Here is a 251,909-nt window from a genome sequence, read left to right as displayed (position 1 = left end):
CCCTGCTGTCTGGAAATCCTTATGCAGGTTCCTGGCTTCCTTCGGTTTACCTGTCAGTCCGCGCTTATCTCTTACTGGGTGGGCAGTTTTTGTGCTGGCAGGAGTCTCACACAGTTCCGCAAATTGCCCTTTTATGTTTTTAACTAGAGCCGAGGTTTTTAATTAGGGGACATGAATGTTGGAGGGGGCAGGACACAAACCCCTTGAACTAGTGTGCAAAGTCTATGTGTGTGCATCTTTCTAGCAAGAGTTGCTGATTTTCATTCCACTTCCAAAGGGGTCTGGGACCCACCGAAGGGTCCCCACCACGCCTGGAGCATGTGGGGAGCCTGAGTGGCCGCCAGACCAGACATTGCACTCTCTGCCCTTTTGAAGACTTTTCTGACCAAGAATGTCTGCTTCCCCACTCCTTTCTTTCTCTTCCTGCCCCAGCGGACCACTCATCAGACAGACTTGCTTTTAGAGCTCAGTGAGTGGCGGCTGATGGCAGCTTGTAGAAGAGACACGTCACCTTAGCTTGGTTGGATCCCCTGCTTGCTCCCCACCCACGGGCTGAGGTTCAAATCCTAGCCGCAAAAAAAAAAAAAAAAACAAGTCACGAATTACTTCCTGAAGTCATGGGTTTCTCATGACCAGTGAAAACTTGAAATACCAAGAGCTTGCTGTATCGCTCACCTTCTCTCTTTTTAACTACATAGTGTATTTACTGGCTAGGGCCGCCGTAACAAAGCACCATACACTGGGGGGCTTACACTGCAGAAATTTATTTTGCACAGTTCTGGAGGCTAGAAGTCCAAGATCAAGGTGTCAGCAGGGTTGCTTTCTTCTGAGGCTTCTCTCTGCGGCTCGTAGACAGCAGTCTTCTCCCTGTGTCCTCACATGGTCTCCCTCTGTGCAAATCTGTGTCCTACTCTCCTCTTCTTATAAGGACACCAGTCAAACTAGATTAGGCCCCACCCGTGTGATCTTGTTTTACCTTAATTACCCCTTTAATGCAGTCGCATTCTGAACTACTGGGGGTAGGTCTGCAACAGATGAATTTTGAGGGATGCGATTCCACTCATAACATGCTATGTTACATTTTTATGATTATAAAAGTAAGATATGTTCCCCAGAGAAAATTTGGAAACTACAGAAATAAAGAAACCAGGGTAAAGAATCTCTGCAAAAATCATTATTTTTCTTGTTTTTTTTTTTAAGTGTATAAAGTAAAAGTGAAAGCACACTCTTTTGTCTCCATTTCCGCCCCCCCGCCTCTGCAGAGAACACCTGTAATAACGTTCTGTAATAATGAGGGTCATGTCCTTTCAAACCTTTTCTTTTCTTTTCTTTTCTTTTTTTTTGGAGGACGATTAGCCCTAAGCTAACATCTGCTGCCAATCGTCCTCTTTTTGCTGAGGAAGACTGGCCCTGAGCTAACATCCATGCCATCTTCCTCTACTTTATATGTGGGACGCCTACCACAGCGTGGCGTGCCACGCAGTGCCATGTCCACACCTGGGATCCGAACTGGCGAACCCCGGGATGCCGAAGCAGAATGTACACACTTAACTGCTGCGCCACCAGGCCAGCCCTTCCAAACCTTTTCTGTGCTTGCATGAGCTGCTTCCAGAAACATCCTTGTCCCTGCACGTCTGTCTGCTCACACTGGTGTCCCGGAGAACCTAACACCCCTTGTGTTAGGGTTGCTGTGGATTAAATCTATGTGCACATACACACTGACTCTGGAACTGATTTGTTGAAGGGTACACAAAATGTTAACAATTAGAGCTCAGATTTAAAAGGAAATTTTAAAAAGAAGGCACATAAAGACAAATGAGACCTGTCACAATCACTTCCATATGGCACTGAAACATGACCCGAGCTGGACTGTGGGCAATGGGGCAGTAAGTTGTTTTCCCTTGCTTCATCTCCCTACGTAGCTGGATTTTCTACATTTTCCTTAATGAGCTTATATTCCTTTTTATAATGGGGAAACAAACAACTGTAATAGAACACTGCCAGGAAGGACAATTAAAAGGAACTTTTAGTTCTTTTCAGAGCAGGAAGATGAAAGAAAGGACAGACCTGCTGCTAGCAGTGGAGGGAGCAATGCTGGAGGAGGCCACAAGGGAAGATGGGAGTCCATTGGGCCGTGGGACCTTCGCCTTTCGGACCTGGCAAGGAAGAGTGTGCATGAGCATTGCCATGAGGAACTAGCTCCTAGCTAGTTCAAGATGGGCCGAAGAGTTTGTAAATGAGCCCCTGGCTACTTGAAATAAGGGCCTTTGGCCTGGACTAATTATATCCTGGTTACGAAGACACGGGATGCTGAGTCACTGCCAGCGGTCTTTGAAAAATCACAGTGGAAAATGAGCTGGAAGGTCGGCGAGGGTTGAAAGGTCATTCTCGTTTTTTTGAAAAGGAAGAAAGTGGAGACTTCAACCCTTGGGCCAGAGGGCTGAGCAAGATTAAAGGGGTGATTCGGGAAAGCCCCCGAAAAGGAAGTGATGATTCCCGGGAACCAGGACGGGTTCATGCGCCCAGCTCCAGACCCACCTCGGCTCATGACGGTAGACGCCGATATGCTGGGCTCAGCAGGTCTCCTAACAAGTGTCTCCTTACAGTCTTGTGGTCGAGATGGGGAAATATGGCGCAGAGCCTGGCGCAAGTGGGTCGGATGGTGGCAGATTGAATGATCACAGCCCCCCAATGAGTGGATGGAGCTCAAGGTGAAGGAAGGGTCTGGGGCTGCATTGAAAAGCTCTTTCCTAGTCAAAGTCGTTATCAATTGATAGGGATTAGGGTACAACAGAAAACAAGAAAGATATACCCCTGCCCTCACAGAGTTTATAAACGAGTGTAATCTATTCAGTTACTAAGAAAAGTCTGTTTTTGTTTTAAGGAAATACAGCTATTTCTTTGACCTTGTTGAGAGAGGTACAGCTCACGGAACGAAATGTCCATCCGTGGTTTGAACGGCTGTTGTCCCACAGGTAGGATGTTGCAAGGCTCTGCCCACCGGCGGAGTCCCGCAGTGCCCTAGAGCAGGGTGACTGGGCCACTGGACCACGCGGCCGAGGCACAAATCTCTCCCCCAGACCAGAAGCTGAGCTGACGCCAGGCCCTCACTCCCTTGAGGCAGGAGCCCTCGCTGGCCCCTACCCAGCAGCTATTTCTCACGTCTTCCTTTCTCAAAGTGCCACAACCCTCACCCCTCCCCAGGTACGACCTCTCCTCCTTGCCTCAGGGAAAGTTGACTCCAGGAAAGTTGAGTGCCAGGAGTTGCCCCATTGGCCTAAGGGGAATCCTGTTCCCCCGTGAGGCTGATTTGTTCAGGAAAGGGCGTGTGCCCAATGTGACCAATATCCTGAGAAGTCTAGGGAGAGGGGCAGGTGACTTCTGGGAAGTTTTCTCCCTCCTAAGCAAGCCACAGTCTATCAGTTAGAAATGCTTTTATCAGCAAGTAACAGAACCCCTGCTCCCACACCTCACAGACAATGGTTTAAGAGTGAAGATATTTAATGAGCTCCGTACAAAAGTCTGGTGGTAGGTGGTTCCTGGCGTTGGCTTGATGGCTCACACGATATTAGGATCAACATCTCTGTGATTCTCTTTTTCCTTCATTTTTGGTGTCCAGAAGGCTGCCACACCAGTCGTTCTGTCCATGTTAAGGCAGGAAGAAAGAGACTATACCAGTGACACCTGCCCCTTTTCTAACCAAGGCTCTCCCTGAAATTCCCTAGCACCCTCCCACTTTCATCTCAGTGGGCAGGACTGTGTCACGTGGCCACTCCCAGCTGTACGGCAGACTGGGAAAGTGAGGTTTCGGAACTTGCTGTCTGTAGAAGAAACAGTAAAGGAAGAAGGGGCCTGGGAACTGAAACTAGGTTAGCTACAGACGGGAAGTGACACTCCTAATTTCTGGACATCTCAGGGTCGGGGACTGTTGCTGCTATCTTGGTTCCAGCCTGAGCAGGCAGCAAGCGCTGAAAAGGTCCGAGGAGAAAGATGGAAAGAACCTGCCTCCAAGACCAACGACCCAAGGAAAAGAGAGCGAAGTAGGCGACAACAAAGTTCACAGAAAAGGAAAAACAAGTAGCCCTTAAGCCTGTGAAAAAATGCTCAACGTCATTCCTAATAAGAGCAATTAAAATTGAAATAACACTGTGAGAGCACTTTTCACCTATCAGATTGGCAAAAACCCCAATGTTTGACGACGCGCTCTGTTGGTAAGGCTGTGGGGCTGCAGACACTCTCATGCATGAAGGACAAAATGGCACAGTCTCCTACAGGGGGAAAGAGTAAACAAAGGAACATATGAACTAGGGTTTTATGTCCTTATTGAGATGCCATATCAACTGACCCGAAGCCCACTCTCCCTTGGGACGTCCTACTAAATGACATAATGAATGTGCTCACTGATCAAGCTGATCTGAGTAGGGCTTCTCTTACCTAGAGCTAAAAATAGCCCAGATGATGTCCCTGCCCCCTACTCAAAACCCAGGAGCAAAGTTGTTCTGTCCAGAAGCCAGATCACGGAGTCTAACTGGGTCATCCAGTGACTAGCCAGATCCAAGCAGGTCCACGTCCAAAAGCTGAGATCATCACTGACAGCAGGATCCCTCCCAGGGAATGGGCGGTGAGCCCATTCCAAAACCACTGGGTGGGCAACTGCCTAGGGTCATATTCAGTCCTCGTGGTCATGAGAGGGGCTACACGCTGAGTGGTTAGGAGGCCTGATGGAATCCGAATGTGGAGACGAGCCTAAGGAGTTAGAGCTCGGGGCGGTGAGAAGGCCACCTTGGTCTTTCTTGACCTGATGTCCTGATGTCTCTAGCTATTTGGTTCGTCTGATAGTCTTTAGTTGAATTTCTTATTCGCTGAGCAACTTTCTGGTTCCTGAGTATTCCCAAACTGTGTGGCAATTGCATCCCCCAAGGTAAATGAGTCAATTGGTATTCTCTTTTTCTTCTGAAAAATTACTAGCAAAGAATGGACAGGCCCAGTGGAATCCCTGAGTCCCTGCACCCAGCGTTCCTCACTAATGACCTTCCTGCTCTGAGATGTGGGTAAAGACAGTTGGCTCCTGCCCCCGAGCTATGCTGCTTCGTGTACAGCATTTCATAATCCACGCCCTCTAGATGAACCCAGTGACTGGGACACACTTCCAGGCTATTCACAGTCAGGGTGGACGGCTGCTGCTGGCAGTGTCCTGCAGCCCCATCCATGTGTAGGCCTGCACCAATCCTGCCCGGGTGTTCTCTGCAGTGGGAGTGAGAATACCTGGCTTTGGCAGGTGGGAGCCTTCATGGCTCTGGAAATCCTAAGGACTTGGCTTGGTCCCTTCTAAGATGGAGGCAGGGCCAGGACAAAGGCATAACCAGGAGAACCTCACTGAGGTTGTACTCGAAAGTGGTACTCTGATGCCCCTGGTACAGCCTTAGGTCTGCTAGGGGCCATAAGAGGTGGTAATGGTTCACAGTTGATCATATAGTCATGCGGCAGCCCGATGGTGGGAGCAGAAAGGTGGGAAGGAGTGTGGGGTCTTTGGCCAGCATAGAACATTGAGAGGAGGTCCAGGTGGGCCACCGTGCCTTGGGGGCTTAATGGTTGTATCTCCAAAGATGTGTAGATGCTGGCCTCCTCCTTCCCATCTATCCAGCCCCCAGAAGGCCTCAGTCTGTGGGCCTGACATTCTTCCAGACCCCTCTCGAACCATATTTCCAGCAAGTGTGCTGCCATCGGCCTTACACCCACTCTGATTACTGCTCTCAGCACATGTACCTTTAGTTTCTGCCCTGCTGTTAATTTGTGATTGTTTTGGTGGTGTCATGTGTGTACGTTGTGTCTAAGGTGGAAATAGGCCCCTGAGATCAGGATCTGTCTTCTAGTTTTTTTTTTGACCCGTCCTCCTCCTCCGCAAACACCTCCACCAACAATAACAACCAGCACCTGATACAGGGCGTTACGTAACACCGACAAAAATGCTCGTAAATGAGTTAACATCAGGGACGCGGCAGAGGTTTGCCCCCGCTGGAAACAAACACTATGTAGGTGAAAAGCTGAGTTTTCCGAGCTGAGGAAGGTTCAGAGTGGAGCTCTTTACTCTTACAGTTCATCGAACAGACCAGGTGTTTGCCCCGATAGGGATGTTGGAATTACAAAATAAGTAAGAGGCGTACCCCATAACGTCACGGAACATATTAACCTGGAAAGACTCTTCATAGAGCTGGCAAATAACTACAACAACAACTTCCAGACATCATATCCTCCTGCCTGAGCAGAGAAATGTTAAATCAGAGTCAGAAAAATTTGCTTTGGCTGTGGAAAATCTAAAACAGGTTTTTCCAAAAGTCTTTACTAATGAGATTCCTTGAGATATCAACCTGTCTAACTTAAACCATTTTTTTGTGTTCTCAGCTTTTCAGAAATGTATTTTCTTTTGAAAAACCAAAAAGTTAAAGTAAAGGTGTAAATTCTCCATGTCCTGGAAGACTAAGGTGCTGGGTGGTTCCTGGCCACGAGGGGGCGTGGTCTCCCTGGTCCTGGGCTAAGGAGCCAGCTGGGCCCATTCTCAGCCTAGCAGGGACTTCAGCCCCGTCTCTGCCCAGGGGTTCGGTGGACATCAGACCTCTTCTCCTATTCGGGCAGCTCCTGCAGCGGGTGTATTTCTGGGGTGCAGAAGGCCACGAGTGGTGAGGCTGGGGAGGAGGTCATGTTTAAATTACAGACTGGGCAGGAGTGCTGTGCTGGCAGCTTCGCCCGGGAGCCAGGAGGGCGGTGGTGTCTGGGGCATGACCTTGGGTGGCTGTGGTGCTGGTTAGGTGCTGGGCGGAGCCTGGCTGGTGAGGCCAAGAGAGCGTGGGTGTGGCAACCACAACAGAGATGGGGGCCTGTGGGATCCACTCTGCTGCCCGGCCAGCTCCCCGCAGCCCTGCTAGAAGTGGGATTGTGTGGTGTGGCCCAGGCAAAGTCCACACTTTTCAGCAAGGTCCTCCGTGGTGTGGCTTCAATCTCCCTTCGTCAACATTAACCTCTAAAAGTAGCTCTTCTCCCGCCCAGCTGAATGACCTGCTCTTCCCCCAAATGACTTGCAGTTTAGTTCATTCACTCATTCCTTCATTCACTTATTCATACATGCAATAAACACTATTGAGTGCCCACTGTAGCCAGGCACTATGGAGACACAAGACACTATCAGTGCCATCGTGGACACTATAGTCTTATGCCTCCAGATCTTTATTCATGCTTTCCTCCCCGCCCTTCTCTGCCTGGCCAGAGTTTACCATCCCTCAGTGCCTTCCTCAAGCCTCATCAGCTCTAGGAAGTCCCTTCTGATGACTCCAGAGCGAGGCCAGGGCCCTTGTCTGTCTCACTCACTTTTATATCCTGAGTGCTTAGTACTGTGCCTGGCACAGGCTGGGGCTCAGTAAATATTTGCTGACTTGAAGGACTGAGATGATCTTGTCTGTCTCTGACTTCACAGCCTGGATCGCCTGAAACTTTCACTCTGCAAATCATTAAGTCCTGCCTGGGACATCTCTCCTACTGAACTGTTGTGTTTATTACCACTCGAGACTTGGCGATTGGGTTAGGCAGGGCTCTTGAGCTGCAAAGGACGGAAAGGAATTTTTTTTTTTTTTTTTTTTTTTTTTTAAAGATTTTATTTTTTCCTTTTTCTCCCCAAAGCCCCCCGGTACATAGTTGTGTATTCTTTGTTGTGGGTTCTTCTAGTTGTGGCATGTGGGACGCTGCCTCAGCGTGGTCTGATGAGCAGTGCCATGTCCGCACCCAGGATTCGAACCAACGAAACACTGGGCCGCCTGCAGCGGAGCGCGCGAACTTAACCACTCGGCCACGGGGCCAGCCCCAAAGGACGGAAAGGAATTATGGGCTCTTCGAGGCACACCACCAGGGGATGAGCAGGAAGGGCTGGGCCCGCCTAAGGGAGACCGGAATCAGGGATTATAATGTCAAGACACTTTGCCACCATCATGGTTTCTCTCCTTGATGTCTTCATCCAGGCTTCTGCAAGCAGGCTTTCTCCACCCAGAAAACGGCTGTCAGCCTGTCCGGACGCACATCCTTCGAGCTCAGCAATCCAAGAGGGATAGGACTTTCCTCTCCAGCTCCAATCTTAAACTCTTGGTAAAAGCTCTGATAGGCTTGGTTTTTTCGGATCACACGCTCTTTCCTTGGATCAATGGCTGTGGCCAGGGGCTGTGATGTAGGATGACTGGCAGCCCCTAATTGAATGGCAGAACTGGACTAGAGAAGGAGCGGTTGATCGCCAAAAGATGGATGAGAGAAACAGTCAAGGCCAATGGGAAGAGCTGGGGCCACCCCCCTGATGTGTATCTACGACAGATGTAGCGTTTATGTTATTGGGGACAAGGACTATACATGCCCATGGTGCCTTGGCTGACAACAAGAGCTTGATAAATATCGGCTGATTTAGAGGAAACAGAGCTTTTTTTGGCTGAAATCCCTGGTGGATCTTCCCTACACTTTGCATCAGTCTCCAACTGTCCGTCCTGTCGCCGCTGCTGTGGGTGGGGTCGTTGGTCTTGTCTCAGGGTGTGGAACTAGAGACAATCCTGGCCGCCATGTTATGACTTGACCTGTCACTTCTGGCTTTCCTTCTGAGAAAAATCTTCTGAGCCCAGCAGTATGAGTAATACTGGCTTTTTGTCTCAAATGGGGAATGGCTCTGAGACTGGTTTTTCTATTTGTGTTTCTTTGTCTATTTTGGTAGAAAGGAAAGAGGGCAATTTTGTAAAATGGCATCTTCCTTGGATGGTCTGCGGAGACATGCCCTTTTCAAAAGATGAGGCTTTCATTTCAGAAGAGCTTCAGGCTTTCAACAGCTTTATTAGGTAATATTCCTTGTGCCTATTTCTTTGATGAGGAGACTGAGGCTCAGCACGTGCCCAAGGCCACAGAGCTGTGGGAAGCGGGAAGCAGGACAGCAAGTCGCGCCCGGATTGGGAGCCATGCACCAGAGGCTTTTCACGGCTCTGGTCATTTAATCCGCACGGTGGTCCTCTGAGGTCAGAATCAGATGCCAGTCTTGGTAAAATTGAAATGCCTTGCCCAAGGTCATAGAGGCAAGGAGGGTTGGGATTTGCTGATTCCAAACACAGACTGTTTTCACTTCCTTATACTGGGTGACCTGCACGGCTCACCTTACCTCTGTGTGCCTCCATTTCCCAACCTGTAAAATGGGGATGATGATAGTACCCACCTCCTGGGTCTGTTGTGAGGGTTAAATGAAAGGACACCTGGCACGTGGTAAGAGCTCCATAAGTGGCCCCTGTCGTTATTGTTGTTGTTGTTGTTATTATACCACAAGACCTCCCTCAGGGTCATGGGTCGGGCCACTCCCTGTGGCAGGAGAACCAGATCCCGTGGGAGCCCCTACCTGGCCCAGGTGCTCCTGAGGCCCCACTGCAGGTGCCTGGGAAAGTTCCCAATGGGAATAAAGGAAACAAAGGCTCCAGGTGGTTGGTTGATGCTTTATCTGGCTGTAGGCCCGTTTCCTGCTCGATCAGGTTGCTCTTGGCTGGCTGGGCCCCTGGAGCTCCCCCCTCCTCTCTGCCCCTACCGGCTGAGGGCTGAGTGCCCCGTGATGCAGGACAAGGCCCCGCTGGGCAGTGCACTTCCTCTCTGGAGCCTAGCCCTGGGGTCTCACTGGCTGAAGCAGGAAGCCTTGGGGCACTGGGCCCTCCTTCCAGCTCTGGGGCCTCAAGGAACCCCCTTCCATCCTCTTGTGGTGGGGTGGCCTTGGGGTAGAGGCTAGGGCTCAGGGGCCAGGATCAGAGACCAGGGATTGAGTGCCAGCCTGGGAATGGAGCAGCCGGGTGACCCTAGGCAAGCCGCCTTTCTCTCTGCACCTCAGTTTTGCTAGTACACATGTTCAGGTGGTTGGGCTGGTTCCTGAATAAAGCTCTGGCAAGCCCTAAAAATTCCCTGGGGCTCCCAACCCAGCCTGTAGGAGATGGAACTTCAAACCCAATGGAGGGTGGTCTTAGTACAACACAAACTAGAACCTGTCTCTCTCCTTAAAACCCGCTGTAACCCTGGCCGCCTCCCTGCCCGCCCTCCCCTGCGGGGGTTCCAAGCCACCAGCTTCTTGAAGTTCCTGGAACAGGAGCGTGTTCCTGCCTCGGGCTTTTGCATTTGCTGTCCCCGTGCGCTGGAACACTTTGTGCTCCAGGTCTCCGTAAGGCTGTCCTTGCCGCTCGGGTCTTAGTTCTCAGGGGTCACCCCTCAGAGAAGCCTTCTGTGGTCACCCTCTACACCAGCCCCTGCCTTGTCCCTCTCCACCAGCCTCATCCTGTCTCCTTTCACTCAGAGCACTCAGCTCTCGGAAGTTTTCTTGTTTTTATTTGCACCCCTTTTTATTGTCTGCCTCTCACTGAATCTAAGCTCTGGGAGGAAAGGGCCTTGTCTGTCGTTCCTTCCACCGTCTCCGCAGCTCGGAGCAGTCCCTGGTGCTCTCTCCTGTGTGAGACCCACCTTTGAACTAGGGTCCCCATGTCTGCTCCCATCATGCCTCTCTGCTCTGGGCAGGACTGGAGCTGTGACGAGGCCGCCCTGTGGATGGGAAAACACTTCAGATTTCCAAAACACTTTCACACTCTCTGCCTCCTTTGTGCCTCATGTCACACCCACCTGTAGGATGCTAGGCCCAGATCAGAAGCCCCGTTTTAGAGATGAGAAAACTGAGGCGCCCACAGGCTTAAGGAGCTTGCCCAAGGCCGTACGCCTCACAGGTGCAGAACCAGCACTAGAACTTGAGTCTCAGGAAGCTCTTTCCAGGACTCAAAGCCAGACACGGGATTGCCTTAAAAGAGCAAATGCACATTTCAAATGCTTTTTTCCATTAGGTCATGTTATAGACATGCAGACGTTCAAAATTACCGCATGAGGAAATATTACTCTGATCGCTCAGGTTCTTTTCTGCTCTAAATTTTTCTAGGGCTCTATGATATATTTGCTTCCTTTACGTCTCATCCAGGGAAACTCTAAAATTCTTGCCCTCTCCCGTGGCTGAGAAATCCCAGTTGCTTCCCTGTTCTTCTGCCATGGAATTACAGTAGCGCCTCTACACAGTACTTAGTACTTAGTACTCTGCATAGTCATAATAACACCCAGTTTCACAGATGTTCAACTGCAGAAGAGGTTCAGAGGGGCGAAGGGACTTGCCCACCAGGAAGGAGGCACAGGCAGTTCTGGCAGTCAGCTGTCGCCTGCCCACCATGCTCATCTGTGTGTGAATTCACTTCCAGCCGCACGGAAGGTGGAGTTCTTCGTGGCCTAAATTGTTAAAATCATAACACCATCTTTAGATGCCTGTATGAAGCTCATGAAGGGCTTATTAAGTCTTGCCTGGCCTCCTGCTAGATCCTGCAGCAGGAGGGGGAGGCTGTGAGAGGCTGCCGGCTGCACCCCTGTGACGGGATACATGGCGACTCCTGCAAAGGGGAACGGAGATCTCTACCCACCGGGAGCTTTATGGATCCGTGCCCGTGTGAGTGTGCAGGCACACACAGAGACAGGCTAGAAGGAGGTGCTTCAAAACGCCAACAGCATGGCACCTCTGGGGATGGCCTTCGGGTAGTTTTCATTCTCTTCTTTATGATTTTTGGTATTGTCTGAATTTTTTTTTTTTACAATGATCAAGCATTTCTTTTATAATCAGAAAAAAAATAATTAAAGCCATTTTCATCTTGAAAAGGAATTGAAAAAAGCCATTGAATAGAAACAAGGGAATGGGAAGAGGGCTTGACACGTGTGTGACAGATGTTTTCAGTCAAACGGCTTTGGGAACGTAACTCAGGTAGGGTCTGCGTTGGCCACTGACGGCCTCTGCTTGGGGGGCATTCAGAGTGTTAATGTGATAAGGACTAAGCCAATAGCTTCCTATAAAGGAGGCCAACAATTATAATCCTCTTGGCACTCTATTTGAACAGCTGTCAACTTTCTCAGGATCCTAATGATTAATGTCACTAGCCCTTCCCCAAAATCGTGTAGTGGCAACTGGAAGAAAAATGAGAGGTGAGACGACTTGTGTATGGGTGAGTGTCAGTGAGTCAGAACTCAGTCAGGGGCTCTGGAGTTTTCAGGCCGTTACCTTATCTGCCCGAACCTGTGAGTCAGGCTGGCGCAGCCCGAGGTGCATGTGTACGTGCTCCGCCACCCCGCTCTCCCAGCCCGGCCTCCTCATCCCCATATCCTGGGAAGGGCTGAGCTTGCTTAGCTTATTCATCTGTCCGCAGGAGGTACACACGGCCCTCCTGCGTGCTGAGCTCAGGCTGTAAATTGCCAGATGCGAATCAAAAGTGGGAAAACAAATATCGGTACTTCCTTTCCTGAAAATGTTGCAACAGCCTAGCCGTGGCTTAGAGCGTGCATTTTGTGAATAACCAGAAACAACCTACATGTCTGACGGCAGTGGTCAGTTATAGTACATTAGGGTGTATCCAGAGAATAGACAACTAGCTGCTGTTAAAAACAACGAACTAGGGGGCTGGCCAGTGGCACAGCAAAGTGGGCATGTTCTGCTTTGGTGGCCCGGGGTTCGCTGGCCCAGATCCTGGGTGCAGACATGGCACCACTTGGCAAGCCATGCTGTGGTAGGCATCCCACATATAAAGTAGAGGAAGATGGGCATGGATGTTAGCTCAGGGCCAGTCTTCCTCAGCCAAAAGAGGGGGATTGGCGGCAGATGTTAGTTCAGGGCTGATCTTCCTCAAAAAAAAAAAAAAAAAAAAAAAGAACAAAGTAGATCTACATAAGGTGACGTAAGAAATGAATTCTCTGTTTTAAGAGTAAGAGGGAAGTTGCACAGCAGTGTGTATATTCTGCTCCCATTTGTGGGAATGTGTATTATGACTCATTTTTTAAGATTTTATATTTTCCTTTTTCTCCCCACAGCCCCCTGGTACATAATTGCATATTTTTAGTTGTGGGTCCTTCTGGTTGTGGCATGTGGGACACCACCTCAACATGGCTTGATGAGTGGTGCCACGTCCACACCCAGGATCCAAACCGGCGAAACCCTGGGCTGCCAAAGCAGAGTGTGCTTAACCACGGGGTCGGCCCCATGACTCAGTTTTTAAATTATAAATGGATATCGTCTCATTGTAAAAGGATAAGAACTACAGAAAAATTCAGGCTAAGATGTGAAACTTCCCCATCACAATGGGGGACATTGTGCACTCCCGTCAACGCTCTCCCATTGCATCACAGACCAGGTCATGCCGTGGTAACAACCACCTCTAAACATCTCAGTGGCTTAAAACAATAAAGAGTTTCAGTGGCTTACAACAACAGTTACTTCTCACCCATGCTGCTTTCCCAACGTGGCTCCCAGAGGCTCGGCTCACTGTAGTCAGAATAGTCAGCACTTCAGTCATCAGAGCCACTGTCATCGTCTGAGGCCATCATCCCAACACGAGGCTTCAGAGTTCCCCGCGGCAAGGGAAGACAGCAGGAGAACGCCACTCTGGCTCTCGAATGCCTCCCCCAGAAGGGACACATGCCACTTTCCCTCACATTTCACTGCCCAAAGCAAGTCACACAGCTACACCTAACTTCAGAGAGCGTGGAAGCTTAATCTTCCCACGTACCAGAAAGAGAGGAGAGCTGGAAATGTGCAAGCCCTGGTCATGTCTACACCCAACCCAAAGCAACCACATCCTCCCAGGCCTTTTTGTTTACATTGATATACGCAGTCGTTTCACAGTAATTTAAAAATATAGCACAGGTTTTGTAGTCAGACCTGGTTTTGATTTCCAAATAGTTCGTTTACCTGCTGTGTCCCCTTCGACAAGTGGCTCAATCTGCCACTCAGTTTTCTCATCTGTACCTGCTTCCTGGGCAGATGTAGCAATGAAATGTGATCATGTAAATGAAACACTTAGTAAACAGCAGTAGCATCTATGTAGGAAACAGAGTGCTTGAGGGTGCTTGTCTAGAGGGCTCGAGGTGGGGTGTGCAAGGAAATACGAGAAAAGAGGAACAAAGTCCCCTTGCATCTAGCAGGGTTTTCGAGGGCAATTTCGGGACCAGGTTCCCTGTATCCCATGGCCTTGGTCGTGCTGTGGGCCGGGAGAAGGGGCGTCTTTATGCGCAGGCAGTAAGAGTAGCTGGTGAGGTGGAGCGGTGGGTCAGGCACGAAGCAGCCGCCCTGCGTCTCTGGCACCCAGGCTGCCCAGTTGGGATCTGCTTCTTCACACCCTTCACACACCACACTTCTTCCCAAAGCTGAGTGTCCCATTGAAAAGAGCAGCTTTCAGTTAAAGGAGGAACTGTCTTCACATATAAGTACATTGTTTTAAGAGATACAATAATCCGGGCGCTGGCCCTGTGGTCGAGTGGCTAAGTTGATGCGCTCCGGTTCGGCGGCCCAGGGTTTCACTGATTCAGATCCTGGGTGCGGACATGGCACCACATGGCAAGCTATCTACATATAAAGTAGAGGAAGATGGGCACGGATGCTAGCTCAGGGCCAGTCTTCCTCAGCAAAAAGAGGAGGATTGGCAGCAATTAGCTCAGGGCTAATCTTCCTAAAAAACAAAACACCAGACCCTTTGATCCGACAGTCCACAGAGAGGAATTTACCCCAAGAAAATAAGAGAACAAGTGAATAAAGATGAATTTTTATTGCTTATAACGAAAAATTGAAAACAACCTAAATGCCTAACCATAGGAGATTAACCAAACTATAGAATGCTTTATTTAACTGTATCTAGACATGAAAGGATGTAAATTGTCCATTGAAATGTTATATAGAAAAGAAAAGAGCAATATGTATATAAAGTATATACATATATACATACATACCTCCTATAATCTCATTGTCGAAAAAAGTATATAAATATATACTTTATATATATTTTGAAAATATGAAAGGAAAAATGCCAGAATATTAGCAGTTATTAACTCCAGAGGATGGGAATATCAATTTTTTTCTTCATGCTTATCAGAATTTTCTAATTTTTCTACAAAGCACACAATTAAGTAATAAAAGACTAACGTTATTTAAATGTGTCTTCAGCTACTTTTTATTGTCTGCTGGTGCTCCAGGTAATCTGCTCATCTCTACAGGGGACTGGGGCGTAGCTGGGAGTCAGGAAACCGTGGTTTGTGCTGTGCGTGACCTTGGGCAAGCTGCCTGGGGTGGGAGGTATTTGTACCCACTTTTTACACATGGATACTGATGCACAGGAAGGACCCACATGGTGCCTAAGATCCCATAGCTCATGGCGCCAGAGCTGGATTTTGAACCCAAGTTTCCTGATTCTGGGTCCTGGATTTTCTATGCTACGTCACAGCCACCCCGCTCTGAGCCTCATCTCTAAAATGACAGTGTCAGAATACTGTCCCTTCCAGCTGAAAATATTCAATGTCCATAGGAAGTTGCCCCCTTGCCCTCATCGTTCCTGGTGCATCGCAGGCCCAAGCCGTTGGTGTGTGTGCCTGTTTGTGGGAGCCAGCCTTCCCCAGGCCCGTGGGAGTCTGGGCTGGGGTTCAGAGAACTCCGGCCTGCCCACAGCCATCAAGAGGGTGGTGGGTGCTCTTTGCCCCAGCATCTGGCTGGGTGCCCACAGAACCAGGCAAGAACTGCCCACGAGGGCTGGCTGGGGGCCCAGAACTCGTTGTCTTTCCCTTTAAACAGACACAGCCTGTCTGTTGAGATTCTGGAAACATTTGACCTTTTGCAGAGCATCTCAAGAGTCGTCAGGGAGGGTGGGAGGGAGGTCCCTTGCTTTCTGTAAATGCTTTAACCCTTCCCACACAGCCCTTAACCACCACAACAAAAAAAGAGATCAGTTTCTAAGGGACTAGAAAAATTTGTTGCACCTGTTTTCCTGCCTGGTGTCTGGGGAGGTGGATCACACCCGGGGGGCAGAGAAGAGACTGATAGATATGTTCTCCTGCGTCATTTTCTTAGCTCCTGGTCTCAGGGGCAGGATGCCTGGGCAACAGGACAGAGGGCCCAGCGGGAGGAGAGGGGCTGAACAGAGACAAAGGGACAGCTGGGCCAGCCCTGAGCAGAGGCCCTCCTGAAGGATCTGCTCCTTTGACTGACTGAGCAATCTATTCCTCGTTCATCCTGCAAACATTTAGAGGGCACCTACTATGTGCCAGGCCCTGTGAGGTGCTGGCAACACAATGGCAAGCAAACCCAGATGGGTATGTCCTACGTCTTCCAGAACACTCATTTCATGGGAGCGTAGATTGTGATCCAATAATCACATGCACAAATGTCAAATACAATCGGGACAAGAGCTGGGGAGGAGAGAACAGTGGTGCAGAGAGGGCCTGTTGGGGTGGAGGGTGATTTACGAAGGGCAGGGAGGTTTCCAGAGACATCTGAGCAGGGGTCTAAAGCTTTGCTGCTTGAAGATTGAGCACAACATCTGCCTCATATGGAAGCTTATTGAGATGCAGAATCGTCGTCCCCACTCCAGACCTGCAGGATCTGAATCCGCATTTTAACGAGATCCCCTCTGTGATCTGTATGCACATGAAGTTTGAGAAGCAGTGCTAAGGGTTGAACTAGGCATTTCCAGCCTAGGTACAGCTTGAAACCGGGGGAGGGTCTGCCAGCCAAGAGCCCTGGGTGGGAGCTGGCAGCAGGATGTGGAAGTCAGGGAGATTTGTGTGAGTATGCTAATTTTTTTTTTTTTAAGTGGGAGACACTTGAGCATGTTTAAAAGCTTTTAGGAATAAACCAGCGGAGAGGGAGGGCGTGGGAGACGAAGTACAGTGGAGGGGTAGACGGGAGCAGGCGCAGTTCATACACGGCAGGATTTTCAGCCCCTGCTGCAAGCTGGAAGCACCTAGGGAGCTAAAAACATACTGATAGCTGGGCCTCCCCCCAGGACTAGGATTTAAATGATCTGCAGGTGCAGCCAGCCCCGCAAAGTCATTCCAACGTGCAGCCCGAGCAGAGAACCACAACTTGGTGGAGAAAAGGCTAGGAGGAAAGGGGGAAGGATCAGAAGTGGGTGGGGTCTGGGGGTGGGGGGGCCAGGAGGGCCTTGGGAGCTGGCTTTCACATTGGGGAAGGGGTTCAGATGGAGACTTTGGATGCTATTACTGGATGTATTTGTACCAACAGCTATTGTATTTGTGTGCATGTGTTAAAAAGTATTAATTTGTTGTGTCTAAACATTTCAAATAACTGCATTTTTTGTAGCCTGGTTTTGGCATGCTCTCTATCTCAAGACTACCACCCTTTTCATGGAAGTAGCTGGGTCTCTCTCAATGCAAATAGGAAAAAGATAAGGGAGACCTCCCACCCTCCACCCCCCACCCCCGCCCCGAGCCAGGCCGGCCAGGTGGAGCTGCGGTTAAGTGCGCACGTTCAGCTTCTCGGTGGCCTGGGGTTTGCCAGTTCGCATCCCGGGAGCACACATGGCGCTGCTTTGCAAGACGTGCTGTGTCAGGCATCCCACATAGAAAGTAGAGGAAGACGGGCACGGATGTTAGCTCAGGGCCAGGCTTCCTCAGCAAAAAAGAGGAGGACTGGCAGTAGTTAGCTCAGGTTAATCTTCCTCAAAAAAAAAAAAAAGATAAGGGAGACCCCATCTGATGGCTTCTACGTTGTATGGTTGTATGTGAAATGAAGGGAGGGTGTTGGCAGCTTGGGGAGAAGGGAGAAGGTTTAGGGGAGTTGTTGCAGACAGTGGTATAGAGAAGCGACCAGAGAAATGAGTAGACAGGCAGGTGACGTGAAGGGTCCATCTGAGACTGGTGACCTGGATTTGCAGTGGAACCTTCCATCCTGAGTGACGCTCCCCAGTCACCACTCAGGAAGAGGTCGGAGAAGGTGGATCACAGAGCTCATCCAGAGCTTTTGACAGAGAAAATAGAGTGGCAAGAGTTTTCAGGGAATTGGGGCCATAAGGGTATTGGAACGGGGAACCATGGATTCCAAGGGAGGTTAGGAGGGCATGAAGACAGGGAAAAGCTAACGGATGGGGAGAAGGTGGAGATGCTGGGGAGGTTCAAGGAGGGTCAGAGGGAGCGTGTGAAACCAGAAAGTTGGAAGGAAAAGAGATTGTGGCCAGAGACAGAGAGAGGCTTGAATTTGGGATCTTGGTGATGGAGCCTTTATTGGTGGTAAAATGGGAGTGGTGGTTGAGGTGGAGTGTGGGATGGCATTGGAGACCTGAGAAACCAGACACAGGATGTGTCTTCCACGTGGACGCTGAAGTCACCCAAGACAAGACAGGGCTTTAGGTGGAAAGGATTGGGAGCCACGTGCCAAAGTCTCCGGTGATTACAGGGGAGCGGCCAGGAGGTGGGTGGACAACCTCAGGGCTTTTCCCAGAGCATAGAAGAGTGTGGTTCAGGAGGGCTATGGGGGTGGAATCATAGAATGTGTAGATGGAGCCCCAGGTCCAGGGAGACCTGGGGAAGGTAGGGGAGGGGGCCGGATGGAGCATAGCCAGGAGGTGTAGGGTATTGCGGAGGATGCCAATGACGTAGAGAAATAAAATCAATGAGGTTAAAGGTTTTTAGTTTATGGCAGCTGTTCTTGAAGTGCGCTCTCTCCGCCTGCATCAGTGGCACCACCTCACCACCTGGGAACTTATTGGACATGCAGATTTTCAGGTCCCACCCCAGACCTACTGAATCAGCTGTGTGGGACCCAGCAATCTGAGCTTTTTTTTTCAAAGTGTGATGAAATTTTATTCCATAGTTTTGCTTTTTCTGAGGAAGATCAGCCCCGAGCTAACATCTGCTGCCAATCCCCCTCCTTTTTGCTGAGGAAGACTGGCCCTGAGCTAACATCTGTGCCCATCTTCGTCTACTTTATATGTGGGACGCCTACCACAGCATGGTTTGCTAAGTGATGCCATGTCCGCACCCGGGATCGGAACCGGCGAAACCCGGGCTGCCAAAGTGGAACGTGCGAACTTAACCACTGCGCCACGGGGCGGCCTCTGTTTTTTTTTTTTTACAGATTGGCACCTGAGCTAACAACTGTTGCCAATCTTTTTTTTTCTTTCTTTCTGCTTTTTCTCCCCAAATCCCCCCAGTATATAGTTGTATATTTTAGTTGTGGGTCCTTCCAGTTGTGGCGTGTGGGACTCTGCCTCAGCATGGCCTGATGAGCCGTGCCGTGTCCGTGCCCAGGATCCAAACCAGTGAAAACCTGGGCCGCCACAGCGCAGCGAGCAAACTTAACCACTCGCCCATGGGGTCGGCCCCAGCAATCTGAGCTTTAACAAGCTTGCTGGTGATTCTGATAGATGCTGAAGTTTGAGACCCACAGGAATATGGTACTGGGAAAAAAATAAAACTGAATCCCAAACTTATTATTACATGAAAAAATGGACTCCACATGGATTAAAAATCTAAATGTGTCCATAAAACTATGAAGTTAATAAGGTAAAATTTGAAGAATATCTTTGTGACCCTGGGGCAGGAGCTGACTTCTTAAAATTTCAAAAGCACTGAACCATAAGGCAAAAAAATCGATCAGTTTGACTAATCAGAATTAAAGATTTCTGCCCAAGGAGCATACATTGACAAGGTTAACAGATGACAAGATTGGGAGAATATATTTGTGACATCTAAAGCTGATGAAGGACTATATCTAGATTCAGAGTATACTAGAAACTTCTGCAAATCAATGAGAAAAAGATGGGACTCAAATGGGGGAAAAATGGTTAAAGATATAAATAGGTGATTTACAGAGGAGAAATTTTATTTTATTTTATTTTATTTATTTATTTATTTTTTAAGATTGGCACCTGGGCTAACAACTGTTGCCAGAGGAGAAATTGTAAAGCTAATAAATAGAAGAGGCAATGTTAAGATGTACTAGAAATCAGAGAAATATAAATTAAAACAACAGTCGTCGGCAGCTTTAGTCCTCGTAGCCCCCAACTTCCCAAACTGGAAACAACCCAAACGTCCATCAGTAGGTAAAACAAATTGATATTCATACAATAAATTCTATTTAATGATAAAAAGAATGAACTATTGATACAACTCTTCAAAACATTATGCTTAGTGAAGGCAGCCAGACACTAAAGAGAATACACTGTATGGCTCCATTTATACAGATTTCTAGAAGAGGCAGAAGTAACTGATAGTGATAGAGACAGCAGCAGTGACAGAAATCAGATCAGAGGTCGAGGTGGGCAGAGAGGGGAGACTGAGGGCAAAGGGCACAGGGAACTTTTTGGGGTGATGGAGATGTTTCATGTCTTGATTTAGGTTGTGTTGATAGGTGTACACATTTGTCAAAATGTGCACGTAAAATGTGTTATTGTATGTAAGTAATACCTTGGTAATGTTGATTAAAAAATAAAAATGTTTTAGTTTTATATCATTTAAATTGGAAAAATTAGACAGCTAAATAATGCCAGGAGTTGGCAGGGTGCAGGGGTCCACGGCTGGTGCGTGTGTGGACAGGGCAGCCTGTGACCCGGAGAAGGCGTATCCTGCATACAATCTCCGAGACGTTCTCACAGGGCCCATAAGGGAGAGAGGCGAGAAGACATTCACTGCAGGGTTATTTATGGGCTCGGAGAGTTGTCTGGAATTGGGGTGTCCATTCCTGGGGGAGCAGATGGATAAAATGTGGATGCACAGCTTGGAGTACCCTGTAGCAGCTAGAAGTAGCAGATTAGATGTACCCAGAGCAGCATGGATGGGTCTGCGGAGGAAAAAACTAAGAAACAGAATGAGGCGTATAACAAAATGCCATTTATGTAAATTAAAAATACAAAACAATCTAAGTAGAAAATGAGCCAAAGACAGGAACAGACATTTCACCGAAGAGGAGATATGGATGGCAGACAAACACGTGAACAGACATTCAACATCATTAGCCATCAAGGAAATGCAAATTAAAACCATGTGATATCACTAAATACCTATTAGAACCGCTAAACTATAAAACAGTGAAAACACCAAATGCTGGCGAGGCTGCGGAGAAACTGGGTCTTTTATGCCTTCCTGATGGGAATGTAAAGTGGAACGGCCACTCTGGAAAACAGTGTGGCAATTTCTTATAAGACTAAACATGCGCTAAGACCTGGCAATGGCACTCCTGGGGCATATATCCCAAAGAAATGGAAACTTAGCGTTCATACCAAAACCTGTGTGTGAATGTTCCTATCGGCCCTATTTGTCATAGCCCAAAACTGGAAACAACCCAAATATCCTTCACTGAGTGAATAGTTCAACTCTGGGACATCCCACAGAATACTACTGAGCAACAAATACACGTGACAACCCACACATATCTCAAGGACATTATGGTTGGTGAGAAAAGTCAATCTCCAAAGGTTCCATTTATGTAACATTCTCAAAATGACAAAACTATAGAGATGGGGAAGAGATTAGTGGTTGCCAGGGCACAGGGATCTGAGTGGAGGGAGTGTAGCTATAAAAGGTGCCACAAAGGAGACCCCCTGGGGTGGATGGCACAGTTCTGGATCTTGATTGTGGTGGTGGTTACACAAATCTGTGGGATCAAATAGCATAGAACTGTGCACACATATACAAACATGAATAAAGACATGTAAAAACTGAATGGTAAGGTCTGTAGCCTGTTTAACAGTATTACAGCAATATCCATTGCTTGGTTTCGCTCTTGTACTACAGATATATAACGTCACCATTAGGGGAAGCTGGGTGAAAGTGGGACACTACGTACTATTTTTGTAACTTTCTGGGTGTCTATAACTATTTCCAAAAAAAGCTTTAAAAAAAGTACGTGTATACAATTCTACAATGCACATTTTGCAAGAACACATAGGAACAAAAGCATGCATATTAAACACCCTGGGATGGGGGAGGGAGTGGGAGGAGTGAAAGGATCACAGGAAATCCTCCCTTAACCAGGGGACTCTGTGCAGACCCATGGTGGCAACATGCTGTGAACCGAGAAAGTGATTAACTCCAGCCTCTCTGCACCTGAGGTCCCACAGCCAGGAAAGGGGGTGGGGATGGGGGATCAATGACATTAAAGATAAGGCCTTTGTTCAATACAAGCCTTTTCCCCTTTTTCAATAGAAGGTTGGAGAAGGGGGAGAGGCAGGAAAAGGGGGCAGGGAGAAGGGGCGGAAAAGGAAGGAGGGACAGGAAAGAAGAGAGGATGAGGGGGAGAGAGAAGGAGGGGAGGGGAGGGTGTGGGTAGCATTCTTTCCCTGAGGGCTCCGGGCTGGTCGAGGGAAGAGGTCACGGTTGCCCGAGCCCTCTGGAGCTGTGAGGCCCAACAGAGGAGGCCTAAATTCCGGGAGCTCTGTGCTCAGCGGGACACAATGTGCTCTGTGTCCTGGGAATTTGGAAGTGCTGAATTTTAGCATGACCCCTGGCCCACCACCCAACTTCCCCCACCCCCACACCCCGCCAGCGCTGTTTGGAAGGCAGGGCCAATAAAATGACTGGAGGATTTTTAAAGCCATTTGCACAAGTGAAGGGCACTACCTTAGCTATAAACATAGCATGTTTTACTACTAATTGGATGACTATGAGGAGGAAGGAAGAATCCAAGGAGGGGCAGCCCCGTGGCCTAGTGGTTAAGTTCAGCAGCTGGTTCCATTCCCAGTGACGGACCTATATCTCTTGTGGGCTCGTGGACATGCTGCGGCGGTGTCCCACATACAAAATAGAGGAAGATGGGCACAGATGTTAGCTCATGCGAATCTTCCTCTGCAAAAAAAAAAAAAGAAAAAAAGAATACAAGGAACAAAAAGAAATAACTGAGGAAGTTTATTGATAAAGGTGCTCATCTGGACATTACTTATGATAAGGAACAATTAGAAACAAGTTAAATGTCCAATAGTAGAGACCTAGTGAAAAATGTATGCTACTTTCATATGATAGAACACATTAAAAAATGAAGGTATGAAAGAATTTTTAATGTTATGGAAAAAAGTCTGTGATCTATTCCTGTCCTAAGGAAAAGTTACAAAAGAGTGTGTACCAACTAATCCTGTTTCTAAAAGATATAAAGGTGTAACTATGCATAGAAGAGACAGGAGGATATTTACCAAAGTATTAACACCCATGGGCTTAAGATTTATGCACTTTACTACCTGTAAATTACATCTCAAAAAAAAAGTTTTAGAGAATATTGACACTGGTGGTCTCTGGGTAAGGTGAAATTATGGGTGCTATTTTACATTTTTTTGTTGTTGTTTTCTAACTTTTTTCTAGTAAATATGTATTCACTTTTGTAGTGAATAGCCACTTTTTTCGTTTCATGGGGGAGCTCTATCCGGGGGAGTCGGCAGGCCCCTTCCAGCTCTGCAGTAGGAGAACAGCATGCACTTAAGCCCAGCCCGGGAAGCGGCTGACGCTGGGCCTCTGCTTTCTCCAGCCCCTTGACCCGCCAGCTCTGGCCAGCTCAGCCCGACACGCCCGGAACTGGCTGTTTCAGGAACTGCCCTGAGAGCTTTTGCTTTCCTGGAAGATAGGAGAGCCGGGGCGCAAGGACCGGAGGGGACGAGCCAAGGTCACTGGGTAAATGCTAGATATTTATAACCATGTCTCTCAGCCCGCCCGCAGATGCCCGGGATTCGTCTTCCTCTCCCAGGGCGGTCCCTTGCGGGTTCAGGGGCGCGGTGAGCGCAGACGGAGACGTGGGTGGCTTCTGAAGGGCGGCTCTGCGCCGGCTCTCACTTGCCTCCTACTGTAAACAATACTTCCATTAGGGAGCTGACCGTGCGCCAGGTGTGTGCCTGCATGATTCATTTCTCACCACGACCCTGTGAGGTCCCTAAGGTTCTGATGCCCACTTTGCAGGTGAAGAACTCGAGGCTCAGAGAGGCTAAGGAGCTCGTCCTAGGTAACACAGCCAGTTAGGTGGCAGTAGATCTAGGACCCCAGCCCCGGCCGGCTGGACTCCAGTTAGAGAGACTGTCCCCCGCGGGGCCCAGGGCAGGCGAGGCCGAGCTTCCTGAGGTCTGGCAGGGCACAGCCTAACAGTCCCCGCAGCCTCCAGGGGCCGTAGAGCCGTCGTGGGGGCAGGTCCCGACGCGGGGAGCGGGCAGAGCAGCGAGTCTAGACGGCCGTCAACGCCGGGGGCGGATGGTAGTGGCGCGATCGCGCCTCGGGACAATCCCTTAACCGCGGGCGGGGCGGGGCGGGGCGGGGCGGGGCTTGGCCGCAGCCCCGCATTTCCGGGGACGTAGCGCCGGACCGAGGGTGTTCGCGGGGACACTCTGGGTCCCCAGGGAGGGCGTCGGGCAGGCCCGACAGCCGGGACGAGCCTCTGGACGCTCCGGGAAGACAGGCCGTGCCGCAGAGGTGGCCCTGCTGTGGGCAGTGGTCGCGCGTGGGCCGTGACACTCTCAGGTAGGCGCGGGGGGCAGGGCGGGCGGGAGACGCGGCCGGGGGAAGAGGCGGACCAGGGCGGGGCCAAGGGGGCAGCCCGCGTCCCCACCCCAACCCCGCCCCACCCCACCCCCGCCTCCTGCCGGGCTGGCTCCCGAGAGGGCGCCACCTGCGAGCTCTGATGGGCACCGGCCCCCGCCAAGGGGGCGCCTGTTGCCATGGCAGCGCAGGAGGCTGGGCCCACGTTCCCATGGCAACCCGGGGCCCTGCTCCGAATCCTTTTGGCGGTGTTCTGCAGCAGCCCCTACTCCCGAACCTGGAACCGAGAGGCGGGAATCCTTGCTCGGGAGGGAAATCATTTGGAATTTGGGAAAGGCCTGGGCCCCTCCTCAGAATGGTCATGGTTGTGACCTTTGAGTTCGGCTCTTTGTCATGGCTTCTTCTCTCTAAGTGACAGGGCGGATGCCAGGGTTAGCAGGGAAAGGACGTTCGGGACTGGAAATGAGGCTGCTCTAGTGGCCTCTCTGGAGCCATTCCGGTCTGGCCAAAGGACTCAGGAGCCCAGGGTCACCTGAGGAAGGTCGTCAACCTCTGTTCACATTTCCGCACCTGTGGTGTATGTCATTTGACTTATGAGTCACAAGATTCTAGTAAGGGTCGAATGCCGGAGGGACAGGGAAGCTCAGAATTGAAAAACATTTTTTGTTTTTCCATAGATGCTTTAGAACTAGAAGAGGTTTAGAAATCCACCTGGCCCCACCCCCTCGTTTTCATAGGAGAAACTGGACCCAGAGAGGTTAAATTACTTCCCTAGATGACACAGTGAGTTGGCGGGAGGGTCAGGATTTGAACCTAGTCCCCTGACCTCCAGGCCATGGCTGTTTCCTTTGCTGATTATTCTTAGTGAAGCTTAGGGAAATCTGGGATATGTCTCCTTGCAACTGGGGCTCAAACTTTTGGTGACAGGTGATCTAAAGATGGGGACATTGGCAACAGGTGAACTAAAGATGGAGGATGAAGGCTGAAGCCTTGGGGAGAACGGAAAGAGCCTGCCTCCCTGGTGTGTGGGTCCCATGCCTTGGGGCCCTTGCTTTAGTGTAGTGTCTGACAGGATTGCCCGATAAATCCCCAGGAGCCCAGCATTCAGCAGCTCTCCTAAATACCATCTCTTTTGAAGCCAGTAAATCTGTTGAGACTGTCTGAGCAAGAAACCCTTTGGCTGCCCTAAAGCAAGGAAGTGGGACTTCCCATACCAGTGAGGTGCCTTTTCCTTTGAAAAGGATAAGAGGAAGGCAGGAAAGAAATCCAGGAAGGAACACTTGAATGAATCATTGGGAAATGATTTGAGACAGTCATCTAGAGCAGAAAACTCATGCATTCATTTAGTAAACATTTACTGGGGGCCTGCAGGCTCTGCACTCGGGCTGGAGATGAAAAACCTGGGTTAGGCAGGCCTGGTCCTTGTAGACGGGAAAAGAGGGATGTGATGTGTACATGAGTATTTCACTACAGCACAGCGAGTGCCTTAATGGAAATCTGAGCGGGGTGCAGAGGGAGCCCAGAGGAGCAACTCCAGAAATTAGGTGAAAACGGCCCGATTCTAGCCTGTGCCATCTGGGAGCACTTCTGGAGCTCTGCCAGTTTGGTGCTGGAGACAAAGGAATGAGTGAGTGAAAGTGTGTAGAGAAATGTGGACTAGGATGGGTATTCTCTGGAAAGAAGAGTTTTAGGAATCCTGATGAACTGTGAGCTCTGTGAAGGCAGCAACCACTGTGTCAGTGACCTTCAATTTCAGCAATGCTAACAAGCAGCGAGTGCACAAGAAAGATTTGTTGAGCGAATAAAAGAAGGAAGGAAGGAAGGGGAGAAGGGAGGGAGGGAGGGAGGGAAGGAGAAAGGAGAGGAGAAGGGGAAGAGGAAGGGAGAGAGGAAGGGAAAGAAGGGGGAGGAGAAAGGATGGAAGGGGAGAGGAAATGGAAGCAGCTGATACTGTCAAGAGGAGGATGGCTATAGACAAACCCTGGGTGAAATTCTAACTCGAGATGCCTCTGTGGGCTCTGGAGTCGGATCCAGGTTCTGGTCCTAGCCCTGACTCACCACCGGCGTGACCTTAGCAAGTCCTTGAAGCTCTCTGTGCTGCAGTTTCTCATCTATGAAGTGGGAATACAGTAATTCCTATGGAGCTCTGTTGTGAGAAGTAAGCGAATGATTGACTGTAAAGAGCTCAGCACAGTGCCTCACTTAGAGTAAGTGCCCGATAAATGTTAGCCTCATAAATGTCAGCTTTGCTTTAGGTGGAATAGTTTGCCACATAATTTATGTCAAGTTTACATAACTACCCCAAAATGAGGTATAATTTCTTTTTACCTGATAAAGGCTAATTTTGAAAGTTCCCCATGGTTGCAGATTAGCATACGTCAAAGAAATGGTTCTGCACCTTTTTTGGGGGTGGGGTGGGGGCAGTCTTTTTGAAATCAGATGAAAGCTCTGATCCCTCTCATCAGAAATGGCATATCATTCTTGGGGTTCACAGCTCCCTGAAGCCCATCCTGGGGGTTACGGGGCTCCCTGCTCTGCTCTGCTACTCACAGGCTCTAATGAAAGAACTAAGACAGCATTCACAGAAGCGTCTAGGAGGAGCGAGGTGGGTCTGCTGCCTTTCAAGGGGTTTGTGGGGTCCCTGTGGAAACCACAAGGTAGAGAAGCTGTAGACATGCCATGCAGCTGGGTGGGTCAGGCTCCAGTGGGTCAAAACCTGATGGCGTCCTCCAGCCCGACACTCACTCCCAGTGCATAGACAGTGCTGCCAGGAGGCATAGGAGTCGCAGACCTGGGTGGCTGATGTGCAAAATCCTCATCCAAGCGTGGATCTTTGGTGCCACCCACACACCAGCTTTCTGCAAGTATTGTCTCCTGATGTCATTGCTTTAGGATGGCAAGTGGGCATACAGCCACAGGTAGTGCATTCCGCCCTCTACCCTGACAAAGCAGAGTGACAGTGCAGTCTTTGGAGCTGCAAGAAGTCAGTGGAACCCCCCCTGCCCCTCCCCCACAACCCGGATGGGCTCACCTGTCTCCCCCCACTCTCTGTGGACAGTGCTGGATTCAAGAGCAAGGCTCTCCGTCTGGGGAAAAGAGTGGCAGCCACCAGGTGACCTGAGGTGACTGGGGAACTACAGGGGTCAGAGAGCCCCTCCTCTTTGGGAAAGGAGAGCCTTGGGCCTCTGGAAAGGAAAATTAGTTGCTTGGGGTGGAGGAAGGGCACCGGCCCAGGCCTTTCTCCCATCATGGGGCAATGGCCAGGGGTCTGGGGCTCCGAGTGGGATTCAAGGAGGAAGAACTTGGTGGCAAATGGAGAGACAGAGTCCCCGATTTCTTGGGGTCTTGGAATGGAGGGCCTTCAGGTCTGATGAGCCAAACTGGAAACCAGAACTCTCTCTTAGACTGTCACACTTCTTGCTCCCCACCCTCACCTGGCTGGAACATCTACCTGCCACCTGTGAGTGGCTGCGGTGGTTTCAGAGGAAAGAGTCGCTGAGCAGTCATTGTGTGCCTCTGGGGTGACAGGTGCCAAGCATCAGCCAGGCCAGTTACCCATGCCCTCTAGGCCCCTAGGTGAGCAGGCCTGCAGGCACAGGCAGACAGCCCCTCCTAAACTTGTGTTGGGGCAGGGGAGTGACAGTGGCATCTTCGTGTTCTACCGTGTCGGGGCGGGGAGAGGCTGAGCCCTGCTGGTTGCACCACAGCCCTGTGGGGCAGGGGGATCACCTCCCAGGGAGCGGCCAGCTCAAGCCCCAACAGGCCCCAGCGGGGGTGGCACTGGGGCGGGTGGCGGGCTTTCCGCCACAGCGGGCGCACCCGGGGCCTGGGCTGGGCAGGCCGGTTCCTTCTCCTTGTGAGAGTTGCAGCCTCAGCACTTGGTTTTCAGGAGGCAGCTTAACCTGAGCGAAGAGCCCAGAAGGGGGTCCTCAGGGTCAGGTACCTAAGATGGTTAAGTTATTGAGGTCACGGCAGCTTTCAGCCAGGGGAGGTGAAGTGAGAACATAACAAGCGTGGTTTTGTCCATGGAGCGTCACTACATACCAGCGCTGCCCGTCACTTTCTACGTCCCCTCTCGTCAGTTCTCCTAACGGCCCCAGGAAGCACCGTTGGTCTTCCCATCTCACGGACGAGGAAGCTGAGGTTGCGAGAGACGGTGTGGCTCGCTCACAGTCCACAAAATAATGGATGGGCCTGAGATTCCTCTTCTGACAGAAGAACTGGTGTGCCCGACCACTGGACCCTGCCACTTCCCGGACCGAGAAACACAAGGGACCCACGGAGGGGAAGAGAGTTTGGGGAACAGAGATGAGACCGTTGACATTTATTGGCAGACCCTGGTTCAAAGCTGCCTATGAGATTTGAAGGCAGTGTTCGTGCCAGCCCTGTGAGTGCCCTCTGCTGCAGAGGGCACTGCCCCAAAGAAGCTCCCAGCCCCCAGGATCTGGAAGTCATTGGCTGATTTAAAAGCACACACGGGGTGTGCCAGCTGGTGTGGCTTCCTCATCAAAATGTATTGATGCTGCAGCTGAGCTGCTGCCCAGCCCCTGGAGGAGACACCAGCAGTGTGCCCAGCCAGGACAGGGTGGGGAGCTGCAGCTGCAGGTTGGCATGAGAGGAGGGCTCAGGGCTACGAGGGGTGGTGGCAGGGGGCCAAGGCCTGGGGAGCTGGGTTGCAGCCAGTGCGTGTCTGTGAGGCCTTGCTGGGCAACCTGCCAGCCAGAACCCGGGAAGGGGAGGAGCTTGGGTGCTACTCCAGGAGGGGGTGGCGGGACCTTCGGGTTCAAGCTCCACTGGGCTTGGCAGGAGGCCCCTCCCCTACAGCCAGCAAACAAAGCAGCGACTCCCTGAGTAGAATTGTGGGAGTCAGGGAGCCAGGTCCCCCCGGGCGGGGGGGGGAATGAGAGCAGGCAGCCAGGCTGGGGGCCACCTGGCAGGAGCCATGCATGCCCAAGGGCATGGCCAGCCGGCCTGGACCTGGGCAGGGGCCGGACCTATAGATGATTAATGAGTATTGATTGCTCAAGAGGCCGTCCGTGGCCCGGATGGAGCATTCCACTGCCCGCACTGCCCCGCGCCTGCGTTCACCGCCACCTTCCTTGAGAAGAGCAAGTTCGAGAGGCAGTAGGCACATGTGTTCATTTGCTCTGCATTTTTAGTCATGCTTCCCTTTATTTTCTCTTTCTCTTAGAGCCTTTCTTGTTTCTCGTCATCCTCTCCCTCTTCTGTAGCTCTTTTCATTTATTTCTTCTTCCACTTGACCCTACAGGTGAGTTTTTTTTTTTTTTTTTTTTTTAACATTTTGGCCTCTTTGCTTTTTTCCCCCCTTCATGATAACAGGTATAAGGTATAAATTGATCTACAGGAAAATGCATAAATCTTAAGTGTACAGCTCGAAACAGTTTAACATTTGTATACACTTGGGAAACCGACACCCAGACCAAGAGACAGAATATTCTTGTCATCCCTAAAGTTTCCTTGTCTGCCAACGGGCCATGTGACCCCTAGTCTGACATCTCTCACCAGAGGGAAGTTGGCTCTGGCCTCTTTGTGGGTCTCCCTATGCACATTTTGTCTCTCCTGGTTGCATCTTTGTCCTTCGTGTGTGTGTGTGTGTGTGTATGTGTGTCTGTGTGCATGAGCGAGAGAACCTCAGAGGGAGGCGGCTGAGGATGGGAGGAAGGGCCGGGACTGCGTGAGTATGGATGGGGAGAGGGGGCCTGGCTTGATGATGACTTCATCTTGCTGGCTGGGGGCATGGAGGAAGCGCTGCTCTTCTCTTGTCTCTTTTTATACTCTCTTTCCAAGCCGCCCCCTGAGCTCTCTATAAACACCGATGTTCTGGCCAAGAAAGCCTTGCCTACATCCAAGAGTGGCAGAAGGGAGTGGGACACACAGCGTTGGCTTGGGAACCACTCTTGAGCCCACAGGCAGTCAGCTCAAATGAGGTTTTTCTCTGTCAGTCGTCCTGTTTTCTCCAGGCAGGGGAGAACAAATGAGCACAGAATGGAAGAGAGTGGAGCCCACAAGGGCCGCCGTGCTGTGCTGGGGGTGTGGATCGAAGAGCTTTTTTCCAGGCCAACAGTTGGGTCCCTCGTTTTGTCAGCCCTGTGGAGTTCCTACTGGGGTGCCATGCCAGGCAGTGGGGGTTCCATAGAAAGACCTATCACTGTCTTCAAGGGACTTGCCACCCAATTGGCATTAAGACGTACCTGAAGCATTTGAGCAGCCGTGAGCAGGATATAATTAACCACCAAGCGAGGCTGCACCAGCCCCTGCCTCCTCTCATTAGGGAGGAGCACAGCAGTCAGACAACCCGTGTGTTGCCAAGACGCTAGGGCCAGCCAGCCTTCCTGCCATGGAGGTGCAGGCCCTCCACAGATAGTAGCTGAGCACATGCCACTCATCAGGCCTGTTCTAAGCAAGAGCAGCAAGCAGCAGACAGAAGGAAACGCTGCAGCTAGCACCTTGATTTCAACAAGATTCCTTGTAATTTTTTTTCATAATATTCTTACGGATGATAGGGAGAAATGTGAGCCAAATAGCGCACGCAGTTAAGACGCTCAGCCAGCTGTTCAGCCTGCAAAGGAGACTGATCAGTTTCAACCCTGAGGGAAGTCTCTAGTGGCATCGGGCTCTGTTTTTGGCCCTGACTCACTCAATTTGTTCCCCCATAAATTTGCAAAACACTGATGCAAAAACACCCCTAACTTTTCTATATTAACCAGTTGTTAAAATTTTGCCACAGTCGCACCCACACTCTTTCTAATACACACACATTTGTTTTTGCTGAATCATTTGAAAGTAAGTTGCAGATGTCATGACCCCTCACCTCTGCAGCCCTCAGCAGGCATCTCTGAAGGACAATGACATTCTCCTGAGACCGTAATACAGTTATCACACCTAACAAAATGAACAATAATGCCATAATGTCATCTAATACACAGTGCATGTTACAATTTTCCTAGTTGCTTTTTTTTCCTGGATTCAATCAAGATTCGTATATTGCATTTGATTATCTTGTCTTTTTAGTTTCTTAACCTAAAATAATTCCCCTGGCTTTTTTTGCCTTTCACCAGATTGACCTTTTTGAAGAGTCCGGGCTTGTTGTCTTGTAGAATGCTGGATGTCTCTGGTTGTGTCCTCATTATCAGATCTGGGTCAGACACTTCTGATAAGAATGCTACCAGGGCTGATGATGTTTGTGTATTTCTTATTGCGTCCTATCAGGAGGTAAACGATGTCAGGTGGTCCCAGAAGTGGTGATGCTGCTTTTGACCACTTGCTTAAGATGGGGGCCGCCAGAGCTCCCCCTTAGAAATACGTTTTCCCTTTGGTGATTAGTGAGTCATCTGTGGGACCGCCTTTGAGACCTCGTTAATATGTAGTTTCCTGACAATCCTCCACCCAATGGTTTAGCATCCATTGATTATCTTTGCTTGAATCTAGATGTTCTAAATCTCCCATTTCTTCTACATTTACCAGCCAGCATTTTTCTATAAAGAAAAGCTTCCTTTCTACCCCTTCTCTTTCTCTCTCTGTGTTTCTCTGAGTTTCACTTTGGACTAATGGATTATTCTCTTTTGATGCATTAGAATCCATTACTTCATTTTTGATCGTCCCAAGTCCTTGGTCATCAAGCTGGCCCTATGTCCTTTTGACATGACCCCATTAGTTTTTAATCACTTCCTGTTTTCTGGCCTAACAAAATGTCCCGGCCTCACCTTGTACTTTCCCTTTCATTCTCCACCCCCCCCCCCCCGCCCCAGGACTCCTGGTACTTTTTATCGGACAGTGGCATTTAGAAACCAAGAACTGGGTGCTAGGTCTGCTCACCCAATATTCTTATCAACGCCTTGAATAAAGGCTAAGGAATGCTTACAAATGTACAGATGACTCGAAACTGGGAAGGGAGCCTGCCAAGTGTATGATAATAGAATCAATATTCAAAATGACCTCAATAGGATGAAATCTGGACCAGAACCAATAGATTTAAAAGAGCTCGATACAAAGTCCTGTGGTTAGGTTGAAAAAGCGAATTGCATAACGTCAGGTTTGGGAGAAGTCTTTTCTAGACCACAGTTGATAGCAGAAAGTAGCTCTGGTCATTAATTGACGTGAGCTAGCAGTATTCCGCGACTCTTAGGTTGCGTTTGTTCATTCCTTCACTCAGCCAGTCCTTACTGAGGGCCTGTCACGTGTCAGACAGGTTCCAGAGGCTTGGGATATGTTCCTTAACAAGCCAAGTAAGCTAAAATCCCTGCCCTCCTCAGTCTGAATTCTTGGGGGTGTAGGGGTGGGTGGGGAGTTCAGACAGTAAAGCAAATCCACAGCAAATAAGCACATCACAAGTACGTTAGAAGGTCATAGGTGCTTTGAAGGAAATATCTCAGGGCAAGGGGAGTATTGGGCGAAGTTCAGGTTCTTCAAGAAGGTGATCTTTGAGCAAAGGTTTGAAGGCAGCAAGGGTCTCAGTCATTTGGCTCTGGGGGAAGAGTGCTCCAGGCAGAGGGAGGAGCCGTGCCAAGGTCCTAACCCCGAGTGCTTGCAGGTGTGCCTGGGCGGGGAGAGGGCAGCCGTGGAGGATGCAGTGGTGCCGGGAGTGAGGATAACAGAGGGCCTTGCCGACCAGTGTAAGGTCTTTGGCTTCTGTTCTGAGTGAGACAGGGAACCGCTGGAGGGTTCTGAGCAGAGGGCTGCCATGACCTGACGTTTGTTTTGACTCACTCTGGCTACTGAGTTGGGAACAGATTGCAGGGCAGCCAGCGTGGAGCAGGGAGACCAGTCAGAGGGCCCTTGCAGTAACCAGGAGGAAGAGGGTGCTGACTGGGAGGTGCTGAGTGGTCGGATTATGGATTTGCTACTGGATTGGACGTGAGCAGGGAGAGAAAAGAAAGGAGTTCAAGTTTTTAACCTGAGCAATTTAAGATGGACCAGCCATTAAAGGAGATGAGGGAGGCTCACACAGATGGAGCACATTTTGGGGAGTGAGCGGGGAGAGATCAGGAGCTTAGTTTGGGACATGTTGAATTTGAGATGCCTGTCAGACAAGACAGCCAAGTAGAAGTGTGAGCCCATTTGGAGTTCAGGACAGACGTCCTGGCTGCAGATAGACGCTTGGGCATCATTGGCTAAAGATGGATCAACACCATTAATAGAAGCGAAGTGTCCAAGGCCTGGCCAACGCTAGAACTATGGGTGGGTGGTGCTGCCCAAGTCCCGTGTGGAATTCTGTGTCCAGTGCGGGAGCCCGTTTAAAAGGGGTGCTGCTAGCTTGAGCCATGCCCAGAGGAGGGTGTCGGGATGGTGGAGGTGCAGAAATCATGGAGTATGAGGAAACTTGGCTGCAAGAGAGCAGACCTGGGATGATGTGGGTACTGTGCCCACCCCCTGACAGCCACCCTATGGGAGAGGATGTGGCAGGCCCTAGGGGTGGGATGAGAGCAAAAGGTGGTGGGTCATTTTGGCTGGGGGTGAAGAGGAACTTTCCTGTGATTGCAGCCAGTTCCTAGAGAAGCTGCCCCCGCTGCCGTGGAAATGACTAGCAGAGGTTTTCCAGCTCCTTTTGCCTTCAACTACAGGAAGTACATTTCCCTATGACCCTGTGCACACTTAGGAAAAGTGGAAACAGGTTTCCCAAAGCTTATTTATCCTTTCTATGATCACTGCATTTTGGTATTTTCTATTCTGTTTCTGTTTCTTTTTTAATGCTGACAGGGTTCCACTAAATTGATTTCAGGACCCACTAAAGGGTCCAGTCTGCATTTTGAAACCCCTGGTCTCAGCAGAACTGAGCTCCACCCCTGAGGATGTGAGGAGCTAAAGGGGTTGGGGGTGAAGGATTCCACTCCAGCCTTAGGGAGCGCTTCCCCCGGGGCACGTGCAGGTTGTGGAGAAGGTCCCACCTCCTCGGCAGTACGTGAAATCCTATTATCCCACTTAAGCTAATCTTGCCCCACGCCCCCTACCCAAGGTTCGGGCTTCGTGTGGACAGAATTCTAGACGTGGACGACCCCTAGACTAAGGCCGAGCCCGCAAGGAACGCCGGCCAGGCCCTAAGGGGGACTGACCGGTGCAGAAATTAGACTTCGAAGCACCCAGCCCCGGCGTGGGCGCGAGCTCGGCCCAGTTCACCTGGTCATGGACAAGTGGGTGCCAGGAGCGTTAGCAGGGGAGGCGGCGGGAGACCGAGCCTGACCCTCACCGGGCGCACAGGGGCGACACCCCCACGTTCTCCCAAACAGACGCCTTAGAGGGTCGCGGAGGAGGCGGAAGGGGGCGGGGCGGCAGGAGGAGGGTCTGAGAAGTGGGGGCGGGGTACTGGGGGTCTGCTTTCCTCCGCGTCCCGGAGGCCTCGGCGGCTACTGATCCCGGGCTTGGCCCCCTCCATGCGCGCCCCAAGCTGGGTGCACCGAGCGGGCGCCCCTCGTACCTCCAGCGCCCGGGAAGCGGGAAGGGGGAAGGGGGAAGGGGCGGGTTGGGCAAGGAGTGGAGCAGGGAGAGGCAGGACGAACCGCCCAACTTCCTCCTTCGGCCCCTCCCTCCCCGCTCGCGGGCGAGCTCCGTCCGAGCTGGGCGGCGGGGCCAGCGCGCGGCAGCCCACGTGAGCCCTCTTTCCACCCCCAGGTCCGGAGGCGGGGACCCGCCGAGCGACTTCGGGGCGGAGCCGCGGCGCGCGAGTCCAGCTGAGCCACCTGAGCCGGAGCGCGGAGGCCGCCGTCCGAGTCCGGCGCCGCGATGGGCCGGGGGAGCCGGCCGCCTGCCCCGCGGGGCGCGCTGCTGCTGCCGCTGCTGCTACTGCTGCTCCTGCCGCCGCCGCCGCCGACGCGGGCGCTCGCGCCTCGGATCAGTCTGCCGCTCGGTGAGTGCTGGCGACGCCGCGGGCGCGGGCTGCGGTCGGGGGAGGGGAGGGGAGGCGGCCGGACAGCGCCTCGAGCCGAGGTCGCGGTGACAAAGGAGGGCGGGAGGGAGCCTGTCGGAGGGCTGGGGTCCATTAGGACCCCTCCTCCTTTCCCAGCGCTGCAGGGAGGGAGGGCGAGGAGAAGGGAGCTGTGGCGCCGCGGGCCCCTTTCTTCCATTCTTTTAATGGTCGGGGAGGGGGTTTGTCGTCCCTGCTCGCCTCTTGGTCGGGCGCCCTTTCCGCAGTGGCAGCCCCCCCCCCCCCACGCCCCCGGTGCTGGCTCCCCGCCGGTCCGCCTGCCCATCTGCTTGTCTTTGATGCTGACCAGAGCCAGCCGCGGTGCCGCCCCCGAGGGCGGCGCGGGGTGGAGGGGCCGTGCCCGCCGTCCCGTAAACACTGGGGTTCTGGTATTCTAGCAAGTCGCAGCAGGACTCGGGAGCCGCGGCGGGCCCGGCGCCCCATCCGCCCTCCCCACCCCTTTACTCTGGCGGCCGGCGCAGTCCGCGGCCCGGACGCGGTGGGACTCCCCGACCCCGGGCACCTGGGAGCGACTGGATAGGGCTATGGATAGGGCAGCTCTGGGCGCCGAGACTCCCAGGCCCCGGGAGGGACTCCTTCTCGGAGTGACCCGGGAGTTTCGTCCTCATTGGCCGGGCCCCTCGCCTGGTGAGCACACCTGCTTCTGTGACCCCCTCCCTTTCCGGCCCTCAGCTCGCCCCTCTCCTTGCCCCGTTTTATCTGGTTGCTGCTTCAACTCATTGAAATCAGAGGGACCTTGATTCTGAACCCATTTCTACTCCTGGGCAAGCCAGTCCCTTCTCCCTGTGCTGCAGTTTGCTCATCTGTAGAAGGGGTGCAGTCGGAGGTATACAAGGCTCTCCTGGAGATTTCATGAAACCGGGTGTAGTATTTGCACACTGTATGTAGGTACTCAATAGATGTTGTTTTCCCCAGCCCTTTAACTTGTTTGTCACGCTGTGTGCATTAGAATAAAGGATATATAAATCAGAGGTTGCAGACTAAAACTGTACCAGACTTCCTTCTCTTTACAGCATCCCCACCCCTAAAAGCATTCTGTTTACAAAAGCAAAGAGTGGCAGAATCCGCACTTAAATTAATTCAGGGCCCTGAGTAACCCTACCTGAAACATTGCGGGATAGTACTGAGAAGATGGCTTGGGTTCAGATCCTGCCTCAGTCACTGGCTAGCCTGGTGACCTTGAGCAAGCTGCTTAACCTCTCTGGGCCTCAATTTCCTCTTCTGTAAAATAGAGATAATAATAGCACCTATCTCAGGGTTGTGAGGATTAAATCAGGTTATGTTTGCAAAGTCTGCAGGACGGGGCTCGATGCATAGGCACTGCTCAGTGTTAACTATCACTGTTGTGTGTTGAGCACAGCCTCGTTCCAGCACATCCTGCACAGAACTGGGGTGATTTTGCCCCGGGGGAGGGGGGGCGGTGCTGGTTTTAGTTTGACCTCAGCCCCTTGGGTGCTCCAGCTGGTTAAGTGAGGATAAACAGGTGTATCCGGCCCCAGACCTGCTGCCTTGCTACTTTTTCTGTTGTGGCCACGACGCCTTTCGCCCTTAGACCCTCTCGGCTTTGGGAGAAGGTGAGATGAAGTGGGGACAGAAGCTCCGATGGACTCCACGTGTGGCCCTGGGAAAGCTGGGCCAGCTCACGGGGCTGTGCCAAATGCACCAGGCCTTGTGTCCCCCTCTGAAACTGGATGGGGACCTCTCATCGGGTGACTAAAAGGCAGAGCCAGGGAGCTGTGAGGAGGAACTGAGAGGACCTGTTTCGTGAGAGCTGCTGGAACACTTGGCTGTTGTCAGCCACCCGGCTGCAAGGCTCGGCCTGCTTCCACGAGTTCGTGACCCTCGCCAGGCCATGGGACAGGCTCTGTCACACACCAGCACCCCCTGCACAGGTCACTCGGTGCTGTGGTCTGGATGTCTGTGTCCCCCCCAAATTCATATGTTAAAATCCTAACCCCCAAAGGACTGAGACACTCGGGTTCTCCTGTTAGTCCTGCCGTGGACAGCACACATCCTGCACACTGTGCAAAGGGGCCCGGCTGAGGGACTGAGAGGCCCTGAAATGCCATCCATCCTCTGCTCTCCAAGCTGTGTTCTCAAGGCTGGGTCTGCCCAGAGGGGACCCCTTTTTCCAGTCCCACTGAAGCCCCGGGATAGTTCAGCAGCACCTCGACACCCGGACTTGTGAGCACATAGCCACGCTTCGCTGAGCTGCACCACACCCTGCAGTGCTCGCCTCACTGGGCTTCCTCTTGGCCCTTCAGACCTACTGCCCCCCTCTCATCTACATGCAGGTCCTCCCGGCGGGCTGGGAGCCCCAGAGGGGAATGCCCTGGTGCCTGAACAGGCTCAGCCTCCGAGCGTGGCTTGAGGTGGTTTCCTGCCTCATCCCTGGGGGCTTGTTAGATGTTCCTGGCCGTGTGCCCATCCTGGGCAGGCCCGCGGTGACCGTGGGATGCTTGGCATGAGGCCCCAGGGCTGCTCCCTCACAGGAGACCACGCGCCCCCTTTCCTGTCACCTGCCCTCCCCTACTGAGTCCCCACCCACCCCCCTGAGGGTGTGGATGCCTAGGGACAGTGGGCTACGTCCGTGGTTTAAGACAAAGTCCCTGGACGTGGAGTGTCCAGTTTGCGCCTGGGTCCTTCCTATAGAATCCTTGTTTCTGTTGATCAGCAGCAGATTCCTGGGGCCATCAGGAGGGGGTGTCCCACTTCTGGTCTCACTCAGTGGCCAGGAGGGGGCTCCAGGGTCAGGTGGACAAGCAGAAGCCTTAAGAGGAAGTTACTTGTCTCTGTGAAAGGAACGCTCCAAAGAAGTGTGTGGAGTTTTGGTTGGGTTGCGTGGGAAGCCGCGGTCTGGAGCTCCAGCACTGCACTGGTCAGGAGCAAGAGAGGTGCCGAGTGGAGGCGATGGCCCAGGTGGGTACGCTGTGCAGCCCAGTGCCTCCCAGCCTGGCCGGGTGGGAAGAAACGACACCAGCTCCCAGCTGGACAAAATCTCATTGAGTCCCCTCCCTTGGGCAATTAAAAGGCATCGCTCGTTTCCGCCGCCCCTTGAAGTGCCTGGCTGGAGAGCTGTGGACACAGTGTTTCTAAACCGATTGGAAATCAATCCCTAGGCCTGCACACTGCAGTCAGCAAAACCCTGTTGAGCTGAGAGAACGGGACATTGGCCCAAATCAGCTGCTTGTCCTCGGACCCCACAGCAGGCACCCAGGGTCACGGCTGCCCTGAGAAGCCCCCGGTGCAGGCCGCTTTCCCAGTCTTTCCCTGGGTGGTACTGGCCTCCCTCGTCCATGTGGCCTCAGTTGGACGTGAGCATTTGTCTTCTGCTCTGTCCTGTGGTCCCGCATCTTCAGGGCCCTTCAGAGCCCAGTGGAAAGAGCTGTGACTGTGGGTGCCAAGAGCCCGGCCTTGAAGACTAGCTGGCCTCCCTTCCCACCTGTATCACCTCCCTTCCGGCCGCCTCTAAGCCCATTCCTCACATTGGCAAGACTCACATAGGAATGACAGCAGGGCCATCTCTCGGGGGCCTGAGAGGATTACGTGGAATAACGTATGTAAAGCGTTTGGCACGGGGCCTGGCTCGTGCTGCGTCCCCAGTAAAAAGTAGCAGCTTCTGTTCTCTGCGGTGGAAGTTTCTGCCTGCCTTGCTCCGTGAGGTTATTTGCGTCACTTTGGTAGACACTGAGCCAGGCTGTATGCAGGCCCTCTGCTAGGGGCCAAGACTCCCAGGCCAGGAACGAAGTGGGCAGCCCTCACCCCCTGTCCTGGGCTGGAAGACAAAGCAAGTCCCGCAAGGGCTGATGGAGGTCGTCCCCAGGGGTCCTGCTTCATTTAGTCCGCTTTTCAAGTGCTCCTGGTTCAGCTCTTCCACAGTCCCCTGCCCCAAGAACCTCCTCTGCCTGGGGCTGGACGGCACCGCTTCCTCCTCCCTGCCCCTCGCCCGTTCCGCTCTGCCCTCTGCATAACCTACATTCAGCTGGGTGTCGAAACGCCTGCGTGCCGGCCTAGCAAAACTCTAAGCTTGCACAACTTTTGGGGCACATCTGGATATACCTGCACGTTCATTCTCCAGATACGGGAGATGGAGAGGATGGCACCGGGCCTGGAGAAAGGGCTGGACACGGGCCATGTTGTCCATTACTCCTTCCTGTGGCCCCACCCTCCACCCCCATGGGTGCTCAGGATCGGTGGAGAGCGTCTTATGTGGACCTCCTGGGGGTAAGGGGGAAGAGAGGGAACAGAACATGAGACTTCCGTGGTCTAGGCCGGCTTGCCCTCAGCAGCCCCTGCTGCTTTGCCCCCTGCCCCTTCTTGTTGCAAGCCCACCTCCCCGTCCTGGCAGTGCTCTCCTGCGTCCAGGAGGGAGAGTGGCTTACTCAGTGATAGCTATCTTGGGACAGATACCTGAGGTCCCATCAGGGCCCCACTCCATCTCCTGCCATTCCCAAGCCTTTCCCCTGCTCCTAGCCCTGTGCAGTCTCCCTGGTCACTCTTTAACCACCACTCCCATGCAACCATCTCCACTACAGGGCAGGAGCCAGCCCTCCAGCCCTCAGGTGGCACAGCTGGCCTCCTTATGTTTGTGTTCTAGCATTCAGTGCCTAGAAGAAGGTAGAAGGTGAGGTGACAGATACAGAGCTCCTGTGGGCACCAGGCATTTAGTTGTCATGTTTCCACTACGTGGTAGATAGAATTAGCCCCACTTTACAGATAAGATAGCTGAGGTTCAGAGAGGGGAAGTATTCTGTCCAAGTCATATAGCTCTGCCCCCCAAGCCTGTGACCTGCCCTGCTCTCCATGGGACCACTCTGGTCTGCACTCGTGAGAAGCCCATCCTGGCAGCTTAGTGGGGTTCAGAGAGGGGGGAGGCCTGTGACGAGGAGGTTCCAGTGGGGACGGTAGATAGTCCACAGAAACCTGTTATTCTATTGTAACTCCTAAAGAGGGGCCAAGTGGATTGACTCTCTGCCCCTTTTTGGCCCCCCTTACCCGTCCTCTGAGAGATGCTATCAGGAGGAGAGATGCTATCAGAAAGCCGCTCAGGATGGAGCGGTGTGTGTGCCGGGCGCTGCCCTTGGCCGTGGAGGCAGTATTGTTCCATCTCGCACAGAGGCAGGAGTGAGGTTCAGAGAGCTAACTCATATTGTCGAGGTCACTCAGCTAGAAAGGTTTGGGGCCAAGCCTTGGACCACAAACTCTCTGACTCAAGAAGCACGTTCTTTCCGTTAGAACAGCTGCCTCCTGCTTCACCTGTGAAATGTGCAAAAGCAGCAGAATGACCCAGCTCAGCCCTTGAGTAACTGACAGGTTATATATTTCCATCTGGTAAATCTACTGAGCTCACTCCCTGGATGGGGCAAGGGATGCAACCGAGGCTCCTGATGACATGGCCACGCTTGGAGGTAGGGCCGACTTGCTCAGGAATCGGGTGCATGAGACTGGGGACCAATGTCTCGGAGATTCACCGACAGGAGAGCGGTTGCTGGAGCTAGCCTGGAGGTCTATTTTGTTTGGCCTCCAAGTGTTTTAGAAAAACTTTAATTAGTTGCTGATATTTAAAACTCAGGAACTTTCATATAAAAAGCCAGGTTTCCAGCTCTTCTGAAGAATGAAATGGCCCCCACTCCATTCAGCAGCCAGCATTTGGGGCTAAGGAGCAGCCACCCCTTCAGGGGGCTCCTGCCTCCCGGTGGCTGTACCCTCCTGCCCTGTCTCCTCTTCCCTGCACGGTGAGCTTCTGGTGTGGCCAGGGTGCTGGGTGTTTACTCAGAGCAAGGGTGGGGGGCATGGGTAGGGCCAATCCTGATTGTTGGTGATGCCCTAACCTGGGAGCGGGGCTTGACACTTCCACATGCTGCATTTTACTTGGTCTTCCCAGCAGCCCCACAAGGGCTCCCTCTCAGAGACAGTAGCTACTTTGTCCAAGGTTGCACAGCTGGTCAGTGACAAAAATCAGGGCTCACACACCAGCCTTGTGACTCCCCTTTCCGGTCCCTGTGGCCTCTGTCCTGTTTCCCTCAGCACTTTCAGCTGTCACACTTCTGTCTGGGCCCTGGGGCTCCAGGACTGAGCGGTCAGGGCTTTGGGGAAGGGTGGAGCAGGAAGGTGCTCAGACACATTCTTGCGTGCGAGCTTGAGGCTTCGAGACCTCCAGACTGCCCCCATTTGAATCTGGGGCCCCTCTCTGGACCAGAGCACCCCGAACTGGAGCTTAGGATTCTGTCCGTCATTCGTTCAGTCAACAGATGTTTATTGAACAACTCCTTGGCACTCACCTGGCCAGGTGATACACATATAGATGAGACAGTCTTGATCCTCAAGGCACTTGGTGGAAGAGACAGGCACAGAAAGCCCATTGTCATCCAACAGTGTGGCCAGCGTACCGTGAGAGGTGTCGACAGGAAGTGCTGGGCACACAGAGAAGGGCCCTCGCCCAGCTGGGGGTTTGGGAAGGGCTCCTGGAGGAGGTGAAACCAAGCTGAGTCTCAGAGAATGAGTAGGAGTCAGTCAAAAGGAAGGGCATTCCGGGCAGGAGGGCTGTCTGAGCAAAGCCTGGAGATGGGAGGTGGGACCTTGAGTGGCAGTTTGCTGTCCGGTGTCCCTCTGTTGAAACGGGAGGGCCTGTGGGAGGGGCTGGTGGGTTTGGGGCTTGGACATTGGGGCGCAGTTGAGGGTCACACAGGACAGTGAGTCCCCAGAGCCCTCTGCTGCAGCACAGCAGCTTGAGGGGCCCCGGGGAGAGGGCGAACCAGGAGGCGGGTTCAGGACTGTGGTAGGGGGGATAGTGAGGGGAATGAGTTTGGGAAATACTGAGGAGGAAGATGGGCAGGATTTGGCGATGGATTAGATGTCCTCTGTGGTTGAGGGAGAGGGAGGGAGAAATGTGACATCCAGGTTTTTATCCAGGCCGGTGGCGCCACACAGAAAGGCAAGACCCCCAGGCATGGAGTGAGTCCGGAAGGAGGCGGCGGTGGCAGGAGCCGTGGAGGGTCTCCGCAGAGGGGGCTCTGGTGTGCTGGAGCAAGATCGGCACTGGGAGAAGAGATCTGGGGTTGCCAGCATCGGGATCGTTGAAGCAACGAGCATGAATGTGTGGCCCAAGGGCAGACCCCAGGGAGCAAGAACATTCAGGAGCAAACCCTGGAGAGGCTGAAGGGTGGCTAATAACGGGACCCTAGAGCCGGCGGCCCCGGTTCAGATCCCAGCCCCACCACTCTTCCCAGCTGGGTGACCGAGGGCGAGCTGCTCGAGTGTGCCTCAGTTCTCTCGCCTGAAAGACACAGGTGGTGACACCTGCCTCACAGCAGCCTGGCTAGGATTCCCCGCGTGGACCCATTTGAAGTGCTTAGTGAGCGCTACAGCATGGTAGCTCTTGCAGGGGTGGAGGCCAAGAAGAACAGGAGGGAGACGTGAAGTGACCCTTGAGACCGGTGTGGCAGACACCTGGAGGACAGGGGACCTCCACAAGGCCGCGTGCCACCGAGGCCGTGTCCCTCAGCATCCGGGCTTGGGCAGTGAGGCGATGCCTGGGCCCGGGCGAGCGTGGGCTGGTCGAGGCCTGACCCCCAGTGGAGGAGCGAGTGGGAGGTGAGGAGTGGAGACGGCACCGGGCAGCTCTTCTCTTCAGGAATTTGGCTGAGGATGGGAGGAGGGAGGCACACAAATTTCTAGGATGGGCATTGAAGGAGAATACTGCTTTCTGGGAGGCGGAGGTGAATGACATAGGACTTGCTCTCTGAGGAGATGGGGGGCTGACAGGAAGTTGAGGTTGTTTATGCCCATGGCCCCAATTTCCTCAGACAAAGGAGGGACCTCTGTGAGACAAGGAGGTGGACCCCAGGGCCGAGACCTCGGAGAGAGAGAGTGGTCGCTGGGAACAGCCAGCCCCTGAGCCGAGGGCCAGGGGAGCTGACCTTGGTCCTGGGAGGTGTGGCTGGAGGTCAGGTTCCCAAGGTGATGGCAGCTCGTGACACGTCCCAGGTTAAGGGTCTGCTGGCCAGATGGGCACAAGGGAGAGGTTCTGTGAGGGGCTGGGGGACACCTGGTGATTCTGGCAGGGCCTCCTGGCCTGCTCGCTTGGGGCTTGGGGCCGTGGCAGCGGCCAGCTGGGAGGCAGGCTTCCCTGAGGGTGCCTGCCCCAGGAAGACTGGATGCTTCTGTGCTGGGGTCCCTTGCCTTCTTGCCTTTCTTGGTTCCCTTAGTCCATGGGGAGGACTTCTGGCACACAGACCCTCATCCCCCACCATCCCCTGCCGTGAGTTCCTGGGGACTCTGGCCTGGCATTGGACTGGTGGTGGCAGGATTTGGCCAGCCGCTTCCGGCCCTTCAGCCTGCCCCTCCCCAGTACTTGGGCGGCAAGGAGGGAGGGTGTGCGGCCAGGTCAGCTGCTGTGCCCTGGTTTGCTGCTGAGTCAGCACTCATCCTGGAAGTGGTGCTCCTGCTGGTACAAGTGGGTCCAAGGGTCCTGTGTGACTCCCTAGGGAAGAGGTGCCCCAACAGGGCCTCCTGGGGAGGCTCCCAGGGACTTGTCCCGGGCCCAGAGCCCTCTCTGGGGACTTTGTGATTTGAGCTGAGGGGCAGCTGGCTGCCTTCCCCAGTGGGGGCACCTTCCTGGCTCGGACTGCACGGGGAAGCTGCTGTTTTCTGGCCTAATCCTGCTGGGGCCTGTGGAGGGCGGGACGTCAGGGCCAGGTCAGCGTCTGCTGGAGCGCTGGCAGCCACGGTGGAGAAAGGTGGGGTGCGGCTCTGAGTCACAGCTGCTGCAGCTCTCTGGCTGGCCTGCCCTGGGTGGGGACTGCCCCGGGTGGGGACAGTGCTGAGCCATATTCCTGTCTCACCTCAGAGAGCTCCAAGCTTCCTGCTGAGTCACAGGGAAGGGGCGAAGCTCTAGGTGAGGCTGGGGGCTGAGTTGTTGCCGCATCACTTCCTGCTGGGAGCCCCAGGCCCCGGGGGTGGGGGCGTGTGGCCCTGCAGTGGCTCCGACATGGCCAACCCAACATGCCCTCTCGGAGGAGGCTTGGCTCCTGACAGCCCCAGGCCAGCCCCTGCCCTGCCTTCTTGGAGACCTGTAGACGCCACCAGCTCAGGCCTGTCCAGGATGGACAGGTTTCATCGCTCCTGGGAGAAGCGGCCACAGCCTCAGGCAGCCTGGCTTTCTCCGTCTGGCGCTCACCCGCCTGGCGGGTAGTGGATGTGCAGGATGTCTGAGCGGCACAGGCAGCCCGGGAGCCCCCACGAGACACCCTCTTTGCCACGTGAGCCTCACAGAACAGCAAGAAGCTAAGACTGACCCTAAGGGGAGACAGCACTCCCAGGGAACAGAGTGCACAAACATGCCCTCCCAGTCACTTCTGCACAAATAGCACCCCAGAGCAAACACACAAGCACGGGCAGGCCCTGCAGTAGGACATACACACACACACACACACACACACACACACACACACGGGCAAGCTCAGGCAGGGCCCGCACAGACGTATGTGCAGTGACTGGAGACGACCCCAGGCACCTGGGTGCGCACGCAGGAGCGCCACTCGGAACACCACTCAGCAGGGACCAGCTCACGCACAGCGCACGTGCCTGACACCCGCCCTGCCTCTGAGCTGATGCCCTCTGGTTGGCCATGAGACCCTGCGTGACCCCCGGGCCTGAGTTCACATCGCCCAGAAGGGGCTTTTTAACCATGAGGACGAGGGGACCCTGTTCTTCCAGGCAGCCCTGTATGCTCCTCGGCGGCTCTCACTGGCCTGGATTTCCTACAGGGCTTTTGGATTTTATTTTTGATCCACTTGAGTTTTGATCGCGTGCCAGACACCATGCCAACACTGTGCTAACGTGTGCACAGTTGTTTTGAGTAAGGCTCTCAGTAAATGTGAGTTATTATGTATATTATTATTTACATACGTAATCTCGTTTCTCCTCCTAACAAGCCTGTGAGGCAAGGTGCCATTATCACCCTTTCACAGATAAGGAAAGTGAGGCTCCAAGATGTTAATTGGCTTGTCCTGATGACAAACAGCTAGTAAGTGGCAGACCCAGGATTTGAACCTGGGTCTCTGACTCTAGAGTCTGCACTCTGACTCTGTCTCGTTGAGAATGCTAGTTGGGAAGTCAGCCCCGCTGACTAGTGCCGGTGAGGTCCACAGGGCAAGGGGATCGTGGGGCGCAAGGCCTTCAGGACGCCACGGCTCTGGGTCTGAGCAGCTCAGGGTAGAGGGATGAAAGAGGGGACTCCCCAGAATGGGAATGTGTGGCGTAAGGGGCCCCTCGCCCACTTCTGTGAGGCGTTTTCTATCCCTCTGCCGTTTCACTGACTGTACTCCCAATGTGACAGGAGGAGATGGGGGGTTCTTGAGCAGCTCGCTTGTTTGGAGGGCTGGGCTGGACCAGGGATGGGCGGCTGGCACCCTGGCTGCCCCCCAGCCCGGCTGTGCTCTGTCCTCCCAGATTTCCACCCCCTCCCAGGCCTGAGTGGGCTGAGCTGCCTCCTGGACTTGGCTTATCTCTGACCTTTGGGCCTTTCTGTATCTGGACAGATTCCAACCTGTCCGGACTGACAGACCCGACCGCCTGGGGTGGCAACATCCCTCCTCTGCAGACAGATAAGCATTGGCAGATTTGAACCAGCCCCCGCTTTCAGAAAAATAAGGGGGAAACTGCAGTAGCAGTGGCCCTGGTCTCAGTGACTCCTCGGGAGACCCCTGTGGGTTTTATTTTTTCATTATCCCCATGATAAACGTATGAGGAAACTGCAGCTCAGTGAGATGACTGACGTCAACGCTGCCCTACAGAAGGGTTTACACGGTTCTTCCCCACGTGTGGTTCTTGGACGTCCCCCTTCAGAACCCCCAGGAGCTTGTGACATCGCACCTCCCCAGGCCCCTCCCAGGTCAGCAGTGGCAAAACCCCCAGGGGCGGGCCAGCTCTGGGCTTTAGATCTTGCAGGCGGGCGACGCTGCTGCGTCCTGCCGTTGGCAGAGCACGGGCTTGGGGAGGAGAGCTCCTTTTCACCGTGGGCTGTGTGGACACTGCTTCGTCTCTCTGGGTGCTAACTTCTTCACTTGTAAACGGGGATCCCACAGTCCCAGCCTCAGAGGGTCATCTGGGCTGGTGGGGAGTTAAATCCACAACGTGTCTAGCTCAGCACCGTCTCAGGAGGTCCTGTGGGGGCCAGTGGGGGGTTCTTCCCAGGAACAGAGCACCAGAAGGTCAGGCTGCTTGTTCCAGAAGACTCATGAGCTCATCAGCACAAAGTACAAGCAACATAATTGGGCCCCAGTGTGCTGGGAAATTTCCTGGTTAGGAGAGGTCGGGGGTGAGTGCCGGAAACTTTCCTTGGGCCTCCCAGTGTGTTGAGTGCCAAAAGGAAGTGGTGAGGAGTCGGGAATTTGAGGCAGAAGACCTAGAGTCTAGTGTGATTCCGGACTATAGTTCAGAGAGGCCTTGGCTTCTCCAACCGCAGCTGCCCTGTGTGGTTTCAGGAGCAGAGTTTGGGCTCTAGACATGAGGCAGGACCTTCCCTGTGAATTCCCAGCACAGCCCCAGTTCTAACTCTGGTTCTAGAGTGATAAGCCTCCCAGCGCAGAGCCGCACACGTTCCCCCGTGGATTCCTGCACTGGTCACTTTATGGCACCACCTTCTCTCACCAGGAGACGTTGTGAGGAATGCCTTGCAAACTCCCTCATCCTGTTTGCTGGTGGGATGCTGTCCATCCCATATCCCGGTACATTTGCCCGCAAGTCCCACCTGAGCATGAGTGGCTGGGTAAAAAGCTTAGCTTCCCCAGAAAGGCTGGTGTGTGTTCCTCCTCTTAGACAGTAAGGACAAGGTAACTTCTTTTCCCTTTTCTCTTTGGCCACTGGGAGGCTCAGCCCTAATCGTGCAGCCCATCTCTGCTAACTGTGTGAGGACCTTATCACCTGCTCGTGTGACTCTGCCCTTCCCTTCTGGTTTAGATGTTTTCTTCAGATTTGTTTTTTTCCTCTGCTCCTGACTTTGGTCTGTCTGTTTCACTACCTTCCTTTGCTTGTTTCCTCACCGTTTGTGGAACCAGGCCGGGGGTATGTAAACACACTCACGGTGTGAACACACATGGAGCCTCCTTCACGACTGCGTTGTTGGCATGTGGCACTTTCTGCTTCCTCAGCTTCATGAGCCTGTTTGTGTGCGTGGTGGTCACTCCCTGGTCAGTCAGAGGTGCCTGAGGTTGCAACGTGCTGCTTTCTGCTTGTTTTTCTTTCTTTATCAGCTGCTTAGAATTTTTAAAATAATTTCTCTCCAAACCCATTAGTCACTCAAAGCACAAACAGTACCCTGGTAGATAGATCTGTGTGTGTTTATTTTTTTCTTCTTCCTCTCCACCTCTCTAATTTATTTCTTTAGCATTACATGAGTATAAACTGTAGAATCCAAAAATGATAACAAATGAAAAGGGAAAAAAACCACCTCAAATCCCTCCAGGGATACCACTTTTCAGCATTTTGTCATTCATCTTTCTGGATATTTTTTTCTTTTATGTTTTTCGTGAGGAAGATTGGCCCTGAGCTAACATCTGTTGCCAATTTTCCTCTTTTTGCTTGAGGACAATTGTCGCTGAGCTAACACCTGTGCCCATCTTCCTCTATTTTATGTGGGATGCCACCACAGCGTGGCTTGACAAGTGGTGCTAGGTCCGCGCCTGGGATCCCAACCCACGAACTCTGGGCCGCCCAAGCAGAGTGCGCAAACTTAACCACTACACCACCAGGCTGGCCCCACGGCTTTTTTTTCTCTATGCTTGTATTTTTCCCACAAAAAATAGACTCTAACTGTACATACTATTTTATAACCTTCATTTTCACTTAGCAGTAGATAATTAGTATCTTTCCTTGTTATTACAACAAGAAAGATATTTAAAATTTCTATCAATGATACATGCACATAATTTTTTTTTTTAAAGTATAGAAGGACTTATTATGAAAAGCAACAACTGCCTCAGTTTCCCCAACCCAGGCCTGGTTAAAAGGGGCAACTTTTAATCATTTAGACTTCTTGCTAAATAGTGGTTTCCTCTGTATATTTAGGAAAAATGCTTATACCACTGTTTCTTGGATTATCTGACTTACTGATTTGCTACTGAGAAAAATAAGGCTTTCCATCACATCCATCACCATTCCCCACCCCTCCTAACATTTTCAGCCACTATATTTGGTCACAGTTTAGTACACCAAAAGCTTAGTTTCTTGTTCCATTGACCATTGACAGTATCTTGTGGCCACCTGCTTTCAGAGGAAGTTAGAGAGAGTCCCCTGTTTCCTTAACTCCCCCACCCCCTGCATCACTGTGTCTGTCTTGTACATTCAAGGTTCTGAGGTCAAGGATGATAACATTTACATCCTGTTTAATACCCATCAGTCTTCCATGAGTGACTGTGTGGTGGTGTTAAGAGTTGAAGACTAGTGCCCTGTGTTTGCATTCTTCTGCCAGTGTAAATCGTGTCGGGCCAAGGAGTGGGCTGTCCTTGCAAGTCCCTCTCTGTGGGTCTAGTGCCGCTCAAAGGAGAGTGATAAATGTACTTTCTAATATTCTGTTATGTGCTCAAACACCATCTCTTCATATTTTAGCTCACTTCCTATTTTGACCATGCCTTTCTTATATAACTTTGTTTGCTTGTTTTTCTGGGGTTTCTGATACAACATCAGTTTTACCAGCTGCATAGTATTCCATCAAGTGAAGTATTAGGATTTATTTACACCCAGTCCCCTGTGGTTGGACATTTCGGTTGTTTCAATTTTTCATTAATATGAATGGTGCTCTAATTAATGTCTTTTCACATTCATCTTTGTGCATTTGTTTCCTACATAGTGTTTGAGAGTCCAGGAATGCTGCTCCCCATTAAGCCTGATTCCGTTGTCCCCAGCCCCTTGCCACCCACTGCCTTGCTGATCTGCGTTCAATCAGATTGGCCCATTCTAGAGGTTGCTGTGAGAGGGTTCTCATGGGAGAGGTGGCCCCCAGGTAATGTCTATCTTCCTCTCCCCAGACTCTGAAGAGCGGCCATTTCTCAGATTTGAAGCTGAAAACATTTCCAACTACACGGCCCTTCTGCTGAGCAAGGATGGTGAGACCCTGTATGTGGGTGCCCGAGAGGCCCTCTTTGCGCTCAACAGCAGCGTCAGCTTCCTGCCAGACGGAGGGTACCAGGAGGTGAGAGATGATGCCCGGGGCTGGCTAGGCTGGGCAGAGGATGGCAGAGGGGAAGATGGACAGGAGGATTGGTCTTCTGGGTCTGAGGATGCTGCAGACAGGAGAGGGGAGAGGAGAGGCCCGGCGTGTCCTCCATCCTACTTGCTCACTGACCTTCCTCTTCTCCTTCCCAGCTCCTGTGGAGCGCAGATGCAGACAGGAAACAGCAGTGCAGCTTCAAGGGCAAGGACCCACAGGTGAGCCAGCACCTGGAGGCGACCTGGGCCAAAGGAGGGATGGAGGGTGGTAGACTGGGACCCGGGTCGGAGGCAGGAGGGTGGGGCAGCTGCAGCCAGCTGTGATGGAAAGAGCATAGGCTTTTGCGATGGCCACACTTGCGTCTGGATCTCAGCCCTATACTTATTATCTCTCTGACCTTGGACAAGTCGCTCTGCCTCTCTGAGCCTTAGTGTCCCCACCTGTAAAGTGGGGAGCATGAGGCCTACCTCGATGGGCTTACCCTGAGGATTCACTGAACTAACAGGATAAGGCACCTGGTACGTGCTAAGAGCCACATGGAGGCCAGCACCCAGCATGACCAGCGACTGGTGGGGTGGGGTTGAATCCCGCTCGGGGCTGCCTGTCATGGCCAGTCTGACAGATTCTGGTTTGGTTTTGGCCAGACCACTCGGTGGGGTCTGGTCCAGCCTGGGGTTCTCTGGAGGACTCCCCACCATCCCCAGGGACCCCCTGGTCCTGTATGCAGCAGGTGGTGGCTAAGGTGAGGGCAAAAGAGCGCCAGACTTGGGGTCAGGACGCAGGTCGACTCCTGACTGCCCCTGACTTCTGAGACTCAGCGCACACTTATTGATCACCTGCTCTGTGCCCAGGTGCTTTTACACACTGGAGGTATAATTGTGAGAAAGAAGGAAGAACAACAGGCAAAGATCAGTCCGTTTAAAAGGTTGTCGGGTTACAGTTCATTAAAAAAGTGGCATCTGAGCGAAGACTGGAAGGCGGTGAGGGAGTTGACCGTGGGTTTCCTGGAGGAGCAGGACTCTGGGTTTCACTCTGAGTGACGTACTTGGGGGTCCACTGGGAGAGGGCTGAGCAGAGGGTGGCATGGTGTGGCGTGTGTTTTAAAAGGGTCCCTCTGGCCGCCGTGGTGGAGCGCAGCCTCTGCGGGGTGAGGACCGAGGGAGGGAGACCAGTGAGGGGCGGGAGGTGATGGTGGCTCAGATCAGGGTGGGACCATAAAGGGGGAGAGAACTGGTTGGATTCTGGAGGTATTTTGAAGATAGGGCCACTGGGATTTCCTGATGGAAAATGGGGGAAGTGAGAGATGAGGAGTCGAGGCTGACTGTGAGGTTTGGGGCCCCAGCAACTGGGAAGATGGCGCTGTCATTAATGAAAAGGGAAAGATTTCGGAGGAGATTTTGGGGGACAGTCAGAAGCTCGGTTGGAGATGCCCGTGAGACACCCTCGCAGAGGTGATACAGGAGTGTGGGGCCCAGGGCTCAGGGCCCTGCATTCCCGCCTGCTCTGGGTGGGGCTTCCTCCCCAGCTGGGTTGGGAGGGACTTGTGGTCACCGAGGACCTGAAGAGGACCCTCATGGGGCCAGACAGCCCAAGGGGGAGGGATTCTGTGCCTTCACCCCCAGACTGAAGAGAAGTTTGCCAACGACAGAGCTGGCTGAACCCCAAGGTCTCCGTCCTGCACACACTCTGTGGTCCCCCATCTACTCCGCCCCGGCAGGCTCCTGGCTTCTCATTTGTTCCCGGACTTAAGTGCCCAAGAGCAGAGGCCGCACGCCCAAGACTGGCCTTGGGTCGAGCTCAGCGGTGCCCCCGGTGGCGTGCTTGAGCTGACATCCTCCTCCCTCCCTCCTCAGCGTGACTGTCAAAACTACATCAAGATCCTCCTGCCACTCAACAGCAGCCACCTGTTCGCCTGCGGCACAGCGGCCTTCAGTCCCGTGTGCACCTACATCGTGAGTGCCCCTCCTCGGCCTCGGGCTCCCTGCGGCCAGCCTGGAGCTGCCCTGCTTTCTGCCCCAGGGCGCTGTTCTCTAGCCCCGAGCCCTGGTGAAGGGCGGGGCCCAGGAGGCTTCCTGGCAGCAGTGGGCTCCGAGGGCCCTGGCCCGGCCCTGATGGCCAGGTTGCCCTGCAGGGGAAGGAGATCCTGACTGACCCAAGACTCCTGCTGCCTCCAGCTCCCTCCCCTGCTCTCACCAGTTCCCGCCAGCCCACCCCGCACACCCTCTCCTCAACATACACCACCCTGCCTTTATGCCCTACACGCACCGGAGCGAAGGGCCGCCTTCTGAAGCTGTGGGTTGGAGCACCAGCAATGGAGTCATGTCACTGCCCCTTCGTGGGCCACACACCCTTCTAAGCCTCGTCTCTTCTCTGCGCACTGGGGCTAATAGTGCCCACGCCAGAGGGTGCCAGCACCGTGCCCTGGGTGCTGGAGTGAGATGGCCGGCCCAACACCTCCGTTCTCTCTGGCACGCCTCCCTCCTTTCCTGCTTAGCCCACTCATTGCCTGCTGTGGCCCTGAGCTCGCCTGTCTGCCCCCCTGCAGAACGTGGAGAACTTCACCCCGGCCCGGGACGAGGCGGGGAACATCCTCCTGGAAGACGGCAAGGGCCGTTGTCCCTTCGACCCCAATTTTAAGTCCACGGCCCTGGTGGTTGGTGAGTGCTGGGGGCAGGGTGGCAGGGTGGACTCACTGAGGCTCCATGTTGGGTGGGCAGGGTGGGCCCCAGGCCTGAGCGGGTACACCCACGCTGCGCTGCTTCCCAGGGGCTGTGGAGTGACCCCGGGCTGCCCTTGGTTTTGGCTTTTCCCGCCTCCCACTTCCTTCTCTGCCCACTTCAAGCGAGATGGGCAGCACTGGGGTCACTCCGGGCCCTGAGCGGGGAGAGGGTGCCATTCCCATGGGAATGTTGTCTTGGCAGATGGCGAGCTCTACACTGGAACAGTCAGCAGCTTCCAGGGGAATGACCCGGCCATCTCCCGGAGCCAAAGCCACCGCCCGACCAAGACCGAGAGCTCCCTCAACTGGCTACAGGGTGAAGTCCTCCCTCCACCCACCCAGTGACCGTCCCAGGAGCCCTAGGGAGGGGGCGCCCTCCCCCGCAGGGCCTGAGAGCAGAGTCTGCCTGTCCAGTTCCTGGGCTGACTCTGCGCTCCCCATGGGCCCCCACAGACCCAGCCTTTGTGGCCTCGGCCCATATTCCTGAGAGCCTGGGCAGCTCGCAAGGGGATGACGACAAGATCTACTTCTTCTTCAGCGAGACTGGCCAGGAGTTTGAGTTCTTTGAGAACACCATCGTGTCCCGCATCGCCCGCATCTGCAAGGTGAGGGGCCGGGTCACCCAGAGACCCCCCAGGGCTCCCCAGGTACTGGATCAGGAAATGCCAGGAGGGCCCCCCTTACCCCCAGCCCCATGGCCTTTTCCTGTCCTCCAGGGGATCAGCTTGGCTAACGGCTTCTCTTTCTCTCTTCTTAAGTTAAAATAGCTCATCCTTTTTTCTTATTTAAAAAATGTGAAAGTACAGAAAAGTACACAGAAAAATCTCTTGTAAGATAAAGAGGCATATAGCGTTGTGATTAAAGCATAGAGTCTGGAGCCCGGCTGGTTGTGTGATCTTAGGCAAGTCCTTTCCCCTCAGGTCCAGCTTCCTCATCTGTCCGGTGACAATAATAACAAACCTTCCCTCAGAGTTGTTACACGGATTAAATTAATGCACGTCAAGCTTCTAGAAACGTGGTAGACAACAACTAAATGTTACTATTAGTGTTATGATCCTGCCGCCCCACCACAAGAAGTGACACTGTTAACGTTTTAGAATGTTCCTCGCTAGTCTTTTTTGTTGCGTATGTATAAATATATATGTGTTTATATTACTTAAAAACTATTTACAAACAAGAGTTGTACTGTAACGCAGTACTTTAGCCTCCCCTTCTGCTCACCAGCGAGTCGTGACGTCTTTCCGTGCTTGTAGACAGACTTCCCTCCTGCTTTTCTCTGGCCGTCCGCAGTAAGGAGAGCGCTCTCCTGGGGTGGCACCCCTATGCCACCTGCAAGGCTTCTGGATTCTACTTGGAACTCAGTCCTGGCTTTGGCTTGCCCTTCCTTCCTGGTGTCTGTCTCAGCTGCCACTGGGGAGGGAACCGTGCGGGGCACCGAGCCTGCCACCCTGGCCCGACTTGAGCCCGGGCCCAGCCTCTCTCTCCCTCCCCCAGGGTGACGAGGGCGGCGAGCGGGTCCTACAGCAGCGCTGGACATCCTTCCTGAAGGCCCAGCTGCTGTGCTCGCGGCCTGACGACGGCTTCCCGTTCAACGTGCTGCAGGACGTCTTCACACTGAGCCCCAGCCCCCAGGAGTGGCATGACACCCTTTTCTACGGGGTCTTCACATCCCAGTGGTAGGGCCCCAGGACCTCGATGGGGATGGGAGGGTGAGGGGCAGCTGTGCCTGGGGCCCAGGAGCTGGCCTTTGCGCCCAGGAGGCCTCATCCTGAGCTCCAGGGCTCTTGAGTTAATGTAGCCATTTCCTTTGTAGGCACAGGGGGACCACAGAGGGCTCTGCCGTCTGTGTCTTCACTATGAAGGATGTGCAGAGGGCCTTCAACGGCCTCTACAAGGAGGTGAACCGTGAGACGCAGCAGTGGTACACGGTGACCCACGCAGTGCCCACGCCTCGGCCCGGAGCGGTGAGGACCACTGCCTGCTGCAGGGTGGAAGATACCACACGGGCATCACCTGGCTTCCCCAAGTCTGTTCTCTCATCTTGAACATGAGGGCAAAAGCTCAGGCCTGCATGTCCTGCTGGGTTAAGTGTGACCGTGAATGTGGGGACGCCTTCAGACCTGTCCCGCAGAGCAGCCATGTCCCCCTCCCGGCACTCACATGCCTTTGTAATTGTCTGTTGCCTCGTGCCTCTACTCCACTTGGCTGTGAGCTCCTTATTTAGTTATCGAGTGACCAAATGGCCAGGCCATGGGGAAATAGTCCTTTATTCCTTCCAGCATAATGCTCCTCCCAAAACAGACCTTGAGGCAGGGATGTGAGTGCCAGCAGTTGATCTGGTGGGTGATCCCAGGAGGTGGCCTGAGGGAGTTGGAAAGAGAAAAGGAGGGAGCCAAGCCAGAAAGGGTGTGTCAGTGAGCTGGCCCTCCTGGGGCCCCTGGGGCCTTGAGAGGGGTGTGGAGCGCATCTTCGAGTTGTCCTGCTGGGATGTTTGTCACCACCCCTGTGCCTCCCTAGTGGTGGAGGGTCCCTCGGGGGCTTTAACGCTCAGGGCTCTTACAGAGGACACCCTCGGGCAGAGAGACTAGGAAGCCCCAGGCAATGTGGGCACTCACTGCAGGCCCCTTCCTGCCCCTCCACTCAGAACCTCACTCAGCCAGGGCTTCCTGGGAGCATGGGCGAAAGGATGCCAGAGGAGCAGGACGTGCGGTCATGCTTCTTGAGGCCTGGGTGAGGGCCAGGGGGTAGGCAGGGAGGAGGCACAGCGAGGAGACCCTGTCAACCAGGGACCTCGGTGCCCACATACCAGATTAGCAGTGTGGGCTCTCTCCAGAACGCACGTGATGTGCCATGGCTTCCGAGCGTGGATAGATCTGCTGTCCGCTAAGGAGGCTGGCCAGCAGTCCTGGCAGGATCCTCGGGCTGCTGTCCTGCCTGCTGCCCTGAACTCGCTCGCCTCACACGCCGCCTTCCCCTTCAGTGCATCACCGACAGTGCCCGGGAGAGGAAGATCAGCTCATCCCTGCAGCTCCCCGACCGCGTGCTGAACTTCCTCAAGGACCACTTCCTGATGGATGGTCAGGTCCGCAGCCATCTGCTGCTACTGCAGCCCGAAGCCCGCTACCAGCGCGTGGCCGTACACCGCGTCCCTGGCCTGCACCGCACCTACGATGTCCTCTTCCTGGGCACCAGTGAGTACCTGCAGCAAGACAGGCTCGGAGTCGAGGGGGCGTGGCTGTTGGGTCATGGGCAGCGGCTCTCCCCAGGGCCTGAGTGGTGTCCCTGCTCCAGGTGATGGCCGGCTGCATAAGGCGGTGGGCGTGGGCCCCAGGATGCACATCATTGAGGAGCTGCAGATCTTCTCGCCAGGACAGCCCGTGCAGAACCTGCTCCTGGACACCAACGGGGTGAGCAGAGGAGGAGGCCAGGCAACGGGCTTGGGGCGCCCCTCTATCATTAACAAGCAGTCCCCACCCAGCTTTTCCTCCTCTGCCCCCTCAGGACAGAAAAATCCAGGCTCATGGTGTGAGCTGTCAGACAGTAGGGAGCCTGGGAGCATGAGAGGAGGCCTCCTGGGGAGTGGCTTTGTGGGCCCCTGAGCCAAGTACAGCAATGGGTGGTGGCCCTGGCTGCCCACACCTGCCCCTCATCCCCCTGTGTCTGTGCAGGGCCTGCTGTATGCTGCCTCCCACTCGGGTGTAGTCCAGGTGCCCGTGGCCAACTGCAGCCTGTACCAGAGCTGTGGGGACTGCCTCCTCGCCCGGGACCCCTACTGCGCTTGGAGTGGCTCCAGCTGCAGGCTCGCCAGCCTCTACCAGCCCGAGGCGGCCTCCAGGTGAGAGCTCCTGCAGGCCCCTTCCTGTGCACTTGGCCTCAGCACCTTCCCTGGGGCCTTCAGAGAATCACCACACAGCCTGATTTGCATCCACTGTCTCAGCATAACTGCTAATTAGCTCCCCTTCTGATTCAAAAGTGCCGTAGTTCAGACAATAAATTATGTCCAGCCTAGCCAGCACAGCTGTGACAGGCCTTGAAGGAGAACATGTTTGATTCAAAATATGGTAACAAAAAACAAGGGCAGCATAGGTCCACTAACAAACCCATTAAAAATTGTTTTCAGAATAACCTATTTGGATTATAAAATGTTCTTATAGAAAACTTAGAAAACAGAGATAAGCACAAACAAAATAAAAACTACCCCCAATCCTACCGCCAAGAGAGAATCTCAGTGAGGTTTGCTATATATATATCCTCCCAGATTTTCCTTCCTATGTGTAAAACAAACAAATACGTATTTTAAGTAAAAGTAAGACCTGTCTCATTTGTAGTGTCCTTGCTTCACGTAGAGGGACACCTGCTGCTAGTTTTATATTTCAAAAAACCACGTGTGCGTACACCTGGACGGACACCCAAAAGTCTCCCCGTGCCAGTCGCTGGTGGCCCATTGTGCGTGGTTTCTGTAGTGTCTTCAGCCTTTGTGCTTGCTTGAGATTTTCAGGTGCTCTGAGTGCATCAAGAATTACTTTTCTTCTTTGTTATGTTTTATTAAACAAGTCAGTGCGTGTGCATTGCTTTAAAAGGGACGGAAATGTATAGATCCAGCTGTCCTTCCAGACTCTTTAAAGGCTCACACTCCTGTGTAATTCAGGGAAGTATTATAGTAGCTTTTCTTGAAATACATACTATGTAGACAGAGGAGACGAGGCTCAGACCCTGCAGGGGGAGGACTCAGCCTGGGGGAGCTGTCTGCCTCTGCCTGCTTTGGGCCTGGTGGTCCCTGAGCCCCAGACCCTTCCCCTGGAAGGCCTGTGTCTACAGGGCTGCATGAGGGCCTGTGCAGTGCTGAGGGTTGGGGGATGCATGCTCACGGGGGGCTCCCGGCCTATCGCACACTCTGGTTGGTCCTCAGGCCGTGGATCCAGGACATCGAGGGGGCTAACACCAGGGACCTCTGCAACACTTCCTCGGCCAGGCCCAGGTCTTCTGCACCAACAGGTACGGTGCCCGTGGCGGAGAGGAAAGTGGGGCCAAGTCTGCTTAGAAGGCACTGCAGGCGCTGGTGGCTGTAAGTGCCCTTCCTCACATCCTCCTCGTGCCTCCAGCCCTGCAAGCAGGGCCCTGGGAAGTGAGACTCAGGCCCTGAAGTCCCCAGGGTTGCGTGTCATGGCATGAGGAGCACAGCCCCGAGGGAGGTGGGTGAGCCTGGAGCACACCAGGACTCCAGCCCCCCTTTACCCTGTGCCTCTTCTGCCCGTAGGCGAGGAGCCATGTGAGCAAGTCCTGTTCCAGCCCAACACGGTGAACACCCTGGCCTGCCCCCTCCTCTCCAACCTGGCGACCCGGCTCTGGCTTCACAATGGGGTCCCTATCAATGCCTCAGCCTCCTGCCGTGTGTTGCCCACTGGGGACCTGCTGCTGGTGGGCAGCCAGCAGGAGCTGGGGCATTTCCAGTGTTGGTCTCTGGAGGAGAGCTTCCAGCAGCTGGTAACCAGCTACTGCCCCAAGGTCATAGAGGACATGGGAGACCAAGGGGACCACAGCGGCAGCGTGCCTGTCATCATCAACACGTCGCGGGTGAGTGCGCCAGCCAGTGGCAAGGTCAGCTGGAGCGTGGACAAGTCCTACTGGACCGAGTTCCTGGTGATGTGCACGCTGTTCGTGTTCGCCGTGGTGCTCCTAATTTTATTCTTCCTCTACCGGCACCGGGGAGGCATGAAAGTCTTCCTGAAGCAGGGAGAGTGCGCCAGTGTGCACCCCAAGACCCGCCCTGTGGTGCTGCCACCTGAGACCCGGCCGCTCAATGGCGTGGGCCCCCCTAGCACCCCACTCGACCACCGAGGCTATCAGGCCCTGTCAGATAGCTCCCCAGGGCCCCGGGTCTTCACCGAATCAGAGAAGAGGCCACTCAGCATCCAGGACAGCTTCGTGGAGGTGTCCCCAGTGTGCCCCCGGCCCCGCGTCCGCCTGGGCTCTGAGATCCGGGACTCTGTGGTGTGAGAGCAGACTTCTAGAGGCCACCCTGGCTTCAGGGGCCAGGAGTGCTCCCCATGGAACACAACCATGGTGCCCAGTCCTTGGAAGCAACGGGGCCAGCCCGCTGCTCTTCAGCCAAGTAGCGAGGCCCCCTCCGACCCAGCCAGCCACAGCCCCAGAGGTCCTGGCTGAAGATGGGGGCCTGCCTAGGTGGGCAGAACAGTGCTCCTTATGTAAACTGAGCCCTTTGTTTAAGAAACAAATGAAAATGTGAATTACGAGTGAGAAGAATGAGAGATGACACAGAATGCAACACGAACGGCCGCTCCGGTTCACAGCCCCTAGCCTTAAGGTCCTGCAGGGGCCTTGGGGCCACATCCAAAGTGGATGTTTCAGACAGCTGGAAATCCCTCCCCAGCTGGCCTCTTCCACCTTCGGCGTTGTCCTGCCGCCACAGCCTGCCCTCTCGCTGCAGAGCCAGGGGCCAGCGGCGGCGCCAGCGCCATGGGTCCTGCCTTGCCGACTGGCCAAGTTGTTACCGCCATCATCCCGTCACCTCAGGGACCAGAGGGCTATGTCGGCGCTGCAGCCCTCACCAGGCCCCGGGGTTCAGACCCACCTCCTAGACATTTCCGGCCTGCATCAGGCCGTGGCCACATGAGAGAGGGGGCACCAGCCCAGAAGAGAGTTCATGACAATTAGACCTTTCCCTCTGAATTCAAGGAGGGAACCGTTGCCTGCCTTCCTCCAGCCCAGCCTGAGAGCCTGTGTGTCCCTTTCCCCACGTCCACCCGAGCCGCCTCTTCGAGCCCAGTTCCCAAGTCCCCCTGCACACTGCCTGCCTCCCGTCTAAGGGATGTTGATACTGCCCGGCACAGGGCCCTTGAGTTTATGTGGGTTTTATATTTTTTTTAATAAGATGCACTTTACTGTTTTTTTTTTTTTTAATAAAATCTAAAGAATTGAAATTGAATCCTGGCCCTTCCTCTTAAAGGACTATTGCGGGGCCTGCCTGGTGGCGCAGCGGTTAAGTGCGCACGTTCCACTTTGGTGGCCTGGGGTTCGCCGGTTTGGATCCTGGGTGCGGACAGGGCACCGCTTCGCAAGCCGTGCTGTGGCAGGAGTCCCACATATAAAGCAGAGGAAGATAGGCACGGATGTTAGCCCAGGGCTAATCTTCCTCAAAAAAAAAAAAAAAGACTTGCTCTTTGAGGTTGGTCTAGTTCTCTGACATCTGGGAGGTTCCAGGCCACCTCTCTCAGGGGCTAGTGGGCCAGAGCCGGCCTCGCCTGGCTGGCTGAGCGCCTCTCTTGGGGCAGCATGGTTCTTAAGGTGGGGACTGACGCACTCATGGGGCAGGGGCAGGGGACGTTCGGGTTCCCTGACCCCCCTTACTTTGCATCTCCAGTTCAGCGGTGGCGGCACAGGCGACAGGCTTGTTTGTTTTTTTAACTCTCCAAAAAAATGTCTGTTTTGAAAATGATCACACAGTAAAGCTGGTTGTTTTCTTTTGGTATACAGTTCTGTAAAGTTTAACACCTGTAGAAACTCTTGTAACCACCATCACGACTGGGATACAGAAGGATTCCATCCCAACGCTGCCCTTCATCCTCACATCCCCACGAGGGGGCGGGAGGGGCGGGGTGCGGTTTGACTTCCTGCTGGCCCCTCCTTTTGCTCCTGTTTATTCCCAGTATGACCAAAGGCTCCTAGAAGTCCAGTCCTGCCTCATACCAGTGTTTCTAGTGTCACACACAGGGTCAAAACTTCTAAACCTTTATTATTGATTAGTAGAAACACAAACAGCCATGACAGTGGCAGGGAGAAGGGGAGAGGCCTTGATGTGCGGGCCCCTCCCCTGCCCGGGGCGAGACTGCGCGGTGCCAGCTCTAGGCCAGGCCAGCTTGGCCAGCCCTGGCAACACAGGCATGACCTTGGTCACAGCCCAGGAGTGGCAAGGTTCTTCAGCAGGGTGCTGGGGCACACGCTGTGCCTCCTGTCACAGGACAATCTTAAAGGAGCTGACAAGAGAAGAGAGGCTTGGGTTTTTTGCTGGAAGAGGAGAATAGAGACTAAACCCAAACTTACCCACCTCTCCCCTATGACCCCTGGGAATGGGCTGTGTCCCACCCCTGTTGGTCCCTTTGGAAGAAGAGCTACCCTGATACCTTCAGAGGAAGTGGGGGGGGCTTTCTCTCACCCTGGACACCACCTCCCATAATAACGTCCCAGACCCAGATGCAGCAGATGGGGATCACCGTCATACCTTGCAAAGTCTGGTGAACGGGAGATGACATGCTGGAACTCAGAGAGATTGATGGTCCCATCCCTATCAATGTCGGACTCTTCCAGGATCTGGGAAAGGGAGAGAGCTTCAGGCCAAAGCCCCACCCCTACCCTCCCACCCCCTGACCCGACCCTGCCCGGCCCAGCTGCTCACATTGTCTATGAGCTGCTTCATCTCGGAAGCACTGAGCCGTGTGTCCTCGCCCTCTCCCGTGAGGCAGTTCACGAGCTGGCTCAGGTCATCTCTGTTCAAGGTTCCATCATCATCAAAGTCTAGAGAGCAGTCACAGGAGGCCAAAAAGGATAGGGTCAAGATGAGCTCCAAGGATGACCCCCAGCTCCCCAGCAGGACCAGCACAAAGACCATGTGGGAAGGGGTGGTGTTACCAAAGATGCGGAAGGCATAGTGGGACTTGATGTCTGGGGTTGCTGTGTCACTGAACACACTGAGGAGGTCCAGAAAGTCCTCAAAGCTCAGGCTGTCTCTGGTTGGGGATGTGGAGAAGACCCTGCAGATTCGCTCCTTGAAGGGGTTGGCCTAGGCAAGAGAGCGCTCTGTGAACGCCATGGGACGCAGCCCAGGTCGCACACTCACCAAACCCTCCCAGGAACTGGAGGCGCAGCTCACGGTATTCACACCATGAGCTCAGGCTCAGGAGGGAGAACCACCAGCACTTCGGGGCTGGCAGGGAGGGCAGGGGGACCGATGACCCAGCTGGGGAAGGGACAGGATGGCTTCCTAGGAGTAGGGTTTAACCCAAAAGCAGGCCTTCTCTGCCCAAAAGGGGCAGAGAAGGAAGAGGAAGCCATCCTAAGCAAAGAGAACAAGATGGGCTGGTTATTTTAGAACACAAACATTTACTTGAGTATGTACTGTTACTGGCACGAGGCCAGGCCCTTTGCATAGAAATTTCCGCAGCAGCCCTACGGAGAAACAATCTGCCTCTGGAATAGGGTTTCTCAAATTTTAATAGGGTAAGTCCTCTTAAAGGACAAAACTTGGAGCCTCCAAGAATACGTCTGAGAACCCCAGTTTGAGAAACACCATTCTAGATAATTCCATTGGGTGATTTTGGTAAAGTCCTTGCCCCCAGGAGATTAGGGCTAAACAGAGAAAAGACCAGAATGGGGATGAGTGGGGCCAGCCCAGTGGCACAGCGGTTAAGTGTGCACGTTCCGATTCGGTGGCCCTGGGTCCACCAGTTCGGATCCCGCGTGCGCACATGGCACTGCTTGGCAAGCCATGCTGTGGCAGGCGTCCCACATATAAAGTAGAGGAAGATGGGCACAAATGTTAGCTCAGGGCCAGTCTTCCTCAGCAAAAAGAGGAGGATTGGCAGCAGATGTTAGCTCAGGGCTAATCCTCCTCAAAAAAAGAAACAAGAATGGGGATGAGTGACCACACGATCTCAAGATGAGCAGCAGAGGGAGGGTGGGGCGCTAGCACCTTGAGCTCTGGAAGGCTGAGGATCTGCTCCAAGGACACTCGTATCTGCAGTGACTCCTCCACACTCCGGTGCTCCTGGGGAAGCAGCTCACAAAACCGCCTGTGGGCTCTGGCAGAAGGAGGGGAACCTGTTGGCGCGCCTTCCTGTGGGTATTGCATCCCCCCGTCCTTGCCTTGCCACCCACTGCAGACCAGGTGAGGGGCTGAGCCACATGCACAGAACTTCTCAGTCATCAGGCATGATAAGCCAAAGGGAGGTACGTCACAAGACAGTACAGGCTGGGAGTCCATTCTTGCAATGGGTATTTACTGACTGCCTACTGTGCGCCAGGCACCGTGCTGGACTCTCATTCCAGAGCTCCCTGAGGGATGGAAAGATTGGGGAGGGAGCCAGAAATTGCCCCGGAAGAACAGGAAGAAAAGAGCAAAATCGAAATCTCATTCGCATTTCACTGCAGGGACTTCCTGCTCCTCAAAGCCCCCCTCTGGCTAGCAGCCCCCTGAACTACCCCCTCCTCAGCCCCCACCTCCTTCACTGGGATCGCTTTTGCCAAGGGAAGCCCAGGAACCTCCTTCCTCAAGTGCCCTGGCCACAGAGAGCTGGCACACGACTAGAGCGGGGCTCCAGCCCAAGTTCAAGGCCTCATACCAGGCGTGTAGTCTTAGGCAGGCTACCAACCTTCTCTGAACCTGCTTCACTGTCCCCGTAGCTCTCCCGTGAGGATTAATCTAGGTAACGTAGGAATCACTTAGCACAGTTCCTGGGCAGGGTAGGTACTCAGTAAGCGTTAACGGTTACTGCATTACTCAGGTAGAGCAGGGAGCAGGAGCCAGGCTCCCCAAGGCATCTCCGGCTTTGCCAGTCGGCAAAGCCATCCAGGAGCCACAGCACTCTCTGCCGGACTGGGGCGGAAGTTCGGTTTTGCAGAAGCCCGCGGCGCAAGGGGCAAAGGGCGCCTAACTTGGGCTGGAGACTACGAGGCGGCCCCGCGGTGCAGAGCTGGGGCCCCCCTCGCGGGCGGGGAGGCGTGACGGGAGCAGGGCACAGCCGAGCGCTCGGGGCCCGGGACCGCAGCTCCGGATCAGCGGCTGACCTCTGAGGGCAGGCCACCGCCCCTCCCGCTGGGGGGGCCTCGGTTTGCCCGTCTGTGAGACGGAGCCCCCCGAAGCCGCCCCTCGAGGATCGCAGAGGCGAGGACCGAGACGGCACTTACAGGAGAATCTCCTGCTTCGTAAGGAACGTCAAGTCCTGGAAGGCAAACGGAGGCGGGTTCAGCGGGCCGCCCGCCGGGGGACCCCGCTCCCGAGGGCAGGCCCGCGCGCCCGCTCCCTGGGGGCCGCCGTCCCGCGCACCTGGTACTCGGCCAGCAGCTCCTTGGACAGGCGACTGCCCGAGGCCCCCATCGCCGCGCCGCGCCGCGCGCACAGCTCCGCCGACTCGTCTCGGGACGCCGGCAACTTTCTCACTTCCGCCCTCGGGCCGCGTCCCCGCCCCGTCCAGTCCCCGCGGCAACCGCTCCTGGGGCCGCCGCCCCGGGGCCCGCCCCCTCCTTAAAGCGCCCAGGCGCTCCCGCCGGGCTCAGCCGGCCGGCTCCCAACTCCGGGAGGGCCCCGGCGAGCTGGAGGCGGGGCCGGACGCTCCGGGGCGGAGCCCAGGCCGCATGGCCCCGCCTCCGGGGTGGGCGGGCCGCGCCGCGCCCCTGAGCAGGCTGCGCATGCGTGGAGGGCGCCGCGGGCTCGCTATGGGCCGGGTGGCAGCTTGGGCGGAGTCGCGCGGTGAGTCCTCCTCACCTGCCGCAGGTGGTGGCGGGGGCGACCTTGGGCGGGATCCGGTAAGGGGCATCAGGGAAGTCTCTGGAGCCGGGGCAACCGGGAAACTGGAGGCTGGCTGCGTGGCCAGAGGCGATCGGCTGCCCTCTGCCCAGCGAGGGCTTCTCCATCCAGACGTTGCCAGCGGGCCCGCGCTGCACGTGTTGCAGCCCCCACGTGGCGAGTTGCCACCGCTCCAGAAATGACCATAACCCTGCTGCCGGCTGAGGCCGTCTCCTGAGGGCCAGCTGGATGCCAAGCGCTGTGCATAGTTATGTCCGATCTTACGCAGGCCTGCAAGGTAGGTGCCCATCTTACAAGTGTGGAAATTTTACGGCTGTCGAGAGGGGTTCTGAGTTGTCTAGGCTCCGGCCTTTTGACAGCGGTCGCTGCCGTGTGAGGCTCCCCGCTGCTGTACTCCTCCCTCCTGCCTGCATGCTCTCCTCTGACCCTACCCTGCGCCCAGGCTGCGTGCTCCGGGGCGATAGCGGCTCAGGTAGAGCGGGGAGCAGGAGGCTGATAGGGGCTGAGGCTGACCTGTTTGCTAGGACCCTGCTTGGCACCTGGGAGGCTTTCGGTAAATATTTATTGGATGCATACATGAATGAATGAACCTGCGTTATTTCAAAAGGAGAGCATTCCAGGCTGCTGAGAGGGGAAGGAGGAGGTGAGACTCTTTTTGTTTGTTTGTTTTCAGCTTTATTGAAGTATAATTGACAAAATCGGAGGAATTAATTTTGGATTCTTCCATTTCATTCTCCATTTCATTCATTCATCATTGCTGATGTTTGTAAAGTCTAAATCTGAGCATGTTAGTCTTAACCATTTAACCATTAAGTGGTTAAAAACCCAAATCCTGGCCCTCTGTAGTCTGACTTCAGCATCTCTGCTGTTCCCTCAGGCTTTCTGTGTTTCAGCCACTCTGGGCTCTCAGTTCCTCTGCCATCTCATCCTCAGGGAAGCCTTTCCTGATTCCCTGGATTAGGAATCTGTCTCACACTTGCTGATTACCCAGTGCTGCTTCTTGACAGCATGTATCATGTTTGCAGTTTATATTTACTTGGGTGATGATTGGGTTATTGTCTGTTTCCACCATCAGACTGTAAACCCCGTGAGCTATGAGAATCGTGATCTCCAGGACCTGATATGTGGCAGTTGTTGAGTAAATGTTTGCTGAGTGACTAGTTTTCCCAGCACCCCATAATAAGAGGATCGTCTGAGAGTGACGTTAGTCAGACTCAGTATATCAACATGTGAGCCCCACCGTTGTGGAAACACTCCATTCCGAGAAGGGGAGGCTGTACGGCAGTGGGAACACCAAAACCAGTCAAAGTGACTGGAGTCTAGTCGTGTCCCAGCAGGATAATTTTTCTCTTGATAGTGGGCTCTTTCTGTCCAAGAAAAGGTTGTTCTTCAGTTACTCAAAGGGTAGGCAAAGAGCAAGAAGGTGTTACTGTGTCTCCTGTGCTAGACTGCGCAGAGGGAGCGCTGGCCCTAAAGCGAATCCTTGGACTCATTGGGAGACTGTATCTCTTCATGGGGAAGAGGGGAAATCGGCCTTGTGCCATGGTGACCAGCTGTGATCTGGCACTCCCAGCCACCTCACAGGGCTCCGAACCCTTCTTCATTGGACAACCTTCTGATTATAATTTTGCTTCCTGGTAGATTTCTGTATAGAGGAGGGACGATAGTGACCAGCCAATAGGAACACTTTGTGCTGTGTGGCGTGCTTCTCATAAATTATTAAATAGGCCTTCTGAGTCATCCAGTAGTCCCTGGTGAGTCTGGTTAGCATATTGTCCTTCCTGTCCCTGATCATCTCTTGCTACAATGATAAAGTGAGTTGCTGATATACTGTTAAAAATAGCTTCTAGTGCTGCTTGTTGTAAAATTTTGTTTTGTTTCTTAGGTTTTTCAAAGGCTTGTTCCTAGATCCCGTTTTTTGTCAATGTACCAACTCTTGGATTTATGTATTCCACTTTTTTTTGTTTTCCAAGACATTTTTCTCCCTGCTTGTAATATTATTTCCTTCTCCCTGTTTTCCTTGGGACTTTAGATAGGATGGCCACAGAAGATTTCTCTGAGGCAATGACATTTGATCTGAGACCTCAAGGAGCCAGCCATGCGAAGAAAATCTGGGAAAAGGGTATTTTAGGCAGAAAGAACAGTAAGTGCCAAGGCCATGAGCAGGAATTAGCTGAGTGAAAATGAGGAGGGGAGCGGGAAAGGGGAAGAGTGGTAGGAGATGAGGTGAGAGAGGGAGGCACAGCTAGGCCTCGAGAGCCCAGAGGCCGAGGCAAGGAAATGGACTTTCTTCTAGGGACTCAAGGTCACATCGCTAGTGAGTAGTCTAGCTAGAATTCAAACACCTGTCAGCCTCTAAAACTAATTTCTCACCCATGCCTGGCATGATATAGACATGCAACTAGTGTTCCCCTTCTCCAGGTTTTCCTGTAAATGTTGAATCCTGTCACGTGGTCACTAGTGATTTGTCACTCTAAAGTGACATTCCTAGGTATTCCTAGGTAATGCTTTTTGTGTACTAGTTCACTGTAACATATATATCACCATACCCACTTTTTATTGATGCTGTTGATTGATGTCTCTTTACTCATATTTTTAGCCTTTTGGTATCATCTTGGTCCTGGGTCCTTCGTCTTAGCCCCTGGCTTTAAGTGCTACTCCAAGTTTCTATCTTGCCCAGATCTTACCCTTGACCTCCAGGTTGAACTATCCGACTGCCTACAACACTTCTCTTCTTGGATGCCCAGGCTCATCTCAAACTCAACACAGTCATGTGCCGCATGACGATGTTTCCATCAACGACAGACCACATATACAATGGTGGTCCCACCAGATGAGTACCATAGAGCCTAGGCGTGTAGTGGGCTGTACCATCTAGGGTTGTGTAAGTACACACTATGATGTTTGCACAATGACGAATCGCCTAATGACACATTTCTCAGAACCTATCCCCATCATTGAACTAGGCATGACTCTAATCAAAATTGAACTCTTGATTCCCCCTTCCTCTAGTCAACCTGTTCCCACCCGCCTTCCCAGCCTCTTCTTCTCTGTAAATGCCGCTGCAGTTTACCTAGTTCCTGAAGCCAAGTCACTCCCAGTTCTTCCCTTTCCTTCAGTCCCCATAGCCAGCATGTCAGCAGGCCCGGTTGGTTCAGCCTTCAAAACATGACCTGCATCCCCTGCTCCCCTCTATCTCTATTGCCAACTACGCTGTCCAGTTGCCCTCGTCGCTCACCTGGTCACCAGAGTGGCCTCCAAAGTGGTCTGCTTCCCCTTTGCTCCCCTACAGTCCATTTTCCACATAGCAGTTAGAAAAAGTTATGAAATATCAGATGGTCCTTCTGCTTAGAACCTGCCAGTGATTTCTTATTCCATTTAGAGTAAAATCCAAGCTCCTGACCATGATGTGTAAGGCCCTGCAGCTAATCTGGCTGCTGCCTTCCTCTCCGGCCTCATCTGGGGCCCTCTCCCCTTTGTCGGCCATGCTCCAATAATACTGGCCTCCTTTCTGTTTCTCGCACAGGCCAAGCATCTGCCTGGCTCAGGGCCTTGGACTGGCAGTTTCCTTTGCCCCGAACACACTTTCCTCAGCTCTTCATGGCAGGCTTCTTCTCATCCTGCATGTCTTCTCAGCTGTCATCTCAGAGAGCCCTGCCCTCTTACTGAAGTAGGATGCCCTGATCCCACTCTTAGTTACCCTCTATGGTGTCGCTTGTTTATTTCCCACAGGATGCTGTGAGCTTGGGTGGTTAACATGTTCATTTTGCTTGTCGTCTGACTCCCCCATGGGATGTAGGTTCCATGAGGATAGGGACCTTGTTTGCCTTATTCGCCACTGTGTCTTCATTGTCCCACACGCAGCAGTTACTCCATAAATACGTGGGTTTTGTACACAGCTGAACATGGAGCAGGGTGCACAGAAGAGCATCAGGAGTGGGCACGAGTAGGCACTGACCCTGAATGAATGAATGAGTAATGAATACTGTCTTAAATATGACTCAGGAAATTGTTGCATTTCTTAAATCTATTTTGAGACTCACTTAAAAAAATTTTCTTTAATTATGGTAAAATATACGTAACATAAAATTTACCATCTTGACTTTTTTTTATTGTGGTAAACACATAACATAAAATTTAACATCTGAACCATTTCTAAGTGCACAGTTCAGTAGTGTTAAGTATATTCACATTGTTGCGCAGCCAACCTCCAGACCTCTGTGATCTTGCAGAATTGAAACTCTATATCCATTAAACAACAAACAACTCCTCATTCCCTCCCCACTCCCAGCCTCTGGGAACCACCATTCTGTGAATTTGACCACTCTAAGTACCTTATTTAAGTGGAATCATACAATATTTGTCCTTTTGTGTCTGGCTTATTTCACTTAGCATAATGTCCTCATGGTTCATCCATGTTGTAGCATCTGTCAGCATTTCTTTCCTTCTGAATAATATTCCTGACTGAATAATATTCCATTATATAGATAAACCACATTTTGTTTATCCACTCATCTATCGATGGGTACTTGGGTTGCATCCACCTTTTGAATGTTATGAATAATGCTGCTATGAACATGGGGGTGCACATATCTCTTTGAAACCCTGCTTTCTTTTGCTTCTATACTCAGAAGTGGAATTGCTGAATTGCATAGTGATTCCATTTTTACTCTTTTGAGGAATTGCTGTATTATTCTCCATAGTGGCTGCATCATTTACATTCCTACCAACAGTGCACAAGGTTCCAATTTCTCTGTACAGTCACATGTCACTTGATGACAGGGATACAATCTGAGGAATGCGTTGTTAGGCGACTTCGTAGTTGTGCGATCATCACAGAATGTACTTAACAAACCTGGATGGTACAGCCCACTACACACCTAGGCTCTATGGTACTGATCTTACTGGACCACTGTCATATATGCAGCCTGTCGTTGACTGAAATATTGTTATGTGGCACATGACTGTATCCTTGCCCACTCATTGTGTTCTGGTCTTTTCGTAGTAGCCATCCTAATAGGTGTGAAGAGATATCTCATTATGATTTTGATTTGTGTTTCCCTAATGATTAGTGATGTTGAACATCTGTTCATGTGCATATTGGCCATTTGTGTATCTTCTCTGGACAAATATCTGAGACTCACTTTCCATAGAATAATTTAAGATTTTACATTTTATTGTCAAAATTATGCCTAGCTTGACTTTAAAAAAATTATTTATTTTTATTTTTTAAAGATTGGCACCTGAGCTAACAATTGTTGCCAATCTTCTTTTTTTTTTCTGCTTTTTCTCCCCAAGTTCCCCCAGTATATAGTTGTATATTTTACTTGTGGGTCCTTCTAGTTGTGGCATGTGGGATGCCGCCTCACCGTGGCCTGATGAGCGGTGCCATGTCCACGCCCAGGATCCTAACCGGCGAAACCCCAGGCCACTGAAGCAGAGGGCACGAACTTAACCACTCGGCTACGGGGCTGGCCCCTAAAAAGTTTTTTTATTGTAGTCAAAAATACATATAATTAATCATCTTAACCATTTCTAAGTGTCCAGTTTAGTAGTGTTAAGTATATTCACATTGTTGTACAACCGATCTCTAAAATGTTTTCATCTCGCAAGACTGAAACTGTACTCATTAAACTCAGCTGGACTTGTGAAATGTCATTTTGTATGTCTTTGTTTACTCTATTTTTTGTCATTGTGAAGTTTCTGGACCAGCAGAGCTGAGGGAACCCAAACATGGACTGCAGCACCTCCCCTGGGGTAAGCCTCCTTCAGAAGTCGTGTCTGGGCCAACAGCAAGCCCCTGGCCCTGGCCCTGTGGCTCCACAGGGCTCCAGGGCACAGTGGGAGGTGAAGATGGGTACTGACTTCCCCCTTGAAGGATTGGCCCTGGGCCCTGGTGCACACGTCGGGCCATCCTCACCCAAATGGCTGTCTGCATGGCTGTTTGGAATCACTACCAAACAGCAGGAAAGCTATTCCCACAAAAGGAGTGGTCACCTTTGAAACCCTGGCCATTCTCGTACACTGAACCCTGGTCCGGTTCTCCGGAGGGCAGTTTGGTAGAGTCTGTATCAAATGCCTGAGCTGTGAGCCTTCTCTGACCCAGTGGTCCACTGGCGTTCTATTTTAATGGAACATAAAAACATGTCTGCAAGAATAAATGCACAGGATGTTCATCACAACATTGTGTATAATATGAAACTGGCAACAACCTCTATGTACAACAGTTAAAGACTGGCTGAAAAACTCAAGACCCATCTGTATAGTCATGTGCCACATAATGACATTTCAGTTAACCACAGACCATGTATATGACGGAGGTCCCATAAGATTAGTACCATAGAGCCTAGGTGTGTAGTGGGCTGTACCATCTAGGTTTGTGTAAATGCACGCTATGATGTTTGCACAACAATAGAATTGCCTAACGATGCATTTCTCAGAATGTATTCCTGTCATTAAGTGACACATGACTGTATATGAAAATAAGGCTAAATGTAAATTGTTTTTGTCCCCCAGACATTGAAATAAGGATTGTATTTTATCTTTATTTTTTCCTCCATTAAGAAAGTTTACTCAATAGATATAATTTTTAGAAAGAAAAAAATTCGATATATATTTTTAATTCAGCAAAAATATACACTTGTCTGCAAGTGATGGAATTATGAGTGATTTCTGTGTTTTCAAAATGTTTTACCAAAGGCATACATTACTTTTGTAATCAGGAAAAAAAAGTAAGGGTTAATGCAAAATAAAAAAATCTCTGGAAATGGGGTGGCATCATGTATTTGTCACCTCTTATGATTGTTTCAGGTCCACCCTATGGCTCTTCCATGTGATTCAAATGAAACTTCCTATTTGCTGCCTGCAAACAGCGAGGACTGGGAAGGGCACGGCACTCCTGACTTTGTCTACCGGCAGGAGGAGCTTCTGCTGGAAGGGATTCAGTGGCCGAGGAGGGCACCGGGCCTCCCAGACGCGCCACCACCGCTGTCCCGCTTCGACTGTGTGCTCTGCTCTGCCTGGAGGCAGCGGATGGAGCTGGGGCTGTTCCGCTACCACCTGGGGGAGCTGCAGACCCAAACCCTCCCTGGTGCTGTCGGTTTTGTGGCTCAGCTGAATGTGGAGCGAGGCGTGCAGAGGAGGCGCCCCCAGAATATCAGGAGCGTGAGGCAGGCGTTCGACCCTGAACAGTTTAACTTCAACAAGATCCGGACAGGAGAAGTCCTCTTCCGACTGCACCGGGAGCCCGGTCTCCCAGGTGCTCTCCAGCAAGAGGACATCCTCGTGATGATCAACGTCAGCCCTTTGGAGTGGGGCCACGTGCTGCTGGTGCCTGAGCCTGCCCTCGGGCTCCCCCAGCGCCTGCTGCCAGGGGCGCTGCAGGCCGGGGTTGAGGCTGTGCTGCTGAGCTCACACCCAGGCTTCCGTGTCGGCTTCAACAGCCTGGGCGGCTTGGCCTCGGTGAATCACCTGCACCTGCATGGCTACTACCTGGCCCACAGACTGCCCGTGGAGGGAGCCCCCAGCAAGCCCCTGGACCCTGGGGGTCGCCTGCATCTGCTCCAGGCCCTTCCAGCCCCCGGCTTCCTCTTTTACGCCAGCGGGCCGGGGCCTGAACTGGAAGCCTTGATAAGCAGGGTGTGTCGGGCCACTGACTACCTGACTGACCACGAGATTGCACACAACTTGTTTGTGACCAGGGGGGCCCCACCAGGAAAAACATCACCTTCCTCAGCCCTCACGGGGGTCCGAGTAATTCTCTGGGCCCGGAAGTCCAGCTTTGGGATAAAGGAAGGCGGGGCGTTCAATGTTGCCCTCTGTGAGCTGGCTGGGCACCTCCCTGTCAAAACGTCCCAAGACTTCAGCAGCCTGACAGAGGCAGCTGCCCTGGCCCTCATCCAAGACTGCCTGCTGCCCCCAGCCCAAGCAGAGGAGGTACAGGCAGCACTGGTGGCTTTGACAGCCCAGGAGGAGCGGGAATCCTTCCAGAAGTATTTATTTTCTTACTGATCTAAGTCCTTTTAGAGAGCTGTCCATAATGGTCATTTGGGCATTTTTCATGACTGCCTTCTCATCTGTTTCAGCCTAAGGGGAGGGATAAAGATCTGATAAGTGGTCTCTTTAAAGAGGAGAAACCTTGGAATAAATCGAATGAATGAGCCCTCTTGGATGTATCTGCTTCTTCTCTTCTGTCTTCTTGGACAAGCCCCAGGGATGTCAAACCTATTGTTAAGGGCGTGTGCATGAGAGTTACATACTCCTGACTTTAGATATGGAGTTTTGTCTTCCTTTCGTATCAAATCTTAGCAAAATGATAGTTTATGTGCCTCTGGCATCATGCCCCCACTTCCTCTGTTCTCGCCCCTGCTTTTTCTGCCTTTGCCCACTGGAGTTTTATTCCTTCATCCCTCCCTACATTCAGCCCTCTCCAGATGCCCTTTTATAGCATGTTCTTCACCTACCTGGCCACCTTGAATTTTCCTCCAGCCCCCAACACTGAGCTGAGCGTTCTTCACGTCCGCCATCTCCTGTGAAAACAAGGTGTCCTCACAGCGTTGAAGGTGCAGGTCCTCTGAAAACTCCACTTAACAGATGAAGAGACGAGACTGACAGAGATTTAATAGCTTGTCCAGGGTCAGACAGCTCCTGCGGAGTGGCATCAGGACCATAGCCCAGGCAGGGAGATGCCAGGAGCCGAGCTGGGTCTGCACTTGGGACCACTCCTCCAGGCAGCGGCTCCCATAACCGTGGTGGTGCTGTCCTGACAGTTCTCAGGCCCCAAGCTGAGGCTCAGCTCTCCGGCTAGTTGGCTTTCTCTGCCCAGGCCCGTATGAAGCTTTTATACAGGATTTTAGAGGTTTTATACCTGAAAAGACGTTATAAAGTCTCCCTGGGATAAGGTAGAATATGCAGCACAACCCATCTCATAAGAAAACCAGTTTCATATTTAAATGTTTACACTGATATGTTTGATATTGAAATTTCTCTCCAAAAAATCTGGTCACCCTCGTGTTTTTGGCACGTTGCAGTAATTTTATCTTCATGCCTCTTTCTGCAAGCCTTTGCATGTACAAGCTCCAGTAACATCACTTTCTTTTGCTTGCTCACTCTCTGAAGGGAGTGCAGATGGCCATTACAGCAAAGTGGATTTTGTGTCCAAGGTGACGAGCCCAAATATCAGGGTTTTCCTAGTTTTTCCCTAGGACTGATGTTCAGAGCAAAGCCTTCTCTGGCCCAAAAAAGCTTTCGTGAAAAAGAGGAAAAAAGTCAAATAGCTTTTTTTTATGTGGTACTTCTCGGCCATTTATATACTCTATGAATCACCAAGAAGAGAATTTAGATGGAAGCTTTTCTAAGCTTGAGTACGAAACACTTAGGGGACCCTTTGTTCTCAGAGCCCTGGGCTTTGAGCACAATGGGAAGGGCTGATGGGGTCCAGAGCCTCTCCACCTCTGCTTGCTTTTTGATGGAGTGTCTCATGTACTAAGGGGTTTTGGACTTGATCTAATGGAAAACCTTGAAGAGTTTTAAGTGGGGGAGTAACATTTGCATTTTAGGAAGAGTGTAAGCTGCAACGGATGGATGGATAGATGGGTGAAGAGAAGAACAGAATCAGGGAGTCCAATTAAGAGGTTGCTGAATGGTGGCAATGCAGGCAAAAAAATGATGGTTCAGGTCCTAGAACAGTGCCTGGAACACTAAATATTTGTCAAAACAGTGAGGAAAAATGAGTGTCCTAGGAGCCAAGAGACTCCGAAGCATTTCAAGGAGGAGGTAATCGAGAGTGTCATGCTGAAGAAAGATCAAGAAGTCTATGAATCAGAAAATGTCCATGTCTTTTTAAAGGAGGGAAAATTTTTAAGTGTCCCCTAGATTGAGCCACATGGTACTTTTAAGGTGACAGGTTGGGCTGAGTTTGGTGGAGGTGGCGATCAGAAGCCAGACAAAGTGGATGGACGTCAGGAAGAAGAGGCGAGAGCGCAGGAGCAGTCTGATGCGGCGCTCCTGCTATTCCTCAGTCAATGGAGCCGCCGCGGCCCACCTGGGTGAGCGCCTCCAGGACACGCGTCCTAAGCACGGCTATTCCGAGTGCAGGGGCTGTGCTCAAGGTATGGTTGCTAAAAAAAAAAGGCAAGCAGATATTTGTCCGGAACACAGAGTTGGCCAAATTCCGGGCTTGATCTGCGGGTTCAAGGAAGGATGAGGGTAGGGTTTGTGCCCACCGGCGTCAGAGCGGGACTACAAGTCCCATCATGCACCCTGTCCGCTGCAGCCTGAACCCCGCCTCCGGGGCTGCGGGCCGCACGGGGCTCCCACCGCTGGCCCCATTGAGAAACGTTTCAGGGTCCCCCTCAAGATGGCCTTGGCCGGCGCCCAAGTGGGCGTGTCCCCTGGAGGCCCCGCCCCCAGAACGCTTCTCCAATGGGGGCCGCCCTCGTGTCCATGGCGACGGCGGCGGCGGCGGCTGCCGGCTAGCGAAAGGAGGCGCCGCCGCCGCCGGGATCGCCCAGCTAGGAGTGAACCCCGGGGGGGGCGCGGGGGGAGCGGGCTCCCCCTCGCGATCGGCGGGGACAGCCAGTCCTGTGGAACAAGGAGGCGGTCCCCGAGCCCCAGCAACGCCCGAGAAGGAGCAGGAGGCGGGCGAAGGGCGGACGTGAGCGGCCAGCTGAGTCGAGCCCCGGGCCGCTAGAGGCGAACCCAGCAGCCCCTCCGCGCTCCTCGGAACCTCGGGTGGGCAGTGTCCGCCGGAGACTCCTCCTCCGCCGTTAGAGCCCAAGGGGTCTTAGCCACCGGTGCCTGGCCCCAGTGTGTACACATGGAGAAACTGAGTCATGGGACAGGGAAAAGGCCAGCCTAAGGGACTGTATCTGAAAAGCGAAGGTCCCCGCAGTGCTCCCAGCCATCCCCCATCCCATTCAAAAACAAAAAAGCTATGGTCATGGTCCCTGCCGGCTCTGTTCAGCTCCTGCATGCACCCCAGTGGGTTGTATGGAGTGATCTTGGATGACTGGGGCTTGTCAGAGAATCCAACATCTCATTGACCACGGCCCCCATTACCTACTTGGAAACATCCCATTCTGCAGTGGGATTATCCTCCTCTGAAGGATAACACCGTGAAAGTCCCTTGGGTGGATTCCTGCAGGCCTGGAGGGAGGTCTGATATATATTTCACTCCCGTCCTCTTCCCTCAGAATCTAAGAGGATGGAGCCAAGGACCTGTAAGACCAGTGAGTCAGAGGAAGAGTATGCTGAAGAAGAGGAATCAGAGGAGGAGCGTGTTAAAGGGGAAGCTGCCATCCCTTCTAACCCTTCTCAGCGGGCACTCTCAAAGGCTGACTGCAAGCCATTTGGGAATGGAGTGCCCCTATCCATTGTAGCCAAGAAAATTCCCAAGAAAATCATTGCTCCGAATGACACAGATGACTTAGAAGTTGGAAAGAGAAAGAGAAGGCGGAAACGCAGGTAACCGTTCCCTGGACCCCCTCACTTGCCCATCTCCAGAGAGTCACCCCCTGGCTTCCCTGCAGCAGTTTGGGGTGCTGGGATCCAAGTCTTCCCTTTAGTCTGCAAAAGAGGACAGGGATTACGGGAGCATCACTAACCTTTTGGTAAGCCAAAAGCAAACAAAATTCAGAACCCTTTGGGTTGGGTTAATTTGGAATTTCAGCACATTTATATCATCCTGGTCTTTCCTTTAGTGGTTTCTAGAGAAAACGAGTTGTATTATGAATTTGTTGGGTATCTCTTCATTTGGGTGCCCCGCAGCCCAGGGTCTGTCCTCTCCCACTCTGTCTGATTTCTGCTATTCCTCCATTCCAGACCCCTGGCCATCAACCTGACCAACTGCAAGTATGACAGTGGTAAGTGCCTGGCTCATCACACACCACTGCATAAGAGGGCGCCTACAGCTGTTGTTTTTCCTCTGGGGATGGTCCTCCAATCGGGTTCCCATCCCCCTGGATCTGGTTAGGCTGGCCTGTCACCTGCACTGAGCCCCTTGGCTCAGCTACTGGCAATTGAGACATCACTGTTCCAGTTACCTTAGTGGGAGGGTAGGAGTTTGTCACAGATTTTGGAAGGGCCCCAACAGCCTCATGAACTTGGAATTGTCACGTGGTAGTTAAACTGCAGAGCTAAGAACCGTCTTCCTCGTCAAGCTGCATCACTGGCTTCCCTTTCTCCACAGTGCGTCGGGCAGCCCAAATGTGTGGCCTGAAGGAAGTGGGGGAGGACGAAGAGTGGACCGTGTACTGGACAGACTGCTCTGTCTCACTGGAACGAGTCATGGAGATGAAGAGGTTTCAGGTACAACCTCCTGGCCCAAGATCCTAAAGGGGCTGTGGCCTCAGAATGACTACTCCCACCCTTCTGCCCAGGCACCCGAGGCTGCTGCCCTGTGTGGCTATACCCCTGTGCAGAGCAGGAAACGCCATGGCCAGGGTCTTCTGCTCCGATGGAAATATTCTCCTCTTGGGTCTCTGGAACTTCTCTTATCTGAAGGAGTGTCTGCTGGGCACATCCTATCTCAATATTTGCTGTTTGCCTTGAGGCACATGTGCCCGGCTGGCCCCCTCCAGGGCATGTGAGTCCATCTTAGGGGAAAGGCTGAGAGGCAGCTTTGGAGCTAACAGCAGAGCGAGCTGAATGATCCAGCCTTCTAAGCTGCCTAGCCTAGCACCCCACACTCATGAGGAGTCAGTGTGGGGTCCTGCATGGCAGCAAGAAAGATGGACCAGGGTCCACAAGACAAACCAAACTTCTCCATGGTATTTTTGTTATTCTCTAACTGGGTCTTTGTGGTGGTTAGCAATAAAATAATTAAAAAGGGTCTGCAAGGTTATTTTGAGGGGAAGCTACGAAGGGAGTTGAGGAGACTATAACCTGTCCCACAACAAGTCATGGGACAACAGCCAGAAAGAGACAGAGAGAGAGAGCTAGAAGCACTCAAGAAGCCCCAAAGAAGGGGCATGCATGGAGCACTTGTAAGATGAGGGTAACAATAATTAACAGCATTGATTGAGGGCTTGCTGTATGTCAGACACTGTGTTAAGTGCATTTACATTCTTACCTCATTAAATCCTCAAAAACAACGCTGAGTGGTGGATACTCCTTTGTTAAGAAGACACCAAGGCTCAGAAATACCAACTTCACAGAGCTAGCGAGTGAGAAAGCCAGTGAGAGAGCACTGACCCATCCTGAGATGCTGCCTCCCCGTGCTGAGGACAGAGCAGTGGGGGTTTCCAGCAGGCTGCAGGGCAATGCCATGCCCTTTGAGGGTGCCGTGGTCGTGCATTCCCTGGGGCTGGTTCCTTATTTTCTCTTCTCTTTTGGGAAAGGTTTTCTCATTTGCTTTGTGCTATCACGTACCAATTATTCTGATAGGACTAGCCCCTGGTGGTCTGAGGGATCTTATAAGGTGGCTAGAAGGCCCAAGGTCCTGGCTGGCCTTCTCACTGCCCCTAGCCTCGGTGCGCATGTGTGTTTTGGGGAAAGGCCAGGCAGGGGTCTCACCGGTCTTAGGTAACCTTCCTTTTCTCCCCTGGGGTGCTAGGTACAGTGTTTACCTCCACTGTGACTTCTACCTTGACCTTCCCAGTCCTTCTCCACTGCCTCCTGGGAGTCCCAGGCCCCAGGAACTGCTGCTTGCTCTGTGGGGTAGTATAACCAACTGGCTGTGTTTCAGAAAATCAACCACTTCCCTGGCATGACAGAAATCTGCCGCAAAGATCTGCTGGCTCGGAACCTCAACCGCATGCAGAAACTCTATCCTACTGAGTACAACATCTTCCCCCGCACCTGGTGCCTCCCTGCAGAGTGAGTGAGCCTGGCTCCCCAGGCTGAGGTACTGGGGAAGGAAGGAGTTCCCTCCAGACTCCGGCCTCATGGCCTAGAACCTCTCAGGAGGACGGAAGGGGAAGGACCGTTTCAGCTGGGTCAAAGCAAAGTAGCTCTGAGACTGAGTGCTCCAGGAAGAGCACGGACTGGATGGCAGGGAACACCCAACAGGGCCGTGGGCTAGCCGTGATGCACAGAAACCTTCTGACCAGCCCCTCTCTACACACAGCTATGGGGACTTCCAGTCCTACGGTCGTCAGCGAAAAACTCGCGCTTATATCTGCAAGCCAGACAGTGGCTGTCAGGGACGTGGCATCTTCATCACCCGAAACCCCCGGGAGATCAAGCCAGGAGAGCACATGATCTGCCAGCAATACATCTCCAAGGTGAAGGGCGCCTCAGGACCGCCAGGCCCCTCAGCCAGCACCGGGGGCCTCGTCTCTCCCGAAGCCGGGGAGGAGGCCAGTGTTAGGTTTCTGCCCTTCCGATGTCCCGTTACCCTGCAGGCAGCATGGAGTCATGGGTCCAAGCCAGCCTGCCTGGGTTTGAATCTGAGTTTTTCCATTTCCTAGATGTGTGATTTTGAGCAAATTTCTTACCCTTTCTGTGCCTCAGTGTTCTCACTTGTTAATGGGAATAATAACAGTAACTACTTTATACGGTTATTGTGAAAATTAAATGAGTTATTATGTATTTGAAGCACCTAGAATAGTGCGTGGTACATAGTAAGCACTTCAAAAGTGTCATTATTTCTCCCTGGCGGGTTTGCGTGCCCTCAGCCCTTCCTCATTGATGGCTTCAAGTTTGATATGCGAATCTATGTCCTGATCACATCCTGTGACCCACTTCGGATCTTCATGTATGAGGAGGGCCTGGCCCGCTTTGCCACCATGCCCTATGTGGAGCCCAGCCACAGCAACCTGGTAAGGGCCCAGCCAGCGGCCCTGGGGGCAGGGCGGCACCCTCTTCTCCTCCACTGCCATGAGGCTGAGGGTCTATGGGGAAAGCAGGCAGAGAGGCTTGTCACACAGCTAGCCTGTCACCTGTGAATAGGGAATGAAGCCAGTAAGCGCCTCAGCCCCTGGCTGGGGGAACAGCATTGGTGGGTGGTGACTGCGGAAGGTCATCCCTGGAGGAATGGCACACCCTCTTCCCCAGGAGCTCACAGGACAGTCCTCCAGTGAAGAGGGACAGGAGACAAGCAGTCCTGGGGAGGGGTGGGTAATCCAAAGCCAGGGAAGTGCTGGAGAGCTGCATGGAAGCAGTCTGAGACCACAGGGCCATCTCTTCCCAGGATGATGTCTGCATGCACCTGACCAACTATGCTATCAACAAACACAACGAGAATTTTGTCCGGGACGATGCTGTGGGCAGTAAGAGGTACTCTCTACTCTGTTTTCTCCTAATTCTTCTCCCCTTAGCCCCAGTCTCAGCAGCCCATGAAAGCGAGCTGGTTCTTGGGATGCTAATTGCTCAGGAAAACTCAAGCTTTACAGACCGACCCTTGTTCTGTGCCTGACCTCTAAGTGTAGCCCCACACCCCACCCTGATGACTAGGCCCTGCTCCACGCTGCTCGCAGCCCTTTAAAGCACAAGGAGCCCTGGCAGGGAATTGGGGTTAGTATTAGGGAGTCTCCTGCAGCCCGTCCCCACTGGCACAGAAACTGGTCTTCCTCTGAGCACTGGGCCTCACAGGAAGCTGTCGACACTCAATGCCTGGCTGCGAGAGCACAGCTACGACCCCCGAGAGCTGTGGGGGGACATCGAGGACATCATCATCAAAACCATCATCCCGGCCCATTCTGTTCTTCGCCACAACTACCGAACCTGTTTTCCCCAATACCTGAGTGGAGGTACATGTGCCTGTTTTGAGATCCTTGGTTTTGACATCTTGCTGGACCACAAGCTGAAGCCCTGGCTGCTGGAGGTGAGGATTATCTCCTGGGCTTTGCGTAACCAAGGTCCAGAGGCCTTCCTGAACAGGACACCTGGGGTAGGAGTGCACTGAGGCAGAGAATGGGGGACGCGGCAGCACTGGGATGGGTGGGAACCGACAGAAGGCATATGATTTCTACACTTTTGACCTGCTGAGTCAAATCCTGGTGGTCTCTGGCCTCCACTCAGGAATCCAGGTTTTGGATCCCAAGTGCTCTTCACCTAAGCCTTGCCTTTAAGGACACTCTCTGTAGAGTCAGGCTAGCTGGTTTGCTCTCGCCAGCCTGTGCATGGGAGCGATCTCTGTGGCAGAGTCTGTGGCCTTGGATGTCAGAACATCCAGCCTCCTTGACTGAGGCCTCTGGAGGGGGATGTCTCTCCTAGACCCTCCAGGTACTCTGCTGAGACCACCACCTGCTCAGGTGTCCAGGAAGGGGGTGGATAATGACTCCTCCTGGCAGGTAAACCACTCTCCAAGCTTCACCACGGACTCACGGCTTGATCGAGAAGTGAAGGATGCACTTCTCTGTGATGCCATGACCCTTGTCAACCTCCGGGGCTGTGACAAAAGGAAGGTGATAGAGGAGGACAAGCGGCGAGTCAAGGAGCGGCTTTTTCAGTGCCATCAACAGCCACGAGAAGCCAGGTGCTCCAGGTGTCTGATGTGTGTTTAGTTGCGCAACTTGTCTTCTTTGTTATCACTTTCCTGAGAATGAAAGTCCTCCTCTGGATGGAGAAGGCAGCCTGGGGCTGATGAGCTCTTAAAAACATCTTTTCTGCATAGATAAAATGTCACATATCATAGATAATATGTTCAAAATTCAAAAGATACAGTGAATAGCGTCTCTCCTACCCTTCTTCAGCTACTCAGTTTTCCTCTCTGGAGCCAGTCAATGTTCCTAGGGCCATGTGTATACGTTCACAAATAGTTAATACATGTGTACTCATACAAATTTTTTTCTCCTTTTATCTACCCAGACAGTAGCATAAATTTCATACTCTGTGCATCCCACTTAGCAATGTATCTTAGAGCTATTTCATATCAGCACATAAAGAGCTTTATGTGGTTTGATTAGCTGGTTTTTCTTTTAAACAAAGCTCCTCTAGAAACCATTTGCTAAGAAAGTTTATAAAATGAAACACAGAAAAAAGTTTAGTCATTCAATAATAGAGGATTGTTGAAATCAACATTGTTTACTTACTGTTGTTTTAATTGTAAGATGGGTCCCAAATATGGTCGTTTCTTGTGACACTAAATTACAATTTGTTAATGATACATAAAAATGAATTGGAGTAGATTTAGGATTATTCCTATAATCACATCCCTCTTCTCCATTTGCAATGCAATACGCCAGGCCAGTGTGTATTTGATCCGCCATGATATCTTGAGGGCCTGGCACACAGTACGCACTCAAATGTTTGTGCAAATGGAGGTGAAGTAGAACTGTAAATACCCTGGAGATTCCCACGAGATAGGATCGTGCACGTGGCTGTTATGTATCATGTCTTTCAATGGGGAAGAAAGGTTGAAAACTACTGGACTTAATAAACAAAAGTACAGTCATACACTAGAATACTAGATACCCATTTAAAATGTTGTTGTATGACCTCATTTTCATCTAAAACAAGAAAGGCAGGAATAAAGAAAGAGTAAGGTAGTGAGTAGCAGAGCCAGGATCCCAACTCAGGAGGTCCCACCCAGGAGACCCTGCTCATAGCCACCGTGCTGACTGCATAGCAAGATTAGGGAAGGTTTCAGCTTTTTGCTCTTCTAAATTTTTCTGTAATTAACATATGTTACTTTATAATCAGAAACCTAACAGATTATGATAACTTGGAATGCTAGCTTACGAGTGGACCCCCCAGCCCTTAAGATGAAAACTAGGTTTCTGGAAGTCAAGCCTATTTTCATGTCTATGCACAGGTGGGACTGGCCACAGATGGGCTTGGCAGCTTTCACAAGGGCAGGGGCCCAAAAGGCCAGGAAGCTGGCGGGAGGTTCTTAAAGCCTTAGCCAGCCCTCCTGTCCCTCCTCACAGTCCTCCCCTCACACACGCTGACCTGGGTTTCCATAGGCGAGAACAAACTGAATCATCCCATGTAGCGATGCTGGACCAGGAACACTATGAGGATACCCACCTTGGGGGATACCGGCGGATCTACCCTGGGCCGGACACGGAGAAGTATGCACCCTTCTTCAAACACAATGGCTCCCTCTTCCAGGAGACTGCTGCTTCCAAGGCCAGAGAGGAGTGTGCCAGGTAGCTTGCCCTGCACTCTCCTCTGTCCATGCGGGTGGAGGCAACTCCTGAAGCTGAATTGCTCCCCAGCAGGGTGGAGAGGAAGCCCAACACTTGAGGAAAGTGCAGTGGAGTTATCAATTCTATCAGATTCTTAATGACTCAGTTTAGTAGGTTTCCCATCTTCCCCCTCCTTCCTCTCCCATCAGTCCCCAAAACAGATCATAATTTCCTACTCTTTCCCCAGCCCCATTTCTTCTTTCTCCCCTTCTCCCCCAAACAATTTCTCCAGTGTCTGAAGCTGCTGTGTCTTGTCAGGCAACAACTGGAAGAGATCCGCCTGAAGCAGGAACAGCAGGAGACCTTGGGCAGTAAGAGGCGAAAGGAAAACAAAGACCAGAACCAGGGTGAATCAGCCGGTGAGAAGAGCCGGCCCAGGCCCAGGCTCCGGGGCGTTTCTACCCACTTGGCTTACAGCATCCGGAACCAGGAGAAAGAGGTGTCAGGGCTTTTGTGGCTTTTGCCTTTCTGCAGGAAAATGGGTTGGGACTACTAGAGAAGGGAATCTCTGCTGTCCTCTCCTCTTGCACGGCAGAGAGGAGTTCCTAATGAGTACCTTGAATCTGACCTTTTGGAAGAGGAGGTGAGAGAATGGATAGCAAAGGGACCCTTCCACTAGAGTCAGGGAAAGGATGGAGGTAGAGGGGGCAGGAGACCCGCAGTCATCCTTGTTGGTGGTTTGGGATTGATCCTAGGAGAGCTTCCATTCATCTCTCACATACCTTGTAGCTGCTACCAGTACACCTGGACACCATGCAGCCCCAAGATATTGTGGAAGAGGAGGAGCTGGAGCGGATGAAGGCCCTGCTACAAAGGGAGAATCTCATCCGTAGCCTGGGTATTGTAGAGCAGCTCACCCGCATGCTGCACCCTACCCAACGGGGCCAGAGAAAACTTCATGAGTATTGGGTGAGCGTCCCTACGCAGCCTCTCACAGAACAAGGGAACAAGGGCTGTACCAATACAAGGTGGTGGCCGCAGCACAGGAGGCTAATGTGATGGTATCTGGCAGTGGAGCCTGGGAAGGTGGTGTATGCTGGGCCTTGGGAAAAGGTCTGTTGGTTCCTTTTGCATCTGTTCCCAAGCTCCCTTGTTCTTAGTAATGACATCCAGCAAAGTGCAGCTCCCAGCCTTCTCACTTACAAGAGACTTGTTCTCTGTATTCCTGTCTTACAATAACTCCAAACTCGTGACTGACAAATAACAAGGCCACCACCCTCAATGGCCTCTGTGTAATCTCTCCCTAGCACTGCCAGTGCCGTGGCTCTAACAGGATATGAGTAAACAGTCTTGGGCCAACAAAACAGCTGCCGCATTCACTATTCCCTGGGCTAGGAGCAGACCTGTTGGGTCCCCTGTTTTTGTTGAGCCCCAACGGAGTAACAGTTAAATAGTGGCTATGGTCTAGATTTTTCCATTACCTATGTCTTACACCACTCCATCCAGCCTCACAAAAAATGTGGTAAGGGGCTGCTCTTCTCCTCTAGCCTAGATTTCACCAGGACGGGCTGGGCAGTCAAGAACTGCATTCTGTGAATCTGGTCCCATTGGTCCTCCTGAGAAGGGTCACCAAAGAGCAGGGCCCTCCTCATTTCCTGCATCCAGTTCGGCCCCACGAATTGATCCCCAGGATCTTAGGGCCACTGTCAAGCATGAATGCTGCAGTTCCACATCATTCCCAGTGCCATCTACAGCCCAAGAACTTCAACTGGATAAGAGATCCAGCAACCATCGGCCCTTGTTCATTGTCAGTGAAGAAATCTGGAAGGCGCTATTTTCCCAGCGCCAGAGTCAGGCTAACTAGGCGTAAGTATGCAAAACTGGCTTCGGTCCCTCTGACTTGTGTAAATTCCCCCTGGCTAATATTACAGCTGGGATGCTCCCCGAATATAATATGGCACTTCCAGCAAGTGTGGGAAGGGGTGGGGGGATAGAGGACCCATTTATTTACCTCCTTCTATGTACTAGACCCTGGTGACAGAAATGGCAGAAATACAGTCCCAGCACTCGACACACGGTTAACAGGGAAAGGGACAAGTAAACACAGCAATCACAACAGTGTGGTAAACACGCTGGAGGGAAGCATGGCATGCCACTGCCCTGTGTTGGTAATTGGCAAAGGTTGGGAAAGAGGTGAGCAAATCTCTTCCGTGAGTACCAACTCCGGGGCACCCATGTTTCCACTGCAGAAGGCCAAGCCAGCAGAAGGCTAGAAGCCATAAACCGAGCCCTGGCGGGATCAGTGCCATCCTCTTTGACCCCGAAGCAGGGCTATCTTCTGCAACCAGAAAGAGTGGCAAGTGGCTCATGGCCTGAACGCACCTTGCCCTCCATGGCAGACTCTGAACCCAGAGCAGCCAAGGCCCGGGACCTGCCCCTCTGCCCTGCCTCCGCCCCCCTGCTGCAGCGCACCACTGCACTCCTCGACATCATCCACCACAGGTAAATGCAGGAAGCCAGCCCAGTGCTCAACCTGTCCTGGAGAAATCCCCGAGGATTCCACAGGGGCAAAGGGCCTCCAATCTTTGCTAAATGAAAGACTGCCACCAAGCTGCAGTTTGAAGAGCTCTGGCCAGGAACCCTGTCTGCCTAAGGCAAAATGCAAAGACACCGACAATTCCTCAATACCCTAAGATTATTTTTGGATCGGTAAAGACTAAAAGATGAAGAGGAACCAGGGCCGGCCGGGCGCTCGTCTTCGCCCTTCAAACTTTGGCTTGGATTTCCCGCTGGGTGATGGGTCTGAACCCCGGGTGCGGCCCGGGTCTGGTCGCCACGCCGGCGGCCAGGAGCCCCTTTCCCGGAGAAGCCGAGTGCCCGAGGCACCGGGCTGTGGCCGTCGGAGGACCGCCGAGGGGACGTCCTTCCCGCCGCCGTGGTGGAGACAGGCCGGCCTGGGAGGCCGTTGGGACGGAGGGGCGGCTCTTGGCAGCTGAACCCGTCTTTTCATTAAAGTTTATGCCGTTTTGCAGGAGCGTCCTCTCCCTCATTGCGGTCCTCCCGTTTCAGGGAAGCCCCTTCACAGTGACATCCGGGAAGGGCGGGCGGCGGGGGCGGGTCAAGCCCGGATGTCCCGCCCTCGGCCGGAAGCGGGAAAAGACGTGCGACGTCTACTTCCTTCGCGCCCCTCCCACTTCCGGCCCCGCCCCCCAGCTTCCGGCGCCGTCGCGCTTTGGCCTTCTGAGGGCTATTTGTCGACATGGCGTTGGTTCTTAGCTTGTTGCTGGGCGGACGTGTCCGTGCTGCCGTCGCTCGCTGTGGGTTCGCGACCCGGGGGGTGGCGGGCCCGGGCTCCGTGGGCCGCGAGCCGGACCCCGATTCCGACTGGGAGCCGGAGGAGCGGGAGCTGCAGGAGGTGGAGAGGTACCGGCTCCCTCCTGGGCCCTCGGCCTGAAGCAGGGTTTCGCGCCCCGGCGCTCCAGGCCGCGCCCCTTGGCGCCGGGCGTCCTGCCGCCGCACCAGCCGCGCGCGGCCCTTGTTTCTTAGCCGTTGTCAGGGGCGCAGGGGCAGGTGTGCGGGTCCCTTCACCAGTGACGTGTTTCATCCCCCGTTTAGAAAGTTCAGCGTGCTTACGGGCTGTCGCCGTTCAGGTGTTAGGATTCTGGGGCGGTGCAGCGAGCAGGTCAAAGAGCAGGGGGCTGGGCGCTCCGTGACTTAGCCTGAGGCTCTTCAGCCACCCGTCTGCCTCCCACGCATGGCTCCAGCCGTTGGTTCTCTCCTCCAGCACCCTGAAACGACAGAAGAAAGCCGCCCGGTTCCAGAAAATTCGGAGGCAAATGGAGGCACCGGGTGCCCCGCCCAGGACCCTGACCTGGGAAGCCATGGAGCAGATCAGGTAAGACCCGGGGTGGTTTGGTTCTGCTGTGAGGAGAAGTGAAGCATCCTGGGGCCTAGAGCGTTGTTTCTCCGTTTTGTTTTACTTTTTTTATCGCTTACGATTTCGAAAAGAAAAGTATAGTAATATAACGAACGTCTGTAAGGCCATCATCTAGATTTAATAGTTTTTAAGGTGACATAGTTGGTTCATTTTTGCTGAAATTTTAAAATAGTAAATTGCAGGTATCAGACGTTTAACCCGTAAAATATAGTGGATCATGATCTTCTTTGGTTTTTTACGTTTTTATTTATCTTATTTTTTTTGGCATTTTTTTCCAAGTGATTTTATTGAGATCATAATGGTTTATAACATTGTGTGATTTCAAGTATACGTTATTGTTTTCAATTTCTGAATACACCTCATCGTGCTCACCCCTAGTAGTCTAATTTTTTTTTTTTTGAAGATTGGCACCTGAGCAAACATATGTTGCCAATCTTCTATTTTTCTTCTTCTTCTTCTCCCCAAAGCCCCCTGGTACATAGCTGTATACTCTAGTTGTAGATCTTTCTGGTTGTGGTATGTGGGACTCCGCCTCAGCATGGCTTGATGAGCGGTGCCATGTTATCGTCCAGGATCCGAACCAGCAAAACGCTGGGGTGCGGAAGCCCTGCGAACTTAACCACTCAGCCATGGGGCCGGCCCCCCAGTAGTTTAATTTTTATCTATCACCATACATATGTGCCCCTTTATCGCTTTCGCCCACCCCCAAACGCCCTTCCCGTCTGGTAACCGCTAATTTGTTCTCTTTATCCATCCATTTGTTATCTTCCACATATGAGTGAAATCATGCAGTATTTGTCTGGATCATGATATTCTTAATCTAAGGTCCAGGGATGGGGGCTTCCGTGGTTATGTACACTTCTCTGAAGAGAGGATCCGTATCTTAGAAAACCTTAAGGAGACCCTGTAAAAAAATTTTTTTGTTTTGATAATACATTACATATGGTTCAAAATTAGAACGGTATAAGGTGGTGTACACATTGAGAAGTATTAATCCCAGCCAGTCTCGTGTAGGTACTATTTTTAATAGTTTTTTGTGCCTTTTTCCAGGTTTCATTATGCAAAAAGGACCAAATATGAATATAGATTTTTGTTTTCACGTCCTTAATCACAAACGGTAGAATACTGTAAATGCTGTTGTACATTTTTCTTTTTTCACTTCATGTATTCTACAGGTCTTTCTACTTTAAAAGAGAAAGCATCTCATTCTTTTTTATAGGAGTTGTAGTAAATCCTAGTTTATCTTTTACGATGAGTACTTGGGTTGTTTCCATTGACCTGTTATCACAAATTGTGCTCTAGTGAATGGTTTTGTATACACATCATTCCACATATTTGCCAGGTGTATTTATTTGTTGTATACATTCCCTGAAGTAGTGTTGCTGGGTCTGAGGGCAAATGGATTTGCATTTGGATAAATATTGCTAAATAGCCCTCCATAGGTTATGCACCGTTTTCCATTCCCATCAGAATGACTCTGGAATTGAGACTTAGAATAAAGGGGATTTTGTCGAGCTGGTTTTGTGAGCCTGTAGCACCTCTCTCTTGTCACCGTCCTCTCCTGTCTTGAACAATAGCTTTTTCAAACCTTCCAGCTTCCTACCTGTCACCTCTCCTTTTGTGGTCAGTGAATATCCTTTTACTTCAAAGAGAAAACAGGCTGTTAGGTAAGAACCCTCTGAGGCTTCTCTGTCTTCCTCCTTGCCTTCATTCTCAATCTTTTACTCCGCATCTCAGGAACTGGCAGCCCTTCACTTGTCTAGGGCCAATCCTCTGTGTGCTCTAGGTCAAATCCCTGCCTAATTCCTGAGGGACCTGCATCTGTCAACTTAAGGTTCTCCCTCATCCTTTTGTTCCCAGCTGGCTCCCTGGCTGTCCACCCTCGTTTGTTTGTTTTTTGATCACTACAATGAAACTTCTCCACAAATCCATCTGTGACTTCCCCAGTGCTAGGCATAACTGACGCTCTAGTCTTTAGCCTCCCTAACATTCCTGCAGCATTTGACCTTATAGTCTCCTTTCTTGAAATTCTTCTCCCGTGACGCAGGGGACCACTCACGTCTGTTTCTAGGACCCCTTTTCTCAGTTTTCTTCCTGGGCACCCCCGTCTTCCTTCTGTATCTTAAGTATTGCTGTTTTTTAGAGTAGTGTCCTTCGTCCTTCATTGTCTTATCTCCCTGCATATTTCCCTGCCTGATGCCAGCCGCTCACCTGGCTTTAACCACCCCTGCTGTTGGCTTACGACTTCCAGGTCTGTCATCTCCAGTCCATGTTTTTCTTCTGAACTCTATATTCATCTGTGCTCTAGACGTCTCTCTTTTTGTTTGTTTGTTTTGTTTTGTTTTTTGAGGAAGATTAGCCCTGAGCTAACTTCTGCCAATCCTCCTCTTTTTGCTGAGGAAGACTGGCCCTGAGCTAACATCCATGCCTATCTTCCTCTACTTTATACGTGGCATGCCTGCCGCAGCATGGCGTGCCAAGCGGTGCCATGTGCGCACCCGGGACCTGAACCGGCGAATCCCGGGCGTCCGAGAAGCAAAATGTGCGAACTTAACCACTGTGCCACCGGGCTGGCTCCTAGACGTCTCTGTTTGGATGTCACACAGGTTCCCCAAACTCAACGTGTACAAAATGGAATTCATCCTTGTTCCTGGATAACTTGATTCTGCTGCTATTTTTGCTATAACTCTGAATGGTCCCACCAATCACCAAACCAAAATCCAGAATCTTGACCTCCTTCATCCCCTAATATTAGTCTCTTACCAAGTTCTACCATCAGGCCTTCCTAAAATATTTCTCAAGTTTGTTCCCTCCTCTGCTCTCATTGCCGCTCATTTCAGACTGCCTGGATGACTATGACAGCCTCTTGCCCTGTCTTTCCACCTCTAGCCTTGCCACTGAAAACTACCATTGCATTGAACTTCAGAATGAAAATTTGCTGATGGCGTTCCACTGGTTAAAATCGTTCCTTGGTCCACTGTTGCTTTGGGATAAACTCCAGAATCCTAAGCTTGACGTGATCTTGCTCCTGTCCTCACTGTCAGAGAAGTACAGCTGTTCCTAGCAAAGGTGATGTGCTTCTGCACTGCACATGCTGCTCACTCTATTGTCAATACCTTTGATCTCTTCCTCTCCTCCTCTCTGCCAGCTTATTACTCCTTTTCATCCTTGCAGACCAGCTCTAGTGTGGACTTCTTGAACAGTTCCTGGGCCATGGTGCAAGTGTTGTGATAGCCTGTCCCTGGGTCTCCCTCCTGGGTACTGTCACAGCATCCTCTGCTGTAACTCTTGGCACAGTGTTATAATATGTTAATGTACCTGTCTCCGTCACCAGATTGTGGTGGGAAGGACAGTCTTCATGCATCCCAGGATCTAACTTGGGCGCAGTGTGCAGTGGGAGGAATTTCAATTGCTCTGAAATAAGTGACCTGATGAACAGTGGTTTGGTGTTGCTGACGGCACACAGGAATGGAACACAGCCATTTAGTGGCACGAGATAGAGACTATGTTTGCAGTTTTCCCAAGCCCTGTTCTTTTCACATATTCATCACTAGTATTATCATTTAGCTATTCTGATAGGAGACTTCTTCACAATTTGAAAACCTGCTCCTTTTTTCCACAGGTATTTACATAAGGAATTTGCAGAGTCCTGGTCAGTTCCCAGGTTGGCTGAAGGCTTTGATGTCAGCACTGATGTTATCCGAAGGGTTTTAAAAAGCAAGTTTGTACCCACATTGGAGCAGAAACTGAAGCAGGATCAAAAAGTCCTTAAGAAAGCTGGGCTTGCCCACTCCCTCCGGCAGCTCCCTGGCTCTGGGGAGACCTCAAAGCTGCTTTCTGCAGGCCACTCTGTGTCAGGCCCTTTGCTGATGCCAAGGGGCGAAGCCTCATCCAAAGGCCAGGGTGACAGCACCTCTTTGAAAGTGATAGAATCAAACACTCACAGTACAAATAGACCAAGGAAACAGAAAGGGAGGAATAAAGGAATCCAGGTCGTGGAGGAGGAGAGCTTTGTGCCTGTTGCTGCAGCCCTGGGTCATCGGAGAGAGCTGCAGAAGTACTCCACCAGTGATCGTGAGGGCACCAGAGGAGCTGACAGTGACGGATTGCCAAGTGACAAGAAGCTAGGAGAATTCCAGACAGGGGAGCCCAGTGACCAGAACTTCAGCAGCAAAGTAGTGCAGAGGGGGCGAGAGTTCTTTGACAGTAATGGGAACTTCTTGTACAGAATTTGAGCTGGAACTTGGCTTGTGGAGATGCCATGTGAAACAGCAGGAAAAGTGGATTTGGAGCTGCCTGGTTTCTGCATATGGATTATCTGCCTTGGAATAGGAGGAAATGATGAGCCTGGAATGTGGGAGGCAAGAATTGCTTGGATTTGAATCTGACAAATGGCAGTGAACTTCACGGGGCAAATGCGTGTGGGGGCAGGGTGAGTGATGTGCTGGGTAGACCCCAGCTTCCTGGAGCGCTACTCCTGTCTGACCCATGTGGGTCTTTGGAGCTCCCCCTTCTTGCTTGGGCTCTCTGTAAGTTGAAACCAGCCTGTGTTGCATGTGTTGTTAGGAGTTTCTGTGATACCTGGAATATGTTTGGGAGGAAATGAAAAGTTTGCCTTCTGACCTCATTTACTTTTGGATTAATGAGTGCTAACAGTTCTGGAACTGCTTAGTCAGTTGATTGTTTTCATTATGTGCAAAATAAAGTAAAATGTGGCAGTCTGTGTTGATTGGTGCTCTCTGGGATGGGAGGGTTTACCTGTGAACTTGGAGAGTGAGAAGGGAAGAGGCAAAGGGTCCCTTATCATTAAACGTTGGGAGAGAGATGGGGCCAGATCAATCCCCAACAAAGAGCTCTGTGCAGATCGCCCTGCTCAGTAATGGATTTTGACAGCTGAAAACTGGACATTAGGGCCAGCCCGGTGGCACAGTGGTTAAGTTCGCATGTTCCTCTTTGGCAGCCCGGGGTTCACCGGTTCAGATCCGGGCTGAGGACATGGCACCGCTTTGCAAGCCATGCTGTGGTAGGCGTCCCACATATAAAGTAGAGGAAGATGGGCACGGATGTTAGCTCAGGGCCAGTCTTCCTCAGCAAAAAGAGGAGGATTGGCAGCAGTTAGCTCAGGGCTAATCTTCCTTAAAAAATAAATAAAAAATAAAATAATTTAAAAATAAGTAAATAAAAACTGGACATCAGGCCATCATCACTCGATGTAATGCAGTTTCTCTTTCTTTTAGTTGCTAGGGTTCTGAAAAAGATTGGGGTATGGAGGTTTGACCCAACAAAACCAGGCAAAGACTTTAGGGCCCTCAACATAATCCCCAGCCACTTTCAAAAGCTTAAGTTGTATCTTATTTTACAGTTTTTACAAGGGTGTTGTAGGCAAGAACAGATAATAGGCTCCTTTTACAAATGAGGCAGTCTCAAAGGTTTTTGGATGTGCCCAAGGCCACATGGCTGTTAGTGAGTGACAGCACTGCGACTTGAACCCAGGCTTGATCCTTAATCTAAAGCTTCTAAAATTCCAGGAATCTAGCATTTTAACAATTTACCAGCAAATATTGGTTGTTCAGAATTTAAATATCTGCAGGATGTTTAATGAAAACATTGATATTCCAAGCCTTGTCATTGATGTTCTGTTCATGAGTCTTGTTACTATTTCAAATGCCATGGGTAGCAATTACAGTATCATTGATTAATGGTTGTTTTTTTTTTCCTGAGGAAGATTAGCCCTGAGCTAACATCAATGCCAATCTTCCTCCACTTTGTATGTGGGTTGCCGCTACAGCATGGCTGATGAATGGTGTAGGTCCGTACCTGGGACCCAAACCCATGAACCCAGGCCACTGAAGTGGAGCACACCAAACTTAACCACTGTGCCACACGGCCAGCCCCTGATTACTGTTAAATTGAGCATTTGTTCAGAATAGAGAGCAAGGCCCTGCCACATGCCAGTCAAAGTTAGGGAATCCAGATTCTGATAATACACCAGTGGGCAGATAAGGCCCTTTTCACTGCTCTGTTGCTATCAGGTAGTTTATAATAAAAGCTAATCAGCACTTTTATGATTAAAAAATACGGTGATTTGTCATTAGAACATTTTAATCTTTTAAGAGGTGCAAGATGCTATTTGACTATTTAAATTTGCATTTCTTTTTTTTTTTTTTTAAGATTTTATTTTCCCTTTTTCTCCCAAAGCCCCCTGGTACATAGTTGTGTATTTCCAGCTGTAGGTTCCCCTACTTGTGGCATGTGGGATGATGCCTCAGCATGGCCTGATGAGTGGGGCCATGTCCGCACCCAGGATTGGAACCTGTGAAACCCTGGGCCACTGAAGCGCAGCACGTGAACCCAACCACTTGGCCACAGGGCTGGCGCCTAAATTTGCATTTCTAACTCCTGCAAATCATTTGACCATGCTCTTTCCCCAGTGAGCTAGGGAAAACTAGAAGCTGTTGATAAACTTGGTTGTGTTTTCCATTTGCCTCATCCTCTACCATCCTATTGCTCATTAAGCTTAAATCTTTTTTTATGCAAATACCAATCTAAGGCTTTTGCATTTACTGATTCTTTGTCCTCAGATTTTCACATGGCTAGCTACTTGTCATTCAGGTGTCAGATGTTATTTTCTCAGGCCTTCCTTAATCACCTGATGTAAAGCAGCTCTCTTCATGTTCCTACTATCACCACACCCTGTTTAATTTCCTCCAGTATTTGAAATATATTACTACTGGGGTTTTCTTTGTCATCATCTACCTTGTGCCCATTAGAATGTAGGCCCCGTGAGGGCAGGAGACCTGCCTTTTCATTGCTATAGTTCCAGCTCCCAAGGTAGATTTCAGTATTGGGTGAGTGAATGAAGAAATGGTTGGGGAACCTCATACCGGTCAGCTAGTCCACAATGGCAGAAAGGCCTGCCCTTTACCTTTGCCAGCCTACCCATCCAGACCTCAGCCAACAACAGGGCCTAAGCTTCCTCCAGATTGACCTGTTCTTGCTCTGTCCCATCAGTGCGTCTTGGGTCCTAACCCACCGAAACTGGTGTTTCAGGAAACTGCTCTCCCCACTCAGCCCAAGCTAGGAGGCTGGAAAGGGGCATGAGGGACTCACCCAGCCTGTGTTCCATCGGGCTGGGGGTCAGAGGACTCCATAGTGCCCTATCCCCAGGGAGTCCTGTTTCAGGACACCATGAAGGACTTTGACATCACACTGCATAAGATGGAGCTGTGCTTTAGAGCACAGGTGCAGCAGCAGATGAGAGGGCTCTGCCCCAGCTAGAGAGAAAGTAGCTGTGGGTGGAAGGGGCACCTTACAGCAACCTTGGGGCCAAGCCCAAGGGGTTGGCATATTGTACAACAGAAGGGACTTAGGTCCCTGTGCCCTGGAGGGTATGTGTTACTCATTTGCTCAGGGCAGCCTCCATCTCTCTGTGCAGCCGAGATTTGATCTAACTAAGGGGGGTGGGGGGTGGGGGGGTGGGGGGGGCGCGGAAGCTCACTATAAAATAGTGGATGAGCTCTTGAAGCCCAGTGTGAGCACAAAGTTTTTTGATTTGGGTTTTTTTTGTTTTTTGGGGTTTTTTTGCTTAATCCTGTATTATAGAATTTTTCAAACATGAAAATAGAATATTGTAATGCAATGAGCCCCTGTGTACCCATCACCCAGCTTTAACATTTAACAAATGGCCAATCTTTTTTCATTATCCTGCATACTTGCCCCACATCTCCCCCCAGCTTATTTTAAAGCAAATCCCAGACATTATATTATTTCATCTGTAAATATTCAACTTTGTATCTCAAAGAGATAAGGACCCCTTTTTAACATAGGCATATATAGTCCATTACTATACCCTAAAAGTTTTAGCAATTCCTTAATGTCAGCTAATACTGATAGTATTCTGATTGTTTCATAAGTGACTTTCATGGTTGATTTCTTTGAATTAGGATCCAAAGAATGTCCACGTTTTGCAACATTGCGTTGTGTTATTTCCCAGAAGTCTCTTACTCTAAAATGGTTTCCCTTCCACTTTATTCTCCTTACTGTTTGACCCATATAATTTCCTGCGTTTTGGATTTGGTTGATTTCATCCTTATGATGTCTTTTATCAAGTTCCTGCTACCCTCTATATTTCCTTTGAACTGGTAGATCTTGAGGCTTGATCAGGTTCAGTGTTTGGTAATGGATGATGCTCTGTACTTCCTATGCATCTCACCAGGAGATGAAGATGTGATGTTACGAGTGATTCAGGTATTGTCAGCCAGATCTAACCATTGCAATGTCTCTCATAAGCTTTTTTAAAAAACAAAGTAGATCTAGATCATTACCATCACCCCTGAAAATTTCCTGATTTCTCTCCCCAGTCAGTTCTCATCCCCAAAGTCAATCACTTTTCTGAAATGTCACCATAGACTAGTTTTTCCTGTTCTAGAATCTTATGTAAATGGCATCACACAGATGCCACTCTCGTGTCTGGATTCTTTCACTTATTCAGTTTTTATTGTATGAATATGCCACAGTTTATCTATTCATTTCCCTACGAAGGGTACTAATAAGTCAAAACTCCAGTATCCAAAGGTCACAGCTGGCCGGTCTTAGCTCCCATTGGCTTCTAACGCGTTCCTCTTCCCTCACTACTAACCCCTCAGCCCGCCCCACCACACCTCCCCTCCGCCGCCCCCGGGACCCCATCTCGACGCGTCTCTCCTCGTGCATCTGGGAAGCCAGGGGGTCCCAGGCCCTCAGCTACATGGGAGGAGCAGATTTGATTGACAGCCAAGATCTCCAGTGATCAGTGTCCGTACTCCGAGTTGGTTTCGCCCATTTTACAAAGTTCTGAAAATCGAGCAAGTGCCCAACCCTCGCTTGAGTGAGCTAGGAGATCTGGCTGTACCCTTAAAATTAGTTTAAGGTATAATCCTTTGATCAGAAGAACACCCGCTCTGGCCAGGAACGAGACAGGAACGTTGACGCGTTTCCTTCCGTCTTCAAATGTCCCTTCCAAGACGCCGTCCCCTTCCCGGTGCGCTGAGCGCTGGACCAGTGAACGGCACTTCCGGGAGGTCCAGGAAGTCGCTTCATTCTCTGGCAGGAGATGGGGTTTTCCCGTACGCCGCGAAGTCTGCGGGTGTAGACCAGATCCTGCTGAGCCGCAGAGTGGAGCAGGGAGGGGAGGGGCGGGGCGGGGCGGGACACGGCGGCTGCAGGCGTGAGGCGAGGGCCCCCCGAGGCTGCGGCTGTCTGGCCGGGAGGTGGCCATTCATCCGAGCGTAGCTGAGGACCGAGGGCCCCTTCGGGGTCTCTTTGGAAGTCCGTTCGGAGGCCTGCGGGAGAGCCACCCTGCGCTGACCCTGGGCTGCCACCGGCCTTCCCGGAGCGGGGAGCGTCCGCCTTCTTCCACCCCGCGGCTCAGGGGACCGCTGCCATGGCTTTTCCCCATCGGCCGGACGCCCCGGAGCTGCCTGACTTCTCCATGCTCAAGAGGCTGGCCCGAGACCAGCTCATCTATCTGCTGGAGCAGGTCAGTGCCGCCGCGCCTGGGGCCGTTGGGGCGTCAGCAGTCAGCACTCACTGGACGCACAGTTCTTGTTTGCGGAGATCCCTTGATCTTGTTCCTGGCCCTTGATGTTGTCCTAGGAGCTTCGGCGGCAGGTCCGAAATGCAGCACTCGGGGGAAAACCAGAGGGCAATAAGAGCTGCCCGGGACCCGGCCAGAGGGCTAGTGGAAATTACTTCTTTTCATACAGGCAAGGGAAGCACCACTGGTGCCAGGCATCACTGGGGATGGAAAGGTGCTTAAGACATCTTTGTGATTGTGGATCTTACCCTCCAGTAGGAGCCGTATGAAACACAGATCACCGCACACAGGGTATCGTGTGGTAAACGAGTGATAGCTAGGGTGCCTTAAGCAGTCAGAATAAGCCAGCATTTCTTGGTAGAGTTACTTAGGAATTTTGAGGAACTGGAGCGTGAAGAATAAGCATATTTTCTTTGGAGATGACAGAGCATGTTCGAGGCAGATGGATTGATAGGAGCAAAGTTGAGGAATGAGGGAAGGACAAGATGTACAGGGAAGAGCAATCAGAAGTTACACGATAGGCGTTAGGCAGCCACTGAAGATTTTTTTCCCTGTTTGTGGCATGAAGCAGTACTTGAAGGTGATTCTAATAGCCATGCGTGGAGTGGGGTAAAGGGGCAACAAGAAGTCCAGTTGGGAGACCATAGATCAGACTAAGGTAAGAAAGGCCCACACAAAATTAGTGGCAGTGGGAATGAAGGGGAGGGATGGGTTTTTAAGTCATGGTGAAAGAAGACTCGAAGACTTATTGATTGGTTGTGAAGGTTGAGAGAGAAGCAAAGCTGAGTTTGAGATTTTTGACTTTGCTTAATAGGAAAATAATGCTGTTACAATAATTGTAGTGGGTTACATGTTCAGTTATTTATTTCACGTCCATGTTCCCCACTAGATTGGAAGGTCCTTAGGGACAAGGAATATGTCTATTTTGTTTAGTACTGTGTACCCAGTGAGTACCTAGCTTAGAGTCAGGCACATAGAACATGCTTAATAAATATTTGTTGCATGAACAATGAATGGCAATGAAAAAAGAATTAGAAAGAGGAACAGGTTTGGTGGGGGGAGTTGAATAGCTTGGGTTTGGATGGGGCGAGGTTAAGATGCTGGTAGGAAGTACTGCTGTAACATCCAGCACATAGAAATGTCGAGCTGCAGCTGGGATGAAGATGGGGTCTTGGGAGAACCTCAGGGGATCTGGGACCATTTTTGTTTCTCTTTTCTGTGCCCCATGCTGGTAGCACAGTGGTTTTCACATAAAAGACACTCAACAAATGTCTGAGGAATTGAAGAGAGACGATAGTTAAGGCCACTAGTTCAAGTTAGAGTCACATGAAAAAGAGTAAATGAGACCAAGGATAGAAACTTGTAAGTGGAGTGTAGGTGAGGAAGAGCTGCCCACAAGGATGACTCAACAGGGCCAAAGTGGATTTCTGTGTAATAATATCCTCTTCAAACTAATTTCTTTTGACTTAAATCTTGTTAATGCTATTCACTGCTATTCATGCTTAAAACCTCGGAATTATCTTTGGCTTTCCTTTCCCTCCTCATACTTACTGAACCAGTTGCTGCATCCTATGGATATTTCCTTACAGCTGACTTTTTAAGTAGTGGTTATAAAATAACACACATTATAGAAAATGTAGAAGGTAAAGGAAAGTATAAAGAAAAAAATCATTTATAATCCTACCATAAGATACAAGCACTAACACTGTTAATTTCTTTCTTTCTTTCTTTTTCTTTTTTTGGTGAGGAAGATTGGCCCTGAGCTAACATCTGTTGCCTATCTTCCTCTACTTGCTTGAGGAGGATTGTTGCTGAGTTAACATCAATGCCAGTCTTCCTCTATGTTGTATGTGGGATGCAGCCACAGCATGGCTTGATGAGTGGGAGGTCCATGCCCAGGATCCGAACCTGCAAACCCCAGGCCACTGAAGTGGAGCGTGCAAACTTAACCACTATGTCACCTGGCCGGCCCCAACACCGTTAATTTCTTTCAAGTGTGTAAAAAATTCTGTTACACATTCCATGTATCACTTAAATAAGCTATTTTTGTTCACAGCACCACCAGTTTAATCAGGTCCTCGTTTCATTGCCACAGGCTTAGGCTGCTTGGACTGCTGCATTAGCCACAGAACCTTGCCTCCAGTTTCTCAGTCTCCAGTCTGTTTTGCCCACAGTTCCCGGGTTTACCTAACTAAAATGCCCAGCCAATTGGATGCTTCAGTGCACACAAGCTTTCTGGTTTTCCTTTTTCCGTAGAAGATCAACCCCAAACTCCCTGACTTGGCATTTGGGGCCTTTCGTGCTCCATTTCCAGTCACCTGTTTCAGTCTTCTTTCCCACCATTCCCCTACAGCAAGCTTTCTCAGCCTTGGTGCTACTGACATTTTGGGCTGGATAGTTCCTTGTTGTGAGACTGTCCTGCGTGTTGTGGGTTGGTTAGCAGCTTCCCTAACCTCTGCCTACTAGATGCCAGTAACACCCCCTGCCCAAGTCGGACAACCAAGAATGTCTCCAGACCTTGCCACACATCCCCTGTGGGGCAAAGTCATCCCTAGTTGAGAACCACTGTAAGCCTTATGCGTTAGCCAAACTGAATTGCTTGTTCTGCCCTTGCCATTCAGCTTGTTCTCTTTCCCTGGCCTTTGCTGGAATGCCATCTTAATATGTCCTTGCCAACACCCCACCCATCTGTCAAGGCCTAGTTGAGAGGAAACTTTCAACGACTTCCCCCTCTCTGCCGCTCAGCGTGACCTCTACTTCCTCTGGACAGGTGAGGGAGCAGCGTCAGGAGTGGTGATGCAGGAGTCAGATGACAGGGACGTGTGGTAGGAGAGTGGGTGGGTGGGCGAGGACTGTCCTGGGCTAAGTTTTCTGCATTGAACATGGGTTAGTTTTGTAATTAGAAGAAAAATGCTGCTTAAAAGGATATTTGGCAGTTAGGTGCAGGGTTGCAGGAATGCACAGTGGGGTTTGGTTGGGTTTGGTTTGGTTCAGCAGGAGCTCGGGGTTATTGGGACGCAGCATGGAGCAGGCGGTGGAGAAGAGGAGCAGTGTGCAGAACAAGGTCATGGGCGGGTAGGAGAGTTGAGTGACAAGGACTTAACCTTAGAAAGAAGGTGAAAAATCTTTCCACTGGTACAGAAAATCAGAAGAAGACAAAAAGGTGAATAGATAGAGAAATGTCGACTGTGGAGATAAGCACCACCTACGGTGCTGGGATAGGTGATGTTGAGCATCTGGAGTTTCCACCACCTGAGCACATCATGGCCTGATAGAAGGAAATCGTGACCATGTTCTCCAGGGCAGAAGCTCGGCTTCTGCTGAACGAATGGCTGGAGGAGCTCTCAGCCAAGGTGGGTTGTGTGACCTATGAGTGACCCAAGATACTGTGTCTCCTTCAGCTTCCAGGAAAAAAGGACCTGTTCATTGAGGCAGATCTCATGAGCCCTTTGGATCGAATTGCCAATGTCTCCATCCTAAAGGTACCTGCCTCTTGTCCCAGGTGGACACAGGCCCCTCTTTGCTCAGGAAGCAGTTTTTCTTTTGATGAACAGTAAAAATTACTAGAGTGACCACCCTTACAGGGTGAATATAGGGGGCCTTATTTGGGCGGCCAAAGGGGGATTGATGCTGTTGCTTATATTGTTTTTGAATTGTTTTACTTTTGGGTTTTCTGTTGACAGTTTGAGGCAGGTTCAGTGGGGTGGTTGTTGGGGAGGCAGTTTGATTCCTAGAATTAGCATAACCAGGAGCCCTTGCAGAAGTCCCCTGTCTTTCTGTCATGCTTCGTGGTTTCCAAGCACTCTTATGTCCGTTGTCTTGTTGGCTTCTCTCTGTAGCAACACGAAGTAGACAAGCTTTACAAGGTGGAGAGCAAGCCGGCCGTGAGCTCCAGTGAACAGTGAGTGTCTGGGAGAGCCCGTCCCGGCTCCAGGCTGGAGGGGTCCCGCACGTTTGCCTTTGCTCCGTCCATGGCTCAGATCTGGCACCCTGTTGACGATGTGCTCACTGCCCTGCACTTTCACATCAGGCCTGCCTTGTGCTTTCGCCTTTTCGTTGGTCTCCTTTCTGCCGTTTCTCCCTCCCTTGCCCTCTTTTCTCTCTACTCCAATCTGCCATCTCTAACCAGATTGATTAATCTTGCAAAAATATTTTCATTGTGCTCTTCTCAAGAACCTTCAAGGTTTCCCATCACTTAGCAGTAAAGCCCAGATCGCTCGTCGTCGATTCCAGGCTCTCTCCAGTGAGGCCTCACTCTGCCTTTCTGCCCGGTCTCACGTGTCCCCTCAAGCCTCTTTTGACACACGCTTCCGCGCACTTCCCACCTATGTGTGTGTGCCTCTGCCCTTCTAAGCACTCCATTCACTCTGCCTGAAATTCTCTTCTGTCCTTGCTGCCCTTGTGAAAAACTACCCAGTCTTCAGAGCCTAGCCCCACCCTCTCTGTGAAGCTCTCTGTTGCCATTCCCGTTCAGGCAGATTCTCTGCTCCTCTGGATTCCCATGGGGTTCAGTATTTGTCCTGTTCACTTGGCACACAGTCACATACTGCCTGGGGTTTTGTGTTGTTTTGTTTTAATATTTCTCAAACTTGAGTAATGTACACCTTCCCTTAGAGAAAAAAATTCTCCTGGATATGTGAAGAATACATCCATAGACCCCAATTTGACAATTTTTTTTTTTTTTTTTTTGCTGAGGGAGATTTGCCCTGAGCTAACATCCATGCCAATCTTCCTCTGTTTTTTAGTATGTGGGCTGCCAGCTCAGCATGGCTGCTAACAGACTGGTGTAGGTCTGTGCCTGGGAACTGACGCTGGGCCGCCAAAGTGGAGCACATTGAACTTAACCATTAGGCCACCAGGGCTGGCCTGACATTTTTTTTTCTTTAAAAATATTATATAAGTTTATTTCTATTTACAGTATACACTTTGAGTTGATAGGTTTCATGTTCATTGTGATGGGGTGTCGCTGCTTAAATGCCTTCACAAACCTCCATGCGTTCCTCGCTCTTCAGCCACCAACCATAGACTGCAGGCTTGGGAATGGATGAAAAACACTATTTTAGATTATTACTTTCTTGTATTGTCTTTTAGCACTTGACTATTAACATACTCCATACACATGTGCATCTCATTTTGCCCAATAGACTATAAATTATTGGAGAGCAGTGGCTCCTGGGTCCACCATAGGGCCAATGAGTGCCCCCAGCTCACTGCAGTTACCTGTTGTACTGAGGGAGTCTGCTGTGGTCAGCGTGTGGTAGGCTAAGAGAGCTGGCATAGCTTTGGCTAGGATGCGAACAGTAGGCCTGTCAACAGGGGCAAATGGGGAAAAAGTTAGTGTTGTTTCAGTTTCTTCTAAGCTGCTATCACCAACTTCATGATTTTTCTTCAGAGTTGTTTTTTCCCCCTTCTCTCCCGTAGATTGTGTTTCTTGGTCAGACCACGCATCAAGAATATGCGATACATTGCCAGTGAGTATGCTGCGGTGCTGCGTGTAACTAAGACCTGGGAAAGGGAGGGCAAGGTCAAGGGCCTTGGCCCTAAGGACCCGTTAACAAGAAAAGAGTTGTTGGAGTTGCCATACCACTCCTAGGGGATATCTCCTTCCCAGCTTCTGGTCTAACAGATGGCCCGGGGCTTTCTGGGCTGCATTCCTTCTGTCTGTAGATCTCGTCAATGCTGACAAATTGGCTGGCCGAACTCGAAAATACAAAGTGATCTTCAGTCCTCAGAAGGTGAGTTTGGATCCTGGTAGGAGTGGGATAAGGTAGAATGGGATTGAGGACTAGGAAAGGGTAAGGAGTCAGCGTTTATATCTCCATCTAACAAATTATATCTAACTGAACAAAATGCCTGTCACTGTCTTTTCACTAATGCAGCCCTGATTGTTTAGCAGAGGGTCTCGCCTCAAACTGTCCCAGATAAAGACTGTAGAATTGTGAGAGGCAGCCTCGACATAGATTTCTTTAAATGGAAAGGTTCTCACACTTCTGAAGTAGAATCTGCTCTGTATCTCTTCTAACACTAATTGCTACACAGTAATGGCGCAGGATATTATGGCTTTTCAGTGACCGTCTCCCTATATCTTTAATAATAAACACAATAAGTCATCACCTCCCTGGCTCATACCAGCATACTTCGAAAAGCCTTTTCTTACACAGAAGAGGAACCGTAGAGCCCATTTTACTCGACCTCAGCTTTGAGCAGACAAGGGAGTTGAAGCTCACAGTCACACGGTGAGTGAGCCTAGCCAGGCCAGGTCTCCTCCGTGTCCGCCTCAATAATTGCGGGAAGTACTTGGTGATCTGTTATAGTATCCGCTTCTTGATTCCATCAGGATCCTCTCTCACCTCCGCATCAGTGAGGTGTGTCGTAGGTGCGTCCTCAATCTCATTGATTGGAAGAATGACACACCAGGCCTCGACATTGCCAGCTGCAGGCCTGTCAAGCTGTACCAAGGAGTGTGTGCCACACTTAGAGCAGGCAGAAATTAAAATCAAAAGGACAGGGGTTTATTCTTTCTTAATTTTTCTAAGAAAATCCTAGAGAAAATAGAAGCACTAGCTAAAACTAAAGACGCTGATGTCAAACTGTCTGGATGTGAATCCTTGCTTTAGCACTTGTTACCTGTGTGATCTCGGTAAGTTACTTGACTGCTCTGTGTCTCAACTTTCTAATCTGTAAAATGGAGTCGATAATAGTATTTATCTCTTTTAATTTAAATGAGATACCTTTCAGTCTCTTTTAAGAAATCTAGTGGAGGGGCCAGCCTGGTGGCACAGCAGTTAAGTTCACACGTTCCTCTTTGGTGGCCCAGGATTCGCTGGTTCGGATCCTGGGTGCGGACCTATGCACTGTTTGTCAAGCCATGCTGTGGCAGGCATCCCACATATAAAGTAGAGGAAGATGTGCATGGATGTTAGCGCAGGGCCAGTCTTCCTCAGCAAAAAGAGGAGGATTGGCAGCAGATGTTAGCTCAGGGCTAATCTTCCTCAAAAAAAAAAAAAAACAAAAAAGAAATCTAGTGGAATCATAGGCTAAGATTGTTTTCTCATCATGTAAAAGGAATAAGGGGAAAGAGCCAGGGACCTTCCTTTGAAGATCGTTTGAAGATTGATAGCACAGTCTTATAGCTATTTATCCTTTTTAGGAATACAAAGATGTCAAGTCTAAGATTATTACTAGGACAAGAAATTATTGAGTAAGACAATCAATCAGAATTATAGGTTACTTTTATTTTTTATTCAAGTATTATTGACATACAATATCCTATTCATTTCAGTAAAGGTTACTTTTGAGTGTTACTAAAGGAGCTATGGCAAGAATTTTTAGTTTTTAGAGGCTCTAGTCTTTTCTTCAAGATACGCTTTCAAGGACAGATTTGTTTAAACAGGGATTAGAACAAGTTGGTAACAGTTTCAAATAATCCTACAAGTCTCCATATTACACAGAAAACCAAAATTGTTGCTTTTATGAATTTTCTTGATATAACACCCCATCTAATAAAATTCTTTGGCCTATTTCATGTCACAGGAAGCTCTCTCCCTTGGTAGCCGTAGGGAAGGGAAAATCACTCTCTCTGCCTGAGACTCTTTGTTGACTGTGAAGATGGGCAGTTTTTAAACTGGACTCCAGAATTCCGTTAGTTGGCATTAAAGTTAAAAGTAGGCCTATACTAGGGGCCGGCACATGGCTGAGTGGTTAAGTTCATGCACTCTGCTTCAGCAGCCCAGGGTTCGCCAGCTCAGATCCTGGGCGCAAACCCACACACTGCTTATCAAGCCATGCTGTGGCAGTGTCCCACATAGAACTAGAATGACCTACAACCAGGATATACAACTATGTGCTGGGACTTTGGGGAGAAAAAAAAACAAAAGAGGAAGATTGGCAACAGATGTTAGCCCAGGGCCAATCTTCTTCACCAAAAAGTGTACCTTAAAAAAAAGTAGGCCTATAGATTTCAGTTTTACTGGCAGAAATGAGTGAGGGATAAATCGGACTCTTCTGTGTAATAGTGAAATAAGGAACATATAGCATTTATGAGGATTAAGACACTTAATCCTTGTAAAACACTAAGAACGATGCCTAGTGCATGTTAAATGCTTAATGTACATCCACTGTTATTGTCGTCATCATTATCCAATGGGATGCCCTCAGCTTTCTTCCTCATTACCTCCTCTCCCCTCTTGTCTTGGAGAAGGAAGAGACGTGACCTTGTCCCATCTAAGATCAGCCAGTTCACCCTTGTTCTTGGCACCGTCCTTGTATTCCTTCTCTACTCTTGCTTCATCGGGTAGACTTTCTCTTGTCTCCAACCATGTCCCTCCCTTCTAAACCGTTCTCCCCCTTTCTTCTCTCTGTCAGGGCTCCCTTCTTTCATGGCCAGACTTCTGTGAAGAATTATCTGCTGCTGCTGCTTCTGCTTCCTCACCTCCACCTTCATCATCTTTTAATCTGGTCCCCTAACACTTCTCTTGTCAAATCCAAGAATGTTTGTTTCATGCTCGTCCTGCTTTACTTCTCTGGCATTTGACACGTTGTTCATTCTTCTTTGAATCTCTGACCTTCCCTCCCTTTAGAGCTGCTGTTTTCTCCTGTTCCTTCCTCTCTGTATTATTTCTCAGTCTTCTCTGCCAGCTCTCACACTGTGCATCCCTTTAATTTTGGGGATCCCTAGAGTCCTGTCCTTAGCTCTCTTCTCCCTTTGTGTTCTTTTCTCTTGGACAAACCAACCACTTTAAATACAACACATGTGCCACTGACCCCCAAGGTTGTGTCTCCAGACCTCCCTCAGTGTCTCCAGAGGTCCCATGGACATGTCCTAACCAGGACGCCCTCTCCACACCACTGCTCTCCACCTCCTGCCTGCTCCTCCTCCACTGTTTCTATAGCATTGTCAGGCTGTTCCTGCCATCTCTGCCTGTGGGACTCAGCCCTCGGTGACAGCTGAATACCTTCTCCTTTGTAAAGCTTTCCCACTCTCTCAGGGAGAAAAAAGCAATTGACTTAATACATAAATAAAATGGATGAAAGGGAAAGAAAGGGATTCCAGTGGGAACTGTCTGAGTTCTCTTGTTTTTGTCGCTGGGTTCAATAAGTGGTGTCCTCTTCCGTGAGTATAGAGAAACGCCAGAGAAATAGAAGGAATGGAGAAGAGGGTGGCTACTCATGAGCTTCCTTTTCTCTTTCAGTTTTATGCGTGTGAGATGGTGCTTGAGGAAGAAGGAATCTATGGAGGTGAGAGGAGGTGAATGTGTGTGGGAAGGGGGAGAACATATAGAAGAAGGATAGAATTGTTGCTCCCCTGCCCCCTCTCCTCCTTTGCCTTGTCTCAGACCTGCTGGCCTAGTGGGAGGACAGGTTCCTGAGAAGGGCATGGGAGTAGGACCCCACTTAGAGCACTAGTGGGGTAGGGTGAAGGGGACGCCAGGCTTAGAGCTGGAATTCACCAACTGCTCTAGTCTGACCTTCCAAGACACCAACACGGACAAACCACCTTCCCTCCCCTGTGTATTCCTCACTCCGTTCACCGTGCAGCACAAACCTGATCATGGCTCCCCCTGCCAAAAATCCTGCAGTGGCTCAATCTGAAGCCCAGAAGCCTCAGCATGGCCTCTTGCGCCTCCTGCAGTCTGGCCCCTTAGCTTCATCATGTGCTACTCCTTCCTCCTAACTCACTACCTTCCAGCCTGCGTGACCTTGCACATGGTTTTCCTGCTGTGTAGAATATCCTCTACCCTACAAATCTTTGTCTACCCAAATCTTACTCAAATTCTAAGCCGAAGTGTCACTTGTTTAGGGAAGTTGTTCCTGTACCCCTGGTTGAGGTTGATCCCTGAAATATTTGTGCTCATGGACGGCTGTTTGACTTCTTTGGAGCACAACTATAATTGAATTTGTCTCCCACTAGATTGTAAGCTCCGGAAGGTTGGGAGTGTGTCCATTTTGTTCACCACCATCACCTAATGCTTCCCCTAGTGCCTGCCAGTGTGCAGCTTCCGTCAGTGTTTATGTAACAATGAAGGTTCATTTCCTGGGCACTTTTGGTCGGCGCTCTGATGGAAAAACATCCCTTATCACACTGTATTACAGGTTGTAGTTCAGGTCTCCTTTTGTTGCCAGACTGAGCTCCTCCAGGCACAAACTGTGTCTTCATTGAGTGTCCCGTGCTTAGCGCGGTACCTGGTATGTGGCAGGCACTTGGAGCTTTTTGCATGAGTGTGGTGGACCTTCCCTCTTAATGTGGAAGCAGCCTCTGCAGGGAGGCTGATGCTCTCTGTCCCCACAGATGTGAGCTGTGACGAATGGGCCTTCTCTTTGCTGCCTCTTGATGTGGATCTGCTGAGCATGGAACTACCAGAATTTTTCAGGGACTACTTCCTGGTAAATGCGGGGTCCTTAGGTCTTGGCATCAATGGGTGGGGATGCACTTGGAGTCCAGTGGGCTAGACATGTAGATGTAACCTTCATCCAACTTAAATAATTTATTATGAGTGATAGTGATTTAGAGACTGAGTGCTACTGATTGATGTCCGTGGACTTCCTTTGGGGCCAATCAAAATGAACTCTTTCAAGCACTCCCCAGACCCTGCCTTCCTCCTCCAGGGCTTCTAGGGCTCAGCACTTTCTAGATGGGTTGATTAGGTTGATCCGTATCTTTGTGGCCCATGTGGTCCCTGCAGGAAGGAGATCAGCGTTGGATCAACACGGTGGCACAGGCCTTGCATCTTCTCAGCACTCTCTATGGACCCTTTCCGAACTGCTATGGGATTGGCAGATGTGCCAAGGTGAGCACGAGCAGTGCTGTTGTCCCGCTAGCCCCTCTTTCACCTGTTCTCACCCCACCAAGGCTTGTCCATGGGCATCTGTGATATGAGGTATATTCTCTACTTTGCTTTTATTGCCCCAGAATAGTTCCTCAGAGAGGAGGGTTTGTGCAGCTAACAGAAAGGCAAGAGCCAGGGGTAGCGTTCCTGAACCTCTTTTGATCTCTGGGTACGGAGATGCTCCTTCACTGGTATGGGGGGGCGGGGAGGGATAGCAACAGACAGGAGTAGAATAGGCAGTAATTTTTACTAATTAGCTCCCCTTGTGGGGTCAAGGAGAAGTGTCACATGGAAAGGGGTTGGCTTCTGTAGGTGTGGGGCTGCAGTAAGGACCTGGACACGAGACTGAGAATGTCTTGGGTCCTGGCAGATGTCCTATGAATTGTGGAGGAAACTGGAGGATGAGGAGGATGGTGAAACCAAGGGCCGAAGGCCAGAAATTGGACATATCTTTTTGCTGGATAGAGGTAAATTATGCTCTGCACTCCCTTCATCTTTGGACCCTAGAAGACATGGGAATATGGAAAATGGGGTGGCACAGTTAGGATCCTCAAGTTGGGGCTGTGAATGCCGGCGTTATTTGGAGCATGGGCCTTGGACCCTTTAGAAGGCCTTTGAACTGATACTGAGCAAATTGGGTAGAAGGCTGCATCGGGGAGGACCCTCATGGTCGGGGATCTTGGTTTCAGACATGGACTTTGTGACGGCACTTTGCTCCCAGGTGGTTTACGAGGGCCTGGTGGATGACACCTTTCGCATCAAGTGTGGTAAGTGGCATCTTGCAAAATGGAGGTGGTCATCAGCCCCTGGGCCTCCTGCAGTGGGCCACGGCTTGTGGGAGAGACCCAGACTCTGAGCAACCTCCTGGCTTCCAAATAGTTTAGGGGACCTTTAATGGCAGTTCAGGAGAGTGTTGGAGAAGGAAGGCCTCATTGGAGATCCTCATAGCTGTCCCCTCTGCTCTCAAAGGGAGTGTCGACTTTGGCCCAGAAGTCACATCTTCTGACAAGAGCCTGAAGGTGCTACTCAATGCTGAGGACAAGGTGAGGGTGTGGGTGCTGGCAGTGGATTTCCCCAGGGCCACTGCTCCCGTGAGGCTGGGAGGGGAGGCTGAGTCCACAGGAGAGAGGGATGCCAGTGGGTGAAGAGCGCGTCCCAGAGCACGCGGCAGGGATTTGACGTAGACTTATCGGTACCCACTCAGCGTTCTTTGTACTTTTGTTAGAATGGCCGAGCGCTCCTCCTGTGCTGTCGTTACACTGGTGAGGCAGGAAGGCGCAAGTTACAGTTCTGTGTAGTAAGTTGTTCCTGTCTTATTCCCCTCACAGGTGTTTAATGAGATTCGTAACGAGCACTTCTCCAATGTCTTCGGCTTTTTGAGCCAGAAGGCCCGGAACTTGCAGGCCCAGTATGATGTGAGGCTCCAAGCCTGGGCTCCTCTGTTTTGTTTCCTCAGTGGCTTCCCAAGGCTGCTGCCCTTTGACTCCCCTTCTGTTCTACAGCAGGCCCCCTGTCTTTTCTCTTGGATGGGTGGCAACTGAGGGAGTGTAGTGGTTTCTCCTGTCTGAGGGCAGGGAGAGGCTGACGTTGTGGGGACTTCCCCACAGCGCCGGAGGGGCATGGACATCAAACAGATGAAGAACTTCGTGTCCCAGGAGCTCAAGGGACTGAAACAGGAGCACCGCCTGCTGAGTCTCCGTAAGTTTCAGCTTAGGGGAGGGTGAGGGGAAAGCCACAGAGGAGCATTGCCTCCTGAGAGGAGATCCCTGTTCATCTGCCAAATGATGATCTTATTTGGTCTAAAATGGGAAGAAGAGCTTCTGTGTTTTGCTTTCAGAGGTTTTTATGCTTCTGAACCATGAAAGGATATTCTTCTAGAACCAGGAATATGTCAGCTCCCTTTTCACCCTGTCTGCAGATATTGGGGCCTGTGAATCCATCATGAAGAAGAAAACCAAGCAGGACTTCCAGGAGCTCATCAAGACCGAGCATGGTACTGCAGCAGCCTTGCTCCGTTACTTCTCATGCTTCTGCTTCCCTGCCCCCCGACCCCCTCCCATCCTGAACAGATGCTCTCTGGCTCTTTCCAGCTGAGGCTGGCTGTGTGGAATGCTGGTTCCTGCCAGAAGTCCTGGGGGTCCCTTAACCCACCCTAAGGATGGAGAAAGAAATGGGGAGACAGACGCCTATTAGCATAGATGGCAACAGCTGAGCTGCTGCCCAGTAACAGACTGTCCTCTGATTACTCACAGCACTGCTGGAGGGCTTCAACATCCGGGAGAGCACCAGCTACATTGAAGAGCACATAGACCGGCAGGTGAGCAGGAGAGCGGAGTGTTGGGAAGGTGTTTAGAGGTGGGGCCGGCCTCCAGCAGGAGGAAGGGAAGAGAAGAATGTGCGTTATGAAACTCGAATTCTCCTTGGCTTTTTCTTCCTGTGCAGGTGTCACCTATAGAAAGCCTTCGCCTCATGTGCCTTTTGTCCATCACTGAGAATGGTGAGTCTCAGGATCAGAGATTCAGACTGAAGCCTCTCCCTCAGGGATAGAAGTCATTTTGAAAGGCAGACATAAATATCTTAGCAGACAGAACGTTTCCCTGTAATTTTGTGAATTCTTTCCCCTGTAAAATAAAGGAGTTTTTTGGCGGACAAAATATCCCCAGGTCGTGGGGTAATTTACTGTCCCAGCCCTAAGCAGGAGCACATCCAGGCACCCCAAACAGGGCCTGCCACATCTTAGGGCTGCAGAGGGGTAAGCTGAGTGGCCTTTCTCTCATCATTCTATCTGGCTTCCTACCGTCAACAAGATTTCATAATAAAGATAGAGTCCAGGAAAATGGGACTGCTAACCAATTTCATAACCATTTTTTAAAATTTATTTTCTTTTCCCCCAAAGATTTTATTTTTCCTTTTTCTCCCCAAAGTCCCCCAGTACATACTTGTACATTTTTAGTTGTGGGTCCTTCTAGTTGTGGCATGTGGGATGCCGCCTCAGCATGGCTTGATGAGCGGTGCTGTGTCTGCACCCAGGACCTGAACCAGGGAAACCGTGGGCCGTGGAAGCGGAGCACAAGAACTTAACCACTGGGCCATCGGGCCAGCCCTGCATAAACGTTTTAAAAACCCAGATTCTGCAACCTTTTATGGGAACTTGTTTTTACTGTTGAAGTCTTCCAGTTGGTGAATATTCTTTAAGGTTGCTTTCTACCCAGAGAAGTAGTTTGCTTATTCTAAATCTCCTTTATTGTAGTTGGAAGCCCATTTCTTCTTACCTCTGTGGAGAAAAACGTCCCAGACTGCACTTTTGGAACTCATATGAACACTATTCCTATTCCTCAAGAGCCGTAAAGCAGTTCCCAGTAGACCCGGCACATAGACAGGAAGAAAGGCACAGGAAGTCCCTTCTCCTCCTCCTGCTGCGTGCCACCCCAGCCCCACTGCAGATCAGCAGTCGTTGCAGGGTCCCTTCCTTAGCACCCTTGTGGTTCAGGGCTCTTCCTTGGAACTTGCAGAACCAGGCTTTCCCTTTCCATAGGCAAGCTTGAATTTAGGAGTCAGTCCAGAATCAACTGTGTAGGATGCAGGGTTAACATCATTTACTGAATCCTTCCATCTCATTAAGGTTTTGTTGGAGGGAGAAGAGGGTTGGTTGGTTTGGCCATTTTAGGACACCACAACTGGCTCGTCAACCAGTTCCCATGAACCTGTATCTTCCTTACCCTTAGGATTGATCCCTAAGGATTACCGATCCCTGAAAACTCAGTACCTGCAGGTAAGGCCAGGAGAGTGTATTCCTGAAGGATCTTGGTAGAGGGAGGTCACTGGACATTTTTGAAAGAGGGAAGGGAAGAAATGGCCCCTTTCCTGTCCCCGTCATCATCCTGTTCCCATCTGGCCTCCCTCTTAGAGGTCCGAGGGAGAGTCAGCTTTCAGCATGCAGAGACCCTTCCCACAGCCCTGTTTCACTCTGCTCCCCTCCCACGTGGGTGGCCGGTGCTGAGAAAGTTTGAACAATTTAGATGTTGGACCCAGCTGGTGACCCTGGGACTCTCCCTCACTTTAGCTCCTTGCGAGGCAGTGATACAGCTTTCCTTCCAGGTCCTTCCTCATCTGTGAAGCCTTCCCCTCCATCCTCATGTCAGTAGCTTTCTCTGTTCTGTAGTAGTTTCGTACTGCTTTTATTCTTTGTTTGGTGTTTGATTATTTCTGACATGAAAGTCCTTCACACAGACAGTGTGAGCTCTTCAGGCACAGACTGCATAATCCCCCTCTCCCTCCCTCTCTATTACTTCACAGTGCAGGATCCTTGGGGGGCACTCAGTTAATAGCCAAATTGCCTTTTCTTCAGAGCTACGGCCCTGAGCACCTGCTGACCTTCTCCAACCTGCGGCGTGCTGGGCTCCTGACAGAGCAGGCCCCGGGGGACACCCTCACAGCTGTAGAGAGCAAAGTGAGCAAGCTGGTGACCGACAAGGCTGCAGGTGAGCAGGGAGCACAGGTAACCCCTCCCCTCCTCGGCTGTTGTTCCCGCTTCTCTCAACAGGCAGAGCACCCTGGGGGAGAGAGCGAGCTGGGAAGGAGAATGGGGTTCCTTCCTGTTACTACCCTTACTACTGCTACTCCGGCTAGTAAGAGCAGTTTCCATTTACTGAACACTTAAGCGTGTGCTAGCCCTTTAGATACAGTTTTTCTCTTAATCCTCGCAAAGGTAAGTTTTATTATCTCCATTTTACAGATGAGGAAACTGAGGCTTAGAGGGTTAGTGACTTGTTCAAGGTCCCTCAGTTAGTAAGTTAGAATTGAACCTAGGTCACATGGACTCCAGAGCCCACACACTTAACCAGTAAACGAGGGTCATCCTGTAGATCACATTTTGTGAATAGCTGGTACCCTGAAGGCGGGGAAGACTTGGGGTGGGTAGAAGGGTGGTGAATGTCTTGATCAGTTCCAGGGAATTGCAGGTGAACAGCTTTGTGGGGGGTCTTCAGATGTGATAGGTCCTGCTATTTGAGAAGAGGCGGTCCTGTCGTTTCATGAATGGTGTCGCCTCTGGCAGTGTCATGAATCCCTAGACCTTAGATGAAACCTAGCACAGATTTCTTCCCCAGGAAAGATTACTGATGCTTTCAGTTCTCTGGCCAAGAGGAGCAATTTTCGTGCCATCAGCAAGAAGCTGAATTTGGTATGTGGAACCGAGATGGCTAGGGGAGGCAGCGGGTTCAGCCCTTTGTGGAGCACTTTGAATCCACAAAACCTTTTTGTCGTTTTGTTTTTATAAAGATCCTTTCATTTGGTAGCGTTATAGCATGAGCTTAATTTAATAATGAGATGACACAAAGACTCATTCATTCAATAAACATGTTACAAGCACTTACCAATGCCAGAGAGTAGGCTGAGTGCTCCTTCAGTGACATACGTGTCCCATGTCGCTGAGGGGCCAGCCAAGGGCCACCCTTCCCTCCAGCCCTTCAATAGGGAGCATGGGGACTCATTCAAGAGAGTTGGCGGGTACTGAACAGAAGCCTTCATCTTTGGTTCTGGAGTCTTTTTTTTTTCAGGGCTCTTGCTAGTTCTCCCTTCAGTTGAAATAAGAACTGTTCTTTGGGATATGGAGTAAAGCACAGGAGAGATGAGTTGTTACTTGCCTCATGTAGTCCCCTTTGCCCTCTAGATCCCACGTGTGGATGGCGAGTATGATCTGAAAGTGCCGCGGGACATGGCATATGTCTTCAGTGGTGCTTACGTGCCCCTTAGCTGCCGAATCATTGAGCAGGTGAGAACAGGTGACTCCCATCGCTCCCATTCTTACATCACTCTCTCTGCTTTCTCTTGGTCCCTGGCCTATCCCAATTTTTAACTACCCTAGTAACTAGCAAGAAACGTGACAGCCTGGCTGCTGCCACCTCCCTTTCCTAAGCCGGATACAGTCTTAGACTTGAAACCAGTGCTTGCACCTTCCCAGGTGCTGGAGCGGCGAAGCTGGCAGGGTCTGGACGAAGTGGTGCGGCTGCTCAACTGCAGTGAGCTGGCATTCACAGGTGCGTGGCATTGACAGGTGGGGGCACGGTGGAACGACAGGAGGGCTGGGTGCATCGCCCAGTACTCTCGTGCCAGTGAAGAGCTGAGTCTGGTCTCGTCTTCGCAGACATGACCAGGGAAGACAAGGCCTCCAGCGAGTCCCTGCGCCTCATCTTGGTGGTGTTCTTAGGTGGCTGCACGTTCTCTGAGATCTCAGCCCTCCGGTTCCTGGGTAGAGAAAAAGGTAAGAGAGAGCAGAAAGCTGAGAACAGGCCTCATGGGATCCAGGGGACACAGGCCAGCACTCACGAAGGCTTCTCTGCTGGCCTCTGGGTACCACTGGCTGTAGTCTTGCTGTGAGCTGAATAGCAGGGAGCCCAGTTCCACCAAGCTTGTCAAGTCGTTGTGCCCAACAGCATGGTATGGCTACATGTATGTCTGTAAACTGGTGCTGTGATCCAGCCAGGGCTGTGGGACTGGAGGGGCTTGATAAGCTAGTGTTGGGGGCCTGTGATCTACTCTTAGTCACGTACGCTGGTGCTTTTGACTCCTTAGGGTACCGGTTCATTTTTCTGACGACAGCAGTCACGAACAGTGCTCGCCTTATGGAGGCCATGAGTGAGGTGAAAGCCTGAAGGTTTCCCTGCCAATGTTGAAGTCTTCCCGGGACACGTTCCCCAGTGGGATGCAGGAGTCTGGCTCCCAGCTGCTAACAAAGTCTCCGCCAGCTACTCTACTAAGAGCTGGGCAGCACGGAACTTATTTGGGACTTAGAGAACATATCTGAGGAGAGTTCACTTGCTGCCCCCAGGATATTTCTCTTTTTTGTTTATGAAGGACAGCCCATGCTGATAAGACAAGGAAGAAGAGGCATCTTTTGCTAAATCCTGTTTGAGTATCATTGTAAATAAAGCCTCTACTCTCAAATGTGGGATGTTTACTTCTGGACGCGCACGTCCAGCTTTGAAGCACAGGGGCTTTACACAGGCCTCCGTGTGTGCTGTGGCCTGCACTCTGGTGGCTCTGCACCCGGTCTGGTTCCTCCTTGAAACCTGCCCTGTACCAGAGATTCCCCAGCCAGAAAAGGAGGGGATGGGTTAGGTAGAGGATCAGTGAGCACCCTTTCAATTCTAAAATTCTTGACTCATTCTACTTTAGAAAAATGAGTTTTATTGTTTTAACTTAAGGAGACGCATTAATTTTAAGCGTTTGTTTCTTATTGCAGAGTGAAAGACCGTCCCCACTGTTAGGGCAATTTCAGGCATCAGCAAATGGTGCTCTTGTAAGGGTCACCAGTGCCCCCCTAATTGCTGATGCTAGTGGCCTTTCTCTCTTGCTTTACCTTTTAAAAATTGTGAACTGTAACCACATCTACTAGTGGTCTCTTTTCAGTCCTCTTCTAACTTCCTCTCACTGATAACCACCTTTCCTTCTTGAAATTCTCGTATTCAGCTACCATGACACTTTTTTTTGTCCTCCTACAGGATCCTAGGTTGTACTTCTGTCCCCTGTGATTACTCCTCTCTGCCTCTCCACATTTGTTGACACCTCCCCTCTCTCTGTCCTTGTCATCTACTTCCAGATCCCAAGCTTTTGTCTCACTGCCGAGCTTCACACTAGCATTTCCAACCTGGGTGTTCCACAGGCACTTCAGACTCCACGTCTAAAATAAACTCTCAACTCGAACCTCCTGTCCCCACTTTGAATCCCTAAACCTACTCCTCTTCCTTTATTCCCTTAATTGACATTCTCATCATCTACTCAAATTTTGTTCTTGCAAGAAATTATATCCTTGACCTCGGCTTTTTTCTTTTTATGCCCCATGTTCAGCTGGTCCCCCTACCCATTATTTCTAAATGCTTCTGGTTCATCCTCTCCTCACCATCCCCATGGCAGAGGTACTTACCGGTTTTTGCAATACTGACCCTCCCAGTTGCTCTGCCTCCCATCTCTTCCTTAATCCACAGTGCTGAGAGTTATCAAAAGAAAGATCCAAACCTTTGTTGTCTGATCATCAAGAGTATTCTTTCCATAGAAGAATGATAATGCTGTATCAGTGCATATTACAAAGAAAATGCATACTTCAAGTATCTAGCTAGAATTTTGACAGTGCTATGTCAAGCTAGAGTGTAAGATCAAAGACACTGCTGACAGGGCTCTCAGTTTGTATTAAGAATATGTGGCAGTCAGAAAAAGATTCTATGGCCAAGTGAATAAACAGGGGCAATGCATTGCATTTACATTCTAGAACAACGCTGTCCAATAGAAATACAACATGACCCTGTAAAAGGGTCATATACACACATTACACAGTGTTTGACATGCTGAGTACCTGCTCTGAATGGTTATCTTCCAATGATGCTATGACTGTGTCAGCTTCAGAACTACAGCGTAAAGGACACGAGAGCAAAATTGTTTTATCTCTGGATACTTGCAATGCTGGCCCTGGGGACATGTGTGAAGATCACAAATGTCTGAAGCTTTCTGAAAAACTCTCAAGTTAATCAACAAAGAATGCAATTCAATTTAAAAAGTGGTGCCTGCGGTCCACCATATTAGTGGTGGAAATGTTTGGCACACTGCTGACAAGCTAGAGGATGCTGCAAGCACAATGAAGTTCTTCTAAAAATGGAAAAAAACATGGTCCTGAAGGTGAAGCAAACAAGCATCCTTCACTTTTCCTTCATGGAAAAGACAAGAGAATTCACCGAAGTTACAGGTGGCCAATACAACCGCGGAAAATGTGCTATTTCAGTTGTAATCAAGCAAGTGTGAATCAAACACGGAAATGCCACTTTTTGCATGTGAAACTAGCAAAGAGGTTTAAAAGGCCAGTAGTCTGCCTGCTGAGGGTAAGAGGGGGTTCTCTTCAGTGAGGCTTCCTTGGTGGGGAAAGCCCCTGGAAAAGGAGCATTCAGTAAGTGCACTTCTGGGAATCAACCATAGGAAAATAATGCAAGACCCAAAGATTTATGTATGAAGACATTTATTTGTAAAAATTACGATCTATATCTGCATCAATAGCAAAATAGTTGTATTATTGAGATATCTACACACTCAGGACATTACGCAACCATGAATCACTGAAAAAAAAGTATATAAGCATTTAGAGATGTAGAATATGTTCGGTGAAAAAAGGGTACAAAATTATTTTGATGTCGATTTTGAATTCTAAACTTTTAGGGGCTAGCGGGGGTGTAGTGGTTAACTTTGGGCACTCCCTTCTGTGGCCCAGGATTTATGGGTTAGATCCCCAGTGTGGACCGAGGCCCCGCTCATCAGGGCAAGCTGTGGCAGCGTGCCCCATATCCAAAATAGAGGACGGGTACAGATGTTAGCTCGGCAACAATCTTCTTCACACACACACGCACAAATTTTCATATAACAATTACATAAACCCATGTAATTTACAGGAAAACCACGCCCAGGTGATCTCCATTTATTTACCAACCGTGCCCCTCGGGCAAGTCACTCAAGCATTTTTGAGAGAGGTCTCTCCTCTGTAAAATGGCGCTAATACTCGGCTAACAGGATTGTGGTCGAGATTAAATGGGATCACTGTCCGGAAAGGCACCAGGCCGCGAGCAGGGTCCCCGTTCCTTCCCTTCCCCTGGAGGGGATGGTCTCCTACATCTGGGAAGACAGCCACGAAGATCAGTCCCGGGCTCGCGACCTGATGAGCGAGGAGACAAGTTAAGGCGCCAGGCTTTCCTACTAAGCCCGCGCCTGCCGCCCGGGGCTGCGGCAGCAACGCGGCTTTCGCGCCGGGGAGGTCGGGCAGTCCCGGACGGCGGCGAGCGCTTCGAACCAAGTCGCGCCCGTGCGGGGCGGGGCGGGGTAACGTCCCTCCAGGCTGCAGGAAAGAGCCGCCCAACAGCATCGCTCGGGCGCGGCCCGGCGCACGCACAGACGGCGCCCACAGCCCCCGCCGGCGCACGAGCCCCTCCCCGCCCCCGGGCGCTCTGGGACCTGAATGCGCACTCGCGACGCGCCGCGCCGCCGGGGGCGGGGCGGGGCGGGGCCTGGCGAGGAGCGACGGGACGGTCCACCAATCGAGCGGCTGCTCCGCCTCCGGGCGCCGTTTGAAATTCCGCGGGGGCCTAACGGCTCGCGGAGCTGCGACCCGGAGTGAGGTCGCCGGTGTCTGTGGCTGGTTGTCGCGCTCGGGCCCGCGTGGAGCAGGTCGGGGGCCTCGACGCAGGCTGCTCGGAGCGTCCGCCATGAGGAGAAGGTGCGGGGAGCGGCGGGACGCGGGAGGGAGCGACGACCGTCAGCGGTGCGGGGTCCGAGAGGCCCCCGGCCGGGGCTGGGGTGTCCTGTCAGCCCGCGTCGGAGCGAGGCCGGGGAGCGGGGCGGAGGCCGGGCCGGGCTCCCGCAGGCCCCGACGCCGGACGTGGAGGCCAGGCGGCCAGGCGGCCTCGGGGCCCGCGCTGAGCCGCAGGTGCTGCCGCTTGGCCCCGCCGGCCTCCTCTAAGTGCGGAGGCTTCATGTCGGGGCTTCTCGTTTCTCTAAATACAGCCGTGAGCCTTTATTATTATCGTTGTTTTTCGACGTATCCGGGCTGCAGTGGTAACGTTTCCCTTGACTGGGAAAGAGCCTGGTCTCCTTGCAAGTTAAGAAAGTCCTAATAAGGCGTTTTAACAGCTCCCCGGGCGGCGCTGGGGGAGTGTCCGACTTGATATCGCGACCGGACTGTCACTCACCAGCACGGTGACTTTGGGCAAGATGTTGAACGTCAGTCTCCTCGCCTCTGAAATAAGAATATCGGTGCAGAGGACTTGTGTGTTAAGAGTGATACACACGTTAACCTTATTTTCTGAAAGTGGTGGGTGAAGACTTGTGATGATTCATTACTGAAGAATTTGTAGTTATTGGCCAAACCGACTGCCTTATGGTTTTGTAAGGGTCATCGTCTCTCATGATTAGGGATTCAGACCGTTCTTCTCCAAATGCTCACCTTCGGGAGGATGGGAATTGGGTAGAAGATGGCTGGTACCGTTGGAAAAACAACGGTATCAGGTTGTGGGTTACAATATCTTATTATCTAAAGGACAGCGTATTTAAGCTGCCGTGCGTTTAAGGTAATGATGCGTTCTGAGGACGAGTAAAACCTTAGACGACATCTTACAGGAAACTCTTAGTCCAAATTCAAGTTCATTAACAGTTTTAGGATTGTTCAGGCATCTTCTACTTTCAAGACAGTGAATGAATGGGGAGAAAGGGTTACCAGTAGATCAACAGATATAATTAGGCTTTAAAACAGCCACTGGGATTACTCTACGAACAAAACCAGACTTTTGGGTAATCTGGATTTCAGGTGTTTATATTTAGAAAGGACTATAAGGAGCCAGCCCCGTGGCTGAGTGGTTAAGTTCACGCGCGCTGCTTCAGCGGCCCAGGGTTTCGCCAGTTCGAATCCTGGGTGTGGACCCAGCACCACTCATCAGGCCATGCTGAGGCAGCATCCCACATGCCACAACTAGAAGGACCCACAACTAAAAATACACAAGTCTGTACCAGGGCACTTTGGGTGAAAAAGGAAAAATAAAATCGTTAAAAAAAAAAAAAAGAAAGGACTATGAGAAATAGACCTGAGAAATATCATGGTTATCAGATTGGTTGCTGAATTAACTATTGGTTATTGATTCTTCAGACAGGTTGCACACATGAGGCTTAACAAAGCTCCTTCTCTGGAGGGCTGTTTAGGAGAAAATAGGACAGTGGATCAGTGAATGCTGCCCGAAGGTTGGAAATCATTTAGAGGACCATTTGAGAGCTTTTCCAGCCCAGTGACAGGTTCAAGAGACTGGGAAAATTGGTCCTTTTTACAACCTTTGTGTCCTTGGGCAGTATTGTAAGCACCCTCAGTTTTCCAGTGATGTATTATAAGAAAAAAGTCTCAAATTTGCACCTTTTTGGGAACTACCTGAAACCATTTAGCAAGGCAGTATATATGTACCATGGTAATTATTCACCGTGATTGTGCTGACGCATCTTATGATCATACAACTTTTTTGAATTGTCAAGTTATTTTACTCAAAAAAAGTTCTTGAATGTTTAATGTATATAAGGTGCCATGCCAAGTATAGGGAGGGGATTCAGCAGTGAACGAAACTGACATCCTTGCCCTTTTGGAGTTTACATTCTAATAGCGGAAGAAAGGTAATAAATAAGCAAATCTTACATTAATGGTAATAAGTGCTGTGGAGAGAAATCAAGCAGAGAGAGGGGATAAAGAGTACTGAAGGTGTAGGAAAGGGGAATGGCAGTTTCAAAGGCCTCCCTGAGAAGGTGATCTTAGCAAAGACATAAAGGAGGTGAGGGGATGAGTGTGGACGTCGGGAAGAGGGTTCTAGGTAGAGCAAACACCAAATGCCAGCGCCTGAGGTAGGAGAGTGCCTCGTAGGTTCCAAAAAGAGCAAAGGAGTCCGTGGTGACTGGAGTACTGAAACAGGGTTCCAGAGGCCTCTGTACAGGCAGACGGGCAATCACCGGAGGATTCTCAAGAAGATAGGGTGTCAACTCCTCTGTTGACAGCAAGCTCAAGGAGGCCAAGGCAGAAGTAGCGAGACCAGTGAAAGGCCACTGCAGTACAGGCAAGAGGTGATGGCGATGACCTGGACCAGGGCGGCTACCGCCAGGTGCGGGGAGGAGTGAGATTCTGGCTGTCTTTTGAGAGTAGGCTAATGGTGGGAATGTAAGAAAGAGGTGTTAGGATGATATAGGAATTAAGTTCATACAGTTTGAATGTTGTGAAGAGTGGAACATTTTAGTTTTTAATTCTTTGAAAATGGTACTCATGAGAACTGTCTCTAACTAGAAGATTGGTAATTCCAAACACCTATCCTCCAACAGGCCAAATAAGATTTGTTAAAGTAATCAGCTCCAAGGGATGGTTAACTTTTTCTTTGTAACCAATTATGTGCATACTGCTTTTTGTTAGTGGCCCATCTACTGGAGTTCAGAGGACCCTTTAAATGTGTAGCAGTCCATTCACTATGCAGATACTTGTCTTGATTTTAATTGGATTTGAGGTCTATACATTTGTCCCAATCATATCATTTTAGTTTGTAGAAGTAATTTGTTTGATTAAATTAATTAGTAAATATATCTAAGTTTTTCAACATAGTCACAGATTTAGAAAACTTCAAATTATGTGTCAGATTTTAAAAAATAATGCTTTGTGGGGCCGGCCCCATGGCTGAGTGATTAAGTTCACGTGTTCCACTTTGGCGGCCCAGGGTTTCACTGGTTCAGATCCTGGGCACGGACACAGCACCACTCATCAGGCCACGCTGAGGCAGCATCCCACATGGCACGACTAGAAGGACCTACAACTAAAATATACAACTATGTACCGGGGGCTTTTGGGGAGAAAAAGGAAAAATAAAATCTTTAAAAAATTATAATAATAATAACAGCTTTATTAAGATAGAATCCCCAAACCATACAATTCGCCTACTTAAAGTGTACAATTTAATGATTTTTAGTATATTCACAGAGTTGTGTAACTATCACTGCAATTAGTTTTAGAACATTTTCATCATCCCTTCAGAAAACCTATACCTATTAGCAGTCAGTCCCCTTTTCACACCCTCCCCCCTGCCCCTACCCCACCCCCAGGCAACAACTAATCTCCCTGTCTATAGATTTGCCTATTCTGGATATTTCACATACGTGGAATCATACCATATGTTGTCTTTTGCGACTGGCTTCTTTCACCTGGCATAATGTTTTTGAGGTTTATTGCCAAATACTATTCCATTGTATAGATAAATCACATTTTATTTGCTTGTTCATTAGTTGATGGCCATTTGGGTTGTTTGCACTTTTTGGCTATTATAAATAATGCTGCTGTAAACATTTGTATACAAGCTTTGTGTGGACATAAGTTTTCATTTCTTTGAGTAAATACCTAGGAATGGAGTTGCTGGGTTGTACGGTAATTCTGTGTCTAACTGAGAACTGCCAGACTGTCTTCCAAAGTAGCTGTAGCAGTTTACCTTTGCACCAGCGGTAGTTGGCAGGAATTCAAGGCCATTCATTTTACATTTATTGAACAGTTCCTGTGTGTTAGGGTCTGGTAAAATGAAGATGGACAAGATGTGGTGGTCCCTGCGCTTAAGTTTATGGTCTACTGGGCTGGGGGTGGGGGAACAACTGAGAAATCCACAGCTGTCCAGGGAGGTGGTGGCAAGTGGAAGGTAATGTGCAGAAGCATGTTGGCATCAAAAACTGAGAGCTACACATGGCTGAGTGCAGGCACTGTGGAGGCAATGCTTAGGAAGTTCACTTGGCTGGAGTCTTGGGGAGTGCAGGGTGGGAGAGATGAAGAGACAAACCTGGAGAGATGTTTTAGAGGGCCTTTTCCTTTGAAGGTGATTGAGTCTCTGCTTCCTGAGGGCAGTGGTTCAGCAGGGACCTGACTGGACAGACAGCCTAGTTGTCTTGTGGAGACTGGCCAGGATGGGCTGGGCCAGTCAGACTGGAGCAGACTGGAGAGCACTCTCTGCAGTAGTGACCCTTGGACCAGAGCCCAGGCTGGTCTGGCTCAACACCAGGGTTCTGTATTCAGATTGAACACTGACCACAGATTAGATTCTGTAGGTTATTTTTAATGAAATGCAAAAATTAGGATTTTGATTTGTGCATTCTGTCTTAAAATTGAAGTGCAAAGGGATTATTCACCTGGGGAAGCTCTTTAGTTGAACTTTAGTTAATTGAGATTATATTAAATAAATGCCTTAATAACCTGTTAATATTTCTAAAATGAATGGAGTACAGTAAATTCTTTTAAAGACTATTCATTATCTGGGTATTGATATTAGCCATCTGGTATAGGCAACTGGTATTTGTGCAAAAGCTTTTCTTCAACTAGGACAGGCAACCTTTAAATTGGGATTTTTTGGCTAGAGAAATGTCTCGGATGTGAATATATTAAAACCTCTGGAGAAAATGATGTTCTTGGAGATCTAGGCTGGCTGGTGACTGACAGAACCAGTGAATACACTGAGAGAGAGAGGGGGCCAGTGAGAGTCTCTAGCCCCATCCTTTGCAGACAGCACACAAAGAGCTTATGTGACTTATTCCAGGCCTCACGGCTGACTAGTGGCAAAAAACATCTAGACTCTAGTTTCTCTGGCATCAGAGCAGTCTCTTTGTTATCCAGTTGTACCAGAGAAAGGAGAGAAAATCTCTAATCTTTAAATGTTATGTGAAGCAGACTGACTAATGGTTATCATTTTTAAACATTTTTTAAGATAAAAAACAAGGTGCCCAGTTAAATTTGTATTTCAGATAAACAATGAATAATTTTTTTAAATAAACTTTTTGTAATTGAAGAATAACATACATACAGAAACATGCACATATCAAGTGTGAATTCAGTGGATTTTCACAAGTCAGCACTCATCAGTGTAAAGAGCCCTCCTGTGCCCTCTCCCAGTCACCACCTCCCAGGACAATGGCAGCTACTATCCTGACTGCTGAAACTATGGCTTAGTTTTGCTTGTTTTTGAACTTTATATAAATGGAGTCACATAGTAATATATGCTTGCTTGCCTGGCTTCTTTTGCTCTGTTTTTTCCTCCTCTTCCCCAACTATTTTTTTCCCCCCAAGATTTTATTTTTCCTTTTTCTCCCCAAAGTCCCCTGGTACATAATTGTGTATCTTTAGTCATGCGTTCTTTCAGTTGTGGCATGTGGGACACCGCCTCAGCATGGCCCAGTGAGTGGTGCCGTGTCCGCGCCCAGGATTCGAACCGGCAAAACCCTGGGCCGCCGAAGTGGAGCGCGAGAACTTAACCACTCGACCATGGGGCCGGCCCCTCTCCCAACTTTTTTTGTTGTTTTTCCACATTAGTTATTTCTTTTACTTCCCTTTTTTTTTCTTTTAGATTTGAGGTGTAATTTATATACAGTAAAATCGACTCATTTTACATATACAGTTTGAATTTTCGTCATTGCATACACTTATGTAATCACCATCACCATCAAGATCTAGAACCATTTGATCACCCTAAAAAAGTTTCCTTGTGCTCTTTTTTTTTCCATTTTTTAAAATTTTTTATTAAGATTATGATAGTTTACAACCTGGTGAAATTTCCGTTGTACATTATTGTTAGTCATGTTGTAGGTACACAACTTCACCCTTTGTGCCCTCCCCCCACCCCGCCCTTCCTCTGGTAACCACCGATCAGTTCTCTTTGTCTATATGTTAACTTCCACCTATGAGTGGAGTCATAGAGTTCGTCTTTCTCTGCCTGGCTTATTTCACTTAACATACACCCTCAAGGTCCATCCATGTTGTCGTGAATGGGACGATTTTGTCTTTTTTCATGGCTGAGTAGTATTCCATTGTATAAATATACCATATCTTCTTTATCCAATCATCAGTTGCTGGGCACTTAGGTTGGTTCCACATCTTGGCTATTGTAAATAATGCTGCGATGAACATAGGGGTGCATGGGACTTTTGGAATTGCTAATTTCAGGTTCTTAGGATAGATACCCAGTAGTGGGATGGCTGGGTCATAAGGTATTTCTATTTTTAACTTTTTGAGAAATCTCCTTACTGTTTTCCATAGTGGCTGCACCAGTTTGCATTACCACCAACAGTGTATGAGGGTTCCTTTGTCTCCACAGGCTCTCCAACATTTGTCACTCTTGGTTTTGGATATTTTTGCCATTCTAACAGGCGTAAGGTGATATCTTAGTGTAGTTTTGATTCGCATTTCCCTGATGATTAGTGATGATGAGTACCTTTTCATGTGTCTCTTGGCCATCCTTATATCTTCTTTGGAGAAATGTCTGTTCATGTCCCCTGCCCATTTTTTTGATCAGGTTGTTTGATCTTTTTTGTTCTTAAGCTGTGAGAGTTCTTTATATATTATGGAGATTAACCCTTTGTCAGATAAATAACTTGTGAATATTTTTTCCCAATTAGTGGGCTGTTTTTTTGTTTCAATCCTGTTTTCCCTTGCCTTAAAGAAGCTCTTTAGTCTGATGAAGTCCCATTTGTTTATTCTTTCTATTGTTTCCCTCGTCTGGGGAATTATGGTATCTGAAAAGATTCTTTTGAAACTGATGTCAAAGAGTGTACTGCCTATATTCTCTTCTAGAAGACTTATTGTTTCAGGCCTAATCTTTAGGTCTTTGATCCATTTTGAGTCTATTTTGGTGAATGGTGAAAAAGAATGGTCAATTTTCATTCTTTTACATGTGGCTGTCCAGTTTTCTCAGCACCATTTGTTGAAGAGACTTTCTTTTCTCCATTGTAGGCCCTCAGCTCCTTTGTCAAAGATAAGCTGTCCATAGATGTGTGGTTTTATTTCTGGGCTTTCAATTCTGTTCCATTGATCTGTGCACCTGTTTTTGTACCAGTACCATGCTGTTTTGATTACTGTAGCTTTGTAGTATGTTTTGAAGTCAGGGATTGTAATGCCTCCAGCTGTGTTCTTCTTTCTCAGGATTGCTTTAGCAATTCGGGGTCTTTTGTTGCCCCATATGAATTTTAGGATTCTTTGTTGTATTTCTATAAAGAATGTCATTGGGATTCTGATTGGGATAGTGTTGAATCTGTAGATTGCTTTAGGTAGTATGGACATTTTAACTATGTTTATTCTTCCAATCCATGTGCATGGAATGTCTTTCCATGTCTTTATGTCGTCATCAATTTCTTTCAAGAAAGTCTTGTAGTTTGCATTGTATAGATCTTTCACTTCCTTGGTTAAATTTATCCCAAGGTATTTTATTCTTTTTGTTGCAATTGTGAATGGGATTGAGTTCTTGAGTTCTTTTTCTGTTAGTTCATTGTTAGCGTATAGAAATGCTACTGATTTATGTATGTTGATTTTATACCCTGCAACTTTGCTGTAGCTGTTGATCGTTTCTAATAGTTTTCCTATGGATTCTTTGAGGTTTTCTATATATAAGATCATGTCATCTGCAAACAGCAAGAGTTTTACATCTTCATTGCCTATTTGGATTCCTTTTATTTCTTTTTCCTGCCGAATTGCTCTGGCCAACACCTCCAGTACTATGTTGAATAAGAGTGGTGAAAGTGGACACCCTTGTCTTGTTCCTGTTCTCAGAGGGATGGCTTTCAGTTTTTGTCCATTGAGTATGATGTTGGCTGTGGGTTTGTCATATATGGCCTTTATTACGTTGAGGTATACTTTCCTTCTATACCCATTTTATTGAGGGTTTTTATCATAAATGGATGTTGGATCTTGTCGAATGCTTTCTCTGCATCTATTGAGATGATCATGTGGTTTTGGTTTCTCATTTTGTTAATGTAGTGTATCACATTGATTGACTTGCGGGTGTTGAACCATCCCTGTGTCCCTGGTATAAATCCCACTTGATCATGGTGTATAATCTTTCTGATGTATTGCTGTATTCGGTTTGCCAGAATTTTGTTGAGGATTTTTGCATCTATGTTCATCAGTGATATTGGCCTGTAGTTTTCCTTCTTTGTGTTGTCCTTGTCAGGTTTGGGGATCAGGGTGATGTTGGCTTCATAGAATGTGTTAGTGAGTGCTCCATCTTCCTCAATTTTCTGGAATAGTTTGAGAAGTATAGGTATTAAATCTTCTTTGGATGTTTGGTAGAATTCTCCAGAGAAGCTGTCTGGTCCTGGACTCTTGTTTTTGGGGAGGTTTTTGATTACTGTTTCTATTTCTTTATTTGTGATTGGTCTATTCAGATTCTCTCTTTCTTCCTGATTCAGTTTGGGGAGGTTGTAAGAGTCTAGGCATTTATCCATTTCTTCTAGGTTGTTCAATTTGTTGGCATATAGTTTTTCATATATTCTGTTATGATCCCTTGTATTTCTTTGGTATCCATTGTGATTTCTCCTCTCTCATTTCTAATTTTATTTATTTGAGACTTCTCTCCTTTTTTCTTAGTGAGTCTGGCTCAGGGTTTGTCGATTTTGTTAATTTTTTTCAAAGAACCAACTCTTTGTTTCATTGATCCTTTCTACTGTCTTTTTTGTTTCAATATCGTTTATTTCTGCTCTAATTTTTATTATTTCCTTCCTTCTACTGATTTTGGGCTTTGTTCGTTCTTCTTTTTCTAATTCTGTTAGTTGTCGTTTGAGGTTGCTTATGTGAGATTTTTCTTGTTTATTGAGGTGAGCCTGTATTGCAATGAATTGCCCTCTTAGGACTGCTTTTGCTGTGTCCCAAATGAGTTGATATGGCGTGTTTTCATTTTCATTTGTCTCCAGGTAATATTTGATTTATTCTTTAATTTCTTCAATAATCCATTATTTGTTCAGTAGCATGTTGTTTAGTCTCTACATTTTTGCCCCTTTCCCAGCTTTATTCTTGTAGTTGATTTCTAGTTTCATAGCATTATGATCAGAAAAGATGCTCGATATTATTTCAACCCTCTTGGATTGATTGATGCTTGCTTTGTTTCCCAAGATATGATCTATCCTTGAGAATGTTCCATGCGCACTTGAGAAGAATGTGTAACCTGCTGTTTTTGGATGAAGTGTTCTATATAAATCTATTAAGTCCATCTGGTCTAATTTTTCATTTAATTCTATAATTTCCTTGTTGACTTTCTGTCTGGATGATCTATCCATTGGTGTTAATGGGGTGTTGAGGTCCCCTACTATTATTGTATTGTTGTTGATGTCTCCTTTCAGTTTTGTTAAGAGTTGCTTTATAAATTTTGGTGCTCCTGTGTTGGGTGCGTATATATATATATATAAAGTGTTATGTCATCTTGGTGGAGTGTCCCTTTTATCATTATATACTGCCCCTCTTTGTCTTTCTTTATCTGTTTTACTTTGAAGTCTACTTTGTCTGATTATAAGTATGGTGACACCAGCTTTCTTTTGTTCATTATTAGCTTGGAGTATTGTCTTCCATCCCTTCACTCTGAGTCTGTGTTTGTCTTTGGGGCTGAGGTGTGTTTCCTGGAGGCAGCACATTGTTGGGTCTTGTTCTTTGATCCATCCTGCCACTCTGTGTCTTTTGATTGGAGAGTTCAATCCATTTACATTCAGAGTGATTATTGAAATGTGGGGGCCTACCACTGCCATTTTATCACTTGTTTTCAGGTTCTCTTGCATTTCCTTTGTTTCTTGTCCCATGATTTTTGGATTACTAATTCAGGTAGGTAAATTTCTGTATTGGCTTTCTTCTTATTTGTAATTTGTGTCTTTATTCTTGTTATTTGTTTAGTGGTTACCAGGTGGTTTGTATAAAACATCTCATAGATGAGATAGTCCATTTTCTGATAGCCTCTTATTTCCTTAAATTAAAACGTTCCATCCCTTTTCTTTTCCCCTTCTAGGTTGTTATTGTCAGATTTTTTTTTTCCTCTTCCTTCTTGTGTTGTGAGTTTGTGGTTAAAATGACAGGATTTTATTTATTCTTGGTGTTTCCATTCCATTTATCTTTAATGTTTTATTTAACTTTTACTAACCTGTTCTGATGGAGAGCTGCTACTTTCTGTTATTGTCCTTCTGCTTATCTCCTTTGCTCTGGGTTTTGTAACCCTTTTCCTTTTTTTGATTTTTCAGGTATGAGGGTCTTCCTGAGCATTTCTTGAAGAGGAGGTCTTGTGGCAATGAACTCCCTTAACTTTTGTTTATCTGGGAAAGTTTTTATTTCTCCATCGTATTTGAAGGATATTTTCGCTGGGTAGAGTATTCTTGGCTGCAGGTTTTTGTCCTTCAGAGTTTTGAATATATCATTCCAGTCTCTTCTAGCCTGTAAGGTATCTGCTGAGAAATCTGCTGACAGCCTTATGGGGGTTCCTTTGCAGGTTATTTTCTTCTGCCTGGCTGCCCTTAGTATTTTCTTTTTGTCGTTGACTTTTGCTAGCTTCACTACTGTATGCCTTGGGGTTGGTCTTCTTACGTTGATAAAGTTTGGAGATCTATTGGCTTCTGTCACATGAGGTTCCATCTCTCTCTGTCCAGGTTTGGAAAATTCTCAGCCATTATTTCTTTGAACAGGCTTTCTGCCCCCTTCTCCTTCTCTTCTCACTCTGGTATACCTATAATCCTTATGTTGCATCTCCTAATTAAGTCGGATAATTCTTGGAGAGTTTCTTCATTTCTTTTTAGTCTTAGTTCTCTCTCTTCCTCTGTCTGCAGCATTTTTATATTCCTATCCTCCAAGTTACTAATTCTGTCCTCCATGTTATCGACACTACTGTTCAGAGAGTCCAGATTTTTCTTACTCTCCTCCATTGTGTTCTTCATCTCCAGTATTTCTGCTTGGTTCTTCTTTATAGTATCAAGCTCTTTTGTGACATAGCTCCTGAATTCGTTGAGTTGTTTATCTGTATTCTCTTTTAACTCATTGAGTTTTTAAATAATGGCTGTTTTGAATTCATCGTCATTTAGGTTATAGATTTCATGGTCTTTGGGATTGTTTTCTAGGTACTTGTCATTTTCCTTCTGGTTTGGAGATTTAATATATTTTTTCATACTGCTTGATGGCGTGGATTTGTGCCTCCACATAGAGATAGAGTTTAGTTACTGCTTCCACTTGTTTCTAGTGGTATGTGGGGGGTAGCAGCTGTTTAGATTGCACCGACCAGGAACCCTGTCAGCTGTTGCTGACTGGACCTGGGCTCCTCCTCGTAGTCACAGTGGTCCTGTGGGGTCCCTCTTCAGCTGTGGGGGCAATCGCAAGGGGGCTTCAGGCTGCTGGTGCCTACTGTTGCAGACCACCTAGACGTGCTTCCTCCTTGGGGTCTGCAGTGGTGTTATGGGCTTTCCCAGCAGCCGGGAGCAGGATCACCTATATTCACAGCTCTGTCACTGTCAGAGCCCACAAAATCTCACTTGTCCACTATAGGTCACAGCAGAGCTATAGGTATCTTCTGCAGTCTGTGATTAGCTCACCTAGCTGTGCTACTTTTGCCCCAGGGCCTTCCAGCCTTGTGATTGCCGGTTGGGGCCTCTCCACTAGGGCTGTGCAGAGGCTTTCGCTGAGGCTGCTGTGGGACCCTGGAGTTTCCCCCTGGGCCATGGAGCCAGGCCACTGGAGCTCCACCCAGCCCCCGACCACGCCCACAGGATCTCTGGGTGCTTCTTGCCTCCTCTGAGACACAGCCAGAGTCTGTGAGTCCAGAGGTGGCTGGCGGGCTGCTGCCCTGCCCGGGATCCTCCTCTTTGGGAGCCTCCTGGCATTCTGAATGCTGGGCAGGGCCTCTCTGCTAATGGCGAGTGAAGGCTTTCCCTTCCGCCGGTGCGGGACCCTGGAGTTTCCCCCTGGGTTGCAGAAACTGGCAGCTGGAACTCCACCCAGCCCCAGAGCACTCCCACGGGATCTCCGGGAGGCCCTTTTCCCGTCTGGGAGACAGTTGGAGTCTGTGAGTCTGGCGGCGGCTGGCGGGCTGCTGCCCTGCTCAGAATCCTCCTCTTCAGAAGCCTCCCGGTGTTCTGAATGCCAGGCAGAGCCTCTCCGCTAATGGTGAGTAGAGGCTTTCCCTGCCGCCGGTGCAGGACCCTCGAGTTTCCCCCTGGGCTTAGGTGTAATAGCAAGGGGCTTAGGTAGGGCTATAGTCACCTGTTTCCACCGTCGCTCTGCCGGCGTGCAAACACTCCTGCCCTTGGTGCGTGGCAATGCTATGGGGGAGTCCACTGGAAGAAAGTCACTTGCAGGTACTAGGCTGTCCGTGGGTCACCTATCTCCACCTCCTCCCGGGGGGAAGTCCATCCGCCTTCTGATGTATAGCAGCACAGGTCTCTCAGGCGTCCTGAGGTGCTGTATGGATATCCTTTGTTAACCAACGAATGTCCAATTAGTTGTAGATTTGAAGGGGGAGAGACAAAGAAGACTACTCACTCCGCCATCTTGGTGACGTCTCCTTGTGCTCTTTTACTCTTGATCCCCTGCCCTGATCCCAGGCAGCTAATTTGCTTCCTTTCACTGTAGTTTTGCCATCTTCTTCTTCTTTTGGTTTTTTTTTTTTGAGGAAGATTAGCCCTGAGCTAACTGCTGCCAATCCTCCTCTTTTTGCTAAGGAAGACTGGCCCTGAGCTAACATCCAAGCCCATCTTCCTCTACTTTATAAGTGGGATGCCTACCACAGCATGGCTTGATGAGTGGTGTGTGTGTGTCTGTGCCTGGGATCTGAAACAGTGAACCCTGGGCCTCTGAAGTGGAGTCCTCGGACTTAACCACTACACCACCGGCAAGCTCCTGTTTTTTTGGTTTTTTTTTTTTTAAAGATTGGCACCTGAACTAACATCTGTTGCCAATCTTCTTTTTTTTTCTTCTTCTTCTTCTTCTCCCAAAGCCCCCCAGCACACAGTTGCATATTCTAGTTATAGATCCTTCTAGTTGTGGCATGTGGGACACTGCCTCAGCATGGCTTGATGAGCGGTGCCATGTCTGCGCCCAGGATCCAAACCTGTGAAACCCTAGGCTACCGAAGTGAAGCGGGCAAACTTAACCACTTGGTCACGGGGCTGGCCTTTTTTTTTTTTTTTTTTTTTTTTAAAGATTTCATTTTTTCCTTTTTCTCCCCAAAGAAGCCCCCAGTACATAGTTGTATATTTCTCGTTGTGGGTTCTTCTAGTTGTGGTATGTGGGATGCTGCCTCAGCATGGTTTGATGAGCAGTGCCATGTCCACGCCCAGGATTCGAACCAACGAAACACTGGGACGCCTGCAGCGGAGTGCGCGAACTTAACCACTCGGCCACGGGGCCAGCCCCCGGCCCGTTTTTTTTTTAACAAAAGGATTTATAGGGGCTGGCCGGTGGTGCAGTGGTTATGTTCTGCTTCAGCAGCTCAGGGTTCGCCAGTTTGCATCCCAGGTGCGGACATGGCACCACTTGTGGTAGGTGTCCCACATATAAAGTAGAGGGAGATGGGCATGGATGTTAGCTCAGGGCAAGTCTTCCTCAGCAAAAAGAGGAGGATTGGCGGCAGACGTTAGCTCAGGGCTAATCTTCCTCAAAAAAAAGGATTTATAATTCTCTCTTATACTGCTTAGGTAGAGTCATTGATGAAAGTCCAGATTCTGAGTATTATTAGGAAGATTGAATTTCCACAATATAATATGATACTGAATTTTGCTGTGCCAGTGTTGTCGTGTTTTAAGAGAGAAGTGGAGGGGAGTGGTTAAAGATAAATTAAGCTGAGTGCTTGTTTTCAATTTGTTTTATCCTTGAGGCCATTGAGAAACTAGTTTATTTAGTTCCTTTAAATACTTCTTTTAGTCTGGAGTCACTGGCTCATGTAACTGACTTCTCTTTTGCTTTTCAGTGAGGTGCTGGCAGAGGAGTCCATAGTATGTCTCCAGAAAGCCCTGAATCACCTTCGGGAAATATGGGAATTAATTGGGATTCCAGAGGACCAGCGGTTACAAAGAACCGAGGTTGTGAAGAAACATATCAAGGTGAGTTGAGAAGTACTGGGTGGGCTCTTTGCAGTGGGACGGGGTAAGATCGCTGAGATAGCATATAGAAGTGACACTAGGATGTCACATGCTCTTCTGGTTTTGTTTGTTTTTAATTCCTTTCTTAAAAATTTGTATTTATGAAGGTTTTGGTGTTATTTATTGGTTTGGGTTTTTTTTTTCCCATTGGCCTTAAATTTTTATAGGACTGTTTTTTCTCTTGTAGGACCTCCTGGATATGATGATTGCTGAAGAGGAAAGCCTGAAGGAAAGGCTCATCAAAAGCATCTCCATCTGTCAAAAAGAGCTGAACACCCTGTGCAGCGAGTTACATGTCGAGCCATTTCAGGTACCTGGTCGGGTCTCCGGGGATCCTGCTTGAGTCTGAGATTTAGGAAGGAGCTTTGACTTAGGGCTGCAAGTGGAAAGTTTCTTTGTAGGGTAGGGTGGTACTGGACATGAGAAGTGAGGAAACACGCTGCCTGGTTAATTAGTTCCAGCAAAGTAATGTTCACTTATGTAAAGGGTTGCCCACCCTGTTGAGAGGTGAAGAAGCTAATAAGTGTTGCAATGGTTTGATCAAAAACAAGCTTTCTTTGGCTATCAACTTGTAGGGCATATAAAAATTTTTTAACCCTGAGGAGAAGCCAGGCAAGATGGTACTATACTATTCTTTCTTTGAACGAAAATGAAAAGAACTACCTAGGAAGCAAAAGTAACTAGTGATGCAAGGGAAAGTTACCCAAAAACCTGCCTTTGTGGGTTTTTTCATATCCAGAAGCTGCATACCACTGAGCCAGCCAAAATGGCTACTTGAGAAGAAATGTCTCCATAGCTGGATATCAGGAGGACATGGGCAAGTTCAGAGCATGCCACAGTTACCGTGGACCTAGCTGAGAGGTTGCTGTATTATGGCCCAGCACAAGTCAGGGGCTTAAATGAGGACACCAACAAGGATGAAATGAATAACAGATGGGGCCCCAAAACATATCCCTGGGGAGAACCAGTAAAAACAGTGTTGGAATCCTAAAAATGAAAACATACGTGGAGTGTGGGAAGGTGATCAGAACAGATGTGGGTGCAGGGACAGCACACTGTGGCTGGTGTGGCACCCATAAGGTTCTTGGGTCCCTTCCCCTGTTACAGGAAGAACTGCCTGGATATCTAGATGGAGTCAGCCTAGGAGGGAGACTGCTTTTAAAGCGTTAAGGACACTTCATACCTGGCAGCCAAGAGCAATCAGGCAGACCATGACATCAGTGGGGTTTCCTGGAATTAACAGAAATGGCATAAATATCATTGATTTTGGACAAATAGTTTCATTTGGACTTTTTTTTTAAATTTAAATTTCGATGTGAAATTTAATGAGAGGTTAGGTGTACAGTAGCCCCTCTCCCTTAAATTACATGAGAGCTCTTAATTCACCGGTGTTGAATAGGACATACAACTGCCACTTTTTTTTTCCTGTTCATCAGTTAGGAGTAGAGCAAGGACTACTAAATTTTTACTCGTTAGGTGATGTTCTTAGGATTATTAGGTTGAGCGTTTAGTTACGAGCTAAATATAATACCCTATAGCCGACTCAAAGCAAGCTTTCCAACCAATTTTCACCTCTTGCAAAGTGCCCTGGTACCTTTCTTTATTAGATGCTTTCCTTAGGGGATCCTCTTTGTGCCATATTCTGTTGGCCATGAGTTGACTTATTTGTAAGTTTAACTAAAAGTCCATCATCCTAGCCTTCTTCCGTTGTCCTTCTCTTCCTTGGAAGAAATCCACCTGGAACCTTAGAACAGTGGTACATTGTCTTATATTCCAGGAAGAAGGAGAGACAACCATCCTGCAACTAGAAAAGGATTTGCGCACTCAGGTAGAACTCATGCGAAAACAGAAAAAGGAGAGAAAACAGGAACTGAAACTACTTCAAGAACAAGATCAGGAACTGTGTGAAATTCTTTGCATGCCCCACTATGATGTTGGCAGCACCTCGGTTCCCAGCTTAGAAGAGCTGAGCCAGTTCAGACAGCATGTGGCAACACTGAGGCAGGCAAAGGTATGCTGCTGCATTCGCACTTCCTCAAAGGTCGCCTCACTTTCCTCTGCGTAGCTCCTAATCATCTTATTTTATAGGCGTCCAGGCATGAGGAGTTTGTCAACCTAAAGAGACAGATCATACTGTGTATGGAAGAATTAGATCACACCCCAGACACCAGCTTTGAAAGAGATGTGGTGTGTGAAGATGAAGATGCCTTTTGCCTGTCTTTGGAGAACATTACAACACTACAGAAGTTGCTGCGGCAGGTAAGGTCTACTCAGATTACGGCCTGGGATCTCCAGCATCTCCAACAATTTGAAAAAATCGAGTTTTTTTTCCTTGAGTCTTAAATAAGGAGCCAGTCTAACTGAAGAGAATGAGAGAGGATAAAATAGTATTATATGATATACAAACTTGACTTTCTTTTTTTTAACAAAAAATGTGTATGTACCTCTAAGAATGTGAAATTGAAATTTTGGATGAAATAATAGTCATGTGAATTAGCTTAGTGTTTAATTGAAAAAAATCTTTTTTAATTCAAAATTTTAATCCAGGTCTTGGGGTTTGAGATCCTACTATAATGACAGCCTTACAGTTGGTGTTCAGAAGTCATCAAAACACGGCTCTTCACAATCTTGTAAAAGTGCTTCTTCTCCATGTGGGTCCAGACTGTCTTTGTGGGAGGCCAGAGGGCTAGCATTTTCTGTGCTGCTGCCTTTGCTATAACCACGGCTCTCTTTGCTACAGCTAGAAATGCGAAAGTCACAAAATGAAGCAGTGTGTGAGGGTCTGCGAGCTCAGATCCGAGAGCTCTGGGACAGATTGCAGATACCTGCAGAAGAGAGAGAAGCTGTGGCCACGGTTATGACTGGGTCAAAGGCCAAGGTCAAGAAAGCGGTAAGAAACCCAACAGGCGCTGGGTCCACAGTCTGTATGAGCAGAGCTCCTGTGTCAAGTCTGATGTCTTTACCGCTTCTGCCTTGAGTGAGTTTGTTTTTAATACAAGCATCAGAGAAAGTTGGCAATAGCTTGTTCATCTTCTATCTTTTGTGTACATTTCTTAGATTTCTGGCTCCTATAATGTTATAGAGTGTTGATTTACCCCGGTGGCTTTGTGTTGTAATTTTATTTGAAAAGGGGGAACTTTTAGAGCCAGCCCTGCTGGCCTAGTGGTTAAAGTTCAGTGTCCTCTGCGTCAGCGGCCTGAGTTTGGTTCCTAGCCACAGAGCCACACCACTGTCTGTCAGTAGCCATGCTGTAGCAGCGATTCACATAGAAGAACTAGAAGGACTTACAACTAGAATATACAACTGTGTACTGGGGCTTTGGGGAGGAAAAAAAAAGAGAGAGAGAGGAACTGATGTTCCTCTGGCAACAGATGTTAGTTGAGGGCGAATCTTTCCCAGCACAAAAAAAAAGGTGAGGGGGAAACTTTTGCAAATCTCCATGAATATAAAAGCATGACAGGCACCTTTAACAGGTCTCTTTGTTTCAGCTGCAATTAGAAGTGGATCGGTTGGAAGAACTCAAGATGCAAAACATGAAGAAAGTGATTGAGGCCATTCGAGTGGAGCTGGCTCAATACTGGGACCAGTGTTTTTACAGCCAGGAGCAGAGAAACGCTTTTGCCCCTTACTATTCTGGTTAGTATAGAAGCGGTGGTCTTCAGCTGGCCTGCTCACTTGTCTTTTACAAGTGCATACATTCACCAGGAAGTATTTCCTCTGCTGAACAGATATAGCCACCTTTTCAAGCCATTCAGCATAAACTGCCATTCCTGTACAAAGAACCATTTGCACATGCTATTAGGAAACAAGGGCTCTCTTGATTTCTGAAGTAGTATATCACTGTAACCTGTACTTGTGAAGCTTAAGTTTACCAGGTGCTTACTCTATGCCAGATGCGGTGTCAAACCCTTAACAATAGGATCTCACTTAATCCTCATATCAACAGATGAGGACACTAAGGCACATAAATGTTGAGCAACTTAGCCCAGAGGCACACAGCAAGCAGGTCAATGGCAGAGCCCACATTTGAGCCCACAGAGTTGGAGCCCAGCGCCCAGTGGAATTCTGGTCTGACCTGAACTGAATATAAATGTAAGGCTGTCTTTACTAAATTCAACAAGTGTTTTTGGACATTATCTGTGACCTAACCCTCTACTGGGCAGGGTAGAAAGGGACAATATGAAAGAAACTAAGACAAGGCAAGAGATGACAGAGGTTTGAGAATCTGAATCATTTTAGTCCACACTCCAGTCCTTTAGTCCCTAGTACTCCCAGGCTGATCGTGACAAACCTGGCTTTTACTATCCATAACATAGACTTATTTATTGTACCATTTTTACTATAAGGAAGAAAAATATTTCCATCTTAGGGGGACAAAGGATTAGTAAATTGGGATACTAAACACTAGAAGAATTTTTTAAAATTACTGGGCCTATATCTTGCAGAGGACTACACAGAAAATCTGCTCCAACTCCATGATGCCGAGATTGTGCGGTTAAGAAACTACTATGAGGTTCACAAAGAACTCTTTGAAGGTGTCCAGAAATGGGAAGAAAGCTGGAAGCTCTTCTTAGAGTTTGAGGTAGTGTCCTAGTTTTTGTTTTCCTTAGAGTACAATAAAGTGTTCAGAAACCATGCCCTGGTTAGGGTCCGAGTCCAGTTTCCTTTGCTCCTTACCAGTTTCTAATACCATATTGGTATTAAATCTCTGAATTACTGCTAACTTATCTGTATTTGTTAAGCTTGTATGCAGGAACATATAAGAGAAAAACCCAAAATTAATGGCTTAAATAAAGTAGAAGTTTCTTACATAAAGTCCAGAGGTAAGCAGTGCAGGGCAGGTATGGCAGTTCCACAGTCAGTAGGGGCCCAGGCTTCTCCCTCTCATGCCTCCCCTCCCACTAATGGGTGGGCCTTATCCTCAGGGCCAGGGTGGCTCCCAAGCTCCCACCTTAGCACTTCAGGCAGCGTGGTAGAGGAAAGAACACAGAAGGCGTGGCCCCTCCAGCCCCACTAAGGGCTCCTCCCAGGCTCTCCTCACAGCACCTCTGCTTACATGCACACCAGCTGCTGGTGAGGCTGGGAGAATTGCTGCCACAGGTAAATGTGGGTTCTGTTACTAAGAAAGGAGAAAGAATGGGTGTTGGGGCACACAACTAACATTCTCTACCATTCCAACTTTGGCTATTTTCATAGAACATTGTCTGGGTATTGGGGTACTATTTTTTTTTTTTTTTAAGATTTTATTTTTCCTTTTTCTCCCCAAAGCCCCTCGGTACATAGTTGTGGGTCCTTCCAGTTGTGGCATGTGGGACACTGCATCAGCATGGCCTGATGAGCAGTGCCATGTCCGCACCCAGGATCCAAACCAGCAAAACGCTGGGCCGCCGAAGCAGAGCGCACAAACTTAACCACTAGGCCACTGGGCCGGCCCTGGGGGCACATGTTTTTACTCTGAATTCCTTTTCTTCTGACAGACTTTGCATATACTGGTTCCCAAGGCATTTTAGAGCTCAGGGCTGGGACTAGAATGAAGCAAATGAGGCACGTAGGGCACACAATTCAAGGAGACTCATTCTCTGTTAGAGCTCAAAGGGGCCTTCTTAGAATCCTGAGTTCAACTCCCACAAGTTTACAGGCAGGACACTAGGACTCAAAAGTGGAGAGAATTGTCTGAAATCTTATAGCTGTTTAAGAACAGGTGTCCTAGTCTTCAGTGACTCTTTACTTTGGTTGAAAGCAAGAAGCAGGAGTAGTAAATGTCAATAAAGAGCCAAATAAGGAACCTTTGTAGACATGCCAGTATTTAAGAAAAAAGAAACTACCATCCCCTTTAGTGAGCATTTATAAGCAGTCACCAAACAAGCAGTCTGGAAGGGAAATAGAATTTCTTTACAAGCTTGGCCCTCAAATTGTCAAGATTGTTTCTAAACTTTTCTGATTATCTGACCCTATTTTTGAGTGTAGAGACCTAATTTATATTTACAAGTTATATACTCATGTTCTGATATACTGTATATATGATAGAATAGAAACAAAAGAAGAATAAGAAACCTACCACTTTACATTTTTTACTTGTCCATTTTGAGGGTTAATTTCATAAACTTAACTGGGCAAACCCCTTAATTTAAGCTGCGTTGTCTCAATATGCCAGAAGTAAGGGGGCAAGTAGGGGTGCCACCACCAAGCCCTCCGAGTGTAGAACCCCCTCTTGTCCCTCTGCGTACCTCATTTCCTTTTGACAGCCAAACCAAGGAAGGGACCAGCGACACTGTACATTAAATAGGGAAGCCTGTCTTAGACTTTTTAGACTGAAAAGGAAACAGCAGTTTTCCTGCACGCCAGTGGATGATCTTGCCTATTCCCGGGAGTGCTCACCCTCCGCTCCCCCGCTTCAGAACTCCACCATTTCTCACTGCTGAGAGTGGATGGGATGCAAGACTCCTGGAAAGTCTACTTAATAATATTTATCAGTTGATGAGAGCAAGGCATCATAGCAGAAGTAATTGTTCTGTCTAGGGGTTTATGCTAATTAAAATGTATTTTTCAGGGGCGGGCCAGTGGCGCAGTGGTTAAGTGCGCGCATTCCGCTTCGGTGGCCCCAGGTTCGCCAGTTCGGATCCTGGATGCAGACATGGCACTGCTTGGCAAGCCATGCTGTGATAGGCGTCACACAAATAAAGCAGAGGAAGATGGGCATGGATGTTAGCTCAGGGCCAGGCTTCCTCAGCAAAAAGAGGAGGACTGGCAGTAGTTAGCTCAGGGCTAATCTTCCTCAAAAAAAAAAAAAAATGTATTTTTCACAGAGAAAAGCTTCAGATCCAAGTCGATTTACGAATCGTGGAGGAAATCTTTTAAAAGAAGAAAAGCAACGAGCGAAGCTCCAAAAAACACTCCCTAAGGTAATATTGTTGCTAAGAGTTCTTGGTGCTTGGCTCCAAAATACTTCACTTTTTGTATATTTGCAGCTTTGACTCATTTTGCCACAAAACTCTTCTCTTCCAAAGCTTAGGCAAAGATAGGAAGCTTATACTAGGCCTTCCTAGTATAAGCAACTGAATATGAAGGTTCATTAGCTTTCCAGGGCTGCCATGACCAAGCACCACAGACTGGGTGGCTTAAACCACAGAAATTTACTTTCTCACAGTTCTGGAGGCTGGAAGGCTGAGATCAAGGTTGGCAAGGAGGCATTCTTCCGAGGCCTCTCTCCTTGGCTTGGAGGTAGTTATCTCTTCCCTGTGTCTTCACATGGTCTTCCTTCTCTGTGTGTCTGGGTCCAAATTTTCTCTTATAAGGCCACCAGTAGTCATGTGAATTAGGACCCACCCTAATGACTTCATTTTAACTTAATTACTTCTGTGTTCAAATAAAGGACCACTTTCTGAGGTACTGGGGCTAGGACTTCAACATATGACTTGGGGCACACAGTTCAGCCTGTAACCCAAGGCAAGCTTTTTAAAGTGCTGTGGGCTTCATTCCTATTCTCTATTTTGGTAATAACAGCATTTATTAAATTAAGTGCCACGTACTATTTCAAAGTGCTTTCCATTTATTCATTTAATCGTTATAACGTCCTTGTGAGGTTGGTATTATTTCCATTTTTACAGATGAGAAAACTGAGGCACTGAGAACTTAAGTGCCTTGCCCCCTTTTCATAGCCAGTGAGAGGTAGCTTCCAGGTTGGAACCCAGGTAGTGCTGCTTCTAATGTCCACTGCCTGTTTCATGTCACCCATCTTCCCCAGTGCCGCCTCCAGCTTTAGGCCCCAGAACCTTAGTGGGCAGAGTCTGGGTTCTTGCCTTTTCCCACCTTCATGTGTACTGTGAAAGAACCATACCTAGGCTTTGATCTCTGGCCACTCTGACCTGTACCTCCATGGGTCCAGCTACCTGAAGTTAGGCTAATGATGCTCTTGGGAGGAAGGAGCCATTCTTTGGGAGAATCATTTGGGCTTCATACCAAAGATTTGAAGTAATTAACGTGTCCTTGTGTCTGGGCTCAGCTGGAAGAGGAGTTGAAGGCACGGATCGACATGTGGGAACAGGAGCATTCAAAAGCGTTTGTGGTGAATGGGCAGAAATTCATGGAGTATGTGACAGAACAGTGGGAGATGCATCGACTAGAGAAAGAGCGAGCCAAGCAGGAAAGAGTAAGTGAACACAATTTGCGAAGAGGAGAAGATAATAATGTGAGCAGCCCAGCATCTGCCAGGGATCTGGGCTGGGGAAGCAGTAGCCCACCACAGCTCTTTTTAGCTCTGGTTGCAGAGACTTGGCACCAGATTTCTGGCCTTGCTTTTGTTCCCATCTCAGACCTGTTCTCTTATTGGGATTTATCACTATTGCTTCTGATTTTCACACAGCAACTAAAGAACAAGAAGCAGACAGAGACAGAGATGCTGTATGGCAGTGCTCCTCGAACACCCAACAAGCGGCGAGGCCTGGCACCCAACACGCCAGGCAAAGTGCGCAAGGTAAGTGTGAGGCTTTGTGGACCACTACTGACGAGGGATTGCTGAGGACAGGGCTCTGGGCCGTCTCTTGCCTTCTGTCCTGCAGAGATGGGGAAGGGCTATCCTGGCCTCCCAGGCCGAGTCCACATGAGAGAGTGAATGGAGGAGTGCAGTTTAATCCTGAGAAGACTGGACAGTGACTGTCAGGCATGGCCAGCTTTGATGTGTCCAGTTGTTGAGTCCTCAGATTAAACTTAGGGGGGCCAGTACCTGCCAACATTCTGCAATGATAAACCTTCAGAATTCCGACAAGTGACCATGGTACTATGTGAAAGAAGACTTTCATGTTTTGTAAGTAGAATACTTAATACTCCTGAATCTCCAGAACAGGAAATCGGGAGTTTCTCCTTTTTTAACTTTTTCTTTGATAAAGGAAGTGGAGCATCATTTCCTTTTTCCCTCTTCAACTCATATTTTGTAACATATGAAATGTTTAAAAAAATCATCTAAGAGAACCACTGAGAGTATTTTTCTTGCTTTTTAAAAAGGTTTTTAAAAATAATGTGTTTTTACAAAATAGAGATCATATTATATAATTTTGATTTCTGCCTTTTTGGTATTGGTTGTGATTTTTTTTATAGCATCAAACTTTCTTCAAATGTATGCTCGTTATTAGCTGTATATTCTATCCTCTTGACACACCTTTATTAAACTAGTTCCATATTGTTTGATATTAGGTAGTTTAACACATAATTTTTTATTATGAAAATAAACTTTTAAAAACACTAAAATTCAATTCTAGAAAGGTGTGTTTTAATTAAAAGTTTGAGAACGTCTGTGCTGGATGCTGAGAATACAGAGATAAGTGACCCAGCCCTTGCTCTCAAGAGGGCTGTATCCACACACTTCTCAAGTCCTGGCAGCACTAACCCTCCCATCAGTGATGCAAAGGGGTTGTACCCATCCATGCTCCCAGTGGTAGTACCTTGGTGTCGAGGTGGCTCCAGTCCCTGCCAACACGTGATGAAAATCTTGACTTTTAAATTTTTGTCTATTTGATGGGTATCAAGTAATGTCTCATGATTTTGGTTTTTATTTCCCTAATTACTAATGAAGTTGAACCTTTTGCCATGCTCATTGGCAGTACTTGTGTGTGTCTTGTGTAGCTTGTCTCTTTACTCTTTATGGTGTCTTGCTGGTGAACAGAAAGTTCTTAATTTTAATATAATAAAAATGTTTTTAGTCTGTTTTCTTTATGATTTGTACTTCTTGTACCTTGTAAGTAAGCTACCCATGACCTGAAGCCATACAAATATTTTTCTACATTGTTATTTCCTAGTTTGTCTCTTCGATTTTAATAGTTTTGCTATTCCATTTTAAGGTTTTTAATCCACCTAGAGTTAACTAAAAAAATTTTACAGCTTTATTAAAATTGACACAACATTTAATAACTTCTGACATATGTATACACCATGAAACTGTCACCTCAATCAAGGCAATGATCACATATCCGTCACACCTGAAATTTCCTCATGCCTGTGTTCCCTTCCGCCTCCCCCTCCTCTCCTCCTTCCCCCTCAGCCCCTGGCAATCACAAATTCACTCTGTCACTATTTATTAGTTTGCATTTTCTAACATTTTACATAAATAGAATCATATGTTACATATTTTTTTTTTTTAAGATTTTTTTTTCCTTCTCCCCAAAGCCCCAGTGCATGGTTGTATATCCTAGTTATATGTCCCTCTAGTTCTTCTGTGTGAGCTGCTGCCACAGCATGGCAATCGACAGCAAGGTGGGGTGGTTCCATGACTAGCAAACGATCGTGGGCCACCAAGGTGGAGAGCACGGAACTTTAAGCACTAGGCCACCAGGGCTGGCTCTATTACATGTCCTTTTTTGTCTGGCTTCTGTCCTTTAGCATAATTGTTTTTGAGATTCATCCCTGTTGCTGCATGTATCAATAGGTCACCACTTTTTCTTGCTGAACAGTGTTCCAATGCGTGACTGCACCACAGTTTGCTTATCCATTTGCCTGTTGATGGATATTTGGCTTGTTTCTAGTTTTTTGGTTATTACAGATAAAGCTGCTATAAATATTTATGTGTAAGTCTTTGTATGGATATGTGCTTTCATTTCTCTTGGGTAAATACCTAAGAGTGATATGGCTGGGTCATATGCTAAGTGTTGAACTTTGAAAAACAAAATGGTTGTGCCACTTTATAGTTCTGTCTGCTAGATATAAATAGGCTGTGAACACTTTTCACAGATTTCCTCAAAGCGATTCCCCATGGAAACCCATCTTTCTTAGACTGCTTCCCATACTCATTTTTCTGTAGTGTAGGGATGGGTTGCTGAGCATGTAACTCACATCAGTAATCTCTATTCTTCTCCTTAGCTGAACACTACCACCATGTCCAATGCTACGGCCAATAGTAGCATGCGGCCCATCTTTGGGGGGACGATCTACCGCTCTCCTGTGTCTCGACTTCCACCTTCTGGCAGCAAGGTTAGTGTGCTCTGTACAAACACATCCCCAGCACTGTCCCAGCCTGTTTACCCAGGGGCCCCACCTATCTGTTCCAGTTTCTAAGATTCAGTTATCATTGAGATGCTGAGATGACAGATGTAAGCTAGCAAATCTGTCAAAAAACTAAATCAGAAAAAGAATGGTCCTTTTGAGCCCCACCAGCATCAGGGAAGCACGGGGTGTAACTGGGACACTCAAGAGCAGGTGATGGTGCCCCTAGGCTCAGTTTAAAGTCTAGTCTTCAGTTGCTGCTGAGCGGAGTCCCTGCATGTGGGTTCCAGCCCAGTGACACTGGATCACTAGACACAGTCCGGTACTCTCGCATATGGTGGGGAGTATGTGCTAAAACGCGTCCAGTCTTTCAAGTATTTTACAGACTGTGCTCAAGACAGGTGTTCTGCAGATCGTTTAGAATTTGTATTTCTTTAAACCAGAAGTACAGGATTCCAGACACATGAATAATATAAAGATGGTATCAGCCTTTGACAATCTGCATTTATGTGTGTGTGTTGTAGTCATTATAAGGATGATACATTGATCTGTCTTTCCTTTCTCTGCAGCCAGTTGTCACTTCCAGCTGTTCAGGAAAAAAAACACCCCATGCCAGTAGGCATGGAGCCAACAAGGAGAACCTGGAGCTCAATGGCAGCATCCTGAGTGGTGGGTACCCCAACTCGGCCCCTCTCCAGCGCAACTTCAGCATTAATTCTGTTGCCAGCACCTATTCTGAGTTTGCGGTAATTCACCTTTTCTAATATCTACCAGTCTCTGGGGAGCACACAGTTGGGGCAGAGTGGGTATCTTCCCCAGGGCACCCAGCTTTTTAGTTAGGCCGGTTCTTTGGAGGCTGAGAATCCCTTTCCTGCCTTGACCATGGCGTGGGGTGGGGGTGGTTTAAGGGGAGTATATAGGACAGAAGGCAGCAGCAACTAGACATTTACCTTGGATCCTTCTGCTTAAGAAATACCATTCCCTGGCTGCAGGAGGTGACCCTGCTGATCAGCTGCCCTGTGCTCTCTTGGTGGAGTTCTTGGTAATTGTCTTAATTCTTTGTTCTTAGAAGGATCCATCCCTCTCTGACAGCTCCACTGTTGGGCTTCAGGTCTGTATGGCAACCCCTGCATGTCCCATGTCCCTTTTCCAAACTGATCTGTCATCTGCTGGCTTCATTTCCATCTGGGCACAGGGCTACACTAACCAATAATCTCAGCTGTACTATCACAGACCCTTTTTTTTTTTTTTTTTTACAAAGGAAGCAGAAAATCCTAATACAGACTTCAAAAATAATAAATATCTGGCTTAAGTTCCAACAGACTGACTAACCTGCTGATTAACAGGAAAATTTGTTCAGACTTGAATTGGATTCTCAGCCCCACCTAAAGTCAGGCAAAGCTTTTTTATCATGTTATTTCATAACAGAAAACCTTCACCCTCCCCAATTGTGACATCAGAGGCCTCCAATGTGCTGGAAAGAACAGAGGTCCATCACGTGGGGAGGGGAGCCCCAGCTGTGTGCTGCCTATGAGGTCCTTGACCTGTGTGCTGATTATTTCCTGGAGTATATGCCTTACTAACCCCTCGGGGCTAATCACCAACTTTCCGTCTACTCTGAGCTAGCCATCACTCATTTCCTTGCCTTTGCCTATTTCTACCACATTGAGCTGCAAAAGCATATGAGAGACACTGGAAGAAAGAAATTCCAGAATGTTCTTCAGCTCCTAGTAACCTAGTCCATATTTACTAACACTTAACTGCAGTGCCCTTTACTTAACAATGTGTGTTCCCTCTTCCCTCGTATCTTTCTGTTGAGAGGTAAGCTGCTCCTTACCCTTGCGGGGATACTGAGTAAAGCCTAGGGCAACAGCTCTCCTGTTGCTGCAGTGATGGAGAATGGGACAGTTGCCCATGGTGATAGCTCATTTTGAGCATTGAAGCTAGCTTCACATGCTGGCACTTTTCTCAAATTACAGGACTGATGTGCTTCTACCTATAGAAGTGGGTGTGTGACACTCTGGCGAGCTGACTGCTGGACAGAGGGTCCAGCTTCCTCTTTTTCACTTGCTCAGCCAAGCCCCATTTCATCCACTTGGGGCTTAAATGTACCTGCTTGCCTCTGGCTAGGCCTAGACAGGTTCATCTGGTTTTGGTTGCTATGACTGGTAGACGCCACCAGGCAGCACGAAAGCCAGTAGACTAACCGCTACTAACATCGGTCTTTCTCAAAGGTCATTCATGCTTTATCTTCTGCTTCTATACCATGTGCTCCAGCATGAGATCAAATCACCAGCAGGTTACAAGGCCCTCAGCCCCAGGGATTGGTAGATATATGGTCTGGCCCATTGTTTTAGAAAGGGCTCAGAAGACCAAAGCTTGTTGCCCACCTAGCTTGACAACAGAGTATTTTGTGAAGTATAAGGGATTGCTTGTCTGTGAGGGTTTAACAGGATGGACCGGCTGAGGAAACGGTCAAGGGCATATGTGCACACGCTTAATCCGTGACTAAGAATGGTCAGAGTCCCTCACCTTTTGTTCCTAACACAGCTTGTGCTGGGCTAGGGACCTCTGTCTCAGGGAAGCAGCCCTCAGGGACCTCATGCTGACACTCACCCATGCTTACAAGGGTGGGGCGTGCATGAGAGGGGCAGTACTGCCACTGATGTTATTTATTTCTCAACAGCGAGAACTCTCAAAGGCTTCCAAATCTGATGCTACTTCTCGAATCCTCAATTCAACCAACATCCAGTCCTGAGAAGCCCTGATCAGTCAGCCAGCTGTGGCTTCCTGTGCCAAGACTGGACCTAATTAGAGAGGGGTGGTTTTCATTTTTCTTAAATTTAGGTGTCCTTGAAAGCCTCGAGAGGTTCCATTACCGTGGGCCTAACTTACAGAAGTAAATGAGTGTTACAGATGAAACTCCATAATAGGCTTAGTGGGTCCTTAGAGACTTGGTTTTATTTTTGATTCAACAAACACATTAAAACTTAGTTCATAGCATTAAGTGCAAATTTTAGCATATTGAATCTAATTTCTTTTTCTGCCCCATAATTCCTCTTGCTAAAGCACGATCAAGGGCTTGTTTTATTTCACCATTGTGTAGGAAAATGATTGACTATGCCCATCCTTGGGGTATGGGACATGAAGTAATTTTGGCTTGTACACTTATAATTAGCAATTAATATCTTTTTTGTTTAGAGATATTCAGTTAATGCTATAGCTATGATAGCTTTGCTCTCACCTAAAGGCCTGTCCCTACCACACGACAGCCTTCCACCTGATGAGGATGTCTGCATGTCAGAAGCTGAGACAGCCAAAGAGGTGATGGGGCGGCTGGGAGCTCCTTTGTTAAACTGTGTACAGTTCTGTTATATAGTGCAATGCCCTTGGTGGGGGCATGTGTATGTGAACACACATGCTTGTCTGAACTCGAGTTTTTCAGTTTTTCTCTGGATCCCGTCCCCCATCCCTGTGCCCGTTATGCCTGAGTTCATCTGTCCCCTGCAGTTGCCAGCCAAGTTGGGACACTGTTTGGATGGGTTGGGCCATTTCTGTCGTGGAGATCTGGAATTTTGCACATGTCAGTACTGGGGAGTTGTTCCTGCTGTGGCGTCCACGATGAGGCTCCTTCTTGACCTATCCTGTCGATCACTACTGCTCTCCCCAAAGCACTATTTATTATCCTGTCTGCGCCACTACTTCTGTCAGCACATTAAATGGTTCTCAAAAGCTTACCAGTGTGGACTTGATCTTTGTCAGCCATGCTGTTTAGTCATACGTATACAGGTCCTGTTTTTAAAATATAAATATATTCTTAAGAATAAATTAAAATGTGTATACTTACATTTCAGAAAGATATATTGTGGTGTTTGGTTTTTTTCCCAAATCACTTTTTGGTTGGTTTGGTCTGCGGAAAACAGAAAAGGCTAAGAGAACATATAAGAAATTTTCAGTCGGGAGTGTGATTTTTATATTCTTTTGTGCATTTCTTCATTTAAGAACATCTTATATTCTGAGAGAAGTTTTTTGTGAGAAATAAAAAACCTAATTCCTGATGTATAAAGAGGCTGAGGCAGTGTTAGGAAACCTCTGGTTTCACTACTCTTTATCATTAACAGGACTAACTTCTATAGGGTAAGGCTTGCCTGGCTTCTTAATAACCTTTATTTTTATTATTAAAAAAACACATATTTAAAGTGTATACTTTGATACATTTTGACATAGTATATACATCTGTGAAACCATCACCACAGTCAAGTTACTTAACATCCATCACCCCTAAAAGTTTCCTCCTGCTCCTTTATAAGTCTTCCCTCCCTGCCCCACCCCCACCCCCCACTGATCTGCTTTCTGTCACTATAGAGGAGTTTGCATTTTCTAGTTTTATCATATAATAGGTATTAGTTTTGGGTCCGGCTCTTTGACTATTTCATCATTTTGAGATTCATCTGCATTGTTGCTTGTATCCTTAGTTATTTCTTTTTTTTGTTGAGTTGTATTCCATGGTATGGATATACTACAGTTTATTCAATTATGTATATTCACATTTGGGTTATTTCCAGTTTTTGGCTATTAAAAATACAGCTGCTGGGCCGGCCCTGTGGCTTAGTGGTTAAGTTTGGCGCACACTGCTTCGGCAGCATGGCTTTGTAGGTTTGGATCCTGGGCACAGACCTATACCACTTGTCGGCCATGCTGTGGCAGCAACAGCCCACATATAAAGCAGAGGAAGATTGGCACAGATGTTAGCCCAAGGCTAATCTTCCTCAGCAAAAAAAAAAAAAAAAAAAAAAAAATAGAGCTGCTATGAACATTCAAGTACAAGTCTTTGTATGGATATATATTTTCTTTTTCTTTTGAATAAATACCTAGGAGTGCAATGGCTAGATCATACGTATGGTAAGTGTATGTTTAACTTTTTAAAAAACTGCTAAACTGTTCTGCAAAGTGGTTGGACTATTTTACGTTTGCATCAGTAATGTATGAAAGTTCCAGTTTCTCCATCTCCAACACTTGGTATGGTCAGTCTGTACAATTTTAGCCGTTTTAGGAAATTTGAAGTGGTATCTCGTGGTTTTATTTTGCACTTCTCTAATGACTGTTCATGTTGAACATCTTTTCACATGCTTATTTGCCATCCTTCTCCTTTGGTGAAGCACCTATTCACTGTTTTTCCCATTTTAAAAATTAGGTTGTGTTCTTACTGTTTTTGAGAGCTCTCTATTCTGCATACAAGTCCTTTTATCAGACATGTTTTGGAAAGATCTAGTCCGTGGTTTTTCCTCTCATTCTTTTAACAGTGTGTTTGAAGAGCAGAGGTCTACTTTTGATAATGTCCATTTGTTCTTTGAATCATGCTTTTCTAAGAAAAAGAAAATTCTAAGAAATTTTTCTAAGAAAATCTTTACCTAATCCAAATTGGTAAAGGTTTTCTCCTAGAAGTTTACAGTTTTAAGTTTTAGGTTCTACGTTTATGCCTGTGATGCACTGTGGCTCTGTGTGTATCTGTCTCTGTATGGTTCCAGGTATGGCTTTAAGCCCATTCTTTTTGCACACAGCCGTCCAGGTGTCCAGCACCATTAGTTGGAAAGGGTGTCCTATCGCCACTGCCTTGCCTTTGCACCTTTGTCAAAAATCAGTCATCCGTAGATGTGTTTCTGTTCCCTTGATGCATTTGTCCTAATGCCAATACTACACTGTCTTGATTACTGTAGATTTATACTAATTCTTGAAATCAAGTGGTATTAGTTTTCAACTTGGTACTTTTAAAAGTTATTTTGGCTGTTCTAGATTCTTTCCATTTTCATATGAATTTTAGAACCAGCTTTTCAATTTCTAGAGAAAAATCTTCAAGGATTTTCATTGGGATTACATTGGATCTGTAGATTAATTTGGGGAGATCTAACATGACAAACCCACAGACAAGGCATATCACTATTTATTTAGGTTTTTCTTAGCAAGGTTTTATAGGTCCTGTGTACAGATCTTTCACATCTTTATCAGATTTATCCCTAAGTATTTCATATTTCCTGATGCTATCATAAACGGTATTTTTAAATTATAATTTCCAATTGTTTGTTGCCTGCATATAGAAATACAATTGATTTTTGTATATTGCTCATGTATCTTGCAACCTTGCTAAACTCACTTATTAACAGAAAAATGAAAAAGAAAAAAATACTCAGATGTTTACAGATTGGCTCTGTGTTGGAGCACGCCATCAGGGCTCAGCCAGGCTCTTTACAACTCTGCCTTAGTCTTCACTTCTTGCTCCTGTGGAGCCTGAAGGCTAGCCAAAAGTGAAGCTTAGTGTTTACTCAGGCACTTCTGAGCATATATCCAGCCCTGGGCATGTGTTATGCATTCTCAATTCCCCAGTATATTGTGGGAGCTTTAAAACGCCTCTCCTCCTACATATCTATCTCCTTTCCCAACCTCTTTCTTCCCGGGTTCTCTGTATGTCTGTTGCTTGTCTCAGCTGTAGTCCCTTGCCCAGGCTGCTGCAGCCAGTACTTGTGCCTTTAAATACTTTCGGCAAAAGCTGCCCAGCCCTGGGAACACTGAGTCTGGAGAAACAAAGGCCAGCTCTTGTGATGATCCTTCAGGGAGCTGCCAGATACATTGAAACCCACAACCACAGGTCTTTAAGGACCATATTCCTCCCTCTAGTACTAGTGACCTGCACCAGAAATGTGAGCTCTCATCTTCATAGCACCCCCCCGCCAGTATGGAGTGTAGGAGATGGTAGGCGGGCCATTTAAAATACCATGGCATTCTTACCGCTAAGCAGCAGCTGCTTTCTTCACCAAGACTTCCCCTGGTGGTTGTAACTTTTTGACTAGATTTCTAGAGTTCTACAAAAGTTGATTCTGAGTTTTTGCCAGCTCCTTACAGTAGTCCCCCCTTACCTGCGATTTCACTTTCCACGGTTTCAGTTATCCATGGTCAGCTGTGTTCCAAAAATATTAGATGGGAAGCAATTCATAAGCTTTAAATTGCATGCTGTCCTGAGTAGTGTGATGAAATCTCACTCTGTCCTGCCCGGGAGGTGAGGCATCCTTTCATCCAGCTGTATATGCTACGCTTCCATTAGTCACTTAGTAGCCATCTGTTATCAGGTTGACTGTCGCAGTATCCCAGTGCTTGTGTTCAAGTAACCCTTAATAATGGCCCCAAAGCACTAGAGTAGTGATGCTGGTAATTTGGATACGCCAGAGAAGTCTGTCCTTTAAGTGAAAAGGTGAAAGTTCTCGACTTAATTAGGAAAGGAAAAAAATCATATACTGAGGCTGCTAACATCTATGGTAACTTTTATTATGGTATAGTGTTATAATTGTTCTATTTTATTATTAGTTATTGTTACTCTTACTGTCCCTGATTTGTAAACTTAACTTTATTGTAGGTATGTATGTATAGGAAAAAACATAGTATATATAGTTGGCCCTTTGTACCTGTGGATGTGGAACCCATGGATACAGAGGGCTAAGGCACTTGAGCATCTGCAGATTTTGGTATCTGGTTGGGGGCGGGGGGGGGGGGGGTGGTCCTGGAACCAACCCCCTGCAGATACCAAGGGACAACTAACTATCTAGGGTTCAGTACTAGCCCCAGTTTCTGGCATCCACTGGGGGTCCTGGAACATATCCCTCGTGGATAAGGGGGACTACTGTGGGTGCTTTTGTGGAGACACAGTGTCCTGGAGTTCCCTACACCATTTTCAGTGATGTCCCAATTCTAAATGTTTATGCACCTAAAAACAGAACTGAAAGGAGAAATGGACAAATCCACAATTAGGGTTGGAGACTTCACTCTCTCTCAGTAACTGATAGAACAACTAGGCAAAAAATAATCAATGTAATCCCATCATTAATCAGCTGGACCTAGTTGTAGAACAATCCATCCAGTGACAGCAGAATACACGTTCTTTGCAAGTGCACATGGAATAGTCACCTAAACAGACCATATTCTGGGTCATAAAACAAACCTTAAATTCTTTAAAAATTGAAATGATCAGGGGCCAGCCCAGTGGTGTAGTGGTTAACTTCACATGCTTCACTTTGGTGGCCCAGGGTTCACAGGTTTGGATCCCAGGCACAGACCTAGGCACCACTCATCAAGCCATGCTGTGGTGGAGTCCCACATACAAAACAGAGGAAGATTGGCACCGATGTTAGCTCAGCAACAATCTTCCTCAACAAAACAAAACTCAGAAGTGATCAAACTATGTTCTCTGACCATGATATATATATAATAACAAAAGCTCTCAGAAGATAGATACCCAAATACTTGGAAATTACATAACACTTCTAAATAGCACATAAGTCAAAGAGGAAGTCTCAAGGGAAAGTAGAAGATATTTTGAACTGAATGAATGACAATAAAAATATCAAAATTTGAGAGATGCAGCTAAAGCAATGGTTAGAGGAAAATTTATAATAGTAAATGCTTATATTAAAAAAAGTCTCACCTCGGGGCTGGCCCCGTGGCCAAGCAGTTAAGTTCGCGCACTCCGCTGCGGGCGGCCCAGTGTTTCGTTGGTTCGAATCCTGGGCGCAGACATGACACTGCTCATCAAACCATGCTGAGGCAGCGTCCCACATGCCACAACTAGAAGGATCCACAACAAAGAATATACAACTATGTACCGGGGGGCTTTGGGGAGAAAAGGGGAAAAAATAAAATCTTTAAAAAAAAAAAAAAAAGTCTCACCTCAACAATCTAAGCTTCCACATTGCAAAAAGACAAGCAAAATAACCTGACAAGACAGGAAGTAAACTAAGAGCAGAAAGCAATGAAATTGAAAAGACAAAACAATATAGAGGGAAGTAATGAAACCAAAAACTACTTAAAAGAAAAATAAATCAGTAAATCTCCAGCCAGACAAAGAGAAAAAAAGAAAACTGATTAATAATATCAGGAGTGAAAGAAGGGATATCACCATAGACTCCACCAACTTGAAAAGGATAATGAGTGAAAACTACCAACTCTATGCACAGAAACTTGACAAATGAAATGGGCAAATTCCTTGAAAGACACAAATTACCAAAACTCACACAAAAAGAAATCATCTGAATAGTCCTATAGCAATCAAAGAAATTGAATCCATCATTGCAAACCTTCTGAAAATGAAATCTCCAGGCCTAGATGGTGTTACTGGTGGATTGTACTAAACATTTAAAAAATAACACCGATTCTATACAATTTCTTTCAGAAGACAGTAGTTGGAGCACTTTTCAACTCTGAGGCCAAAATGACCCTGATACCAAAACCACAGAAACACAAAAGAAGAAAACTATAGACTAATATCCTTCATGAACATAGACACAAAAATCCTTAACAAAATATTAGCAAATTAAATCCAAAAATATATAACAATATAAGATGACGAAGTGGGGTTTCTCCTGGCCATCAAGGCTACATGGCTGGTGGGAATGTGAGATGTTGCAGTTGTTTTGGAAAACGGCCTGGCATTTCCTCAAAAAGTTAAATTACCATAGGACCCAGCAGTTCTACTGCTAGGTATTAATACCCAATTGAAAACATGTTCACACAAAAATACGTACATGCATGTTTACAATATTAGTCATAATAACCAAAATGTGGAAATAACTCAAGTGTCCGTCAGTTGACAAATGGATAACCAAAATGAGGTATCATATCCATACAGTAGAATGTTATGCAGCCAAAAAAGGGCTGAAGTACTAATATTACATGCCACAACATGGATGAGTCTTGAAAACACACTAAGTAAAAGAGCCCAGACACAAAAGGCCACATGTGGTATGACTCCATTTATGAGACGTCCAGAATAGGCACATCCATAGAAATAGAAAGCAGATTAGTGGCTGCCAGGAGTTGGGGGTAAATAAATAGTGACTACTAACTGGTACAGGGTTTCTTCTTGGGGTTATGAAAATATTCTGAAATTAGATCATGGTGATGGTTGCACAACATTGTGAATTTACTAAAAGCCACTGAATTATGTACTTTAAAAGGATGAATTTTATGGTATGTGAATTAAATATAATTTAAAAAAATCAGTCTAATCCACCATATTAACAAACCAAAGGAGAAAAACCACACAATCATATCAACTGATGCAGAGAAAGCATTTGACAAAATTCAACATCGCATGATAAAAACTTCTAGAAAACTAGGAACAAAAGGGAATTTCCTTAACCTGACAGAGGCCATCTACCAAAGCAAACTTAGAGGTAACATCATCCACAACAGAGAAGGGCCACAAACAAGGCAAGGAGGTCCTCTCTCACCACTTCTATTGAGCATTGTTCTGGAATTCCTAACCAGAGCGGAAGACAAGAAGAAAGAGAAACGACACGCAGACTGGAAAGAAGAAACTAAACTGTCTTTATGTACAGACAACGTGACAGTAGACGCCAAGGAACCTACAAAAAAGCTCCAACTAATAGTTTAGCGAGGTCATCGAATATAAGGTTAACATACAAAATCATCCTTATTTTTACATACTAGCAATCAATAAGTGAAAACTAAAATTTGTAAAACAGTAACATTTACAATAACTCCAAAACAATGAAATCCTAGGTATAAATCAAACAAAACACGTATAGTATCTATATGCTGAAAGCTACAAAATACTGATGAAAGAAAGATCTAAATATACAGACATACTGTGTTCTTGGATTGGAAAACTCAACATACTAAAATGTCAGTTCTTCCCCCAAATGATCCATAGATGTAATGCAATTCCAATCCAAATACCAGGAAGAGATTTTCTTTTATAGATCAAGATTAATTTACGGTAAAACTCATTTGGAAACTCAAACTAGAATAGCCAAACAATTTTTAAAAGAACCAACTTGGAGGACTCGGCCTACCAATTTTGAGACTGGCTGTAGAGCTATAGCAATCACGACAGTGTGGTATTTCTCTGTGGAAAGATGGAAACAGATCAATGAACAGATTAGCGAGTCCAAGAAGACCTACACAAGAATGGTCACTTGGTTTCTGATAACGGTGCAAAGGCAAGACAGGGTAGTTATTTTCAACAAATGGTGTTGGAATAATTGGATATTCAAGTGCAAAAGGAAAAGTACTTTGGCCTATGTCTCACTCCTCATGCAAAACTTAATTCAAAATAGATCAAAGATCTAAATGTAAAACTAGACAGCTTTTAGAAGAAAACATAAAAAATACTCAGTGGCATTAGGTTAGGCAAAGAGTTCTTAGTTAAGACATCAAAAGCATGATCCATAAAAGAAAAAAATTGGTAAATTGAACTTTAACGAGTTTTAAAACTTGCTCTGCAAAAGATACCATAAAGAGAATGAAAAGACAAACTACCAACTGGGAGAAAATATTTGCAAATCACATATTTGATAAAGGACTTGTATTTAAAATATATAACAACTCCCAAAACTTAGTAAGAAACAACTGGGCTACAGAAGGGGGAGGGGGACAAGCCCTATCAGGATAAAACATACTATAAAGCTTCCCTACCTAACACAGTGTGTACAGCCAGTAGGTGAGAAGGTCCAGAAGTAGACCCAAACACATACGGAACTTACACATGTGATAACGGTGGTATCTCCAATCACTGAGGGTGGGAATACTGGCTAGCCATTTGAAAAAAGATAAAAATTAGAAGGTAGAATGGTGGTTGCTGGGGGTGGGAAATACGAGGAGTTAATGTTTAATGTGTATAGAATTTCAGTAAAGAATGAAAAGTCCTGGAGATGGATGGTAATGATGATTATGCAACAGTGTGTACCTACTTAATAGCACCGAACCGTACAGTTAAAAATGCTTAAGATGGTAACTGTAAAGTATATTTTACTAAAATAAAAAAAAATTGGGGGGCTGGCCCTGTGGCCGAGTGATTAAGTTCACGCGCTCCGCTGTAGGCGGCCCAGTGTTTCGTTGGTTCGAATCCTGGGCGCGGACATGGCACTGCTCATCAAACCACGCTGAGGCAGCGTCCCACATGCCACAACTAGAAGGACCCACAACGAAGAATATACAACTAGGTACTGGGGGGCTTTGGGGAGAAAAAGGAAAAAAAAAAAATCTTTAAAAAAAAACAAATTTTTAAGTATCTTAAAGACCTCATGGTCAGGAAAAATTTCTTAAATCACACACACACACACACACACACAAATTAACTGTAAGGAGAAATGATAAACTTGACTACATTTAAAGGGGCACACGTATGTGGTGACAGATAAAAACTAGACTATTGGGGCCAGCCCAGTGGCACAGCGGTTAAGTTCACGTGTTCTGCTTTGGTGGCCCAGGATTCACTGGTTTGGATCCTGGGTGCAGACCTACACACCACTTATCAAGCCATGCTGTGGAAGGCATTCCACATGTAAAGTAGAGGAAGATGGGCACCGATGTTAGCTCAGGGCCAGTCTTCCTCAGCAAAAAGAGGAGGATTGGCAGCAGATCTTAGCTCAGGGCTAATCTTCCTCAAAAAATGAAATAAAAAATAAAAAGGCCAAAGAAGTATCCCCAGTACCCTGTGCCATGTCTGTCACCTGCTAACCGTGCAATATCTGTTGAGTGATGAATGAATACAGAACATAATGCCAGAGGGAAGAAGAATGAGAACAGACAATATAAAGGCCCTTAGAGGATACAGGAATACATTAAATGACACAATGCGGAGAATCAGGGAAATCCAGAATGCCAGACTTTCTTTAAGATCAATCACCTGGTTTTTTAAAGAAATAAGTAAGTGGCAAGGAAAAAAAATTAAGAGTGTAACTACTACAGAGTTAAAACATTTAAGAGACATATCTCACAAATGTAACGTGTAGAACTTGTTTAGGTCCTGATTTGAATAAACCAAGTGCAAAGAGAACATTTATGAGACACTTGAGGAAACTGGAACGCTGACTGAATATTTGATGATATTGAGGAATTAGTGTTAGTGATTTTTAGCTATGATAATGATTTTATGTTTTTTTAAAGCCCTTATATTTTAAAGATACATATTGAAGTATATACAGATGAAATGATGGTATGATTTGGATTTGCTTTAAAAATAATCCAGTGGGGGTACAAGTGAGGCTGAAGGGATGGAGGCATCTGAGCTGGTGAAACAAGATTGGCCATGTGTTGAAAATAGCTAAAGCTGAATAGTCCACGGTGTATTATTCTCTCTACTTGTATACAGATTTGTATATATGTTTGAAACTTTTCATCATTCAATGTTTAAAATGTTGGTAATAAAGGGCCTTACAGATTTAAAAAAAAAAAAAAACCTGACTACATTAAGAGCTTAAGTTCATCAAAATAAGTTGATATTTTTAAAGCACTTTGACCATTACCTGGCACAAAGTACCACATAAATTTTAAATAAAAATTGGTAACACCAAAAGATACCATAAAAGAGACAAAAAAACTACAAAATGGCAGAAGACATTTTGAACCCATAACTATTAAAAGACTTGTATCTAACGTATATAAAGAAGACAACTCACGAAGAAAAATACAGAAAATTTTAAAAGGACAGAAAATTTAAACAGGGACTTTCCAACAGAAATACTCCAAATGGCCAATAAACAAATGAAAAGCTGCTCAACCTCATTAGTATTGGGGGAAATGCAAATTAAAACTGCTGCACATACACCTGATGTTTGAGCCACAGCAAACCCTACATTGCTGGTGGGACTATATAGTTATCTCATAAAGTTGAAGATAGCCTGACCCACCAGTTCTATTCTGAATATTCCGCAGATGAACTTGTGCACATGACCAAAAATCAGAAACAATGAAAATGACCTCTGGAGAGGACTGTGGGAAGATGGTGTAGTGGGAAGCACCAGGAATCTGTTTCCCAACCTGGACAACAGTTGTACTGGCAGAATCTCATGTAGTTATTTTGGGACTCTGGAGTCTGCTGAAGGCTTGCAACTTCCAGGGGAAGGCCTGGATGGTAAATTATGGTCAATGTGGGGCAATTTCAGCTCTTTGCATAGTAGTGACTACCCATCCTCCATCCCCTAACCCAGCCACATGGCAGGCAGCTGTACACATGTTCCTGGAACAGCTTGGAGCCAGGGTGGGGAAAAAAGGAACCTGTCTTCCAAATATCAGGAAACTGTGCTGCTTCTGATCACAGAGGTGTAGACAAAGAGGTAGCCATCGTTGTCATACCTCCCTCCATTGTTACAAGTCTCTCCCCTCTCAAGTAACTTCCAGGAGATTTAAAGGACTGGCACCCTTTTGTTCCCCCTTCATTTTTTACTTTTCTACTTTCAGTAGCCAGACATTAAAGACTAGGACATTCAAGAACATCTACATATATGGGGAAAATTAGAAAGTGACCGTGTATGCCCAAGGAAAGGCTCAGAAAAGACATAAGACATTGAGTTTACACTTCAGGCTGACCTCAGTACAGAGACAGCTTACACCAATAAAAACAATAATAAAAAACAGCAAGTCCTGGGGAAAGGGGAGAAGTGATTTCCAGAGTTACCACATTACTAGATTCAAACGTCTGGTGTTCAACTAAAAATCACGAGGCATATGAAGAAATGTGAGAGTATACCCCATTGAAAGGAAAAAGTAACTCAACAGAATTTGTCCCTGAAAAAAGACTTAATGGCAGATATACTAAACAAAAACTTTAAAACAATGGTCCTTAACGTGCTAAAAGAACTTAAGGAAGATGTGGAGAAAATCAAAAAAGCAATGTGTGAACAAAATGGAAGTATCATTAAAGGGACAGAAAACCCAAAAAGGGGCCAGCCCCATGGCTGAGTGGTTAAGTTCACATGCTCTGCTTCAGCAGCCCAGGGATTCACCGGTTCAGATCCTAGGCACAGACATGCCACTGCTCATTAGGCCATGCTGAGACGGCATCCCACATAGCATAGCCAGAAGGCCCCACAACTAGAATATACAACTATGTCTGGGAGGGGGTTTAGGGAGAAGAAAAAAAAAGATTGACAACAGATGTTAGGTCAGGTGCCAATCTTAAAAAAGAAAAAAAAATTCATTAGAGGAATTCAAAGGCAGATTTGAGCAGGCAGGGGAAAGAACTGGCGACTTGAAGATAGGACAATGGAAATTATTGAGGTTGAGGAACAGAATGAAAAAAGATTGAAGAAAAGTGAACAGAGCCCAACAGACCTATGGGATACCATCAAGCAAACCAACATACACATTGTGGGAGTCCCAGGAGAAGAGAGAAAGGGGCAAAGAGAATATTTGAAGAAATGGCTGAAAACTGCCCAAATCTGAAGAAAGACATGAATATAAACATCTAAGAAGCTCAATAAGCCCCAAGTAAGATGAACTCAGAGACCCACACCAAGACACATTGCAATCAGCAAGAGAGAAGCGAATCATCAGATACAAGGGTCCTCAATAAGACATGTAGATTTCTCATCGGAAACTTGGAGGCTAGGAGACAGTGGACTGACGCAGGAGTTCCCTCTTATCTGTGGTTTTGCTTCCCACAGTTTCAGTAACCTGTGGTCAATGATGGTCTGAAAATATCAAATGGAAAATTCCAGAAATACACCTACGTTTTAAACTGCATGCCAATCTGAGCAGTGTGATGAACTCTCACTACATCTTGCCCAGGACATGAATCATCTCTTTGTCCAGGATATCCACACTGTATATGCTACCCGCCTGTTAGTCACTTAGTAGCTGTCTCAGCTATAAGATCAACTGTTGCAGTACCGCAGTGCCTGTGTTCAAGTAACCCTTATTTTATTTAATAATGGCCCCAAAGCACAATAGTAGTGATGCTCGCAATTAAGATATGCAAAAGAGGAGCTGTAAAATGCTTCCTTTAAGGGAAAAAGTGAAAGTTCTCAACTTTATAAGGAAAGAAAAAAAATCCTGCGCTAAGGTTGCTAACATCTACAGTAAGTTTTATTACAATATGTTGTTATAATTGTTCTATTTTATTATTAGTTATTGTTGTTAATCTCTTACTGTGCCCAATTTGTAAATTAAACTTTATCATAGGTATGTGTGTATAGAAAAAAGACAGTATCTGTAGGGTTTGGTTCTCTCCATGGTTTCAGGCATCTACTGGGGGTCTTGGAACATATCTCGTGCAGATAAGGGGGAACTACTGTAATATTCAGAGTGCTAAAGGAAAACTGCCAACCAAGAATCCTGTATGTGGCAAAACTGTCCTTCAAAAGTGAGGGAGAGATCAGGGGCTGGCCCCGTGGCCGAGTGGTTAAGTTCGCACGCTCCGCTGCAGGCGGCCCAGTGTTTCGTTGGTTCGAATCCTGGGCGCGGACATGGCACTGCTCATCAAACCACGCTGAGGCAGCGTCCCACATACCACAACTAGAAGAATCCACAACAAAGAATATACAACTATGTACCGGGGGTGTTGGGGAGAAAAAGGAAATAATAAAATCTTACAAAAAAAAAAAAAAAAAAAAAAGTGAGGGAGAGATCCAGACATTTCTAGATAAATAAAAGCTGAAGGAGTTCGTGACCACTAATTTTCCCTGCAAGAAATGTTCAAGGGAGTCCTGCTGCACGGTGAAATGAAAGGATGCTAGACAGTAACTCAAAGCTGTATGGAAAAGTAAATATCTCAATAAAGGTAAGTACATGTGCAATTATAAAAGCTAATATTATTGTAACAATGGCTTGTAACTGTACTTTTCATTTTCTACATGATTTAAGAGACTAATACACTTAAAGAAAAGAGTTATTACTGTAAAAGCTAGTATTACTGTAACATTGGTTTGTAACTCCAAATCTTGTCTTCTACATAATTTAGGAGACTAATGCATTTAAAAGAATCATTAGGGGCCGGCCCCATGGCCAAGTGGTTAAGTTCGAGCGCTCCACTTCAGTGGCCCAGGGTTTCGCTGGTTCAGATCCTGGGCGCAGACATGGTACCGCTCATCAGGCCATGCTGAGGCAGTGTCCCACACAGCACAACCAGAGGCACTCACAACTATATCATACGACTATGTACTGGGGGGCTTCAGGGAGAAGAGGAGGGATCAAAAAAAGAGGAAGATTGGCAACAGTTGTTAGCTCAGGTGCCAATCTTTAAGAAAAAAAAAAGAATCATTACTTTATGTTTGGGGGCACACACTGTATAAAAATATAATTTTATGACATCAACAACTGAAAAGGGTGGGGACAGAGCTATAAAGGAGCAGAGTTTTTCTATGTTACTGAAGTTAAGCTGCTATAAATTCAAATTAGAATTTTATAGCTGTATGATATTGTGTAATCCCCATAGCAACCACAAAGAAAATAGCCATAGAATTTACACAACAGGAAATTAAGAAAGAATTAAACATTTTACTACAAAAAAAATCAACTAAACACTAAAGAAAGAATGCAGGAAATGAGAGACAAAAAAGCTCTAAGGCATATAGAAAACAAACAGTACAATGACAGAAGTAAGGCCCTCCTTATCAGTAATTACTTTAAGTGTAAATGGACTAATGTCACCAATCAAATGACAGAGATTGGCAGAATGGATAAAAATCACATGATCCAACAATATTCTGTCTACAAAAGACTCACTTGAGATCCAAAGACACAGGATAAAAGTGAAAAGATGGAGAAAGATATTATTTACAAATAATAACCAAAAGAGAGCAGAAGTAACTATACTAATATCAGACAAAATAGACTTTAACCAAAAAGTTACAAGAGTCAAAAAACAAGGACATTATATATTAATAAAAGTTCAATACAGCAAGAAATATAAAAATTATAAACATTTATGCACCTAATGACAGACCATCAAATATATGAAACAAAAACTGACAGAACTGAAAGGAGAAATAGTTCTACAATAAGACTTGGAGACGTCAATAACCCACTCACAATAATGGATACAACAATCAGACAGAAGATGAGTAAGGAAACAGAGGACTTGAACAACACAATAAACCAACTAGATCTAAACAGACATATACAGCACAATCCACCCAACAACAACAGAATATACACAGGGGACGTTTTCCAGGATAGACCACGTTAGGCCACAAATTAAGTCTCAATAGTTTTAAAAAGAGAGAGAGAGAGCATACCAAGTATCTTCTCTGACCACAGTAGAATGAAGTTAGAAATTAATAACAAAGAAAACTGAAAATTCACAATATTGTAGAAATTAACACACTTTTAAACAACCAATGAATCAAAGAAGAAATCAGAGTGGAAATTAGAAACTACTTAGAGACAAATGAAAACAAAAACAACATACCAAAACTTACAGGATGCAGCAAAATTGGTGCTAAGGGGGAAATTTATAGCTTTAAATGCTCACATTAAAAAGCAAGAAATGGGGTCGGCCCTGTGGCCCAGTGGTTGAGTCCACGTGCTCCGCTTCAGTGGCCCGGGGTTTCACTGGGTTCAGATCCTGGGCACAGACATGGCAGCGCTCGTCAGGCCATGTTGAGAGGCAGCGTCCCACATACCACAACTAGAAGGACCCACAACTAAAATATACAACTATGTACTGGGGGGATTGGGGGAGAAAAAGCAACAACGAAAAAAGAAGACTGGCAACAGTTGTTAGCTCAAGTGTCAATCTTTAAAAAGAAAAAAAGCAAGAAAGGTCTCAAGTGAACAACCTAACTTTCAACTTAAGGAACTGGAAAACAGCAGACTAAACCAAAGCTAGCAGAAGGAAGGAAATAATAAAGGTTACAGCAGAGATAAATGAAATTGAGAATAGAAAAACAATACAGAAGAATCAATGAAACCAAAAGTTGGATCTTTGAAAAGATCAACAGAATTGACAAACTTTTAGCTGGGTGGACTAAAAATAAAGAAAGAAGACTCAAATTACTAAAATCAGAAATGAAACAACATAATACCACAAGTTCTAGTCAGAGCCATTAGGAAATAAAAGGCATCCATGGGGCCAGCCCAGAGGCACACTGGTTAAATTCACACATTCTGCTTCAGCGGCCCGGGGTTCACCGGTTTGGATCCTGGGTGTGGACATGGCACTGCTTGTCAAGCCATGCTGTGGGAGGTGTCCCACATATAAAGTAGAGGAAGATGGGCACAGATGTTAGCTCAGGGACAATCTTCCTCAAAAAAAGAAAGAAAGAAAGAAAAGGCATCTAAATTGGAAAGGAAGAGGTAAAATTATCTGTTTGCAGATGATAGGATCTTCTATGTAGAAACTAAACAATCTGAAAAGGAAATTACAAAACCAATTCCACTTACAATAGCATCAAAAATAAAATACTCAGGAATAAACCAAGAAAGTGAAAGATATGTACAAGGAAAACTATAAAACACTGCTGAAAGAAATTTTAAAAATATAAATAAATGGAAACACATCCCATGTCCATAGATTAGAAGACTTACTATTGTTAAAAATGTCAGCAGTACCCAAAGCAGTCTACAGATTCAATGCAATCCCTATCAAAATCCCAATGGCGTTTTCTGCAGAAATAGGAAACACCCATCCTTAAATTCATATGGAATCTCAGGGCACCCTGGGCAGCCAAGACAATCTTGACAAAGAAAAACAAAACTGGAGGACTTACGCTGCCTGATGTCAAAACCTACTACACAACCACAGGAGTCAACAGTGTGGCATTGGCATGAAGACAGACAGAGAGATCAACAGAACAGAGAGCCCAGAAATAAACCCTCACATACACGGGCAAATAATTTTTGACAAGGGTACCAAGCCCATTCACTGAGAAAGGACAGTCTTTGCAACAAATGGTGCTGGGAATACTGGATAGCCACATGCAAAAGAATAAAGTTAGATCCCTACCATATACAAAATTAACTCGAAATAGATCAAGACCTAAATGTGAGACCTAAAATAAGAAAATGGGACAAAAGCTTCACAACACTGGATTTGGTAATGATTTCTTGGATATGACACCAAAGGCACAGGCAACAAAAAAAAATAGACAAATTGGACTTAATGAAAATTAAAACATTTTTTACATTAAGAGCCACTATCAGGGGCCAGCCCCATGGCATAGTGGGTAAATTCTGCACACTCTGCTTCAGCAGCCCAGATTCACAGGTTCAGCTCCAAGGTGTGGACCTATACCCTTGTCAGTCACACTGTGGCAGTGACCCAAATATAAAGCAGAGGAAGACTGGCACCCACGTTAGCTCAGGGCTAACCTTCCTCAGAAAAAAAGAAAAAGAGTCACTATCAACAGAATAAAAAGGCAATCCACAGAAGGGGAGAAAATATTTCCAAGTCACATATCTTGTAAGGGATTAATATCTAGAATATATAGAGAACTCCTGGAACTCAACAACAACAAAAACCTTATTCAAAAATGGGCAAAGGACTTGAAAAGACATTTCTCTAAAGAACAAATACGAATGTCCTATTGGAACTCATTAGGATAGCTACTATGAAAAAAAACAGAAAACAAGTGTCAGGTGAGGATGTGGAAAAATCAGAACCCTGTGCACTGTTCACAGGAATGTAAAATGGTAACAGCCACTGTGGAAAACAACATGTAGGCTCCTCAAAAAATTAAAAATAACACTAAGATATCACCTTACACCTGTTAGAATGGCAAAAATATCCAAAACCAAGAGTGACAAATGTTGGAGAGGTTGTGGAGAAAAAGGAACCCTCATACACTGTTGGTGGGAATGCAAACTGGTACAGCCACTATGGAAAACAGTATGGAGATTCCTCAAAAAATTAAAAATAGAACTACCATATGATCCGGCTATTCCACTACTGGGTATCTATCTAGAGAGCTAGAAGTCAGCAATTCCAAAATTCCTATGCACCCCAATGTTTATTGCAGCATTATTTACAATGGCCAAGACGTGGAAGCAATCTAAGTGCCCATCAACAGATTACTGGATAAAGAAGATGTGGTATATATATATGTGATGGAATACTACTCAGCCGTAAAAAAGAACAAAATCGTCCCATTTACAACAACATGGATGGACCTTGAGGAAATTATGTTAAGTGAAATAAGCCAGATAGAGAAGGACAATCTCTGTGTGACTCCACTCATATGAGGAATTTAAACCCGTGGACAAAGAGAACAGATTAGTGGCTACCAGGGGAAAGGGGGGTGGGGGGTGGGCACAAAGGGTGAAGGGGTGCACCTACAACACGACTGACAGACAATAATGTACAACTGAAATTTCACAAGATTGTAACCTATCATTAATGCAATAAAAAATTTAAAAAAAAAAGAAAAAGAAAAAATCACCACATGACCATCAACAAAAGAATATATAACAAGGTATATTCATACAGCGGGATACCGTATAACAATAAAAAGGAATGAACTGCAGGACACAACACAGATGGCTCATACAGCACCGAATGAAAAAACAACACACAAAAGAACACACTGGATGACTCCATTTACCTAGTGTTCAAGAGCAGACAAACTAAACTACATTTATAAGGATGGCTAGAAGGGGGTACAATTCTAAATGGAAAGAGGTGAGTGGATCACGGAAGATGAGCGCTAATGGTTCCCAGTCGTGGGTACCTCAAAATCACCTGGGGGATGGGGAGGGAGCTTTAAAGTCTGCCCATGTCTGGGCCCCACACACAGGGGTTCTGATTTCACCACGATGCTGGCCTTGGGCATCCGTTTGTAAGGCTCTCCAGGTGTTTCTAATGTGAGGACAAAGTTGAGGACACTGCTCTAAGGTGAAGCGAGAGGGCTGGGGGAGAGGATGCGGGGCCTCTAGGTGCTGGCGATGGCTTCCCTTGGCCTGGGGGGAGTCTCACAGGTGTGAGCTTTATCATTTTCTACTATCCTGTACGTTTGTTTCATGCCTTATCTACACATGTCAGCTCTTCTCTTGCTCCACAGCATACGCGTAGGTGTTCCAGGGCCCGCAGCTCACAGCCCTTACTTGGAGTTGCCTCTCTACAAAGTATTCCACGCGGCAGGGCCGATCCCAGCTGCTTGTGTCCTTGTGGCCAAGCTGTCCGTATTTACCTAAAGTGAAACGAGCCGCGTGCCATCCTCTCTGTGGCCAGGAGGCCTTTCCCTCCAGGAAGGAGCACCAGCCCATTGCCCCAAGTGCTGGGTTTAAGCCCCCGCCCTGCTGGAGTCTGCTCTGCGAATGCAGGAGACCAACGCCATGGCGCCTCCAGGGCCAGGCAAGCCCGCAGGTCCCCAAGAGGCAACGGCCACCAGCCATGCCAGGCAAGATGCTCCTCCAGCTTCCTTGCTCCTAGGCCCAAAGGCTCAGAGCAAAGAGTTTTGTTTTATCTTTTTCTCTACCCAGTGCTAGACAAAAAGATGCTTCATAAACACGGGCCAAACATTCCTTAGGACAAATACTTCCTCAGAAAGGCAGAGGGGAAGCACTGGTCTCATCTCCTCTTTCCCTCCTGTCTGGTCTCTGACCTGAGTTTGCCTAGGTCTGCTCTACAGTTGGGAAGACACAGCTTCTCAGTCCTCGTCTTCCCAGGGGCCAGGCCAAGGCCCCGGCCGCCACTGGTCTGCATAGCTGCTGTCACCCGCTCTCTGCTCCCAGGCTTTCCTCCCACTGGTTTAAGCTTCACAAAAGCAAACCCCTTACTTACCCCAACCCCAGGTGTAGAGCTCTCCTGTTCCTGCAACCAGAAAGACAGTAGGGGCTGTCAGCACTCGTCCCTACCGAGGCACTTATCCAGCTTGGGCTGCCATGCCCCACGGCCAGCCCATTACAGAAAGGTGTCCCTTAACAACAGTTATGTCCTGAGAAAGTTGTCACTGTGCAAACATCACAGTGTGCACTTACACAAACCTAGATGGTACAGCCTGCTACACGCCTGGGCTCTGTGGTACTAATCTGATGGGACCACCATCATATACGTGGTCTGTCATTGGCTGAAACATGGCACATGACTGAGTAACCGCCAGATTCGCTTGGCATTGCACAACATATTCTCTCCCCAACAACTGTCTAATCACATTTAGGGTGGTAAAGGATCCAGATTGGAAAAGTTCACCCTCCTCTTTGCCAACTGATTGGCAGGCATCTCACAGCTACTGAACTGAGGAGTCTTAGAAGCTGGGCTGGGAAGGCGCTGCTGTGGGATGGAGACGCTGCAAACATCAGCCCCGTCCAGAAGGAAGGACCTCCGCGGCCTGACCAGCCAGGGAGCCACTATTAAAGCCAGTGGGGGTTAGGGCTCTATTCGCTGAGGCAGCTACTCAGTTCATGTCAAAGATGCTTAAAATAGTAGTTTTTTAGGTGACTGCACCCTTTTCTGCAGCCAGCAGCCAGAGAGCGGTTTGGAGTAACTTCTTGCTCCATCCTGAACCAGCCCCCCCAGCCCCACTCACTTGTCACCACTGCTGTGTGCCGAGATCCACAGCTGGCCTTCACAGCCTCTGAGCCCCGCGGGAGATCCAGTAAAGCTGGGAACGGCTGCACAGCTATGAAGGGGGTAGGGGCGCCATCCTCTCCGCCAGCTGTGCTCTTCACGTCAGGACCACCTTCATGCAGTCCAGCGGCTTCAGAGAAGCAGTAAGAGTGATGATGATAACAGTTAGTGAGCACTGGCCTAAACTTTATTCACACATTCACTCACTTAACACAACAGCTCCAAAGCTGATGCTCCCAACCCCCACATTCCCCGGAAGTGCTGGAGTTCACAAGTTTGTGGGGAGTGTTGACACTGGCATCAGCCTGGCCACGCTTTCTCCCATAAGGGGCTCAGAGTGCTGTGGTGTGTCCTGGGGGTCCCATGATGTCACATGTCCCTTCTGAGCACTGTAAGCTCTCAGGTCAGCATATGGCCAGGAGTCAGGAATGACAGAAACGTGTGAAAATCAAGAGTTAACCCTCACCTTCCCCGGCGACTGTCTTTCCATCCTCTGCCAGGCTCCTGGTGGGCAGGGCCAGCTGCCCTGACTCGTTCCAGCCCCAGATATAAACATCCCCAGTCTCTGAAAGAAAGTTAAGGGGGCCCATTAAACAGATGGGAGCCCACTCTGCCTCCATCCCAACTCCCCTCCACCCCACTAGCTCCCAGGGGACGGCTAGCCCCGCCCTGCCGAGCTGGCACTCCAGGCAGAGTGCCCCCCTCAGGCCCAGCAGCATCCTGGGCATCACGATTCACTTCCCCACAAGGGCCTTCCGGTCACCCTTTTCTTTAAAGGAACTCTCTTGCTGGACCTTCCACTCCATTTTCACCTTTTTTCCTTCGTTGGTAAATTGCCCCACCCCACCTCCCACCACACACACAGACACACGCTTTGGAAATGTATCCCTGGACGTTCCCAGTGGCCTCCCTTTCAAACCCACGGAGCCCACGCCCTTTATTCAGTCCGGTCCATCCTGTCCCCTTCCCCCTCCCCCCGTCCTGCTGAAGCCTCCGGAAGCTCGCACCTCTGTCGCCCCCCACAGCCTACAGTTTCTTGGTTAGAACAGCCCTAATGCTAAAAGTTCACTGACAGTAGTAGCTCATTTTTATCAAGTGGTTAATCTGTGCCAAGGTTTTAAGCACTTTCCAAACATAATCATTAGTAATAACAGCCCTACAGAGGGTTATATGACAATATCCCCATCTTATTCACAAGAAAACTTGAGGCACGGAGAGGTCAAGTGCTCCGCCTGAGGTCACAAGGAGCAGAGTGATGATCAGAACCTACGAAGCCTGGTTTGCAGCCGCCGTGCTCAACCACTACATCAAACTCAAGGCCTGCAGCCCCGCCGGGCACGCAGGGCAACACTTCCCGCTGGGCTCTGTTTCCAGCCCTCTCTCCTCTTCCCTCCAGCCCAGCAGCTCTCGGGCCTGGCTGCCAACCCAGGCCCATTACCTGAGAATGGGGGGGCAGGGGGCGGGGGGGGCAGGGGGCGGGGGGCGCAGGATCAGGTCATTTTTCGAGCCCCCTGGGGATGTCAGTGCAGCCAAAGCTGCAGGTGCAGATCCTTGCAGGTCTTCTGCTCCCAGCCCCACCCAGCAGCCCAGGGATCAGCCGTCCCTGGATCGCCTGCCAGGGTGGTAGCCTCGACACAGCTCAGAGTGAAGCTCCTCATTCGGGGCTCACCACAAGGGCTCACCCTCACCACCATCATCCTCTGTGGGCATCTGAGCGCCTGATGTGTGCCACACATCATGGTCACGTGGGCAAATGCAGCCTCTCTCCATTTTCCTTGGCGTGGCTGCCCCCTCACCCCTTCATGCTCCCTTGGGGAATATTTCAGAAAGACAGCCCTGGCTGGAGGCAGGTGGCCAGGAGGGGCGGTGAGACCAGTAACAAGATAGGAACACCTGCAGGTGGTGTGAGTGGGTGAGGGGTGCAGAGGGGCGGGATGTGAGCAGCTTAGGAGCCATGAATGACTGGGCTGATGACCTGGGAGGACCTGGGGAGAAGGCCTGGCCGGGTGGCCCAGAAAACTGGAAGAGGAGGAAGGAACGGGAAGGTCTGGAGCCTACAAGACCCTGAGCTGGTGTAGAGAAGCCCTAGGTCACTCACCACTCACACTCACAGAGTGCCAGCCCCCTGCGGCCACCTCAGCCATGGGCAGGCCCTGCAGCGCCTCCAACGGCCTCGGCTCCAGCTCTGCCTCCAGAGTCCCGTGGCCCAGCTGGCCATGCCTGAGCAAGGGAGACTCCAGTCAGCCACAGGCTCAGCAAGGGGTCTCCCTCCCCCACCCTCCCCAATCACACTCACCTGCCCTATATGCTCATCTTCCACTCCAGCCATGTTTACCTCCCACCCCCCGCCTGTCACCCGCAGAAAGCCCAGCTGGCCTGCACCTGCCCCCGCCCCCACTCACCTGCCCCCGCCCCAGGAGAACACCTGGCCCGCCTCGTCCAGCAGCAACGCGTGCTCAGCGCCCAGCTCCAGGCGGCGCGCCCGCAGCCCCGGGGCCAGAGGCCGGTAGAAGGGCGGCCGCGGGCTCACGTAGGCGCGGGCGCAGGGCAGCAGGGGCAGCGGCCCGGCCTGGGGCTTGCCGCCCGGTCCGTCATCCCCCTCGGCCTCTGCCTCCACGGTGTGGACCCAGAGGGGTTCGCCGCGCAGCGCCGACCCGGGCGCCCAGGCCTGCAGCTCCGCCCCAGGCTCGGGGCCCGGCCCCGCGCGCAACAGCACAAGCAGCGCCTCCGAGGCCCACGCGTCCCTGCAACCGCCCGCTGCGCCGCCCGCCGCGCCCGCCAGTTCCAGCCGGCCGCCACCTGCAGGGGCGGAGAGCGCACTGCAGAGGCCGGGGGTGGCGCGCAGGGGGCTGGGGGCCGCGCGCGCGGGGCACCGGGAGGGCGCTCACGGCTCACGAAGGCGGTGTAGCTCCAGCTGGCGCTCACGCGGTACACGTCTAGGCCCGCGCCCGGCGCACGCAGCGGCTCGGGGCTCAGCACCCGGCGCGCGCGCCCCGAGCCCAGCGCCTGCCCGAAGCCGCAGAAACCGAAGCCGAACCAGGCCCCCGGGAGCTCCTCGGCCATGTCCTGACAGCGCCCTCGGCTGCGCTGGACGGTGGGACTACAGCCCGAGGCGATTCTTGGAGACGAGCCCCTTGCGGGCCACTGCAGCTGCCTTATCTGTAAAATGGGAAAAATACCATCCTCAGAACCACGGAGGCACACGTAGCCATTCCACAAACGTTCGGGGCCGGAGCCTTGGCTAAAGTCCTACCAGACTTAGGAAGATGTGGAGCTGCCTAGAGTGACAAGGCCCTTTCTTGTCCTCCCTTTTGACTCAAGCAAGCTCAGGATCCCACAAGTGTCAGGCGCGTTATCCCATGTAATCTTGGGAACCAGAACTGCCCCCATTTGACAGAGGAGACTCCCAGAGAAGGTAACTCTGGCGCAGTCACACAGCTTAGGGCTGAGAGGGGCAGAGGGCCAAACTCAAGGCCCACCGACTCGACATCCAATGCTCCTCCCACAAGTGGAAAGCAGAGCGTTGGGAGACTACCCTGTATGGGTCACGACCAGCGCCAGGGTTCACGCCTGCCTCTGCAGCTTTGTGTCCTTAGGCCAATTCACCGAAGCTGAGTTCAACTCAAGTTTCTTAAGTTTTACAAGGGTGGGAGGAGGGGAGGGTGAGGTTTGTACCTACCTGGTAGAATTGTTCGGAATAGACGCAAATAAAGGGTTCAAGGGCTTGCACACACCCTCATAAGCACACCGTAAGCACTAGCTTACTAAATCCACTACTTAGAGTTGATAAAAATGCCCAGTGCCACCTTCTGGTTTTCAGGGACCTGTTTAAACAGTTTCAACTTGACCTCATCTGGGCATTCATTGGTTCTAAAAGCATGCACTGATCCCTCACTCTGGGCCATTGAGGACAGCCGTCTGCCCCTAAGGAGCTCACGCACAAATGGGGAGGAAGACGCACAGTCCAGCGCTTACAACAGCAGCGCCACTTTCTCCCTACCGCACGTGCGGCTTGCTCAGGATTCCACAGGCATTTTCAAGCCTTTGAAGTCACAGCCTGGGTCTCCTCCTAGACCGAAGCTCCTTGACCCGGGCTTGGCTTCCTACCCCCTTCCGTGTGCAAATCCAACCCAAGGGGGCCTCTGCCCTTGATCTTGACCCTGTGCCCTCCACCCATTCAGGCAGCTCCTTCCGATGGGCAATCTGGACGGAGGAAAGGCGGGGGCGCGGAGCGGCCGCCCGGGTGTGGGTCGCCCGCCCAGTACCTGGCCGCCAGGCGCCCGGGAGGCCAGGTTTGAAGAGCCGCGCCCGGGGCGAGGCGCCCATTGGCTGCCGCAGCCTCCCCGGGGCCAATCGCGGGCGAGGGCGGTGACTTCGCCGCTGGGCGGGCGGCCGCAGGGCAGCGCTCACCTGGGGCTGCAGCGGCCGCGCGGTCTCCGCTCCGTCGAGCCGGTCCCCCAGCCGACGCTGGGCCGCTGCGGGCGTGAAGCGGAGAAGCGCCCCGTGGGCGTGGGCTAGGCAGAGGTCAGACCCGGCGGCCCCGCCCCCGCAGGCACCGCGGGGCAGCGAGGCTCGATTAGAAGCGCTCGGGGACGCTCATCAAGCGCCGCGCTAAAGGGCGCTGGGCCACCGCCCCGGGTCTGCGACGGCGGCAGCCCGCTACTGCACACGCGCGGGACGGCCGCCCGACAGGAAGCAGCCTCGGGAGCCGGCGCCTGGCGGGCTTTACCTTCCATTGGCTCGGGACCTGCCACTTACCTCCGTTGAGCCAGTGAGCTTCAAGCTGGGCGGAGCCCGCAGGGCGGAAGCAGCTCTCCGGAGGCCCAGCGCCGGCACGTGGGGACGCGGGCCCCGCTCCAGCCGGCTCGGCTGCCGGGACTTCCCGCACGTTTTTCCGTGAGGGAGCAGCATGCCCAGGGCGACACACCGACCCCAAATCCAGAGCACCGCCCTAGTGGGGGCCACTGAGAACTCTCAACACAAAGTCCTGAAGGGCCGGCATCTAGAGCCTGTACCCTAAACGCATCTTTTCTCCTGATTGGATAGTTTTTATTGATTAGCTTCCTAGTGAAACTGAGGATGAAGGAGTTAAAATTTCCCTGGACTAGGGTGAAACTGCACCTTGTACCCACAAGGTTAAGGTGGGAAACAAAATAACCAGTTTCTGAGCTTGCCTTGCAGAAGAGGAGCACCGCTGATAAGAGAATAGCTTGATGATGGGACCCACCCCCACCCGAGGCATCTCGCAGGAGCCTTGAGAAGCTACCGTGACTCATTGTAAACTTCAGCTACATGCTCCCTCTCCCCTGTCTAAAATCCCAAATAAAAACCCTTGCAAGTAGCTTTCGGCGAGTTCAGGATCACAGCGTTAGCTGCCTGTTCTTGCTCAGCGCTTTGCAATGCTTTGCAATAAACTCCTACTTCCTTCACTACTCCCGCTGTCAGAGTGGCTTGCTGGGTAATGGGTGAGCGAACTCACTTCAGGTTCATAACACTAGGCTTATCCCTTGACCCTCCAATAGGATTAGCAACTCAGCGGGCTCTAGAGTGGGGAATCCACCAGATCCCTTCGGTAAAGGCAGCTCTGCTGCTGCTGTGGAGCTCCACTGTGCACCACCACCCCCAGCTCCTGTTCCAGACTCGGGCCCACCGCCAGCCTTCCCTGCCCACAGGCGGCACGCATTCGAGTTCACACACTTTTATTAGTGGGTCAGCAGCAGGCCTGCTAGCTGGCTCAGGTGGTGCTCAAGGTGGTGAGGCTGCTCAACGTGCCCTTCCCAGTGCAGGAATCCACAGGCTGAGTTCGGAGGCACCTTCCCCACCCTCAGCTGTCTACAGTAGTACAGGAGAGGGCCCTGCAGCGTGAGGCTGGAGGCAGTGCTGGCAGAGCAGGGCTGTGACTGATGTGGCCCCTGACTCAGAGCAGAGGACATCAAAGGGCAGCTGCAGAGGAGAGGCCAAAGTGTTTGGGACCCAGCCCCCACCAGCAAGGCCGTGTCTGTCCTGGCCCCCTGTGCTGTGGTAGGTAGCGTGTGCATTAGCAGCCCCTCACTCTCCATCCTGGTTGGGCTTGATAAGCCCATAGTCCACCGCTTTGCCCAGGCAAGCTGCGGCCACCCTGGTGACGGGGCTCTCTTTGCCCTTAGCCAGCACTGACAGGATCTCCAGCACCTCGCTCTCCATCAAGGTGCTAGCAATCTCTCTCGAGGCCTCCACCATGTTCAACACCACCACGGCGCCCCGGTGCTGCAGCTCCTGGTTGGGGTTCAGAAGCAGGGCCTGCAGGATCTCCAGCCAGTGCGTGGTCTGCAGGGAACACAGTGGTGTGACCACTGAGCAACAGGCTAAACCCCGACAGGGGACACACCCGCACACCTTGGGACTTCCCCCACCAACCGCCACCATGCTGGGGGTTCCTGGCCCACCTCCCCTTCCCACTGAGCAGAGGCACTGACCACTTGGGGGATGCGGCTGCAGAGCGAGGGCCGCATGGAAGTGAGCATGGCCAGGCCCCCAGCAGCCGCGCGCTGGAGCAGCTCGTCGTCCTCGCCACTGTACAGCACCAGCAGTTTCAGCCGGTCATTGCCCTCGGCTTCAAAGAGGTCCTGCACCTGCGGCCAGATGAGGGGTGTGCGCGGAGTCAGCTCGGGCAAAGCCCAGCCAGGGCCCAGGTATTTCTGCACAGCTGCCGGCCACGACCGCCAGGACCGACCCTCACCTCCTTGCTCATGGCCAGGTTACACATGCACTCCGTGGCCGCCCGTCGGATCATCTCGTGCTCCTCAAACATGTAGCCCTCAATCATGGGCACGGCCTTCTCCTTCAGGATCTTCTGCCTGCCGGGCCAGGGGTGGAAGGGTCAGCATCGTCAGAGCCTCGGCATCCCCTGCCCCCAGCCCCGTGGCCCCACAGAATCGAGCCCGAGCTGAGGATCTCCCTGGGCAATGTCCGAACGCCCTCCTCCACCAGGGATGAACTACACTGGGGTCCAGCCTTCTGCCCAGGCCTAGGAGACGGCAGGGGACCGTGGACAATGCTCTCAGCTCAGAGTGGGAGACCAGACTGGGGGTGATGGTGACACTAACACGGAATATTCAAGCACTCTCCTGGCCTGGCACTTGGACTACCTCAGTAATCCTCACACGGCCCTAGGGTGATGGTGCAGGTGTGATGAGCATGACTATTGTGCAGAGGAGGAAACCAAGGCTAAGCAGTGAGTAATGTCCCCAAGGTCACGATTAGCAGTAATAGCGAATACGTATCGACTGGGCATCTTGCTAGGAGCCAGGACTTATGTACCAAGTGCTCGTACGTGTATTTTCTCGTTTAATTCTCCTCACTATGACTCCATGAGATAGGCACTATCACCATCCCATTTCAGAGGGGGAAACTGAGGCACAGTGTGGTTTACATTACTTGTTTCAGTTTACACACTAGTACCCAGTGAAGCCGGGATCTGAACCCAGGCAGTCTGACTCCAGAGCCGGCACGGTTACTGCTTGGTGACTCGCCTCTCATGGAGCACTGTCCACGTCACACCTCTTGGCCTGTCTCCTCAGCTGGATGTGACAGAGGGGTTACTGCCAGGCTCGAACAAAGCTGTGACCACAGAGTACTTTCCAAACTGTAAAGTGCTTCCCTGGGGATAATCTAAACCCTGATGCCGCCCCCTGCCCAGGCCGCCCGTCCCAAGGGCACTGACCGGAGCCTCTCACTGATGCCCGCCAGGTTTGTCAGAGCCATGAGTGCCTCAAAGTTCTGCAGGCCCGAGCAGTGGAGGTGCAGCAAGGAGACAAGGGGCCGGACCACCTCGTAGACCTGTGGTATGCACGTGCCTGTCAGGGCTACTCGCCCCAGCCCCACTGACCCACGGACCCCGCAGGTGGGAGTCCACCCGGAGAGAAGGCTGCCCTCCCAGCCCCGGGGGCTCAGCAAAGCTGCCACTTCCTCTTGGTCCCAAGGAGGAGCCACAGCCCAGGTCAGAGGCCATCGGGGCCCAGGGAGGGGTAGAGGCCAGGGCTGGGGCAGGAAGACACGCACCCGCTCGCCAGGAAAGGTCATCTCTGGGTTGGAGGTGATGGTGAGCTTGGCGAGAGCCTGGGCCGCCTTCGTCTGCCCCACGTCAGTGCCCTCCAGGGCCAGTGGGAGCAGAGCCTGTGGGGACAAGCCCGTCAGTGTCCAGACACGCCCAGGAGTGGACTGGACCAGCAGGCCCTGAGCCCTGACTGCCCTCACCTTTCTCCTCCTCTCTGCCCAGCTTGACGCGGCTCCCTGCTCAGACCCTCTCCACCTCCCTGAGGCCTCTCATTAAGCTGCCCAAGTGCTTCCTGAAACACCTATGAAGGGCGAGCCATGGACAGGGGTGGGGCGGTGGGGGAGGTGGGGGCCAACGACACACGCAAAGGAGGAGAGCTCAGGACCTAAAGAGGCACAAAGTGCCGGGGCCTCTGATGAACCCTCCCTGCCAGCATCTCTCTCTCACAGGAAGACATTCCTGCCAGTCACCAACAATGTTCCCATCCCACATCTAAAACTACTCTTGGGTGTGGCAGCTGTTGCTGGGGTTTTATGGACCATCAGGAAAGCGTCTGTAAGCCAGCTCACCTTGCCCCCTCCCTGAGCGACCACGGTGCCGCGGTCCTCAGCCTCCTCCACCAAAGCCAGGAAGACCCTGTGGGGAGAGGGTGGCGTGGGTGCGGGGCTGGGCGGAGGAGGCAGCCCGGAGCCCCGCCCAGAGGCCCCAGCACCAGGACTGCCCCCTCGGGGGTCCGCGGGCAGCCTCGAGGCTTCCGAGCTGGAGGGGCTCCACCGGGCAGCCTCACCTGGAGAGCAGCTCGCGGCAGGAACTCGTCAGCACCGGGCTCTCGGTCTTCACCATGCACGCCAAGGCCGACACCACGCCCGCTGCCAGCAGCTTCTTCACCCGAGCCCGCACGAAGCTCGGTTTGTCCTGGGGAAGGAGGTGGCTTAGCAGAGGGGCCCCGGCCGACTAGAAAGGGAAAGGGGGACCCTCTTCACAGCACAGAGTGATGGATGTGAAAACAAAGGGAAAGAAGCCCGCGTAAACGGAAGGCTCGTCTGCTATGGAAGCCCCAGGTGAACCGGTCCCCATGATGCAGAGACCCCCCCCCCAGCCCCTTTCAGCGGCCCCCTCACCTTGGGGTGCTGCTCGGGCACGTGCTGCTTGGCATACTTGGCCAGCTCCACCATCTTGGGGTCGGGTTCCTCGTAGTCGTAGCTGTTGGTGCAGTTCACCAGCGCTGAGGCCACCGCGAAGAGCACCGACCTCTCCTCGGACTGCCAGGAGCAGAGGGCCAGTCAGTCGGCCACCCCAGGGGGCAGAGCGGCACTGGGATAAATGCTGCCCAGGCCCTGGCCCCCAATTCTACCCTCACTGGACCCCTTGGGCGCCAGGATGAAGCCGGGAGCCTCCCCAGGGCCCTGCCTGGCGCCAGCCTTTGGGAGCTCACATACTTGACCTCCCCAACTCCACCAGAGACTGTCCTTTCCGACACTGCTGCTGCAGGCCAGTATGCCCACGCCACCCAGAGCAGCCACTCGGGCTACCAGCCCTCTCTCCCAGGCCACCAAAGCTATTGGCCAAGACCTGCCAAGAAAGCCTGGGAAGCTCTAACTCTAGACAGGGTCCCCAGATGGCTGCAGGGACCCCCGGAGCTACCCTGCTGAGCTGGAACAGGGCCTTGAGGGCAGCCTCGTCCTCCACAAACTCTTCCTTCACGTCGGCATCAAAGGTGAGGTAGGCCAGGCCCTCCACTGCCCAGCGCCGAGTGCCTGCGTCAATCTGGTCATTGCACAGCCACCTGGGGACACGCAGGGCGGTGGATGACCATCAGAACTGGGGGGGCTGGAAGGGGCACACCAGGACCAGGGGGTCAAATCGCCCCACATACGGAAGCAGATCATGTGGCAGGACCCAGGAAGTCTGCCTGGGGGATAGCCAGGGACCCTCCACCCGGACCCTCCTCTCTTGACGTCTAGCTGACGGGGCAGGGTGGGGCATGGCAACACCAAATGACTCACTTTCGACACTGCTTGGCCAGTTTGAGAGTGGAGCCTTCAGCAAACTGCTTCATGCTAAAGTCAGTCCCACCGGCCGAGCCCAGCTTACAAAGTCCCTGGGGGAAGAGGCGAGAAGCAGCTGCTGGCCTCTAGGGATGGAGGCAGAGCTGGGCTCCTCCACACCTGGCAGGGGCTCCCTCCCTGGCACTCTGCCAGGCTCGCGGGAGGCCACGCACACCCCCACCAGGCTACCACCTAGAGCATTCGGCAGCAAAAGCAGCTACTGGCACAGACTGACACATGGGCCGCTGTGCTGTCCTGGGCTCCAACCCCTCCCAATCTGCACCGGGATTTGCTCTGTTCCTTTCCATGTCATACAAAAAACCTCTTTACAGGTGGAGCAAAGGTGGAGAGAAGACAGGTGCCTCAGCCAAGGCCAAGATCCTTAGGGGACAGAGAAACCCAGGACTAAGGGCCCCAAGGAGGACCAGCTTCCCCCAAGGTGCCTGGCTGCAATGGGCTCACGGAGGCTAGACGGGCTCATGGAGGCCACACAGGCCCCAGACCACCAGCTCCTGGGGCCGCCTGCAGGCCCAACCTTTCCACACAGCCCCCCTCTGACCAGCATGGCCCACTGTGTCCTCCAAACTCCTTCAGCATCTCCTCCAGAGCTTCTCCCACCACCCTTAGCGGGCAGCACGTGCCGCCCTGCATTCTCAGGTGTTCCGTCTGTATAAGGCTCATCTCCCTGACTTGACCATGAGCCCTGTGGGAGAGGAGCCAGGGCCCATGCTTCTGGCTTTGACAAGGCCCTGCATCCTCCCATATTTCCACCGAGAGTGGGCAGGACCACACCCTGAGACACCAGCCAGCCCGACCCCCTGCCTGGCAGTCCCCCTGCCTGCCCCGCCCAGGCCTGCCCGTCTCACCACCAGCGCCCGGATGCGGATGCTGTCCTTCTCGCTGCGCTTGTACAGGTCCTTCAGCAGCGAGACGCCATTGGCGGTGATGAACGAAGCCCGCTTGGCCTTGCCGGCCGCGTGGATCAGGGCCTCCACAGCCACCAGCTGCTCCTCCTCCTGCTCAGAGGCACACAGAGCGATCACGCTCTCCATGACGCCGCTCAGCTCCAGGGCCCGGTTGCCGGCATCACATGGGCCCTGCAGGAGGCAGGACACCGTCTGGATGGCCCGCAGCTTCCCGGCCAGCCCGTGGCCCTCAAACCAGCTCCTGAGGGGCACAGGTGACAGCTGTCACCTCAAGGCCAGCATAAAGGGACTCTTCTTCCCTGCCTTCCCCTCCACGGGCCAAGCACCTGTGCTGCCCGGGCAGGAACAGCAAGGAACTGCCGACGGGAAGCCCAGCACATTCCCGACAGCGGGCGCCGGCCTTCTCGCTCTCGGCTTTCAGGGAGCCGTCCCTGATGACACCCCACCCTACAGAGGTCACTCTCACTCACACCCCATCTATCTCCTTCCTGTACTTAGGATCTGAAACTGCTCTGCTGGTTTCATAATTTGTCGCCAGTCTTCTCCAGCTGAGGCTCCATAAGGGTAAGGGCTGTGGTGTTACTGCTGTGTCGGAACAGACACACACTAAGTGCTCCATAAACATAGTGCGTGCTCGATGGCATCTGCCGCATTATAGGAGAAACGATCTGAGAACCAGCATCCCTGGGGACATCACTTTGGAATAAGAAGTAGGCCCCAGGACCGCTATGCTAGCCCCTGCTAGACCTCCTCAAGGCTGCTCTTGCAGAAAACCTCTGCCTGCTGTTCCTCCCCAAAGAGTCGCGGCTCTTGCTGGAACCCCCGGCGGTGGGAGGTGGGCCGACTCCCTTACTTGATGTAGTTTTCGCAGAGTCGGTGGAAATTCTCCCTCTCGGCATCGCACTTCAGGTCATCAAAGAGCTTGCTGAGGAGGATGGAGGCGCTCATGCGGCTGTTGGCCGTCACCGTGAGCTCCCCGGGAGCGTCCTGCACAGAGCCCCCCACCTCCAGAATCTTCTTCAGACCTGAAAAGACACCCTGTGTAGATAGAACACTAGTTCCAACCCCTACAGGCAAAGGGGAGATGTTTCCTTGGACAGAAAAGCAGGACCCCTCTTGGACGAGGTAACAGAGGGCACACGGCTGCCTGGAGGGTAGGCGCAGAGAATCTGGTTGGCTGACTCGCTACCTGTGGAGGCGGCTGTGGGGTCAGGGAGGGACCTTAGAAGTGAGGTCTGTATGCCGGCCCTGCCCGTGGGGCCCAATGTCCTGGGGCTTTGAGGTTCCTCATCTGTAAATCTAAAGGGGAAAATAACATCCACACCTCACAGGACTATGGGGCTAACAAGGGGAGAGGAGCACCCAGAAGGTGTGCTCGTGCAGCGACTTCTGCCAAGCTTTCCTCACTTATCTTTTAGGGGAAAAGAGAAGTGTGAATTTTTATATTAGACATATGTTCTTTCCTGAATATAGAAGCAACACACGTTCACTGAAAAAAAGCTTCAGATACAGAAAGCTGATCCCTCCTCCCCGTTAACCAGCTCGCAGGCCTGCTCAACGTGCGTGCAGCACACATGGTCACGGCTGAGGGTCTAACTCTGCGTTCCCCGAGGGGGCAGCACAGGCCACAGGGTGCACTTCAGTGCAGACCCCGGGCTCACTGCAATCACTGCTGGGGATACACAGGCCCGCAACCCAAGCAAGATGCCACGCGTGCTCAAGCTCTTTCTTGCTCTTTTTCAAACGGCATCACCTACCTTGGTCAATGACCCAGAGGGCGAGGCTGTTGTTGGGGTCCTTGGGAGACTTTCGGGGTACCACTTTGATGAGGAGGGTCAGGGCATTGTCTCGGCCTTGGCCCGAGACCCCCACCTCAGTCAGTAGCTCCAAGAGGTTACTGATGAGGACCTTCAGCTCCCGGGCGGGATCTGGCAACAAGACGACATCGGTGGGCTACATGGTGGCCCAGCCCATCTGACCCTGAACTTCCCCAATAGGCCAGGAAGATACGGGGTAGGGGAACCTGCATCCTGGGCTCTGGGCTGGGTTCCAGCCTTGCCCACAGGTGCCCTGGCTACTTGGAACACCAAGCCATATTCCTGAACAACCTGCAGCTGCAAGTCTGGTCCCCAACGAGCTGGCCTGGCTGGCTCAGCCCCTTCCCCTCCACGACAGCAACCCCCAAAGGACCACAGACCTGCTGCCACTCACCCACGATGATGGCGCCTTCTTTGCCTCGGAATCCTTTCTTGACACCTTCCTTGAGGGCATCAAACATAACGTGCAGCAGGTGGCAGGCAGCCAGGGACACAGCCTGGTTCTCCACGCCCAGGATGGAGACCACGCGCCGCGTTCCCAGCACACTCAAGGTCGCCACTGTCTGGGTGGGAGAGAGGTGGACAGAGCCTCAAGCTGGTGAAGGGCAGCCACAGAGACCCCTAACTGGGGGCCAGGGAAGGGCGCCCGAGGGGAGAAAACATTTAGGGGAAGGAGCAGCTCCAACGAAAACCAAGTGGGCCTGCCTGAGGGTGTGGCCGGGGGGCCCAGCATGACCTCGTTGGAAAGGCTTCCTAAAGAAAGCATTCCAGAGGAATTCTCCACCCTGTCTCCTCTCCTTGGCTCCAGACAAGACAAGGAATAAATACTGTGGCCCTGAAAGCAGCTGCTTTGGCCTGTGTCCCCCCAGGAAGGAGAAACAGCCTGGACAAAGCTACCTGCCTACCAGGCCCAAGGCCACCTAGTTCCTCCCCAATATCAACGCTGAGGTTCTGTCTACACCCTGGGGATTCTGCAGACAGAATTCACAGGCTCTTACCATTCTTAGTTCTGGGAGACCCAGAAATATAGCCGAACTTGGCCTAAAGAGCTTTCGCAGAGCATTTCACATTTCCACTCTGATGTAGGAAGTGTGGGCTCCTCTAAAAGCAACCAAGGGCCACGTCCCTGTCCCCTGGGTCAAGCCAGCTCCGGCAAGAGCTGGGGCATGGCCTTCGTGACACTGGCCCAGGGCAGGACTCTTCCTGCTGAACTGTCTGTGCTGGACACCCTCAGTCTATGCTGAGAATCATTTCGGGGTCAAGCCCTTCACATCTGGTCACTGTCTCGATGGTAAAGATGCTGTGTGTGACATCACTGACCACATCACTCACTGTGAGGACCCCCTCCAGGGGAACCCAGTTTGGTTTGTGGGGAAGGACAGGTGCCTTTTTCTTTGCAACAAGCTTGCTTTTACCACATGGACAATGAATGAGTCAGTGACAGGCACCTCTGTGAGCCGGCTCAGGGAAGCCAGCTCACGCCTGTGAGCCCACCCAAAGCAAGCACCCACTTCAGCCCAAATTATGTTGGCCTTTCTCGTGCCATTTTAATTTTTCCTCTCTTATTACATGTCTCCTTGTACTCTACCTTACATTTTGGGAGGGAATAAGATGAAGAATAGAAGGGTGGAAGGGTGGGTGAGTGGATGGATGGATGGATGGACAAACAGATGGACGGACGGATGGAGGTAATAACTAGACCCTCTGGCACACGTACCCGTGACTGGTGCTCAGAGCAAATGCCGACCAGGGTGCGCAGAGCTGCCAGCATCAGGTCGCTCTCTCCCGTGTCAAGCAGGCGTTGCAAGAGCTGAACCCCGTTACTCCGGAAGATCTTCTCAGCTCCGGCATCCTCCCGGGCCAGCACCACCAGGTTCTGAGAAGCCTGCATCAGAGGAAGCACATCACCACGGGGACCCTGCACACAGCAGGGGCAGGACAAGCAAAGGCCCTGAGCTCGGGACCTCATGGCTTCCACTGAGCAGCTGAGCGTCCGTGGCCACAAATTTAACCTCTCTGAACTTCAATTTCCTTCTCTGTAAGTAGAGGGAAGAGCGTGCTCTCAGGGTCGATGGTTAGAGTAAATGGGTCCCAAATCTCTGGCAGAGCCTGAAGGGCAGGGACAGTGCCTCAGTCACCTCTGTGCCCCTAGCTCCTGGCACAGGCCCTGGCCCACAGGGCGCTCAGTGAACACTGTTCCCTCTGCATGGCTCACACTCAGGGGCAGGCCCTCTGAGCTCCCACCCAGGGTCTGTGGGCCCAGCGGCACGATCTCAGGAGTGACATCCAGCAGACCAGGCCAACAGGGGCTTCGGGGGCAACGTCAGCACACAGGGAGGGTGCTATGGAAGGGCAGCTCTCGTGGGAGTTCAGCCCCACTCACGCAGTCCGGGCCCTATACCTTCTGCTTCTTCTCAGTGCCTTTCTCCTGTGGGTCCAGTAGTATCTGAAACATCTGCTCCACTTTGGCATCCGTCGAGGACATGTATCGCACCTATGACAAACCAACAAAGCATGAACAACATCACCTCTCCTGGCCAGAGACAACAAGTTGCCCGTTTGTTCTCTCTGGCTCCTCCCAGGCCTAGAGCCTGTCTCTGGGAGGCCCAGCAAGGATGCCTGGGCTTCAAGCTAGCACCAAGCAACCCTGGGCAGGAAGAGACTCGCCAGCCAGCTTCTCCTGAACTTCCCGAGGCTGTTTACTTCTCTGATTGCTTCCCTCTCGGGCAGCAGGGGCAGCACCGATGCTGAAGGCGGTGCCACTCAGAAGGGGAGGCATCCTGCCAGCCACGAGGCAACCCACCGCCAGTGGTGCCATCTCTGTTGTGGCAGCACGGTGCTCCACCCCTGGCACCGAACTCAACATTTATGCCTCCTGTGACGGAGCCGGCAGGCCATGAGGCAGCTGCTAGCATTCCCTCCAGCTCCAGAATTCTCTTTTTGACAGCTTCTAAAAATACTCTCAATGAGTACTCTTTCTCCCCAGGGTCCCAGACGTGGACAGCTGCCTAGTATGCATGCTGCCCCCCTTCCCTCGTGCATCTGTGCAGACATGACTAACCCATCACAGCACAGTCTCCTGCCAGGCCCAGGCGACCTGCTTGCCAGGTTCTTCCTCTTAAATTAATTTTTAAATATATGTACCACACAAGTGATGTCTCTTTATTAAAAAAAAAATTAATGGCCGAAGCAAGCTCTCTTTTGAAAATCCCCCTCAATCCCATTCCTTTCCCCAGAGGTCACACAAACATACCATTTTGACGTATGTTTTTTGTTTGTTTGTTTGTTTGTTTGAGGAAGATTAGCCCTCAGCTAATATCTGTGCCCATCTTCCTCTATTTTATGTGGGACGCCTGCCACAGCGTGGCTTGAGAGCCGTGCTAGGTCCACACCCAGGATCCAAACCTGCAAAGCCTGGGCTACCAAAGTGCAGCACGTGAACTTAACTGCTAGGCAACCGGGCCGGCCCCAGATGCATGTCTTTGTTGTTGTTTTTTAAAGATTTTATTTTTTCCTTTTTCTCCCCAAAGCCCCCCGCCCCCGTACATAGTTGTATATTCTTCGTTGTGGGTCCTTCTAGTTGTGGCATGGGGGACACCGCTTCAGCGTGGTTTGATGAGCAGTGCCATGTCCGCGCCCAGGATTCGAACCATCGAAACACTGGGCCGCCTGCAGCGGAGCACGCGAACTTAACCACTCGGCCACGGGGCCAGCCCCAGATGTATGTCTTTTAAAATACTTTTCTCTGCGGGCCGGCCCAGTGGCGCAGAGGTTAAGTGCACATGTTCCGCTTCGGCGGCCCAGGGTTCGCTGGTTCAGATCCCGGATGTGGACATGGCACCGCTTGGCAAGCCATGCTATGGTAGGCGTCCCACATAGAAAGTAGAGGAAGATGGGCACAGATGTTAGCTCAGGGCCAGTCTTCCTCAGCAAAAAGAGAAGGATTGGTGGCAGATGTTAGCTCAGGGCTAATCTTCCTCAAAAAACCAAAAAAATACTTTTCTCTGTGTTTACCTACCCAAGCAGACCCACAGAAAACATGGCATATTTTGGGTGTATACATGCGGGATTGTTTTAACATAAATGGTATCGTACTATACATGTTATTGTATATTTTGCTTTTTTCCATTTGACGAGTATCTGCCTTCCATGTCCACACTTGTGGGTCTACCTGTTCTCAGCAACTACAACACAGGGTCTGTAGGAAGGACATCACCCAGGCTATTTAGCCATTCCCCTACTGCTGGTCATTTAGGCAAGTTTTGACTTTATTACTACAAACAAAGCCAAAATAAACATAGCCAGCCTGCTTGTGCACACAGCAAGGCTTCTCTAGAGCAGACAGCAAGAAGTAAGCATACTGGATCACAAGATCCGCTCTTTTACAATTTTAAGAGACATGCTAACGTGCTCTCTAAAGGAGCTGTACTAAATCAGCTGTGCTAACTCATATCCCCTCCAGGAGTCATGCGTGAGCCATGTCCCCCTAACCTCACCACTTCTGTGTCTGCCTCCCTCCTTCTAGCAAAGTACGCAAACTTTAAATGCTTAGACCACCAAAACTACAGCCCCTTGCTATTTTAATTTGCTTTTCCGTAACTGCTGGCAACGGTGAGCATCATTCTACAAGTTCACTGGCCATAGGTACCTCCTCTCTGGAGAACTATCTTTACACCCTTGACCCAGGCCCGTGGACCAGTGCCCCTCTACCACCAGTCAGTGCCTTGCTCTCTCCTGGTCACTCACGTACCTTCTCCTGAATCTGGCCCCCGATGTTCCGCAGGGCCTCCTGGAAAACTTTGTTCTTGGGCTCCAGGCTCACACATCTCTGCAGGTCGAGGAGAGCCTGGTCCAGGCGGCCCAGCTTCTCTAGGGCTTGGCTGCGTCGATAAAGCGCTTTGACATCCCCGCCGTCCTTTTCAATGGCTGAGCAGAAACGGGAGCTCTGTCAGCACCCATGAGGCCTCCGTCTCCAGGCAAGAGCAAGAGGGAAAGATCTCGAGGGCCAGAGGAAGGTGGGGGGACGAATGTGGGGCCCAGCACTCCAGCCTCAGAAAGGGTGAGAGTAGCTGCAGAAAAGGAGACACCCGAGGAAGTGGGAAAGAAAGAAGGCAGATGTGTTTCAGGGGCGAAAGGAAAGGCGACTGTGAAGGTGCGGTGGCCCCAGGGTCCTTGCCCACCATAGAAGCCCCACAGCTCCCCACAAGGGCCGGCAGCACCCTACCTTTGGATGCCTCCGTTTCGGCCTTGTCGTAATCTTCCTGTAAGAGAAGGCACAGAGGCCTGAGGGGCTGGCCATCTCCTTTCCAGAGCACTAATGGGAGCGGAGGGCTGTTCTCTACGGTCACCTGATCGACCCCCCCGCCCACCAGACCAAGAAGCCCAAAAGATTTCTGACAAGTGTGGGTGGCCTGGGGAGGTGAATGCCCAGCCGGGGCCCGAGGAGCAGCGAGATGGGCAAACCGGGGCCGGCAGGCCAGGGGAAGAGGAGCCGCTCCCTCACCAGCTTGAGGTGGCAGGCGGCCCGGTTCCGGTGCAGAATGGCCTGGTCCTGGGGCGTCGCGCCCAGATCCAGGGCCTGGGTGTAGGCCGTCAGGGCTCCCTGGTAGTCCCCGCATTTGAACAGCTCGTTGCCCTCCTTCCGCAGCTGCTCCACTGAGCTGGCCTGTGGGGGGAAGGGGTGGAGGCGTCGGAGATGGGCTCAGGGCAGAGCCGGGGAGTAGGGAGGAGAGGAGGCTGCGTGTCGCGGACGAGTCCCATTGAGGGCCAAGATGGAGGGAGGAGGAGGCCGGGGAATGGTCCGAGTTGGAGCGAAGAGGTGATGGTGCGGGGGGATGGGTACGCACCCCGGGGGCGGCGGGCTGGGGCTCGGGGGTCCGTGGACCACTCACAGTCATCGCGATGCAGATGTCCCGGGCCCGCGCAGCCGCAGTCTCTGGGGCGGGGGTGGGTCTGGGCTCAGGAATCTGCCGTCGCTGCCCCGCCCCAGTCCGGCGTCCAAGGCGGTGAACGAGAAGGGGCGGGGCCACGGCGGGCGCGTCGGGGGCGGAGCCAAGGCGGAGCGCTCGGCCTGGGTGCGCAGGCGCAGAGAAGCCCCGGGCTCGCCTAGTCTGTTCCCGCCGGGACCTGCAGGGGGCGCGCGGCGGAGGACCGAGGGGCTGGTCGGCTGCGGCTCCGGCCCCGACCGCGGCAGAAGTGCACGAGGTCTGCGCTGATCAGGACCACCAGCAGCAGGCTGTAGAGGCCCAGCGCGAGGAGCGGGCCCGGGCCCCTGTGGGAAAGGCGAGAGCATCAGGGTGCTGGCCCGCCGCACTCTCGCTGCTGCATCCTGTGGGGTACAGAGCCCCCGAGAGTCGGGAGGAAGCTCGGGACCCCCTCCTCTGATAAAAGTAGCGTTTGTGAAATACAAATTCAGGAGGCTCACAGGTACCCTGAAGCCCTCCATGCACAGATTCAGGATTGAAAACCTCGACTAGAACGTGTGCAATCCACAGACTACGAGATCCTCTGTCTTGACACCCGCCCCGCCCACCCCGCCCCGGTCCCACGACACATGCAATGGCTCCCTGTTACCGGCTTTCACAGCCCCTCAACTTTTCCTTCGCGGAATCGTTTGTAATCACGTATTTACGTGATTTTCTGTTTGAGGTCTATCCCTCCACTAGTCTATACGCTACAAGCCCCCCACCCCAGCATTTAGGAACAGAGCCCCAGATCCTGGACCACCCTGCCGGTGTTCCGGCGGCTCTGGGGCTGGAGGTCGCACCTGAGCGTGGGCGGAGGCGGAAGGGAGGACAGGTTGACTCGGTACAAGGCCTCGAATTCAGCCCGGGTGCAGCAGGAGCCCCCTGCCGCCTGCAGGTGGCAGCAGTAGGCTTCCTCGCGAGTGTCAGAGAGCCGAGGACAGAAGAAACCAGGGTAGTGGCGGCCGCCTGCCTCCCGGGTGGTCCGGCACAAGTGAGGGTGGCGGGCCAATGCTGAAGGGAGGAGCAAGGGGGCTGGAGACAAGCCGGAAGGGTCCGCCCACACCCCGCTCCACCCCTGGGGGAGAGTGAAAGGGATCAGACATTCTCAGGTGGACCGGCTCCCTTCCGCCCCATCAGCTTCCGAGCTGGGAGAATAGGGGACCTGAAGCGGGGCATGGGGCAGAGGAGAGTGCTGTACCTGAGAGAGAGGTCTGCTGGGAAAGGGTCATCCAGCTGAAGACCAGCAGTAGCCCCCCAGACAGGCCCCTGAGCGAAAGGCCCTGCGTCCTCTGGAAGTCCATGAAAGTCACTTCCTCCTCAGCCCGGTTCCTGGGAGCCCCGATCTCTCTCTTTCTAAGCCATGGCTGCAGACGGCACGGAAATGAAAATGAAGGCCCGCGGACACCATTAACACAAACTCGAAGCTTTCCTGTCACAGACCTCTAGAGAGGGATTAAAGTGACTGTTCCTATCTTCTGTTGGAAAATGGGGGCTGCGGCTCCCAGCGGCCCAAGATTTTCTGAGCTGAAGGGAAAAAGGCTCAGAAGACTAGAGGACAGGATGGGGGATGACAGAGAAGTTCAGCCATTAGCCAGAAGAACAGATAAGCGTTTAGAGCCAAATGTGTTTCTCTCCACCCACTCTCAACTTTCCGGCTGTGTGGAAGCCCTGGGAATTCTGATTGTTCCATGTCAGGCCCCGGAGACCTGAGCTCCAGCGTCTGGATGTTCCCTCCCTAACCTCTGCATCATGGCAACCACCAACACTAGCTGAAGACCAGAGGCAGGCCCTTTCGTTAGCTCTTCCCCCTGAGCCCTCATCTGCCCCAGCTACCAGCCAGAGCACAGAGGCTACCTGTCTGCCTGGAGTATACTTCCCAACTAACGAGCCCCATTTCACAGGGAATGCTCTTCTGGGGCCTCTGGGGCCCTCTGACCCCTCCTACCTCATGGCTGCCACCCACGGGGACAGAGAATTAATCCAGAAGGCCGGAGGCCACCAGCCAGCAGTGTTCAGTGTTGTTCTAGTGCCTACTGAGGCCTGACAACACCATGCTCCCAGAACAGCAGTGTCAACACTCATCACCCCACGGGCCCACAGCAGGTGCCTGGGGACTGAAGCAGGAACCTTTGTGGCACAAGAAAGAAATTTTGTCCCAGCACCTGAGAGCAAAGAAAACGGTTCTTGCAGAGACATCACTGCGGCCTGGGAGCTGAAATCTAGCTCAATTAGGTAGGGCTGCGTAGGCTCCAATTTCCAGAAGTTCTGGGCCCCAAAATGAGGCTCCCATGCCCAGAGCAACCAGGCCCATCCCTGCAGGGAGAACTACTTTTTAAAGCTCTTTGAGAATTTTCAGAGCACTGACAGGTTGAAGATTGACTTTTCATGAAGGGAGGGACCCCTGCTGAGACAATCTGCCTCTGACTAAGAGACTAAGTGAATGGCCCTTCCTCCACCGTAACCCAGTCCCCGGTGCGCACACCATGAGCCCACCGTCTTATTTCTTGTCGGTCTTCCTCCTCCCTCCAGACTACGGGCTCCTAGAGAGCCAGCCCATGTTCTTCCTGCACCCCCAGCAGAGCGCACTGAACCAGGGCTGCGATGCTGAGGACAGCTGCCCAGCACCCCGCACTGTCTGCCGGGAGGGTCAGCCCCGGAGGAACGCGTCCCGGCCACACTCCGCCATCCCCGGGCCTCCGCGGCGCCAGGGGGCGCTGTGGACGCTCCGTCCGGGCTCCCCGGGCTCCCGGGACGGCAGTCGTCCGCCGGACCCGCGCGATGGGCTCCGAGGCGGCGCGGCTGCTGGAGGCTGCAGACTTCGCGGCTCGCAAGCACCGATGGCAGCGGCGGAAGGACCCCGAAGGGACCCCCTACATCAACCACCCTATCGGTGGGCGCGCCGCCCGGGGAGCAACCGCAGCGGCGTCTAGGGGGTGGGGACCGGGAAGGGCAGGCGGAGGGCTCGCTCCTTCCTGAGCACTGACTGTGTATCCAGCTTTGCGCCAGACGCTATTCGTGTTTAAGCCTCACAACAACCCTAGGCGGCAGGCATGATTGTCCCCTTTGTACACTTCGCATCCAAAGAGAGCAAAGGACTTGTCCAAGGTCACCCAGTTAGTGATGGGCCACATCTGGCTCTACAAAACCCACAACGCGCCGCCCTGGGGCTCCCTCTGGTCTGACTTCTTGCTTTGCCCCGTCAGGTGTGGCTCGGATCCTGACCCATGAGGCGGGAATCACTGACATTGTGGTGTTGCAGGTAACTTCCTCCTTCTCGTCCAGGAGGCTGGGGTGGGGATCACGGGCGCCATTCAGCTCCGGGCACCCCTTGGCTGGCGGCGTCCCAGGGCTGAGTGGAAGCCTGTCCCCAGGCAGCCCTGCTCCATGACACCGTGGAGGACACGGACACCACCCTGGATGAGGTGGAGCTGCACTTCGGGGCGCAAGTGCGCCGTCTGGTGGAGGAGGTGACGGATGACAAGACTCTGCCCAAGCTGGAGAGAAAGCGGCTGCAGGTGGAGCAGGCGCCCCACAGCAGCCCGGGGGCGAAACTGGTGAAGCTGGCAGACAAACTGTACAATCTGAGGGACCTGAATCGCTGCACCCCAGAGGGTACGCGCCCCAACCTGATCTCAGGGAAAGGGGAGGCGTGTCCACCTTCTGGAGGCACAGGTTGGTCAGTTCCCCTGGGAAAAAAAAGCCTGGGCGTTCCCCAAACGAATCCTACCAGACCACTCTGATCTTCCTTCATACAGTAGAAATACGATGGCTGGGCCAAGGGGAAGTTTTCAGGACAGATCAGGAACCCTTCCCAAGGCCCTGCCCCAAGTCCTCCGGGACAAGCACCATCCGCGGCTGTCCTGGAGGCTACATGAGAGCAGCGTTCTGTCCGTTCTTCTGCAGGATGGTCCGAACAGAGAGTCCAGGAATACTTCGAGTGGGCAGCACAGGTGGTGAAGGGGCTTCAGGGAACAAACCGGCAGCTGGAAGAGGCTCTCAAGCAGCTGCTTAAGGAGCGGGGGCTGACACTCTGAGCGGTGCTTGGAGCCACCAGGTGGCACAGGCTCCAGCCTTACTCAGGCAGGAGAGGATTCATACTCCAGCCCTTCTGTGCCGCCCCTGCTCCCTTCCTGGTTCACTCAGCCCAGATATTAGGGGCCAAACCACTTGTTTTTTTTCCGCCTGCCGAAGATTTCCTGCCAACTAAGCTGAACCCTGGATTGTGGGAATCAGATGCACCCCACCCATTTCTAGTGCATTCACTGCCTTTCTCCCTTGGGTCTGTTTGCGATTTTGCATGGTGGAGTCTCTGGCCCCTCAGGGATTTGGGCTTATATAAGCCCTAGTTCATAAGTCATTATGGAAAATAAAGTATTTGAGGTGAAGATTTAAGTTGCTGCTGCTCCTTCTCCAGCCTCCTGAGTGGGGAACCGGTAGGCGGGATACCTGCCCTTCATCAGGGCAGGGTTCCAGTTGTGTGCGTCCTGGGACTGGTCCCTCAAGTTGAGGTCTCAACCCCTCTGAGCCTGGCTTCCTGATCAGTGAGATAGCTTGTGCTATTTCCAGGGTTAGATTATGTGACGTGCCTGGTGGAGACTGACACGTAGGTGCTCAAAAAACGGTAGTGGTCTTCCTCATTAAGAAAGTTGGACGGGATGACAGATGTGGGAAAGGAGCGCCACCTGCTTACTGGCAGCGCTTGCTGAGCAAGGCAGATTGTAGCGGACACTGGCCGCAGTCGGTAACCCCCCTCAACCCCGAGGTCTCAGCCCCATCACATGGCAGGGTCCTTTGGTTGCTAAGCGACAGGAACTTCCGGGCGCCTCCGGAAGTGGCTCCGGGGCAGCCCCGCCCATGGAGTCCGGCGCTGGGCGGGGCCTGGGCGAGGGGCGGAGCTGTTTGTGGCGGCCGCATGGCGGGACCACCGCGTGCGGATCGTGGTCGCTGTCGAGCACCTGATGCGCATCAAGTCCCTTTGAAAAGGGTGCAACTGGGGGATGGGGAAATTGTGAGGTCAAAGGCCACTTCGTTTTGGACCATGATGGTTATTTACCCAAAAAAGGCCCCAGTGCAGTTGCTTTGGGGAAAAAAAGATGAAGGGCAACAAAAAGGTGATTTTAAAAGAAAACGAGTTTCAAGACGGTCCCAGATAAACGAATAAACAAAGTTCAAAAGTTTAATCCCCTTAAAGGCAGGCCAGCGTTTGATACGTTTTGGAGAATTCTGGTTTTAATTTTTTTTTTAATTAGTTTTGACGGGCATGCTTACAGGATTTTTAAAAGTACTTCCTTACACTTTTAAAAACAATATTTACCGAAGTTTTAAAATTAGTCTTCAGTTCTTAAGTGGCTTAAAATTAGAGTTTCAGGACATTTAACAAACATTAATCCCTTTTGTACCTTTAGAAAATGCAAAGATCAAGAGATCATCACAGGGCCTCATGTTTTACAAAACCTTTTGGCATGTGTTACCTCGTCTGTTCTTTATAATAACCAGAGGAGAGATGCAGGGTAGAATTTTTGTCTCATTTTAGAGAAGAAATATGAAGCTCGGAGAGGTGAAGAAAACTGGTTCGTGACAGGATTGGGACCAGAACCTCTCTCTCTTTTTGCCACACTCCTGAGTCTTTTTAGCCAGACAAGAATGACCACAGTTGAGGTCAGCCCCGATTGCTGGGAATAGGAAAGATCAGGTCTGAAGCAGCTAGTGGATCTGGATTCAGTCTGAGGCCTCCGTAGGTAACCTGTTTGATCTGAGCCAATGTGGGAGATATTTTTTTAATTCAATAGTTTTTTTTTTAAACAGACAAATGGGATAAGTAACTTTTTTCCCTGAACCGTTTGAGGTTAATTTGCTGACCTGGTGCGCTCTCCCCCCTAAATACCTTCATATTTAAACAAAAACATTCTCCTATGTAATTCAACTACAATCGTCAACATCAGGAAATGAGCATTAATACATTACGACCTTAAGTCTGGAGCACCTCACAGGTTACATGTGTATTTACTTTGGCTTTTGCTGGGCTGGGACCTGGAAGGTTTACTTCTGGCCTAGAATTAGAATGAAGACAGAGAGATTCCTGGCCACCCTGGGGATCTGACCGTCCCTTCGAACAGCTGTTATATTAGAAGTGAGAGCTAAGAACCTGCTAGATTTCCAGGTTTTCTTTTTCCCTCCTGCCCTCCCTCACTCACTGTCTTTCTCTTGTTTCTTAATACTATAATTGCATTTATTCTTTTCTGGAGATTTGCTAAAATTACATTTCTATATTTACATAAGGATACAGAGATTAATGGTGGTCTAGTGGTTCATTTCCCGGTCAGGGAACCAAGACTGTTGCGTGTCGTCTGTCGGTTGCCATACTGTGGCGGCTGTGTGTTGCTGTGATGCTGAAAGCTGTGCCACTGGTATTTCACGTACCAGCAGCGTCCCCCGTAGTGGACAGGTTTTAGCTGAGCTTCCTGATTAGACAGACTAGGAAGAAGGACCTGGCCACCCACTGCTGGAAAAATGGGCCATGAAAACTCCATGAACAGCAGTGCTGAAAGGTGAGAGGATGGTGCAAAAAGACCAGGTTGGGTTCAGCTCTGCTGTCCACAGGGGCCCCAGGAGTGGGAATTGACCCCACAGTACTCACAACAACAGAGAATAATGTGACAAACATCTGCCTTCCCACTCAGAACTCATCCCTTTGTCATAGGTGCATCAAATCATTTTATAAAATATATACACGAAAGATAATCCTTTGATCCCCATCCCCATTTGTCAGTGCCCCCTTCCACAATGTTAACATTATTACAAATGTGAGGTGTCCATTTCCAGTCAATTTTTATACTTTTGTAAATTCATAGGTTTTTGTGAATACATAGTATTTGTTTCTTAAAAATGTTTTAAATTGTGGTAAAATAGATCATTAAACAAAATGTATCATTTTAACCATTTTTAAGTGTAGTTCAGTGGCAAGCAGCATAGCAACACTGATATACAACCATCACCACCATCCATCTCCAGAACACTTTCATCTTGCAAAACTCAACTCGATACCTATTAAACACTAACGCCCCACTCCCCTCCCCCCAGCCCCTGGCAACCTCCTTCTACTTTGCCTCTATGAATTTGACCACTCTAGATACCTCATATAAGTAGAATCATATCGTATTTGTTCTTTTGTGACTGACTGATTTCATTGAGCATACTGTCTTCAAGGTTCATTCATGCAGCATATGTCAAAATTTTCTTTTTTTGGGGCCGGCCCCGTGGCTGAGTGGTTAAGTTCGTGCGCTCCGCTGCGGCGGCCCAGGGTTCAGTTCCTGGGCGCGGACATGGCGCTGCTCATCAGGTCATGCTGAGGCGGCGTCCCACATGCCACAACTAGAAGGACCCACAACTAAGATATACAACTATGTACGGTGTGGGGCGGGGGGGGGGGGGGTTTGGGGAGATAAAGCAGAAAAAAAAAAAGATTGGCAACAGTTGTTAGCTCAGGTGCCAATCTTTAAAAAAAAAATTTTCTTTTTAAACTTGAGTAATATTCCATTGTGTATATATATCCCACATTTTGTTTATTCATTCAAAAGTTGGTATAGACATTTGGGTTGCTTACACCTTTTGGTGATTGTACATGGATGCTACGAACATGGATATACCAGTATCTCGAGTCCTTGCTTTCATTTCTTTATGTACCCAGAAGTGGAATTCCTGAGTCACATGGTAATTCTACTTTTAATTTTTTGAGGAAGTGCCATACCGTTTTCCACAGTAGCTGTACCATTATTCATTTCCACCTGCAAGGCATAAGGGTTCCAATTTCTTCTCATCCTCACCGACACTTGCTATTTCCTGTTGTTTTGACATAGCCAGCCCAGCGGGTGTGAGGTGGTATCTCACTGTGGTTTTTGATTTGCATTTCTCTGATGATTAGTGATGCTGAACATCTTTTCCTGTGCTTATAATGGCCATTTGTATATCTTTGGGGAAATGTCCATTCAAGTCCTTTGCCCATTTTTTAGTTTTTGTTGTTGTTGAGTTGTAGGAGTTCTTTATAAACTCTGGATTAACCTCATATTAGATATGTGACTTGTAAATATTTTCTTCCGTTATGTGGGTTGCCTTTTCACTCTGTGTCCTTTTATACACAGTTGTTTAAAATTTTGATGTTGTCCAGTTTGTTTTGTTCTTTTATTGCCTGTGCTTTTGGTGTCATATATAAGAAACCATTGCCAAATTCAATATCATGATTTCCTCCTGTTTTCTTCTCAGAGTTTTGTTTTAGCTCTTACATTTGGGTCTTTGATCCATTTTGAGTTAGTTTTTGTATACAGTCTAAGGCCGGGGTCCAGCTTCATTCTTCTGCACGTGGATATCCAGTTTTCCCGACACTGTTTGTTGAAAAGACTGTCCTCATAGTACTTGTTTTTGAGTATTTTAATGTCATAAGGACGGATCACTTTGCAACTTCCTTTCCCCTCACCGGTGTTTTTGAGATTTATCCATATTGATACATGTAAATGTCTGGATTATTTTAAAAAATTACTTTCTATCTATTATGTGAATGGACAGTATTTCATTCCCTTTTTGATAGACAATTAGGTTTGTTTTCAATTTTCCACCACAGCAGATAGCGCTCCAGTGAACATCCTCCTGAGGTGTGCTTCTATTTCTTCTGAAAAAGAACTCCTGGAATAATACTTTTAAACCATAAAATGGGCGAAAACCTCAGTCTTTCCTCCACCACTGAGAGAGCTTCTCAAGGCTTCCACACTGATGCTTTGTCTTAAATCATCAACCCTGTCACCTTCCAAATGCTGAGATGTCCAGGTCCCCAACCCCACTTATGCTCCCCATTAGCCCAGGCTACCTAATGACATAGGGTTCGCTTTCTGTTCAGGTTTATTCTCAACTAGGGAGGTCCAGAGTCAGAAGCCAAAATGGATGGAGGCTCTTTGCAGACCTGCTGGTCCTGGCAGCTGTTATGATCTGAATTTATTTCCCACTGACCCTAAGTGAAACTAAAGTTCGTTGTGAAGGATCAGATCTTTCCTCTGTCATCTCTTCTCACTAGAGAATTGCCCCTTCAAGTGTTTGTTCCTTGTACACATTTTTGTTAGGGAAAAACAAAGATGTTGATCAGAGATCTCTATCTTGGATGATAAGCCTCGTTCCTACCACCCAGACTGACTTCCCCCGCTGTGAGTGCACGGGTGTCATCAGCTCACCACAGTGACAGAGAGTGGTAAGCAGGTCAGTTTCAGGTTAAAGTTATGCCCACCCGCTGGACAAGCCAAATCAGAGCGCTGTCTGGGCCCGGCTCACCCTGCATGGGAGGACCCAATTCTTAAACAGTTTGAGTCCACCTTTCTCTCCATGGTTTGAACTGGCCACAGAGCCCTCCCCAGAGCCGGGATGGTTCTAGGTGGATGGAGGGGTACAGGGGGGAGCACAATTCTATCCATTTGCAGGGGTTAAGGTTACTTCTGTGTCACGTCTTGGTTCCAATTACGATTGTAATTCTCAGAACTATGAGGCCTCAGGGCCAGAGCTCTGTGCTAGGGGGCTGCTGCTTGCCTTAAAATCCTAGGCCCACTTCTAAATTATGTTTGCAGAAGAGTCACCTGGGAGCTTGTTAAAAATGCAGGTTCTCTGGCCCCTCATCCTGGAGACTGGTTTGACAGGTTGTGCCCAGGAACCTGCTCGCCCCCTACATAACTCAAGGCAGGTCTTGTTTCTTGCTCTTGTTACGTGTCAGTCTCAGGGAGCTGTGGCTCGGCTCACAGATCCGCGTTCCAGCATCCAGGCTCAAGGAGCAGCCCTAGTCAGGACCGGCCAGAAAGCTGGAATTTCAACAAGTAATTCCGGTGATTCTGGACCACACCTTGAGCAACGCTGCCCTAAGTCGTTTTTGTTTTTGTTTTTTTTTAAGATTTTATTTTTTTCCTTTTCTCCCCAAAGCCCCCCAATACATAGTTGTATATTCTTCGTTGTGGGTCCTTCTAGTTGTGGCATGTGGGACGCTGCCTCAGCATGGCTTGATGAGCGGTGCCATGTCCGCGCCCAGGATTCGAACCAACGAAACACTGGGCCTCCTGCAGCGGAACGCGCGAACTTAACCACTCTGCCACGGGGCCAGCCCCTGCCCTAAGTCGTTTTAAAAGGCCAAGGTGTAGAATTAAACATGAGAGTTTCTGGCAGGCAAATAATTTCATTGCACATCTAAGACCTCCAGAGATAAGAGCCTTTATTCTGCTAATTTCCTAGGAGGCTCACAGATTCCTCCTTACCATTTGATTACAAATTATACTAGCAAATAACACCTGCTATCATGTAATTGCTTAGCATCCTTTACTAAAATGATTCTGGCTCATATTTATTGAGCTCTCATATGTACCAGGCACTAAGCACTTCACACTGATCAGCTTGTTTCTTCCACTATGATACAGACGGGATTCCATGTGCCCTGGCCTGATGCCGGCAGCGACGACCCTGAATGATCTGCAAGAACTCAGCCGTGTCACTCTTGAGTCTTTAGGTAGCTGCTTAGAAGGCCCCAGTGACTTTCTCTAAGGACCCAAAGCAAGCTTTTCTCCTAGTCATTATACTCACCAATTTTTTAAGTGCTGCAGATAATTTCTCCCAAGTCTATCATTTGTGTTTTAACCTTGATGTTTTCCATCACGCAGAAACTCTCAGTATTTTTTTGTGGTGAAATCTGTTTATCTTTTCCCTTACTATGTATCTTTTAGGTTTCACGCTATGTTTTAGAACAGAACTTCCCACCCCAGAGGTATAAAAATATCCTATATTTCTTCAGTAATTTTGTAGTTTAACTTTGTGTTTTTCCCTCAGGAACTAATTTTTGTGGAAACGGTGAGGTAGAAATCTCTTAGTTTAATAGAGAGCCAATGGTCTTAAAGTACTATTTATTAAAAATAACCCATCTTCCCCCCCTACTTAAAATACTCCTTTATCCTGTACTAAATTCCCGGATACCTGGGCTCTCCCTCTGGCCCTCAGGCTTTTGTCTGATTCTGCTCCAGGTCACATGACTGAATGTGGGATGGCCCGAGAGTCCTTCGGGAAACCCTGCAGGACAAGTCGGCACCACCCCCGGCCCATGGCCACTCGGAATTCTCTTAGTGTTCTCACGCACTTCCCCTTCCAGATGAACCTCAGAACCTGTCAGATTCCAAAAAGCATCCGACCTCACTGGAGTTACACTGAGTTTATGGGCTGATCTGGGGAGGGTCAAAATCTTTAGAGCAACACGATATTGGATCATTTGGGTCAACTGACAGAATGTTCTTAACAGGTTTTATAAGTTCATTCTCTTAGATTTTATAGGTTGGCCATTCCTCCGTCTACTCTTCCTCCTCTCCCTCACCTGTCACACTGCAGGGGTCAGTGGGGCCAGGACATCACTAAATTATAAGGGTATGTCCTTGGCTAGCTTCTGACTTCATTGGGAACGCCTGTGGTGTCTGGCTCTTTAAAATGCCATTAACTGCTGGTTTAATAGAGACCTTTATGTAGATTAGGATGTTTCCTTCTAACCTTAATTTAGGAAGAGTTTTAATAAGGGATAGATTTTAAATTTTACCAAGTATTGTTTCAGCATCTAAAGGATTATCACAAATTCTTCTCTATTAAGTGAAGCTGAAATGAAGGCTGAGGAGCAGCCACACGGCCCCCTAACTTACTCTGCACACCCCTAGTCCTGGGCGAGGAATCGAATGCTTCCGTAGAAGGACGTCCCGAAGGTGAAGCTTCAGGGCTGGACTGCAGGGCGGTGGCGAGAGCTCTCGGGTTGCCTGTGCCAGACCCAACGCCCCACGATAGGAAGCAGCTTCCAGGGGCAGTGGTGCAGAGTGCAGGAACCAAAGGGGAGTCGGTAGGGTGGAGGACCCCCCAGGCTCCTGCCATCATCCCACAAATCAACACACAGACCAAGTGCCCAGTTTGAGATGGGGGTTTTGGTACCTGAAGCGTCATATGACCTCTGGCCATGACAGAGTCTCTGAGGAGTCCTTCCTGCCACACTTCCTGAGCCCCCAGTCAGGGCGTGCAGGCCAGGGAGCACTTAGAGTGGAGCCATCACAGAAAGCAGCAACTCCTTCTCCTCCACCCCACTGCTAACTCTGGGTCCCGTTCCCGCCTCCCCGCCATCACTCTGCTCCTGCTCATCACAGCGAGAGACGCAGTCCCTACATAACCAGAGGACCCCTGGAGCCAGCTCTCGCCCACAGTGCCCCCGATGCTGGGCTCTCATGCAGTCAGCCCCTCCTGCCTCTTCTGCCCTTGCTTCTCCTCCATGCCACTTTGGGAAAAGGATGGGTGCCTGAGCCTGTGCCCAACTGGGCGGCCGCTCACAACCCACGGCAGAGGCCGGCCCTGCCCACTCTGACCAAGGGCCTCCTCTCCTGCATCTCACCAGCATCTGCCCTGTCTACCCAGCGCCGGGCTGGTGGGTTGCCCCCGAGCACAGAAGCAACAATAAACAGAAGATGAGAGCAGGGCCCAGGCTGTCACAGTTCTGAGAGGTAGATGGGGACGGGATACCCAGTATGGCTCATCCAACCCGACCTGTGTCAAGAAGCAGTCTCTGTGGATGAACTCTCTCTGCAGGCCACGAGAAGCCCTAGCCCAAGCGCAGGCGAAAGGTGGCGATCTCCATGGGCTCCAGATAGATGTCAGTGCTGTTGGAGGGCGAGGCCAGAGGGTACAGTAATGTCAAGGAGGTTGGCTGCAGGAAACCCACGTCCAGGCCATGGAAAAGGCTCCCCAGGGCCACCTGTGGAGAGGAGAGAAGGGCAGGGCTGTGCCGCAGGGGACGTAGCTCCTCCACGTAACCTGGGGTGTGAACCGCTGCCCAGAGCTGGGAGCTCTCTGAGGACAGGGACCACGTCCTCGTTCACTCCTGAGTCGCTGGCGCCCACAGAGGACCCGGTGTGTGGAGGCATTTATCAGTGCTGGCTTCAACGACAACTAGAGCTTACAAAACCACAGCGTAGGGGCTTTGGGTTTTCATTTCTGGCATTTTCTACTTTGTTTGATGGAGGTCCCTACTCATGGAACAGAGGTTCTCCAGTTGTACGCCCAGTAGCTCTGAAAACACGTCAACAGCCTCCCCCTTTCTCTCTAAACAGCCCCAGAGTGAGCCCCTCGATGTCCCGCCTCACTGCAGTCTCACCAGGCCCTCCCACCGGCCATCCGGGGGCACCCCTTCCCTACCCTGCTCTCAGCAGGGGCTCCCTGCACCGACTGGGCTGCTCACCTTGCCTTGGCTTGTGGTACAGTTGAAGCCCAGGTTCTTGGCCTCAAGACCACAGTCAAACCCCTTGCGGTGTAAGATGAGGGCAGTCTCTGCCGAGGGCAAAGCATCCTCCTGGACGACAGACAGAACAAAGGGCGGGGTGGTGGGGGTGCCCCTCAGAGCCCGCAGGGCAGCAGCACCTCTGCCCAGAAGGCAGGACTGGGACAGGGAGGCGACTGGGTGAGGAAAGGCGAGAATTTGGTCCTGGAGATGCAGAGCAGAGCGGGACACTCACCTCAGCCTGGAGCGTACGCAGGTTGACCAGGTGGAAGTCACAGGGCAGCGAGGAAGCCAGAGGATGGAAGGAGCGCAGGCCAGGGGCCGGGAGCTGCCTCTTGGCCACAGGCAGGGCCAGCGCTGGGGTGTTCAGGTACATGGAGGTCAGGTGGCTGAGGAGGGATGGGTAGCTGGTGGAGTGGCTATCTGGGACCTGCAAGATGGGCGGAGATGTGGGTGAGGGAGCGGAGCCGGGGTGAGGGGCGAGCAGGGAAGCACGGCTGTGTCAGTTCCTTTGGAAAGTGCTTCACTGAGGAGTCTGGACTCGGGGGGGGGCTGGCTCCAGGACCCTTCCCATCTCACACAACCTGGAAAGAGCGATTTCACCAGGCCCTCCCTCCTCTACTTCTGGTGGGTTTTTGCTTCCCTAACACTATCCTGAGCAACACACTCCCATCAGCAACCTCTCCCGTCACAGAGGGCGATCTCAGTGCGGGGATGAGAGGACGACAGACGTGTGCTTCACGTGGAGAATGTGCTCTGACGGAAAAAGTACTTGGAGGAATCCTGTGGTTTCAAGTGTGATCCCTCATCCACGGGGCCAGCTCTGATTCTCGGGCCCAGTGGTCCCTACAGCTGTGCCGACTGAGGACCACTCCTTGGATGACTGTCCTGGACGTTGGGCTCACAGGCCTAGCTGAACCGTCCTCCAAGGCAGCTACTTGTCCATATTCAGGATTTCTGTCCTTAGCGCCACCCTTCTGGAATTCCAATTGCCCCAAATCTCTCACTTCCCTCTGCTGTGATCTCCAGTCCCACCTCGGCAGTGCCCTCACCTCTGCACCTTCTCCCTCCCAGGGCTTGGAGCAAGCCACCAACACTTCCGGCTTGAAAAGCCTTTAGACTGTCGCCCCTGCCCGCAGTGCCCCTTCCTGACGGTCCAGCCCACTCCCTGCAGTCAGCACGACATGCTTAGGGCAGAGTCCCAACACTGTCCCTCCCTGCTCAGGTCCGTCACTGGCCTCCAGGATGGAGTCCAGACTCCGCAGCCAGGCATTCAGGGCCACGACAGTCTGCCCCATCCCACCCTCCATGCTAGCCCAGCAATGGCCAAGAGAACTCTCTGCAATCATGGAAATACGCTATATCTGCACTCATACAGTAGCTACTAGCTACTTGTGGTCACCGACACTGGAAATGTGGCTGGTATGAATGAAGAATTGAATTTGTTCTCATATTTAGTTTTAATTAATTTAAACAGCCACGTGTGGCGAGTGGCTGCCACATGGACAGGCAGCTCTAGTGTAGCCGAGCGAAGTCACTGCCGTCCCCACTCACGCTGTCTTTCCTGCCTTGCACCCTGTGCCTTGGGTCACGTGTGTGGATCAGACCCCACTCATCAAAGCCACGCTTGGCCGGCACCTTCTCCAGGACGCTGTCCTTGATCCCCTTGGCCCAGTGTCCTCTCACTCCTCAGGGCCAGTGGACAGAACATTTTCTACCTTGTATTTTTACACACGTAGCATGTCCCCACCCCCACTCACAGGTAACTTCCTAGAGAACAGAGCCAGTATCTTAAGCGTCTGTGTCCCTCTGGGTCCTTACAGCACAGCGGGGGCTTGGGGTCTACTTGTGAGTGAAGGAGCTACAGACACAGGATCGAGTGGCAGGCTCTGGCCTCCGCAGGCGCCAGCTGCGGTTACAACTCACTAATAGCAGATTGCCCCCTAGCTGCTGGACCTCACCCCCCTCACCTCTCACTATTGCTCCTGCTGCTGTGAAAGATCAAGGCCCTAAACATGGCTGCCAGGCTGGTGGGGTCAAAGAAAGCCAGGAGCTGAGAGGGGCTTGAGGAGAGAGGGTGAGGGAACACAGGGGCTGAGGGGAAGGGGGCGGCAAAGAAGATGGGAGATGAGCCCAAGGGGCACAGGCGACAGGCTGCGTGAGATGGAGCAGCATAGTGTCAGACTCATGCCCCAACCCAGGAGTCCAGCCTGACTCTAGCCATCCTGTGCCCACCTTCAGTGTGCTCCTCAAGCCTGAGGCTGGGAACCTGGGGACCCCCACAGGGACTGCCTGCCTGGCTCCCTGGGAGGGAGGCGTGGATCCTACCTCACTGCCCAGGGTTCGCCGTTCCAACAGGAGGCGGAAATGGTTGCGGGTTCTCTTATTGTCCTTGAGCCCTTGGCCGAGGCCCCGGTTGTCATCCTGCATTAGCCGCCGGTCCAAGATCACCTCCAGCTGGCCTGGGGAAGGTAACTGTGAGCCCCCGGCCTGCCACTCCAGCCCCAAGCAGACAGCATCGTTTGAGGAAGAAGCCACCACAGGCCCTGAGGGAGAAGCCCGTGAGTTGGGGCGGGAGAGCAGCTGTGCAAGCCAGAGCTGGAGGGGCTGAGTGCGGGCTGACCCCACAGAGGAGGACGCAGAGATCAGACGGGGCAGGCAGACCCTGGCAGGAACCACACGCAGGAGAGGGGCTGGTGGGCACCCAGGCAGGACAGCACCCAGCCTGGCTGCAGGGGACAGTGCCCGGCTCCTAGGGAACGGTGCCCAGGTCCCAGGGGACGGCACCCAGCCTGGCCACGGGGGACAGCACCTGGCTCCCAGCAGTGGGGTCAGAGCTGCTGTGGGCTCGGTAGTGACTAGGACACACGTGCTCCTGCCCTCATTCCACAGATGGGATGATGGGGACAGACGCCAGCTCCGTGCCTCGTTTGTCACAAGGAGGCTGTGGTGGGCATGGCCAGTGGCTCCGTGAGGCGTCACTTGGGGGTGCCCTGGGGGAAGTGACGGCAGCTGACCGCCATGGCTTCCTTGTTACAGCAGCTGGGGCAGGGCTCGCTGCAGAGCTGGCATCTGCTGGGATGCAGCTCTTCCCAGCACGTTTGCCAGCATCTCCTGATGAGGGCCACTCAGACAGCCCCAGCTGCCCGTCCACAGCCCCAGCCCTGATCCTGACTTCCCCAGTGCCTCAGTCTTTTGACCCTGAGAAGTCACAGAAAGCTGAAAATCCTAACAGAGCCCTTGCATATGAAACAATCACTTCTTAGCACACTGATCCCCAGAAAAGAAGAGAGAATCACGTGGGGTCACTGGGCTCAGTCAGGAGTTGATGATGTAGACAAACCTGTGGGCAAGTTTCACAGCCAGGGGGATCCCGGGCGAAGGGGCGGCAGAGCCACCCCTTCCAGTCGGGAGTCAGGTACCCCCTGCACTCGCCACTGGCCCCCCATAGAATGTGGGCCTGAACTGGGCACTCTGGGCCCAGCCCTGTGCAAAAGGCTCCGTCCCAAAGAGGGAAGAGCTGAAGGCCTCAGAGGCCACAAGTGCAAACTGTCCCCTTTACCCTGAGGATATGGGAGCCACCTTGGCTTTTGCCCGAGTGACCAGTCCCAGGCCAGTGTTCCTCATGCACTTGTTTTTTTTGGGGGGGGGGGGGGGGGTGGTGAGGAAGATTGGCCCTGAGCTAACATCCGTTGCCAATCCTTCTCTTTGCTTGCAGAATCTGTCACTGAGCTAACATCTGTGTCAAGGCTGGCCCCATGGTCAAGTGGTTAAGTTTGCATGCTCTGCTTCAGCAGCCCAGGGTTTCACTGGTTCAGATCCTGGGCGCAGACATAGCACCACTCATCAAGCGATGCTGAGGTGGTGTCCCACACAGTAAAGCAGGACCTACAACTAGAATATACAGTTATGTATGGTGGTGGGGTGCTTTCAGGAAAAGAAGAAAAAGAAAGAGGATTGGCAACAGATGTTAGCTCAGGTACCAATCTTTAAAAAAAAGAGAAAAAATCTGTGTCAATCTTCCTCCGCTTGACATGTGGGATGCTGCATCAAGCCTGGCTTGATGAGTGGTGCCATGTCCATGCTCAGGACCCACCCCACGAACCCTGGGCTGCTGAAGCAGAGTGTGCGAACTTAATCACTACACCACAGGGCCGGCCCCCTCATGCCTTTGTTTTGATTCTTAAGAATGTCATTCTCTCTTTTAATGACCATTAATAGGAAAACAGTATGTATCTTTCTCCTTTGCTAAGTGCTTCATTATAACATCAAATGTACTTTTCCAACTGTCTCTACTCCATTCCTGGCCAGGAGAAGGAGGGTTGCACTCCTCAGCTGAGAATCACCATTCCATCCCCCAACGCTTCTTGAAGGGGTCCAACAGGGCACCCAGCCCCGCAGTCACCTCCACGAGGACCGGGGAGCGGGGAGGGCAAGCAGCGCCTTCCCCCAGCGCCCGACCGGGATAGACGGGAACGGCTAATGCCTCGCCCCTTCTCTCAGCATGGAGATGATGCAGACCAGAAGGAGGGGAGGCCTGCAGAGCAGAGAGGCCTCGGGGCAGGGATGGGCTTCTCTTTCCCTTCCTTTACCCTCACACAGCTCCTGTCCTCCACTCACCATCGTGGAGGCTGGAGACGCCCAGTGCCTGGGCGGTGTGCAGCGTGAGGCGGTTCTGTGCGTCCTGGATGTAGGCCATGACGGGCATGGGGTAGAAGTTGGCCTGCAGGGGCAGCTTCTTCAGATACCGCCGGGGCTGCACCTGTGGGGGCAAGGCCAGCAGATGAAGGGCATCCGGACACCATCTGGGCCCAAGGGGTCCCCAGTCTGAAGGAGTCCCTGATCACTCTCGCCTCTGCTTCCCCCTTCTGCATCAGGACAGACCACCCTGGTGCCTATGATGGTGGCAAAAAGCACAGTGCAAGCCCGCTCCACGGGGTCTCCAGGGCCACAGGCCCCAGGAGTCACCTGAAAGCCATTGAGGTCCGTGAAGAAGGTGCCCTGGCTGTCAATGTCTGTGCGGATGCGCAGGGCCAGCTCCTTGTTGACATAGTCCCGGATGTCCACCAGAGACGACATGTCCAGAGACAGCCCCTCCACCCCTGGGCATAGGGACAAAGAGAGAGGGTCAAGAGGTGTGAGGATGAGCCACCATCTGAGAAACTGGGCTGGGAGAAGGCTGAGCCGAGCTGAGCCGGCAGCGGCTGTACCCAACCCCCCAGGCCATTCCCAGGCATTTCTCGACCATCTTTACTCCAAGAGAATTAATGTCTCGAATGATACATTTGTTGGGAACAGATGTACAAACAGAGAATGGGCAGAAGGAAGAGCATGTCGCAGCCTGTGAGCCCACATGTCCTCCCTGGCTGTCCTCATCTGCAGGGCGCACCTGGCAGATTATAGAGCCGGACCACCTGGTGGACGTGCTCGTAGTAGGCGACCACCTCCGAGAAGAAAGGGCCTTCGGTGACACGCAGCACGGGATGATCCTTGGGGACGTAGGGCTGGGGAAAGAGCAGGTGGCAGCTCAACCCTCAGCACAGAGAGCAAAGCGAGGGGGCAGCAGCCCGGGCTCGGGCAGGAGAAGGGCCCGTCCCAGCAGGCTCCGGCCTGACACCCCCCGGGAAGCCGGGCCCAAGCCCCCAGGCGCAGTTTCTCAGCCCTCCTCTCCTCCCAGGGGCAGCATGGGCCAGGAGCCCTGGCAGCAGGGGTCACCCTGGAGGAAGGCCTGTGCCCCTCGTTGCCTCCGGAATGTCTCCTCGTAGCCTCCCTGCGAGTGGGGACCCAGGGGCTGCTGGGGCTGACGAGGTGCCTTTCGGTACCTGGGCCTCGCCGTCAGGCAGGAAGAGGTAGGCTCCACTCTTGTCTTTGGACGTGCGCGTGCCGTAGACGAGGAACTCCATGTCCACCCGGCGCTCCCGCTCCTCGTCCAGCCTTCGGATGCTCTGCCAAAAAACACAGCCCTGACCACTGGCCCCACACCAGCATGTCAGGCCTGTCCCCAGGAAGGCACGGACAAACTTCCCCGAGGAGCCCAGACGGCCCACTCCCGGGTCCACCGTCAGCCAGGGGGCAGCACGCTCACAGGCCAGGAAGCAGCTCGGCACAGCCCCACCAACCCACGCCCCACTCCGGCCCCCAGTCCCTGGCTCTTTACCTTGAGGAGCCCAGTGAGGCCTGAAAACCAGACCTGCATGTAGCGGTTGCTGAGCGCGAAGTCACTGGTGCCAGAGTCAATGACGCGGAGAGGGAATGCCTCATGCCTGCTGACGGACAGCGGCCGGCCATGCAGGTAGACGCGCACAGAGGAGGGCAGGGTGCGGTGCCCGTCCAGGCCCAGCTGCAGCTGCAACACGCCGAGGCCCAGGGCCAGCAGGCGCACGGGCACAGACACCTGCAGGCACAGCAGGGGTGGGGAAGCGTGGGCCACGGCCTGGAGCAGGCCCGGACACAGGTCCGGGATCCCAGGCCTGGGGCATTCGCTTACCAAGAGTCAGCAAGTGCCTGCCCCACTAGGGCCTCTGTGCCCTGCTCTGAAAGCAGGCGTGATACTACTTGGCCCTCATCAGACTTTCATGAGCCTCAAATGATACTTGAAGAACGATGAAGTGGTGACCACACGTTAAGCTTTCAGTAAATACTTGTTGAGTGAACAACGGGGAAACATAACCGCCATTTTTACCATTATCACTGCCATACCACACTTCGCCTTCGTTTCAAGGAGAGACTCAAATCCCAGGAGTGACTGTCCTCTGGGCAACCCCTCTCCCCAAGACTCCTGTCCCCAACCTGGGGAGGAAGCAGGGCCACGAGCAGGAGGGTGGGAAGTGGGTGTGGATGGGCAGAGGCCAAAGATTAGCACGCAGGGCTGGGGCCCACCTGCCGAGCCCCCAGCTTACCTGGTAGACGTCGGGGACCATGTCAGTGGCAGAGCTCCAGTGGGCGCTGATCTGCACAGCCAGGGGCTGACCCTCCTCCGAAAGGACACGCACCCGGGGCGAGCTGACCAGCAGGGACACCACGCTGAGCCGCTCCTGTTCCAGCGGGTTGAACAGCACAACATACCTGTGGGCAGAAGGTGGGCTCACCCAAGAGGCCACTGCTCCCGGTTGGTGGAAGCTGGAACGGCAGCCAGGTTCTGCGGCGGGTCAGCAGGGTGGGGTGGGAGGAGGCTGAGAGCCAAGGAGCAGCTCTGCCTCTGCATCCGGCCTGGTCCGGCTCACCTGGGTGAGGAATCCAGCTGGATCACCGTGCGCTCTGGCAGGGCGTCATGATTCAAGCGGGTGTCATCCTGGAAGTAAGCGGGCAGGAAGGAAAGAACCATCGCCAGGCTCAGCCTAGCTCCAATGGAGACTTACCTCTTCCCCCCTGCCCCGCCCGTCCTGGATGTGGACCACCAGATGCACTGGGCACATATCTTTCACCCCAGGACGGGGAAGGAAAAGAGGAGCAACACCCTCATACCACAGCTCTTGGGATGGGACCTGCATGCACCAGGGGGCGCCCCTGTGCAGACCCAGGAACGGGGCTCACCATTTGGAGGAAGGGCGCCTCAGGGTCAAAGTGGTAGGTCTCCTTGTCCCCCAGCACCAGATAGTGAGCTGCATTAATGATGACCTGCTTCAGGCTGACAAGGGAGCGCAGAAGCCTGGGGGGTGGGGAACAGGAGAGGGACCATGGGGAAGATGACTGCAGATGGGCTGTCCACCTCGCGGCAGGACGAGCCCTCGGCAGGCCTGCCCACTGACTGCCCAGCACATCCTTTCTTTGGGACAGTGGGCAGGGGTGTGGAATGGATGGGGGAGAAAGAAGGGCTCCCACCTGACCCCATAGTCCACCACAACCGCCTCCTTGGCAGTGCCGGTGATGGCGTCGTGGTGCTGGAAGAGCCCCAGCGTGCGCCGAGCCTCCGTCAGAAGGGCGAAGTTCGAGAGCGGGTACTGGCTGGCCAGTCCAGAGCGGCGAGCGTGAGCCACAGCCAGGCTATACAGAATCTCTGCCCCCCTGCCCAGAGAGAGAAGTCAGCCGCCTGCCCGCACAGCTCCCCAGGGTACCGCGCTCGCTCTGCAAGGCCCACCAGCCTCCTTTCCACCACTGCTCCACCTGCCTTGGTCCCTGTGCCCTCGAGTCCTGTCTGAGCCAATCCAGCCCCTCCTTAAACCGAGAGGCTTCCTCTACTCCCTTTGGCCTGGAAGGAGGCGGGCCTCACCGCAGATGTGCTTCGAGGACGCGGTCCAGGCTCTTGTAGAAAGGCCGGGAAGTGTAATAGCCCGTCCAGTAGTGGTCCTCCCGGTCCGCGTAGGAGAAGAAGTCCCCGCTCAGCACAGGAAACCCCGGAGGCCGGGCCCCTGGCTCCACCCCCGTCCTCTTGTACAGAGCGTCAAAATAGTCAGAGACGGTGCCAAACTGGGCCTGTGGGGAGCCCAAAACCCCGCTTCCATCAGTTCCAGAGTCTTTGGGCATCGTGGCCCCCAGAGCTGCAGCTGGGGCTAGGGGCAGGGATTCTGCCCACACAGAGGGCAGTCCCTGTGCACCCTGCCCCTCTGGACCTCACACAGAAGCTGGGGAGCCGGGAAAGAATCTGACACAAAAGGGAAACCGTGCCCACACCCCTGCTCTGGAGCGGGTAGCGGGGAGCAGGGGACCTCACGGGGCGGGCTGGGCAGTGGCACGCACGCAGGGCCCCTCCCCAGCTCAGCGCTCGCTCACACCTGCACGTGGAGGTCAGGCTTGCTGTTGAGGAAGTCAAAGAGCCGCTGGTAGTTGAAGAACTGGGCATCCCACTCCTGGGGCTTGTCGTACCGGAAGTCGTCGCCCAGCGGCACCAGGAGGACGTTGCTTCGGAACAGCCGGGACTTCTTGCGGTACTGGTCCAGGAGCAGGGCTGCCCTGCGGGCGGGAAAGCGCATGGGCCCGGCTGAAGCCTCGGTGTGGCAGGATGCTAAGCAGAGCCGGCCCGAGGGAGGCCCCTCTGGAACACGCCCATCAAGGAGTCATTCAGCTGCAGGTGGACACCTCCTGGGGTGGGACCCCTGGTGCCAGGAGCCCAGTGTTCTCTGGATGGTTCTGGCAACTGGAGAGTTCTTCCTGTGCTGGGCTGCGATTTACGGCTTCAGTTCCCTGACTCCAGGTCTGCCCTTGGACACCACGCAGAACAAATCACTCCTCCTTCCCCAGGATTATCCTTCAGACATATCGAAGATGTGCTCGCACTGCTCTGCGCTTCCCTTCAGGATCTACAGTCCCGGTTCCTCCTTCTCTTTGGTCCCCACATTTAACAGTCTCGGATCTGCTCACCAGCAGCTCTCTGAGCATCTGCCAGTGTCCCTCAGAGGAAGGGGCCCAGCGCTAAATATGGGGTCCAGGGTAGGCTGACCCAGAAAGGGAAGAGAGAACCACATGCCGCCCAGTCTGGCCCGGGGCATCCACAGGTCACCGTCACCCCACCGACCTAATGTCCATGTTCTCCATGCATGTGGCTCAGCAAGGTCTTCTCTCCTCATCCTGAACTCTCCTATTCTGTCTTCTAAAGCTAAGGGTGGAAGCTTACATGTACATCTAATAAATCCTATCTGGTCAGATTCAACCCACATCGCAACCTGTTGAGACATTTTGGGATGCTGATTCTGACACTCCAGCTTCATTTTGCCTGACAGGTAGCAATGCAGCACAGCACCGGAGTGAAGAGCTGGACTTGGGAGCCAGACTACGCCAACGCCAGCTCCACATGCACTAGCTGAGCGACCTTGGGCAAGTTACTTAACCTCTCTGGGCCTCAGCTTCTATAAAATTAGGATAACATCAGTACCTACCAGCATAACATCATGAGAATTTAAGTGAACTGAATGAATTAATATTTGTCTAAACACTTAGAATGGTGCCTGGCATACAGTAGGAATTATATACAAATATTTGACATTGTCTTTTTCATCCAAGCTACTGGTAAAATCAATAGAAAAACAGAGCCTTGTAGCATATCATTAAAGCCCCTTTCTCTTTTTAGACCAATCTAGTAATTGGCATGTTATGGGTGTCACAGTTCAACCAGCCACTAATCTACTTAACTGTACTGGTCCAGCCTATATTTCTCTGCTTTGTTCTCAAGAGAGGACTCCTTAGAATAGCATTTTCCCCTAATTTATCAGGCTAGTCAGCCTTTCAAAGGAGAAAATGAAGTTATCGCAGACTTGCTCTCTGCAGACCGGGGCTGGCATCTGTGGACCACAGCTGCTGCTCTGAGAAAAATCAAGCTGTAATTGCCCTCGATTCTTGCCTGGAACCAGCATTTAGATTTCTGGATTCTGGAAACAAAAGACCACTTTCTTTCCCTTTCGGTCACGTTTCACCTCTTGGACATGATGGAAATTGGAGTATTGAAACATGAAAACCAGTTCAACTTGTTGTATTCTTAAGGCCAGTCCGGTTCTGGCTAAATCGCGGTTTTAGATAGCTCTTAAGCTGCACCTTCCCAGGGGGCTGATTTCAGCAACGGGGACACCCTCAGGGTCCCTAACGATTCTCAGAGGGAACAGGTCTGTTTTCTTGGAGCTGGAGGCCATTGGGAGGGACTGAAGGTGCATCTGAATGGGATTCTGGTGCACGGACACCTAGGATCCTGGGGGACTCGGAGCCCCGGTGGGATGCCCGAGCTAAATGGAGGCATCGTAAGCTAAGGGTTGTGAGGGACTGTCCCTAACTTGAGAATTAGTCACCTCTGAGTCAGTCAACCGGCTCTTGACAGTTTGTTAGGGCACTGGAAAACATACTTATTTGGGAAAATAAAACCATTCTGGAAAGGGTGGCTCCTTAGCACCACTCGAGTTTTCCAGGGAGACTCCTGGTACAGCTGCCACTGCAGCCGCCATGGGCCTGAACTCGCCACCGAACCCACTCCGTTTTACAGATGTGGAACCCAAAGCCCCCCATGCAGCAGAGCCCAGATCAGAGGCCAGATCTCCCAACTCCTCTGCGGAGTGAAAACAGCCCCCACGCCCAGCCGGGGCTGGAGCCAATACCTCTCGGCCACGTTTGCCTCCGTGATGGCCCGGGGCGGCACCTTCCAGGGGCAGTTGATGCGCCCGCCAGGCAGACGTTTGAAATCAAACTGGCAGCAGATCTTGGGATCCGGGCCACAGGTATGGGGAATGTCATAGCTGTAGAAGGGCATCATGTGGCAGAAGATGTCTGTGCTGGAGTCTGAGTCTGTGGGAGACACCCCGGGCAGTCAGCCACCAGCAGGCAGCCTCTGGAGCTGGGCACAGGGATGCCAGGAGGAAGGGAGCTGCTGCAGGCAAGGCAGCCCTGAGAAAAGGGGAGGCTCGAACTGGACTTGAGGATGCGCAGGCCAAGGGTCAGGACACAGGGAGCTCTGGAGCCCACAGCTCCTCTAGGGGACAGTATGCTCAGACCCTCAGGACAGACAGCAGGCCCCACAGAGGCCAGAGGTCAGCGTGATCCCCACCTAACCTGAAGGAGAAAGCACTTCTGGCAGTCCGCACCAGTGCTTACTGGTCTGCTCTGAAGGACACTGAGACCCCTGCCCTTCCCCAGTAAGGACCACTGCTGGGACCCCATCCACCCTACCTGGCCTTACCCCAGGTCTGCCTCCACATGAACTCCAGGCTGTGGGTGGCAGCAAAGTGCTTCTTGATGGCATAATGCACCCTCTGAATCAGCATGCTGGTCAGGTTGGCGCGGCGAAGCAGGTAAGGCATGGTGGGGCTGTATCCAAAGGGGTCCACGGCCCAGCCCGAACGTGGGGTCACACCTGGGCAGAGGCATGGAAGCCAGGGACCCTGAACACCTCAGGGCCTAGCCTCTGGGTATGGGCGCCCAGCTTCCTTCGTGCCATCACACCAGGTCCACACTGGTGGAATCAGCCTAGAAAGAACAGCCCCTGCCATCCCTGTGCATCGTGGCCCCCTGCTGTCCTCACACTTCCATTCCTGAGCCCGGACTCACCAAGGTTTCTCTCCAGCCACTGGTGGCCCTCGATGAGCTGATCGATCAGCGCAAAGTAATGGGAGTTGGCCTCATCCGGCATGACCCAGCCTCCCGTTGCAATCTCCAGCTGCCCATTTCCCACCAGCCTGGAGATAAGGACTCAACACTCAGCCTGGGGCGAGGACCCGGGCCTGCCAACAGAAGATGCCGAGACCTGTGCACACTGGCCTCACCGAGCTAGCTCACCCGAACCCAGGACCAAGAGAACAGACATGTGCCCTCCTTTCCTTCCAACCAACCTCCGCGCTGACCTGGCCCTGCTGAGTTCTGGACCTCGGTCTGTGCTGCCAGGGCCAGGCCCCAAGCTTTCTCTTCGCTTGTGCTCACGTGACTTTGATTTCTCCTAACACAAGTGACCCTCAAACCACTTCCTGCCTTCTCATTATCGGCCCCTCTACCGTCACCCTCAGCTCTGCCACAGTTCCCGTTGCCTCTCCCCTGGCACCTTGGCACCCCCAACTTCAGGTGAGACCTTCAAACCCACCCCAGGGCCCAGAGCATAGCCCTCCCACATCTCCCCAACCGGCACTGGCCTTCGCACTGCCGCTCTCTTTTGGGCATTGATGTTGTCCCACCACTTGGCAAAGAAGGAGACTTCTGCCCAGAGAAAGCGCCGCCGGGGGTCCTCCTGCAGCTTGGACACCATGCTGTTGAGGATGTGCTGGGTCTGCTCCGTGTAGTACTTGTCAAAGGTCTTGATCCAGCCTGGGGAGCCAACACAGGGCCCCCTGAGGATGGCACCGTCTTCTTCAACTGTCCCTCCCCTACCTTAGTCATCAGAAAGCCCACTCCACACCCCAGCTCCCAGGGGTCACTACCTGGGTCGTTGTGAGAGTGGGGCACCACAAACACCTGCAGGTCTTCAGCATCCCAGTCGTGTGGGCTGTAGGAGATGTCGAAGCCTTGCTTCCACACGCCACCGTCCACATTGTCAAACGGCAACTCCTCCGATATAGTCAGCATCTGCCGGGCAGGAGAGCAGCTCAGAGCCCCATCCACGGCCACCGTAGGTCCCTGCCAGCTCTAACTCTTACCTGCAGCTCTGGCTTCTGGCCCCGGCCCCCCAAAGCAAACTGGCAGTCCTGAGGGGAGATAGAGAAGAAGCTGGGCCGGGGTTCTGGCGGCACCACCCAGGAGCCATTGGCTGTGTAGTAGGGCAGCAGGGCGGGCGGGCCCTCGGCGTTGGCTGTCAGCTCCAGCACAGAGTCCTTGATGTGGCTGATGATCTCATGGTTCTCCTCTAACAGCTGCTCCAGCTGCTCAATGCGGTTCTGCAGCACAGAAATTTGGCTCTGCCAAAAAACCAGAAAGCAATCACCCGCAGCTCCTAGGCTACAGGGAGAATCTCTGCACGGGGTCCCCCACCTGAGGCCTGACTGTGATCTCTCCATCCCCAACCAAAGGCAGAACCACAAGCCTGGGGGCTGGCTCTGGTCAGAGAAGGGAAGAGGTGCGAACCACTACTGAGGACCACAGACCACCTGGGCTGGGAACATCCTCACTCTCCAGCTCATGGATGGGAAAGATTTCATCTCACAGGCCTATTGTCAACAACCCACGTTGCCTGTTGCCTGTCGGGAGCACTGAGCTGACAAGGATCGCATCATGCTCAGGGGAAAGAAGGCTGCAATCCATCAGCAATGCCCACCAAGAACTCAGGAGGACAGAGCGGCAGTACAGATTGCCATTTTGTCTTCCTTCTTGCTTTGGCCATCATTGTTTTTAGCTCTGAGTTTCTAGAAAATTTGCCTGTTGGGAAGGAATGTTCCTGCCCTGGGCTGACACGGCTCTCCAGCTGGGGTGATAACCTGAGCGCAGACGACCTGTATATGAAGGGGTTAGCAACCAGGCCTGACTCACCCGGGGGAAGTTGCCACCGTTCTGGTGTCGAGCAGGATCATGCTGCACTCGGTCCAGCATGAGATAGAGCGAGAAGACAGCCACACAGAAGATAGCAGCCCCACACACTGTCACCTGCTTTTTCAGCTTCATACTGGCAGCCACACACACCTGGCAGGAGGAACGCCACCATATGTAGCTCCAGCAGGCAAAATCCCTTCGGTGGTCTTTCCACCAAACGCGCCAATGAGTTCCTGAGGCCTGCTCCCAGGGAACACCTATTTGCCTGACTGCAAAGATCATCAAGCTCCTAAACATGACATCCCAACACCGGCTGTGGATCCAGACCCAACCTGGCTCTTATTCCCGTTGCCAAGACAAAGAAAGGTCACATAAATAGCACATCTGAGGCTGGTCCTGCCTGTTCCCAGTAGCAGCTATGCCCCTAGGGCAGAGACGATGCTCTCTCTCTCCCAGGCTGATGCTATAAAAACACGACTGGATGACAAATTTCTCAGCTCTGATTCCAGAGTTCCCCACACAACCTCTGCCCACATAGCTTGCCTACAAGAAAGACACAGCCAGTCAAAGGAGGTGGGTGTCCAGCCTCCACTGCCACAAGCTTCTAGTTTCAGAGGAACAAACTGGTATCTATTTTGATTTTAAAAGTATAAATCAAAGAGACTGACAGGGAAGCCTCTCTTCCCGCCCTCTTGGATCAGACTGGTACTCAGCAGAGACAGTGCCTGGCACGGCTCCTCTCTCATTAAGAAGCAGAATGAATTACAGAAGCAGCAGCGGCAGCTCATGTTTCCAACATTGAGCGAATCCTACATCTTTTCCCTGTTAATTCTGACTCCTGCCGTGGGTAACTTTCAGCCTCTGCTTGTAGAGCATTTAGGGCACCCCCTAGGAAGCCGGCAGCGACTGATGGTGAAGATCCTCTGGGTAGGCACAGCGACTCCGTTCTGGGGCAACTTCAGAGGACCAGCGCCCACTGCCATCGCCCGCGGGCCCCACTGGCCGCCCGCTGCTGGGCCGAGCGTGGGAGGGAGCCGCCGCTCCCAGCCTTCCCGGGCCCTGGGGCCGATGAGCTCTGTCGCCTCCGCGCGCGTCGTGCCCTACTTAGCGCGATCTGATTCTGCCCCGGGAGCCTCCGGGCAATATTTTTAGCCCTTGGAGGCAGGGTCCCGGCCAAAGCGGGTGGAGCTGGGGAGAGAGTGGGGTCGCAGGGAGGGCAGGCACCTGCCGCCGGGTCTGCCGCAGCCTGTCCGCCCGCCGGCCCAGCCCCCTCCCCGATGCTGCCGGCCCCGGCGACCAGGCGACATCTGCCGGGTGCGGGAGCTCGGGCCGCCTCCGACCCCGCGGCGCCGCCCGCGCTCCTGCCGCCCAGGCCCGAACGCGGCCGGGCCCCTGGGCTCCCCCGCGCCTTACCGTCTGCGGCAGGCTTCCGCGCCGCCCCGGGCCCCGCTGGCCGAGCTGCGCCCGTCACATGCCCGGGCCGGCGGCCTGCGCGGAGGCAGCGACGCAGGCGACGGCAGGCGCCCGCCCCCGGCTCGGCGCGCCGCAGCCGCGCTCCCGCGGGGCCTGGCCGCCCGCGTGCTCCTCTGCGCCTCGCTCGCCGTTGCCGGCCTCTCGCGGCCGCCGGGCCGAGCAGCGCGCGGGGCGGGGACAGGCGCGCCGCCCCGGCCCCGCCCGCGGGGCGTCCCGCCAAGCAGGCGCGAGGAGCTGGGCCCGCCGCCCCGCCCGGCTCCACTCCCGCGGGCAGGCCTCCCGCGCCTCCCGCGCCTGGCCCCGGGCGCCCTGCCCCCGTCCGCAGTGCGCAGCCGCAGCCCGGGCCCCGGCCTCCGCGAGCTGTGGAGCCTCGGCGAGCGGCGTGCAACTTTCTCTCTCCTGAATCTTACGAGAGTAAGCGCGTTATCCAGCAGCAGTAGCGACGTCCCCGCTCCATTTCCCCAGCTGCACGGAGGAGCGCGCTTCCCGGGCCCCGCCCGGTTCTGCTCTGGGTATCCTCCGTTGGATGCAGTCGCGCTCCCTAGGCGAAGGGGTGCTGCCCCCTGTCGGTCCGGTGTGTTAACCACTTCCCCTTCCGTGCCTGCCACCCAGTGAGTGACATATCTTAAATTTCCTGGTGGTTCTCCTTTTACTGGGCATCTGGATTGTTTATAATTTTGCAGCATAATAAGCCGTCCCGCAGTGAACATCTCCGTGAATCCCACATTCGTCTTCTTTTTAAATTATTACCTTAGGACAATGCGCAGCCGCGAGGTTTCCCTTCCTTCCTTCCTTTTCCTTCTTCCTTCTTTCTCCTCCTTCTCCCCAAAACCCCCAGTACATAGTTGTATATTTTAGTTGTGTATCCTTCTAGTTGTGGCATGTGGGACACCACCTCAGCAGGGCTTGATGAGTAGTGCCATGTCTGCACCCAGGATCCAAATTGGCGGAACTCTGGGCTGCCAGAGCAGAGCCAGCGAACTTAACCACTGGCCACTGGCCGGCCTCTCTTCCGACCCTTCTGTTGGGAGTTTTCATTTTGGCAATCATAATCTTAATTTTCAAGAGCTCTTGTTGATTCTCTGGTAGTTCTTTTTCCTTTTTTAATTGAGCTATAACTTATAGTATGTGGCACGTGTACGTGTACAGTTTGATGAGTTTTAGTAAATGTATACGCAATTACAACCACCACTCACATCAAAACATAGAACATTCATTCCTGTCACCCCAGAATGTCCCCCTCTGTCAAGAGGCACAGCGTGCTGGTTAACAGGGCCACAAGGATCGCTGTGCAACCGCTAGCAGGCCTACCACTCTTCCCCAGACTTGGCCAGGGAGGAGACAACAACCCTCAATGGGTTCAGACAGCTTATGACTCATACAGATAGGAAAAACAAGACCAGCTTGGTGTCAGCTTTCCCTAGTCACAGGACAGCACTGAACAGGAAGGACCAGATGACAGGCGGCATGGTGATAGGTGTCTCTGTGGGGAGGGAGCCAACTCCCAATTGCAGTGACACTTTGACGGCCAGCAGCTGCACTCTAAGTGCGGGGTGGGGCAAGGCAGAAAGCCTACACTCGACTGAAATCAGGAAGATGGACGGGAAATGGCTTCTCAGCCATCTCCCACAAGACAGGGCGGCTCCTCACCAGGCTGCCTGTCCCCTCTTGTCCCAGTGGGAATCCTGGGGCACATGTTGCAGGAGGAATGGTAGTGCGTTCTGCTGAGACTTGGGCTGGGCTGTGGGCAAGCCTTGCCTACGTGGCCTACAGGGAGCTGTGCAAGGGTGTCAGGGCGTTGTGCCCGCTTCCTAGGACTTCATCTCCCGCCGCTCCAACATTTCATGTATCTAGCTAAGAACTATTTTCAGGAGCATAAGCCACCCTATCAGATAGCTCAATTAATTGTCCTGATGGGAGCTTGGACTAAATCCTTTGTTTGTCTTAAGCAACATTAGACGACAATGACTGCAATTATGCCTTCCAGCAGGATGGTCAGACTTGGCTCCCCACCCAGAACCAAACCATTATGTCCCAGATGCCCCTGGAGATCGGCCGTAGAGCCAGCCTGATTATGAGTCGAGAGGGATCACTCCGCTTGTCCTGATTCATCACTCCAAGCGCAGCAAGAGGTGTTGGCTGCCGCGTACGTGCTGCTCTGAGTGGCCAGCACAAGCCCGGGGCAATACAATCGTCTGTCCCCACTTACACTAGGGTTTAGACTGACTGGTGTCTGGCAGGCAAGTATAGCCTGATCTGCACAGGCCTAAGCAGGGTGGAAGCAGCATCCAGTTAGACTCTCCCACCCCCAGCTCTTCTTTGCTCTTCCATTAGCCTGATTTCCTGGAGGCAGGCAAGAGAGGAAAAAATGAAGGGCAGAAAGGACTAAATATGTGGCTTGAGTCTCTTATAGCCAGTTGGGGCCTCTTCTCTCCCTCCCAACCTTATAGTTGAACACTCTGTCCAGGTGAGAACCACCCTTCCGCGGAACCGTCACCTTTAGAATACCCGCTGCCTTGCCTCGAGTGTGCGCTCCACCAGCAGCTGAGTTGGGTTGTCTACTTATCTATTTTAGCTTCTCCTTTAAGAGCGCATTCCATCTTTTGCTGGCACCTGCCGCCTGTGGGTGATACAGGGCAGGAAATGTCCGGGGAATGCCCCAGTGTGGAGTACTCTTGGCTATAAAGGCAGCACCATTCTCTGATGGGATGTGTTTGGAGAACCCAAATATGCAACATAGCCCCTTTAGGAGTTCTTGAGTAGTACGGCCCACATCCACTGTGCAGTTGGGAACTACTGTGCCACACCCGGAAAACTGCAGTCAATGCCCAGTGGTACCCCTGAGGGGAAAGCAGAAGGCCCGTATAATCCATTTGTCAGGACCAGGCAGGTTCAGTGCCCCAGAGTTCTCTCTGCCACTCCACTGAGTGGCTAGTAGTGCAGGCACATCAGCCAGGCCCTGGACTACAGATGGCCTGCCAGGTACTGTGGATAGTGTTGCAGGCGGCTGTGGTTCTTACCTGGGCTCTACAGTTCTGACCGGCTTGATGGTTCCACTGATGTTCACAGTCACAGGATCCTTTTCCATGGGCATCCTTGAATTAGACAGGATTCTCCAAAGAAGAATCAATAGGATGTGTATATATCCGGAAAGATTTATTTTAAGGAATGGGCTCATGCGATTATGGAGACTGGCAAGTCCAAAATCTGGAGGGTAGGCCAGGATGCTGGAGACCAGAGAAGAGCCGATGCTCCAGTTGGTCTGAAGGGCATCTGCTGCGGAATCTCTCTCGCTTGGGGGAGGTCAGTCTTTGTTCTGTTTAGGCCGTTAGCTGGTGGGATGAGGCCCACCCACGTTATGGAGAGCAATCTGCCTTACTCAAAGTCCACCGATTTAAATGTTAATTTCAACCAAAAACACCATCACAGAAACATCCAGAATAATATTTGACTACATATCTGGGCACCGTGGCTCAGCCTAGTTGGCATATAAAGTAACCATCACAATCCCCATGGGTTGTGAACAGGGGACGTGTGTCCCACACAGTCTGTTGCCATAACGCTCTTCCTACGGGGGTTAGGACTTAATGATCCAGTTGTCCTGCTGCCAGATGCCAGACTGCCAGTCCACTGGCTGCTGCCCGGGGGTCAGTGAAATGTAGCAAGGTGCATTATGAGCAGTGTTTTCCAGGGCGAGCACCATAGCCAGCGACTCTGCATATTGTGTGGAGCGCCCTTTTCCATGCAAAATTTTAACCTGTGCTCTCTGTGGTTGCACAGCCTCAGCAGTTCAGTGCCCTGCATTGGCCGTTAACTTGGTCCTGAGGGACATCAGTGTACTGAGGACCCCAAGAAATCCAAGGTGCTGACACAGACTCTGCCTCTGGGATAGCCGCGCCTCATACCTGGGCATCCTTTCGTGCAGGAAGGAGATTCCATTCTTACTCCATTCTTGGATGTACCATTCCCCTTTAATGATAAATGCTTGTTGGCCAATGCCCACTTCATTGGTGTTTTCACTCCAGCCTCATCCCCAAACGAGGACGTCATGATAAAAAAACACCTTAGTCTCTCAGTCACTAATTGCCACTCAAACAGGGTCTACAGAGCAGAGACGTTTCCCAGAGACATCCCCAGAGAGCGAGAGAAGATTCAGTTTCACCCATAGCCTGGTGGTGTCGAGCAAATGTTTAATCTGACTCTGGGTGACTTTTTCTTCATCGGGGCACTCATGATCTCTGATATGAATCCAGGCTGAGGTCACAGCAGACTAAAAGGAAGTGACGGCCTCTCCCGATACTGTCCAAGGGTGCTTATCAGATGACAGAACTTCATCTTGGATAGGCCACTGTTTCCCCCTAGTTGTAAAGACCCACTGCAATGAGCCCTGATTTATCTCTGTATCTTCCTCCTCCATATCCCTCTCACTGGCCAGAGTGGTTGTGGCCAAAGTGGCTTGGAGCATAGGATCAGTTGTTAAGCACCCTAATGACTTCCATTCCTTGTCATCCAGCAGAACTGACACAGCACCCTCATTTGCTAGTTGGATGAGCCATGCTTCTGTGGTTTCATTGGACTTTTGTCCAAATCTATCTCTGATTTCCCTTCTCTCTCACTCGTTTTAAGAGTGGATCTCAGTACATTTCTGAGTGGTGGACTGCCCCTGGTCACCTGGTAGTGTTCTATTTGTAGTCACCTGCTGTGAGCAATACCACTGTATGCTTTCTTTAGCTCTGCAAGACCCTCCCTCTTTGATTTCTTACTCTAAACACCAATGGAGCTCACTGGGGACCAGAGACTTGTCTCTCATGTCACCAAACACCTCAGCACTGAGTGGGCACTCAGTGGACACTCAGTCCACCAGAATGCTATCCCATACTTAACCTGACAGTCCAGAGCCCTGTCTCTTCTCCAAAAGGGGATTATGACCTTATCAGCCCATCATTAAGTGCCAAATTGGTCAAGTGGTCAAGCAGTCCCTAAGCGCAGTATGGCAGCTAACAGGGCCACAAGAATCACTATGCAGCCGCTAGGTGGGCCTGCCACACTTCCACAGCCTCAGCCAGACAGACGACAAGCCCTAGTGGATCCAGGCAGAAAAAGCAAGACCAGCATGGTGTCAACCTCTCACATACCTCGTCCCATAGGATGGCACTGATCTGGAGGGACCAGACGACAGGAGGCACGGTGGTAGGTCACTCTGTGGTTAGGAGCCAACTCTAACTACAGCCAAGCAGTTGTATGGCCTTGGCTGCACTCTCCAAGGGGAGGGGCCAGATGGAAAGCCCTTCGCTGGGCTGAAACTATGAAGATGAATGAGAAATGGCCTTGTGGTAGTCTCCTCCAAGATAGGGGGGCTCCTCTCTAGGCTGTGTACGTCCCCTGACTCTATAAATAATGGTAGCACGTTCTCTCAAGACAAGCCACACTGCTCTATCCTTGTCCCATGGCCTATGTAGAGACACACAAGGTGGCAAGGACACCAGGGCGGGAGTCTTGCCCCGTTCTCTCACACTTTTGCCATCAGTACCCCCAGACATAACCACTATTTTGACTTCTCTATAGCTTACTTTTGCCTGTTCTTCAGCTTCATAAAATGGAATCATAAGTACGCACTCTTTCATGTCTGGTTTCTTCAGCACGCCCTTGAGATTTATCAGTGTTCATGCATGCATCAGTGGTTTGTCTTTTTTATTGCTGTATAGACATTTGGGTCATTTCCAGTTTATTCTGATGCTCACTTCTCTTTCTTCTTTCGGATTTTCAATTACTCATATATTGGACTTCCACGTTTCTTAGGCTCTGTTCTTTCCATTCTTTTTTTGTTCTCTCTATACTTCAGTTTAGATATCTTCTATTAATCTATGTTCATGTTCAGCAGCCCTTCTTCTGCTGTGTCTGGTCTCTTAACTATGATTGTGACTTTATCCTTTAGTTCTATGAATTTTTATGAAACCTATCCAATGAGTTTGTAACTTCAGAAATTTTTTTTTTGTAAGGAAGATTGGCCTTGAGATAACATCTGTTGCCAATCTTCCTCTTTTCTCTCCCCAAAGCCCCCATACATAGTTGTATATCCTAGTTGCAAGTCCTTCTAGTTCTTTTATGTGGGATGCCACCACAGCATGGCGTGATGAGTGGTGTGTAGGTCCGCACCCAGGATCTGAACTGGCAAACCCTGGGCTGCCAAAGCAGAGTGCATAAACTTAATCACTACATCACTGGGCCAGCCCTAAGAAACGGTATTTTTCAGTTCTACCTCCTCCTTTGATTCTTTTTCTTTTGCTTTTTTTTTAAAGATTTTATTATTTTTTTTCCTTTTTCTCTCCAAAACCCCCCAGTACATAGTTGTATATTCTTCGTTGTGGTTCCTTCTAGTTGTGGCATGTGGGACGCTGCCTCAGCGTGGTTTGATGAGCAGCGCCATGTCCACGCCCAGGATTCGAACCAATGAAACACTGAGCCGCCTGCAGCAGAGCGCGTGAACTTAACCATTCGGCCACGGGGCCAGCCCCTGATTCTTTTTAAATAGCTTCCAGTCCTGTTGAAATTCTCTATTTGCATCTATTTTGTCCACCTTTTTCTTCATTTAACATATTAAGCATAGATATTATTTTATTTTATTTTCTAATAAAGAGGTCCTTATCTATTTTTTTCTTTCTGCTTTTTCTTTCCAAATACCCCCAGTACATGGTTGTATATTTTAATTGTGGGTCCTTCTAGTTGTGGCATGTGGGATACCGCATCAGTATGGCCTGACGAGCAGTGCCATGTCTGCGCCCAGGATCCAAACCAGCAAAACCCTGGGCCACCGAAGGGGAGCGCGCAAACTTAACCACTTGGCCATGGGGCCAGACTCAAGCATAGTTATTTTCAAATCTTTTTCTGCCAACTCCACTATCTGGATCATCTGTGGGTCTGCTTCTGTTGTTTATTTTTTTCTCTTGTGTATTAGCCCCATTTTTCTCCCTTTTTTGCATGTTTTAGAATATTTGTGTACTGCATATTGGTTATAAAAGAAGGGTAAAAGATTATTCTTCTCCATACCTCCCTGTAGGCTCCCAGAGGAGCTGGTCATCTCAATGTAATCAAGTACTGAACTGAGTTATAGTTTTGCTGAAACTCAGTCCTCCTCTGGATCGTCTGTTCCCTCGGAGCAGATTTGGGGTTGAGAGCCTGGCCACTCTCTGTCTGAGCTCTTCAAATTCTTCTCTTCAGAGACTCTGAGGTTAGCTCTTTAGCCTCCCAATCCACAGGGTTCAAATCTGGCCAATATCTCGCAGGGTGAACTAGCTATTTGTCTGTTTCAGGCCCCCTCTCTCCAGACACTGCACGCCCGGGCCTTGCCTCTCCAGCCCAGCCCCGTCCCAGTTGCCTGCACTGCTCCAGAACTCAGCAAACGCTCCGTGGGGAACACTCCCTTCACATTCCAGCCTCCTCTGGCTCCCTGCCTGCACCAGAAACTTCATTTCTCTTTTCCCCAGTCGTCTCTCGATTTGGGGAAATCCTGATCGTCAGAGCCGTCCCAAATCAGCACATCTCTCAGAAGAAAAGAGCCACCCAGCATCAGTTCACCTGGGAGAGGCTTTTTCCTCCCTGGAATCTTAGTTCGTCCGGTCCTTATTTCTTCCGCCACTCTCCATTCTCTTTAAAAATGATGGCTTTCGTCTTCTTGATTTCCTCCTAGCTGTTGCAATGGGAGTGGTGGCCTGCAGAGACCTACCACCTCCACCCAGAATGGAGACACTTTACCACTTTGAATGGAGACACCCTTTGACTTCTTAGTATTTCCATTTAGTCACACTCGAACTTGATTGCCTCTTGTTTAAACATTATAGGGCTTTTCTCTCTTTGAGAACAGATGTCAACTGTTTCCTAAACTTCCTTGAGGAGAAGGCCATTTCACCTCGAAGTTCTTCCTGCCTTGTTCTTTGGTGCCGTCAATCTCCCTGTTTCTGTTTTTCGGTTTGCTTGTACTTCTTCGTCTTCTGGATCTTCACCACGGCTGCTGGAAAAGTTTCAGATAATCTCAGGGGGACTCGGGAGGAGCCACGGGCTCCCGGCTCTGCCACCCCATTGCTCAGTAAGCTTGTCTTGAGAGAGAAACGTCCTGGGAAGCATTTCTTTTCTCTTCAGCCACTCCGATCTCCTTCGAGGGGAACTCTAAGTTTCCCTGGTCCCCTTCTCATCTCTCCTGACTCTCATGTGATTGCCGTACACATCCACAGGGTCAGCTACTCTCTAACGTTTGTAAACTAATGACTTTCTGACCACAACTGTCAGTCTTTACTTCCCTCTGGGCTTCCAGTCACACTTACGTCTCCACAGGCCTCTCAAACGCAACACCTCCAAACTCATCGCCCTCCCCACAGCCCTGCTCCTCTGCCTGCGATCCTATTTCAGGAACGACACCGCCATCTGGTCAGAAGCCTGTACACCATCCTGATCTCCTTCCCTCTTCCCCGTGTCTCAGCTCCGGGGGCTACCAAACCGTGTCAGTTCTGCCCGTGAACACTGCCCGTTCTCCACCCTCCCCACGGCCGCAGTGCCGGCCCTCTGCTCCTTCTGGGTCCTGCCTCCAGAGGACTGCGCATGCTGAGAGCACCTGATGGGCACAAGTGGTTTTATTATTTCTGCCTGGAACAGGAAGCCCTGGTGGGAGCAGGGATGCACAGCAGACACGGAGCTGCATCCCTGCCAGCAGTGTGGACGCCGCTGGCTGCAGTCCAGGGCTGCAAATGGTGTCCAACGGTGCAAGCAGGAGCTGGTGAGGAGACACAGGCTCGCCTCCAGAGGGCACTGGCTTGAGAAGCGGCTCCCCACCTCACCGATGCCGCTTTCGAATGTTCTGCAACTCCTGGTAGATGATGCTGAAGCTAGGCCGCTGTCCAGGCTCGTAGGCCCAGCACTGCTCCATGAGCCTGAACACAGCGTCGGGGCACAGCTCGGGGCAGGGCAGACGGCCCCCTGTGAGGACAGGCACAGCACAGCAGGCATGAGGAGGACTCTGAGGGCCCCTAGCAGCCCCTGGGGCATATTGTAAGCAAGGGGAGCTGCTTAAGATGCACTGTTCTTAACCAGCCGCTCTTCTGCACCAAGGACACAGGGGTTCTAACCTCAATCCCGTCACATGTTAGTTGTGCACACCTTAGTTTTTCCATCTGTAAAAGGGACATTTTAATCCCCACCTCACAGGCTGTGAGGAATAAATGAGATCTCGTACGGCCTAGCACACAGCAGGCGCTCAGTCAACGGTAGGTACAGGATCTTTCTCATTCCGCCCCAGGGGGAAGGCTGGAAGGTGAGGGGGCCTGGGCGAGTCCAGCTGGAACACCGGGAAGCGCGCCAGGCTCAGAGGCTGCTGTCACGCAGCCCAGCTGCCTTACCCTTTTCCACGAACTCCCGCGTCTGCTGATTGCTGAGGTTGGGGTAGGGCGAGGCCCCCAGACTGAAGGCCTCCCAGAGGAGGATACCAAAGCTCCACACGTCGCTCTCGGAGGAGTAGCGGCCTGTGAGGCAGTGAGCATCGTGAATGGGCTGTCCGCATGCATTGGCCAGAGGGAGGCGGGCAGCAAGACGCACAGCCAGCCTCCGGCCCTGCAGCCTGGAGACGATGGGGCCCACGTACCGTAGTTAAGAGCCTCGGGTGCAGTCCACTTCACAGGGACTTGTCTGAGGCCCCCCGAGGCTGCGTAGATCCCGTCAGCTTCCTCCCGGGACATGCCGAAGTCGCTGATCTTCAGGACATTCTTCTCCGTCACCAGGCAGTTGCGCGCAGCCAGGTCCCTGGGCGAGGCAGGGCAGGGCTCATTCAGCCAGAGTCCATGCTGCAGCTGTCACCTGCCTGGCCCGGGGGCTCTAGATTCAGCTGCGAACAAAGCTGCCCCCTGCCCCTGGGCCCATCGGGAGAGGTGAAATCCACTCTGGAGCTGGTGCCAGCACCGCCTGTGGCTGGGCCAGGTGTCGGGGCCGGGTGCCGCTGCACGGGCCTCCGCACCCACCACTCACCGGTGTATGCAGCACTTGCTCTCCAGGTACTCCATGCCCGCTGCGGCGTCCCCAACCATCTGCAGCAGAGTCTTCATCCGCAGGCGGGCTCCCTCCGTCCGAAGGAAGGTCAGGAAGTCGCCCCCTGGGGGCGGGTGAGGGAAGGCTCGTTGAGCCTCCTGTGGGGGCCGAGCTGGCCCGGCTGAGCGCCCCAGCCCTCAAGACCAGCTCCCCCCCACCCCGCTCACCCTGCACCAGCTCCATGACGATGTAGATGGGCTGCTTCTGGGTGCAGACGCCAATGAGACGCACAATGTTGGGGTGGCTGTACTGCTTCAGGATCCTGGAGGGGACTGCTGCTTAGGATTCACCTCGGGGGCTGGCCTCCCCAGGCCCAGGAGCCCCAGGGCACCCAGGGAACCCGAGGGAGGGTGGGGGAGGGCAGGAGAAAAGAAGAGCTCGGTCCCTGAGGCCAGCTGACCTGATGTGTGACCTTGGGTGGGTCACAGAGACTCTACCCCTCTGTGCTATGTGGGGGGTACCGGCATGGGGGGCCATGAGGATTAACGACCCCACAGAGGTCAAGCACTTTACGTGGTGCCCTGCACAGAGGATCCTTAGCATACCATGATGGTTATTTTGTCACCCACCTTGCCTCCTGTAGAAACTTGGCCTTGAGGTCCGGGGGGAGCGTCTCTCGGCAAGATTTCACCGCCACCAGGGTGTTGTCAGCTCGCAAGCGTCCGCTGAACACTTCGCCAAAGTTCCCCTGAAATGGTCATGGGCTCCCACCAGTCTTGCCTGGATCGTGGTCCTCTTCTCCGCTCAGGGGACAGCCCACCTCGTCCCCACCCACCTTCACTCAGTGACCCCGCTCATCCATCCCGGCTCTCTAGGAGCTCCCCTCCTGGTTGGGGAACCGAGAAGGTCCGCGTGGGACCAGCAGAGAATGTTCCCTCTGACTTGCCCTGTTCACTGAGAAGTGACATGGAGAAGCCATAAATCACTCTCATCTGGGGTGGAGAGCATTCTGACTTTTAGGAAAGTGACTTCTCTCCTAAACAAGTATTTCACAGCTCACGGGAACAGTGAGTCTCCCCTCCCTGAGGAGGCAGGGGTGGGGCTGGGGGTGAGGGCTGTGTGGGGAGGAGTGGGGTGGGGGTGTTGGCCGCAGGGCCGTCTCCCGGGACATTTTTGGGAGCAGGTGCTTTCCCCTCAGCTTCCTGCAGCGGCTGCACGGGGGTCTGGGTACACGATGGGAATCAGACTGAGGCAGGGAGCAGGGAGGCAGAAGAGCTCGTGGCGGGGGGGCCTTGGGGACCCAGCTGTGGGCTGGAAGGAAGCGGTGCTGGTGGAGGGCAAGGGCAGGCGGCCACACGCAACTCACCCGTCCGATCTGCTCGCCCAACACCAGGTCCTCATGGTTTAGTGCCCACTTGTCCTGGGGAAGGGAGGGGACAGGGTCAGAAGTCAGTGAAGGGCAGGCGTGCTGGGCCCTGTGCGGGACTGAGCAACCCCACCAACGCTCTGCCTTTCATTTCTTGGCACCTCAGCTTGTTGATCTGTAAAACAGGGGTTGGACCCTATCAGGATCACACTCAGATGACTTCAGGGACCAGGCAGGGACACTAAGTGGATGAGCGCCAGTCTGGTATGTGTGGCCCATGGAGTGGGAGTGACCTTGACATTCCAATCCTAGAAGGAGGCTGCCCCCTGGGGAGCGAGGAGTCGCCTCATACCCTGTCTGTAGACGGGGGCCTCGGAAGCCCTTCCTGCTCTGACTCCGTGTGCGCCCGAACCCATGCTCCCCAAGCCCTGCCATGGTGGCGTGGCCGGGCTGGGCACAGGCTCACCTTGGGCACGGCCCTGTTCAGGATGACACCACTCTTCTTGGTGAGGGGCTGCTGGGAGCGCAGCATGTGGTCGATGAGCAAGGGGATGCTGGGAAAGCCATCGCCTTCCAGTCGGTACACGTTCTGCAGGGCAGGGGGACCTGGGGTCAACAGCCTCCAGTGCGGAGGGGGCCTGAGCCCTGGGAGAGGAGAGGAAGAGCAGCAGGGAGAAAGGGCCTGCCTGGGACAGGGGGCACAGGGACCTGCAGGAAAGGCACGACCTGATGGTGCAGGACCAGTCTGCTGGCCCAGCCTTAGGGGAGGACTCATGCCAAAGGCTTAAGCCTCTGCTCTGTTACAGAGACTGGGTGGTCTCTGTGGCCCCTTTCAGCTCTGCCAGGGAGGCATCTAAGACACAGCAGCTCCTTCCTACCCTCTCAAGGTCATTCTCTGGTGAAGGGGAGGGGAGGGATGGAGTCCAGCCCCCACTCACGTCAGCAGACTGGATGATGAAGTGCCGGGGCTGGCCATCCCACAGCACCGACAGTACATACTCCTGCTTGCCCTGGCTCTCCCGAACCAGGAAGTCCCCAGAGTGTGTCAGCAGCTCAGCCACCTCTGCCCGAGGGATGGCCCCATGGTACCACAGCTGCTCATGCAGGGGCTTCTGCACCTCCGGAACAAGCTGCAGTGGTGGGGGGAGCTGGGCAGGGGCAGGGGAGGAGCAGGGAGGGGTCACTCAGCCAGCTTGTCAGGACAGGCCACTAGGCCGGCCGGGGGTCGGTTGGGGGGAGGGTCTCTCTCTCTCATATGCCCCTCAGTCCTCATAAACCAACCGAGTGGCATGTCGAGCGGTCCGCAGGCCCCTGGAGCAGACACTAGACTCGCCCAGGCCCACTCTAGGCAGAGCTGGGATGGGAAGCCCAGGCTGGCTGATCCCAAGCCAAGCTTTTGCCTTTTCTCCCAGGCTACAGCCCCTCAGCCGCTCCCGGAGCAGGGGCAGCCAGGCGGTAACAAGGCTGCAGGTGGCTTCACACAGGTGGCAGAGAGAAAGGGGGTGCAGGGGCGGCAGGGTCTGGGGACATCTGCAGCCTGGAATCCAGGGAAGAGAGGGGCTCCCCAGTAAAAGCAGCCGGGCAGAGCCTCCTCTCTAGGGCCACCCAGTGACTAACCCAAAATGCCCTGGTGTGAGGGGCTTATGGGGGTCTTCTCTGAGGCCCCGGCCTGACCCACCCCTTAGAGAAGGGCAGAGGGGCGGGCCCAGGCCAGGCTCCACTCACCGAAAACTTGGGGCGGAAGATTCCTGAGATGTGGCTCTTAAGGATCTCCAGGGTAGGCGTCCTTCCCCCTTCTCGCTCCTGCTCCTGAGGCCAGGGACAGACGTCAGCGGGTGGCCAGGCTTGGGGAGGGCGAGGGCGAAAATGAGGAGCGCGGCCCCGGGCAGGCAGGCGTGGCTGGCGGCGGTGGGCCGTGGGTAGGCGCTCACCGAGGACGACGTGGAGTGGCGGTCATCCTGCAGGAGCAGCACGGGTGGGGGCTCGCCAGGGCCCAGCTGCTCCAGCTTGGCCTGCAGCAGATCCTGCTGGGCCTGCAGCTTGGCCTGGCTGCACAGCGCTACCTGCAGCCCCTGCAGTGCCTCATGCAACACCTGCTTCTTGCCCAGCAGCTGCACCCTGCAGGCAGGGGCAGGTGGGAGGCGGGGGAGAGAGAAGGGCTCAGCCTGTGGCTGGCAGCCATCGGGGGGTCGGGTAGGCAGGAGGGAGGAGGGAGAGCCAGCAGGCTGTGGTGGGTGGACCCACTCACCGTTCCCGGGGGTGGGTGTTCTGCTCCTCGTTCCTGAGCTCACGCTGCAGCTGAGTGACCATCTCCTGCCGGCCAAGCACCGTTTCGGTGGCCACAGTCAGTTCATCGGTCACAGAGGTCAGCCTGTGCCCAAAGGAAGGGCAATGTTAGAACCGTGCCCTTCAGATGCATCCCTGAAGAGCCAAGCAAGCCCAGCCGCCTGGCCACAGCTCTGTCTGGACGGTATCCACCCCCCGGGCCCCAGACCCTGTGCCAAGCCACCACACACGTGTGCTGCACGCTCTCCACCGTCAGCTCATTCAGCTGCAGCTCCCCAGGCTCCAGAGGTTCACCCTCCTCAAGCAGTGACTCGTCAAAGGTGACGCAGGGTGGGATGTCAGGTGTGGACCTGCAGGGGGACAGTGCCCCGTCAGTGAACAGGCCAGCAGCCCTGGTGGCCAGCAGGAGCAAGGAGGGGCTTACCCATACTGTCGCAGGAAGCCTTGGTATTCAGCCTCGGGCTGGATGCGGGCGGCAGCTGCAGCCATCTCCCGGTGAATGGCCACCACCTCGTCCTGCACCAGGCTGCTAATCTCCAGGTATTCCTGCAGGATCTCCTTCCTGCCCCCAGACAGGACCCTTGGTCAGCGGGGTCTCAGGCTGGGCAAGGCTCAGGGAAGCCCGGGGTCCATGACAATGGGCTTGGAGTCAGCCCTGGGGTTGACACCCTACCTCATCCTTTGCCAGCCAAATGACCACAGGCAAATTACTCCCTGATATTCGCTTCCTAATCTATGATGGGGAAGCTGGGAGTCTTAACAAGGACCCAGTGAGATCCTGTGTGCAGAGCACGTGATACGTATGAAGTGCTCACTGAACGTGAGCTGCAGTCGTGCCTGCCCTGGGCAGCCAGCCCAAGAGCTGGGGCTCCAGGGCTCCAACACACGCGTGCCACTGAGGAGCTGCTGACCCTGTATTCATATCACCAGTGCCAGCACCTCCCCAGAGCTCCAGTCTCATGTATCCGTTTGCCTACGCAAAACATCCCGTTGGCCATCTCTTAGACACCCAAACTCCAACACTGGAAAAATGAACTCCTACTCTTCTCTCCCGAACCCGTTTCTCCCATAGCTTCCTCTGCATAAGTTAATGGCAAGTCCATCTTCTGGTGCTCGGGGGCCAAATCCTTGGAGGCATGCTTGACTCCTCTATCTCACCTCCCACTTCCTTCCAGCCCATAAGGAAATCCCACTGGCTCCACCTTCACAACACATCCAGGACCCGACCACCTCTCCCCTCCATTCCCGCTGTCCTGGTCCGAGTGGCCATGGTCTGTGGACTGGATTACTGCAACATCCTCTTGTCCAGTCTCCCTGCCCCAGCCTCGCATCCTGAGGTCTATTCTCAACACAGCCGAAGTCCACACAATGGCCTGCTGGACCCTCTATCGCCCAGGAGCCCCCCAAGATCTGCCCTCCACTCCCTGGGCATGGGCCACACTGGCTTCCTGGGTATAGCTGGATTTCAGGCACTCTCCCACCTCCAGGCCTGTCCACCTGCTGTCCCCTCCTGGAATGGCCTTTCTCAAAACATTCCCCCCCCCCCCCGCCCTGGCTCTCCCAGACCACTCTGTTTAAAACTGTAACCTCCTCCCCTGCATCCGCTGCCTCCGAACCCCCTTTTCTTATCTTATTTTTCTCCTTAGCTCTTATCGCCTCTAACATGCTATTTTACTTATTGACTTTCTTTTCTCTCTCCACTGACATGAACGATCCTAGACAGATGTTTTTATCTATGTGGTTCTCTGCTGTGTCCCAGAGCCTAGAACAGCACTCAATAAATATAACAAAATTCTGCAATAATGGGCCCTGGAATAATGCAACTCAGAGGTAAGTTGCCTGTTCCAGTCCTTGGCCCCGGGCCCGTTCTCATGTGATTATGTGAGCATCCTTTTACATGACTGGATTTTCTGGACCCTGCCTCTGGGCGTGTGGCAGGGTTTGAGGGCTGTGATGGGGGTGGGGTGGGGCTGTGGTCTTACAGGATGCTCGCCATCTCCTGGTGCAGGTCCTGCAGCGACTGGAGCAGGCTGGGCAGCATGAGCTGGTGGTGGTGCTGGTGGTGCAGCTGTGCAGCCCGCACGCCCAGCACGTAGCGGTTGTGGTGTGCAAAGAGCTTCCACAGGCTGCGCACATACTTGTCCTTGGCCCTGTCGCGGTCCTTGTCTGCCGGGGGAGGGGAGGGTGGGGGCTGTTGTGACAGCAGAGGCCTGGGCAGCCCCCACTCCCTGGGCACCTGTGGACAGGTCAGAGCTGGCTTCCAATTCCCTCCCTGCCAGTGAGGGAAGTCACACACCTTTGCTGGCCTCCTGGTACTTGCGCCTGGCCTGGGCGCTGTCCCGTGCCAGGGCTCGGTACTGGCTCTTCAGCTTCTCAATGTCCTGGCTGTGGGTCTGGGAAGAGAGGAGAGGCCAGTGTGGGGCAGCAGGTCCACAGGACACGGGAGATTCTTTCCCGAGGTGAAGCCCTGGACAGGTGCTACAGTCCAGGCAGACCACACATCAAAGTCCATCCTCCAGGAAGGGCCTGGAGACCTCTGGGGCCTAACCTCTGCTGCTGAGGTTAGGGTCAGAGGAGCTGAGTTAAGGCTAGGCCCCCAGGGAGGCAGAGAGGTGGACCAGGCTGGCCACAGCTGTCCCTCCTAGGCCTAGAGTGCTCTCCGGTGGCAGGCAGGGCCCAGCTGCAGGTGAGTGCAGCCTGTGCTGTGGTCACACAGAGCTCCACAATTAGAAGGGCCCTGTGCTTGGTTTAATGCCATCTTGAAATTCTTGATAATTTTTTGACAAGGAGCCCTATGTTATCATTTTGCACTGATTTCTGCAAATTATGTTCCCGGTGGGAGAAGCAATGGATAGTGGAGACCAGTGTTCTTATCCCGGTTCCCCTGCTGATGCACTGGGATACTTTGGGCAATTTCCATCCCTCTCCTCTGAGCCTCAGATTCTCCGTCTGTAACTGAGCCGAAAGTATAGACCGGATGAGCCTTCTCCTTAAAGGGCCAGATGGTAAATGTTCTAGGCTTGTAGGCCATACAGCCTCTATTGAAATGACTCAGCTGTGCGACTGTAGCTCTAGAGTAGCCATGAGTAATATGAAAACAAATGGGCGTGGCTGTGTTCCAGTCAGAGTACCTATAAAAACAGGCAGACCCCTGAGTTAGATGAGCTTCTGGGGAGAGAGGTGTGGGTGGAGACTGGCCACCAGGGGCCGCTGTGAGTCTGTGGCAAGGCTGGGTTTGCGCTGATGGAAGGGGTGTGGTGCGGGGGCTGGCTGACCAGCACATTGAGTTAGGAGGCTGAAGCCCCCGGATAAATAGCTCAGATCACACAGCCTCTAGACCGAGGGGCGGGGCAGGATTCAAATGCAGGCAGGCTGACTTCACAGCCCCAATCCTTAACCTCTGTGTCAGGGGGCCACACTGCTGCCTTGTGGTGTCTCCTAGGCCAAAGGCAGACGACGAGCCCTCATTCCTCTCTGTCTCTCAGCCCCCAGAGCCAGTAGGTACAGTTCGGGAGGTGGGTCACAGATCTTGTGCTCCCCCTAGGCGATGGCTGGATCCCTCGTCCTTTGCCCAGGCACATGGTAAGGTGACAGAAAGTGCAGAGGCCCTGCTGCAGGCCAGCCCAAGGCTGGGGGAGGGAGGAAGCTGTGGCAAGGCCGGAGTAGGCCCTGGGAGCAGACCTTGTGGTCAGAACTTCCACTTCCCCAGTGAATGCAGGGGCTCTTGTGCAAAGCCAGCCCTTTTAGTTTCAAAATTCAGGCAGAAATGACCAGGTGACAGCCCAGAGCTGTACCCACCTTGGTGAGCTCCTGCTGCAGCTGCTGCCACTGCTCACTGTAGGTCTTCCGCAGCTGCTGTCGCTCCCGGATCAGCACGCTCAGCTTGCTCAGTGGCCCCGAGTTCAGATCTTCCGCGTGCTGCCTCAGCAACCGGCTCAGGCCCTCCGTCTGGCTGGTGATCTCGGCCCAGGACTGCAGCACGGATTGGGCGAGACAGGGGAGTGGGGGACAATGGCTCCCACGCCTGGGCCTGCCAAATCTCCACCCTCCCCAGTGTGCTCCAGGGAAGGAAGGGGGCAGGCACATAGACCTGCCCCCAGAGGAATTCCTCAGGCGAAGGCGGGAAGGGGGTGAGGAGGCCTAGTGCCCCATGGAACCCCACCTGGCTGATAGGGCTCTCAAGGCCGATGCCCCGGCTCTGGCCCCCACTGTCCTGCACGGACATGTGGTGCAGCAGCCCCGCATATTCCCTGTCACTCTTGACTCGCTGGGCCATCCACTTCCTCATGCCCTCCAGCAGCCGGAGCTCCGAATCCTGCAGCTGCTGCAGTGCCCCGTGGCCCTGGGGGCCGCACAGCTCCGAAGAGAAGCCCATAGTGCCGTCCTGGGAACAGAGAGAGGAGAGGCCACCACTGGGAACAAGGCAGCAGCTGGAGATAGAGGAGTGGGACAGGGAGGCTGGGGGCTGCCGGACCAAGAGGAGCTGCAGACAGGCAGAAGGTGGGGTCCCATCCTGCTGAAATGCAGCTACAGGTACAAGGCCGCGGCCTGGCCAGGAACTGGCCCTCCTTGCTTCCTGCGGCCCAGGCCAAGGCCTGGCGCCAGGGGTCTCCTTCCCCGTCCTGGAATAGGGGCCGCCCAGTGCCTCCCTCCCAGGCCCTTTCCACCCAGCACCCGTCGCCAGGGCCTGTGCCCAGGGCCCCGCCGGTCCGAGCAGCGCCAGCCGAGCCGTGCCCGGGGGCCGCGCCTGCCCCTGCGCGGCCCCTGCCCCGCGCGCCCGCTGTCCGGCTCTCAGGCCGCCCCCGTCCCCGCCCCCCGCCTCCCGGCCGGGCCGCAGTTACCCGCGTGGGCAGCTGCTGCTGGGCCGCCGAGCGCCGACTCCGGGCCGCGCCGACCCCCGGCCAGTTCCTGCTTCGGCGCTTCCTCCTCCTGCGGTCGCGGTCGGCCCAGGCCCCGGGGCGGGCCCGCCAGGGGAAGGGGCGGGCGGGAGCGCCGGGCGGCCCCCCTGCCCCGCGCCGGCCGCTGCCTCGGGCCGCCCGCCGCCGGCCGGCCGCGGAAACGGAAGGGAGGAGGGGGCCGGGGAAGAATGGCCGGCCCAGCGGCCTGCGCCCAGGAACGCGGGGAGGCCGCCCGGGCGCAGCGAGGGGCCTGGCCCGGTGAGGTGGCAGGCGCGCTGGGGCCGGGGTCCTGCAGGCCCAGAGGCTGGGGGCAGGTGGGCAGTGCCAGCAGCAGGCTGGGCGGCCTGGTCTGGGCCCTCCCCACCCCGCTGGATTCCCCAAGGAGAGCTCAGGCGCCAGTCTCTATTTGAATAAAATTTCCAAGTAAATATCCCAAGGAGAGGCCTGGTGGGGCCAGCACCACTCCCCTGGCCCCAGGCGAGGCTCCCGTCCCCAGGGAAACCTGGGGCTGATGACGGGCGGTCCGGAGGGAAGAGGTATGAAGTTTCCCTGAGGGAGACTGGCTCTCGCCAGCAAAAGCCATCTTGGTTCAGTTGGGTCCCTCCAGAGGCCTCGGGCTCACAGCTGGTGGCCGAGCCACTTCAGCCAAAGAAGACCCTGAGCGAGCAGGCCACAGGCTATTACTCTCCACCCTGCTGGAGACCGGGCCTGTGGGGGTGCCATGCTCAGCTTGTCCCACCCCCTGGGGCTCATCTCCAGCTGCTGTCTCCTTCCACTCCCCGCTGCTCCCTGAAGGAGGCCCCAGAACCCCTCAAGAGACAGACTTTGGAGTCCTGACTTGGGCCCACCTAGAGGCAGGCAGGACACCACCGGGCACCTAACCCGCCCTACCCCCACACCCACCCTGGACCGAGTCCCAGGGTCCTGGGAAGGACGATTATCACCACACTGGAGACCAGGCCTGGTTTGCATAGTCTGCACGTTTAATCACTTTAAAATCTCTAACATTATCTCGTGTCCATTAAATAGAACCAACAATGCTGGGCCTGTTTAAATTACAAGAAAAAAAAAAATCACTGTGCACCAACCCAGTATCTTACAAAACCAGCTGGGCTGGCCACAAGGGTGGGTAGGTGGGAGAGGCGGGGGCACCCCTGGGCAGGTGGCTGGGTGCCAGGAGGGGCTGGGGAGAGAAAGAAAAGGGGGCTCCCAAACGGGAGGGGACTGATTGTCCTAATGGGAGGGGTGCAAAAGGCACGTCAGAAGAGGGAGACTTGGCGGCAGGACGGGTCAGTGCTTTCTCCACCAGGGCACAGTGTTGGAGGGGGCTCGGTGCCACTGCCTGCCCACCCCTGGCACTTGGAGAAGCAGTGACCCGTGAGCTCCTGGCACGACGAGCCCATGTAAAACACGACGACAGCCTGCCCCTCCCCCAGTGACCCCCCTTTCCTAGGCCTGGCCTGCCTGCCTCTTCAGGACTTGGGGCTCAGCTACTCCTCATTCCTCAGGAACACGCTGCAGCCCCTTGCCCCTCAGGGCCAGGGCAGCCGGGGGAACAGCAGGATGAACAGTGGGTGTGGGAAGGTGGGTGGTCCAGCTGCTACCCCCGTTAAAAATACAAAAAAAAAAAAAACAAAACAAAACTCAGCATCTAAAGTGAAATAATCACAAAGTGAAAATATATCCTCAAACAGCCCCTGAGATCCCCACAGGGGAAAGCAGCATCGGGTGGGAGGCGGGAGGGGCCGGCTGGGCCACCGTCCCTCCCCACCACCCACCCAGGGGCTCCGGGACTGTGAATGCCAACAGCCCAGGCAGCCCCGGGCTCAGAAAACAGGGACTTGGGCCCCGGCGGGGGGGGGGGTGCCAGAGAGGGGCGGGTGGTCAGGACGCCAGCACAGGGCTCGGCCTGGGGCAGCCTCACTCCGCGGGCAGCCAGCTGTGGTGGAGGTGGGCACAGGGACAGATACACACGTGCGCCCCTGGAAGCACCTGCCTTGCCTTGGTCCCTTCCTTCAATCACCGCTTCCGCCCGAGGCTCACCAGAGGTGGGGGACAGGGTCAGGGACGCAAAAGCCCTTGGCGAGGCGGCCTCCTCCTTCAAATACCCCCTGGGCCAGCCTCCCTGCTGCCTGATGGGGACCATTATTGCTTCAGAGGGACAGGGAAGGGGAAGAGGGCGGCCCAGGGCAGGAACCCCGGAAGAGAAGGGCTGCCCCTCTTCACTCTGCAGGAGCTCTGGCTGGGGCCTGGGCCTCAGAAAGCTGCCCAAGAGGTCTCACTCCTTTCTCCACACGCTGGGGTGCTGGGGGGCGAGGCCCTCCCTGCCCCTCCTCTGGTCCTGGGGCCCCACCTCAGGCAACCAGGTGGCCCAAGGGTAGGGTGGGAGGCGGTCTCTGCCCCTTTTGCCTCCCAGCTGGGGTCCAAACCCAGTCCCAAGATAAAAAAATACTTTGGTGAATTAAAAAGTGCCCAAGGAGGGGACGGGCTCGAAGGGGCGGGCAGCAGGCGCTCGTCAAAGGGCGCTCTGATCTTTGATGAAGGCGGTCCTCTCGCCCCGGCCCTCGTCCTCTTCTGAGTCAGATGGGCACTCCTCCTGCCAGGCCTCGGGGGGCAGCCCCTTGTAGGAGATGAGGCCACGGTCCATGGTGTACACCTTCACCCCCCGGAAGCTGAAGCCAGAGCGCAGCTGCAGGACCAGGAAGACAGTGACGAAGACCAGCACGATGAAGGCGCAGCTGAGGCCGGCCACCACCTCGGGCAGGTGCGAGGGCAGCAGCCCTGCCCGCAGCCGCGGCTCGGCCTGCACCTCTGGGGGCGGCCCCGGCCGCTGCTGCTGTGGGGACTCACGGCTGCTCTGGCTTTGCCGGGAGCACGTCAGCTCCACAGGGTCCAGGGAGGCATGGCTGGGGCAGGTGAGGCAGTCTGTGGGGGCTGGCCCCTGGCATGTGGCACACGAGACGTGGCAGGGGGCACAGACGCTGGCCCGGATGGTCTCCACGTCATTCTCGGTGCTATAGTGCGTATTGAGGACTTGGGGAGTGAAGCCTGGTGGGCAGTGCTGGACACAGCTCTTCTGGTGCAGGGAGAAGCCCTCCTCACACACTGCCGGCATGGGAGAGAAGGCAGGGGTCAGCTAAGCTGCCCACGGCCATGTGAGCCCCAGGACGACGGGAGCCCTGTGGCCTGCAGCTGCAAGCATAGTTGTCACAGTCCCCAGGAGCTCCCAGCCCCAGAACTGTGACCACCCCAAGGGCCCCAGGGGCTCTTCAGACCCTTTTTTCTCCCAGAGCTGGGTTTCAGGACAAACCACCTCTGTCCACCCCCGTCTCAGGCCCCCACACCCCAACAGCACCCACTACTGACCCACACAGGCCTGGCTGGATGTAAGGGTCTTGCAGCCGCTGCTCTCAGGAGGCGTGGGCAGCCCCTCGGGGGCCGTGCCATACAGCACAAGGGTGAACTTGGTCAGTGTCCCTATTCCGGGGTGGAGAGGAAGCAAGAGTTAGAGGGCCCTGGGACCCCTCCTGGCAGCCCACACCCCTCCAGCTCTCCTCCTTGCCCTGCCAGCCCTCAAGTGCCCCAATACCATAGTTGTTGGCTTCGCTGGTGTTTTCAATCTCCAGGACCCACTCGCCGGAGGGGTCCTCGTCCCAGGAATGGGTCGTCATGAAAGCCCAGTCATTAAACCCATCTGCAGAGTAGTCATGTGGCCTGGACGAAGAGGGTGGACACAGCTGTCTGAGGCTTCTGGGGGGACCCGAGCCAGGGGGCACCAAGCCCACAACACATGGACCAGACACCCTCCCCCAGTGCAGCACCAACCCCATGGGCTGGGAATGCCTGTTGGCTCTGTTTCCCAGGAGGCCAAATCTCATCAACCAGAAGATTCTGGAAACGTGCAAGGGTGCTACACATGGGAAGGCACACAGATGTGGCATGTAATGGCAGAATCAGGGATTCCTATAATATGAGACAGTCCCATATGCAAAACCATCCCTCCCTAAATGCCCACAGTACCCCCTTGAGAAGTATTTGGTGACGATCAGGGCCTGAGAGTGAATGAATGATGCATGTGGGTGGGAGGGAGAGGATGAGCCGGACAGGGCAAGCACCTGGCAGCCAGCAGGGTGGAGCGGGTGCCCATGGGGCTGACCAGGTGGATGGCCAGGTCGCCGCGGCGATTGTAGGACAGCGTGAGCCGCGCCTGAGCGTGCTCCAGCCGTGTGATGTGGCTGGGCTCCCCCAGGCAGGCGGTCACAGTCTTCCGCACCTCTAGCCGCTTCCCGATGTCCCTGTGCAGACAGCACCATGAAGGTCCACCAGCCTGGCCCAGAGGGACCAGCAGGGACCCCCTGCGACCTTCGGGTCCCACCCGCCCCCTCCCAGCCAGGGTCCAGCCCTCACTTGGGTTCAGTGAGGATGTCGATGATGCACTTCCGCTGGGGGGCCACCGTTGTCCAGTTCTGGGCCAGGGCTACCATGGCACCTGCATCCAACAACCCATAGCCATACGAATGGCTCACTGTGGGGCAGGGAAAGCAGGGTGAGCCAGGAGGCATAGAGTGCCCCCACCGACCCCCAGTCCAGCCCACTGGGCCACCCTGTCTTCACCTTTCCGGCCCACACCATTGGTGGCCCAATCGTTAGCATTGAGGTGTGCTGGCTTTGAGGTCTGTACCACCAGGTGCTGCATGTCCCGCCAGGTGAGGTTCTTACTGCAAAGGTGGGAGGGAGAGGCTGGGAGCTCAGTCTCTTAGGAGAGAGGTTGGAGACCAAGGACTGCCCTGCAGAGAGCACTGGTGGGGACAGGCCTGCCCCTAAGTCCCCACCACTTACTTGGCCTCCAGGGTGAGAGCGATGATGCCGGCTGCCAAGGGGGCAGAGGCTGAGGTGCCTGTGTGAGACTCCGTGCACTTCTGCCGCAGGTCAGTGGTCACCTACCAGAGGACACAGTGTTGGGCCTGTGATGGGGACCAGAGAGGCCCTGCCCGCCCGCCCGCCCTCCCTCTGCCTACAGGCCCTGAGCACCACAGTGGGTGCAGCAAGCCAGGGCCAAGACCCCTTGCTCCCGGGGGCTGCCTCGCTAGCTTGCAGTGGACAGGCCAATGCCTGGCCCTTTCTGGGCCTCCATTTCCCAAGGAACAAGGGGCTTGAAGTAGAGATTGGAGGTCATTAAGAGCGATGCATGTTTCTAGGGAGAGTTCACATGTCTCAGGGCTTCACAGACAGCTCTACGGCCCCCAGGAGTCTGAGAGAGCCCCCAGCTCCCACTCCAGGATGCCTAAGCCACTATCACCCAGCCACGTGTAGGTGGGAGGCAGATGGAGTCAGAAAGGGGGCCCTGGGGAGAGCTAGCCACAGCCCATTTCCCCACCCGGGGCAGGACTCACAATCTGCTTCTCGTTCTGGTTGCCACTGCTGTAGGTGGTGGCCAGGGTGGAGGAGCAGGCCTCGCTGTACCAGGGCACGTTGCCGAGCTGCGTGGCGCTGCTGATGGACAGCGTGTAGATGCTGTTGGTGTAGCCATCACAATTGCAGCTGTCATGCTCCCGGCCTCCATTGCCTGAGGCCCAGACGAAGATGGAGCCTAGCCCCCCACGGCCCTGTGGACACAGCGGGCTGGGGTCACTCACGAACAGGACTTGGGGGAGGCCTCGTTCTTGGGGGACCCTCTACCCACCCCCCGGTTCCCCTGTGAGATCCCTGCTGGATCAGGTATATACCCAAATACGTCTATGCACAAAAAAATAGACCCGGAACACCACCAAAATGCTCAGAGTGGTGATCCCAGGGGTGGAATTATGGGTGATTTGTATTTACTTTTCTCTTTTTCTGTCTTTCTGGTCCCTTAATGTCTTAATAAACATGCTTTGTGTAAAATTAAAAATTAAACACAACAAGAAACAAACAGGAACAGAAAAACACAAGGAAGAAAGCTCTGGAAAAGACAGCGCCCAGTATGCCCCCAGAGGCAGGGCCTGGATCCCAGGGCTGGGCCAGGACCCCCACCTCACCTGGCTAACCCCCCGGAAGAAGGCCTCCTCGGCGAGGCGGGCTGGCCCATCCACCGTCTTGCCGTCATCCTCGGGGCCCCAGCTGGCGCTGTAGATGTGGATGTGGTTGGGGTTCAAGCCCAGCGAGCGTGCCTCCACCGCATCTGTCACTTCGCCATCTAGCATGCGCACCCCTGGCCACGGGGTGTGGGGGAGAGGGATCTGCGTGGGTCCAGCTGCCAGGGGCAGCCCCTAGAGCACAGCTGGCCCTACACCTGGAGCACGGGCAGGGGCAGGTGGAGGCTGGTGCTGAGCCCCTAATGGCCTGCCTCTGCTTTCCAAAGAGAATATCCGGGGAGGGGAAAAGACAAGAACGTCACCTGCCCTCAACCACACATTCTGGACTAGGACGAGGCTCTGGGCTCCCAAAGGAGGGCGGTGATCAAGGCCTGCCACGTAAGGACGCAGAATGAGCCAGGAGGATCTGGGGAGACTCCTGCTAAGAAACTCTTACCCCGCTCCACAGCACAGGGCCACCAGCACTGGTGGTTCAGCAACATGAGTTGCTAAGAACCCTCTAAGGAATGGCCATGTGGTCAAAAGGATCCACAGTGGGAAAGTGACAGGCACTGGCTGGATGGGAAGGAGGTGGAGAAAAATCCCACCCCCAGGATTCTCCCAAAGACAGAATGACCAAGACCCACACCCACCTCCAATACGGGCATTGTAGGCCACGCCTACGCCACAGACGCCGTTGTTGGCCACCGCAGCCACCTCGCCCGCGCACCGCGTGCCATGCCTGCCAGGGCAAGAGCACAGCATTAGCGGTGGACAGAGTGTGGCAGGTGCAGCCTGAGGAGCAGGAGGGTCGGCAGGACTCTCCACTAGGACCACTGTCCCACGTGTGCGCACAGTCCCTCCACACATCCCACCTGGCCCAGGGCCACCTCCCATCTGACCAGACTCTCCCTCAGAGCCCCAGTTGGACCAGGACTTCGGAAGAGACTTCAGCCTCTCGGGCAGGGCACGTCTTAACCAGTCTTGGCCCTGCTTCCCAATGAACGAGAAGAGAAAGCAGGTGGAGGCCAAGGGCCTGCTGGTTCTTACCTGTTGTCATTCATCTGGGTGTACCGAGGCTGGGGGTCAGGGTCCTGGTCATTGACATCGAAGCTGGCCCCAGGATCCTGGAAAGGACATGGCCATCATCAGGAGCAGCCTGACTACACTGGCAGAACAGGACTGCCGCTAGACACCCCTTAGCAGGGACAGCTGCCTCCCTGCCCCACCTCCTCACATAATTGCCTGCCAAGTCCGGGTGGTTCTTCTCAATGCCATCATCCAGAATGGAGACCACAATGCCGCGCCCCGTGTAGCCCTGGGCCCAGGCATCCTTCACGTTCAGGTCCCGCTGGGTGATGCCAGACTGCAGAGACACCCACCCCGGTTGCCCCGCCACTGATGAGATGTGGTTGGCAGCATGAGATTAGGAGGAACCCCTTCACCACCCCAAAACCTCCTTCTCCATCCAGCTCTGGTTGTTTGGGCTCCTAGAAGCCTAAAGAACTCTGGGAGGGAAATCCCCAGGCTCCACACGATGGGCTAGGGAAAGACTGCTCAGCAGACAGAAAGAGGAAGAATGAGAGGAAGCCTCAAAGTCAGTCTCATCCACCCACAGGATCCCTCAGTGGAGGGGTAGGTGCAGCTGGGGAGGAGGACCCAGGACCCAAGGAGGCAGCATACCAGGTACCACTGCTGGGGAAACTTGGGGTCCGTGGGCTCCTGGTACACATCCCGTTTGGTCCGTCGCTTTGCCACCTGTTGCTCCAGCCACTGTACCTGGGAGGGAGTGAGGGAGAGATGCTGTGGGCAGAGAAGAGGGGGGAGAGAGGCACTCCTGAGAGCAGGAAGGGAAGGGTGGCTGTAGGAGAGGCTGCGGCTGCACTCACTTGAGGCTCCCTCTGCAGCCGGCTGTGCCGCGGGCGGTGAGGTGACAGGGACCGCTTTGTCACTGCTCGATGCCAGAAGTGGTAATAGTCACTGAAGATCTATAACAGAGCAGGGAGACTGAGCTGGGCTTCCCATCTGTCAGTCCCCCGGGAGGCGGGGGACGGGGGTGGACAACCGGCTGCAAGGGGAGGCACACAGCAGCAGGGGATGGAGGAGCATCTGCTCTCTGCCCAGGACCCAGCGGGAAGGTGCAGCAGATCTAGGGGGACTCGCTCCCGCCCCCTGGTCCATCTGAGTAACCTATGCTAGAAGCCCAAGGGCAGGAGAAGCCGCTGCTCCCATCCCCCGGCCTCCCAGAACATGCCTACCATCCAGATACCCCCAGGAAGACAAGCCCCACACTTCCTGCTCCCAGTGCCCAAACCCCTGCCCGCACGGCCCCACCACCAGCAATGTCCTATGCTTCGGCGAGCAGGCAGTAGGAACCCCTACCTGTCCCAGATTGAGGAAGCCATGCTTGCGGGCCACACTGTCAGCCACAGCCGGGCCTCCAGCAATGCGCACGGCCCAGGTGTTGGTGAAGACCTTCTGACCACGGGCATCGGCCGCCAGCAGGACCAAGGCTATGGCTGCTGCTACCACCCATAGCAACCAGGGCCTCAGCTCCATGGAGGGGACAGGTGGCCGGGACCCCGGAGCCCCCGTCTCCTTGGCCTGGTCACAGGGCCTTGGCTCTGGCGTGCCTGTTCACTGCCTGTGGCCCGGGGCTGACTGGCGGGGGCATGGGGCCAAGACAGGCAGGGCTGTGAGGGGAGGATGAGAGCTGCCGGCTCTGAGAGGAAAAAGGAAAAAAAGGGGGAGCGAGTCAGTCCATCTGCAGCCATGCGCCGATGTTGCCTGCCCACCCCACTGGTCACTCCAGGCCTAAAGGGGCTCTGGGGGAGACGGGTGAAAATCCAGCCCCCAGGGTCAGCCGGATAGATGGACAGATGGACCCCTGGACACACAGCTCCCAAGCCTCTCTCCACACAACAAGTAGGATAAAGAGTAGCAAGGCTTGAGTTACTAAAATCAGAAACAACCACTGAACACACGCTCACCAGAATCCATAAAACAGGGGTATAAAGCAGTATGTGCACATGAGCCCCTTTTGTTTTTAAAAAACTATTTATACACGTATATTTACATATAACCCCAAAACAAAATCTGGAAGGACACACGCCACAATGTTAACAACGCTTCTCTCAAGATGGTGAGAATTACGAGTAATTATCTCCTTCTTTGTGTCACTGTATATTTTCCAAATTACTTAGGTAGATTTTATAAAGGAATGAAATGTTGGCTTTTTAATATTTCTTAATAGGCAGCATCTACACAGCACACTAGGGTTTCTTGGTTCAGCAAGCAAACCCGGCCACAGGGAGTTATTTGCAAACACCCACAGCCCCTGGGAAGAAAGTGGGTGACCCCGGTGGGATGGGGGCTTTGGGCCCCAGCAAGGGGTTTGCAGTGGCTTCACCTCCCTCTATGGCCCAGACTGGCAGACAAAAGCAAAGTCCAGGCTCTTTTGACGCTATTTCCTGGGGAACACTGGGGCCGCCCAGGCAGCAGCCCCTTCTCACTCCACACCCACCAGCCTTGCGTAACCCGAGCCAGGCGGCTGGGGCAAACACCGGCTGCTGAGCCAGGAGTACCAAGGTGAGGCTGAATCAATAGTCCACGTGTTGTTTTTCCTCCTTCAGCAAACAGACAGCGGAACCTCTCTGCCCAGGGCCACATAACTGTCCCCACATAGGGCCCCTGACGAGCCAGAAGCCAAGCCCCTGGGGTGGGGAGAAGCGAGGAGAGGTCCCAGGGAGTTAGCCTGTCCAGCGCCCAGCTCAATGAGCAGAGCGCCTGCCCACAGGACCCTGGATGCCCCACCACTCCCAGGGCCCAGCCCCAAAGGAAGCCACTTTACTGGACGGCAAAATGAAGCTCCCCAGCTCAGCAAGCCCTGGGAGCTGGGCAGGCAGGCCCTCCCCTGGGGAACCTTTGCTTCTCCAAGGGCTGCCCTCAGCCACAACCAGTCTCCCCGGCTGCTCCGGCTACAGTCCCACCCTGCAGGCTGGGGGGACTCAACACACAATGCCTGGAGTATTTTCAGTTTACACCAAAATAACCTGACAGCTGATGGCAGGAGGCATCCGCACGGCAGGTCCTCCTCACCCCACAGGGGCAGAGTCCACAGAACTCCCGAACAGGCCTGGAAGCCACAGCCCCATGATGCCTTGGGCAGCCCAGTTTCAGAAAGCTGGTCTGAGCAATGACCTCAAGAGTCCGGCAGCCAGAACATCCAGCCCGAGAGGATGAAGGGACCCCCAAGCCCCTTATTTAACAGATGATTGGAGCCCTGGGGGCAAGGCCGGATAGGAACAAGGCCTCTTGTCCTCTTTTTGCCACCACAACAGCTGCCTCTTGGTTCCAGATGCCAAGCAAAGCCGCCCCCTAACTACAGTGCCGTGAGCCCTGCTGGCATCCCCAAATCAAGATGGGGTTTGTCTGGGTCGAGCCCAGGTTCCAGCACACAGTGGCTCAAGCTGCAGCTGCTTGGTGTTAAAGGTGATTGACCAACTGCTTAATTACCTTGCAGCCCCCCGGAAAGCAAGCATCCTCTCTCCGCCCAGCACCCCCAGCCACGGTGAGCAGTGTCTACGGCTTCCACCGCGCCCCGAAGCCCCTCAGCAGCCCCGCCTCAGGATCCTGGAGGGAGGATCCCCCTTCCAGAAGAGCAGGCGCTAAGAACGAGGAATGAATGGGCTTCCCCCCCCTCCGCCCCCACCCCAGACTCTGACTCACCCTCTGAGTCCAAGTTCGGCGCAAACCCGGAGGCTTGCTGTACCCCTAGCCTCCCGTGATGCCCTCTCACGGGGGACTCAGCTCCGGGTTGTGGCCATAGACAGAGCTCTGGGTGCTCTTCCTGGCTGTGTGCTTGGTTAAAGCCCTTTTCTCCAGCCTCAGGAACATCCCGACGGAGGGGGTCACTCCAAGGAACCCAAACTGAACCTACCCCTAGGTCCGGCCGCTGCTTCCCAGGCACTCCGGGCCTGGCGTGGACAGGGCTCCTCGGGAAACCCGGTCTGGTCTCTCTTTTCAGCAAAGGGACACCAAGCCTGGTCCTGTTCCAAGCAGGGACAGGCTCCTCTGAAACTCTGATTTCCAGCTCCTCCTCAACTACTCATCTGCTGTGTGATCTTAGATAAGTCACTTCCTCTCTGGGCCTCAGTTTCCTTGGTGGTAAAAACTGCTAGACCAGAGGTTTTCAAACTTTTTTAAAAGCCACAGAATCCTTCTTAAAAAATCAGATCTGGTGCGGAAGCCCATTATAGGTCATAGGAAAACTTGAGCCGCTCTGGGTTGACACAGGTCAGTCAGCCTTGACTATTCTCCTACGTGGTGTCCACACCTGGCAGGCCCTCCCCAGGCCACATCACCTGGGTTCCCCGGGCCCTTCCCAAGTCGGAAAGCGAATTCCAACGCCCTGAGGTTGATGCCGGTCTGCACGCCCAGGGCCGAGGGTCAGCGGGTGGCGGGAAAGCAGGTACTGACCTGGCAGTGACTGCTGTCAGACCTGTCCGGCGAGCAGGCCGCCCCTCCGTCCGGCCAGCCCGCGGGGGCAGCGGGGGCCTCGGCCAGGCCAGAGCGGGGAGCAGCCCGGCGGCGCCCGCGGACCCGGGACCCGCCCCGGCGCCTCGGCCGCCCAGGTGTGCGGGGGCCCGGCCGGGACGACGCCCCCGCCCCGCGCGCCTCCTCCCTCCCCGGCGCGGGCCGGGCGAGCCGCCGGCGCGCCGAAGGCCGGCGGGGAGGCGGGAGCGCCCGCGCCTCTGGAATGCTCTCCCCATCCCGCCCCGGCGGGCCCGCGGGCGCTTCCCGGGGTCAGAGGGCTCGCCCGGGCCCGAGAGGAAAAGTCCCGGCCCGGGGCGCGCTCAGGTGGGCTGCGGGCGCCCCGCCTGCGCCCCGCGGGCCCGAGAGCCGGCGGCCCGCGCCTCCCGCGGCGCCGGGCCCGCGCCCCCTGCTTACCCTGGGGAGCCGGCCGGGGAAAGTTTTCCGGCGAGCGCCGCGCGGCTCGGCGCCCTCGGCCCGGGAGAGCCGGCGGCGGCCTGGCCCGGCAGCCCCGGCCCTGCAGCAGCGTCACCGCGCGGGGGCGGGCGGCGCGGCCCGGCCGCCGGCGACCAGGGCGGGCTCGGCGTCGGCGCGGTCGGCCTCGGCGCGGGCTCCGGCTCCGCGCGGGCGGGCGGCGGGCGGCGGGCGGCGGGCGGGGGCAGCGGCCGGGCCGCGGCGGCGCGGCTTGTTTACTCGGCCGCTGACAGCGGCTGCGGCGGCCCGGCTCCTCCTCCGCCGCCGCCGCCGCCGCCGCGCCCCTCCCCCTGGCGGCGCCACCTCCGCGCGCCCGGCCGCCGCCGCCGCCCAGGCCGCCCGGCCGCGTGCGGAGCGCCCCGGAGCGCCTGGCCCGACCCCGGCCCTGCGGCCTGCTGGGGCGCCGCTGCCGCCGGCTCCCGGGGGGCGCGCGGGACGTGGGGCCGGCGGTCCCGGAACCCCCCCGCCCCCCGGCCGCCGGCGCGTCCCCAGGCCCCGCTGCCCGCGCCGCGGCCCCGCGGAGATCCGAACTCGAACTCGGAGCCCTGCGCTTGGGCCCGGGCGCCTCGAGGGGTGCCTGCAAGCTCAGCCCCGGCCTCGTTCTCGGGGAGCTGGTCCTCTGCTCCCCGCTTCCCCACTCGCTAGCCGGCGTTTGGGCACGACCGGGTTAAGTGGCCTGGGATGACGGACCTGGGGTACCCCGCCTGAGGCCGGACTTCACAGCAGCCGGGCAAACCTTCCCGTGGCCTAGTCTCAGAGGACTCAGGATTTTATCTGCCTCTGTAGAGACAGGTGGATACGCAGAACAAGTAGCCCATGACCTTTGATTTTTTTTTTAATTCTTTTTTTCTTTTTTTTTTTTTGTTTTGCACCAGCCACCTGCCAGGCACCAGGCCAGCCGCTTTACATTATCTCCTCCCTATGTACTTTTTTTAATCCGCATAATCCTTTCAGGCTGACATTATTAATCCCATTTTGCAGATAAGGAAACTGAGGCGCGCAAAGTTTAAATAATTTGCCGAAGGTCCCATGAATAGCAGGCCACAGAGCCCGGAAGAGATCTGGGGCGTTGGCAGAGCCCGAGTCCAAGCTACTTGCAATATACCAGCCGGCTCCTCTCCGTCCCTGGGTCCCTGCCCTAGAAAACGTCTGTGCTACTTGGCTGAGGCCCCCATGAAGACCGCCACTGCTTGGGCTGGGAAAGAAAAGAGGAGAAATGTGGCCAAGAGCTTCCCCAGGCTGGGTTATGCCAAGGTCGCAGAGCAGTCTCTGCTGGTCCCTTCCTGCTCGATGTGAGGTAACCTGGCAGCACTGTCTTATCCTGTGGCCTCCTGAACACAGGTTTGGGGATAATGACAAAAACGCACACCGCCAAGTGCTTCCTGTGAGCCGGGCACCATTCTCAGCTCCGTCTCTGTGTTAACTTGTTTCTTCCTCACCCCTAACCCCGTGAGGCAGGTGCAATACGTTTTCCTTTAGGCACCTTTCATGTATCACTATCTGCATTTTATGGAGGAGGAAACTGAGGCCCAGAGAGGTTAAGTAATATTCCAAAGGTAACTCACTATGTGACGAGTCAACAAGCAAACCTGGGTTCAGATCCCTGTGGCACGATCTTATGTTATGCCACCTTAGACAAGTTGCTGAATTCTCAGAGCCTCCATTTACCGCTCTGAAAATGGAGATAATATTCCATTAACGGGATAAGGTCCCATTGAGGCACCCTTACAAATGCTGCAAAAACCCAGAAGCTCAGGGAAGAACGAGGGGTCTTGAAAGTTGAGCTGGGACGTAAGTCCAGTTGGGCCCCATCTCGGAGTGAGAACTTCCCCCAACAAGGAGCTAAGACCCTGGGGTAGCCCCCCCCACCCCCAGCACAGCCACAGTTGGGAGAACAATACTGCAGTCAGACTGAGGCAGGAAGTGAGTCACGGTTCTTCCTCAGTCTGTGAGCAAGAGAACCCCATTGAGGGGAAATCGGGACAGGACTGGCTCCACCTAGACTTGGAGTCCCCCAGTGCCCTTCCCACTTGTCCTCTGGCCTAGAAGAAAGGTCAACCCGGAAAGAAAGCAATGCTGGCTGCCTCTAGGTGCCCCACCCATCCTGGCGGCTGGCCCTAGGGGAGCCACAGTGGGTTTTAGGAGGAGGAGGGGCGAGCCCTGTCTCAGATGGCTGCCACCCAGCAGAGACACTGGAACTTCCCAGTCTCGTCCCACCGGCCTGCCCCTTGGACCCTGCCTTTGGCATCAGGCAGAATTCTTTGCCGTGTTGCTCAGAGGCCCATCACTGAGGGGAGGAGAGGGGAGGGAATTGAGCAAGTGAGCACCTGTCCTTGCTTTGCCTGGAGCATCTCCACCTTTGTCCCTCTCCTACTTCAGAGTGTCACATGATTGTATCTTACGAGGACTATGCTGTCGCTAAAAAGAATTTGGAAGCCACCCTCCTCGAGATCCTTCTGGAGAGAATTCCAGGTTGCCCCAGCGGGTGCCTGCTAGCCACCTTCTTCCTTTATCTCATTGAGCAGGGTCCAGCGGGCAGGTATTGTTCCCTTATCACTGCCTGAGGGGGCTAAACTCCCCAGGGCCCCTGACTTGGGGCCTTAGGAGCCTCAGGGCCTGTGGATCACAGTTCATCAGTTTTACACTGGGCACCCTGTGACAGAAGCCTGGCTAGGAGAGGGGACGACCTGTGGGGGGAGCAGGGCCTGATGGGTAAGGCCAGGGGAGGATGGGGCTGTGAGGAGGTTCCCACCTTCCCAGCAGGGGTCCGGGGAGAGGCAGCCAGCCAGCCAAGCCTCTCTTTATCCTTGGATTTGGGGATTTGGGGCTAATCTGGGAGGCTCCAGAGAGCAACCATACTCCCATGTCACCCTCACCCCGGCGCTCCCATTGTCCCTTCAGAGTGCTTTCTAAACCCTTCTCTCCAAACCTCTTCCCGACTCTCAGGCACCTCCCACAAAGCCTTGGGCAGCAGCACCCACACCTGGTTTTAGTCGAAATGTCCATACTACGTACGTCCCTGTGTGCGTAGAAGGGCACACAGCAAAATGGGGCTGGGGTTTTCTCTGAAAGCGTGGGATTTGAGAACTTTTTGTTCTCTTCTTTTGGCTTCCCTGCACTTTCATAAATATCTACAGTAACTTTTATAGTAAAATAATGAAACCTTTAACATGCAGAATTGAATAAAGCATGCCCACACTTCGCCTTCTTGTCCAGAACATCCGGCGTCCATCGTGAACACTGCCGGGCAGATGGGGCTCCTGCTGCCGCATCCCACGGCAGGGCCCGTCCATTCCTGGCTAGGCCGATTGGGGAAATCCTCCTTTATATGACAGGCAAACGGAGTCTGTGGGCGAGAGGAGGAGCTCGAAGCGATTTGGTGGTGACATATTGGGTCACGCTGGGACAGGATCCCAGCATGGCCAGCCCTTCTCATTTTCCCAGTTATTGGGGTGGCTCTGCTGCCTGCCAGCCACTGGTCGGTTTATTGACTCCTTTCTGCCACCTCTGTGTCTTCTGCCCGCCTCCAGTGCCCAGCCAGTGCTACCCACACTCGGGCACCAGATAGGTGCTTTGGGTGCAATCTGATCTGCTAGACATTCATTGAGCACCTGCTGCATACTGGGCCCTGGGGCCTCCAGCTGAGTCCCTTGGAGCTTGTCCTCAGGAAGCGGGCGACCACCTCTAATAGAGTGGAAGGAGGTACCTGACCTGAGACATGCCAGAATCTTCTGGATCTGTGCCGTCCCATGTGGCCTTGCAGCTCCAGCAGGCTCCTGCCTTCCTTCTCCCTCTTGATCCAGAAAAGTACAACAATCACTTATCATGACTTCTTATTGAGTTTTCCAGTCAGTTTTGTCATCCAGAAGAGGGTTTCTCAACCTCGGCACTATCGACATCTTGGGCCGGATCATTCTTCGCTGTGCATCGTAGGATGTTTAGCAACGCTAGGAGCCAGTAGCACCCCCACCCCCATTAGGACAAACAAAAATGTCCCCAGACATTGCCAAATATCCCCTGGGGGGCAAAATTGCCCCCAGCCGAGACCCACTGATCAGGAATGAGGAATGGGAAGGGAGGGAGCCGGTGGGTGTGCCAGGGGGCGAGGCAGCAGGAGTTGTCTGCTGGGAACTGTGCAGGGAGACAGCCGGCAATGACAGAGAAAACGCCCAAACCCCAAACCACCTGGCAGGGCAGTGCAACAATGAGGCCATTTAGCGTTCGGTGCAAAGCATCTTAAATGTCTCCTCGACGTCTGAGGACGTGGCTGGATCAAGGCAGGGAGCAATCTTGTTGATCTCTCCGTTTGTAAGGTGGGGAAGTGGGTGAGACAGCTTCACATTAAATATGTATTTAGAAAGCAGGTTGGTGGTTGCTTGGGGAAGGGGCCAGGTGGCAGAGGGAAGAAACGTGGAGTGAAGGATATGTTCATTTTCTTGATTGTGGTGATGGTTTCATGGGTGTAGACAAATGTCAAGACAGCTCAAGTTACATACTGTAACTACGTACAGTTTCTAGTGTGTCAATTAGACTTCAATAAAGCTGTTTTTAAAATGTATTTGTATGAAGTTTTAGTGCTTGAAAGGTATCATTTTGAAAATTTATTAAGGTGAAGTAGCCCATTTCTTGACTGTGGCAGATAAATGGGGAGGTCACTGTCGTGCTTAAAAAGAAAACAGGAAAAAAGGAGAACAGGATCATGGGCCTCCAGGCCGAAGGAAGAGAGGAGGGCAGGGGCTGCCGAGAACATTCTGCTCAGGCGCCCGTCCCTCTGTGAGGCCGGCGAGAGTCCATCTGCGGCTTGGAGGAAGCGCTGGCGAGTTTTTCCGGCAGATGATGCTATCAAACCAATGTGTCTGGAGTGGTATTATCAGGGGCTTGGGAAAATACAATAAACGGAGTGCTGGCTGCCAGGCAAGGAACAGATGAGTCTGGAAATTACAGGCTCCTCCACTAACTTTAATCCCTAAAGCAAACCTTGCTGGGGAAGGAGTCAGTTAAGACATGGAGGAGGGCGGTGCTGTCCCTCCTCTGGGCCTGGCGCGCCTGGGGAGCAGAGGCCAGCTCGGGAGCCGCCTGCACTGGAAAGGCTCCAGCACCACTCGTGCCCGACGGGGTACACTGGACGCGGAGCGGGGTGCCGAGATGCCGGGAGGGAGCACTGGGGGTGGCAAGCAGTGACAGGCCTCTCTCCCATGGTCCAAGTGTTTGTAGCTGAGGGAGACCTCCCCGAGGTTCTCAGGAGCCCCTGGGTGAGGCAGGGGAGCGAGGAGAGGACTCATGATGGCGATAAGCGATGTGTGACAATAAAAACCTTGTGGAGTGTGCACGGGGCATTTCATTCCTTCATTCCTCGGCTGTTGACTGAACACCCGCTGAGTGCAGGCCCTCCTCCAGTGCTCCAGCTGTGGCGAGGGGGGCAGACAGCAGGTAAATAAGCCAGTTTATAGGAGAAGGTCGGATCGTCGTAAGTGCTCTGGAAGAAAAATGATAAGGAGGGAAATGTGGTCGTGCCTGGGGAGGCGAGAGCTACTGTCCCCCTGGTGGTCAGAGAGGGCCTCTTGGAGGAGGTTATGTTTGAACCGAGGCTCAAGAAAGAGGCAAGGAAATGCATAAATGCATCAAATCAACCCAATGTACGCTTGAAACTTACACATTGTTATATGGTAATTATATCTCAATTTAAAAAGACTCGGATTATACTATTTAAAAAAGAAAGAAAGAAGTAAAGATGTGGAGAGAGGGCGTCCCGGGCAGGGGAGACCGGGAGGACCCAGGCCTGGGGTGTGCGCTCACGACCTTGGAGAGCAGACCCTCTGGGAGCGGAGCGAGGTGGGAGCTGAGGAGGTGGGGTAGGCGAGGGCTGGGTCGTGGAGACTGTGGCAGGCCCATGGGGATGTTGAGCTGAATCTCAGAGCAGTGGACAGTTTTTGGAGAATTTTACTAGTTTGCACTTTTAAAGGGCCCCTCGGACTCTCATGGGGAGAAGACACACAGGGGCTCAGAGGGGGCGCCCACAACAGCCCTACATTAGAGACCCTCCCATGTGATGTGTGGGTGGTGGACCGGCTAGGGGAAGTCGAGTGACTTTCATAACCCAGCAAGCAGGTTTCTGGGCTCCTGAGCAGGCCTGGGAAGGATGGGGTACCACCCACTGCTCTGGGATGCTGGAGCCTCTGCAGGCTGTGAGCTGACCGGGGCCGCCAGGCCTGGGGTCCCACTGCCCAACCGCGTGGCTGGGCTCAGGGGCTTCTCCGCCAGCCACACCTACGTGGACAGCGTTCACAGAGGACTTGCTGACAAGGGACACTTCGAGCCAACAGTGGGAACTCACAGAGTGCCCATTCGCTCGTTCTGTGACTCTGCTGAGCGCTTTATGCTGATGGCCTCGTTTTGTGCTCATAACAACCCCAAAGCCGGTACTATTGTTATCCCCATTTTACAGATGGGGAAACTGAGGCCTCGAGAGCCTGCTGGGAGTCACAGTGAGGAAGAAGAAGATCCAGGGTTTGAACCTGGGGAGCGAGAACAGAAAGCCTGCTCACTCAGTGTTCTGCCTCCGGAAGAGGGGGCGCCATGGCTAACTCAGACACCCATTCCCCCAGGCTCTGGGACGACGCGGCTCAGATGGGATTCACATCCGACTTTTTCTTGGACAAGCCTCGTTCCCCTGCGTTCTCCCAGGAGCACATGCTGGTGTTTCTATAACGGGTGTGCCACAGAGCCACTGAGCTGCCCCTCCCCACACAGACGTTACAGGAGGCCGTCTAGTGTGCTGGTTACCAGCCCAGCCCCAGGGTCAAATCCAGCTCTGAAACTCACTGGAATGACTTAACCTCCTGGGGCCTCAGTTTCCTTGTCTGTAAAGTGGGGTAAAGGCTCCTCAGCTCATCAGGTGACACCTGTAAAGCACGCAGCACAGCGCCTGGCCAGCAACGATGGCCACCGTGATTAAATCACATCCTCCTTCCTTCTGAGGCAGGAAGGCTGTTCCGGTGGGCTGACCTTGGAGGTTTTTCTAACTTTTCCACTTTGGCCTAACCCCAAGCTTTCATGGGTGAAATCTCTGCCCTCACTGTGGCTCTCCTTCTGGTGGTGATAGGTTGTTTTTTTCCCAGGCAGGAGAGCTGCCAGCCTCCTTGCACTGCTGTCTGCGCTCAGAGCAGCCTTTGGTGTGGCCTGGTCCCTGGGTGGCCCACGAGGTGCCTTGTACCCATTTGCAAGCTGCCTGCTCCTTTCACCTCTCGCCTCTGAGGATGGAGGTGAGCAGACAGTCTGCCGAGGGAGCCCTTCCCAACTTGTTCACATCGGGATGCAGAGAAGAGATGGGCAGCCCTCCGGGACAATAGGACCAGGCTGATGGGGGCTGGCGGGGCCTTGTGGGCAGCTGCCACCCCAAATCCTGATGCCTGCTTGGTGCCTAGAGGCTCTGGAACCCATTTCAGGCACACTAGTGGGCTGTGCTCTCTAAGGGGCGCCTGGAGATCTGGCCACATGGGGGACGTGTAGCTTTGCTGTGTCCCAACGCTGGCCCCATCATTGTGCTCGCTAAGTTCCCTCCTCATAGGGTCCTGTAGGGCTGATCTTTCTGACCTGCTCGTTTTTAGAGAGAAGAAATAATTTCCAGATAGTGTTCTAGGAAGACTGCTCTCCTGGGAACGGACCGGGCTCTCCGTCACTGACACAGGTCTCTGCTCTGAACCTTGTACATGCCCTTTACTGAAAGAGAACTTCTGCGGCCTCCCCAATGCTGACTAAGGCCAATTATTTTTGTTATAGTAGGTATACATTCCTTCTGACAGCTCTCACGCAACCATTAATCCAAAATGACTCAAACGTCAAAACTAGATAGAGGGGCCGGCCCCGTGGCCAAGTGGTTAAGTTCGCGCACTCTGCTTCGGTGGCCCAGGGTTTTGCCGGTTTGAATCCTGGGGGCGGATATGGCACCGCTCATCAGGCCACGCTGAGGTGGCGTCCCACATGCCACAACTACAAGGACCCACAACTAAAAATACACAACTATGTACTGAGGGGCTTTGGGGAGAAAAAGGAAAAATAAAATCTTTAAAAAAGATAAAAACTAAATAGAAAAATACATAGGGAGCAATCTTGCTCCTGCCTTGGCCCCTTCCACGTGGTTCCCCTCCACACTCCAGTACGAATTTTTATTAGATCTGATTTATCCTTCTGGCAAGAAGAAAAAAGTTATACACACACACACACACACACACACACACACACCTCTCTATTCTCCTACTTCCCTTTTTTTAATTTTTTATTTTTCCTACTTCCCTTTTTATCAAAAGGAAGCATATTACAATTTGGTTTTTTACTTGGCAATACATGCTGGAGATATTTACACAATAAATATAAACAAAACTACAAACCCAACACAACTCAAAGTGACAGCATTGGTTCAATGGGAAGGATGACGTTTTTTGGCTGAAACCAAATCGCCCCTCGTGCCGATACGGGACTGACCAATGGGAGCAGACCCCCTGAGCGGGACAGGTCTGTGGATGCTGCCATGTGCTGGGCGATGACTCAGTTCTGCCACTACTTTTCTCTATTTGAATTGCTGCAAGACTTCTGTTTGCACAGTGGGCTCTTACATCATTTGGCCTTCCTTGGCTTCAACGCATCATTTACGCATTAAATCTGCCTCTGCTTTTTTCTCGTTAGCCAGCAGCAATTAAAAAGGGCCGCTTGGTGCCAACACAATCATAAACACAAACGCAAACTTGGGCAGTGAAATCCTGTGTCAACAGTAGAGTGTAAGGTGGTCACACCGACAGTAACGATGATGAAAATAATCGTAATGGTTAACATTTCCTGAGTCCTTGCTATGAGCCGGCACCGTGCTAAGATCTGTAAAGGCAGGGTCTTTTATAATCCTCCAAACCACCCTGTGAAGTAAGTGCTACCCATTTTACAGAGGAGAACATTTAGTCTTAGACGGATTAAATAACTTGCTCAAGGTCACATGTACAGGAAGTGGTACAGTCAGAATTTGAACCCGTGTCAGGCCAACTGACCTCAGTGACCACTGCAAGGGCTAGTGGATGGGGC

At 51.7% G+C, this 251,909-nt stretch overlaps 13 protein-coding genes across 47 annotated transcripts; 7 read left to right on the top strand and 6 right to left on the bottom strand.

Annotated features, from left to right (window-relative positions):
• The first annotated feature begins 23,368 nt into the window (after nucleotides 1-23,368).
• Nucleotides 23,369-59,695, top strand: SEMA4B (semaphorin 4B). 3 transcript variants are annotated; one of them, XM_070571267.1, is made up of 15 exons: nucleotides 23,369-23,487; nucleotides 34,966-35,200; nucleotides 49,306-49,469; nucleotides 49,643-49,705; nucleotides 51,341-51,439; nucleotides 52,033-52,144; nucleotides 52,409-52,522; nucleotides 52,660-52,811; nucleotides 53,701-53,882; nucleotides 54,020-54,170; nucleotides 55,187-55,397; nucleotides 55,498-55,613; nucleotides 55,875-56,041; nucleotides 57,116-57,201; nucleotides 57,464-59,695. In XM_070571267.1, exons 2-15 carry the CDS (start codon nucleotides 35,077-35,079, stop codon nucleotides 58,201-58,203), a joined length of 2,481 nt encoding a protein of 826 aa, XP_070427368.1. In that variant the 5' UTR covers nucleotides 23,369-23,487; nucleotides 34,966-35,076; the 3' UTR covers nucleotides 58,204-59,695. The 3 variants fall into 3 exon arrangements, with proteins under 3 accessions (XP_070427368.1, XP_070427361.1, XP_070427358.1); XM_070571260.1 differs by lacking the exon at nucleotides 23,369-23,487 and adding an exon at nucleotides 23,597-23,812; XM_070571257.1 differs by lacking the exon at nucleotides 23,369-23,487 and adding an exon at nucleotides 23,710-24,321.
• A 244-nt stretch (nucleotides 59,696-59,939) lies between these two features.
• On the bottom strand, nucleotides 59,940-63,623 carry CIB1 (calcium and integrin binding 1). The gene is made up of 7 exons (XM_070571479.1): nucleotides 63,266-63,623; nucleotides 63,127-63,161; nucleotides 61,913-62,021; nucleotides 60,853-61,003; nucleotides 60,620-60,738; nucleotides 60,446-60,534; nucleotides 59,940-60,200 (listed from the first exon to the last, which is right to left on the bottom strand). The coding sequence occupies exons 1-7, from the start codon at nucleotides 63,314-63,316 to the stop codon at nucleotides 60,179-60,181; spliced, it is 576 nt and encodes a 191-aa protein (XP_070427580.1). The 5' UTR covers nucleotides 63,317-63,623; the 3' UTR covers nucleotides 59,940-60,178.
• Nucleotides 63,569-71,906, top strand: GDPGP1 (GDP-D-glucose phosphorylase 1). 3 transcript variants are annotated; one of them, XM_070571399.1, is made up of 4 exons: nucleotides 63,624-64,022; nucleotides 64,270-64,388; nucleotides 69,446-69,502; nucleotides 70,556-71,906. In XM_070571399.1, the coding sequence occupies exons 3-4, from the start codon at nucleotides 69,479-69,481 to the stop codon at nucleotides 71,753-71,755; spliced, it is 1,224 nt and encodes a 407-aa protein (XP_070427500.1). In that variant the 5' UTR covers nucleotides 63,624-64,022; nucleotides 64,270-64,388; nucleotides 69,446-69,478; the 3' UTR covers nucleotides 71,756-71,906. The 3 variants fall into 3 exon arrangements, with proteins under 3 accessions (XP_008529974.2, XP_070427500.1, XP_070427490.1); XM_070571389.1 differs by having other exon boundaries at nucleotides 63,637-64,022; nucleotides 64,353-64,388; XM_008531752.2 differs by lacking the exon at nucleotides 64,270-64,388 and having other exon boundaries at nucleotides 63,569-64,022.
• Nucleotides 71,907-74,154: 2,248 nt separating this feature from the next.
• Nucleotides 74,155-84,783, top strand: TTLL13 (tubulin tyrosine ligase like 13). Of its 11 annotated transcripts, none has more exons than XM_070571170.1 (15): nucleotides 74,155-74,476; nucleotides 74,938-75,208; nucleotides 75,566-75,606; nucleotides 75,933-76,051; nucleotides 77,430-77,560; nucleotides 77,811-77,967; nucleotides 78,361-78,504; nucleotides 78,876-78,961; nucleotides 79,277-79,508; nucleotides 79,978-80,162; nucleotides 81,592-81,777; nucleotides 82,075-82,255; nucleotides 82,546-82,725; nucleotides 83,304-83,622; nucleotides 84,006-84,783. In XM_070571170.1, exons 2-15 carry the CDS (start codon nucleotides 74,949-74,951, stop codon nucleotides 84,260-84,262), a joined length of 2,478 nt encoding a protein of 825 aa, XP_070427271.1. In that variant the 5' UTR covers nucleotides 74,155-74,476; nucleotides 74,938-74,948; the 3' UTR covers nucleotides 84,263-84,783. The 11 variants fall into 11 exon arrangements, with proteins under 11 accessions (XP_070427271.1, XP_008529973.2, XP_070427306.1 ...); XM_008531751.2 differs by having other exon boundaries at nucleotides 74,170-74,476; nucleotides 79,978-80,171; XM_070571205.1 differs by having other exon boundaries at nucleotides 74,177-74,476; nucleotides 81,592-81,699.
• Nucleotides 84,784-84,956: 173 nt separating this feature from the next.
• Nucleotides 84,957-90,414, top strand: NGRN (neugrin, neurite outgrowth associated). The gene is made up of 3 exons (XM_008531753.2): nucleotides 84,957-85,179; nucleotides 85,541-85,651; nucleotides 89,316-90,414. The coding sequence occupies exons 1-3, from the start codon at nucleotides 85,016-85,018 to the stop codon at nucleotides 89,926-89,928; spliced, it is 888 nt and encodes a 295-aa protein (XP_008529975.1). The 5' UTR covers nucleotides 84,957-85,015; the 3' UTR covers nucleotides 89,929-90,414.
• Nucleotides 90,415-94,702: 4,288 nt separating this feature from the next.
• Nucleotides 94,703-113,038, top strand: VPS33B (VPS33B late endosome and lysosome associated). Its single transcript, XM_008531755.2, has 23 exons — nucleotides 94,703-95,210; nucleotides 98,669-98,749; nucleotides 99,107-99,168; nucleotides 100,689-100,738; nucleotides 100,935-101,002; nucleotides 104,459-104,504; nucleotides 105,556-105,650; nucleotides 105,950-106,054; nucleotides 106,464-106,560; nucleotides 106,783-106,860; nucleotides 107,063-107,136; nucleotides 107,422-107,508; nucleotides 107,701-107,791; nucleotides 108,012-108,086; nucleotides 108,346-108,410; nucleotides 108,536-108,590; nucleotides 109,819-109,865; nucleotides 110,442-110,574; nucleotides 111,202-111,275; nucleotides 111,765-111,866; nucleotides 112,056-112,131; nucleotides 112,239-112,355; nucleotides 112,667-113,038. The coding sequence occupies exons 1-23, from the start codon at nucleotides 95,115-95,117 to the stop codon at nucleotides 112,744-112,746; spliced, it is 1,854 nt and encodes a 617-aa protein (XP_008529977.1). The 5' UTR covers nucleotides 94,703-95,114; the 3' UTR covers nucleotides 112,747-113,038.
• A 3,024-nt stretch (nucleotides 113,039-116,062) lies between these two features.
• On the top strand, nucleotides 116,063-145,236 carry PRC1 (protein regulator of cytokinesis 1). Of its 4 annotated transcripts, none has more exons than XM_070571361.1 (15): nucleotides 116,063-116,342; nucleotides 130,357-130,489; nucleotides 130,716-130,838; nucleotides 132,306-132,539; nucleotides 132,617-132,787; nucleotides 133,269-133,418; nucleotides 134,017-134,164; nucleotides 134,974-135,110; nucleotides 137,335-137,430; nucleotides 138,531-138,677; nucleotides 138,891-139,001; nucleotides 141,377-141,487; nucleotides 142,069-142,168; nucleotides 142,569-142,610; nucleotides 144,186-145,236. In XM_070571361.1, the coding sequence occupies exons 1-14, from the start codon at nucleotides 116,332-116,334 to the stop codon at nucleotides 142,586-142,588; spliced, it is 1,692 nt and encodes a 563-aa protein (XP_070427462.1). In that variant the 5' UTR covers nucleotides 116,063-116,331; the 3' UTR covers nucleotides 142,589-142,610; nucleotides 144,186-145,236. The 4 variants fall into 4 exon arrangements, with proteins under 4 accessions (XP_070427462.1, XP_070427434.1, XP_070427453.1 ...); XM_070571333.1 differs by having other exon boundaries at nucleotides 142,069-142,245; XM_070571352.1 differs by lacking the exon at nucleotides 142,569-142,610.
• On the bottom strand, nucleotides 118,715-169,486 carry RCCD1 (RCC1 domain containing 1). Of its 7 annotated transcripts, none has more exons than XM_070571437.1 (10): nucleotides 169,200-169,459; nucleotides 167,678-167,948; nucleotides 167,192-167,588; nucleotides 166,888-167,009; nucleotides 165,256-165,354; nucleotides 164,749-164,919; nucleotides 164,004-164,033; nucleotides 145,347-145,428; nucleotides 131,712-131,758; nucleotides 118,715-118,794 (listed from the first exon to the last, which is right to left on the bottom strand). In XM_070571437.1, the coding sequence occupies exons 2-9, from the start codon at nucleotides 167,850-167,852 to the stop codon at nucleotides 131,746-131,748; spliced, it is 1,089 nt and encodes a 362-aa protein (XP_070427538.1). In that variant the 5' UTR covers nucleotides 167,853-167,948; nucleotides 169,200-169,459; the 3' UTR covers nucleotides 118,715-118,794; nucleotides 131,712-131,745. The 7 variants fall into 7 exon arrangements, 6 of the variants coding, with proteins under 6 accessions (XP_070427538.1, XP_070427561.1, XP_070427552.1 ...); XM_070571460.1 differs by lacking the exon at nucleotides 118,715-118,794 and adding an exon at nucleotides 126,926-128,862 and having other exon boundaries at nucleotides 145,347-145,409; XM_070571451.1 differs by lacking the exon at nucleotides 118,715-118,794 and adding an exon at nucleotides 130,637-131,025 and having other exon boundaries at nucleotides 145,347-145,409.
• A 985-nt stretch (nucleotides 169,487-170,471) lies between these two features.
• Nucleotides 170,472-188,385, bottom strand: UNC45A (unc-45 myosin chaperone A). Of its 4 annotated transcripts, XM_008512635.2 has the most exons (23): nucleotides 187,309-188,385; nucleotides 184,780-184,945; nucleotides 184,382-184,592; nucleotides 183,507-183,886; nucleotides 183,119-183,280; nucleotides 182,840-182,876; nucleotides 182,366-182,541; nucleotides 180,017-180,109; nucleotides 179,333-179,500; nucleotides 178,010-178,178; nucleotides 177,556-177,726; nucleotides 176,652-176,823; nucleotides 175,739-176,039; nucleotides 174,831-174,925; nucleotides 174,469-174,610; nucleotides 173,946-174,086; nucleotides 173,612-173,739; nucleotides 173,394-173,460; nucleotides 172,830-172,943; nucleotides 172,492-172,607; nucleotides 171,508-171,625; nucleotides 171,245-171,400; nucleotides 170,472-171,095 (listed from the first exon to the last, which is right to left on the bottom strand). In XM_008512635.2, the coding sequence occupies exons 4-23, from the start codon at nucleotides 183,510-183,512 to the stop codon at nucleotides 170,838-170,840; spliced, it is 2,790 nt and encodes a 929-aa protein (XP_008510857.2). In that variant the 5' UTR covers nucleotides 183,513-183,886; nucleotides 184,382-184,592; nucleotides 184,780-184,945; nucleotides 187,309-188,385; the 3' UTR covers nucleotides 170,472-170,837. The 4 variants fall into 4 exon arrangements, with proteins under 4 accessions (XP_008510857.2, XP_008510856.2, XP_070427235.1 ...); XM_008512634.2 differs by lacking the exons at nucleotides 184,382-184,592; nucleotides 184,780-184,945; nucleotides 187,309-188,385 and having other exon boundaries at nucleotides 183,462-183,673; XM_070571134.1 differs by lacking the exons at nucleotides 184,382-184,592; nucleotides 184,780-184,945; nucleotides 187,309-188,385 and having other exon boundaries at nucleotides 182,366-182,684; nucleotides 183,507-183,642.
• On the top strand, nucleotides 186,217-187,973 carry HDDC3 (HD domain containing 3). Its single transcript, XM_070571468.1, has 4 exons — nucleotides 186,217-186,471; nucleotides 186,785-186,840; nucleotides 186,953-187,193; nucleotides 187,485-187,973. The coding sequence occupies exons 1-4, from the start codon at nucleotides 186,360-186,362 to the stop codon at nucleotides 187,613-187,615; spliced, it is 540 nt and encodes a 179-aa protein (XP_070427569.1). The 5' UTR covers nucleotides 186,217-186,359; the 3' UTR covers nucleotides 187,616-187,973.
• Nucleotides 188,386-193,798: 5,413 nt separating the features above from the next.
• On the bottom strand, nucleotides 193,799-212,947 carry MAN2A2 (mannosidase alpha class 2A member 2). 4 transcript variants are annotated; one of them, XM_008512639.2, is made up of 23 exons: nucleotides 212,634-212,947; nucleotides 210,751-210,900; nucleotides 209,925-210,182; nucleotides 209,709-209,853; nucleotides 209,424-209,595; nucleotides 208,849-208,976; nucleotides 208,481-208,654; nucleotides 207,903-208,089; nucleotides 205,599-205,776; nucleotides 205,097-205,299; nucleotides 204,709-204,891; nucleotides 204,421-204,535; nucleotides 204,111-204,178; nucleotides 203,787-203,952; nucleotides 203,045-203,281; nucleotides 202,710-202,832; nucleotides 202,277-202,391; nucleotides 201,856-201,989; nucleotides 201,508-201,649; nucleotides 199,216-199,349; nucleotides 197,123-197,317; nucleotides 196,849-196,959; nucleotides 193,799-196,365 (listed from the first exon to the last, which is right to left on the bottom strand). In XM_008512639.2, exons 1-23 carry the CDS (start codon nucleotides 212,931-212,933, stop codon nucleotides 196,213-196,215), a joined length of 3,771 nt encoding a protein of 1,256 aa, XP_008510861.1. In that variant the 5' UTR covers nucleotides 212,934-212,947; the 3' UTR covers nucleotides 193,799-196,212. The 4 variants fall into 4 exon arrangements, with proteins under 4 accessions (XP_008510861.1, XP_008510860.2, XP_070427212.1 ...); XM_008512638.2 differs by having other exon boundaries at nucleotides 199,216-199,433; nucleotides 212,634-212,787; XM_070571111.1 differs by lacking the exon at nucleotides 212,634-212,947 and adding an exon at nucleotides 212,164-212,377.
• Nucleotides 212,948-220,829: 7,882 nt separating this feature from the next.
• Nucleotides 220,830-230,915, bottom strand: FES (FES proto-oncogene, tyrosine kinase). Its single transcript, XM_070571277.1, has 19 exons — nucleotides 230,725-230,915; nucleotides 230,046-230,267; nucleotides 229,682-229,855; nucleotides 228,180-228,276; nucleotides 227,866-228,049; nucleotides 226,308-226,445; nucleotides 226,114-226,233; nucleotides 225,846-225,968; nucleotides 225,529-225,715; nucleotides 225,323-225,406; nucleotides 224,536-224,745; nucleotides 224,064-224,186; nucleotides 223,598-223,651; nucleotides 222,861-222,979; nucleotides 222,459-222,553; nucleotides 222,232-222,355; nucleotides 221,852-222,009; nucleotides 221,610-221,732; nucleotides 220,830-221,190 (listed from the first exon to the last, which is right to left on the bottom strand). Exons 2-19 carry the CDS (start codon nucleotides 230,256-230,258, stop codon nucleotides 221,048-221,050), a joined length of 2,469 nt encoding a protein of 822 aa, XP_070427378.1. The 5' UTR covers nucleotides 230,259-230,267; nucleotides 230,725-230,915; the 3' UTR covers nucleotides 220,830-221,047.
• Nucleotides 230,916-231,742: 827 nt separating this feature from the next.
• On the bottom strand, nucleotides 231,743-243,665 carry FURIN (furin, paired basic amino acid cleaving enzyme). Of its 6 annotated transcripts, XM_070571300.1 has the most exons (17): nucleotides 242,784-242,908; nucleotides 241,774-241,882; nucleotides 239,217-239,556; nucleotides 238,724-238,822; nucleotides 238,518-238,613; nucleotides 238,072-238,200; nucleotides 237,885-237,961; nucleotides 237,488-237,576; nucleotides 236,799-236,971; nucleotides 236,175-236,387; nucleotides 235,621-235,721; nucleotides 235,396-235,499; nucleotides 235,189-235,306; nucleotides 234,897-235,076; nucleotides 234,371-234,495; nucleotides 234,148-234,258; nucleotides 231,743-233,886 (listed from the first exon to the last, which is right to left on the bottom strand). In XM_070571300.1, the coding sequence occupies exons 3-17, from the start codon at nucleotides 239,391-239,393 to the stop codon at nucleotides 233,297-233,299; spliced, it is 2,382 nt and encodes a 793-aa protein (XP_070427401.1). In that variant the 5' UTR covers nucleotides 239,394-239,556; nucleotides 241,774-241,882; nucleotides 242,784-242,908; the 3' UTR covers nucleotides 231,743-233,296. The 6 variants fall into 6 exon arrangements, with proteins under 6 accessions (XP_070427401.1, XP_070427411.1, XP_070427394.1 ...); XM_070571310.1 differs by lacking the exons at nucleotides 241,774-241,882; nucleotides 242,784-242,908 and adding an exon at nucleotides 243,531-243,665; XM_070571293.1 differs by lacking the exon at nucleotides 241,774-241,882 and having other exon boundaries at nucleotides 242,784-242,933.
• Nucleotides 243,666-251,909: the final 8,244 nt, after the last annotated feature.

The sequence above is a fragment of the Equus przewalskii genome, chromosome 1 (assembly GCF_037783145.1).
Source record: "Equus przewalskii isolate Varuska chromosome 1, EquPr2, whole genome shotgun sequence".
NCBI lineage: Eukaryota > Metazoa > Chordata > Mammalia > Perissodactyla > Equidae > Equus > Equus przewalskii.
The sequence above is the reverse complement of the archived record's forward strand: the minus strand, read 5'-3'. Positions and strand labels throughout refer to the sequence as shown.

Bases quoted from the DNA above. Each gene is read 5' to 3' on its own strand.
- VPS33B (XM_008531755.2), top strand. From the start codon at position 95,115: ATGGCTTTTCCCCATCGGCCGGACGCCCCGGAGCTGCCTGACTTCTCC. The intron at 99,169-100,688 runs GTGAGTGTCTGG...TCTCTCCCGTAG, and splicing joins GCCGTGAGCTCCAGTGAACA to ATTGTGTTTCTTGGTCAGAC. The intron at 108,411-108,535 runs GTGAGCAGGAGA...CTTCCTGTGCAG, and splicing joins AAGAGCACATAGACCGGCAG to GTGTCACCTATAGAAAGCCT.
- RCCD1 (XM_070571406.1), bottom strand. From the start codon at position 167,852: ATGGCCGAGGAGCTCCCGGGGGCCTGGTTCGGCTTCGGTTTCTGCGGC. The intron at 165,355-166,887 runs GTGAGTGACCTA...ACTTTCTTTCAG, and splicing joins GCACTCTGTGAGTGTGAGTG to AGACTGGGGATGTTTATATC. The intron at 133,269-145,346 runs GTAAGTATACAC...TCGCATTTCTAG, and splicing joins ACAATATATCTTTCTGAAAT to CTGTAGCAAAGAGAGCCGTG.
- SEMA4B (XM_070571267.1), top strand. From the start codon at position 35,077: ATGGGCCGGGGGAGCCGGCCGCCTGCCCCGCGGGGCGCGCTGCTGCTG. The intron at 51,440-52,032 runs GTGAGTGCCCCT...GCCCCCCTGCAG, and splicing joins GTCCCGTGTGCACCTACATC to AACGTGGAGAACTTCACCCC. The intron at 55,614-55,874 runs GTGAGCAGAGGA...GTGTCTGTGCAG, and splicing joins TGCTCCTGGACACCAACGGG to GGCCTGCTGTATGCTGCCTC.
- CIB1 (XM_070571479.1), bottom strand. From the start codon at position 63,316: ATGGGGGCCTCGGGCAGTCGCCTGTCCAAGGAGCTGCTGGCCGAGTAC. The intron at 60,535-60,619 runs GTGAGCAGCTGG...TCCCTTTCCCAG, and splicing joins TGAAGCAGCTCATAGACAAT to ATCCTGGAAGAGTCCGACAT. The intron at 60,201-60,445 runs GTATGACGGTGA...TTCTCTTGTCAG, and splicing joins CGTTCACCAGACTTTGCAAG to CTCCTTTAAGATTGTCCTGT.
- UNC45A (XM_008512634.2), bottom strand. From the start codon at position 183,512: ATGACTGTGAGTGGTCCACGGACCCCCGAGCCCCAGCCCGCCGCCCCC. The intron at 182,877-183,118 runs GTGAGGGAGCGG...CTTCTCTTACAG, and splicing joins CCGCCTGCCACCTCAAGCTG to GAAGATTACGACAAGGCCGA. The intron at 174,087-174,468 runs GTAGCTCCGGGG...TGCTCCTGGCAG, and splicing joins CCCTGTTCCAGCTCAGCAGG to TCCGAGGAGAGGTCGGTGCT.
- MAN2A2 (XM_008512639.2), bottom strand. From the start codon at position 212,933: ATGTTCACTGCGGGACGGCTTATTATGCTGCAAAATTATAAACAATCC. The intron at 208,977-209,423 runs GCCAGTGCCGGT...CCTTATCTCCAG, and splicing joins AAGAGAGCGGCAGTGCGAAG to GCTGGTGGGAAATGGGCAGC. The intron at 205,777-207,902 runs GTATTGGCTCCA...TCCCGCCCGCAG, and splicing joins GAGGCAAACGTGGCCGAGAG to GGCAGCCCTGCTCCTGGACC.
- HDDC3 (XM_070571468.1), top strand. From the start codon at position 186,360: ATGGGCTCCGAGGCGGCGCGGCTGCTGGAGGCTGCAGACTTCGCGGCT. The intron at 186,841-186,952 runs GTAACTTCCTCC...GCCTGTCCCCAG, and splicing joins CTGACATTGTGGTGTTGCAG to GCAGCCCTGCTCCATGACAC. The intron at 187,194-187,484 runs GTACGCGCCCCA...GTTCTTCTGCAG, and splicing joins GAATCGCTGCACCCCAGAGG to GATGGTCCGAACAGAGAGTC.
- GDPGP1 (XM_008531752.2), top strand. From the start codon at position 69,479: ATGGACTGCAGCACCTCCCCTGGG. The intron at 69,503-70,555 runs GTAAGCCTCCTT...TGATTGTTTCAG, and splicing joins ACTGCAGCACCTCCCCTGGG to GTCCACCCTATGGCTCTTCC.
- NGRN (XM_008531753.2), top strand. From the start codon at position 85,016: ATGGCGTTGGTTCTTAGCTTGTTGCTGGGCGGACGTGTCCGTGCTGCC. The intron at 85,180-85,540 runs GTACCGGCTCCC...TCTCTCCTCCAG, and splicing joins GAGCTGCAGGAGGTGGAGAG to CACCCTGAAACGACAGAAGA. The intron at 85,652-89,315 runs GTAAGACCCGGG...TTTTTTCCACAG, and splicing joins GAAGCCATGGAGCAGATCAG to GTATTTACATAAGGAATTTG.
- TTLL13 (XM_008531751.2), top strand. From the start codon at position 74,949: ATGGAGCCAAGGACCTGTAAGACCAGTGAGTCAGAGGAAGAGTATGCT. The intron at 75,209-75,565 runs GTAACCGTTCCC...CCTCCATTCCAG, and splicing joins AAGAGAAGGCGGAAACGCAG to ACCCCTGGCCATCAACCTGA. The intron at 81,778-82,074 runs GTAGCTTGCCCT...GTGTCTTGTCAG, and splicing joins GCCAGAGAGGAGTGTGCCAG to GCAACAACTGGAAGAGATCC.
- PRC1 (XM_070571333.1), top strand. The intron at 130,839-132,305 runs GTACCTGGTCGG...CTTATATTCCAG, and splicing joins TACATGTCGAGCCATTTCAG to GAAGAAGGAGAGACAACCAT. The intron at 133,419-134,016 runs GTAAGAAACCCA...TCTTTGTTTCAG, and splicing joins AGGCCAAGGTCAAGAAAGCG to CTGCAATTAGAAGTGGATCG.
- FURIN (XM_070571310.1), bottom strand. From the start codon at position 239,393: ATGGAGCTGAGGCCCTGGTTGCTATGGGTGGTAGCAGCAGCCATAGCC. The intron at 238,201-238,517 runs GTATGCTGCCTC...GTGTCTCTGCAG, and splicing joins TTCCCCAGCAGTGGTACCTG to TCTGGCATCACCCAGCGGGA. The intron at 233,887-234,147 runs GTCAGTAGTGGG...CCATGCCGGCAG, and splicing joins ATCCAGCCAGGCCTGTGTGG to TGTGTGAGGAGGGCTTCTCC.
- FES (XM_070571277.1), bottom strand. From the start codon at position 230,258: ATGGGCTTCTCTTCGGAGCTGTGCGGCCCCCAGGGCCACGGGGCACTG. The intron at 224,746-225,322 runs GTGAGTGGAGCC...GCCCCTGCCCAG, and splicing joins TCTTCCGCCCCAAGTTTTCG to CTCCCCCCACCACTGCAGCT. The intron at 224,187-224,535 runs GTGAGTGGGGGC...CCTGCCCTGCAG, and splicing joins TCATCATCCAGTCTGCTGAC to AACGTGTACCGACTGGAAGG.